This window comes from Lepus europaeus, chromosome 14, assembly GCF_033115175.1.
Source record: "Lepus europaeus isolate LE1 chromosome 14, mLepTim1.pri, whole genome shotgun sequence".
Taxonomy (NCBI): domain Eukaryota; kingdom Metazoa; phylum Chordata; class Mammalia; order Lagomorpha; family Leporidae; genus Lepus; species Lepus europaeus.
In genome coordinates, this window is record NC_084840.1 from 63,449,113 (window position 1) to 63,735,627 (window position 286,515).

The 286,515-nt window shown below is 47.7% G+C and overlaps 3 protein-coding genes, 1 non-coding gene and 2 pseudogenes across 7 annotated transcripts in view; 4 read left to right on the forward strand and 2 right to left on the reverse strand.

The window, feature by feature from the left end:
- Nucleotides 1-7,030, reverse strand: part of HNRNPU (heterogeneous nuclear ribonucleoprotein U) — a 9,856-nt gene extending 2,826 nt beyond the window's left edge. The window contains exons 1-8 of one of the 2 annotated variants that reach the window (XM_062210724.1): nucleotides 6,175-7,030; nucleotides 5,174-5,285; nucleotides 5,013-5,086; nucleotides 2,994-3,133; nucleotides 2,456-2,555; nucleotides 1,307-1,419; nucleotides 768-1,031; nucleotides 378-497 (exon numbers count right to left, since the gene is read on the reverse strand). In XM_062210724.1, the coding sequence (XP_062066708.1) occupies nucleotides 378-497; nucleotides 768-1,031; nucleotides 1,307-1,419; nucleotides 2,456-2,555; nucleotides 2,994-3,133; nucleotides 5,013-5,086; nucleotides 5,174-5,285; nucleotides 6,175-6,808 (1,557 nt within the window). In that variant the 5' untranslated portion in view covers nucleotides 6,809-7,030. Of the gene's footprint in view, nucleotides 1-377; nucleotides 498-767; nucleotides 1,032-1,306; nucleotides 1,420-2,455; nucleotides 2,556-2,993; nucleotides 3,134-5,012; nucleotides 5,087-5,173; nucleotides 5,286-6,117 lie in introns of both variants that reach the window. The other variant, XM_062210723.1, reaches the window with a different exon arrangement.
- Nucleotides 7,031-68,430: 61,400 nt separating this feature from the next.
- Nucleotides 68,431-68,534, forward strand: LOC133774030 (U6 spliceosomal RNA). The gene has a single exon (XR_009868011.1). It is a non-coding gene; the product is annotated as a U6 spliceosomal RNA (small nuclear RNA).
- A 16,660-nt stretch (nucleotides 68,535-85,194) lies between these two features.
- On the forward strand, nucleotides 85,195-226,543 carry EFCAB2 (EF-hand calcium binding domain 2). 3 transcript variants are annotated; one of them, XR_009867935.1, is made up of 9 exons: nucleotides 85,253-85,335; nucleotides 131,980-132,055; nucleotides 177,485-177,557; nucleotides 209,152-209,231; nucleotides 209,839-209,881; nucleotides 209,977-210,043; nucleotides 221,727-221,818; nucleotides 222,840-222,924; nucleotides 224,558-226,543. XR_009867935.1 is itself a non-coding variant. In XM_062210727.1 (7 exons), exons 1-7 carry the CDS (start codon nucleotides 85,311-85,313, stop codon nucleotides 215,617-215,619), a joined length of 474 nt encoding a protein of 157 aa, XP_062066711.1. In that variant the 5' UTR covers nucleotides 85,195-85,310; the 3' UTR covers nucleotides 215,620-216,059. The 3 variants fall into 3 exon arrangements, 2 of the variants coding, with proteins under 2 accessions (XP_062066711.1, XP_062066712.1); XM_062210727.1 differs by lacking the exons at nucleotides 221,727-221,818; nucleotides 222,840-222,924; nucleotides 224,558-226,543 and adding an exon at nucleotides 215,504-216,059 and having other exon boundaries at nucleotides 85,195-85,329; XM_062210728.1 differs by lacking the exons at nucleotides 221,727-221,818; nucleotides 222,840-222,924; nucleotides 224,558-226,543 and adding an exon at nucleotides 215,504-216,061.
- LOC133773808 (protein SOX-15-like) lies at nucleotides 200,263-200,944 on the forward strand (annotated as a pseudogene).
- Nucleotides 226,544-255,977: 29,434 nt separating the features above from the next.
- KIF26B (kinesin family member 26B) overlaps nucleotides 255,978-286,515 on the forward strand; it is a 519,978-nt gene continuing 489,440 nt past the window's right edge. Inside the window, exons 1-2 of the mRNA XM_062210729.1 lie at nucleotides 255,978-256,328; nucleotides 257,141-257,542. Of these exons, the coding sequence (XP_062066713.1) occupies nucleotides 256,266-256,328; nucleotides 257,141-257,542 (465 nt within the window). The 5' untranslated portion in view covers nucleotides 255,978-256,265. The remainder of the gene's footprint in view (nucleotides 256,329-257,140; nucleotides 257,543-286,515) is intronic.
- Nucleotides 273,101-273,844, reverse strand: LOC133773835 (protein SET-like; annotated as a pseudogene).

Sequence of the window (286,515 nt, forward strand, 5' to 3'; positions counted from 1 at the left end):
CTGGAATCCCAAATGGGCCCCAGTCAGCGGCCTACTTCGGGTCCAGCTCGCTGCTAGTATCCTAGAAAAGCAGCAGGATGGCCAAAGTGTTTGGGCCCCTACACCCACTTGGGAGATCGGAGTGAAGTTCCTGGCTCCTGCCTGGGCCTGGCCCAACCCCAGCCATTGTGGGAGCCATCTGGATAATGAACTTGTCGATGGAAGAGAGCACTCTCCCCCTCTAACTCTAACTTTCACATAAATAAACCAATTTGACTTTGTTCAAATTTGTATCTCTAAGGTACCAAAATGAAAGATAGCAACATGCAAAACAAGAGCCTACTTAGAGAACCTTGTGGTTTATTTGAAAAGCTGAGATCAGTTCCTAAACATCTTACCATCATTTTATCCATAATGGTATTTGTGCCAAGAATGTTGTATTTCCCAGGATTCTCAGCTGCATGTTTAGTAACCCAGGTAGTTTTCCCAGCTCCTGGCAAACCAATCATCATCACAACCTGTGGAGCAAAGAAACGTTAATTCACTGTCTCATCCTTACAAGTCAACTATAAGTCTCTCTCTGGCTATTATCTAGGAATTCAGCAATCCACAGTCTCATAGACCCCGGAAGACAACATGAGAAAGTTTAACATTCCAACGTTAAAGAACTATGAAGTACTACATCTGGGAGAAAGCAAATGAAAACACAACACTCATCCAGTCTGTCACTTTTTTATCAACCAAAAGCAATCTCTCACATGCCACAGCTGAAAATAAAAATCACTTACCTCACAATCCTTCTTCTCTTCAGGACCCTTAGGTCCCCTAACTCGGTCCTCTAAGGGGACATTCTGGATAAAAGTATATTCTTCGGGTATTGGAAAATATGGCTTTTCCTTCTGACCAAAATTAAATTCAACTGCACAGTTGTGGCAGAGAACATGCGGGAACAGTGGCCGTCCAGCAAGAACTTCTTTACTGATTTTGAAGGCAACGCCAAGCTCCTGTCCATTCTTAGCGTAGGAGAGTTCTACTTCATCACTTTCAAAATTCTGTTCAAACAGAAAAACAACTTTAATCTACTTCCTATAGGCTTTTTGAGAGAATGCAAAAATTCATAACTGGGAATGACTTTTAATCTTGTGGTAAACATTAAATGTTAAGAACTTTGATTAGCTGAACACTGAAGCACAAACTCTTAGAAAGTGAGCTAGACTTTCAAAATTCATCTGCTTTGTTTCTCAAAAAAATTTTTTTTCCTGTTAACTAATGAAATCTTTAACTTTGTTGATCACAGTGAAGGCTGAATTATGCAGCCTTGACTTACAGCAAAACAGGTGATCACATCATTTTCATCAAACTTCTCTCCATAATCTTCAGTCTCACAATTGCATGTTTTTATTCCTTTCAGAGAATACCCATAAGAAAATTCTTCTTCACCTAAAAAGTAATTTTCATGAAGTAAATATTTACAACAATCCAAAGACTCACCTGGTTTACTATTCAAAATATAGGATGTAATAGAAACTAAGCAAAAGTGGTCTTCAGACGTTCATAGAAAATGTGTATTACCAAAAAGCTGCATGCATTTCAAAAGTTTTTGCACTGAAATAGGTAATTCCAGTATTACATGAAGTTTACATAAGTAGCTTAAATAACCTAAGAATCCCTCATTGGCATTCAGTATTAACTGCCTCTCACTAGATGTAAAATTGATGAAGGCTAACTGGACCTATTACAAAATAAAATTTCTGGACAAACTGCATGTCCTGTGTACGGGGGCCACCCCTGTGGCACAGGTTAATCCCCGCCTGCAGTGCCAGCACTTCATGTGAGCTCCGGTTCTAGTCCCAGCTGCTCCTCTTCCAATTCAGCTCTGCTACAGCCTGGGAAAGCAGTAGAAGATGGCCCAAGTGCTTGGGCCCCTGCACAAGTGGGAGACCTTGTTAGAAGCTCCTGGCTCCTAAGCTTCAGATCAGTCCAGCTCCAGCTGTTGCTGCCATTTGGGGAGTGAACTGGTGATGTTAGACCTTTCTGTCTCTTCCTCTGTCCACAACTCTACCTCTCAAATCAAATCTTTAAAAGGCTTCTCCTTAATGTACAGCAAAAGATCTCCCAAGTTCTTGTGCCCCTGTCACCCATGAGGGAGACCCAGAAGAAGCTCCTGGTTTCTGGCACTGACATGGCCCAGCCCCAGTCATGGTGGCCATTTAGGGAGTGAGCCAGCGGATGGAAGATCTCTTCTCCCCCTCTAACTCTACCTTTCCAAAAAATAAATCAGTCTTTAGGAAAAAAAAATATGCTGCTCGAGCCTTTAGTCATAACTCAATCATAAAGGAACAAAAGCAAATTTAGACTCTGTCTACTGTTATTCTCTAAAACAGAATGAAAATAACAAGGAAAAGGTTTTGAATGCCTGCCAATAGTTAATGAAATCAGACATTCATGAACTTGCAGTACTCAATGCAAACTTTACCTAGCAGCATTCCACTTGTGGTTAGCGACCAGCCAATCCGAACTTCATGTATGTCTATATCTTTTGTATATAAATGCCTTACAGGTATCTTCTCTGTAACCTGAAAGTTAAATCATTATTATCATTAACTGTAAACCAAGGTAGGTAATTTATTTATGTGCCTGGTTTATCTCTTTTGGGCTATGGAAACCTAAAATTCTTTCTCTAGCTATTTATACAAAGACGGGACACCCAACTCTACCCCACTCCCAGTATTTTCCAATTGATGTAAGGGCTTATAACTTAAATACTTGGTTGATTCAGATTTTTTAGAACAATATTTTTAAATTACATTCTCAATTGCTGTTTTTCTCATAAAACCAACACTCTAACCAAAAGAAATTTTAATTCTTTGGTGGCCCTTTTCAAGGGCCTCATATAATGGAGTGCCCTAAATAAAATATGGGCTGGCTCTACAGGGCAAATTCTGATAAATAAACTTTTACAAATAAACTATTACAAAATGAAGGTTCCAGAAACCTCACAAAATTGCATTTACCTTCATCTCAAAACAGACTTTGCCTTTTGACACACCATAAGATGCCCTTCCTCCAGCCCAAAGAAAGGCAAAGCTCTCCATAGTAAGCGAAGAAGCACTGAGGCGATCTCTTGATATTTTAAAATGTAGATCACAATTATCTGCAATTATATTAAATACCATATTATTCTTTTGACATCCAATGGAAATCTATTTGCTACGTAGACAAAACTTGGATGTTAAATTTTTTTCATGTACTTCTTAATGCTGCAGAAAACACTGTTTTTAACACCATGCTGTTTTCCCAATTTTCCGTGTAAGCCCCACTCCCACCATTCTTATCAAATTAAGTACTGAAGAGTAAACTGCCTATAAACTAAGGCTTAATGTCTTTAAGAATATAAAACAAGACAATGTGACATGGATACATACCTGCTCTGCTCTTTACCTTGATTTAGAGGCACGCAGTAGAGGATAGCAGGAAATCAAAGTGAAGCATGCCAGAACCAGGTAGAATTTACCAGTGCCACAATAAAACTGAAGGGAGGCCACGGCCAAATATTTGAACATAGGAGTATGAGCTGTTGATCCTGTACTTTGTAACTTTAGCACTAGGGCTCCTGAGTCCTAAATTATTTTCTACATCTTAGGAATAAGGCAAGGCAGCCTCAACTTGGAATACACAAATCTGGTCTTCTAACACTGTCAATATTACAGCATTTTGGTCTTGTATATTTGTGTATTAGCAGCAATTAAGGATTAAGCTCTTAATCAGGTCATCGAAATCCAAAGCATCTTTAATCTAGCTACCTCTGGGTCACTGGCTCATTAACATGAGTTCTCACATGAGGGACAGCTAAAGTCAAGGCAGAAAGCTGGCTCTTTTCCTTTTTACAGGACAGGAAACCTACAGTTTGAAACTCTTAAATTAGCTTTGCTCCTAAAATTCCTGATCACCGATAGAACTATGATTTCAAGAAGCTGTTGTTTCTCCTGTAATCACTGCTAAAAACCTCTCCACTTCCTAACTACGGTATTCATTACCTTCTTGATCATTGCTTCAGCATCTTGGTAACTGCTAACAACTTAAAGCAACTGATTGTGACATCAAAATTTCAAGCCACCTTTTCCATATGCATTTTTTTTCCCAAAGACTCAACTATCTTAACTACCTGTACAGGGTATTCAGTAAGCAATCAGAGGTATCACCATTTACAACCTGAATAAGCAATCTGTGCAAGGAAGCATCCGAATCTAACTTCCGCCTTACCAGAGCAACTTGACATTTTAACTTTTCAAGTACGGATTTCTACACTTGGTTCTATGTGTCACACTGAAAAGACTCGTGCATCCTGTTCTGATCAAACGCTAACCCAAGGTAATTTAAGTAAAATCTGACAGCCACGGCCCATTTAAAGGTTTGCAATAATTCCTCATACTCGATTGCAACCCAACTGGGTAACGTAGTATTTACAGTGCTGCCATTGATACCATTCGCTGCTGAAGAAAGCTAGTGGCCCAGTGATGGCCCACTGCTGCTGCCCCAGGTCTTTGGAAGAAATCAACTTATGTTAAAGCAGCAGCTACTGAACTGGAATTGAGAACAAAAGAGCAGTTATTGAAATAGTATTACAGTCTTTTAGAATAGGGAATATACTTGTGTGCTAATGGGAAAAGTAATCAGTTAAGTATTTAACCAGCCCAAGTAGCTGAATTAATACAATCCACAAAAAAAAGGAAATTACTGTAGTACACGTTAACAGTTTCTATTAGCTAACTAGTCCAAAAATTGGCATCAATTTCACATTCCCAAGAATAAGCTTTAAATTACAATTAAAAACTGATAAAGCCTATAAAATCATCAATTCAACAACTGATGGCATATTAACATTAAACTACTGCAATCTGGGTCATCAATCATTATCTTTGCTTTTTAAAAAACTGTACATGTTTTCTGCACTTAGGTTAAACGTACTGTATTCTAACAAAAAAAACCAAGACATTTGAGGACTGGGGAGCGGGTGAAACAGCTTCACTTACAAGTATCAAGACAAACCACTGTGTCATCGAAGTGCTCATCTTCTTCTTCAACGGGGGGCTGAGGAGATTTGGCTCTGAAAGACAGAATGGGCTCCTGATACGTCTCTGCCCACCCATGGAGAACGGGCAACAACAACGCACAGTCCGTTAGCATCCTCTACCTGCTATACTTGTTCTCTTCAATGTACTCGAAATATCCACGGCCATGATCTTCTCGAGGTCTTTTTACACCTCGCTTTTTATCTCCGCCTTTCTGCTCTGTTTTGCCGTCTCCTATAACACACGACACTCTCATAAGTGCCCAAGCCGCACAACACCCCCGCCAAGAAAAAAAAAAAAAAAGGCACTTTTTTATTTCAAGTTGCCTAAAAGCATCGGATTAGTGAGTTTTGGGTGAATACTGAACCGCCAGGTCGAATGTGAATTCAAACTATCAGCTTGGAATTGGACTGGAGGTAGTGACGCAGCCTAAAGACGTTACTAATTCGGCCCGTCTACCGGAGGCTTCGAGAAAGCTTAAGCGCAACTGCGCGCCGGAGGCCCCGAGCCCACGTGGATCCCGCCGGGCGCTCAGGGGGGGAGGGGCGCGGGGGCGGCGGCCCCTCCCCCACCCGGCCCGCGCAGCCCGCGGCCGCATTGTACGGATCTTCCGCCCCGCTCGGCGCGCCGGCTCCTCCCGCCGGAAGTGACGTCACGCCGAGCCCCTGCGCTCCTTGCACAATACCGCGGCGAGGAGCCGCCAAAGCGCGCCCGCCCCGGGACCTCGGGCCTCTCCCCTCCCCCCGCCCTGAGCCATGTGCCCGCACCGCGCGCACACACAGCGCGGCGGCGCCACCGCGGGCCTTCGGGGCTCCTCCCCCCCTCCCGCGGCAGCTGCAGCTCCCCCGCCCCCACCCCCGCCCCGGCTCCCCGAGCCACATAATGGAGGCGCTGCCACCGCCGTCACACACGCACACGCACACACACACACGCCCCGAGCCCCGGGCCTCTCGGCTAATCCGGGATTCCCCGCACCCCCCTGCCCCCACCCAGCCACCAGCGGGGGGCTCCGGTCCCCACCCCACGCGGGCCTCCCGCCGCGCGCAACGTACAACGCAGCACTCACCCGCCGCCGGAGCCCCGGGGCGACCGCCTCCTCCGCCGCCTTCCGCCTTCTTCTTACCTCCCGCCTGCTGCTGGCCCTGCCTCGCCCCGGGCGGCGCCACCGTCACCGCGAACAGCGAGGTGGGGCCGCTGCTCTTCCCCGCGGCCTCCTTGGCCGCCCCGCGCTGCTGCGGAGGCTGTTGCTGCGGCGCCGCCGGCGGTTGAGGCTGCTGCTCCCCGTGGCCGTTCTCGTCGCCCGCGGCCTCCTCCTCGTCGCCGAGCTCGTCCTCCCCTTCCTGGAAGCCCTGATCGTCGCCGTTCTCGTCTTCCGAGGCGGCCTCCTCCTCCTCCATCGGGCCCGACTCGGCCGCCCCCGCGGCCCCGTTCTCCTCTCCTAGCTCCATCTGGTCGCCATCCAGGGCGGCGATCCCTTCCTCCTCCTCTTCCTCCTCCTCCTCGTCGTCGTCGCCGCCGGCCGCGGCCTCCTGCTCGAGGCCTGCTCCCGAGCGCCCGGCGGAATCCCCGCCCAGGTCGAGGCTGCCGTTCCCGGGCTCCATGGCGGGGCGGCCCCCGGCCTCCTCGTCGTCCAGCGCAGCCTGGAGTCGCTCCATGAGCTCGGCCTTGAGGCCCTTGTCGGAGAGGCGCCGCTTCTTGAGCTCCTCTTTCAGCTCAGACACCTTCAGCTTTTTTACATTAACAGGCGAGGAACTCATGATGAGGGCCCCGATTCGCGGCAGGGAGCTTGGCTCGGACTGGGCTCCGCTCACTCGGCCACTGGTAGCGGCTGCTGCGGCTGCTCCTCGGTCCGGGCGGCGGCTGCGGCTGGAGGTGGGTTCGTGCTGCAGAGCGGACCCGCCTGGTGTCGAACGGCGCCAATTCCTTTCACCGAGTTCGCGAGGGAGACGCGGAGACTCGCCTGGCGCGAGCGAGCACGCAACGTCCTCTCGCAGGGGCGGCGCCGCGCACGTAATATAGCCGCCCCGCCCCCCGCGCTGACGGGCGCGCCGCGCGGCAGGAGGGCGGGAGCGCGCGCGCGCTCGGCCCCGCCCAGCACCGTCCCTGCCTCCCCGCCCCCACGCCGAGGCCCGGGTCGGGAGCGCGGCCTAGTGCGCTTCCTATTGGGTGCCGAGCAAATGGAGGAGAAGGAAACCGCCTTTCGGTTGAACCGGCCCGCTGCAGAGTCCACTGGCCTTTCTGGGTTTCTGCTGAGGGAGCTCGTTCTGCTCTTGGCCTGGGCGGCTGCTCGGCTTCAAATGCTAACAGAGCTCAGCTTGGCGTGTTCAGCTCGAACCCCTCCACCTTTTCTTCCATCTTAGCATTGCCGTCCTGGGTGCCCCTCCCGCTACAGCGTTTTAAAACGCCTCGGGATTTTATTTCCGCTCTGGCTGGTCTAACCCACCCTGGCAGTCAGCACACGGAGAGTTGGTTCGTCCCTTCTCCCCACCCCCCCACCTCCGGCCTCGTATCTCCTTCCATTTTTCTACGCCGGCCTGGCGAATGGCCGTTTAAATTCGGGAAGGGCGAGCGCACAGCCTTCTTTTGTCTCTTCCGCAGCCCCCGGTGCGGGGCCTGGGAACAGGCTTCTCCCCTCCTCCGGTCTGCATCCGCAAAGCGCGCTCTCCGCGGCCGCCGCACGCATGGCGGCAGTAGCCTTGCGGAGGCCTCTGTGGGGCCTGGTGTTTGTCCTTCAGGCCCGGGCGTGCGGTGAGGAGGGCGAAGCGCAGCTGGGGCCTGCCACCCGCGGCTTCTCTCCCTATCCCCGCGGGGACCCAGTGGTGCCCACACCAAAGGCTCCTGAGACATACAGGGCGACAGTCTCGCAGGCAGGGAAATGAGAGACCTCGCTCTCAAATCCGCGGTTGGGTGGTAGCTGAAGTTTGAGGGTGGCAACCCGGGGTAGCATCCTAATCCCCCAGCGTCCCCACAGTGCCAGGCCAGCGATCCCCGTGGGAGTGAGGAGGGAGACCGGCTGCACAAAAGACTGCTGTGCTATTGATTTGAAATGTGGAAGTACAGAAATGTGAATCTTGTCCCGTAGGCTGAAGTGATGTAACTGATCCATAAATGTTCGTTTTTAAAAGCTGCTTTTCAACAGTTTTTTAAGAAATATTGTGTCTTACCCTGTATTCAGGCATAGGGTGAAATATTGACATCTGTGAGATTATTTGAGTTGAGATTAACTGTGTGCAGTACTGGTAATCCTCAAATTAACAGAGGGGGCAAGGACAGCCCGGAAGTAGAAGCTTCCAAATAGTGTCAGAAATCCACTTGGCCTTTGGCTTTGTTGCTGAAGCTTGCCAACAAGCCACGGACGAATTTGAACTCTTCCTTGCTCTCATTCAGAATTGGGAAGAGAGCTACAGGGGGCTTCGATGTTCTCCAACTGGGTAATTAATGAATCAGAGTTCAGTGCAATTATGTCGATGGTCCTCTAATGTGTATGTGTCCTCAGATTTAATTTATGTTTTTAAATTTTAGTCAGAAGGAAACAATTTCCATTTAACACAGAAAAAAACTATGAAAACCAAGGTTATATAAGCATAATAGAGTTTTAGATTGCTCTTAGATGATTATTAAACCATTTGTATTAATAAATGAATTATTACTTCTGGTACACATGAGAAGTTTCCATGGCTTCATCTCCCAGAGCTTTGCAGAGGGTTGAGAGTTGGATGGGTCAGTCACCTCCAGCCTGCTCGTTTTAGAGTTGTGGCGTAGCTAAGTCGCCTTCTGCAACAAAGGTGGCATCCCATTGGGGTTCTGATTCAAGTCCCACTGTTCCACTTCTGATCCAGCTCCTTGCTAACCGCCTGGGAAAGCAGAAAGATGGCCCAAGTCCTTGCGCCTCTGCACCCACATGGAAGAGCCAGATGGGGCTCCTGGCTCTTGAATTTGGCCTGGCCCAGCCCTGGTTGTTGTGGCCACTTAGGGGAATGAACCAGCAGATGAAGATCTCTCTCCCTCTCTTTCTCTCTTTCGAATAAATAAATAAATTTTTTAAATAAAAAAAAAGATAGGAAATAAGACCCTCACTCTCATCCCAGTGCTCCTTTAGACAACGTTTGAAAGAAAAACGGTTGCTCTAAATGCCCAGAGAACCATCATCTCACCATCTGTCCTTTTTACAAACAGTGGAAGTCTCTTGGTCCATATTTTATCACGTGGTTGGGGCAGACGTGGCACAGCAGTTAAGATGCTACTGGGATGACTGCGCCCCGGATCAGAGGAGCTGGGTTCAGGTCCCCGCGCTGGCTCTCAGTTCCATTTTTCTGCTCATTTACACCCTGGCCAGTATCAGGTGGGAGCTCAAGTAACTGAATCCCTGCCACCCGCATGGGAGACCTGGGTTGAGATTCCAGCTCCTGGCTTTGGCCTGGCCCAGCCAGGAATGTTGTGAGCATTCGGGGAGTGAACCAGCAATGGGAATCAGTCTGTCTCTCTTTCTGTCAGTCTCTCTGCCTCTCAAACAAGTGAAATTTTAGGGGCCGGCACTGTGGCATAAAAGGTTAAGCCTCTGCCGCATCCCCTGAGTCCCTGCGCCCACAGGGGAGACCTGGCTGAAGCTCCTGGCTCCTGGCTTCAGCCTGGCCCAGCCCTGGCCATTGTGGCCATTTGGGAAGTAAACTAGTGAATGGAAGACCTCTCTCTCTTCTTCTCTCTATCTCTGCCTTTCAAATAAATAAATCTAAAAATAATAAATAATAAATAAAAATTTTAAAAGAAAGTACAAGTGGTGATTAATTGTATTAATGATTTTTTTTTTTTTTGCTTCTTATAGTTTTAATGCTTTGTGATAGTAAGAAAAGGGGCCAATCATCTCCTCTAAATCCCTGAGGGACCTATAAGGAACTTTAAAACCCCCCCCTTTTTTTTTAAGATTCATTTCATTACAGAGAAAGAGAGATCTTCCCTCTGCTGGTTCACTCCCCAAGTGGCCTCAATGGCCAGGACTGGGCCAGGCTGAAGCCAGGAGCCAGGAGCTTCTTCTGGGTCTCTGGGTGCGGGGACCCAAGCACTTGGGTCATTCCCAGCTGCTTTCCCAGGCACATTAGCAGGGAGCTGGATGGGATGTGGAGCAGCTGGAACTCAATCGGTGACCATATGGGATGCCAGCACCTCAATTCTCTTTTTTGGAAATCCTAGAGATGACAAGAATGTAGAGTATGAGAAGGGACAAATTAACTCCCAGTAACGTGAAATATTTATTAAATTACCCATGAATAATGAATGGGAGAGGTGATAACAAAGGTACCATGTCCAGAATATGCCCCAAAAGAACAAACATAAATTCTGTACCGTGCCACTCAATGCACTCGGCGGATACTGTTCCAGTACCTTCTGCAGCACAGGTCCTGGCCTCCCAGGGATACCGCTGTGAGCCATGGGACCATGCCTTCACTCTCCCTGGGAGATTTTCCCAGTTAATGAAGTAGAGATGATAGCCGTTACTACAGGAAAATATAAGCTGGAAAGAGCCAGGGCTCACTGGGAGGTGTGAGACACTCGGCAAAGTTTTCAGTTATCTGTGGGGTGGTCAGGGTAGCCATTCACAGTTGGATAGGATGAGTAAGTTGTAGGGATCTACTAGCCAACACAGTGCCCGCAGTTAACACTGAGATGTGACGCACCTAGAAATGTGTTAAGAGCATAGACCTTGGGTTGAATGTTCTTGCCCCCAGAATAAGAAGAAAGACCATGGAAATGGTTGAAAGTAATGGATATGAGCCTTATACTGATTGCCATGCTGGTAACATGGGTGTATATGTACGTTCAAAGTCACCCACTATACACGTTGATTGTGTGTAGCATCCGGGCACCTGTGTGTCTCAATGCAGCTGTGAGGGGAGTGGCAAAAGGAGCAGTCTGAGCAAACACCCAGAAGGGGTGGACGGAACAGCAGATGCGGGGGCCTGGGGGAATGAAGCCATGTGAGATGAAAAGAAAGAGATGAGAGGGTCCTTTAAGAAGTTCATGGACGTGGAATTAAAGGATGTCCCGCATTTCCATGAATTCTTTGAACACCCTCATACAATTGCCAGCTTCCATGTTGGAGGGTTGGTAAGCACTTTGGCTTGTGCCTCCTGCTGTGTACGGAATGCTGCATCCTAGAAAACTTACTGTTGAAACCTAACCCCTCTGTGGTGGTATTAGCAGGTGTGGTCTTGGGAGACCATTAGGTCACTAGGGTGCAGATTCATGAGATTAGCACCCTTACCATGGGTAGAACAGACCACAGGTCACTTCCTCTACCACAAGAGGACACAGCTAGATGGCACCTTCTGTGGGGATGGGCCCTCGCCAAACACAGAGTCCCCTGGTGCCACCATCTTGAAGTTCCCAGCCTCCAGAATGGTGAGAAATAAATATTGTTTATGGGGTCGATGCTGTGGCTCAGTAGGTTAAGTCTTTGCCTATGGCACCAGCATCCCATATGGACATGGTTTGAATCCCAGCTGCTCCACTCCCAACCCAGCTCCCTGCTAATGGCCTGGGTAGCCCAAGTGCTTGGGCCCCTGCACCCACATGGGAGACCCAGATGAAGCTCCTGGCTCCTGGCTTCAGATCAGCCCTGCTCCAGCCATTGCAGCCATCTGGGACATGAAACAGCAGATAGAAGACCTCTCTCTCTCTCTAACTCTGCCTCTTAAATAAATAGATCTTTAAAATATCTATTTTTTACATTTCTGTTGTTTGTAAGCCAGTTTATGGTATTTGGTTATAGCAGCCCAAATGGACTAAATTACTTCCAGTAAAAGTAAAGACACTGAAGAGCTGTCCGGAGGGACTGACATAAACTACAGAATGCTAAAGTAAACGGACTCACAATACTAGTCCTTTTAAGTCAGCTTTTTAAATATATTTTATGTATCAAACTCAGCTTAAGTTAATGAAAGAGACATGAAATATGCTAAGATAGCTTCCTGCTAATGCGTTTGGGAAAGCTCAAGTCCTTGGGCCCCTGCACCCACATAAAAAACCCAGATGAAGATCCTGCTTCCTGGCTTCAGCCATTGTGGCCATTTGGAGAGTGAATCAGAAGATGGAGAATATCTATCTATCTATCTATCTATCTATCTATGTCTCTCTCCTTTCTACTCTTTCAAATAAATAAATAAATTATTTTTTAAAAGAAGAAACATGCTGATACATTTTCCAATGACCTTTAGAGAAGACATAAGAAGTTCCAAATGTTCCTAAATGATTATGTATTAAAAGCAGACATTTTCACACCGACGAGCAGGAAAGCCCACTGGAAGGGAAGATGCCCCAAGTTCTGGTTGAAAGCGCACACTTGAGGAGCACATGGTTGGTGCAATGGTAAGTGAGCTCTTGGACTGCACACCCCAACTGCAGCTTCCTACTGATGTACATCCTGGGAAGCAGCAGGTAATGGCCGAGTACGTGAGCCCCTGCCACCTACGTGGGACACCCACATTGAGTTCCAGGCTCCTAGCTTTGCCCTGGTCCACCATAGGCATCTGGGGAATGAACCAGGGTAAGGGAGAGTCCTCTCCCTCTTCCCCTCCCCCTCCCTTCCCCTCCCCCCTCCCCCTTCCCCTCCCTCTCCCCCTCCCCCTCCCTCTCCCTCTCCATTTCTCCACCTCTTCTGTAACTCTACCTTTGCAATAAATAAAAACAAATCTTTAATAATAAATAAAAAACACAAAAGCTAAAACACACTTAAGAAGCCAGTTATACGACATTTGCAAGTCAACAGTACTTAGCTGAGATTATTTTATATCATATTCACTGTTCTCTATACAGAGCTGCCTATCATTTCCAGACTTCCGCCAGGTGATAATGAAGCGCGTCCTTCCACATAAGCTGTCGGGGGTTAGGGAACGAAAGTCCAACCGAAAGGGCTTTCTCTGCTGTGCTCACACTGCGTGCTGCGTGTCTGTACCACTCTTCCTTCTTTCTCCAGCTTTCACTCAGCTCCACCACAGCACACTTACTACTGGGCTACCTTTTAAGTCTGGTGCATTTTGTCCTGATCCGTTTCTTTGTGTTATTAACCACCAGTGAGTGAGTGCCTGCTGTGGCCCAGCCACCATGCTAGGCATTTTATATAAAATTCCTCTCATCCAGTAATCAAGTAAAGCAGAAATGATCAGGCGCCATTTAGAGATCCGAAAGCCGAGATTCAGAGAGGTTAAGGACGCGGGCTAACGTTGATGAGTGAAGCCAAGATACCAAATCAGAGCTGTCTGACTTACAGGCCCCAGTTCTTTCTCTTGCACCAAAAAGTTCAAATCACTAGAACTTCAAAGTTACACATGGCGTACTCTGTTTCTGTACGATTCACAGCTGATTGCACAGCAGAAAGAGAAAAGCTAATAATCATATTATGTGAGTAGTACGCGCTCTGAGAGAGATGTGTATTCCACCCAGGAAAGGGAGCAAAGGCACTCGGGCTTAGTCTCCAAAGGATGGACAGGACTGAGCGAGGAGGAAGCGGCTTCCAGGCAGCAGCAATGGCCGCTGTAAATGCCAAAGGTGCCAGTCACTCCTGCGGCAGATTCAGCACCAATGAAGTGTGAACTTGTGATGGCAGGAGCAGCAAATGGCTACAGTGACACAGAGGGAGATTTTTTTTTTAAGTATGTTTGTGTATGCATTTGCATTTGTGTATTTTTCTTTAAGATTTATTTGTTTGTAAGGCAGAGTTACAGAAAGAGGGTGGAACAGAGAGAGAAAGAGGGAGTAATCTTCCATCCACTGCTTCACTCCCCAAATGGCAAATGGCTTCAATGGCTGGAGCTGGGCCAGGCCGAAGCCAGGAGCCAGGAACTTCTGGGTCTCGAATGTGGGTACAGGGACCCAAGCACTTGGGCCATCCTCTGCTGCTTTCTCCAAGGAGCTGGATAGGAAGTGGAGCAGCCAGGACTCGAACTGGTGCCCACATTGGATGCCATAGCTGAAGGGGGCAATTTTACCTGCTATGTCACAGCACCAGCCCTATTTTTTTAAATTGATACACAAAAATTGTACATCTGCCCAAAGAGGCAGATTACGAAGAACTTGATCAAGCTAAGAAGTTGGAGCTTGGAGCTGGCGCTGTGGCAGAGTGGGTTAAGCCACAGCCTGTAGTGTGGTCATCTCATATGGGCACCAGTTTGAGTCCTGGCTGCTCCACTTCTTATCCAGCTCCCTGCTAACGAGCCTGGAAAAGCAGCAGAAGATGGCCCAACTCATTGGGCCCTGCACCCACGTTGGAGACCCAGATGAAGTTCTTGGATCCTGGCTGTAGTGGCCAGCTGTGGGGTGAACCAGTAGATGAAAAGCTCTTTCTCTGTGTCTCTCCCTCTTTCTCTGACTTTCAAAATAAATAAATCTTTTTTTAAAGATTTTTTATTTATTTATTTGACAGGTAGAGTTACAGACAGTGAGAGAGAGAGACAGAGAGAAAAGTCTTCCTTCCATTGGTTCACCACCCCCAAATGGCCACTACGGTCGGCATTGCCCCGATCCGAAGCCAGGAGCCAGGTACTTCTCCTGGTCTCTCATGCAGGTGCAGGAGCCCAAGCACTTGGGCCATCCTCCACTGCCCTCCAGGACCACAGCAGAGAGCTGGACTGGAAGAGGAGCAACCAGGACTAGAACCCGGCGCCCATATGGGATGCCGGCACTGCAGGCAAAGGATTAACCAAGTGAGTCACGGCACCAACCCCCAAAATAAATATCTTAAAAAAAAAAAAAGACTACAGTCACAATGACAGATGCGACAGATGCCAAGTGACACTTGGCCAGGGACACAGGCACCATGGGGAGTGAGCGCCCCTATTGAAAAGGGATGACTGCCTACGGCAACTCAGGAATGGGATCCTGGATTTTTTTCCCATTTTTTTTTTAAGGAAATGGGAAGTTATCATTTTATGTGGCATCTCCTGAGTTGTATTGTTATTTTTTAAAAAAGATTTTATTGGGTCCGGTGCTGTGGCGTAGCAGGTAAGGCCACCACCTGCAGCACCGGTGTCCCATATGGGCGCCAGTTTGAGTCCCAGCTGCTCTACTTCCAATTCAGCTCCAACCACTGTAGCCACTTGGGGAGTGATCCAGTGGATGGAAGATCTCTCTCTGCCTCTGCATCTCTGTGAGTCTGCTTTTCAAATAAATAAATAAATATTTAAAAACAAACAAAAAAAGATTTTATTTTTTTGAAAGGCAGAGTCAGAGAGAGAGATAGAGAGATCTTCTGTCTGATCTCCAAATGGCCGATATGGTCAGAGCTGGGCAAATCCAAAGCCAGGAGCCAGGTGCTTCTTCCAGATCTCCCACATGAGTGCAGGGATCCAAGGATTTGGGCCAGCAGGGAGCTGGATTGGAAGTGGAGCAGCTGGGACTCGCATTGGTGCCCATACGTGATGCCAGCCCTGCAGGCAGAAGCTTAACCTTTTTTTTTTTTTCAATTTTATTTATTTATTTATTTATTTATTTTATTTTTGACAGGCAGAGTGGATAGTGACAGAGAGAGACAGAGAGAAAGGTCTTCCTTTTTGCCCTTGGTTCACCCTCCAATGGCCACCGCGGTCAGCGCATCTCGCTGATCCGAAGCCAGGAGCCAGGTGCTTCTCCTGGTCTCCCATGGGGTGCAGGGCCCAACCACTTGGGCCATCCTCCACTGCCTTCCCGGGCCATAGCAGAGAGCTGGCCTGGAAGAGGGGCAACCAGGACAGAATCCGGCGCCCCAACCGGGACTAGAACCCGGTGTGCCGGTGCCACAAGGCGGAGGATTAGCCTGTTAAGCCACGGCGCCGGCCGAAGCTTAACCTTTTATGCCACAGCACCAGCTCTATTTTTTTTTTAATTGACACATAAAAATTGTGCATGTTTATGGGGTATCGCATGATGTATACATACATACATTGTGTGACGTTCAAATCAAGGTAAGCATGCGTGTCTCCTCAAACATTTGTCATGTCTTTGCAGGGAAAGCATTCAAAATTACTTCTAGCTTTTGTGGCATAGAGAGCACACGGCCCTTATCTGTCATTCTGTCACTCCACCGTGCGATACAACACGAGAACTTGCTTCTCCCACCTACCTGCGCCTCTGTAGCTGCTGATGGACGCCCCCTCATCTCTCGGACTGCGCTTGCTTCAGCCTCTGGTAACTCTCTCTACTTCTGTGAGGTCGATTTTGTGTAATCTACACGAGATTGAGATAGTGCAGTGTCTGTCTTCTTGGGCCTGGCTCGGTTCACGTAACATGGCGTCCCTTCAGTTCCATGGTCTCAGATACTAGGAGTTCATCTTTTTTATGGCTGAATGGTATTCCACTGTGTATATGTACCACATTACCTTTTTTTAAATAAGAGATTTATTTATTTATTTTCAAGGCAGAGGGAGAAAGAGAGAGAAATCTTCCATCCACTGGTTCGCTCCCCAGATGGCCACAGCGTATGGTGACACTGTAGGTGGTGCCACAATGCAGGTCCCCCCACATGATCCTTATCCGCTTAGCAATTGACAAACACTCAGGCTGATTCTGTTTCTTGGCTATTATGAATAGTGTTGCAATAAACATGGGAGTACAAATGTCTTTTTAATACTCTGATTTCATTGCCTTTGGATATATGCCCAGGAGTGAAATTGCTGGGCAGTATAATAGTTTTAACTTTTTGAGGCACTTCTACACTGTTTTCCATTAGGGCTGTGCTAATTTTCATTTCCACCAACAGTGTATAACGATTCCCTTTGCTTCACATCCTCGCCAGCACTTGTTATCTTTTTTAATTTCGTTTTTAAAACTTTTATTTATTTGAAGGGCAGCAAAGTGGAGTTCACCCGCTGGTTCATTATTCAAATCCCACAGCAGCAGATGGGACTGGGCGCAGTCCAAGACAGGAGGCCAGAAGTCAAGCTGAACCTCTCCCATGGTGGCAGGGGCTCAAGGACTGGAGCCAGCACCTGCCGCCCCCCAGGGTGCACATGATCAGGAAGCTGCACTGAAAGCAAAGATGAGACTCCAGACGAAGTCCTGGCTCCTGGCTGCGGTCTGGTCCAGCCCTGGCTGTTGTGGCCATTTGGGGAGTGAACCAGCGAATGGAAGATCTCTCTCTCAACTCTGCATTTTAAATAAGTAAATCTTAAAAAAAAAAAAAAATGATGCCATGTTCTCTGCTGGCTATCTCTGACTATATTACACGCCCCATGTACATAAATATCAACTATATCATCTATTGGTTACACCTATAAATACGATCAATATCTGATGCTCAGTGTTTCTGAGATTGCATAAGGCTAGGCTTTGCTTTTTCTATTGTTTTAAGATTAAATTTAGGGGCTGGCACTTGGAACAGTGGGTTAATCCTCTGCCTGTGGCGCCGGCATTCCATACAGGCGCCAGTTCTAGTCCCAGCTGCTCCACTTCCAATCCAGCTCTCTGCTATGGCCTGGGAAGGCAGTAGGAGATGGCCCAAGTGCTTAAGGCCCCTGCATCCACGTAGGAGACCGGGAAAAAGCTCCCGGCTCCTGGCATAGCTCTGGCCGTTGCAGCCATCTGGGGAGTGAACCAACGGAATGAAGACCTTTCTCTCTCTGTTTCTTCCTCTCACTGTCTGTAACTCTACCTCTCAAATTAAAAAAAATTAAATTTAAAAAATATTAAATTTAGGTGTCACCTCCTCCAGGGAGACTTTCCTGGTTACCCCCACCAGACCCTCCCTTGCCTCTGAATTATCTGTGCCTTCTCTGAGCCTCCCAAATCTCCAGTGCTGTTCTTGTCCTGTAGTTTCACAATTATCTGTCTCCATGTGTGTCTGACCCTCAGGGGGGATGTCTGGTTTGCTTTGTGTCCCTCCCATTGTCTGGGAAGTAAGTGTTCGGGACACAGCATGGATGGAATAAGTGGGCCTGTGTAGATTCCCATACCAGTCTCATAAGCTTTAGGCAAAATAGCTTCCCACTTTCAACCTCCATCTTGTAACTGCGAAGTCATAATTAACCTCTGTCCCATCCACCCCAGAGGGATCTGGATCTCACCTGTGAAAATTCTAAGCTAGAAAATGCTATGTGTGGGCAGCGCTGCGCCACAGCGGGTAAAGCCCCTGCTTGCAACATTGGCATTCCCTATCAACACCAGTTCGAGTCCCAGCTGCTCAGCTTCCAAGCCAGCTCCCTGCTAATGCACCTGCAAAGGCAGTAGATGATCACCACGTGCTTGGGCCCCTGCACGCATACGGGAGACACAGATGGAGCTCCTGGCTCCAGCCTGAAACAGCCCTGGCTGTTGTCATCATTGGGGAGTGAAGCAGCCAATGGAAGATCTCTTTCTGTCTCCCTCTTTCTCTGTTGCTCTGCCTTTCAAACACATAAAATAAACTTTTTTTTTTTTAATTCTATATAAGGGGCTGGTGTTGTGGCATAAGGGGTTAAGCTGCTGCCTGTGATGCCTGCATCCAATACGGGCACTGATTCAAGTCCTGGCTGCTCCACTTTGGATCCAGTTCCCTGGTAACATACATGGGAAAGATGGCCCAAGTGCTTGGGACCCTGCTAGCCATGTCAGAGGCCTGGAAGAAGCTTCTGGTTCCTGGCTTAGATCCACCACCACCACCCCCATCTCTCCCTCTCTCTGTAACACTGCTTTTCAAATAAATAAATAAGTCTTTAAAAATAAATAAATAAAATGCTATGCAAATGTATGGTATTCATCTTATTATTACCTATTTATCAAACATAGGCCTGGGGGAAAGCAGGTGGGACATTTTTATCTATCTATCCCGGTATGACGTTAATACAGTGTTTATTGAGAGACCTTACAGTTGAAGTTTGATAGCTCTAGGAGTAAGACAGAAGTCGATGCTTGGCATGCTTGCATCCTGCTCCTTTGATTTCCCAAAGCTTCTTGCTAATGTACATCCTGGGAGGCAGAGGTGAAGGCTTGAGAAACTGGGTCCCTACCACCCAGAGAGGAGACCTGAGTTAACTTCTGGGCTTGGAGCTTCAGCCTGGTCCAGCCTGGGCTACTGCAGTCATTTTAGAGAGTGAACCAGTGGGTGGAAGATAACTCTCTGCCAATCTCTCTCTGTCTCTGCCTTCCACATAAAATGAAAATAAATATTAAATATACATATAATAGCAATTTGGCTATTTAATAAGCTATACACGTCCCTGGATTGGGAGGCGGGGCCACACTCAGCTCAACCTTCTGCAGAATTCAAGTCATTTCTGAACAAATGGTCTCGAGAAGTTCTTGATTCCTGAACCCTTATTCTGTACACAGAGTTCACAACCACAGTCTCGCCAAAAGCAAAAAATAACCAGGCACATTATTCATGTTACCTCTGTAGAAGCATTATTATTGAGGATAATAAAAAAATTGCAACTGATAAAGCTCAAAAAAAAAAAAGAATTATGCTTTAAATGATGAAGCTAGAGTCACTGGGTACCCCTGGGTGGGGAGGGAGGGACAGGCAGGGTGCCTTTTGGCAACAGGGACCAGTATGCATGGCTGTCCACCCTCCCCTCGGATGGTTCTGGGCTACACTGGAGCTTAGATGAGCTTAATTGATCCACGTCTTCCCCTCCAGAAACTGAACTCCTGAACCTGGCCTTTATCACATAAATACTCAGGCAGCTCAGCAGGCCTACGACAGGTGAGTAAGTGCAGCAAATTCCCTCTCAAGTTATGATTGATAATATTCCGCGGGCAAGCTAATTACAGAGTGCTTACTTTGTAAACCGAATCTTAATTTACCCTTGTCCAGAAAGGACTGGGGGAATTGGCCTCAGTGCCCCCAGGGAAGACAGGAATCAACAAGCTTGGAGGAGACCAGTTGCCTGATAGGCTTCTACTTCTCACCTCTCCAAAAGGCAGGATGATTTCTTACCCATGTGCAAGGCCTTGGACAGCCTGCAAATCGAGCTTAATTTCTAGGCCTCCCACCCCCATCCCACTTCGGTCAGACGGTCTGGGTCTGGTTTTAACACTTACTTAAAAAAAAAAAATTTTTTTAAGTGAATTTCCAGAGCAGGAAGTTCAAACACCGATGCAGAAAGATTTCTACAACACAAACCCTAGCGACTTTCCCATTGTGCAGGGTGCTCGCCATCAGCATGATAATAAGGGCAGGCAAGTGATGAATCACGTTCTTAACAAGGTGCCGGTGATTGATCTTTTTAGGGCCCCGCTTCAGGCTCTTCACTGCTTCCCTCTGCCTGGAGATAGAGCACGGACCGCCCCGCCCCCGCCCTGGGGTGGCTCCCGCCACCTCTCCACTTCTCTGCAACTTCCCGGGTGCTGGTGACCCGTCCGCTCCCAGGGCCTGCCTGCCTCAGTGTCCTTCCTGCGCACTGTTCACTTGCTAACCTCCAGCACGGCTGCTTCAGGTCTGATCACGTCCGTGCGTCCTGCAGGCTGAGCCTTGCTCCCGCCGTCGCAGCTCTCCCTTCTCCTGGAGCTTATGGCACACAGAACTGTCCAGTTCTGCATCCCTGCCTCAAAGTGCCTGCTGCACGGGGGCATCCGCAAAGCTTAGCTCTTTCTCCAGGCGTTGGACCCTCAGGTGGGCAAACTGCCCACCTTGTGCAATCTGCAATCCAGATCTCCCCCGGAGAGACCTGGGGCACAGGTTGAATGAAGGAGTGTTTTTACAACCATTGAAGGCGGCAATGGGAAATTACAGTGCAATGGGTACAGATGATGAAAAAGTTCCAGAGAAGAATGGTGATGATGTAACATGAATACAGGTACTTAATGCCACCAACCTGTGCACTTCAAGATGGTCGATTCAGGGGCAAGCATTGTGGTCCAACAGGACAGACCACTGTCTGGGACGCCAGCATTCCATATCAAAGTACATGGTTCAAGTCTTGGCTTACTCAGATTCTGATCCGGTTACCTGCTAATGTGCCTGTGAGGCAGCGGTTGATGGCTCAATATTTGCAACTTTCTTCCTTGAAAGAGTATATTTTATTTTTAATGACACCAGCCCAGGAAGGCTCCTGGGAAGTCCTGGAGTTGCAGATGAAATGCAGAAAAAGGCAAGCACTGGCTGGTCAGCCCCTGCCGCGTTTGTCTGATCTGGAGTAAGGTTGCCCCAACACCCAATGCAACACTAAGAAGTATTTGCACAGGTCCCATCAAACTTTTTTTTTTTTTTTTAATTTTTTGACAGGCAGAGTGGATAGTGAGAGAGAGACAGAGAGAAAGGTCTTCCTTTGCCGTTGGTTCACCCTCCAATGGCCGCCGTGGCCGGCGCACTGCGGCCGGCACAATGCGCTGATCCGAAGGCAGGAGCCAGGTGCTTCTCCTGGTCTCCCATGGGGTGCAGGGCCCAAGGACTTGGGCCATCGTCCACTGCACTCCCAGGCCACAGCAGAGAGCTGGACTGGAAGAGGGGCAACCGGGACAGAACCCGGCGCCCCGACCTGGACTAGAACCCGGGGTGCCGGCACCACTAGGCCGAGGATTAGCCTGTTGAGCCACAGTGCCGGCCCCCATCAAACATTTTTAACAACCTGTGCATTTGAATGGTGCTGCTGCACCTCAGGAGGTAAATGCTAATGGCATGAGTTTGCCCCTCCCGGCCTGCACCGAGTCTGAGGTGGCTCTTTGCCATCCCATGTGTCCAGGGAAAACCCAAATCCTCAGGGTTCGATCCTGTGCTCGCTGCTTCTCTGGTGCTGTGCCCTTTCCTACATGTCCCTTGGGGCTTCACCAACAAGACTAGATCGAGGATATAATTAGATTTCAGTACAGTCAAAGGAAATTTCAAGTTACAGACATCATGTGTTGAAACAGTGTATGGGGGCCAGCGCTGTGGCACAGCAGGTTAACACCCTGACCTGAAGCAGCGGCATCCCACATGAGCGCTGGTTCGAGACCTGGCTGCTCCGCTTCCGATCCAGCTCTCTGCTATGGCCTGGGAAAGCAGAAGAAGATGACCCAAGTCCTTGGACCCCTGCACCCACGTGGGAGACCCAACAAGCTCCTGGCTCCTGGATTTGGATCTGCGCAGCTCCAGCCGTTGTGGCCAATTGGGGAGTGAACCATCGGATGGAAGACCTCTCTCTCTGCCTCTCCTCTCTCTGTGTAACTATGACTTTCAAATAAATAAATAAATCTTTTAAAAATATATATATGACCCTGCTAGGGCTGCATGACAAAATCCCACAGACTGGGAAGCTTACAACATGGAAATTTATTTCTCACAGCTCTGGAGGATCACAGTCCAAGATCAGGTGTCTCCAGGCTGGGTTCTTCTGTGTGGCCCCACATGGCCTGGATTTCCCACTCCATGTGACAATCCCTGGCATCTCTCTGTGTGTCCAAGTGTCCTCTGCTTATGAGACAACAGTTGGATTGGATTGAAACCCACTCAATATGATTGTTTTTAACTCCAATTACCTCTTTAAAGTCCTATCTACAGAGGCTGGTGTTGTGGCACAGTGGGTTAAACCACAGCCTGCAATGTTGGTATCCATATGGGTGCTGGTTCAAATCCCACCTGCTTCAATTTAATCCAACTCCCTGCTAACATGCCTGGAAAAGCAGTGGAAGATGGCCCATGTCCTTAGGCCCCTTCATCTACATGGGAGACCTGGATTGAGTTCCAGACTCCTGGCTTTGGCCTGGCCCATCCCTGGCCATTGAGGCCTTTTGAGGTGTGAACCAGCAGATGGAAGATGTTTCTCCCACTCACTCTCCTTTTTACATAAATACTTCTTTTAAAAATAAATAAATAAGGTCTTGGCTACAAATAAATCTCAGTCTTAGGTCCTTGGTGTGAGCATATCAACATTACAATTTTGTGTTTATTTTTACAATTTATTTTACTTATTTAAAATAGTTACAGAGAGATTTTCCATGCACTGGTTGATTCTCCAAATGGCCACAATGGCCAGGGCTGGGCCAGTCTGAAGCCAGGGCCCAGGAGCTTCTTCTGAGTCTCCCACATGAGTGCAGGACCCCAAGCACGTGGGCCACCCAGGCCATTAGCAAGGAGCTAGATCAGAAGTGGAATAGCCAGGATTTGAACCAGTGCCCATATGGCTCAACCCACTATGCCACAGTGTTGGGCCCATCAATATAAGAATTTTGAAGGAACACAGTTCGGCTCATATTCAGAAATGGAGAAATTTCCTCCTAGTACTCAGCTTTGCACAGACATGGAGTTTGTTTATTTGAGAGAGAGATATAGAAAGTGGTTCAACCCCCAAATGCCCACAACAGCCAGGACTAGGCCAAGGCTGAAGCCAGGTGACAGAAACTCAATCCAGGTCTCCCACATGGGTGGCAGGAATCCAACTACTTGAGGCATCATCTGCTGACTGCGAGGGTGCACACTGGCAGGCAGCCTGGGTGAGGAGCCGGAGCTGGGACTTGAGTCCAGAATGGGGCATGGTCCCCAGCACGGTAAACACTTGGCCCCCAGACTCAGTTTCAACAAACCCCTTCCAGGCCACCTCAAAGTTCTTGTTATGATCCTCCTGTCTGGCTACTATGTTTTCATTTCCCACCTCCAGCCTGGGCTGCCCTGCAGCCCTAATTTGGTCTCTGATGAAATCACACCTTTTTCCTGTAGAACCTCACACCCCCAACCCAACCCATCACCAACTCAGCTCCACTGCCACTTCCAGACCTCTTGCCTTTCCCTTCTCCTCCTCCTCTTACTCCTTCTCCTCCTTCAAGATTTATTTTATTTATTTGAAAGGCAGAGTTATAGGGAGAGACAGAGAAAAAGAGAGCTTCCATCATCCACTGGTTCACTTTCCAAGTGACTGCGACAGTCAGACTCAGCCAGGCTGAAGTCAGCAAGCTGGCACTCCATCCGGGTCTCCCACATGGGTGGAAGGGGCCCAAGAACTTGTGCCCTCTGGGGTACAGTAGCAGGAAGCTGTATCAGAAGTGGAGCACCCAGGATATAAACCGGAGCTCCCATATGGGATGCCAGCATCACGGACAGAAATTTGACTCAGTGTGCCACAATGCAGGCTAATCAATTAACTATATAATGTATTTGGATAAGCCTTATGAACTTTTCCTATTCTAAAAATTTTTTTTCTATTATGTATTTGATAATCTCATATCTGTATTCTGTTATTAAAATTCCTATTACAGGCCGGCGCCGCGGCTCACTAGGCTAATCCTCCGCCTTGCGGCGCCGGCACACCGGGTTCTAGTCCCGGTCGGGGCACCGATCCTGTCCCGGTTGCCCCTCTTCCAGGCCAGCTCTCTGCTGTGGCCAGGGAGTGCAGTGGAGGATGGCCCAGGTCCTTGGGCCCTGCACCCCATGGGAGACCAGGAGAAGCACCTGGCTCCTGCCATCGGATCGGCGCGGTGCGCTGGCCGCAGCGCGCCTACCGCGGCGGCCATTGGAGGGTGAACCAACGGCAAAAGGAAGACCTTTCTCTCTGTCTCTCTCTCTCACTGTCCACTCTGCCTGTCAAAAAAAAAAAAAGAAAAATTCCTATTACAGAGAGGCATCTGGTGCAGCGGTTAAGATGCCTCTTGGCATTCCCACATTCCACACTAGAGTGCCTGGGTTCCAGTCCTAGCTGTGCTCCTAATCCCAGCTTCCTGCTAAGTGCACCCTAGGAGGCAGTGGGTAATGGCTCAGGGAACTGGGCCTTGCCACCCACATGGAAGACCCAGGTTGAGTTCATATTCCTGGTGTTGGCCTGGCCCCGCCCGCAGACATTTAGGCAGTGAACCAGCAGACGAAAATGTCTGTCTATCTCTCTGTCTCTCAAATAAATAAAAATTCTAAAAGTAAAATATCTCCCCAAAATTCCTACTAGGTAGCTATTAACTATGTGGATTAATTCATTTGTGTTTTAAATACAATGCTCAATCTACGGGAGATAGATTCACATTTTAAAAACTTGCTATCATTTAAACTCATCTGTCTGGGATATCAGTTTTGTTTGTTTCTGAAAGTTCTCATCTGGTTCCAGCACTGCCTTTGTTTTTTTTTTTTTTTTTTTTTTTTTTTTTTTTTTTTTTTTTTTTTTTTTTACGGGCAGAGTGGACAGTGAGAGAGAGAGAGAGAGAGAAAGGTCTTCCTTTGCCGTTGGTTCACCCTCCAATAGCCGCCGCGGCTGGCGCGCTGCGGCCGGCGCACCGCGCTGATCCGATGGCAGGAGCCAGGTGCTTCTCCTGGTCTCCCATGCGGGTGCAGGGCCCAAGCACTTGGGCCATCCTCCACTGCACTCCCTGGCCACAGCAGAGAGCTGGCCTGGAAGAGGGGCAACCGGGATAGAATCCGGCGCCCCGACCGGGACTAGAACCTGGTGTGCCGGCGCCGCTAGGCAGAGGATTAGCCTATTGAGCCTCGGCACTGGCCACTGCCTTTGTTTTCTCCAACCCTCTCCTGCCCCATTTGTTTGTTTATTTTAGTAAACAAGTGGGAGGTTCCATCCCAGCATCTAGCAATTCTTGCGTGACCATTCCCATTAAACAGTGACTCACAGCAAAGCTGGAAGGAAACATGAGCAAGACTTGGCAACGCGGGGCCTCCCTCCAGGGTGACAGGGCCACCCCTCCCCAGTCAGCTCTTCCGTATTTTATCCCAACGGTTCCTCCAAGGAAAACGCATTCTTCCACCTGAGGACCTGGCCAGGGACAGCACACTCAGGGAGCAGGTGCAGTGGGGCCTGGATGCCTTTTCACAGCACCCCCTGTTCCTCTCAGCCTTCTAGAAGGGCAGCTCTCCCCAAGTCAGGAGAGAAATCAGCCTGTGGACTCACAGGTGAGGGGTGAGGTCGCTCAGAGTGTCTTCAGCAGGCTACATGGAGAGAAGTCACAGGGGACACCATGGGAAATGGCACACAGGCTTGGAAACCATTCCCCTGGTCCCAGCCTGGCTTGGCAGAACCCGGGTGGTCCCAGCCCAGAGCCCGCCCCTGGATGTCTTCGTGTGAGCTGGGACCGCTTCACCCTTCCCGTGAAGCCCCACAGTCACAGCAGGTGCTGCTACTTCTCTTGCACTCCTAACTCTGCTTTTTTCTCCCACCCTGCAGGCCTAGACCAGTTTCATTTCTTTTCTGTCATTTTAGCAGAGCTCTACAAGGCCACAGAGATAAGCGCTTAGGTTGACTCTAGCCTGGTTAATCAGCAAACTCTCTACCTACTCTTTTGTGAGATTATTGTCAGTCCCAAACAAGACAATGAATGTGAAAGTGCTTTGCAAGCTGTAAAATGTCAAACAAATGCAATGCATTATCATTTGACTCTTAAGACATCTGCATAGATTGTTCTACTGTGACTTCTCATGTTGATTTTTAGAATAGAATTTAAAGTTGTATTTATTTGAGAGGCAGAGAGACATAGAGAGAGCTCCCCAAATACCCACAAACACTTAGGTGGCAGGGGCCCCAGCTACTTGAGCCAACACCTGCTGCCTCCCAGGGTCTGCACTAGCAGGACACTGGAATTGGGACACAAACCCGGGCCCTCCAATATTTGAGACCCCGGGATATCAGGGTCTCAAACTATGACTTCATCACTAGCTGAATTTAGTCAACATGCAAATAAAGAAAATATTCCCAATTATATGTGGTTGACAAAAGTTGAAAATAGAATATTAATTGGTAACCTGAATAAAATGCATCCCGCTAAGGAGTTCTGGCAAAAATGTCTTAGACTCAGCTCAGAATATCTTCTTCCTGGGATCCACCCTAAGACCCCAGGTGTGTGCACTGCTTGTCTCTGGGCCCCCCAGGTTGCTGTGCACAAAGCTCACCCAGTACTGCCCACTCTACAGAAACTGCTGGCTTCTTGCTTCTTGCAGGCTATGGGTACAGTCTGTCTTGTTCACCTAGCACACAGATGTAACCACACTGGCTACAAAATGTTCGATTAAGTGAAACACTGCAGACAGCCATGCCCAAATATTATTTAATCTCTTGGAGGATGCTTCCAAGGGGGTTGACCAGATAGCCCACCTTAGGTATTAAGAAAACAAAACGGGGAAGTCTTTTCTCCTCCATAAAGACAAAGGAGAAAACCGTGGACCTGTCTGACAGATTGCTTCATCTTTTCATGCAATGGGAGAAGAGAGAGAGAGAAATGAAACTGCAGTTCTGGCAGCACCAGACAGCCCAGACACAAGTGTGAAGCACAAAAGGGGAGGCAGCGTGGATCCTGGCAGCTCTCATGTTCCATGAAAAACACCTGCTCTGTTGGCAGCCAGAAAAGAAAGACCCAGAATAGCACAGGCTCACCCACTCACAAAACACAGGAACTCCCCTGTGCTGTAGGCAAAGGGGGATGTCAGGAGACAGGCCTAGTGAGGCTCACGTGCAAAATTTACCCAATGGCATTAAAAAATACTTGGATTTCCCCTACACAGGAAGAGAAGGAAATTCAACACCCCTGTGGGAGAGGCAGCCCAGAGGGCTCAGGGCTCACGAGGTGGGCTTGCAGGCTTGCAGGAAGCACAGAGGCCCACAGGTTCCTGGACCGGGGCAGCTGCACTTGAAGCTCACCCGAACAGCCCTGAAAGGCTGCGGCATAAGTCATCGCCCAACTGGGGAAACCACAGGGCGAGCCTGGCACTGTGGGGCCCCAGTGAATGGGATGAAGTTGGGAGACGACAGCATTGTGAGCAAAGAGAGCAGCCTCCAGCATGAGTAGGCAGGGAGGCCCAGGTATCAGGCCACCAGGGGCCAGGTGCGTGGCATCACCAACCTGGGTGACTCCCCTGCGTCTTCAACACTGGTGTGTCCACACCAGCTCCTGAGATGCTCCCTAAGCAAACCATTCCATGGGCACAGACATTTGGGAAATGTGCACAGAGTAAACCCCTTAGGGTTCACCATAAACATTAGTCTTGAGGGGCCCTGAGGAGTTCTTCACAAAAGGAAGAAAGCAAAACCAAGCAATCCCTGGGTTTCCCAAATGCTTTCCTTCAATGTAAGGCCAACGAACACTACCAAGAACCAGTGTTCCCTGGACCACAGGATGGCAACTGCTATCCCTCCCAGGCCTTGACGTGTGACTCTTGCCTTTAGTAATGACACAGCTCTCAGAACTTAAAAAAAAAAAAATCAAATTTATTTGAAAGGCAGAGAGAGAAAGACACAGAGAGAGAGAGAGAGAGAGAGAGAGGGAGAGAGAGAGAGAATGAATCCTCTGCTGCTTCTCCAGGTGCATTAGCAGGGAGCTGGATAGTAAGGGGAGGAGCCAGGACTTGAACCAGTGCCCAAATGGGATGTCCACGTTGCAGGGGGAGGTTTAACGTGTTGCACCACAATGCTGGCCCCAAAAGGCATATTTTAAAAAAGAAAGGGAGAATATGGGAGACCAGGAGAAGCACCTGGCTCCTGGCTTTGGATCAGCGCGATGCGCCGGCTGCAGCGGCCATTGGAGGGTGAACCAATGGCAAAAAGGAAGACCTTTTTCTCTGTCTCTCTCTCTCACTATCCACTCTGCCTGTCCAAAAAAAAAAAAAAAAAAAAAAAGGAGAGAAAACAAGTATCTAGCTGGCAGACTACTGATTTGCTTATTTATTGACTTATTTCAGTTTTCATTTATTTTAGATGCAGAGAAACAGAAAAAGGGGAGGGGGAGCACATTACCATTTGCTAGTGCACTCCCCCAAATGCTCACAGCAGCCAGGGTTGGGCTGGGACTGAAGCCACAAGGTAGAAAATCAATCCAGGTTTCCCAAGCAGGTGGCAGGAGCTCAAACACTTGAGCTATCCACTGCTGCCTCCCAGGGAACAAATTACCAGGAAGCTGGAGTCAGAAGCTGGAGCCAGGAATTTAACCCAGGCACTTTGGTGTAGCACACAGATGTCTTATCAGCTAAGCTAAATGCCAGCCCCTTACTGGCTCTCTCTTACAACAAGGTTTCTCCACCTCAACATTTCTGATTTCTATTTTAGACCAGAGAGTTCTTTGGAGGGGCTGAAGGGAACTGTGCTGCGCATTTCAGACATTCAGTAGCATCCTTGGCCTCTATTCACTCAATGAGAAAGGCTGTCCTTCCCATGTCGTGACAATGAAAAACGTCTGAGACATTACCAAATGTCCCCGGGGGGCAGAAATCTTCCTGATTGAGAACCGCCAGTCTCAAGGGGATGCCCAAACATCATTAGAAACTCTTAAAACTATGGTACACTCATTCGATTCTGGTAAGCATTTGGTCAGCTAAGACACCTGGTTAGGAGAACCAAGGTTAAATAAAGACAGGAATCAGTGCAAAAATCTACAGAATGGCCAAGAATGTGGGCTTTGGGTCTTACACAACAACCTTCTAATCACACAACCCATCTGTTAGATGGGTCAGTGCATTGGTAGATCAGAGCCTACAGAGGAAGGGTAGGTGTTGGGCACAGCAGTTAAGTCAGCTGCAGCCCATATCGGATTGCCTGGTCTAAATTCCAGCCCCTAGCCTTCCAATCCAACTTCCTGTTAATGCAATGGGAGGCAGCAGCTGATGGCGCAAGTGCTTGGGTCCCTGCCACACACATGAAGACCTGGATTGAGTTCTTTGCTCTTGGCGTTGGCTTGACCCTTGCCTGGCTATTGTGGGCATTTGGAGAGTGAACCAGGAAGTCTGTATGTGTCTCTATCTCTCTGCCTTTCAAATAAAGTGAAAATACATAAATACAAATAAAAATTGCTTAAAATTTGTTTTGAAGTCAAAGGCAAAAGAAGCAGCTTGTTAGAGGAGAATGTTTGAATCTTCATTTAATACATTGCTTACCCCAGTTATCTGCTCTAGATTTGAGAACAGCTCAGGCTGGCACTGTGGCATAGTGGGTTAAGCTGCTACCTGCAATGCTGGCACCCTTATGGGTGCTGGTTTGAGTCCCGGCTTCTCTACTTCCAATGCACCTGGGATAAAGTGGGAGATGACCCAAGTGCTTGGACCCTTACAGCCATGTAGGAGACCTGGAAGAAGCTCTTGGCCCAGGCCTGGCCATTGTGACCAAATACGAAGTGAACCAGTGGATGGAAGATTTCTCTGTCTCTCCCTCTCTCTCTGTAACTCTGACTTTCAAATAAAATAAATAAATCTTTAAAAAAAAAGTCCAGTTTGATTCTATTCAGGTATTCCTTAAATGTTCATAGAGGGAGAAATATTTGCTTTGTAAACATTAAAACCTAATATCTTGTTCGGCACCATGGCTCACTTGGCTAATCCTCCGCCTGTGGCGCTGGCACCCTGGGTTCTAGTCCCGGTTGGGGCGCCGGGACTCTAATATCTTTGGAAACAGCACTGGTCATGTGCAGAAAGCGTGACGACACAAGAGGAAGGTTCGGGGAAATGGCCTTGCAGAGGTCAGCCATGTTTGGCCTCAGTTTCCCAACTATCAAATGAAAATTAAACAGAAGGGCAGATGTAGTGGGTTAAGCATCTGCCCATGGTGCCAGAATCCCATATGGGCGCTGGTTCGAATTCTGACTGCTCCACTTCCAATCCAGCTCTCTGCTATGGCCTGGGAAGGCAGTGGAAGATAGCCCAAGTCTTTGGGCCCCTGCACCTGCCTGGGAGACCCAGAGGAAGCTCCTGGCTCCTGGCTTTGGATCAGCCCAGCTCCAGCCATTGTGGCCATCTGGGAAGTGAACCAATGACTGGAAGACCTCTCTCTCTCTGCCTCTGCCTCTCTGTAACTCTGACTTTCAAATAAATAAATACATCTTTTAAAAAAATTAAACAGAGGCAATTTTACTCTATAAAGTTAAAAAAGCCGCGGAAGATTAAGGGTTCAAGTTCTTTTCTAAGAGGCCTTTGCTAAATGTAATGATTGCATTTGGCTCCCATGACGCATTTACTCCTCTAGATCGACTTTTAGCCACTTTGTCATTTTCTAATGAAATTCTTTTAGACATTTTGTTGAAACTGAGTTATAAAGGTAGATTAATTGGGGGAGAATTTGATAGGGTTTGGTAGTAAATCTTTCCTGCTAGGAATGGAGCATGCCTCTCCATCTATTCAAGTCTTCTTCTGCATAATTCAGAAGAGATTCTTATTTTTAATTAATTAATTAATTAATTAATTAATTATTTATTTTGACAGGCAGAGTGGACAGTGAGAGAGAGAGAGAGACAGAGAGAAAGGTCTTCCTTTACTGTTGGTTCACCCTCCAATGGCCGCTGCGGCTGGAGCGCTGTGGCCAGCGTACTGCGCTGATCCGAAGCCAAGAGCCTGGTGCCTCTCCTGGTCTCCCATGCAGGTGCAGGGCCCAAGCACTTGGGCCATCCTCCACTGCACTCCCTGGCCATAGCAGAGAGCTGGCTTGGAAGAGGGGCAACCGGGACAGAATCCGGCACCCCGACCGGGACTAGAACCCGGGGTGCCGGCGCCGCAGGCGGAGGATTAGCCTAGTGAGCCGCGGCGCCGGCCAGATGAGATTTTTAGTTTTCTACCTGAAGGATCATTACACTTCTCATTTCATTTATGTCTAGACTTACATACTCTGGTTTTTTTTTTTTTAAGTGGGTATTTTTCCATTATAGTTTGTAATTGGTTTATACAAAGGTTACTTTTTTTTTTTTAAGATTTATTTTATTTATTTGAAAGACAGAGAAAGAGAGAGAGGGAGAGATACAGAGAGATATTCCATATGCTGGCTCATGCCCCAAATGGCCACGATGGCTGGGGCTGGGCTGGTCTAAAGCCAGAAGCCAGGAGCTTCATCCAGGTCTTTCAAGTGGATGGCAGAGGCCCAAGCACTTGGGCCATCTTCCGCTGTTTTCATAGGTGCATTAGCAGGGAGCTAGATTGAAAGCGGAGCAGTCAGGACTCGAACTGGCACCCTTATGGGATGCCAGCGCTGCAGATGGCAGCCTAACCCACTAGGCCACAGTGCCGGCCCCTCTCAGGATTTGCAAACTCCAGCTGCCTTCCTGGCACATCAGCAAGAAGCTTGATCAGAAGCAAAACAGCCTGGATTTGAACCACACTCTGATATGGAACGCAAGCTTTGTAGGATTAACCCGCTGCACCGCAACGCTGGCCTTAGCAAGTTCCTTCTAGTTTTTCTTTACTAATGATTTTCTGTTTGTTCCTGCTTATTCAAAATACTTTGCAGAAGTCCCCACATAGCTAATTTGGTCAAAAGCCTGCAGACCTATACCAATTTAATGTACATGACTGGATTATCAAACTTGTACTGTTACAATCTGCATAATCATTTGGACCTAAAAATGTGAAGTCTCTCTTAAATTAATATGGTGAGAATTACATTCAAGAAATGAGAGTTGAACATAAATGCTGTGGATCAGGCATTTTATGCAATGGTCTGGAGTGGTGTTTCTGATAGAAGGGGCCACTGTTCCCTGAAGCGCCTGTTGGAAGTACAAACTGATGCCCTGGGCCCCAAATCTCCCGAAAGAGAGTTCAGGGGATGGAGGCTGTGAAGCTGTGTCCTCAATGAGCTTTCTCACGCACTTTATACTTTAAAACCCGCCACAGCAGCAATTTAGTCACGGGTTGGCAAGTCGGCATCCCATATGGAAGGTCCCAGCCCCTGTGTTTCCCATCCAGCCTCCTGCTAATGCACACCTTGGGAGGCAGCAGGAAATGGCTCACGTACTTCGGTCCCTTCCACTCACATGGGAGACCTGGATGGAGCTCCTAGTTCCTGGCTTTGGCCTGGCCTAGCACTGGCAGATGTGGGCATCTGGGTAGTGAGCCAGTTGATATACGCTTCTCTCTCTCTCTCATCAAATGAAAATAATAAAAATTAAAAGCCCTTTTTAAAAAAGACTTATTTATTTCAAAGACAGAGTTACAGCGAGACAGAGGGAAAGAGAGAGAATCTTCCATCCGCTGGTTCACTCCCCAGATGACCGCAATGGCTGGAGCTGTGCTGATCTGAAGCCAGGAGCCAGGAGCTTCCTTTGGGTCTCCCAGGCAGGTGCAGGGGCCCAAGGACTTGGACCATCTACTTCTTTCTCAGGCCATAGCAGAGAGTTGGGTAGGAAGTGGAGCAGCCAGAACTTCAACCAGCACTAACATGGGATGCCAGTGCCACAGGCAGAGGCTTAACCTACCACACCACAGCGCTGGTCCTGTATGATCGTTGCTTATGATCCATTTAGATAAGGAGCTCCTTGTAGACAAGCACACATGAAATCAAGCCCAGTCTCATTTTGTCTCCCTTGGGAGGTAGTTCTCCTTAGATTTGTTTTTCCAGACAAGTTTTCTTTTTCCAGGTAGGGCTTTCCTCTCTGCAGAGCTGAACTTTTCAAGGCTTGTTTTTTAGTTGTGCTCCTTGATCTCTGTGTGTAACAACAAATGAATTACGTTGAATCATGAACCTTTCGTCTATGTAGCAAGTATCCTCCCAGTACATCCTGTAGTCCTAGCAGTGTCCTAGGGCACTGGAAGCCAAAGAGAGGGAGTGGCCATGACCTTGGGAAACAGGCAGCTCTCCGGAAGCACTGGAGAAAACAGAAACATATCCAGCATGTTGACATCATGATAATGAAGATTCTTTACCAATTAGAACTTTACTGTTTTAAAAATTATCTGAAGGGCAGCGTGACAGAGAGGGGGAGAGAGAAAGAGATACCTTCATGTATTGGTTCACTTCCCAAATGATTGCAACACTTGGGGCTTGGCCATGCTGAAACCAGGTGGCAGGCACTCCATTAGGGTCTCCCACGTGTGCAGCAGGGGCCGAAGTATCTGGGCCATCATCCACTGATTGCAAAGGTGCAACAGTAGGGACTCGGAACTGGGGTCTCACAGCGGGTGCTGGCTTCCTAAGTGGCAGCTTAACCTCCTGCACCACGATGCTGGCCCCCAATAACTTCAATTTTTTAAATTAAAGTTCCTTAGCAACAGTTGCTTGTGAAATACACATTTGAATCTTCAACAGTCAACGGTGTTAATGGTGTGAAGCACAGCCCTGGTGATAGCCCTTTGTGGTTGTCAAAACAAATTCAAAAACAAGCCAATGAGTGGGCTGAAATAATTAATAATATTTTGGTAGAAGCACCACTAAGGAAGCAGTAAAGACATGGAAGCATGGATATGACAGCTGCTGTACATATGACTCATACCCCTCCCGTCACCACCAGCATAGATAGATAGATAGATAGATAGATAGATAGATATGCTGTTTAGCTATCAAATAACAGACCTCTTCCTTGTGTGCCCTGCCCTCCCCTCCCAGCACCCCCACCTTTGTGGATTCCAGTTGAAGTAGGCAGGCATACAGATTAAAATTGATCAGATTTGTGAGCTGGAAGACCACACCTTCGCCATGCCCCTATGTGATTTCACGCCCTACCTGATACCTTGGCCATGCCCCTGTGTGACCTTACACTCTACCTGATACCCCACCACGCCCCCATGTGACATCAGGCTCTATCTGACCATACCTGAGTGCCCACCTGGCCACAAGCCACTCCCCTGTGGAAAATATATAAAAAGGCAGGGAGTGTCGCAAAAGCTCTCTCGACCTCTGCGGTGCTGCCGGTGACAAGCGGTGGACAGCAGCTCGAGGTGTTTGCTACACGTGGCTTTGGCCTGCTCTCCGAGTGGTATGGACACTACCCCAGCTCCTAGACTTTCCCTTCCCTCCTACCTGAACTAAAGTCTTCACTTTCCTAGATAGTCTTGCACTAAATAAAGGCTTAAAACGTACCACGCTGCCTCGTTTATCTGTGCCGGTATTTAGAATTCTTCTCTAAATATTAGGCAAGAACCCCCTTGGGCTTATTAATATTGGGGATTTAGTAATAAGCCCGTGGTGAGATCGTAAGGCACCCCAAATTCTGGTAGTACATGTGGCACCCTGCTAGCATTTCTATGGAACTTTAAGGGGCCACATTGTAGTGTGAATTTCAGGGGGTCTTGTATGATTTCACAGTTAGTGCTATAGGGCTCACTGGGAAAGCTCTCAGGCAGTATCTGTGATCTCTGGTATATTCAGTGTCAGTTTCAGTCATTATTCCACAAGTCAACAAAACAAAACAGGGGCTCCGCTCTGATATGTACCTCATGCTCTCCCTTCTTAAATAAGAAAAAAAAAAAAAAAAAAAAATCCAATCCCAGAATGTAGGCTATGAACTACCATTAACAGGAGACTTCATTCACATTTTCATAAGAACGGGAAAGAGAAACAAGATAAAGAGGCCAATTTGTGGCAGAACTTAGATGAGCAGAAAAGAAGATGACTTCCAGTCTTTGGGATCAAATCACCTTTTTCCAAAATTGCTGAAAAACGATTATTTGGCCTCTTCTTCCATGCATTTGAAAATAAAAAAGAAAATGGAAGAACCCAATAGACTTTCAAATCTTGTAAGTTAAAAATTATTGTAGTCTGCCTAAATTTAAAAATCCGGGACTAACTTTTGTAATTTCATGGCTTTTTGTTTTGTTTTTGTGATCGCTGGAGTTTTTAAAAAAAAATTATTAAAGCTTTCAGAAGAGAGAGTACAAAAGGTGCAATATGTTATCAACTGCCGGCCAGCTGAGGTTCTCGAAATACATGTCATTAAATTATCTGTCAAAATGATACCCAAACCCACACGGCCTGGCTCAGCAATCGCAGACTTTGATCTCGCAAACAGGATTATGACGACGAACAGGCAGAAGGAAACAACCAGGCAGGCGCGGCCAGGCGCGCTCTGCGGCACCGCGGCGCAGGCGGGGACAGGCACCGACCCCCTCGCCACGGCGGCCGCCGCCCAGCGCGCAGCCCGGGTGCGCGCGCACCCACGCCGCGTCACGCGCGCGGGGGCGGGGGTTCGCGGCCGCCTCCGCGCCCCCCGCCCCCGCTCCTCGCTCCTCGCCCACGCAGAGCGGCTGCTCAGGGATGCTGCTGCCGGCAGGTGCCAGCCTACCTCGGAAACGTCATGTTCTTGACACGGTAACACGTAGTTGAAAGCCGTGTCGTGTGTGCAGACAGGTTCACTTTACAGGTTAGCATGAACAAAAGGTACCCCGCGCACATCCGAAAGCCCAGAGCCGCCTGTCCCTGTAACCCTGGGGACCTGCCTGCCTTACTGCACCCGCCATCGGGGGTGCCCGGTTTGATAGGTACCGCGTGATTCTGACCTTTTATTTAGTATTTGCTCATCTTGGGGAAAGCACAAACTACCTATAAGCTGGTAATCACCTAGAGGCTTGACCAAATCAGATCCGGTTTTTAGGCGTGAGTGTTTCTTAGGCAGCAAGCTTTGAGTGCACCTGCTACCTGTGACTGGTCTTTTGATAATACCGAGATTGGTCAGTGGGATCAGGTACTGTCAACCTGATAGGTCCATTATGGAGTTCCTCATCGGTTTCTCCCTTGTGGTTTTAGCAACCACGTATTATCATTGCTTAGGTACTTTATTTCACTAGGGCTGCAAAAATGGCAATGCCTTACTTTTATAATTTCTCCGTTTATTAGCAGAATCTTTTCTCATCCATTATTTGGTTGCCCTGAAACATAGTTTGTCCAGGGAAGGCGGACATGACGTTTGAGTCTTTCCCTTTATTTTCAGCATACAGAGGTGTTTCCCTAGCATCCTCTAGAGGTGAGCAATGAATCTATTTTTGGAGCATTACTAGGAACCCATGGATGTCATCATAACTGGTCGTGGCTCCATTCTCTGCGGTTATGTACTGATTTGGTTGATGCTCAAAATATCCCACTTTCAGCCAGCACTCCTGTGTCCCTCTGACATGACCCAAGAGCCTTTGACCGCTTCCTTGCTACAGCAAAATGTTCCTGCGGTCAGAGGAGCATCTTAAACTGCATGGGAACATGAGCAGCAAGATCCAGAACGTGTGAAAGTCTTCAGGAAAAACCGTTCTGTTTCATCAACAACAGATTGCAGGGAGGCAAAAAAAGACACGAGCCCTAAAGATTGAGAGACATCAGACAATGCAATATCTGGATCTTGTATGGATTCTGATATTTACAGAAAGCTGCTAAAAAATAGAGTTAAGGAAGTGGATGATGATGATTGGACATTAGGAATATATAAACAGTGAATACTCCTGAACTGTATACTCATAAAGGGTTAAGAGGATAAACTGTGTTAGTTGTGCGAGAAGAAATAAGAAAGTAAAAAGTTAAAGGTAGGCCGGCGTTCTAGTCCTGGTCCGGGCACTGCATTCTGTCCTGGTTGTTCCTCTTCCAGTCCAGCTCTCTGCTGTGGCCCGGGAAGGCAGTGGAGGATGGCCCAAGTGCCTGGGCCCTGCACCCGCATGGGAGACCAGGAGAAGCACCTGGCTCCTGGCTTCGGATCAGTGCGGTGCGCAGGCTGCGGCGGCCACTGGAGGGTGAACCAACGGAAAAGGAAGACCTTTCTCTCTCTCTCTCTCTCTCTCTCACTATCCACTCTGCCTGTCAAAAAAAAAAAAAAAAAAAAAGTTAAAGGTAATAATGAGAAAAGGGAATTTGAACACTGGTTGGTTTGATTATATTAGGAAATTATAAAAATTCTAGGTAATTTGGTGATTATGTGGAAAAAATTCCCAATATTTTAAAGATTCGTACTGAAAGATAGCAAGGAAATTGTATCTGAAATTTGATTTACATTTATCTAGTTGGGATGGGAGAAGTAAGCACATGTGGTCTGGTGGAATACAAAGGACTGTGTGTATGGGGTTCACTATGGATGTCCTTCTGTTTTTATATGTTTCAAAACTGCATGATAAAAAGCTTAAAATTTATTTTACTTTATTATTATTACCATTTTTTAAGATTTATCTGTCTACTTCAGAGGCAGAATCACAGAGAGAGGGAGAGACAGAGAGAGGTCTTCCATCTGCTGGCCCCTTCCCCAAATGCCTGCAATGGCCAGAGCTGGGCTGATCCAAAGCCAGGAGCCAGGAGCTTCTTCTGGGTCTCCAACGTGAGTGCAGGGGCCCAAGGATTTGGGCCATCTTCTACTGCTTTCCCAGGCCACAGCAGAGAGCTGGATCGGAAGTGAAGCAGCTCGAACCAGGGACTCAAACCAGCAGCCAAATGAATTCCAATGATACAGATGGAGGCTTAACCTGCTACACCACAGTACCGGCCCCTAAAATTGATTTTAAAATATAGATGATCTTAGAGTGAAGCTGAATAGGAACTGATTGTGATAGAACTACACTGATTCCATAAATAAAATCTTGCCTAATTCAGAAATGTGTTAGCTACCTGCCAGCTGCAGTGAGAGTGTGAAATACAAAATTCCAGTGATGGGAATGGTGTGGCACAGTGGGTAAAGCCACCACTGTGACAATGGCATCCCGTATGGGCACTGGTTCCCGTCCCGGCTGCCCCACTTCTGATCCCGCTCTCTGCTATGAGCTGGGAAGGCAGTAGGAGATGGCCCAAGTCCTTGGGTCCCTGCACTCATATGGAAGACCTGAAAGGAGCTCCTGGCTTCAGATCACGCCAGTTCTGGCTGTTGTGGCCATTTGGGGAGTGAACAATCAGATGGGAGACCTCTCTCTGCCTCTGCCTCTCTGTAACTCTGCCTTTCAAACAAATAAATAAATACAAACATAAAACAAAGTCCCAGTGACTAAGCAAGGAGCATATTACTACCTTATAGAGGCATGTCAGGCTTTTTTTTTTTTTTTTGCACACATTAAACTCATTTGATTCTTACAATAACCTTGTGCGATTGGTACTATTGTTACAATGCCCATTTTACAAATACATGAAACAGGTTCAGAAAGACAGAGGTAGGCTTTAAACTTGGTGGCTCAAGTACTCGGCTCCCTGTGACACAGATGAGTTCTGGGATCCTGGCTTTGGCTTGGCCCAGACATGGCTGTTGTGGGCATTTGGGGGTGTGCCCCAGAAGGGTCAAGAGCTCTCTTTTTATCTCTCTACCTTTCAAGTAAAATGAAAATAAATAAACTAAAAAATAATTCTCTTTAAAGAGACATAGGCTTTAAACCGTTTAGTCTGTGCGTGGTAAGAGCAGCAGAAATGGCTCTTTTTATTTTTTATTTATTTATTTATTTTTTGAGTGACAGGGATAGACAGAGAGAGAGAGAGACGAAGACAGAGGGAGAGAGTGAACTTCCATCCGCTCGTTCGCTCCCCAGATGGCCACAACAGCCAGGGCTGGGCCAGCAGAAGCCTGGAGCCAGGAGCTCCATTCTGGTCTCCCACACGGATGCAAGGGCCCAAGTCCCCAGGCCATAATCCGAGATGCCTTCCAGGCCCGTTAGCAGGAATGCTGGGTGGGAAACAGAGCTGCCAGGTTGCAAGCCGCAGCTTACCCCACTGCGTCACACTGCCAGCTCCGACAGAAATGGCTTTTAAAAGATACCAGCCCTGTTGTAAGCGCTTTATGTCTGCTCATTAACTTAATGTTCACAACAGTAACCCCATGACGAAGACACCCTCAGGAGACCCCTTTTACAGATGCGAACACTGAGATCCGTCAGTGCGGTAACTAAGGTTACACAGCAGGCAGCGGTGGAGGAAGCACTGGGGCTGGGGGGTTGGCTCCGCCCTCCTCCACCGCCTCGGGGTCAATGATGAGCCTCAGCCCTGCTGCTTGGTAAACACTGACTGCCCCAAGCAGGCTGTAGGGAAGCCTTCCAGGAACTTGGAGGCCCAGCCCCAGGGTCTCTGAGGAGCTGTGGAGGGGACTTAGGGGTTCAGTTGGCTTCCTTGTTGAACGCTGCGGCCTAGGAGAGAGCAGGGGCCCGGCAGGGCTCTTTGATCCTTGATGTTTCAGAGGAAGAACTCAAGGAAGTTGCCTGCGGATCCTGCCCGCTGGCCCTGGGCCCAGTGAGCCCCTGTCCTCACCACGCTCCTGTGTACGCCAGAATACGCTAGAAAGTTCTCCCTCTTCTACCGGCTTCTGTTCGCCTCCTCTGTTATCAGCTCAGCGTTCTTGAGGGTCACACTAATCAATTCAGTACTTGATTTTAAAAAAGCTCAATTGTTTATTTGACTTTTTTTTTTAAATTTATTTATTTGAGAGGCAGAGCTAGAGAGACAGAAAGCTCTTCCATCCACTGGTTCACTCACCAAATGGCCGCAATGGTAGGAAGCGGGCCCATCCGGAGCCAGGAGCCAGGAGCCAGGAGCCAGGAGCTTGCACTGGGTCTCTCAAGTGGGTGCAGGGGCCCAAGCACCTGGGCTATCCTCTACTGCTTTCACAGGCCATGGCAGAGAGCTGGATGGAAGAGGAGCAGCCGGGACACAAAATGGCGCCCATATGGGATGCCGGCACCACGGGCAGAGGCTTGACCTGCTATGCCACAGTGCCGGCCCTGTTATTTGACAATTTTACTGGATATCTCTTGCCTCTGATTAAGTGATAAATATTTACAAGACAGAAGCTAGGTCTCATGCTTCATTGATATTTCTCCAATAGGCCCCGAACCATGGAGTGGGTGTTCACTCTGTATTATCTAAATGAATAAATTATATTTACTAGCCAGTGTAGTTTAGATGGCAATACATAGAATGGTTAAGAACACAGGCTCAACCTCTCTTACTAGTTGTGCGCCCCTTTATGGCTTACTTTTCTTACTTGTAAAATAGGGGTGAAGTTTCTCATTCATGTTGTAGCGTGCTTAGCCCAAGCCCAGCATGCAACAAATGTTCAACAGGTGTTAGCAGCTAATACTTTTGGTAATACTAATTTCTGGGGAAGGAAGGTTTTATTGGCTATTCAGCATCTTTGCTACAAGTGAAGTCAAATTTAATCAGAAGGTTGCTTGGTAAGCATGATTTAGTTGGCTCTGGAGACTGTGGGCTGTAGTATAGCAAGAATGGAATTGAAGCCAGACAGGAGTTCAGATGTCACCTGTGAACCTAGTTGTGACATTATATCTTTAAAAAAAAAAAGCGCATTTTATTTCAGAAGAGTTTTAAATTTACAAAACCAAAATTGTGAGGTAGTAATACAGAGTGGCTATGTACCCTCATCCCATTTCTGCCATTAAGATCTCCTGTCGGTATCTTTGTCACAATTAATGAACCACACCCAGTTTCTCCTGTTTTTTTTTTTTTTTTTTTTTTTTTTTTATTATCCAAAACCCTTTTCTCCCTCCCATCCCACCCAAACTCCAGATCTTGTCTTTTATGAGCTTCAGTTTGTTTGTTTGCAAGATGGAAATGACAGTAGGTATCCCATTAGGCTGTTGTGTGCTTCAGATATGATTATAAAGTACCTAGCTGAGAACTTGACACAAGAAGGAACTTTGATGAGCCATGGTCTCAGTATCACCAAGCCTGTGGTGTTCCTCTCTACAGAGAACGTGTTGGCTTGGTAGATGAGGCATTTGTGGCTTTCATTGACCCTTCTATGCTAGAAAGTTCTAATCCTCTGACTTCACTGTGGGACCTCTGTCTGATTCTTGGTACCTAACTAAGCCACTTCTGTTTCATGCTTGCATGCACTCACATCGGGAATGTACGCTGAACAGCTCAGTAGCTTTTTTTTCATGGACGCATATAGACCATCCTTGTTTTATTAGCTTACTCCTTCACAGCTGATCAAACCCTCAGTCCTCAGATGTCATCCATTCCATTTGGTGCTGCTTTGTGCCGTGAAGGGCAGCCTTCACTGCCATGCCGCAGTGTTCGGTCCACAGGGAGGCTCCTGGACCACCCAGGAGAGAACGTCTCAGGCTGAGTGAATGACGAGTTTGTAGGGGTTGAAGAAAGTCAGGTGAATAGTTCTTTTTTTTTTTTTTTTTTTTTTAAGACTTAATTATTTTTACTTGAAAGAGTTACAGAGAGAGGAGAGGCAGAGAGAGAGAGAGAGAAAGAGAGACTCTTCCCTCTGATGGTTCACCCCTCAATTGGCCACAACAGCCGGAGCTGGGCTGATCTGAAGCCAGGAGCCAGGAGCTTCCTCTGGGTCTCCCACGTGGGTGCAGGGGCCCAAGGACTTGGGCTATCTTTGACTGCTTTCTCAGGCCATAGCAGAGAGCTGGACAGAAAGTGGAGCAGCCGGGTCTCAAACTGGCGCCCATATGGGATGCTGGTGCTTCAGGCCAGGGCATTAACTCACTGCATCACAGCACTAGCCCCAGCTGAATAGTTCATGACCAGAACCAAGAGTACAAGATGGAAAAAAAAAATCAGGGATGAGATTAAGTGGGAAAGTGGAGACAGATTGTAGAGAAACTTTATGGTCAGTTTGAAAAATCTGATTGGAGGTGGATAAATGAGTGTCTTGCTGACACCATCACCATAGCTTGCTGATTGTAAAAAAAAAAAGAGAAATCTAATTTGACTCATCAAGCAATTAGAAAAGGCAAAGGATTTTTAATATATAACTTACCGTGATTTTTTAAATGTTTATTTATTTATCTTCATCTGCTTGAAAGGCAGAGAGAGAGAAAGAAGAGGGAGAGATCTTCCAGCTGCTGATTCACTCCCCAAATGCCCCCAACAGCCAAGGCTGGGCCAGGCATAACCAGGAGCTAGCAACTCCTCTTGGTCTTCCACACGGGAAGCAGGAACCAAGCATTAGGGCCATTTTCCACTGCCCGCCCAGGCACATGGCGGGAAGTTGGATCAGAAGTGGACAGCTGGGACTTAACCTGGCACTCCAGTATCAGATGCCAGCATCTTAAAGTCAACCCCTCCATGTTTCTTTTTCTTTATTTCTTTATTTGAGAGGTAGAGTTACAGACAGGAGAGGGAGAGACAGAGAGAGAGATCTTCCATCTGCTCGTTCACTCCCCAAGTGCCCAAAACAGTCAGGGCTGGGCCAGGCTGAAGCCAGGAGCCAGGAGCTTCTTCCAGATCTCCCACCTGGGTGCAGGGGCCCAAGTGCTTGGGCCACCTTCTGCTGCTTTCCCAGACACATTAGCAGGGAGCTGGATGGGACATTGGGTGGACCTTCCATGTAGCTTCCCCTTTGACCTTGTAATTCTCCCACAGTGTCAGGGGGAATGGAGAATCTATTCTTTTATGTGGACTTTGCCGCTCATATTCTGTTGTAAGGAGAAAGGGGAAATGGATAGCGGGTAGGCCATCTCTGTAGGAGTTAGAAACATTGTGTAAGTCAGAAAGTTGCATAGGAATCGGGGTGTTTAGTTTCTCTTGTGAAAACTGGAGGACGGAGCTGCATTTGGGGCCTGGGAGAAGGAAGGCTCAGCGGGAATAGAAGGCAGAGCTGGCTGAAGGGGAGAAGCCGGTGAAGGTTGGGCCGAGGAGGGAGCAGGAGGTCGGTGACCTAGGACAGGAGTGATTTGAGTTTGTGTTCTGCTTTGATACAATTAGCAACTTGAGAGGATTGAGCTGGTAGAGAATGGATTGACCATAAGAAGGAAGAAAGAACAGGGGGAGCTCTTATAGAGATTCTGGGGCAAGTGCTGAGGCCCCCAACCAGCAACGTCAACAGAAAAATAGTGGGAGCCACAGATGCCATCGAAAATGTTCCAGTAGCCATGGTTTAGTTTTAGTTTTTTTAAATAAAGGTTTCTTTATTAATTTGAAAGCCAGAGAGAGAGCGAGCAGAGAGACAGAATATGAGAGATCTTCTATTTGCTGCTTCATTCCCCAAATGGCCACAATGGCCAGGGTTGGGCCAGGCCGAAGCCAAGCTTCTTCCAGGTCTCCCATGTGGGTGGCAGGGGCCCAAATACTTAGACATCTTCTGATGCTTTCCCCAGGCCATTAGTAGGGAGCTGGATCAGAAGTGGAGCAGCTGGGACACAAACCAGCTGCCATATGGGATGCCAGCGTCACAGGCGGTAGCTTTACCCACTGTGCCACACAGGACACCAGCCCCTAGTAGCCACGTTTAAAAAAAAGAAAAATAAGCAGATGAAACTGATTTTAATTATATATTTATATATTTTATTTACCTAGTATATGTAAAATATTTTAATTTTAACATATAATTGATAGAAAAAGTGATCAAGATTTTACATTCTTTGTTTTTATACTAAAACTTCAAAATCCAATATATATTTTATACTTACAGCATACCCCAACTCAGATGTTAAGTTTTCATCAGAAATACTTGATCTGAATTTAGAATGCGTACATTTATAGTTGAAAAATTATATTCTCATAACCAAGTTGTTCTACACATACTAAAAAATGTTCCAAGAGCTGAATCAAGTACCTGTGAACTAAAATGAAATAAAAAATTAGGTTCCTGGGGACGGGTGTTGTCGCACACTGGGTTAGGCTACGCCGCTGGGAAGTATGAGCATCCGACATTGGAGTGCCGGTTCAAGTCCTGGACCTTTGGATCCAGATCCGGCTCTCTGTTAATGTGTTTGGAAAGCAGCAGAAAATGGCCCGGTACTTGGGTCTCTGCCACGCACGTGGGAGACCAGTTTGGAGTTCCTTGCTCCTGGCTTTGGCCTGGCCCAGCCCTGGTGGTTGCTGCCATTTGGGAAGTGAACCAATGTATGGGAGATCTTTGTCTCTCTTTCTCTCTGCCTTTCAAAATAAATAAATGAATTTTAAGAATTTTAAAAAAGAAAAAAAGGATCCACCTTGACACTCATGGCACATAAAAAATGTTTTTCAGAGGAAATGCTTGTGGGGGCCAGTGCTATGCATAGAAGATTAAGCCACCATCTGCAGCACTGGCATCCCATATGGGCACTGGTTCAAGTCCCGGCTTCTTCACTTTCCATCCAGCTCCCTGCTAATGTGGCTGGGAAAGCAGAGGAAGATGGCCCAAGTGCTTGGGCGCCTGCATCCATGTGAGAGACCTGGAAGAAGCTCCTGGCTCCTGCCTTTGGATCAGCTCGGCTCAGCTCTGTCCATTGCAGCCATTTGGGGAGTGAACCAGGGAACCAGAGGGAAGACCTCTCTCTCTCTCTCTCTGTGTCATTCAAATAAATTAAACAAATGTTTTAAAAAAGAAAGAAACCTGACAAAATCTTTAGTATCATTTCTTCCAGAAGCATGAATTTATCCCATTTCCCACATTCTCCAGACTTCCTGTGTCCTTGTGCGTGTCCTGTTCCTTTGTCTGAAATCTCTTCCCCCTTCTTTTTGCATGGGAAAAACCATGTTTTGAGTGTCCCTATCATCTCTGTGACTTCACTCCCGTCCCTCAGGCCTGATCAGTTGCCCCCAGCTGTGCCCCCATTTCTTGTTTCCATAGATCTGTTATGTCCTGGAGGCTGAAGACTATGGCTCCATTGTCCCTGTGTTCCTAGCGCTGCCCTACAGGTTCCAAAAAAGGCCACCGAATGAAGCCGACCTGCAGCTTCACCTAGACCTCTCTGCTCTGTCGTCGCTTTAGGCAGCTTCATTTTTTTTTTTTTTTAATTTACTTATTTTTTATTTATTTGAGAGACAGAGTTACAGATTGAGGTAGAGAAAGAGAGAGAGGTCTTCCAGCTGATGGTTCACTCCCCAGATGGCTGCAAACAGCCAGAGCTGAGCTTATCCGAAACCAGGAGCCAGAAGCTTCTTCCAGGTTTCCCACACAGGTGCAGGAGCTCAAGCACTTGGGCCATCTTCCACTGCTTTCTCAGGCCATAGCAGAGAGCTGGATCAGAAGTGGAGTAGCTGGGACTCGAACTGGAGCCCATATGGGATGCCGGCACTTAGGGCAGGGCTTTAACCGCTGTTACAACAACACTGGCTCCCAACTTCATTTTAAAAAGATACACACAGCCTTCTTGATTCCATTTTTGCTCTCTTTGGATAGATGAATTCTGCTGGACATGACCCTTCTAAGTAGCAGACTTCAAGGGTGACTTTTTTTTATTTATTTATTTTTTTACAGGCAGAGTGGACAGTGAGAGAGAGAGAGACAGAGAGAAAGGTCTTCCTTTGCCATTGGTTCACCCTCCAATGGCCGCCGCGGTTGGCGCGCTGCGACCGGCGCACTGCGCTGATCCGATGGCAGGAGCCAGGTGCTTCTCCTGGTCTCCCATGGGGTGCGGGGCCCAAGGACTTGGGCCATCCTCCACTGCACTCCCTGGCCACAGCAGAGAGCTGGCCTGGAAGAGGGGCAACCGGGAGAATCCGGTGCCCCGACTGGGACTAGAACCCAGTGTGCCGGCGCTGCAAGGCGGAGGATTAGCCTAGTGAGCAGCGGTGCCGGCCCAAGGGTGACTTCTAAATCGAAGCCTCAGTACGTAAAATCTGCCTGGTGCAGATTTACGTAAAATGCTTGTCTTCTCTCAGCTCGGTGTCGGTGCACGCTGCGGTACTCACGCATCGCAGTGCATGTGTGGGCCTTTGAACAGCAGCCTTGTGTGAGCACAGGTACCAGCACGGAGCAGTTCTTCGATGATAATCACCAAGACTTCTGCAGGTCAGGGTGCAGTACAAGAGACGAGGCAGTCCCTCACTCCCAGGTGCTGAGGCTCAGGTGCTGTCAGGCATGGCCAAGTCCATGGGGGTTCCTTGCTTTGGAGGCTTTAGTTATCAGCGGTAGTGATGCAGTTTGGCAACATCTATTTCAAATCTAAGAGACATTTCCTTTGACCTCCAAATTCCACTTTTAGGTACTTATGGTAGATAAATATTCACCTACATAGGTAAATATGTGTGCAAAAGAGTGACCTTCAATACTTACCTAGCAGGGGAGACGCCATGATCAAGAGTGACCTTCAGATCGTTGGCTGTTATTTTGCAAATTTAAAATAGTGCCCACATCCTCCAGGATCAGGTTAGGTAAATATGATACAACCGTACAATAGAACACAATGTAGATGTTGCAAAATAATTTTTATATGTGATTTATTGCTGAATGAATAAGTTACAGAACGGGCCAGCACGGTGGTACAGTAGGTTAATCCTCTGCCTGCGGCACTGGCATCCCATATGGGCATCAGTTCTAGTCACAGCTGCTTCTCTTTCAGTCTAGCTCTCTGCTATGGCCTGGAAAAGCAATAGAAGATGGCCCAAGTGCTTGGGCCCCTGCACCCCTGTGGGAGACCCAGAAGAAGCTCCTGGCTCCTGGCTTTGGATTGGCCCAGCTGCCGGCATCCCATTTTGGAGTGCCTGGGTTCAAGGCCCACCTCAGCCTTCCGCTAACGTGCACCCTGGCAGGCAGCAGGCGAAAGCTCAAGTAGCTGGGTCCCCGCTGCCCACGTGGGAGGTCCTGACAGATTCCAGGCTCCTGGCCTCAGCCTGGCCCAGCACTGTTGTGGGCATTTGAGGAGTGAACCAACAGATGGAAGATCTGTCTCTGTCTCTCTGCCTTTCAAATAAATAAAAAATTTTTAGAAAAGCATTAGAGAAATATTCTTGGATATTTGTTCTAATATAGTTTGTTCTGTAACTTTTTAAATTTTTTTTACTTTTAAAGATTTTTATTTATTGATTTGAGAGGTAGAGTTACAGATCTTGAGAAGGAGAGACAGGGAGAAAGGTCTTCCATCTGCTGGTTCACTCCCCAAATGGCTGCAAATGGCCGGAGCTGAGCCAATCTGAAGTCAGGAGCCAGGAGCTTCCTCTAGGTCTCCCACATGGGTGCAGGGGCCCAAGGACTTGAGTCATCTTCTACTGCCTTCCCAGGCCATAGCAGAGAGCCAGACTGGAAAAGGAGCAGCTGTGACTAGAACTGATGCCCATATGGGATGCCGGCGCTTCAGGCCAGGCCATTAACCCGGTGCGCCACAGCGCCAGCCCCTCCCTCTATAATTTTAAAAGGTATTTTTAAATATTTCAGAATACCAGAAAAGCAAAGAAGCATGAAAATGTCCTGGCCAAAACCAAAAACAAAAAACCCAGGCTTCATATAAAACAGTAATTCCAAACAATGATTGTTGGAAGCAATGGCAGATCCATGGCCTGGCCATCTTATTCTCTCCTATGAACTCGTTTTCTCTTGGTTCACAATCAAACTCCCCGAGGACAAAGGATTAGGTTGGCCCCTCACCATTCAATCTGGATTACTCCTATTGGGTCGGCTTCATATTCCAGGCTACCTCACGGGTGTGAAGCTCTCTGTATAGTGCACAGTATGATCAGAGAGGCCAAGGTTACAGAGTGGTATGGTATAGAGCCAGGTGATATGCACAGAACTCCAGCATCTTGGAATACAAGGCACACACATAGCATTGCCCAGATCATCCACTGCCCTTTCTCGTTGGCTGTGTACACTTAAAGAGAAAAAAGAAAGCAGAATCAACATTCATTTAACAGTTGTTATGTCGTTAATGACTCCAGCCAGGAATTTTAAAGACATCCTTGACATTGGAGGGTAAGTTCCTCTGCACATTTTTCAGGTGGGTGGGTTTGTGTTTCTCATGCCACCGGTTTATACCATGCCTGCTTGAAATCACAGAGGAAATTCTGCACTACTTGAGTTTTTGCTGAAAGATTGATTGCTGAAAGGTAAGCAATGCAAAGCAAAACCAAAACCGTACCCATTGCTTTTGAAAGGATGACAAAGGTCACAGTATTTGTAGGGATGAAAATGCATTTAAAATTTTTATAGAATCTGGGATTCCTTTGATGCTATATTCTTGAAATATCTCAAAGCCTAGTCTAAGCACCTATTTTTAAATCTTAAAAGGCAGGTCATTCCGCGCTACAGAATGAGGGAAGGAAAGCAAAAGAATAGGTGCATCCAAAAGCACTGTGGGGATGATCACGTCCCTCATTGCACTGGATTTAAAAGTAGGCATATTCAGGCCACTGGGAATACTTCCTCCGAGTCTCCCACATGGGGCCCAAACACTTGGGCCATCTTCTACTTACTGCTTTCCCAGGCCATAGCAGAGAACCAGACTGGAAGAGAAGCAGCCAACACTTGAACTGGTGCCCACATGGCACACTGGTGCTGCAGGAGGGGGCCTTAGCCCACTCCGTCACAGCGACAGCCCCATGACAGCTAGCACTTACTTCATGTGCACTGCTGTCTTGGCAAGGATTTAAATGCTTTAAATACATTAATCCACTGAAATGTCAAAACAATCCTGGGAGATAAGACACTGATATTACCTCCCTGAAGAACCTGTAGAGGTTAAATTGATTGCCCATGGTTATGCCGCAAATAAACAGTGAACCAAAATCCAGGAGTCTGGCCACAGCTCTTACCACTGACACGAAGCCTCTCAAATGAGTGTTTACCAGAAAGCTGCTCTTTGTTCTTTGCATAATTGTTAGTGATTATTTTATTATTTTATGCAAGGAAGCGGGCTATTCAAGTTAAGGGGATGTATAAGAAAGGCCTCAAGATTTTTTTTTTTTTTTTTTTGACAGGCAGACTGGACAGTGAGAGAGAGAGACAGAGAGAAAGGTCTTCCTTTGCCATTGGTTCACCCTCCAATGGCCGCCGCGGCCGGTGCAGGCGGCGCACTGCACTGATCCGATGGCAGGAGCCAGGAGCTTATCCTGGTCTCCCATGGGGTGCAGGGCCCAAGCACTTGGGCCATCCTCCACTGCACTCCCTGGCCACAGCAGAGAGCTGGCCTGGAAGAGGGGCAACCGGGACAGAATCCGGCGCCCCGACTGGGACTAGAACCTGGTGTACTGGCGCCGCTAGGCGGAGGATTAGCCTGTTGAGCCGCGGCGCCGGCCAGGCCTCAAGATTTTTAAAAGTTTAATTATTTATTTCTGTTTTATTTGAAAGTCAGAGAGAGACCAAGAGAGGAAAAAGAGAGAAAGAGAGAGAGGGAGAGAGAGAGATATATATAGATATCTTCCATCCACAGGTTTACTCCCCAAAAGGCTCACAACAGCTGGGGCTGGGTAAGGAGCCCAGGACTCAATCTGGGTTTTCCACACGGGTGGCAAGCATGCAGATACTTGAGGCGTCACCTGCCGTCCCCCAGGGTGTGTGTCAGGAGGGAGCTAGAATCAGGAGTGGGGCTGGGACTTGAACCCAGCACTCTTGATGTGAGACGTGGGCACCTCGGGCCAGTTAACTGCTCTGCCAAGTGCCCAACCCTAGGAGGCTGACCTTTTTTTTCTTTTTCTTTTTCTTTTCTTTTTTTTTTTTTAGTGGAGGCCAGAAATTAGAAGCCTGAACTTGGGAGTGAAGAAACGGGAGTTCATATCTGAAAGGCGTTTTGATGGAGATCCAAGCTGATGCGGATGAAGACAAGGTTACCTCCTCTCAGATAGCTCAGGTGAGAGATGGAGGCCAGCCTGTCAGCGCGGGAGTGCGGTGCCGGGGTCTGGCACCCATGTAGCACCAGGTAAAGCTGGCTTGCTCACCATGGAAACTATTGTTGTTTTAATCAGATATGCAGAGAAATGCTTTCATCATGACCATCTGTTGCCTTATGCATTCAACAAGCTAGCGAAACCGGTGAGCATTTGGTGACTGGTGGGGGCATTTGGCACATGGGTTTAAGACACGGCTGGGACACCCACCTCCCATATCAGGGTGCTAGGCTCGGGTCCCAAGGCCAGCTTTCTGCTAATGCACACTCTGGGAGGCAGTGTGATGGCTCGAGTACTTGGGTCCTCGTCACCTACCAGGGAGACCCAGATTGCGTTCCAGGCTCCTGGCTTTGGCCTGCCCACCCCTGCCCCAGCCTCAGACACCGCTGCAGAGATTTGGGGAGTAAACCAGTGGATGAGAGCATTTTCTCTCTCTCGTAAATAAATACTAAACAACAAATAATAACAGCAACAAAAGTCCAGCTAGAATGGCCATGGGGATCTTGGGACCATTAGATGACCTGGAAGTTATGGAACTGGAGGGACCTGTGTTGGTGACAAAGACCTTGATTTCCAGAGGAGCCCCGTAAGAAGAGATTGCACTGAGAGCCAGTGGTGACAGAGCGCCCACTGTGCCTTGAACGCTAGGGAACCCTCTGACAGCTGGGGTACTACCTCCATACTAGGGAGCCCTCTGACAGCTGGGGTACTACCTCCGTACTAGGGAACCTCTGACAGGTGGGGTACTACCTCCGTACTAGGGAACCTCTGACAGGTAGGGTACTACCTCCGTACTAGGGAATCTCTGACAGGTGGGGTACTACCTCCATACTAGGGAGCCCTCTGACAGCTGGGGTACTACCTCCGTACTAGAGAACCTCTGACAGCTAGGGTACTACCTCCGTACTAGGGAATCTCTGACAGTTGGGGTACTACCTCCGTACTAGGGAATCTCTGACAGGTGGAGTACTACCTCCGTACTAGAGAACCTCTGGCAGGTAGGGTACTACCTCCGTACTAGGGAACCTCTGACAGCTAGGGTACTACCTCCATACTAGGGAACCTCTGACAGGTGGGGGTACTACCTCCGTACTAGGGAGCCCTCTGGCAGGTGAGGTACTACCTCCATACTAGGGAACCTCTGACAGGTGGGGTACTACCTCCGTACTAGGGAATCTCTGACAGGTAGGGTACTACCTCCGTACTAGGGAATCTCTGACAGCTGGGGTACTACCTCCGTACTAGGGAGCCCTCTGACAGGTGGGGTACTACCTCCATACTAGGGAACCTCTGACAGGTGGGGTACTACCTCCGTACTAGGGAACCTCTGACAGGTGGGGTACTACCTCCGTACTAGGGAACCTCTGACAGGTGGGGTACTACCTCCGTACTAGAGAACCTCTGACAGGTAGGGTACTACCTCTGTACTAGGGAACCTCTGACAGCTAGGGTACTACCTCTGTACTAGGGAGCCCTCTGACAGCTAGGGTACTACCTCTGTACTAGGGAACCTCTGACAGCTAGGGTACTGCCTCTGTACTAGGGAACCTCTGACAGGTGGGGTACTACCTCCGTACTAGGGAACCTCTGACAGGTGAGGTACTACCTCCGTACTAGGGAATCTCTGACAGGTAGGGTACTACCTCCGTACTAGGGAATCTCTGACAGCTGGGGTACTACCTCCGTACTAGGGAATCTCTGACAGCTGGGGTACTACCTCCGTACTAGGGAACCTCTGACAGGTGGGGGTACTACCTACATACTACGGAGCCCTCTGACAGCTGGGGTACTACCTCCGTACTAGGGAACCTCTGACAGGTGAGGTACTACCTCCGTACTAGGGAACCTCTGACAGCTAGGGTACTGCCTCTGTACTAGGGAACCTCTGACAGCTGGGGTACTACCTCCGTACTAGGGAGCCCTCTGACAGCTAGGGTACTACCTCCGTACTAGGGAACCTCTGACAGGTGGGGGTACTACCTACATACTACGGAGCCCTCTGACAGCTGGGGTACTACCTCCGTACTAGGGAACCTCTGACAGGTAGGGTACTACCTCCGTACTAGGGAGCCCTCTGACAGCTGGGGTACTACCTCCGTACTAGGGAACCTCTGACAGTTGGGGTACTACCTCCGTACTAGGGAACCTCTGACAGTTGGGGTACTACCTCTGTACTAGGGAGCCCTCTGACAGCTAGGGTACTACCTCCGTACTAGGGAACCTCTGACAGGTAGGGTACTACCTCCGTACTAGGGAGCCCTCTGACAGCTAGGGTACTACCTCTGTACTAGGGAACCTCTGACAGCTAGGGTACTACCTCTGTACTAGGGAACCTCTGACAGGTGGGGTACTACCTCCGTACTAGGGAATCTCTGGCAGGTGAGGTACTACCTCCGTACTAACAGGAGCTGTTTAGGGAACCATCTGAAGCGGCGAGGAAGACAGGAGGCCGAATCAGCTGTGAGGTCAGAGTGCGAACCCTTGGAAGGGCATCTTTATTTTTTGAACGCTTTTTATTTTTTTGAGGTAATATTTTTAACTTTTATTTAATGAATATAAATTTCCAAAGTACAGCTTATGGATTACAATGGCTTCCCCCGCCCCCATAACTTCCCTCCCACCCGCAACCTCCCCCTCTCCCTTCCCCTCTCTCCTTCCATTCACATCAAGATTCATTTTCAATTCTCTTTATATACAGAATGCCTTAAGGGCTGATTCTGAGGCCAGAGTGCTGTTTAGGAACATCTGCCACTCTATGAGTCTGCTGTGTATCCCACTTCCCATGTTGGATCATTCTCTCCCTTTTTTATTCTATCAGTTAGTATTAGCAGACACTAGTCTTGTTTATGTGATCCCTTTGACTCTTAGTCCTATAATTATGCTCAGTTGTGAAGAGAAATTGATCACTTGGACTAGTGAGATGGCATTGGTACATGCCACCTTGATGGGATTGAATTGGAATCCCCTGGTATGCTTCTAACTCTACCGTTTGGGGCAAGTCCGACTGAGCATGTTTCAAATTGTACATCTCTTCCTTGAGGTAACATTTTTAATTTATATTTTAGTCAAAGGTTTATGGGCTCCACTACGGAAGGTATTTTGATAGCACATTAAATAACTAAATAAAAAATAAACAGTGCTGTGGAAACAGTGTGCACCTTGAGCGGGGTGGAAGCTGCACCTGAGCAGAAGCACCGGATCGCCCAGGCTGGTGGGCACGGGGCAGCTTCAGGGTGCTGCACTCTCCTGACCGATGTCTGCACGTTCAGTCCCCATACCAGAAGCCCTGCGGCCATGGAGACACGACCACAGCTGCCATGTGCGAGTGTCGTGTTTGCAGCCCTGTGCTGCTGTTCCTGCAGACCCGTTCCAGCCCGGCCTGCATTAAACCAGAGTGCCCTTGGCCACTGTCTGACCCCAGCTACAGTGAGAGGAGACGTGCACGCCCTGATGTTGCGCGTGCGGATCCTAAGGGAGGTTCTAGGGTTGCCCACAGCAGCTGAAGCGGACCACGGCGGGAGCCGGCAGGGATGGCGACTCTGGGAAGCGCTAGGCAGACTCCCAGGAATGGGTCTGACCTGTCCACTGCCCCTGGGAGCTGGGTGGCCAGGTTCTTCTGCCCCCACACTTCAGTTATTCAACTTGTTCTAAGCACTTCCCAAAAGCACCAGAGCAATGTCTGGCATTTTGTGGCACAACAGTTAAGCCACAGCTTGCAATACCAGCAACCCATAGTGGAGTCCCTGCTGCTCCACTTCTGATCCAGCTCCCTGCTAAGGCGCCTGGGAAAGCAGTGGAAGATGGCCCAAGTGCTTGAGCCCCTGCACCCAAGTGGGAGACCCGGATGGAGACCTTGGCTTAGGCCTGGCCTAGCCCTGGCCATTGTGGCCATTTGGGAAGCAAACTAACAGATAGAAGATACCTCTCTCGTGCACGCGTGTGCTCTGATTTTTAAGTACACACACATACACACAGCACACACACAATCATGCACATGCACACAAACACACATGCACACACAGCCAGAACAGAGGGGAGGGAGGGAGGGCACAGGCTTTTCTGGGAAACTCAGCCTGCCCAGATTAGCAGTGAATGCACAATGTGAACCGCAGATGTAACTGAGCAAATTTTAGCAGCCATGCTATAAAAAGTTTAAAAAGAGGTAAAAATATAATTTCAACTTGTAACCACTATAAAACTTATTAAGGAGGTATTTGACTGTTTCTTTGGTCTTCAAAGTCTGCTGTGTATTTTACACTTGTATCTCAGTTTGGAGTAGCTACATGGAAGTGCCCCACAGCCACGTGTGGACATCAGACAGCACAGGCCTGGACACCTGCACTTGGGGCAGCTGAGTGAAAGAACCAGAAGCCTTTCCTCTGGTTCCCAGGGCAGGGACTGCAGCTTTCTCTTCCACAGACCTCGTCGTCCTGTGTGGGGACTGTGACTCCCACATGGGATGAGCGTGTCCCAAGGAATGAAAATATATATATATATATATATATATATATATGCACTTGTTTGTAGTTATTTGAAAGGGAGAAGACGCAGAGAGACAAAGAGACAGTGATCCTCCATCTACCGGTTCACTCCCCAAATGCCTGCAACAGCCTGGGCTGGGGCTGTTGGAGCTCCCATTCTGTGTGCTAGGACTCATCCATGTCTCTCTCCTGTGACTCCTCTCCACTCGTATTTTCCAAATTCTGAAAACTGTTCTAAAGAACTGTGTTTCCGGATCTGAGATACCCAGGGCCTCCAGGCACCGGAGACAGCAAGGGGCCTGTAGCTCCTAAGGCTGATACATTGTTTTAGCCCCACCTCCACCCCCCAGAAGCAGGTCCAAAGTCCCTTTGTGCCTCTGGACATTTCAGTTCTGTGTGTTCTTTTTCTTCCTGGCTTGAGGCAGTTAATAAAGGATCTCGTTTCATGTGTATCTAAAAGAATCCTGGTACAAATGCCTTTCAAGGATTTAGGGCTGGGCAGTCATCTCTCACGCCTACACCCCCACCCCCACTGCAAATAATTTGCTATTCCTTTTGTTTTAAGATTTATTTATTTAGCCAGCTCCATGGCTCAATAGGCTAATCCTCCACCTTCGGCACTGGCACACCAGGTTCTAGTCCTGTTCGGGGTGCCGGATTCTGTCCCGGTTGCTCCTCTTCCTGTCCAGCTCTCTGCTGTGGCCCGGGAGTGCAGTGGAGGATGGCCCAAGTGCTTGGGCCCTGCACCCCATGGGAGACCAGGAGAAGCACCTGGCTCCTGGCTTTGGATCAGCGCGGTGTGCTGGCTGCAGCGACCATTGGAGGGTGAACCAATGGAAAAGGAAGACCTTTCTCTCTGTCTCTCTCTCTCACTGTCCACTCTGCCTGTCAAAAAATAAAAAAAGATTTATTTATTTAAAAGAGTTAGAGAGAGAGAGAGGAGAGACAAAGAGAGAGCGAGGTCTTCCATCTGTTGGTTCACTCCCCGTATGGCTGGCCCAGCCAAACCCAAGAGCCAGGAGCTTCTTCCAGGTCTCCCACATGGGTGCAGGGGTCCAAGCACTTGGACCCTTTCTGCTGGTTTCCCAAGCACATTAGCAAGGAGCAGGATTGGAAGTGCAGTAACTGGGACATGAGCCAGCGCCATATGGGATGCCGCCACTGCAGGCAGAGGCTTAACCTTCTATGCCACAGTGCCGGCCTCTAGCATTTTAGATTTCTAAACATTCTTCACTGACTCCAAATGCACACCAATCCCATAAAATAATTCCCCTGCAGTATAAGTAAAGAGTGAGTTGGGCACTCGGTATCCCAGTTAAGCTACTTCTTGGGACACCCAGCTCTGCTTCTGATGCCAGCTTCCTGCTGCTGTGCACCCTGGGAGGTAGCACATGATGCCTCAGAAACTTGGGTTCCAGCCACCGTGTGGGAGACCCAGATTGAGTGCCCGGCTACTAGTTTCAGCCTGGTCCCACCCTAGCTGTTGAGGGCATTTGGGAAGTGAACCAGCAGGTGGAATAACTCTTTCTCTCTCTGCCTTTCAAATAAAATGAAAATAAATATGTAAAATGTTTTAAAAGAATACACTCTCAGGAGTGTGAAAATTTCTGGACAGAAAAAGTGTATTCCTGTTTTAAAAAACGGGACTTTTTTGTACACTAGCAATGAATAATCAGGAAAGAAAATCAAGACGTTCCATTTACAATAACATTAGAAAGAATAAAATACTTCAGAATAAACCTAACTAAGAAGGTGAAAGACTTGTACACAAAAAAAGTACAAAAGATTGTTGAAGTAAATTGCAGAGGGTTTGGTGCTGTGGTGTAGCTGTTCAAGGTGCCGAGCGCAACACTGGCATCTCGTGTATCAGTTTAAGTTCCAGCTGCTCCACTTCTGATCCAGCTCCCTCCTAATGCACCTGGGAAAGCAGAGGAGGATGGTCCAAGTGCTTGGACTCTTGTGCTCATGTGGGAGACCCGGATGGAGTTCCAGGCTCCTGGCTTTGGCCATCTGGGGAAGAAACCAACAAATGGAAGATATCTCTCTGTTACTCTGACTTTCAAATAAATAAATAGGTCTTTAAACAGAGGCCTAATAATAGTAATTTCTAAATAATAATTTCTTTTTTTTTTTTTTGACAGGCAGAGTGGACAGTGAGAGAGACAGAGAGAAAGGTCTTCCTTTTGCCGTTGGTTCACCCTCCAATGGCCGCCGCGGTAGCGCGCTGCGGCCGGTGCACCGCGCTGATCCAATGGCAGGAGCCAGGTGCTTCTCCTGGTCTCCCATGGGGTGCAGGACCCAAGCACTTGGGCCATCCTCCACTGCACTCCCGGGCCACAGCAGAGAGCTGGCCTGGAAGAGGGGCAACCGGGATAGAATCCGGCGCCCCGACCGGGACTAGAACCGGGACTAGAACCTGGTGTGCCAGCACCGCAAGGCGGAGGATTAGCCTGTTAAGCCACGGCACCGGCCAATAATTTCTAAATAATAGAAAGACATCTTATTTTCATGAATTGGAAGACAATATCATTAAGATGTCAACAGTATTCAAAGCAAAAGAGGTTCAGGGCAATCCTTATCAAAATCCCGATGACAATTTAAAAATTAATTTATTTGAGAGTCAGAAGGAAAGAGAGCTCCCACCTGCTGATTCACGCCCCAAATGCCTGCCGTGACCCCAGACTGGAGCCAAAGCTGGGAGCCTGGAACTCAGTCCAGTTCTCCTACAAAAACCCAGTCGCCTGAACCATCTGTGCTTCCTCCCACGATCTGCAGTCGCAGGAAGCTGCAGTAAAGAGTGGAGCCAGGTATCAAACCCCCGGATTCGAATATGGGCCCGAGTATTTTAATCAGTAGGCCAAAGAACCCCCCCGGCCATGGCATTTTTTGCAGATAGAAAAATCTATCCTAGAATTCATGTGGTATCTCAAGGGCCCCCAAGATGTCAAAATAATTTTTTTAAAAGAACAAACTTAGGCCGGCGCTGTGGCTCAACAGGCTAATCCTCCGCCTTGCGGCGCCGGCACACCGGGTTCTAGTCCCGGTCGGGGCGCCGGATTCTGTCCCGGTTGCCCCTCTTCCAGGCCAGCTCTCTGCTGTGGCCCGGGAGTGCAGTGGAGGATGGCCCAAGTGCTTGGGCCCTGTACACCATGGGAGACCAGGAGAAGCACCTAGCTCCTGCCATCGGATCAGCGCGGTGCGCCGGCTGCACCGGCCGTGGCGGCCATTGGAGGGTGAACCAACGGCAAAGGAAGACCTTTCTCTCTGTCTCTCTCTCTCTCACTGTCCACTCTGCCTGTCAAAAAATAAAAAAAAAGAAAAGAACAAACTTAGAGGACTTGCACTTCCTGACTTCCAAACATAGTAATCAAAACAGTATGGTATGTATATATATCTATATCTATATCTATATCTATATCTATATCTATCCATATATCCAGAGAAAAACCCTCACATATTTGGTCTAATGATCTTTGACAAAGTGATCAAGAAAGAATAGTCTCTAACAAATTGTGTTGGAGAAACTGGATATCCATATATCCAAAATAGGAAATCTTTTACAGGTCATCTATGGTAGTGCTTTAGAAAGCTTGTGGAAGGTGGCAGGCGTTTGACGTAGTGATCCCAATGTCCGTGTCCCATTTTAGAATACCTGATGAATCATATTGGGCCTTTATTTTATATCAAATACAAAAAATATCATAAGTGGATTAAAGTTCCTAAACTATAAAACTCAAAGAAAACATAAGAGGAAAACTTTGTCACTATATTTTAACAATTTCTTGGATGTGACACCCAAAGCACAGGCAACAAGTAGTAACAGACAAATGGAACTGCGCTAGACTTACAAATCTTTCCTGCATCGACAGACACAATCAACAGAATGAAAAGGCAGCCTCCAAAATAGGAAACCTTTTACAGATCACCTATGGTAGTGCTTCAGAACGCTTGTGGAAGGTGGCAGGCCTTTGATGTGGGGATCCCGATGCCCGTGTCCCATTTTGGAGTACCTGGGTTTCACACTCCAGCGCTGCTCCTGAGTCCAGCTTCCTGCTAACGCACATCCTGGGAGGCAGTGGTGATGGATCGGGTGGTTAGGTTCCTGCCATCCAAGTGGGAGGCATAGATCAGGTTCAGGCCTCCTGGCTTCAGCTGCCAGCTCAGAACCATTGCTGGCAACTTGGGGAATAGTGAACCAGCAGATGGAAGAGGGCTCTCTGTCTCTCAGCCTCTCAAAAAAAAAAAAAAAAGCAAAATGGAAATTGGACTATAGCATAAGCATATATTTTGCATGGGGTTTTTGAAGACCCCTTCTATTCAGCAGGAGGTTAATGTCCACAATGTATGAAAATCTCCCAAAACTCAAGAACAAAATGATAAATTAATCCAACTAAAATATGCAAGGAATAGAATATACATTTCTCCAATTGATATATAGATGGACAAGATACATTAAAAGATACTCAACATCACTGATCCTAGGGCAATGCCTAAATGAGATACCAGCTCATACCCATGAGGTTGGCTTTTATTACAAATGACAAAAATCTGCAGAAGATAACAAGTGTCAGTGAGTATATGGAGAAGTTGGAAATCCTGTCAACTGTTGGTGGGATTGTAAAATGGTACAGCTGCTATGGAAAACAATATGACAGTTACTCAATATATTATTAGTAATAGCCAAAATGTGGAAGCAACCCAAATGCTCATTGATGGATAAATTTATAAACAGTGTGACCTAGGCATCTGATGGAAAGAAATCCTGGCACACAGTGCAACCTAGATTAACCATGATGTATGAACTGATGCTGTGTGACTAAGTCAGTCACAAGAAGATACCGTGGTGTCCACGTATGTGGAGTACTTGATGGAGTCAAATCCAGAGAGACAAAGTGGAATGCTGGTTACTAGGAGCTAAGGGGAGAAGGTTCTGCAAAGGGAAAATGTTCTGGAGATCTTTTTTACAAGGATGTAAATATACTTAACACTCTTTAATTGTACACTGAAAAATAGGTAAGATGGTTAAAAGGTGGTTAAAAGGTGATGGTGGGGGAGACAGAGGTGAGGGGAAAGCAGCCTGATCCTCTTCACCCAGCTCTGTGCACCTGTGGTTCATTAAGACACATATTTTTCCATGAACAATGCGATTTTTTAATTCAGGCAGTGGAAAAACACAGAAGTCAAGTGAAGCATGCAAGAATTCCTTCTGTTCTCTTTCACCCAGCTGCCACCATCCTGTGGCCATGCTCGGAGGCAGTTTTAGAGGCAGGAAAACAGACTGGTTGATTCCTGTGTCCCCACTCATGCTCTACCTGATGGGAACCTAATCTGATCTCCAGAAGGGACCCTAACCTTTTTGTAACCCAATCTCTGAAGTGCTATCACTCCCACAGTGAGGGATTACACAAGAGTTCGAATACATCCTGAAGTGCCACCTCACTACTGCCTACCACACCACCGTGCCATGATTTTGAGGTCATACTTCCATAGCATTTGTGTTTACCTTGTTCTTTATCATCATGGCTTTTATTAGATATTTTAACCATTTAATGAGGTAGTATTCTTCCCATTTTACAACTAAGTATGGTATATAATATGTCACAGAAGCATAACCATAGTTAGAACTCGAATGTCTTATAAACGATTAAGTGTTCTACCCCACAGGGTATATGTTTATTACTACTACATGAAAATCATCTTTTTACTTAATGTTTATGGAAAATCAAAGTGCTATGGCACTATGTAACTTATGGATTTTGAAGAAGTTATTTTCTTTTTATGTTGTTATCTGTAAATGCATTCTTCATACTTTTTCTTTTAAAAAATATATATTTATTTATTTATTTGAAAGGCAGAGTTACAGAGAGATGGAGAGACACAAAGATCTTCCATCTGCTGGTTCATTCCCCAAATTGCTGCATTATTCAGGGCTGGGCCAGGTCCAAGCCCGGAGCCAGGTTCTCCCTGATGGGTGGCAGGGGACCAAGCATTTGGGTCACCTTCTGTTTTCCCAGGTGCATTAGCAGGGAGCTGGATAGGAAGTGGAGCAGCCAGGACTCAAACCGGCACCCATACAGGATTACAGGCAGTGGCTTACCTGCTGTACCACAACGCCAGCCCCTCCTTCATATTTCACAACCGATTTGATTGAATCAGATTCCCTAAGATGCGCATGCTACATTTGCCTATTATATCTCTCGGGTTTCTTTTGGTCTCGAGTACCTTCCTGCTTCCCACCTGTTTTTTACAGCCATTGACTCATAGAAGATGCTAATTTAGTGTATCATACAATATCCTGCATTGTGGATCTGCCTGTTTGTTTCCTCCTGGTGTCATTTAATTCTCTCTTCTCTACTCGCCCCCCTCATTTCCTGTAAATGAAAGCTGCTCCAGAAGCGTGATTAGATGCAGTTTCAGTTTCTTTGGCAAGAATGGTGGTATAGCCATTGATAAGCTGATAGAACTTCCTAAAAATACAAGCAATGTTGGGTCATTCTAGGAAGCATTTGATTTTATCTAGCATTTGATTCCAAAGATTTCCAAAGATGTTACGATAGACAAGAAAATGTCTCTAGGGTCTAGCCACTAGCTTCGTCGTTTCTTCCTTCTCCTTACTAACGGATTACCTATTTTTGTCATTGTCTTAAGCAGAGCTAGTAAGCTGAGAACTGGGTTGGGCATAGGGCACAGCAGTTAAGTCCATACTTGCCTGCACCCCATATTGGAGTACCTGACTTGAGTCCTGGTTACTCTGGTTGTTCCAATCCAGCTTCCTGCTGATGTGCACCCCAGGAGGCAGCAGTGATGTCTCAAGAACTTGGTCTCTGTCACCAATATGGGAGACCTGGATTGATTTCCAGGCTCCAGGCTTTGGCCTGACCCAGGCCTGGCTGCTCTGGGCATATGAGGAGTGGAGCAGCAGATGGAAGATCTATCTGTCTCTGTCTCTGTTGCTCTGCCTTTCAAATAAATAAAAATAGACTTTAAAAAAAGTTGTAGGCTAAACACCTGTATCTCATGATCTGTAATGGTTGTCAAATTTCAGCCTGGGTCAGAATCACACAGAGGACCTGGTAGAGTACCGACCATGAGGCCACACCCTGGCAGTTGCTGATTCCGTAATCTGGGTTGGGTGAGGACTTTTGCATTTCTAACAACATCCCAGGTAACGCTGATACTGCTGTTCCTGTGTCTGTAGTTTGGGAACCACATGTCTAGGTTCCAAACCAACAACCCTAGCTTATGTTCTCATTGAGATACAGTCATACGTAAAAGCTATCAGTAGTGATTCAAGCTGCAGTTGGACAGGAGGGTGAGGTAACCTCTGAGAATTTTTCAAACCCTGTACCCTCCTGTAAATGTAATTTTTTACCAGATACCATTCCACTTTTAAGAGATAACTATCATGCTTCTTCAAATTAGTTTTTTTTGGGCTAAGATCCCTAGGTTCATCAATTATTCCTCATATATCACAGATTTAACTTCACTTATCACCTTGGTCACCATCCTATGGGTTCTCTCTTATTTTTTTTAATATTTATTTTTGTTTATTTGAAAGGCAGAGTTACAGAGAGAGAGAGACAGAGAGAGGAGAGAGAGAGAGAGAGAGAGAGAGAGAATTTTCCATCCACTGATTCACTCCCCAAATGGCCCCAACAGAGCTTCTTCTGGGTCTCCCACGTGGGTGCAGGGGCCCAAGCACTTGGGCCATCTTCCTTTGCTTTTCCCAGGTGCATTAGCAGGGAGCTGGATTGGAAGTGGAACAGGCAGGTTTCACAAACTGGTTCCCCTTATGAGATGCCAACATTGCAAGGGGTACCTTAACCCTCCATGCAGGCCTCCTTATGGATTCTCCCTGTGTCTTTATTGTCCCTGTTGACCCAAGGGACTCAGAGTTGGAAACATACTCCAAATGGCTTCTGACAATTACAGAGCAAATACGAGGACTAGCCTACCTTACTTTGTTCCCCAATTGTCTATTGTATTCAGTAGCTGTATCACATATTGGCCTCATTTTGAAGTTCTTATCCACAGAAGTACAAAACTGGCTCTCTTTCTGTTTCTGTCTCTACATCCCCTTCTTGCTTTCCCTCCACACTGGAGACCTTAATGCTTGTATCATCTCACTGTACGATTGATTATGGAAGCCCATGTTTGGTATTTAACATTATTCCTTGTTAGATTTCATTGTTTTAGCCTTGAGCTATCATATTTATGTATTTTGGTTTTGCAATCTTAAATCTGTTGTTTAACATAATTATTATGACTTGAAACTGTAACTGCTAAAGAGATGATCAGCACAATGCAAATACCCTTATTCATTCATTTATTCATTTATTCAATAGATATTTATACAAGGAGTCCTCAAAAAGTTCATGGAAAATATGTATTGTGAAAAAAAGCTATGCATAGATTTCAAAAATTTTTACCCCAAAATAAACTTGCCTTTTAATTCAATTTTCCACAGACTTTTCGAAGTACTCTTGTAAGTTCCACCACGTTCTGATCATTGCTGTGGTCCCAAGCATTAATACAATGTTGATCCAAATAGGTCCAAGAGGGGTCAGCATTTAGGCATAGTGGGTTAAGGATCCCATATGGGTGCCGGCTGGAAAGCAGCAGCAGATGACCCAAGTACTTGGGAGCCTGCATCCAGATGGGAGACCACAGTGAAGCTCCTGGCATCGGCCTGGCCTAGTCCTGGGCATTGTGGACATTTAGGGAGTGAACCAGCAGATGGAAGATCTCTCACTCTCTCTTTGTAACTCTGCCTTTCAAATAAATAAACCTTAAAAAAAAAAGTTCCAAAGACAGATCCCTATGGACCTTACTGACCTTACCCCAAGGAATACATGGGCAGCTAATCAACACTTTCGAGAATATGGCTATTTTATCCATTATCATTTCACCTAAAACCCTTTTCACCTAGCTTCCCTGGCTCTGTTTTTTTTTTTTTTTTTTTTTTTACAGGCAGAGTGGATAGTGAGAGAGAGAAAGGTCTTCCTTTTTTTTTTTTTTTTTTTTTTTTACAGGCAGAGTGGACAGTGAGAGAGAGAGACAGAGAGAAAGGTCTTCCTTTTCCGTTGGTTCACCCTCCAATGGCCGCCGCGGCTGGTGCACCGCGCTGGTCCGAAGCCGGGAGCCTGGTGCTTCCCCTGATCTCCCATGCGGGTGCAGGGCCCAAGCACTTGGGCCATCCTCCACTGCACTCCCGGGCCATAGCAGAGAGCTGGCCTGGAAGAGAGGCAACTGGGACTAGAACCCCGGGGTGCCGGCGCCGCTCTGTTTTGCTTAGGAGTGTGTCTTCAGTCTTTAGGCCATGCCTTGGTGAAGTGAGATTCCCTACTGTCAAGCATTCCACCTCTTTCTAAGTGAGTGGATTCTGCATTTGCAGCACCAGTGTGGGCCATGTCGGGGTGCACGGGGGGCTGAGGCGTGTCCCAGCCTTGCCTTACTGCTGTGTGCCTGTGGCCAGTGAGGTCAAGCCTCAGCCTCAGTTCCTCATCTCTGGGAGGGTAACCAGTCCGACTTCCAGGGTTGTTAGGAAGAGTAGACGTAATTGACAAACTTATTAGGGAAAGTAGGATTTCTAGTTAGGAATAATTAGATTTTTTTAAAAATCTGACATAAATTCATGACAAGCTTTAGTTCAGAAATTTTCAAATCAGAGAAATAACATTCCTGCAATTGATGACCAAACAATTAAAAATATTTTATTATTATCTTGAACTTCAATGCAAACTAGTTTTCTACATCATTCAAATATACAATATGATCACTTTAGTTATTGCCTTCATAATCTGTTACAGAGTTTATTTTATAATTATTATCATACTAATAAGCGATGGAAGATTTTCTCAGGTTTCAGAGAAAATAAGCAACTTTTATTTTCTCTATTTCATAAATGAAATAAGAACTTTGCATAGGACTCTGGAAGGATTATATGTTATGCCTTTTCTCTGGTTATTCTAAAAGGAATGTAACAAAATACTAATCAAAGAATTTAAATATTTGCATCCGGTTTTTTGCAAAGTAGACAGAAACACAAAGCCGATAACTGAATCTGGAGAAGACTGTTAGGCGGGAAGAGGAGAGGGGTGGGGGGAGACTGTCTTTCACTACAGTCTTTGTACCTTTTGGATTTTGTGCCATGTGCATATATTACTGATTCAAAACATAGCTAATCCTTCTTAAGCAGTAGGAAAAGGATTTTAAATAACACTCTCCTTTTCACGGAGAGCTTCTGCTTCTTTCTTTCTTTCGTTCTTTCTTTCTTTTTTTTTTTTAAATAAAACTCAAAGCCTTGAATACAAAGGAGCTAAACTAAATTCCCTAAAAAGTCTTATTCAAGTCTGGTAGTATCTATGAGTTAAACCAGTTCGATGAACTACATTAAAGTAGATTCACTTGATAATAACTTCTAAACTCTGCCTGCCGGGCATTCAAATGAAGACTAACTGGTTTCTACAAAAATACTAATCTACTGCAAAAACTTTTCTGAGACTATCACAGTGTTAAACATATTTTAACATGTTTAAGGTTAACTATAAATGTTGTATTTTAAAATGCAAGGAACAGGATAGTATGCTTGATTTAGATATCAAAACATCAAATCTATTTTTTTCAAAGTATTTTGGGCAACTAACTAACTTTTTTGATTGTATGTATATTTGATTTTTGCTGACAGAATCGTTCATATGAATAATCAACAACTTACCTAAACCCCAAATATCTGTTTAAGATAAAAACAGAGTTGTCCAATAAGATTGTACACTAGAGAGATTAAAAACATGAACTGAGGACTTCTTAGATCCTTTCGTTTTATGACACAAAGTGAAAATACTTCAGTTCAGGCCGGTGCCGCGGCTCACTAGGCTAATCCTCCGCCTTGCGGCGCCGGCACACCGGGTTCTAGTCCCGGTCGGGGCACCGGATCCTGTCCCGGTTGTCCCTCTTCCAGGCCAGCTCTCTGCTGTGGCCCGGGAGTGCAGTGGAGGATGGCCCAAGTGCTTGGGCCCTGCACCCCATGGGAGACCAGGATAAGCACCTGGCTCCTGCCATCGGATCAGCGCGGTGCGCTGGCAGCAGCGCACTACCGCGGCGGCCATTGGAGGGTGAACCAACGGCAAAAAAGGAAGACCTTTCTCTCTGTCTCTCTCTCACTGTCCACTCTGCCTGTCAAAAAAAAAAAAAAAAAAAAAAAAAAAAAAAGAAAATACTTCAGTTCATAAAATTTCATGCAATTATCTATTTAGAAAGTGTGTAAGTAGTGAGGTGTTAGACAGCAGTGTTGCAGTTTTCATTATCCCAGAAACTGCTGGGAAGCAGACACTGTGGCAGAGATTGTATTAAGTGATTTGAAAAACTCGAGAAAAATGAAAGCTTGAGCAAATGAATACCTGAGGCTACAATTGCTGCCCGAGGACGTCCACATGGACCTGCAAGGTGCCAGAACCAGAAACCCGGGTTACCTTCTGGAACATTTCTTGAAAGTCTAATGTATAGTAGAAGGCATGGATTATCAGACACTCAATGGAAACTGACTCACAATATTTTTTTCAGTTTGTCCAGATAACCAGAAGAAAATGATTTGTTTCTTAGAATAGTCAAACAAAACAATTCACTTTAAAACTCCATCAGGTTCAATGCTAAGCAAACAGGGAAGGCTGGACAAACCCTCCCCCAGCTGACCTGGTGGGTACAATGATGTTACCTGCCTTGATGATGACAGCAGGAATGTTGTAAATGGAAGACCTCTTGCCTCCTTCCTTGCCAGCCTCAGAGGCCAGTGTTTCCCAACTCTTGCCCAGGAGTTATTCCATGCCTCCTAATGGGGTGGTCCCCTGGAAGATGGTGCAGAAACCCATGCATGAGGAGCGAGTTGAGCTGGAGCAGGTGGACCATACGTATTACGCCTGTTGGCATTCGGGGGACAGGTGAAGTCACAAGGTGTAACCTCAGATCACCCAGCAAAGTTCCATGGGCCCTTGCTCCAGAGAGCATCCGGCTGTCTTTGAGAAGGCAGGGATTCTGAAACCATCACAGATAGTTTCAGCCCAGACACAGCAGGATGTTGATGTGGGAACCAAAGATTTCCCCTGCGGCGGATGCAGACACGGCTCTTCATAAGCGGTGTTGATCAAGCAGGCAGTGACAAACCTGGCTCAAAGCTAATTTGTTTTAAACAATTACCAGGGCTTACTCACGAGGCTTCAGAAGATATCTGAGGAGTCCCAAGGGCAGAAGGCTCCATTCAGAAGGCCTGGCGGTTGTTCAAATGCCCGCTGGGTTATTGCAGCAACTAACTTCCAGTTTTGCAAATTGAAACTGCCCACTTTGGTGCTGTGGGAGCACTGGGCTGATCCTTTAACTAACCTGTGTCTTCCAAAGCCTTTGCCATCTTTTCTTTTCCAAGATGGGCGGAAACTCTGAATAATAAAGAATAACAGTAAGCACCTCTTGCTAGGCTGCTGCTCGCCCCAAACACTGTAGTAGTGCTTGATGTGCTACATCAACTCGATATTTCTTCCTAACAACCTGCGAGGAAGTATTGCTGTTCTCGGCTTACAAATGAAAAGGCTTGAGACTCAAGGAGCTCAGGTAACTTGCTCTATAGCCAACAAGTAGCAAAGCTCAAATCTGAGCTCAGGACCAACTGGCATGAATGCCCATGACCTCTGCACTCAGTACAAAGCCTTATAATTACATGTAGAATCACAATGTGCTTGGTAAGGCAAGAAGTCTGTACTAACACAGAAGGTTTTTTGAGGATTAACTGAGAAAACTCGGGTAAGCCACAGCCTGTTGCCTGACATACACTAGGGCCTCAATATTTGTTTATTTTTTAAAAAATCCTTGTCTTCTATCCTGGAACACGTGCAGTGGAGTGCGACAGGCACACAGTGGTTTTCTATGGGGTTTTTAGTGGGACTTAGGGACAACTATTATATATTTTAAAATAGCACCACTCACATGGTTCCGTAGTAAGTCAGTTGGCCAAGTTAAAAATAGATTCTAAACATAGCGAGAGCCGAAATTCAATCTTAGATATCAAGTCATGAAAAGCAGTGACAGAGGTTGCAACAGAAAAAGAAGAACATGTATAAACTGATTATGCACTTGGATAAAATTAACCACCTCCATTTCAGTCTTGCTCTATGCCTCTTCTACAGCAGGAAAGATATATACATGTGTGTATGTATGGTATGTATATATATGATACACATATGCAAATCAGTAAACTAGAACGTGTTTCTATCTGTATGCATTTTGAGGCTAGGGTACCTGTTATCACATACCAGATACACTACAACCTAATGCAGTTTCTTAAAACCTTTGGATGGAGGAGACAGTTTCATTAATGTTCGGAATTATTTGTGGTGCCGATGCACATATGGCTTGACTGGTAGAGAACTAGGAAGGGTGGGCGACAGAAGCTGCATTCGTAACTCTTCCCTCTGCGCGGAGTAAATTTAGAGTGGCAGACTTAGAAAGTTGGGTTAGCACTCTGTCACGCTGTCATCTGAAACCCCAGGAGCTGGGATGCCAGATACGAACTCCCCTCAGCGAGCCAAGGCTTCGTTCCCCAGAACAAGTGGCTCTCAGCAAAAGGCCTGGAGCGCAGCTCCTTCTTCGCTCTCCTGCTTTGAGAACGCTGTCTGGAGCACGCAGCTACTTTTCTCTCAGTTGCTAGGATGCTACAGCTGTGGGCATGATTACTCCGGGGAGCAGCCGTGAGATGTGTATCTTTAAATCACATACTCTCACCTCCGGAACCTCAAGCAGAGAATGATGGATGGTGTGTATTGTAACTTAAAATAATGGTACATCATAGCAAACACGACTTCCCCAAAAATACAAATATAAATGAGGAGGTATTTGAGACATGAATTTTTGGGTAGCATAGAAAGGATTAAAAAAAAAAAACCTTCAGTGCTTGCTGTGGTAGCACATGTGCTAAATTTAGAACAAAACAGAGATTAGCACGGCCCCTGCACAAGGGTGACATGCACATTCATGAAGCATTCCATATTTTAAAAAACAAACACAACTGACAGGACTGACTGCAGATTGATACATAAATTTAAGAGCAATGCTTTTCTCCTTAAAGAAATTTTCGAAAGAGGTATATTTGTAAAACATTATGGAAAATAGGAGAATTGTGGACAAAATCATAGGAGAGTAGTTAATAAGGCAGTAATACCTATTTGGTCCATACCAACTGTGGGACCCTTGGACAAGGAATCTCTCTTCCCCAGGCCACAGTTTCCTAAAATGTCAAAAGGGAGTAATCATTGTATATACTTCATACTTGTGAATGTTGAAGAACTGTGCACTAGTTGCAGGTCTAGCACATATGATTCTAAAGATCAGGTGTTACCATTTTCTAAAAGTAGCAGAGGCAATACAGAGCTTACTATAACTGAGGACTGATTTTCCCAAGAGCAAAAAAAACAAAAAACAAAAAACAAAAAAAAAACCAACCAACTTTTTTTTAAACTGTTTGACAAACACATAGTAAACCTTCAACAGTGAAGACTATTCAAACCTAACCAGGAAGTTAGTACACATACCTTCCACTATATGACAGTGCACGAAATGTTAGCTTCCTTTAATGGCAGCTTTGCACATCAGGGAAACAGCTGTTGACTTCTGTCCATTTCCTAGGAGAGCGCTGCCCTGCAACTCACGCCAGGGAACTGAGACATATGCTCCAAATTCTTTGTCTTTGACTTAGGTGGGTAGAACATGGAGAAATGCAGAAAAATGGGCAGATGAAAAACTTTCAAATGACTGTTAAGTATCTCTTGAGCAGAACTGGATTGTGGTTTATTTTGAATGTTATCTGAATATTTGATTTGACAAATATTTGCTTCAGGCATCAGACAGAAGAATATGGGCTATGAATAGGACACATTCTTTATAGCTGTAAATGTTCCACAAGTGGATCAGAGGAGTCACGAGCTTTGTATAGTGGAGGTGAGCGAAGGAAACCGCAGGTGCAAATGAGAGCCAAATTTCTCCTCTGCCTCCAGATGGAAGGCCAGTTGGTGCTGCGGGGAGCGGGGTTGCTTGGTGATAGATTCCTGGAGGCACTTTACTTAAGAAAGACTGGTGAATAAACTCGAATACTAGCATAGGTTCATGGCTAATATGTCAACTGATAGCCATATAATCTGAGGGAAGTGTTACAGCCTGAAAAACATTATGCAGATTGTTAGGTTGCCTCTTTTTTTAAATAAATATTTTTTCTGTTTATTTGAAAGGTTAGAGTTTGAGAAACAGAAGGGGCAAGAAAGAGAGAGATCTTCCATCCACTGGTTCACTCCCGAGATGGCTGCAATGGTCAGGGCTGGGCCAGGCCAAACCCAGCAGCCTGGAGCCAGGAGCTTCACACTGGTCTGGGGCCCAAGCACTTGGGCAATCTGCTGCTGCTTTTCCCAGGCACATGAGTAGGGAGCTGGATCAGAAGTGGAACAGCCAGGACTGGAGCTGGTGCCCATATGGTATATCAGCATTGTAGGTGGACGCTCACCAGCCCCCAAGAGGGATTGTTTCAGCCTTCCTCTTTATTCACAGATTAACTCTGTAGACTCTAATTTCCAGAAATGGTGATGGTATCTTTAAATCAGATTAAAAAAAGAGATTTATTTATTTATTTATTTTGAAAGTTAGTGACAGAGGGCAGGGGGAGATATCTTCCATCTTTTGGAGAGAGAGAAAGAGAGAGATCTTCCATTTGTTGGTTCATCCCCCCAGATGACCACCACAGCCAGGGCTGGGCCAGGCAGAAGCTAGGAATCAGGAGCTTCATCTGGGACTCCCATGTGGGTACCAGGGACCCAAACACTTGGGCCATCTTCTGCTGCTTTTCTCAGGCCATTAGCAGGGAGTTGGATTGAAGGTGGAGCAAATGGGACTTGAACCAGTGCCTGTGTGGGATGCCAGTGTTGCAGGCCCTTTACAGCACAACACCAGCTTCTGGAATCAGATTTAATGATTGCTTTGTTTTATGAAGCTTCTGGAAATTTCTCTTTCTTTTTATTTTTTTATTTTTATTTTTTGACAGGCAGAGTGGACAGTGAGAGAGAGAAAAAGAGAGAGACAGAGAGAAAGGTCTTCCTTTGCCGTTGGTTCACCCTCCAATGGCCGCCACAGCCTGCTGATCCGAAGGCAGGAGCCAGGTGCTTCTCCTGGTCTCCCATGGGGTGCAGGGCCCAAGGACTTGGGCCATCCTCCACTGCCTTCCCGGGCCACAGCAGAGAGCTGGCCTGGAAGAGGGGCAACCAGGACAGAATCCGGCACCCCGACAGGGACTAGAACCCGGGGTGCTGGCGCCGCAGGCGGAGGATTAGCCTATTGAGCCGCGGGCGCCGGCCCTTAATTGTTTCTTATTTCACTGTCTTCCATGTGTAAATTTTAATTTAGTCATTAGTTGAGCCAGATTATTTACAACTATAAAGCGCTATGGGATATAGCCCTGTTTAACACCACTTCCTGAATGTATTAATACATTAATTAATCCAGTGTTTCCCAACTGTTTTTCAATTACCCTTTACTTTTGGTTTTTGTCATATCCATGTTACTTATACTTAACAGTTTCTTTAATTTGACATAAATTGATTAGTTTTAAAATTGAGTTTCACCTTAAGCAATGACCATTGTGAAAGCTGAGTTTGAGGTGGTAGGTTTTTAAATATACCATAAAATAAAAATGGAACTATATAAATAGATACAAATTGTGAGCCACTTGAAATAGCTTTCCTGCTCTTTTGGGAAACAAGGGATTGATCAATTCATGGCATTCTGAAGTGGAAAGGCCTCTTTAGAGAATTCTGTCGTTTTGTCAGCAGCTGAGGGAAGCTTCAAGAAGAATACTATACTCACTAATCTAGTGTTACAAGTTTAGCACTCTCTTCACCATGTTCGATTGCACGTTATGCCACCCAACTAGCTGAACAGCTACCTAAATAGAATTCCCACCACATAAAATAGCTTCATTCTGGGTGTAAATGGTACAAAAATACTTCTCTCAGTAACTAATAGATCTGACCGTGTAAGATCACCAAAATACTTATTTTCTTATTTGCCAACACAACAGCTGTCTCCAGTTACTTAGGTGTTATAGAATAAAAATGATGGAAATACACGAATGCAAGATGTTAATATCAGGAGAAGCTGGGGGGGGGGGGGACTGACAGGAGGCATAGGGATGGCGTTGTGGCTCAGTGGGTAGAGCTGCCGCTTGAGACATCCACGACCGTATCGGATCAAGTCCTGGCTGGTCCACGGCAGCCCCGGCTCCCTGCGAATGTGCTTGGGAAGAATGGATGATGCTCACATCTTGAGTTCCTGGCATCTACATGGGAGACACAGGTGGAGTTCCTGGCTCCTGGCTTCTGCCTGGCCCAGCCCTGGCTATTGTGGCCATGTGGGGAATGAACCAGAGGATGGAACATCTCTCTTTCTGTTTCTCCCTTTAACTCTGTATCTTTGCTTTTCAAATAAATAAATCTTAAAAAAACAAAACAAAACAACAACAACAAAAAAAACCCACGCAAGTTAGTGGATGAACTTGACCTTAATTGCTTAAATTCACAATCCCTTGCTCTTTAGAAATAGGTGCAATGCACCACCTGTCTCCCGGGGGTGACACCGTTAGTCCGCTCTGATGATGTATTTCTAGGGTGTGCTGGATTGCCAGTTGATATTTTCCACATGTTGTCCATACAAGCCATTGTGAGCTGTGCTGCAGCCATGGAAAGGCTAGATGCTGTACACTATTTGAAGGAGACAGTGTGAGTGGGTGCTTATTTCATTTTTGTAGGTCATTAACTTAGTAAACCTTGGGCAAAAAAGCATGGGGATGACAAAAACCAAAATAAAAACAGTGTGCTTAAAACCAGCAGCTCCAGAGGTCCTGTGCAGGCTGGCCAAGCGTCCTGCTCCTAGCAGGCTTTCTGAGCTCTGAGGGGCTCTTCTGCCTCTCAGAAGGGCTGTGAGTATGTAGGAAGAAAAGAGAGAGACTAGAGAATTCCTAACCCCCTTTCCAGTTAACCAGTGTTCCATGGACTTGACCCCTCCGCCCCAAGGCGGCAAGCCTAATTCATGCTCCCTTCCCATTCAGGCCTTCCTGAAAATAACTCCCTCTTCTAACCTCTGTCTCCTGTCACCGCTGCTCATTTCGGATCTCATACCTTCCCTTACCTCCCTGAATGTAGAGCTGATCTGAAAGAGTGGGGGAGGGGGAGAGAGGAGAATGGGGAGTATAAAGAAAACCTCAGCAAAATGCCAAGGATTTTTTATCTTTTTTTTTTTTTTTTAAGATTTATTTATTTACTTGAAAGTCAGAGTTACACACAGAGAGAAGGAGAGGCAGAGAGAGAGAGACAGAGAGAGAGAGAGAGTCTTCCATTTGCTGGTTCACTCCCCAGATGGCCACATCGGCCAGAGCTGTGCAGATTCGAAGCCAGGAGCCAGGAGCTTCCTCCGGGTCTCCCACGTGGATTCAGGGGCCTAAGGACTTGGGCCATCTTCTACTGCTTTCCCAGGCCATAGCAGAGAACCGGATTGGAAGTGGAGCAGCTGGGACTCAAACCGGTGCCCATATAGGATGCCAGCACTGCAGGCGGTGGCTTTACCTGCTGCGCCACAGCACCGGCCCTAAGCTTTTTATCTTTGTATGTTTCTATTGTTATTTTTTTGGGGGATGGGTTGCAGATTCTAATTCTTGGGCAGTTACTAGGCGATCTAGAACTTTATGGAGGAGTTAGTTTTCAATGCAGGAGAATGTTTAGCCCCAACTGATTGTTATCCACAGGCTTTTTATCAAGTCTGAGTGGTGATAATCACAGGCCGGACTTGCATGGTAAAGACAGGCTCAGCACTGAGCCTTTTCTTTTCCTCAATGTTGAAAGCTAAAAATGGCATTATGATGTGTACAATATAAAATATGTTAAAAATCTCACAGCCCACTAGGTTAATCCTCCGCCTGCAGCGCCGACACCCCGGGTTCTAGTCCTGGTCGGGGCGCCGGATTCTGTCCCAGTTGCCCCTCTTCCAGGCCAGCTCTCTGCTGTGGCCCGGGAGGGCAGTGGAGGATGGCCCAAGTGCTTGGGTCCTGCACCCGCATGGGAGACCAGAAGCAACACCTGGCTCCTGGCTTCGGGTCAGTGCAGTGCGCCGGCCGCAGCGGCCATTGCGGGGTGAATCAACGGCAAAGGAAGACCTTTCTTTCTGTCTCTCTCACTGTCCACTCTGCCTGTCAAAAAAAAAAAATAAACAAAAATAAACAAACAAACAAAAAAAAAACCCAAAAAACTCACTTGGCAGCATCTGCTTATTGATTACATGCAGAAATTTTTTAAAAATCCATGTACTCTATAGCTATAACTACAGACGCGGGTCACTTAATTCTAGGGGCACATTCTAAGAAATGTGTTTAGGCAATTTCCTCATTCTGTGAACATCGTGGAGTACACTGACACAAACATTAGAGTAAAACAAACCCAAGAGAAATAATGTTCTCCCTACTCTGCTCCCCCGACCCCACCGCAGGTCACCTCATTGGATGGTAAACACAAGACATAGGAAATGCCTATGGATGTAACATGGCATACTGTTTTGTAGCAAAGTTAAAAAAAAATTTTAGGGGTGGCACTGTGGTGTAACCAGTTAAGCCTCTGCCTTCGATGCCGGGATCCCATATGGGCGCCTGTTCAAGTCCCGGCTGCTCCACTTATGATCTAGCTCCTTGCTAATGGCCTGGGAAAGCAGAGGAGGGTGGCCCAAGTACTTGGGCTTCCTCACCCTTGTGGGAGTCATGGAAGAAGCTCCTGGCTCCTGGCTTCAGTCTGGCTCAGCCCTGGCTGTTGCAGCCATCTGGGGAGTAAACCAGTGGATGGATGATCTTTCTCTCCCTTCGTCTCTCTCTGTAATTCCACATTTCAAATACATTTAAAAATATATTTATTTTCATTTGAGAGGGAGAGAAAGAGAGAAATAGCGAGATCTTCCACTCCCCAAATACCTCCAAGGGTTGGACTGGGCTGAAGCCAGGAGCCCAGAACTCAATCTGGGTCTCCCATGTGAGTGGGAAGGACCCATGCACTTAGGCCATCAGTTGCTGTCTCTCAGGGCTTGCATCATCAAGAAGTTGGATTAAAAGCAGAGGAACTGGAGCTTGAACCAGGCATGCCAACGTGGGATACTGGTATCCCAAGCAGCAACTTAACTGCTGTGACAAACACCTGCCCCAGTATCCTTTCTCTAATACATAGAAGACCCTCTAAACTAATGCTAAAAAGTATACTATACTAAATGCATAAGCAAGTAACATAACTTTTATTATTATTAAATATTATGTAGTATGGGTACTTTTATGTGCTATACTTCTATTTGAACAGGAACACAGTAGGTTTGTTTACATCAGGATTGCCACAAACGTGTGTGTAATGCATTTGCTCCATGTCACTGAGGACAGGAACTCTTCAGCTCCACTTTAAGTTTATGGTACCACCGGCTGGCGCCGCGGCTCACTAGGCTAATCCTCCGCTTTGCGGCGCCGGCACACGGGGTTCTAGTCCTGGTTGGGGCACCGATCCTGTCCCGGTTGCCCCTCTTCCAGGCTAGCTCTCTGCTGTAGCCAGGGAGTGCAGTGGAGGATGGCCCAAGTGCTTGGGCCCTGCACCCCATGGAGACCAGGAGAAGCACCTGGCTCCTGCCATCGGAACCAACGGCAAAAAGGAAGACCTTTCTCTCTGTCTCTCTCTCACTGTCCACTCTGCCTGTCAAAAAAAAAAAAAAAAAAAAGTTTATGGTACCACCACCATATATATGAGCTCTGTCATTGAAATGTCATCGTTATGCTCATTCATTCATTCATTTTCCCAGGTTATTTTTCCTTTGTCCTATAAGAGCCTCATGGATGGTTATTTGGTCCATGTGGTAAACCCCCGGGTAAGAGAATTAATTATAGTGCTGGTAACATTGGCACGGTAGGGTGACAGAAGAACCACGCGTGCCCTATGCCAGCTACATCCTCTTACCATCTCAGAGAGTTTGGAATTTTATGAATGAGGGGCCACATCTGCAAACATTTTCAGATTCCAGAACCTTTCTAGCATCTTCATTGGTTAATTTTATTATCCTATTGTTTTCCCCAGAGATCAACTTCAATGATCTTCCAATTTAAAAAGTGGCTACACAGTTGGATGCAAGGGTAACGAGGAAGAAAGGTTGAGGTGCTTAACCCTTCACAGCCTCTCCCTCACCTCCCCCCACCCCCGGTCCCCTCACTGGGTGGACAGTACATCCCTCCAGAGGGAGACGAGCGGGCCAAATCCCCTAGGCTTGGCACAGGGAGGGAAAGAAAAGCCCAGGCTAGGATTCTGGGGCAGACCTCAGGAGAGGCTTCTGGGACTGAGCAGCATGGAGCAATACTTGGGGGATCTGGGCTCTTGGTTTCCTGCTCTGTAACATGGGGCTCACGAAGTATATTTCCTTCTCTCTTGTTAATTTTTTTTTTTTTAATTTGAAAGGCGAAAAGAGAGAGATCGTCTACCCACTGGTTCACTCCCCAAATGTCCCCAATAGCCCAGGGCTGGGTTAGGCCGAAGCCAGGAGCCTGGATTCCATCCAGGTCTCCCATGTGAGTGCCAGGGGTCCAAGCACTTGGCCATCTTCCGCTCTTTTCCTAGGCACATTAACAGGAAGCTGGGTTGGAGGTGGAGCAGCTGCGACTACCTGGCGCTCCCCCATACAGCATGTTGGTATCACATGGCACGGCTTAACCCTGTGTGCTGCAACACCAGCCCCCTTATGACTGTATTTCTTGCAGAGGTATTGTGATGATTAAGGCAGCCCATGGATGGGACTAGCAGCACTGTGGTGCAGTGGGCTAATGCTCTGGCCTGAAGTGCATCCCATATGGGCGCCGGTTCGAGATCCGGCTGCTGCATTTCCTATCAAACTCTCTGCTATGGCCTGGGATAGCAGTAGAAGATGGCCCAAGTCCTTGGGCCCCTGCACCAGCATGGGAGACTGGGAAGAAGCTCCTGGCTCCTGGCTTCGGATCGGGGCAGCTCCAGCTGTTGTGGCCAATTGGGGAGTGAACCAGTGGATGGAAGACCTCTCTCTCTTTCTCTCTCTCTGCCTCTCTCTCTGTGTAACTCTTTCAAATAAATAAATCTTTTTTTTTTAAAAAAAAAAGCCCATGGAAAACCTGTGAGCACTGTTGGCCTGGAGACATTACAAGGTCATGTGGACATAGCCCAAAGAAATTAATCAGGCCCCAATTTGAGGAAGAATGATAGATTGCCTCTGAAACCTCTGAAATGGTGACTCATCTCTGTATGTCCACTTGGCAGATGGCAGCTGAGGTTACAGAGAAATAGCTTGTCCGAAGCCACAGAGCCAGTGAGCAGTGGACTGAGGGGTCAGTCCTGGACCCCTCTTTGCCTCCTAGCATCATTTGCTTGATCGTCTGTACAGCATTGTCTCCCAATGTGTTAACATAAAGGAAACCCAATTCCAAAGACTGGAACCAATAAAGCAATTGTACACTTCCAGTGCAATTGTACACTTCTGTTTTTACCCTGGAGGAACAAGGGGTTGTGTGAATAATCATAGCATTTATTGAAACTGTAGGGCAGCCATTACCCTTCACCTAAGTCCTTCCTTCCATGACGAAAGAGCAGAGACTCCGCACAATGAGCGTGCCTGAAATGTGCTGCCTCGGACAGGAAGTGTTTAAGTCATTGAGTAAACAGTGACTTGCTGTGTCAATGTGTGTCTGAAAGAGAAACAGAAAGGAACATGTGCTTTTAAGAGCACCGGAGCCAGGGGTGTGATTTCTCCCAGTGCTTTGAGAGCTGTGGTTTCATCTAAGATTCACTTTCAAGACGCCCCCAAGTGCTGCAGTCCCGGCTTCCTGCGTGAGCTCTCCCTGGAAACATCCAAGGAGCTCTGGCACTGAAAGTGTCTCTTGTTGTCCGGGACCAGGATTTGAACACAGTCCTCCCTCGTGGCTGAGAGGCCAGAAACCTCGATCTGCAGCAAGATGGGAGGGAAAGAGAAGGACGAGGGTGGGCAGACCACAAGGACACGGTAGAAGAGTGAGTTTCATCTCACCCACACGCCGGCATCTGGCCCGGCAGTTAGTGTAGCTTGTCTGTCCAGTCCAGGACAAAGTGAATGCCGTTATCTGGTCCTTACAGTCTCTAAGAGTCTGCTAGAGGTGTCAGTTGATGTTTTAGAGCAGGAGAGAAAAAAAAAAAAAAGAAAAAAAAAAAGAAAAAAAAAAGAAAAAGAAAGAAGGAGAAAGAGAAGAAGAGGAGGAGAGGAAGAAGGAGACAAGCAAGTAGGTACAGGGGTGACTAATTCTGTAGAGAATTTTTGTGCTTAACATTCTTCCCTAAATATTTAGCTTACTAAATATCATCCAACAATGATATATTTATAAAGACACAGTGTGCTACAGTGGCTCTGGAATCAGAACTAGATACCCAGCCAGCTCTCTTACCTATTAGCTATAATGCCTCAAGCATGCCATTTATAGCTTTTAAAAATGTTTATTTTCAACCATTTGAAAGGTGGGGGGGGGGGAGGTGTCTTTCCGCCACTGGCTCACTTCCCTAATGGCTTGCAACTAAACTGGGCCGGGCTGGAGACAGGAGGCCAGCGTTCCATCTGGGTCTCCCACATGGTTAGCAGGGGGCAACCACTTGAAGCATCGTCATCGGCTGCCTCCCAGGTTGCATTAGCAGGAAGCTGGATTAGAAGCAGGAGTACTGGGACTCAAAGTGCCACTCCAATATGGGATGCTGGCATTGCAGGCAGTGGCCACGACCCTGGCCCTGAGCTGGACATTCTTGATGTTAATCATCCAGAAAGAGAGATACCTTCAGTTATGGAACTGGAATTAGGGTGCCTGGGTTCAAGTCCAGGCTCTGTTTCCAATCCAGTTTCTGCCTTCTTCTACCCTGGGAGGCATCAGGTAATGGCTCCAGTACTTGGGTCCCTTGCCACCTATGTGGGAGGCTGGGATTGGGTTCCTGGCTCCTGGTTTTAGCCTGGCTCAGCTGGGGGGGTGGGGGGCTATGGCAACTATTTGGGGGAGTGAAGTAGTGGATGAAAAATCCTCTGTCTCTCTCTCTGCATTTCAAATAAAATGAAAATAAATAAAAACAAACTGGCAAGGTAGAAACCAGGAAGGGGCCGGCGCCGTGGCTTAACAGGCTAATCCTCCGCCTTGTGGTGCCAGCACACTGGGTTCTAGTCCCGGTCGGGGCGCCGGATTCTATCCCAGTTGCCCCTCTTCCAGGCCAGCTCTCTGCTATGGCCCGGGAAGGCAGTGGAGGACGGCCCAGGTCCTTGGGCCCTGCACCCGCATAGGAGACCAGGAGAAGTACCTGGCTCCTGGCTTCGGATCAGCACGATGCGCCGGCCGCAGCGGCCATTGGAGGGTGAACCAACGGCAAAAAGGAAGACCTTTCTCTCTGTCTCTCTCTCTCACTGTCCACTCTGCCTATCAAAAAAAAAAAAAAAAAAAAAGAAACCAGGAAGGGGCCACAAACTGAAGACAAGGTGCAGCAGTAAGATGGATCACATGTCACAGAGGCAGCAGATTGAGGAGTGAAGGGTGTACTTGGTGTCACTGCATCTCCTCTGTGTAGCTGAGGCACCAAGAGAGCAGACTTGGCACGTGAAAGCTGACTCAAGACAGAAACTGGGCCTTGACCTTCCAGTGCTCCTTTGTGGAAGTGGGAGTTTATTTCAAGACAGTGAATTTCCTTGTCAGTTCTTTAAACTTTTCAAAGCTTTGTTACATCTATCAAGTCTGGCAAAAACTAAAGATACTGAGTTTGGAGACTGCTGTTCTATTTTTTCTGGGTTTAAGTTTTAAAGCGATTCCATGACTTGTCTCTGTGATCAGGAGGTCAGTATACGGCAATGCCCAAGGAAAATCCAGTTTTTGTTTGTTGATGACAGTAGTCTGCCCTTATCTGTGGTTTCATGTGCCAGTTTCACTTACCTGTGGCCAGCCACAGTCTGAAAATATTAAATAGAAAAGTCCAGAACTAAACAATTCAGAAGTGTTAAGTTGCGAGCTCTTCTTCATAGCATGATGAAATAATAATAGTAGTAGTAGTTGGTGCCATCCCACTGGGGGTGTAAATCATCCCTTTATCCGGTGGCTGCACACTGCACGCACTCCTCACCGAGTGGCTGTCTCAGCTCTTAGAGCCACCACTGTCGTGGCATCACAGTACTCCTTATTTGACTTCGTCATGGCCCCAAATCCGAGTGGAGATGTCGGCGATCTGGATGTGCCAGAGAAGTCGGAATGTTCTTCCTTCAAGTGGACACGTTCTCCATTTAATAAGGAAGGGGGACAGCTATTTGGGTCAGCAGCTGAGATGCCACTTGGAATGCTCACATCCCATATCAGAATGTCTGGTTGGATCCCAGCTGTGCTCTGATCCGACTTCCTGCCAGTGTACGTCCTGGGAGGTGGCAGGTGACTGCTCAAGTCCCTGGGTCCCTGCTACCCACGTGGGAGATCCAGATTGAGTGCTGGGCTTCTGGCTTAGGCCTGGCCTGGGTATTGTGGGCATGCGGGAAGTGAACCAGAGGATGTTAGATGTCTCACTGCCTTTCAAATAAAATGAAAATAAATAATTTTATTGAAATAAAAGAAAGAAAAAATCATTTGCTGATGTTGCTAAGATTTATGGCATGTTAATATTAATCTTTCCTTGTTCCTAATTTATAAATTAAAAGTTTATCGCAGGTATGTCTGTAAAGGAAAAAGCATTGTCCCTGTAGAGTTTAGGGTTCAGTACCATCTACATTTTCAGGCATCCCTGGGGGGTCTTGGGACAGAGCTTGTTAGGTGGGGGAAAGTGCTGTATTCCTACTCTGAGGAGATTTCAATTATTTCCATACAATGGAAGCAGACATGGTGTGTGGGGGGGAGACTTTTTTGACTGTCACTCTGCAGTATTCACACCACTTACCTTTCCCACTTAACTGGAATGTTCAGTAATCAAGCCAGCTACCTTCAGAAGAAACATTTTCTGTGTTCTCCATGGGCACTTACTGACGCCTGTCTGAATAGATTTAATTCACTGCACAAATTCAACTATGCAGAAGGCATAACCTGTACATATCCATCTGGTCCCATAGAATACCGTCCATCAGCTAAGTTTCTCTAAAACTGCATTCTAGCTTTTCTGATTTAGCCTTCATATTCCAAAATATCTCAAGTGGGATTAACAATAATTTTATGGTTCTGAGTTTCTGAAATAATGCTTTGGCAGTGTACAATATTACAAAATCACTCAAGCTGTAGTTCAGAAGCAAAATATATTGTAAGGAAAAAGCATGGTTATAGTTTGCCATTGACCAAAGCAAGCTAATAATATTAAAAAAAGAGTTAAAATGTAATATGGGGGCTGGCGCTGTAGTGTAGCAGGAAAAGCCTCCACCTGCAGTGGTGCCTATATGGGCACCTGTTCGAGACTCGACTGCTCCACTTCCGATCCAGCTCTCTACTATGGCCTGGGAAAGCAGTAGAAAATAACGCAAGTCCTTGGGCCCCTCACCTAGGTGAGAGACCCAGAAGAAGTTCCTGGCTCCTGGCTTCGGATCGGCCCAGCTCTAGCCATTGCAACCATTTAGAGAGTAAAACTGGTGGATGATCTCTCTCTCTCTCTCTCTCTCTCTCTCTCTCTGCTTCTCTGTAACTCTGCCTTTCAAATATATAAATAAATAAATATTTTAAAAAGTGTAAGATTTCCACAAAGACAGTGGAAAGTTGAGTCAAATATCAGTATAGGAGCCTGCATGTGGCACAGGGAGTTAGGCCACTGTTTGTGACACCTACATCCCCTACTGGAGCATTAGTTCAAGTCCTGGTTGCTCCACTTCTTATCCAGACCTCTGCTAGTGAGCCTGAGAAAGCAGCAGAGGATGCCCCTGCCACTCACATGGGAGACCTAGATGGAGTTCTAGACTCCTGGGTTCAGCCTGGACCAGCCCTGGCCATTGCAGCCATTTGAGGAGTGAACCAGCAAATGGAAGATCTCTCTGTCTCTGTCTCTCTCTCTCTGTAAATATTTATTTTGTTCATTTGAAAGGTAGAGTTACAAAGAGAGGGGGAGAGAGCGAGCGAGCGAGTGAGCTAGCTCTTCCATCCATTGGTTCACTCCTCAAGTGGCTGCAATAGCCAAGACTGGGCCAGGCTGAAGCCAGGAGCCAGGAGCTTCTTCTGTGTCTCCCACATGGGTGCAGGGGCCTAATAACTGGGCCATCCCTCAATATTTTCCTAGGCACATTAGCAGGGAGGTGGATTGTAAGTGGAGAAGCCAAGACTCGAACTGGCACCCATACAGGATGCTGACATCACAGGTGGTATCTTTTTTTTTTTTTTTTTTTAAGATTTATTTATTTATTTGAAAGAGTTACACAGAGAGAGGAGAGGCGGAGAGAGAGGCCTTCCATCCGATGGTTCACTCCCCAACTGGTTGCAACGGCCGGAGCTGTGCCAACCTGAAGCCAGGAGCCAGGAGCTTCTTCCGGGTCTCCCACGTGGGTGCAGGGCCCCAAGGACTTGGGCCATCCTCCACTGCTTTCCCAGGTCTTAGCAGAGAACTGGACAGGAAGTGGAGCAGCCGGGTCTCGAACCGGCACCCATATGGGATGCCAGCGCTTCAGGCCAGGGTGTCAACCCACTGCACCGCAGCGCCGGCCCCAGGTGGTGTCTTAACCTGCTATGCCACAGCACCGGCCCTTCTCTGTCACTCTTTCAAATAATAAAGAAATAATAATAATAAAAAAAAGATCAGCATAATGCAGATGATTTCTCAATGGCACTGTGGACCTTTATTTTACTATTTGTGTAATCATTTTTATCTGGAAATATTTTCAGCATTGTGTACTTTTATGTGTAATCAGCTAATGAAGTAGTTGAAAATTATGTCTTAAGCATGTCCCCAGTTAGGCTGGGTACTGAGGATATAGAAAAGGTGTAGAAGATTAAGCTCTGGTCTCCAAAACTAATGAGGGGGGTTAGTTAATTTACTATTTTTTTTTTTTTTTTTTTTTTACTCACTGAAGCCTGGAGCAACAGTATGGTAAATGTGCTCTAGGAGTTGAAAAGCAAAGATTGATGTGATTTGGAGTAACTTAAAAAGCTTTGGTGATTAAATTTAGTAAAATAGCTAAAAATATTGGGGGAGGAGTTTGCAGAGAAATCTGTTCTTTTTTTTTTTAAAGATTTATTTATTTGAAGGGCAGAGTGACAGGAGAGAGAAATTTCATTTGCTGGTTCACTCCCCAAATGGCCTCAATGGCTGGAACTGGGCCAGGCTTGCTTCTTCCGGGTCTCCCAGCACTTGGGCCACCTTCCATTGCTTTCCCAGGTGCGTTAGCAGGGGGCTGACTCTGAGGCAGAGCGGCTGGGACCCTAGTGCTTCAATATGGGATCTGGTGTCACAAACAGTGGCTTAACCCGCTGGGCCACAACACTGTTCAACTCTTAGAATAATAAATTGAGCTTTTAAGTTTTTATATAAGGGTTTCATTCTTATTAATCTGTACTGCCAATACTTACACACAAAAAATACAATGCAAATGGACAAACTGCCTTACTTGCAATGAATGTTGTAGATGTGGATCTTCTCAACAGTCCCTGTGAACACTAATTCTTATCTTAATTGTTGATCTATGTATTATTTCAGATAGAAAAACTGAGAAGTTGTTCCAGGCACCAGGGACATATGGCTGGGTGAAGTTGTTCCCTCTTTTAGAGGGAGGAAAGCCATAGCAAATCAGCGTGAGAAGCTCCCTGTGGAAGGGGTAGAGAGGGCAAACTTGAAGGAGTAGGTGACCTTGAAGGTCATCAGCAGGACAAGCAACAGGGGACAGCAGTCTGTGGGAGAGTGCCTGCTGGTGCAGGGAGAGCTGGGGACAGGCATTCCAGAAAGAAAAAAGCCTGCCAACAACTAAGCAAAGCCAGAGCAGTGACGAGTGAGCCTGAGAGATTTGGAGTTTCCTACTTCAAACCCTTCCTTATTTTTAGAGAGCCTTTAAAAATAAATAATTAGCACACAATGAGTGTAGGATTTAAATATAAATGAATGTTAATGAGTATTTCTGGGTGTTAAGAACATACTATATACAATGGAATCATTTTATGTAAGCATTTATCTTCCAATACAAGCTATTTTGTGATGATTCAATTGTTTATATTCAAATTCACACAGAATGCTGATCACAGCACCAAATGGTATCTTCAATAGAAAAATGCATTTTTTAAAGGATTTATTTAAGTTACTTAGAGAGAGGGAGACATGCTGATTCACTCCCTAGATGGCTGCAATGGCTGCGGCTAGGCCAGGCCAAAGCCAGGAGCCAGGTGCTTCAACCTAGCCTCCCTCATTAAATGGCAGGGGCCCAAACATCTGGGCCAACTGCAGCTTTCCCAGGTTCAATTTGCAGGGAGCTGGATTGGAATTGGAGCAGCTGGGATTTGAACCAGCGCCCATATGAGACAGGCCGTGGCTTTATTCGCTGTGTCACGACGCCAGCCCCCCAAATGTGTATTTTTATAATGAAGAATGCAGTCAATTTGTTTTAGGGCTTACTCAGATTACAGAACCAGAACTAATAAAAGGAGCACTAAAAACTCTGTTAATAAAATCATTAAATACTAGTATCTTGTATTTCGAAGGCCTCTTAAAATTCATGGTTACCGGTTTATAAATCAGTTTCATGTTACAAGTTTAGCTAGTACACATACACACTGAAATAGTTTGAATAAATGACTCGTTTGAAACACATCATCAGGATTTTATTGAAAGCTCTTTTTCAAGAGAAAATATCCTAGTGAGCATAGCCTAAAAAGCAAAAAAACTTCTGCCATCACACTGTCACAGCTGCCGAGTTTCAGGAAAGCACTTTTGAAAACTCCTATGATAACAACGCAGGTCAGGCCACATTTCACCAGAAAAAAACACATTTAAACGTATGCAACACCGAGCACAACCCAGCCCCCTTTTTGTTGCTAGGAGAGCCTTCTATTTTGTATCAGACATCGCAGCCTTGACGACGCAATGTTTGCGCGTATTTTGCCCATGTTTTTCTACAGCGACTCCTCTCCCGCAGCAATCACAGTCGAATGGCTCCGGTTTCCTCCTGCGCCCGGCCCAGTTTTTCCGTTGCAGCCCCAGTTCTCACAGGCGGCTCGCTCGCTCCGGGACAGGGCGGCGGGGAGCGGGGGACCAGCGCGGCTGCGAATGGGGAGGGAGGAGGCCCGAGGGCGGCGCGGCTCTGCCCCCCCAGCCCCCCAGGAGCTGAGCTCTTCCCCCCGCGGCTCTGGCTGCGTTCCCAAATCGGCAGTTTGGGGGAAAAGGGAAAAAAAAAAAAAAAAAAAGCAGCAACGCCACGTTTTGCAAACACGAGGGGAGGGGGCGAGCACTCCGTGCGCGCGCGGCCCCCAGAGGGGTGAGAAAGGAGGGGCCCGGCCCCTCGTGAAATAAACTCCCCGAGCCCCGCAGTGCTCGGGCCCCCGGGCTGCAGGGCGACACCGGGCCCACGGCCGAGCCGCCGGCGGCGCGCGCGCCCGAGGGTCGTGGCGGGAAGCGCGCCAGCTCCCAGTGTTCCCTCCACCGCCGCCCAGGGGCTTCCTCCCCCACGACTCCGAGCCGCCACCCCTCCGCCAGGCAGGGCGCGCGGGGGCGGGCACCTCGCCGCGACCCACGTTAACCGCTAACGGGGGGCTTCTCCCCGGCGACCGGCGCGGCTACAAGATGGCGGACGATAGAGAAGGTACAGGTAGGCGCGCCGAGGGGAGGGCGGCCCTCGTCGCCCGCCGCGACCCGGGGCTGTCCCGGCCGGGGAGGGGCGGGCCACCCTCCATCTTGTCCCTGCCGCGGGAAAAGGGAGGCCCCCGCAGGGCGCCCTCCCGGCCCCGGCCCCGCAGCCCGCGCGGCCCTCGCCGGCCCCGCCCCGGCCCCGCCCGCGGCGCCCTCCCCCCCCCGCCCGCGGAGGCCGGGCCTGGCGGCAGCGCGGGCTGCGGCGGACGCTGATCATGGCGTCGTTGTTCGCGGCCGCCGCCGCCTCCACACGCTCGCCGGGGTCTCGCTACCGCGAGCGCCGCAGCAGCAGCTGTCCGGGCTGTGGGCGCCGGGGACGGGTTCTGGCCGCCCCCATCTGGCGGAATCCGCTCAGCCCGCGCTGAAGCCCCGCCCCGGCCCGGGCTGGACGGCGTTGGCGGCCACCATTTTGCCGCCTCGGTGAGGACGCGGGAGGACGGCCTCGGGGTCACGGCCGCTCCCGCCGCGCCTCGCTGGCTGTGGGACGCGGGGCTGCACCTTGTCCGGCATCTTGAAAACACAGAAGCAGTAAAACAGCCCGCAGCAGTGTTGAGAAAGAGGGGGAAAGCTAGAGCGAGCGGGGCCGCGCTTGCGCGCCGTGGCCGGGCGGTCTGGCCGGGTGGCCGCCGGCTCTGAGAGGAGGGGTGTGCGGTGCTGCCCGTGCGGAGCTGCGAACCCCTGTCGCCCACGTTTAGTTTTCAAGGGCTGGCGTTGTCTTTAATTCAGGGGTGTGATTTAAAACCGGGTCCTCGGCTAACCGTCCTCTTAGTGACTCCAGAATAATTGTTTGATAATTGGCAAATGCCGCAAAAACATCGAAAGAATTACACTCTACTCTGGTTTCCTTTTTGGAGCCTTCAAAAAGCTCTATTTTTTTTTTTTTTTTTTTTTAAATCAAGGAACAAAGGTAGTTTGGGCTCACAGCTAGGGTTTACGTGAGCTCCCCAGTCATGGTGAGCCCAGAAAATCTGCGCAAACGTGAAACCGTGCCAAAGGCCTACTTACTTGATGACAGGCATACTGATTTTTATATTAATCCGGGAAGGCAGGCTTATTTTATTCATTTTGCTTTTAGCAAGACTTAACCCAGAAAACGGAATGTTATTTTGATTTATTGTTATTATGTACCAAAAAGGAGAAAAATCATCACAGATTTTTTTTAAAAATCTGATCAACTTAAGAATTTTTTTAAAAGAGGTTGGGAGCTTTCCATTTTTTTTCAGTTTTCAACAAATACTTTTTACTGTTGAAAATTAATTTGGATGAAGATGTAGTTATGTGTATAACCATAGAAGTAATAAGTGGTGAAAGCTCTCTCAGTTGGCATTTGTTTAATGCTTGTCCTATGAAGGCCGATTCAACACAGATGACAAGGACATCGAGGTCAGTGAGGGAGATAACACACACAAATGGGAGGGGACAGGTACCCAGGCTGAACAACTTTTGTGCCCAACATTGTGGCAGGTGTAATGGACCCAGGTGATCTGGGCGTCACTGGGAGCTTACCAGAAATGAGCAGTCTCTGGCACTGCCCTAGACCTACCAAAATCAGAGACCTTGTTCTGACGGATCCCTGGGTGCTCCATATGTGCATTAAAGTTGGAGAAGCATTGTTGTATGCTATATCTCATTTATTCTTAAAAGTTTTATAAGGGTGTTACATATATAATGAAATATCACACAGCACTTTATAAATATGCACACTTTTTATATTTCAAAACTTTAATAAATTCTGTTTATGTGAATTTTAAAAAACAGTTTCAGGAGACAACTGCAGTCTGAAGGGTATGAGGAAATAAATGGGGACTCACTTGGTAATATGTCTTTGAGAGGACATTGCATTCCTATATTTGATTCTCAGTTCTTTTACTTTTTATTTTTTTGACAGAGTGGACAGCGAGAGAGAGAGAGACAGAGAGAATGGTCTTCCTTTGCTGTTGGTTCACCCCCCAATGGCTGCTGCAGCCTGCGTGCTGCTGCTGGCGCACCACGCTGATCTGAAGCTAGGAGCCAGGTGCTTCTCCTGGTCTCCCTTATGGGTGCAGGGCCCAAGGACTTGGGCCACCCTCCACTGCACTCCTGGGCCACAGCAGAGAGCTGGACTGGAACAGGAGCAACTGGGACAGAATCCGGCGCCCCGACTGGGTCTAGAACCTGGAGTGCCGGCGCCTCAGGTGGAAGATTAGCCTAGTGAGCCATGGCGCCAGCCAGTTTTTATTTTTTAAAGATCTTTTTAAAGCGTGAATCATTTTTTTTTTTTTGTAGAAATTTTTATTTATTTATTTGTTTGAAAGAGTAGCAGAGAAAAAATGATAGATCTTCCATCCTCTAGCTCACTCCCCAAATGGCTGCACAGGATGGGACTGTGTCAGGCCAAAACTTGGAGCCCAAAGCTTCATCTGGGTCTCCTACGTAGGTGCAGGGGCCGCAGCATTGAGCCATCTTCTGTGGCTCTCCCAAGCACATTAACAGGGAGCTAGCTGGATTGCAAGTGGAGCATGGAGGACTTGAGCCAGCACCCTTATGGGAAGCAGGCATTGCAGGCGGTGGCTTTACCAGCGTGGTCGTACGCCAGCCCCATGAATTACCCCTCCTCCTTTTTTGAAAGGGTTTATTTATTTTATTTGAAAAGCAGAGTTACATGGGGGAGGGGGGAGAGAGAGCCAGCCAGACAAATCTTCTCTCTGCTGGTTCACTGTCCAAATGATATCAATGGCCAGGGCTGGACCAGGCTGAAGCGAGGAGTCAGGAACCTGGAATTCCATCCAGGTTTTCTATATGGGTACAAGGGGCCAGGTACTTACTTCATCTTCCACTTCTTTCCCAGGCACATTAGCAGGGAGCTGGATCGGAAGTGGAGCAGTCAGTACTAGAACCCGTGCCCATATGGGATGTCAGCGTCACAGGCAGCAGCTTAGCCTGCGGTGGCACAGTGCTGGCCCCTGGTTCTCAGTTTTGAAGGTTCAGAAATTACATGTAGCAGGTCAGAATCTGGATTGGAAGATTCACTCTAACTAGAAAAGACTGATATGCAAACCTGAATGATTGATTAGTTTAAGCAGTGGTATGTTGATGCATGGACCAGAAAGCTAATTTCACTACTTAGTAGGCTGTTATATGGGTACTTAAGCTTTGGAGGAGTGTGTTTATATTTCGGAAGATACTTGATCAACTTAGAATCAAACAAAATATAGTTTTGAAGTGTATACCTATTACCCTGTAAGTTCCCAGAGAGCAGGTACTATATCTGATCTGTAATTGGCTGATTGGCAGAGTGCTTGGCATACATTAGGCATTCAAGTATATGTTAAATTCAGATTATTTGAACTAATCAAACATACCTAAAAGTACGTGAAACTAGTTTCTCTTTTTTTGTTTAAGCTATATGATTCTATTTCATTTGGTTTCATAAACTATTTTTTAGTGCCAGAGTATGCCCTGGCATGTCTTTAAAAAGAAACTATTATAAAGATCTCTTTGTAGAGATATACATGTGTTTTATATTTTCATTATTGATTTTGAAGGTTTTTTAAAGTTGTAAAAGAGGAGTAAGTTTCATAGCCATCGTATCCAGCTCCTTTTCAACATTTAAGGATTGATGTTGATATAAGTATTGAAAATAGGGGTTGGCTTTGTAGTGTAGCGGGTAAAGCTGGTACCTGCAATGCTGGCATCTCATATTGGCATTGGTTCCACTTGTGGCTGCTCTACTTCCCATCTGGCTCCCTGCTTACAGCAGCAGAAGATGGCCTAAGAACATGCCCCCTCCCCTGCGCACCCTTGTGGGAAGAAATTCTTGGCTCCTGGCTTTAGCTGTTGCAGCCATTTGGGGAGTGAACCAAGCAGATGGAAGATGTCTCTCTCTCTCTGTTTCTCCCTCTCTGTCTCTATAACTCTGACTTTCAAACAAATAAATCTTTCAAAAACAATACTGAGGGGCTGGTGCTGTGGCATAGTGGGTGAAGCTGCTGCCTGCAGTGCTGGCATCCCATATGGGTGCCAGTTCAAGTACCACTTCCTATCCAGCTCTTTGCTATGGCCTGGGAAAACAGTATAAGGTGGCCCAAGTGCTTGGGCCCCTGCACCTGCAAGAGAGACCTGGAAGAAGCTCTTGGCTCCTGGCTTTGGATCGGTCCAGCTCTGCCCATTGCAGCCATTTGGGGAGTGAACCAGCTGCTGAAAGACCTCTCTCTCTCTCTCTCTCTGCCTCTCTGTAATTCTGCCTTTCAAATAAATAAATAAATCTTTAAAAAAATAGGAAAGATTGAAAAAAAATACTGAAAATGTTGTTTAAGAAAAATTAAATTAACCTATTAGAAGGGCTATTATGCTTTATTTTTTTATTTTTGACAGGCAGAGTGGACAGTGAGAGAGAGAGATAGAGAGAAAGGTCTTCCTTTTGCCGTTGGTTCACCCTCCAATGGCCGCCGCGGTAGGCGCGCTGCGGCCGGCTCACCGCGCTGATCTGATGGCAGAAGCCAGGTGCTTCTCCTGGTCTCCCATGGGGTGCAGGGCCCAAGGACCTGGGCCATCCTCCACTGCACTCCCTGGCCACAGCAGAGAGCTGGCCTGGGAGAGGGGCAACCGGGACAGGATCGGTGCCCCGACCGGGACTAGAACCCGGTGTGCCAGCGCCGCAAGGCGGAGGATTAGCCTATTGAGCCGCGGCGCCAGCCTATTATACTTTATTAATAAAACTTTTCTATAAGATTTTTTTTTTTTTAGATTTACTTTATCTGAAAGAGGTACAGAGAGAGGTAGAGACAGAGAGAGAGAGGTCTTCCATCCTATGGTTCACTCCCCAGATTGCTGCAATGGCTAGAGCTTCGCCAATGCGATGCCAGGAGCTTCTTCGGGGTCTCCCACATGAGTGCAGGGTCCCAAGGACTTGGGCCATCTTCTGCTGCTTTCCCAGGCCATAGTAGAGAGCTGGATTGGAAGAACAGGTGGGATTAGAACTGGTGCCTATATGGGATGCCAGGGCCTCAGGCCAGGGCTTTAACCTACTGCGCCACAGCGCCAACCCCTCTATAAGATTATATACTTAAAGTGTTAATGTCTATTTGTAGCATTTTATGCCTTTTTTGCATTTTTATAGTTTAACATAGTATAATTTATTTTCTTAGATTAAGAAATTTATATAATTATGTTAAAATAATTTAAATTTTAGAATTAAGTTAAATTTTAAAAATCACTTAGTTTTTTTAACTAAATGCTTGAAATGAGAGAGAAAAATTATTGTTTTTTTAAATGTTTGTTTATTTTCATCTACCAAAAGGTAGAGTGACAGAAAGAGAGACCTTACATCTGCTGGTTCGCTCCCCAAATGCCTGCAACACCTGGGGCTGGGCCAGGCCAGAGACAGGAGCCTGGAACTCCTTATGGGTCTCTCACGTTGGTGGCAGGGGCCCAAGCACTTGGGCTATCTTCTGGTGCCTTCCACGCTGCATTAGTAGGAAAGTAGCCAGTACTTGAATTAAGCAGTCTGATATAGGGAGTGGACATCCCACATGGCTAGTTAACCCACTGTACCATGATGCTTGCTCCAGAAAAAATTATTTTTGAAGTTTTACCATTTCCCTAAAGTTTCCTCACCCAGAACATTTTTAAATTCCTTTGTTTTGTTTTGTTTTGTTTTTTAAATGGAAAATAATGCTACTGTTGATTCTTTGGATCCTTAATCATGTTGGTTCTGCCTCCTAGAGAATTTTATATAGGACAGGAAGGCTCTTCTATTTGTAGTTTGAATCATGCCTAGGAAACAAATTGCTTAGGTATAAAAGTATAACTTTGGGAAGACCAATGAGCTTTGGAAGGTATGTGTTTTTTAGCAAGTTGCAGATACTGAAAGCTCACTCTAGAATTTACTGTTTTCGTTTATACTGAAATAGTCTTTGTTACTTCATATGCTTTGATAATGTTGCTTAATCAAGTGCTTCCCATGCAATGATCAGTTCCTAAATGGAAATGATTTGGTAATTTTTTTACAAACTATTTTCTGCATTATTTATGTATTATTTTTGTTTATTTGAAAAACAGAGTCAGAGCAAGACATAGAGATAGGCAGAGTTTTTTTTAAGATTTTTTATTTGTTTGAAAAGCAGAATTACAGAGAAAGAAGGAGAGACAGAGGTCGATCGATCTTCCATCTCCCCAAATGGTCACAGTGGCTGGGGCTGTGCAAGGCCAAAGCCAGGACTTCTTCCAGGTCTTCCATGTGGGTACAGGGCTAAGCACTTGGGCCATCTTCTGCTTTCCCATGTGCATTAGCAGAGAGCTGGATTGGAAGTGGAGCAGCTGGGACTCCAACTGCCGCCTATATGGGATCTTCTATCCACTGGTTCACTCTGCAAATGCATGCAAAACTCGGGCTGGGCCAGGCCAAAGTCAGTAGCCTGGAACCCAGTCTAGGTCTCCCATGTGGGTGGTAAGGGCTCAAGAACTTGAGCTGTGACCCGCTGCCTGCCAGGATGTGCATTAGCAGGAGGCTGGAATCAGAGGAGGAGCCAAGACTGGATCCCGTCACTCTAATATGGGATGCTGGAGTCCCAAGTAGTGTCTTAACTACTTGTGCCAAATGTTTATCCCTTTGTTAATGGTATTTTTTTGTTTCCTTGTTGTTCCACTTACTGAAAATGTAACATTTGGAAATCAAAATCAAAATGAAAAATAGAAATTACAGGGGCTGGTGCTGTGGCGTAGTAGATAAGGCTGCCGCCTGCAGTGCCGGCATCCCGTATGAGCTCCAGTTCGTGTCCTGGCTGCTCCACTTCCAATCCAGCTCTCTGCTGTGGCCTGGGAAAGCAGTAGAAGATGGCCCAAGTCCTTAGGCCCCTGCACCCATGTGGGAGACCCGGAAGAAGCTCCTGGCTCCTGGCTTCGGATTGGTACAGCTCCGGCCCTTGCAGCCAATTGAGGAGTGAACCAGCGGATGAAAAACCTCTCTCTCTGCCTCTCCTCTCTCTGTGTAAGTCTAACTTTCAAATAAATAAATGAATAAATCTTTTTTTAAAAGAAAAAATAGCTGGCGCCGCGGCTCAATAGGCTAATCCTCCGCCTTGTGGTGCCGGCACACCGGGTTCTAGTCCCGGTCGGGGCACCGATCCTGTCCCGGTTGCCCCTCTCCCAGGCCAGCTCTCTGCTGTGGCCAGGGAGTGCAGTGGAGGATGGCCCAGGTCCTTGGGCCCTGCACCCCATGGGAGACCAGGAGAAGCTCCTGGCTTCTGCCATCGGATCAGCGCGGTGCGCCGGCCGCAGCGCGCCTACCGCGGCGGCCATTGGAGGGTGAACCAACGGCAAAAAGGAAGACCTTTCTCTCTGTCTCCCTCTACTGTCCACTCTGCCTGTCAAAAATTTAAAAAAAAAAGAAAAAAGAAAAAATAGCAATTAGCGTAAGTATTATTGAAAGATTTCCCCTAAATAGTAATTGTTGGTAGTGCGGAGTATGTAATACGTGGGATAGTATAAAGGATGAGCTTTGGAGTAAGACCTGAATTTGAATTCCATCTTCCTCAAGTTCTTACTATCTGGTCTTAGTTTAAACCTAAGGAGCCTCAGGTTCCTCAGTTGTAAGTTGGGGATAATCATGCCTATTTCACGATGTTGTAATGCAGTTATTGTTGTCTTATTCATACTTATATCCCCATCACCCATCACAATGTCTGGTACTAAAGAAATGCAAAATAAATAGGAAAGAGGGGGATGGCTTTGTGGCTTATCGAATAAAGCTACCCACCTACACTGGAGGCATCCTATATGGGTGCCAGGCACTGGTTCTTGTGTCGGCTGTTCCACTTCCAATCCAGCTCCCTGCTAATGTACCTGGGGAGGCAACGACTGGGGCTGGGCCAGCCCGAGGCTAGGAGCTAGGAATTGCATCCTGATCTCTCGTTTGGGTGGAAGGAACTCATGTACTGAGCTGTCACTCCTTGCTTCCCAAGTGCATTAACAGGGAGCTGGATTGGAGCACACAGTAGTCTGGACTCACCAGCACTCAGATATGGGATAGATAGGGACATCCCAAGTGGTGCTTAACCTGCTGCACCACAACGCTGGCCACAATAATTCATAATATTTTTAAGAAGGACATTGAAGTATCATCTCACACTCAATAGCTACTATCAGAAAAAAAAGGTGATGATGTAGAGAAGTTGGGACCCTTGTGCACTGTTAATGGGAATGTAGAATGATGAAGTGTCTACAGAAAACAATATGGTATGTCCTTAAAAATAGAATTACCATTTGACCCAGAAATGCAACTTCTGGGTATATACTTAAAGAATTGAAAGGGGGCTAGTGTTGTGGCATAGTGGGTAAGGTCATCGCCGCAATACTGGCATCCCATATGTGCACCAGTTAGTGTCCTGGCTGCTCTGCTTCTGATCCAGCTCCCTGCTGATGGCCTGGGAGAGCAGCAGGAGATGACCCAAGTGCTTGGACTGCTGTACCCATGTGGGAGTCTTGGAGGAAGCTCCAGGCTCCTGGCTTGGGTCTGTCCCAGTCTTGACTGTTGCAGTCACCTGGGGAGTGGACCAGTGGATGGAAGATCTTGCTCTCTGTCTGTCCCTCTCTTTTTCTGTAACTCTGCTTTCAAATAAATAAATCTTAAAAAAAAAAAAAAAGAAATGGAAAGTAGAGTCTTAAAGAGGTTATTTATAACCCCTGTTTGTAGGAGCATTATTCATGATAGCCAAAGGTGGAAGCAACCCAAATATCCATCCAGGTATGGGTGGATAAACAACACGTGGTCCGTAATACAATGGAATATTATTCAGCCTATAAGGAAGGAAATTCTGACACAGGCCGCCACGTGGATGAACCTTAAGGACATTATACTAAGCCAAAAAAGCCAGTCAGTAATACAAATACTGTATCATTCCAGTTGCATGAGGTACCTCATGGAGACAGAAAGTAGGTTAGGGCTTCCATGGCCTCAGGGGAGGGAGTGACAAGAAGTTGTTTAAGGAGTATAGAGTTCCAGTTTTGCAAGATCAAAATAGTGCTGGAGCTTGATTGTGCAGCCATGTGAATGTACTTAGCACTTCTGAACTGTGTAGTTAAAAACAGTATATTTTATATTATGAGTATTTAAAAAAATGGAAATGTTTACTGCATTCAAAATGAGAACAAATGTCAGTACATTTTTTTTCTGGAAAAAAAATCAGTTTTGGAAAACCTGATATCCACATGCTATGATATTTAATGTACTCCTGAGTATTTATCCTTAGCAGTACATATATGTTTTTTAAAGATTTATTGATTTCTTTGAAAGAGTCAGAGAGAGAGAGAGAGAATATAAATCTTCCATCTGCTGGTTTACTTCCTAAGTGGCTGAGATGACCAGGGCGGAGCCAGGCTGAAGTCGGGAGCCTGGAACCTCTTCCAGGTCTTCCACATGGGTGTAGGGACCCAAGAACTTGGGCCATCCTCCTCTGCTTTCCCAGATACATTGGCAGGGAGCTGGATTGGAAGTGGAGTAGCTGGGGCTCAAACTGGTACCCATATGGGATGCCAGGATGGTGGCTTTACCTGCTATGCCACAGTGCTGGCCCCCATTCCAGTATATTCTGAGAAAAAAAAATCTGTAATACAAAACCTCTCAATGTACAGTTATTCATAAAGTTGAAAATATGGGTTTAATTCACTTGTCCAATAAATGGAAGATGCAGAGTAAATTGTTACAGTCTGGCCTGTTGGGTTGTAGTCATTTAAAGCAACGTCTAAAAAAATTTGTGGGCCAGCACCGCAGCATACTAGGCTAATCCTCCACCTGCGGCGCCAGCACTCCAGGTTCTAGTCCCAGTTGGGGCGCCGGATTCTGTCCTGGTTGCCCCTCTTCCAGTCCAGCTCTCTGCTGTGGCCCGGGAAGGCAGTGGGGGATGGCCCAAGTCCTTGGGCCCTGCACCCGCGTGGGAGACCAGGAGAAGCACCTGGCTCCTGGCTTCGGATCGGTGCAATGCGCAGGCCATAGCGGCCATTTGTGGGGGTGAACCAGCAGAAGGAAGAGCTTTCTCTCTGTCTCTCTCTCTCACTGTCTAACTGCCTGTCAAAAAAAAATTTTTTTGTGTGTGTGTGTAAATGGATGACGACTACACAGGTCATGGGAGATGATTGTATCAGGGTGAGTAAATTTTTATGGGCATTAAAAAATCTTATTTTAATGCCATTTCTACAAAACTGTTTTGTTGAAGAAAGTTTTAATTTCTTTTCACATTAAGCATTGTTTATCACAGTCAGCTAACAGAAATTACTTTATTAGTCAAGATTACATTATAAAATTAAAGATAAAAGTTTGTTATGAAAAAACCTCATTTAATGTGAATTATTTCTACAAAACTTTTAAAACCTTCTTAATATGCTAATTACAAATTATTATTACCCATTTGCAAAAGCATATTTACTAGATCTGTACTTGACAATGCTTTGTAAAACTTTATTATGGGTTTTATAGATATTAAGACTAATAAAGTAACTTATTAAGTGCAGTAATAAATTTGGAAGCCTAAAGACCTAGGCTAGGATTTTACCAGTCTTTTTCCTGATTCTACTTGGATTTGTCATTTAATTTCTCTGAACTTCAGTTCAAAGAATTTCTTTTTCTTTTTCTTTTTTTTTTTAACTTTTATTTAATGAATATAAATTTCCAAAGTACAGCTTGTGGATTACAATGGCTTCCCCCCCCCCCCCATAACTTCCCTCCCACCCGCAACCCTCCCCTTTCCTGCTCCCTCTCCCCTTCCATTCACATCAAGATTCATTTTCAATTCTCTTTATATACAGAAGATCAGTTTAGCATATATTAAATAAAGATTTCAACAGTTTGCACCCACATAGAATCACAAAGTGAAAAATACTGTTGGAGTACTAGTTATAGCATTAAATCACAATGTGCAGCACATTAAGGACAGAGATCCTACATGAGGAGTAAGTGCACAGTGACTCCTGTTGTTGACTTAACAAATTGACACTCTTGTTTATGGCATCAGTAATCACCCTAGGCTCTTGTCATGAGTTGCCAAGGCTATGGAAGCCTTTTGAGTTCGCTGACTCTGATCATATTTAGACAAGGTGGATCATATTTAGTCAAAGTGGAAGTTCTCTCCTCCCTTCAGAGAAAGGTACCTCCTTCTCAAAGAATTTCTAGTCTAATGAAGAAAACAAAGCTTAGGAGATAATGATATAATAATGTGATAAGTGCTATGATAGTGGCATTTATACAGTGACTGGGTACCTTGGGAGAGTCACCTGTTTCACACACACGCCCTTGAAATTATAGCCCCTTTTATTCCTTCTCATACTATTCCCTTCTCTTCATATTGTGGTTTATAATTACCTCTCTGTGTGCTGTTTGATGTCCACTTCTAGACCTCTAAGTCGTAAGAGGCTAGGGATCATGCTTTTGTTACTTCCAGTATGGCTGGAATTTAGGACGAGTTAGGAGGTGCGGTAGGTTTTTAAATTTTAGTCTTAAATCATTGACCCATGAAAGATTTTTCACAAGCGATACAATCATACTTACTGTTTAGAAAAATCACTTGAGCAAGTGTGTTGAATGGATAAGAGTGGGACAGTATTGAAGTCCCAATATAGTAGCTCAGAAAGACGTGACCCTGAACCAAAGTAATGGGAGTCAGGAGTGAAGAAGAAGCTAGATATAATTGATAGATTTTGTAATAGGCTGGATGTGAATGTTGAGTCAGGTCAGAGGAAGGAGTGACTCTCAGGTTTCTTGGGTAACAAAGAGAAGAAACAGGAATTACCACGTTATGTAAACAATGGCTCTAGTCTTGCACATACTGCATTTAGGTGCCTATGGGACATCCTGGTTGAGTTATAAGATAGGCAGCAATGTGTGCTTGATATCTAAATATCTCCTGAATGAAAAATGAGAAAGATTGGTGCTAGGTTGTTTGAATGCATCCCTCAGTAAGTGGTTGTAGTCACGAGGGTGGAAATGCCTGGAGAAAACGGGTAGAGTGAAAAGAATGTTGACTGAACAGAGTAGGGAATACAGTCAGAACTCTGGGTAGAGTCAGTAATTAAGCAGAGAAAAGAACCTGGAAATAAGACCGAAAGCACAGAGTCAGGCATTGTGGGATAGTGGATTAAAGCTACTGCCTGTAGCTTCAGCATCCCATATGGGCATGGGTTTGACCAAGTTCTGGCTGCTGCACTTCCAGTCCAGCTCCCTGCTACTGTGCCTAGGAAAGCCACAGAGGAGCTCCTGGCTCCTGGCTTTGGCTTGACCAAGCCCTGGCCATTGTGACTGGGGAGTGAACGAGCAGATGGAAGGTATCTCTCTGTGTTTCTCCCCCTCTCACTCTAACTCTGCCTTTCAAATAAAAAAATTGAGAGCATAGTTAGCAAAATTGTGGGAAAACAAGAAAACTAAGGATAGGAAAAACTTTATGAAGAAAGTTCTCAAAAGGGTTAAAAAAAAAAAAAAAAAAAGAACCCAGCAACCCAAAACAACCCAGTAGTTAACATTTGCAGAGCACTAACTCTGAAGTAGGCACTTCAGAGGCACAGTTTTTTACGTAGATTATGTCATTTAATCCTTAAAACAAACCTGTATGGGAGGTATATCTATTATCCTCTTTCAACAGATGAGTAAGTGGAAGCTTAGATACTTAAAGTAGACTTTTAATTTTAGCTTCGGCAGGTAGGAGATTGGAAGTCATCACATTTGTTGCTGCTAGAGCTATAAACTGAAACGCTTGGTGATCTGACACATTGATGGAGACTGAATGTGTGATACTTTGAGAAAGAGAAACTCCAGAAAGTCTTCAGACCCCTCCTGTTTTCTTGGGTTTTACATCCAGGAGCCCTACCCAAGGTGTCATGGTGCAGTGCCAAGAAAGTTCTTGTTGCCTAGCATGGGGAAAGGGAAAGAAATAGCTTCTAAATATGCTCAGAGTGTTTGCTCTAATAAACACCTACTGTAGACTCTAGAGGGAAAAAACACTACCAGAACGTCATCCCATGTATCTCATTTGGTCACTAGCAGTGCTGTTAGTCTTCCTGTCTTACCTCAGGGTATGGGAGTAATCTTACAAAACACTTCTGAACGTCACAGCACAGAGATGCAGTGCCACTAATTTAATTTAAAAATTATTTTATTTTATTTGAAAGGTTAGAGAGGGAGAGATTGATTGAACATTCATTGGTTCATTCTCCAAATGCCTGCAAGAGCCAGGGCTGGGCCAGGCCAAAGCCAGGAGCCCTGAGCTCCATTTGGGCCTCCCACATAGGTAGCAGGAGCCCAAGTGCTTGAGCTATCACCTGAAGCCTCCCAGGGTGTGCGTTTGCAGGGAGCTGTGATCAGAAATGGAGCAGAGACCCAAATCCAGGTGTACTGTGGGTGTAGGTATCCCAAGTGGCATCTTAGCTACTGTGCCAGATGTCCCCCCCACCCCCAACAGATGATGGTTATAGATTGCTCCTCCTTACCCAGACCTTACCACCATGCCAACAAGTGTTTTTGAAGACCAGGTCAGGGAAACCGGCTTCTAAGAGCAAGATGAAGCTATCCAAGCTTTTTGAACAGAAAGGCAACAACAATTCACTTTATGTTTTTTTATTTTTAAGTTTCAAAAATGTTTTATTTGTATGAAAGGCCATAGAAGAGCACTTCCATCTTCTAGTTTACTCCCTAAATGCCCAAAATAACCAGGACTAGGTGGAATCACAGAGCCAGGAACTTAATCCACATCTCCTGACAGGGACCTGAAGGGGGACTCAGTGACTTGAGCCATCACCTGCTGCCTCCCAAGGAATGCATTATCAGGAAGCTGTGGTCAGGAACCAGAGTCAGAAACCTAGCCACTCCTGTGTGGGACACAGGCTGCTGCTGCTGCTGCTTTTTTTTTTTTTTTTTTTAAAAGTCAGTTACACAGAGAAGGAGAGGCAGAGAGAGAGAGAAAGGTCTTCCATCTTCCATCCACTGGTTCACTCCCTAGTTGGCTTCAATGGCCGGAGCTATGCCAATCTGTAGCCAGGAGCTAGGAGCTTCCTCTGGGTCTCCTGCACTGGTACAGGGGCCCAAGGACTTGGGCCATCTTCTACTGCTTTCCAGACTATAGCAGCAGAGAGCTAGATCAGAAGTGGAGCATCTGGGTCTGGAATCGGTGCCCACATGGGATGCCGGCACTGCAGGTGGTGGCTTTACCCGCTATGCCACAGCACCGGCCCCAGGACACAAGCTTCTTAACCAGCATGTCAACTGTGACTTGGCTGTATTGTGGAAGACTGGAGCAGAGCAAGAGTGGAGGATGATTATGGTATCTTAGATGAGTTGGCTGCAGAAGAAATAGAGAAGGTTTCAGTCTGGAGATTCTAGGTTTGTGACTGGATGTGAGTACTTGGAGGAAACAGGGATGAATGAATACCTCTCCATTCCAACTGGTGACTCTTCTGGCCTCTCTCAGTCTCATCTTCAAGTCTGAGGTGGAGGACACTCTTATGTTTGTATAGTATCATCCATGTACCTTGCTGAGTTTTAGTGCTGATCTGTTAATAATTTACTGTAGCTGGTCTGTTTTTCTTTTAAATCAGAACACATTTTATCGTGGATGATCAATAAGCATTTAATAAATGAAAGCACAAATTAACATAAAATTAGATGATGGTTGAACATAGCATTCCATTAAAATTTTTATTTATTATTTATTTGAAAGGCAGAGTTACAGAAAGACAAGGGTAAACAGAGATAGGGAGAGAGAGAGAGGTCTGTTTGCTGGTTCACTCCCCAGTGGTCATAACAGCTAGAGCTGGGTCAGGTCAGGCTGAAGCCACAAGCCTGGAACTGCATCTGGATCTCTCACATGGGTACAGGGGCCCAAACATGTGGGCCATCATCTGCTGCTTTCCCAGGCATATTAGCAGGGAACTGGATTGGAAGTGGAGTAGCTGGGACTCGCCGGCGCTCGTAAGGGATGCTGGCTTAGCAGGCAGCTGCTTTACAACGACAGCCTCATAGTATTCTGTTTGTTTATTTATTTATTTATTTATTTATTTATTTTGATTTTTGACAGGCAGAGTGGACAGTGAGAGAGAGACAGAGAGAAAGGTCTTCCTTGATTTACCCTCCAATGGCCGCCGTGGTAGGCGCGCTGCGGCCGGCGCACCGCGCTGATCCGATGGCAGGAGCCAGGTGTTTCTCCTTGTCTCCCATGGGGTGTAGGGCCCAAGGACCTGGGCCATCCTCCACTGCACTCCCTGGCCACAGCAGAGACCTGGCCTGGAAGAGGGGCAACCGGGACAGGATCGGTGCCCCGACCGGGACTAGAACCCGGTGTGCCGGCGCCGCAAGGCGGAGGATTAGCCTAGTGAGCCGCGGCGCCGGCCTAGTATTCTGTTTTAAAAATTTTATTTATTTAACACATTTGAGAGACAAAGACAGAGGAAAAGTGAGCTTTAAGCAGCTCTTTTGCTCTCCACATGCCTCAATCTAGGTCTCCCACATGGGTGGCAGGAACCCAGTTACTTGAGCCATCACCACTGCTTCCCGGAGTCTTGCCTTGGTAGGAAGCTGAAATTGGGAGTGAAGCCAGGACTGAAGCCAGGCACTCCAGTGTGGGATATAGGTGTCCCAGGTGCCATCTTAACTGCTAGTACAATTGGCGCCCAATATTTCAGTTTTCAGCCTAGTATTTTAGTGATATTATTGTCTTTGAATCAAGTAGTTCGTGAAATAAGGATTCATTAACTATCCATAAAAGACAGATAAAAAGTTTTTTTTTTTTTTTCCCCCAGAATAATTTCTGGAGTAGGTATTGCCATTATTTGGGGTCAAAACAGAACAACAACATGATTATACTTCAGTTAATTAACCTTGAGGGCATTTCTTTACCTTCTTTGTTCTATGCTTTAAACAGTTTTTATGTTAAGTATTCCTCTGGGGCTTATTATTTTATCCTAATTTCTGTTGGTGGGATTTTGAGCACCTAGTTAAACATTTAAATATGTATACTGACATCTCAACTTTAGAAAAACTGAGCTGCATTATTTGTTTAAATAAACTGTCTTTTGCTTTTCTAAAGATTGATCTATTTTATTTGAAAGGCAGAGGCAGAGAGAGAGAGAGAGAGAGAGAGAGAGCTTCCATCTGCTGGTTCACTCCCCAAATGGCTGCAACTGCTGGAGCTGGGCTGAACTGAAGCCAGGAGCCAGGAGCTTCTTCCGGGTCTCCCATGTGGGTGCAGGGGCCCAAGGACCTTGACCACCCTCTTCTACTTTCCCAGGCATGTGCTATAGCAGGGAGTTGTTTCAGAAGTGGAGCAGTCGAGACTTGAACCAGCGCCCACATGGTATGCTGACACTGCAGGCGGCATCCTTGCCCGCTATGCCACAGCGCTGGTCCCTAAACAAACTGCTTTAAGCCACGTATTTGGCATGGAGGTTAAGACGCTGCTTGGGACATCCACATCTCCTATCAGAGTGCCTGGGTTTGACTCCAGCTCCGCAGCTGTGCTTCTGATTCCAGCTTCCTATCACTGTGCACGCTGGGAGGTAGCAGTGATGGCTCAAGTATTAGAGAGCCCTCTTGCCCTTGTGGGAGACCCAGGTGGAGTTCCCAGCTCCTGGCTTCAGCCTGGCCACCCCAGTGTTGTGGGTATTTGTGGAGTGAACCAGCAGATCGGTGATGGCTATCTGACATGTCATTTGGTCTCTGTGCATATCAAGTAAATAAGAGAAAGAAAAGATCTTGTATTCTTAGGTGATTTGAGTTTTATTTTATTACTTCTTTCTCTGTATTATCATCAGTTTCTTCTTTCAAAATTGTTTAACTTTTTAATTTTTTCTTTCTATGGTTTGATTTTAAGGTAATAATCTGGTTCTGTTTAGTCATCTTAGCATTTTCATTGTCAAAAAGCAAATGTGAAATTGTAGGTTTTGGTAGTACTTTATGTGGAATTAAAACAGAAAAGATTATTATGTAATGGTATAATTTATCTCTAACTGAAATTCCATCCGTGAAGAGGCATTTTATTATTGACATATTGGTTTAGTCATATATTTTATAATAAACAAGTCTGCTGCATATTTGTTGTGGCCTAGTAGAATAGGAACATCTAAAAATAAGATTAAAGAATCTATTTTTGAAGAAATATGAAATGGGGGCCACCGCTGTGGCTTAGTAGGTTAAGCATCTGCCTGTGGCGCCAGCATTCCATGCGGGTGTTGGTTAGAGTCCTGGCTGTTCCACTTCTGATCTAGCTCCCTGCCGATGGACTGGGAAAGCAGTGGAAGATGGCCCAAGTGCTTGGACCCCTGCACCCACATGGGAGACCTGGAGGAAGCTCCTGGCTCATGGCTTTGGATCAGCCCAGCTCTGGCCTTTGCAGCCATTTGGAGAGTGAACTAGTGAATGGAAAACTCTCTCTGTGTCTCCCTCTCTCTGTCTGTAACTCTGCTTCTCAAATAAATAGATAAATCTTTAAAAAAAAAAGCAATATGAAATATAAAATTTTAGTATTTTATGAAAGATGATTTTTATACTTAATCTGATGTGAAAATTATAGTAAATACCAAAGATGAGTGAGTTAAGCCATCATTTGGGGCATCTGCATCCATATCAGAGTGCCTGGTTCAAGTCCAGGCTGCTTTGTGCTTCTGATCCAGCTTCGTGCTGAGACAGTAAATGATGGCCAAAGTACTTGGGTTCCAGGCACCCATGTTGGACACCTAGGTGGAGCTCCTAGTTCTTGGCTTTGTCCTGGCCAAGCCATGGCTGTTGCTGGTATTTGGAGAGTGAACCAGTGGATACATCTCTCTTTCTCTCTCTCTATCACTCTTTCAGATAAATAGATAAATAAAATCTTTAAAATTAAAAAACAAAACAAAACAAAGTACCAAGTAGACAAGAAGATTTTTTTAAAAAGGTGAAATGTGAGGCTAATTATAATTACATAAAACAAATGAGTATGAAATTAGAGTTTTGGGGCTGGTGCTGTGGCATAGTGGGTAGAGCCTCTGCCGGCAGTTCCGGCATCCCATTTGGGTGCCAGCTCGAGACCTGGCTGCTCCATTTCTGATCCAGCTCTCTGCTGTGGCCTGGGAAAGCAGTAGAAGATGGCCCAAGCACTTGGGCCCCTTCACCTACATGGGAGACCTTGAAGCTCCTGGCTCCTGGCTTTGGATTGGCGGCTCTGGCCATTGCGGTTATTTGGAGAGTGAACCAGCGAATGGAAGATCTCTGTTTTTCTGCCTCTGCCTCTCTGTAACTCTGCCTTTCAAATAAATAAATAAATCTTTAAAAAATAAAAGGAAATTAGAGTTTTGCCTATTTTCTGTTTCTGTGCATGTTTCACGTGAATGAATAAGCTTTATGTGACAACTTGTTTTCCCTCAAATCTAGCTAACTTACTTTCCTGAAATACTAAGTTCTCCAAATAAGAAAAAATTGGCAAAGATAATTGGTAACTTCTGTTGAATATTACAATAGCTCAAGTAGTACCCTTCTGAACAACTGTGTGAGGTAGTCTTAATATTCTCCTTTTCACAAATGAAAAAATTAAATATCTGAGCAGTTAAGTAACTTGTCCAGAAGGCTACAGAGCTAGCAAGTGGTGAGTCTGTTCTTTACACCCAGGCGGTCTGCTTAAGAGTCAATGATCTCAGCTTTTATATGTACTCTAAATAGACATGGTGGTAACGTTTGCTTAAAGATGTTAGTAAAGCAATGTTTTATTGATAAAGCCCATGCTTTATTTAGATTTTCTTAATTTTTTTACCTTATGTCCCTATTCTTTTTTTCTTTTGTATTTTTTTAAAAGATTTATTTATATGAGAGGCAGAGAGACAGAGACAGAGGCAGAGAGAGATATCTTCCACCTGCTGGTTCACTCCCCAAATAGCCGCAACAGCCAGGGCTGGGCCAGGCCAAAGAGAGGAGCTTCATCCAGGTTTCCCACATAGGTGGCAGGGGCCCAAGTACTTGGGCCATCTTCTCTTTTGTTGCCTTTTCAGGTGCCTTAACAGGGAGCTGGAGCAGGAATGGAGTAGCCAGGACTCAAACAAGCACTCGGATATGGGATGCTGGGGTTGCTGGTGATGGCTTAGCTCACTGTGCCCCAACACCGGCCTCATGTCTTTTTTCTGTTCCACGATCCCACCAGGGATACTGCATACATGTAGCTGTCAGGTCTCCTTCAGCTCCTTTTGGCTGTGATTGCTCCCAGACTTTGCCTTGTTTTTGATGACCTCTTGACAGTTTTGAGGAGTACTCATCAAAATGCTCCCCTATGGGAACTTGTATGTTTGCCCCATGGTTAGATTATGGGATTTTTGGGAGGAAGACCATAGTGATACAGTGCCATTTTCATGACCTTGTATCAAGGACACATATCCTGATGTGATTTATCACTGTTGATGGTACCCTTGGTCAGCTGGCTGAGATGTGTTTGCAGGTTTCTCTCCTGTCAAATTCCTTTCTCTTTCTCTTTTCCATGCTGTAGTCTTTGGAGGGAAGTCACCATGCACAGCCCACATTTAAGAAGAGTGGGATTATGCTCCCTCTTGTTTAGGGTAGGGAAGTTACATGAGTTATTTGGAATTATTCTGCACAGGTTTGTCTTTTCTTTCCTATTATTCATTTATGTCAGTAAGGATTCATGGATATTTGTTTTATGCTGATTATAAAACCAGTATTACTTGATTTATTTTGTTGCTCCAATTGTTCCAGCTTTGGCCATTGAGAGCCACAGTTGGCTTCTGTGTCCCTTTGAAATAGTCCTAGTGGTGTGGGGCGTTTTTATTTTGTTTCATCATTCTTTTAAAAGATTTATTTATTTAAAGAAGCAGAGTATCAAAGATAGTTCCTCCATCTGCTGGTTCACTGTCCAAATGCTCTTAGCAGCTAGAGCTTGGCCAGGCTGAAGCCAGGAGCTAGGAATTCTATCCAGGTTTCCATAGGGTAGCAGGATCCAAATACTTAGGCCATCATCTGCTGCCTTCCCAGGCACATTAGCAGGAAGCTGGATTGAAAATGGAGTAGCTGGGATTTAAGCTGGCATTCTGGTAGGGATGTGGACATTAGGATATTTTCATTCCTTTTCTTTTGATTTGTTTATTTGAAAGGCAGAATTAGAGAGATCTTCCATCTGGTGATTCACCCCCTAGATGGCTGCAATGACTCAGGCTGAGCCAGGCTGAAGCCAGGAGTCAGGAGCTTCTTCCAGGTATCCTACATGGGTGCAGGGGCCCAAGGACCTGGGCCATCCTCTACTGCTGTCCCAGGACATTAGCAGGGAACTGGATTGGAAGTGGAGCAGCTGGGACTCAAAGCAATGCCCATATTGGATGCTGGCTTGTAGGTAGTGACTTAACCTGCTGTGCCACAGCACTGACCCTAAGGGGTATTTGCATTTTAAAGCATTTATGCTACTATTACCAGGATCTGTTTCTATTCTCAGTACTTCTAACACCAGAAGTGTGGGTCTTCCGTACTAAACAGTTAAGTAGTTCCCTGTGGACGCCAACTGGGTATCCACCAGTTTATCTCAGTTCTGACACTATGTGCTTGTTAGGGCAGACCCACAGGACATCAGTCCTCCCCCCCCCCCCCAAGTATGGTAGTTTCTAATCACCGGTAGTGGGTCCCAAGATTACCCACAGTTCCAGACTTGCTGCAGAGCGGGGGGGTTCCACAATCCTCTCATTGATTTGATAATTTAGTATAATGGCTCACAGAACTCAAGGCAACACTGTAGTTAGGTTTACCAGTTTATTATATAGGAGATTATGAAGGATACAAATGTATGAACGGGTACAGAAGTACACAGGGTGAGATCCGGAAGGGTCCTAGATGTAGAAGCTGTTGTCTCTGTGGACTGGAGTGCGCCACAGTCCCTGCCTGCTGCCATGGTCATCAGCCTACAGCCTCTCCTAACCTGTGTTTGAGGTTTTTTCATGGTGATTCTGTTCTGCAGGAGATTGATGTAAGTCACTGGGGAGTCATGCTCAGCACTATCGCCAGCCCTTCCTCCCTCCTTGGAGGTGAGGGCTGGATTTTTAGCAGACAGTTTTCATTTTGGTACTAATTTTTTTTTATTATGAGTCTGATTATGTTTATTGAAAACTTGTTTCCTGTGAGCCACTTTATGCTAATCTCTCTATATACATTATTGCGTCTCATTTTCATAGCAACTCTGTGAGGTGTTATTATTTTACAGATGAAGAAATAGACTAGTAGGAGGAAAGGCTTGTTTGATTAAGTATACAGTTAGTAATAAACAAGGCCTTCTTATTTCACATTTTTATATTGGCTCCAAGTCACTAGAAAATCATGTAAAGATCTTGACATTTAAAATTAGTAACAGATATTTGTGAGAACAAATTTTTTTTAAGATTGATTTATTTATTTGAAAGGCAGAGTTAGAGGGGGAGTGAAGGAGGGAGGGAGGGAGGGAGGAAGGGAGGGAAGGGGGAGAGAGAGAGAGAGAGAGAGAGAGAGTCTTCCATCCACTGGTTCACTCCCCAGATGGCCACAACGGCGGCCCAAGCTGTGCCAGTCCAAAGGCAGGAGCCGGCAGTTTCTTCCAGGTCTCCCACATGGGTGCAGGGGCCCAAGGACTTGGGCCATCTTCTACTGCTTTTCCAGGCCATAGCAGAGAGCTGGATTGGAAGAGGAGCAGCTGGGTCACCACTGGCTGCTAATGCTGCAGGTGGAGGCTTAGGCCATTACCCCACAGCACCGCCCCCTCTTTATTTATTTATTTAACATATACTTATTTACTTGAGAGCGGAGTTACAGGCAGAGAGAGGGATAGATAGATAGAGAGATCTTCCATCCTCTGGTTCACTCCCCAAAAGGCCATGATGGCCGAAGCCATGACAATCCGAAGCCAGGAGCTTCTTTTGGATCTCCCACGTTGGTGCAGGGGCCTAAGCACGTGAGCCATCTTCTGCTTTCCCAGGCCATCAGCAGGGAGCTGGACCAGAAGTGAAGCAGCTGGGACACAAACCAGCGCCCATATGGGATGCTGGCGCTGCAGGCTAATGCTTAACCTACTGTGCCACAGCACTGGCCCCTAATTTTTTTTTTTAAGATTTATTTCTGCTGGTTAATATGCCAAATGCCTGCCACAGGCTGGGGCTTGATCAGGCAGAAGTCAGGAGCCCAGAACTCAATCCAGGCCTCCTAGGTGGGTGGCAGGGACACAAGTACTTGAGCCATGATATGCTGCCTCTTGGTTTGCACATTAGCAAGAACTGGGTTGGGTGAAGAGTAGCTGCAACTTGAACTAGGCACACTGGTATGTGATCCGGTGTCTCAGTGGAGCCTTACCTGCTGCACCAAAGGCCTGCCCAATTTGAACCTTAAAAAGAGAGGTTTGGGCAGGGCTTTTGGTGTCCCACGCCAGAGAGTGTGGTTTTAATACTTTTCTCCAGCTTCTGACTCCAGCTTCTTGCTAATGGAGACCCTGAAATGTAATGGTGATGGCTTACTTATAATTGGGTTCCTGTTGTTCATGTGGGAGACCTGGATTGCATTCCCAGCTCCTGGCTTAGCTCAACCCAAACCTCGCCATTGTAGGCATTTGGGGAGTGAACCAATGGATGGAAGTGCTCCCTCCCCCTTCTCAAATAAATAATTCTTTTATAAAAGAAAAAAAAGAGGTTTTTTGTTTTGTTTTGTTTTCATAGTGCCAGAAATAAAACTGTTAGAATTGACTTTCTGGATTGATTAAGTCAAGAGGAAATTGGTTCATTTACAGGTCTTTCCCATTCTGTGACTGTGTGTTTTAAACCACACTAAGAAATGCAGATAGGGGCCAATGCCGCAGCTCACTAGGCTAATCCTCTGCTTGCGGCGCCAGCACCATGGGTTCTAGTCCCGGTTGGGGCGCCGGATTCTGTCCCGGTTGCTCCTCTTCCAGTCCAGCTCTCTGCTGTGGCCCAGGAGTGCAGTGGAGGGTGGCCCAAGTCCTTGGGTCCTGCACCCATATGGGAGACTAGGAGAAAGCACTTGGCTCCTGGCTTTGGATCAGCGCAGTGTGCTGGCCGCAATGCGCCGGCTGTAGCAGCCACTTGGGGGGTGAACCAACGGTAAAGGAAGACCTTTCTCTCTCTCTCTCACTGTCTAACTCTGCCTGTCAAAAAAACAAAACAAAACAAAAAAACAAACAAACAAAAAAAAAGAAATGCAGATAAGAATAGCTGACGGGTAACTGAAAACTGTGATAAGCTTTCTTAACTAAAAAGTAGAGTTGACAGACATCTTTTTAAGGCATATCTGTGCACACTGTTTTTAGGCTTGGTACTTTTTTCAGATAGGAAAATCTTTCCTTCAAATTTATAAAAACTTTACTCTGACAAGATGTAAACCAAACCTACCCATCTTAAAGCTGAATTAGACCACATTTCCCCTAAAGTGTACACAACAGCAACAGTGGAGCATAATTAAATATTTGTCTATTTTATTGAGCAAAAGTTTTTTATACTGACTCTAAAATAATTTTTAAATCCTGAATTCTGTATAAAACTGAAGAAGTGATAAATCCAGGTAAGAGAGAGAAGAGAAAGGAAAATTAATGCAATTTAGCAGATTGGTTAAGCAGCTAGGGTTGCAGAAGTAAAGGAATAATACAGTCTGTATTAGTTAACTTATTTTATACTGATTATCTCCAGCCCTGGCAGCTCAAAACCACAGATACTTCTCATTTCACACACTTTCTGGACATACTTTTATGGGGTGATTCTCTCTCAAAGTCTCTTGTGAGTCTGGTGCCCACTCACAGGGCTGTTGGCGGGCAGCCTTGGTTCCTTTCCTGGTTGTTGATCAGAGGCCTGGTTCTTGACGTATGGGGCCCTGCATAGACCATATGGCCATGTGACCATGTGTTCTCACATGGCATCCTACATCTCACAGAGAAGGCTAGGAGACTGGCAAAGATGCATCAGAAGAGAAGCCACAATACCTTTCATAACCTAATCTCAGATGCGACATACCAACTTTTGCCATATTCTACTGGTGGTATAAACTAACTTTGCTACAATATTGGAGCAGACTACAGTGATGTGAATGAATACAAAGAGATGGCCGTTGTTGGGAGCCATCTTGGAGGCTACCACAGTCTGCCCTCTGGCCTCCAGTAATTCATATCCCTCCCACATGCAGAATGAACTTACAGTCTCCAGGCCACCAAAGTGGGCCTTGCATCACGTTGCAGTGTCAGCTCAAAGTCCCAAACATCACGTTAAATCAAAGCTGGATGTGCAGGAAGGTCCTTGGCTATGGTTACTTAAGTACACTCCCTGAGTACAGGTTGTCTTGAATCTGTAGACCCGTGAGCTAGCGACGAGCTTTCTCTTACCTCTCAACATGTATGTGTCATGCGTAACATCCACAGACACGTCCACTGAAAAGGGGGGAAAGGGGAGGAACACCGGAGACACGGGTTCATAAACTGAGCTGGGCAAACGCTGGACTTCGCTGGTAAGAACTCTGTCCTGCTGTCCACAGGTGATTCTAGGTAGCTTTTACCTTTGTCCTCTAGGCTTTTGGTTCTACCCTCTGTGTGATCCTGCTTTTTATGAGATATGAGATATGTTTACAGCTAAGCAGTATTCCAAGACTATTTTCTGTCCATAGCATTTTTGGGTGCCAAGGCTTACTTACTTTATTTCTTTTTCCTTTCCTTGCCTTTTATTTCCCTCCCTGCCTCCCTCCCTCCCTACCTCCCTTCCTTCCTTCTTTCCTTCCTTTCTTTCCTGGAAATCTCTTTATTTAGACCACTTAATCAATTAGACATAACTGTTGCTTTCCATGTTAAAACAGGTGGTGCTGTTACATAAAATGGGTCTTTGCAGTTTCCAGTGTGGCTTTCCTCTTTTTTTTTTTTTTTTTTTTTTTAATGAGCTCTGACCTAGACCCTGCTGGAAGGCAGCACTGCTTGGCTTCAAAGCCTATCCCACTTTTTGAGTGTTTGTTTTAGCAGCACCCCACTTTTGGGTTCCAACGGTCTGTATTATGTCACTATTCTCTATTAGTGGTCTGTTTGGTGGTAACAAGTTATCCCAAAACGTAGTGGCTTAAACCGGTAGACATGTATTCTTTCATATAGTTTTTGAGGGTCAGGAATCTGGAGGCAGCTTAGCTGGATGCTTCTTGGTCAGAGTCTCATGAGATTGTGGTCAATACGGTGATTGGGGCTGGGACTGAAGAATTGGCCGGAGCGGAGGATCTGCTTCCATGGAACTCCATATAGGCTGCTTACGTGCCTTGCCAGCATGGTAGCTGCCTTTCTGCAGGATGAGAGAGCCAGATGCAGAGCAAGCAAAACGATATGCCATGATTGCTGCCATGTTCTGGTGGTCCCGTGGATCAACTTGTACAGTATAGAAAGGCACTGCACAGGCTGGCGCCGCGGCTCACTAGGCTAATCCTCCGCCTTGCGGCGCTGGCACACCGGGTTCTAGTCCCAGTCGGGGCACCGATCCTGTCCCGGTTGCCCCTCTTCCAGGCCAGCTCTCTGCTGTGGCCAGGGAGTGCAGTGGAGGATGGCCCAGGTGCTTGGGCCCTGCACCCCATGGGAGACCAGGAGAAGCTCCTGGCTCCTGCCATCAGATCAGCGCGGTGCGCCGGCCGCAGCGCGCCTACCGCGGCGGCCATTGGAGGGTGAACCAACGGCAAAAGGAAGACCTTTCTCTCTGTCTCTCTCTCTCTCACTGTCCACTCTGCCTGTCAAAAATTAAAAAAAAAAAAAAAAAAAAAAAAGAAAAAGAAAAAAAAGAAAGGCACTGCACAAGCAGATGAAAACCACGAGGCAGGAATCATTGGGAGCCTTCTGGACATTATCTGCTGCATCTCTGTCTCAAGAATTTCTGGAGTGGGGATTGTGGTGTAGTGGATTGGGACACCCACTTCCCATATTGAAGTGCCAGGTCCAATCCTGCTGCTCCTCTTCCCATCTGGTTTCCTGCTGATGAATCCTGGGAGGCAGCAGATGGTGACTCAAGTACTGGGCCTCTGCCACCCACGTGGGAGTCCCTGATGGAGTTTTTGACTCCTGGCTTTGCATTTGGGGAGTGAACGAACCAATGGATAGAGGATTGATTCTCTCTCTCTCTCTCTCTCTCTCTGCCTTCCAAGTAGATGAAAATAAATAAAAAACATTTAAAAATTATATAAAAAATTTCCTAGGGATGACTGTTTAGTGCAGTTGTTAAAATGCTGCTTGAGATGCAGTTCTAGCTTCCTGCTAATGCACATACTGGGAGGTAGCAGATGATAGCTCATGCACTTGGATCCCTGCTACCAACATGTAACACCTGGTTGGAGTTTCAGGCTCCTGGCTTTGGCCTGGCCCGCCTTTGGTTATTGAGGATATTTGGAGAGTAAACCAGCAGATGGAAGCTCTCTGCTCTGGCTCTCTGCTTTTCAAATAAAATTAAAATAAATAAAAATACTTTAAATTAAAATAAGTACCTATCCAAAAAAAAAAAAGTATCATAGACCACTGAGCATTTATAGAGCCCTTTCACTGGCCAGGTGTTGTGTTAGGCATTCTCTTGGTGTTTCCAGATCTGAATCAAGTCAGTTGTTTGAAGACTAGTAAGACAACCCAAATCTGAACCTAAGGCTGGGGAAAAAGGCTCAGGAACCTAGATGTGAGGCAAAAGCATGAATAAATGACATAAGATGAATAAATAAAGGATTATTGTCTTTGCATTTAAAAATGAATCATGTTCACTACATTTGTGTTCAGCAGCAGCTTCTGGACTTTGGTTTTATATGTAGACCTGCTTGTTAACTATATTCCCTTCAATATACAGCTCTGAATTTTAAAAAGTATTTATTTACTTATTTGAAAGCCAGAGTGACAGAGAGAGCACGAGAGAGCGATATCTTCCATCTATAGGTGTATTCCCCAAATGTCTGTAATGGCCAGGGCTGGGTCATGCCAAAGCCAGGATCCCAGGTCTCCAACGTGGGTGTTGGGGCCCAAGTACGTGAGCCACCCTCTGCTACCTTCCTGGGTGCATTAGCAGAGAGCTGGGTCGGAAGCTGAGCAGCCAGAATGCAGACTGGTGCTCCTACATGGGATGCCAGCATCACAGGGGATAGCTTAACACAGCCCCCAGCTCTGACCTTTTTACTTGTCCTTTCTCATCCTCCTGCTGACTCCTCTCTCCACACTTCATGGAGTCCTGTGGAGCCCCAGATTTATTCTAGTGTAAATGTGTTTCTTTACTTCTTGATACATTTTCTTTTAGAAAACACTGCTCTCATTTCTTTGTCTTTACTTAATTCTGACTTTCCTTTCAGAATTCCACTTCTTTGGGGACCATATTCAGTTTAGGGCTATTCATTCTTTCATGTCTCTTTGTCTTCAAGCCAGTAAGGCTCCCCTCAACCCCTGCAAATGATTTTTATTTATTTAAAAGGCACAGAGACAAATAGGAGACCTCCCATTTGTTAGTTCATTCTCCAAATTCCCAAAATGTCTGGAGCTGGGCAAGGCTGAAGCCAGGAGCCAGAACTCAATCTGGATCTCCCACATGGGTAGCAGGGACACAACCACTTGAGCCATCACTTGCCATCTCTCAGGGTGTGCATTAACAGAAAATTGGATTTAGAAGTGAAAATCAGACTAAAACCTAGACAGTCTGATAAGCAGGCTGGGTATCCCAAGCTGGGTCAGAACCTCTATTTCAGATGCCCATATTTCAAGCCTGTCAGTTTAATCAGCTTGCTTCCTGTTCCAAATTGTTGCTCTTTCTTCATAGAGAAATTCTTTGAAATTTGTGCCATCTCAATCACCCACTATCCCTCTTTGTCGCTGTCAGGAGAATCTCTCTAGTTTATTGTTCTTTGAGTAAAAGACTGGCTTTTCTTTATCAGTTTTCTGTCCATCCTGGGTGATTCTAGTAACCAGGAGGAACACATTAGGTCTTCCTTTTTTTAAAGGTTTGTTTACTGGGACTGGCACTGTGGCTCAGCAGGTTAATGCCTTGGCCTGAAGCGCGGGTATCCCATATGGGTGCTGATTCGAGACCCAGCTGCTCCACTTCTGATCCAGCTCTCTGCTATGGCCTGGGAAAGCAGTGGAAGATGGCCCAGGTCCTTGGGCCCCTGCACTCACATGGGAGACCTGGAAGAAGCTCCTGGCTCCTGGCTTCGGATCTGCACAGCTCTGGCCATTGCGCCATCTGGGGAGTGAACCATCGGATGGAAGACCTCCCTCTCTCTCTGCCTCTCCTCTCTCTGTGTAACTCTGACTTCCAAATAAATAAATAAATCTTTAAAAAAATAAAGGTTTATTTATTATTTATTGAAAGGCAGAGTTACAGTAAAGTAGGAGAAACAGAAAGATCTTCCATCTGGTGGTTCAACTTCTTAGATGTCTACAATGGCTGGATCTGGGCCAGTCCGAAGCCAGGAGCCTGGAACTCCGTCTTGGTCTCCCACAAATGCCTGGCTCTTGCAGGTATTTGGGGAGTGAAGCAGCAGCTGGAAGATCTCTCTTTCTCTCTCTTACTCTATCTGTGTCATTCTCTCAAATAAATAAGTAAATATATAAATAATCCTTGGGGCTGGTACTGTGGCACAGTGGGTTAAAGCCCCAGCCTGCAGCACCAGCTTCCCATATGGGCACTCGTTCAAATCCCGGCTGCTCCGCTTCTGATCCAGTTCCCTGCCAGGGTGCCTGGGAAAGCAGCAGAGGATGGCCCAAGTCCTTGGGCCCCCAAAACCCACGTGAGATACCCAGCAGAAGCTCTGGTCCCTAGCTTCGGATCATCCCAGTCCTGGCCATTGCAGGCATCTGGGGAGTGAACCAGTGAATGTTTCTCCCTCTTTCTGTCTGTAACTCTAGCTCTCAAAAAATCTTTTAAAAAATTAAATAATTCTTAAAAAACAACAATGTGAGGCCGGCACCGTGGCTTAACAGGCTAATCCTCCGCCTTGCGGTGCCGGCACACTGGGTTCTAGTCCCGGTCAGGGTGCCGGATTCTATCCCGGTTGCCCCTCTTCCAGGCCAGCTCTCTGCTGTGGCCCAGGAGTGCAGTGGAGGATGGCCCAAGTGCTTGGGCCCTGCACCCCATGGGAGACCAGGAGAAGCACTTGGCTCCTGGCTTTGGATCAGCGCGATGTGCTGGCCGCAGCGGCCATTGGAGGGTGAACCAGCGGCAAAAAGGAAGACCTTTCTCTCTGTCTCTCTCTCTCACTATCCACTCTGCCTGTCAGAAAAAACACAAACAAACAAAAAAACCAACTATGTGAAGTATGATGTTGAAGGTACAAACTTGCAAGCAGTAAGAGCTTAGACCATTATATTGCTGTCTTGATTGATTTCTTCCATTTTGGTCACAGACTTTCTTCAATCTTCTAAAAAAATTTTTCCCTTGGTTCTGCCAATCTTTCATTTGTGTGTGTGTGTGTGTGTTTCTCTTTTTCCTAGCTGATTTCTTGGAAGAAACAGTTAAATTCAAGGCCAAGTTCAGTCAGTTTAAGAAATACTATTGAGAACCGGCATTGTGGCATAGCAGGTAAAGCTGTGACCTGCGATGCCTACATCCCATATAGGTGCTGGTTTGTGTCTTGGGCTGCTCCACTTCTGATCCAGCTCCCTGCTAATGTGCCTGGGGTAGCCGTGGAAGATGGCCCAAGTCCTTGCACCCATGTGGGAGACCTAGAAGAAGCTCCTAGCTCCTGGCTTCGGATTGGTGCAGCTCTGGTCGTTACGGCCATGTGATGAATGAACCAGCAGATGGAAGACCTCTCTGTCTCGATCTGTCTGCCTCTGCCTCTCTCTAACTCTGCCTTTCAAATAATCAATATAGTGCTTCTTAAAAACAGAAATAAGTCATTATTTGTCTTTATAGTACAGAACAATAACTGAACCCTGATCCATGACTGCCAAGGTGTGTTACAAAGGCCATTCACTAGGTTAGCGATGGGGTCAATGACCTCCAAATTTTCTTTCCACTTTTCTTTTTAAAGATTTATTTATTTGAAAGATTTATTTATTTGAAAGAGTTACACCAAGAGAGAAGGTGAGGTAGAGAGAGAGAGAGAGGTCTTCCATCCACTGGTTCGCTCCCCAATAGGCCACAATGGCCAGAGGTGCACCGATTCAGAGCCAGGAGCCTCATCCGGGTTTCCTACGCAGGTGCGGGGGCCCAAGGACTTGGGTCATCTTCTACTGCTTTGCCAGGCTATAGCATAGAGCTGGATGGGAAGTGGAGCAGCCAGGTCTTGAACCGACACCCATATAGGATGCCAGCATTGCAGGCAGTGGCTTTACCCACTATGCCACAGCGCTGGCCCCTCTTTCCACTTTTAATATTCTGTGTTTTCTAGTTGAATTTTTTCTTTCTTTTTTTTTTTTTTTTTTCTTTTTTGACAGGCAGAGTGGATAGTGAGAGAGAGAGACAGAAAGGTCTTCCTTTTTGCAGTTGGTTCACCCTCCAATGGCCGCCGTGGTAGGCGCGCTGCGGCCGGCACACCACGCTGTTCCGATGGCAGGAGCCAGGTGCTTCTCCTGGTCTCCCATGGGGTGCAGGGCCCAAGCACTTGGGCCATCCTCCACTGCACTCCCTGGCCACAGCAGAGAGCTGGCCTGGAAGAGGGGCAACCAGGTCAGGATCGGTGCCCCGACCGGGACTAGAACCCGGTGTGCCGGCGCCGCAAGGCAGAGGATTAGCCTGTTAAGCCATGGCGCCGGCCCTAGTTGAATTTTTTCATTCCTGACCCTGGTGACAAATATGGGACTATCAGAATTTCTAAAAAATTCTTAATTTGTAGTGTGTTAATAACTAAAGAAGAAATAATGGACTATAATTAGTACCAAATTAGAGTACTGTTATATTTTCATAAAAACATACAGGGAAGTACTTAAACATTATTTCATTTTTAAAAAAATTTTAAAAGATTTATTTATTTGAAAGAGTTACAGGGAGAGAGGAGGAGACAAGAGAGAGCACCATCTTCCATCTTCTGGTTCACTCTCCAAATGGCTGCAACAGCCCAGGCTAGGCCAGGCGGAAGTCAGGTGTAAGGCCACCACAAAACACACCAAACACTGGAGTTAGAGGAAAGGTTTATTGTCAGGTGGGGGAAGCTCGACAGGCTAGGGGGAGAGGGCAAGAGGGTGAGAGAGGAGGAGAGTGTAAGAGCGATCAAGAGAGAGCATGTGTTCAGGAACAGGTCCTCTTAAACCTTTGCTGGGGGGCCAGGCAGGGAAGTAGGAGTAATGAATCCCGTGGTTGGGCCTTGTGGTCACCTGGCTTTTAGCAATGGTGGCGGCTGGGCTAGAGCCCAGGATGGTGTCAGGGCGTAGATCACGCCACAGATAAAACTGCACCATTTTACTAACAACAGGAGTTTCATCCGGGTCTCCCATGGATGAAAAAAATAGCACTTGGGCTATTTTTTGTTGCTTTCCTAGGCAATTAGCAGGGAGCTGGATTGGAAGTGGAACAGCTAGGACTTGAACCAGTACCCACATGGGATGCTGGTATCACAGGCAGTGGCTATACCACAGTGCTGCTCCCTATATGAATGTTTTAAGTAAATTGTGGGGGCCCACACTGTGGCATAGTGGATATATATAATACACACACACACACACACACACATATATATATATATATATATGTCCTTTTTTAAAAAAAGATTATTTTTTTACTTGATACCTTCTATCCTCTGGTTCATTCCCCAAATCAGTTCAATGGCTGGGGCTGGGCCAGGCCAAAACCAGAAGCCAGGAGCCTCTTTGAGGTCTCCTAGGTGGGTGTCAGGGGCCCAGGGCTTGCGCCATCTGCTGCTGCTTTCTCAGGTGCAGTAGCAGGAAGCTGGATCAGAAGTGGAACAGCTGGGTCTCGAACCAGTGCCCACATGGGATGCTGGTGTTGCAGGCAGAGATTTAACCCATTGTACCATAATGCTGGCCCCATGATGGTATATATTTTGAAACAGTACCTCATTCAAAGTCAGGTCCAGCTATTATAATTGGTATCTGATACATATATAGCTCTTTAATATGATCCAGGTATTAATATGCATTCTTCAGAATTTTTAATTAATACAATCCTTTTTTTTTTTTAATTTATTTTATGTATTGAAAGGTAGAGTTACAGAGAGAAATTTTCCACCTGCTGGTTCACTCCCCAAATGACCACAATGGCCTGGGCTGGGCCAGGCTGAAGCAGGAGCTAGGAGCTTCATCCAAGTCTCCCATATGGGTGCAGGGGCCCAAGGACCTGGACTATGTTTCACTGCTTTCCCAGGCACATTAGCAGGAAGCTGAATCAGAAACGGAGCAGACAGGATTTGAACCAGCACCTGTATGGGACGCTGGTGTCACAGGTGATGGCTTAACCTGCTATGCCACAGCACCAGTCCCTAGCTAATAAAATTCTTTACCAAAGTTACAAGAAAGGTATTTTTGTATTGTCATAAAATATACATGACACGGAATTTCCTGTTTTAACCGTTTTTAAGTGTGTAGTTCCATGTGCTGCATTCGTGTTACTGTGTAGCCGTCACCACCATCCATCTGCAGAGCGTCTTGATCATCCAAAACTGAAGCTGCCTGCTGATTCAGTGATAATTTCACAGCTCTCAGCTCCTGCCAGCCACCTTTCTATTTTCTCTCTCAATGTGTTGTTCTAAGTGGAATCATACAATATTTGTCTTTGTGTGTCTGACTTAGTTCACTTAGCATAATGTCCTCAAGGTTCATCCATGTTTGTAGCATGGGTCAGAATTTCCTTCCTTTTTGAGGCTGAATAATATGAGTAGTCCATTGTGTGTATAGACCACATTTTGTTTACCCATTCATCCATCGATGGACATTTGAGTTGTTTCCACCCTTTTCTTGGCTTTTGTAAATAATGCTGTTATGAACACTGGTGTATAAATATTTGTTTGAGTCTCTGCTTTCAATTCTTTGGATATTTACCCAGAAGTGGTATTGCTAAATCATGATAATTTGATGTTTACCTTTTTGAGGAACCCCTCTGTGGTTTTCCAAGGAAGATAGTAGTATTGTCAGCATTTTGTAGATGAGGAAGTATATGCCCAGAAAGGCTAAGGAACTTGCCCAGCGTCTCACAGCTAGTTTGTGGAAGAGGCAAGGTTTGAAGCTCGAGTTCTTAACCAGTATACTATATTTAACTTCCTCTTTTGTATCCATCTTATGAATAATGGGACATTATGGGATTGGCGTTTGGGGCTGGAGTTTGGGGATATCACGTTCTGTATCAAGAGTGCCTGATTTAAGGCCCTCTTCTGCTGCTGATCTAGTTTCCAGCTAATTCCCCTCCTGGGAGGCAGCAGGGCGTGACTCAAGTACTTGGTGTCTCTGCTACCCATGTGGGAGACCTGGATTAAGTTCTGGGCTCATGGCTTTAGCCTGTCCCAGTCCTGGCTATTGTGGCATTTGGGGAATAAACCAAGGGATGGAAGATCTATGTCTGACTCCAAGTCTTCCAAATAAATACATACCTAAATTAAGAAAATTAAATAGGACGTTATATTTTTCTGATTGGTGAAGATTGGCATCATTTGGAGTTTTAAGAATTGGATTGTATCAAACCAATATTTTATTTTACTTTATTTTTGACAGGCAGAGTGGACAGTGAGAGAGAGAGAGACAGAGAGAAAGGTCTTCCTCTGCCGTCGGTTCACCCTCCAATGGCCGCCGCGGCTGGCACGCTGCGGCCGGTGCACCGCACTGATCCGGAGCCAGGTGCTTCTCCTGGTCTCCCATGGGGTGCAGGGCCCAAGCACTTGGGCCATCCTCCACTGCACTCCCGGGCCACAGCAGAGAGCTGGCCTGGAAGAGGGGCAACCGGGACGGAATCCGGCGCCCCAACCGGGACTAGAACCCGGTGTGCCGGTACCGCAAGGTGGAGGATTAGCCTAGTGAGCCGCGGCGCCGGCTACCAATATTTTATTATTAATATTCCCTTCTTGGGTTGATTGCTTTTAGATGAGTAAATTATAATTCTTGCTCTTAAATTTTTTTCAGAGTATATTAGATCAGTATACAGGAAATTCTTTATCTTTTATTTATTTTTTAAAGATTTATTTTATTTCTTTGAAGGACAGAATTACATGGAGAGGTAGAGCCAAAGAGAGAAAGAGAGGTCTTCCATCTGCTGGTTCACTCTCCAAATGGCCGCAGTGGCCAGAGCTGAGCTGAACCAGGAGCCAGGAGCTTCTTCCAGATCTCCCAAGCAGGTGCAGGAGCCCAAGGATTTGGGCCATCTTTCACTGCTTTCCCAGGCCATAACAGAGAGCTGGCACTGCAGGTGAGGACTTTAACCCACTGTGCCACAGTGCCAGCCCCAGGAAACTCTTTAGCAATTTGTATTGTACAGTTTATCTCAGCCAAAAGGATGCGAAGTGATAGCAGCTTGTATTCTGCGAAACAAAAAAACAGCAGCTAAAGGGCACTGATCTAGTATCTCTGTCATAAGAAGCCTGACTCCAGATACTCTCACTATAAAACTTAGAATTATACTTTATTTATTGATTTTTAAAGATTTTATTTATTTGAAAGGTAGAGTGACAGAGAGAGAGAGAGATCAATCTACCATCTGCTGGTTCACTCCCTAGATGGCCACAATCTTCCTAGATGGCTGGGGCTTGGCCAGGCCAAAGCCAGGAACTCCATCTGGGTTTCTCACAAAGGTGCCAGGGGCCCAGGTACTTGGGCCATCCTTCTGTACTTTCCCAGCTTTGTTAGCAAGGAGCTGGATCAGAAGTAGAGCAGACAGGATTTGAGCCAGTGCTTTGATACGGAATGCCTGGATTGCAAGCGGCAGCCCAGCCTGCTGCCCCACAATGCTGGCCCCTACAATTATATTTTTTAAAAGGATATTCTGGGGCCGGCGCCGCGGCTCAATAGGCTAATCCTCCGCCTAGCGACGCCGGCACACCGGGTTCTAGTCCCGGTCGGGGCACCAATCCTGTCCCGGTTGCCCCTCTTCCAGGCCAGCTCTCTGCTGTGGCCAGGGAGTGCAGTGGAGGATGGCCCAGGTCCTTGGGCCCTGCACCCCATGGGAGACCAGGAGAAGTACCTGGCTCCTGCCATCGGAACAGCGCGGTGCGCCGGCCGCAGCGCGCTACCGCGGCGGCCATTGGAGGGTGAACCAACGGCAAAAGGAAGACCTTTCTCTCTGTCTCTCTCTCTCTCTCTCTCACTGTCCACTCTGCCTGTCAAAAAAAAAAAAAAAAAAAAAAAGGATATTCTGGGCCGGCGCCACTTCTCACTAGGCTAATCCTCTGCCTGCGGCACCGGCACCCCGGGTTCTAGTCCCAGTTGGGGCGCTGGATTCTGTCTCGGTTGCTCCTCTTCTAGTCCAGCTCTCTGCTGTGGCTGGGGAAGGCAGTGGAGGATGGCCCAAGTGCTCGGGCCCTGCACCCGCATGGGAGACCAGGAGGAAGCACCTGGCTCCTGGCTTCGGATTGGCGCAGTGTGCCGGCCGTAGCAGCCATTTGGGAGGTGAACCAACAGAAAAGGAAGACCTTTCTCTCTGTCTCTCTCTCTCACTGTCAAACTCTGCCTGAAAAAAAAAAAAAAAGGATATTCTGAACATTGATCATTTCATGGCTATTCTAAAAGCCTCTTTTGACATTGGTGCTATTAAATTAGATTAAAGTTGCCTTAGAAATACTATGGAAGCTCCCCTTAACTTGCTTGCTAGATCAACATATATTAGAGTTTTCATTTTTAAAGCATACTGGTTCTCCAAGCATGTAGAATATCTTTGCCATTAAGTCTGATGTTAGTGGTGTGTTTTCCAAAGCTACCTTTGTTGTGTTGAGGAGCTCCTTTCTATCCCGTTTTCTGAGTGTTTTTATCATGAAAGGATGTTGGATCTTGTTAAGTACTGTTTTAGTGTCTAATGAGATGATTGTGTTTTTTCCCTTCATTCTATTAATGCGATGTATTACATTAATTTAGTTTTCATATGGTGAGCCCATCTTACATTCCTGGGATAAGCCCTATTTGGTCATGGCATTTTATATATGGCTAGACACAGTTTGCTAATATTTTCTTGAGGATTTTTGTGTTTATAACAGATATCTTCCTGTAGTTTTTTCCACAGTATTTTTGTATAGTTCCTTGTTTTGTTTGGTGTTATTTCTTCTTTAGTCTGTGGCACCATATGTGTGTTGTATCTTTCACATTGGAGCACATGGCACAAAACAGCCACATGATACAAGGCATAATGGAGCATGGTCCATAGCATGAAACGTAGTTTTGCTCTTCAGTATTAGGAAGATAGAATAGAATGCTTTTAGATAACTTTTTATGTTTGTTTATTTTCATCTATTTGGAAAGGAGAGAGAGAGAGAAAAAGAGAGAAAGAGACATTTTCTCCTGCTGGTTTACTCCCCAGATGCTTGAAACAGCCAGAGCTGGGCCAGGTGGAAGCCAGGAGTCCAGAACTGCAGCTTGGTTTCTGATGTGAGTGGCAGGGACCCAGCTCGTAGAGGATTTTTAATGAGACTGCTTCTCTCAGTTTACCAATTAATTATAGGAGACAAGAACCACCTTTAAACTAGACTACAGAGCAGTTTTTACCCATGGCTTAAATACTGTCTCTCTCTCTCTCTCTCTCTCTCTCTCTATATATATATATATAGTATATAATATATTGTATATATTATACAACAATATATAATATATTGTATATAATATATATTAAGATTTATTTGTTTATTCAAAAGGCAGAGTTAAAGAGATTGAGAAATCAGTTTTCCCTCTACTGTTTCACTCCTTAAATGGCTGTAATGGCAGGAACTGGGCCAGTCCGAAGCCAGGAACTGGGAGCTTCTTCTGGGTCTCCCATGCAGGTGGTGCCTCTACCTGTTGAGCCACAGTGCTGGCCCCATGACTCCAGTTATACTGACAAATGATAGAAGAGTATGAAATAGTGGTAGCACATTGTTCATATGATATTTTGAAAACTTTTACTTTATCTTTTCTATGCAAATGCTTTTGAGAATATTTCTACTACTAAATTACTATAATTCACACAGGTTTTCTTTTTTCTGATCAATATTTAAGTAATTTAGTTTTGGAAATGTAATGTTGAAAAAGAAAATTATCATAGATAAAAGTTGAGAAACTTCTGCTTATTACTAATACTTTAAAGCAGACATTATTTCACTAGAAAATTTTAAGCAAACAGTTTCATATTGAAACCATTTGGCAGGGAAATAAATATCTGGAAATATACTCTTGAGCTATTAAGATGCTGCCAACTGTTTATTTTCTGAGGATACATTTGATTTAGTGTTGCCAGTGTATACACATAATAAAGTAGATGACTCATAAAAATGTTAATCTGTTATTGATAGTCTTCTTGAAGAAAGTTTACATTAAGCAATTGGTATATATTTTTAAAAAAGATTTTATTTATTTGAGAGGTAGAGTTATAGAAAGTGAGAGGGAGAGACAGAGAGGTCTTCCATTTGCTGGTTCACTCCCCACGTGGCCAGAATGGGTGGAGCTGTGCGGATCTGAAGTCAGGAGCCATGAGCCTCCTCCCAGTCTCCCACATGGGTGCAAGGGCCCAAGCACCTGAGCCATCTTCTGCTCTCCCAGGCCATAGCAGAGAGCTGGATTGGAAGAGGAACAGCTGGGACTCAAACTGGTGCCCATATGGGATGCCAGCACTGCAGGCGGAGGATTAACCTATTGTGCCACAGTGCCAGTCCCACAATTGGTTTATTTTTATTTTACTTTTTCAGTAACTTTTTTTTTTTTTTTGACAGGCAGAGTGGACAGTGAGAGAGAGAGACAGAGAGAAAGGTCTTCCTTTTCCGTTGGTTCACCCCACAATGGCCGCTGTGACTGGCCCGCTGCGGCTGGCACACTGTGTTGATCCGAAGCCAGGAGCCAGCTGCTTCTCCTGGTCTCCCATGGGGTGCAGGGCCCAAGGACTTGGGCCATCCTCCACTGCACTCCCAGGCCACAGCAGAGAGCTGGACTGGAAGAGGAGCAACCGGGACAGAATCCAGCCCTGACCAGGACTAGAACCCGGTGTGCTGGTGCCGCAGGTGGAGGATTAGCCTATTGAGCCATGGCGCTGGCCTTTCAATAACTTTTTTATTTGTGTAAAGAATACCCACATTTTATTAGAATAAGAAATGTTTAATTATATAATTACCTTCCTGTGAGTCTAAGAATGATGTGCCTTCCTCTCTTTCAAAGAAGTTTTTTTAAAGATTTATTTATGGGGCGGTGCTGTGGCGTAATAGGTTAAGTGTCCATCTGCATCGTCGGCATCCCATATGGGTGCTGGTTTGTGTCCTAGCTGTTGCTCTTCTGTTCCAGCTCTCTGATATGGTCTGGGAAAGCAATAGAAGATGGCCCAAGTGCTTGGACCCCTGTACCCATGTGGGAGACCTGGAAGAAGCTCTGGGCTCCCGGCTTTGGATCGGCCCAGCTCTGGTTGTTGTGGCCATTTGGGGAGTGAACCAGCAGATGGAAGATTCGTTCTCTCTCTCTCTCTCTCTCTCTCTCTCTCTCCCTCTCCATCCCTGTAACTCTACCTTGCAAATAAATACATAAAATCTTAAAAAAAAGAGAGGTTTATTTATTTATTTGAAAGGCAGAGTTTCAGAGAGAGAAAGAGAGAGGTCTTCCATCTGCTGATTCACTTCTCAGTGGCTGCAACAGCTGGATCTGGGCCAGTCCAAAGCCAGGAACTTGGAACTTCTTCGGGGTCTTTCACGTAGGAGCAGGGGGCAAGCACTTGAGCCATCTTCTGTTGCTTTCCCAGGCCATAGCATAGAGCTGGATCAGAAATGGAGCAGCCAGGACTTGAACTGGTGCCCACATGGGATGCCAGCACTGCAGGCAATGGTTTTACCCACTATGCCACAGTGCTGGCACCGCTGCTTTCAGTTTTTTTAGGTGTATACCCAGAAGTGGAATTGCTGGATCCATGATAAACTGATGTTAAATTTTTTTACGGCATGAAATACTGTGTTCCATGGCATCTGTGCTATTTTGCATTATTGACAGCAATTCACAAAGGTTCTAATTTCTTCACATGCACAGACACTTGTCTCTTTATCTGTCTGTGCTGCCAAAGAAAATACCTGAGACTGGATAATTTATGAAGAACAGAAACACATTCCGAGGCTGGTGGTGTGATGTGGCTGGTAAAACTACCACCAGCAGTGCTAGCATCCCATATGGGCGCCGGTTCAAGACCTGGCTGTTTCACTTCCAGTCCAGCTCTCTGCCATGGCCTGGGAATGCAGAGAAGATGGCACAAGTGCTTGGGCCCCTGCACCAGCATGGGAGACTGGGAGGAGGCTCCTGGCTCCTGGCTTCGGATTGGCCCACCTTCAGGCATTGTGGTCATTTGGGGAGTGAACCAGCAGATGGAAGACCTCTCTCTCTCTGCCTCTGCCTCTGCCTCTGCCTCTCTGTAACTCTGCCTTTTAAATAAATAAATAAATCTTAGAAAAAAAGAGAGGCCGGCGCCGCGGCTCACTAGGCTAATCCTCTGCCTTGCGGCGCCGGCACACCGGGTTCTAGTCCCGGTCGGGGCACCGATCCTGTCCCTCTTCCAGGCCAGCTCTCTGCTGTGGCCAGGGAGTGCAGTGGAGGATGGCCCAAGTGCTTGGGCCCTGCACCCCATGGGAGACCAGGAGAAGCACCTGGCTCCTGCCATCGGATCAGCGCGGTGTGCCGGCCGCAGCGCGCCTACCGCGGCGGCCATTGGAGGGTGAACCAACGGCAAAAGGAAGACCTTTCTCTCTGTCTCTCTCTCACTGTTCACTCTGCCTGTCAAAAAAAAAAAAAAAAAAAAGAAAAGAAAAAAAGAGAGAGAGGGACTGGTGCTGTGGCGCAGTGGGTTAAAGCCCTGGCCTGAAGCACCGGCATCCCATATGGGCACTGGTTCTAATCCCGGCTGCTCCACTTCCGATCCAGCTCTCTGCTGTGGCCTGGGAAAGCATTAGAAGATGACTCAAGTCCTTGGGCCCCTGCACCCGCATGGGAAGCCCAGAAGAAGCTCCTGGCTCCTGACTTCGGATTGGCACAGTTTCAGCTGTTGCGGCCATCTGGGGAGTGAACCATCGGATGGAAGACCTCTCTCCCTCTCTGTCTGATGCCTCCCCTCTCTCTGTGTAACTCTGACTTTCAAGTAAATAAATAAATCTTTACAAAAAAAAAAAAAAAAAAAAAGAGAGGGAGGGAGGAAGGAAGGAAGGAAAGAGGGAAGGAAGAAACGTGTTCCTTCTAGTTCTAGATGCCGGGCAGTCTGAGGTCAGTGCAGCACTATCTGCTGAGGGTCTTCTTGCTGTGTCATCCCGTGGTGGGGGGAGAGAGGGTGAGCGGGGAGAGGGGCCAAACTCATCCTCGCCTAATGAAACCACTGCTGTAATAAAGCAGCAGTCCGTTTCTGAGGGCTGGGACCTCATGGCATAATGAGGTCTCACAGCTCTACACTGTTTTGGAAGGGATAAATATCCAAATCATAGCAACTTGTCATTTTCCATTTTTATGATAACTATCCAAATGTGTGTTAAGTATTATCTCATGTTATTTTGATTTGTGATTCGCTTTGTGGCAGTGGAAATGGAAAGGAAGGGACAAGTTTTTGAGAAATGTTTAATAAAAGGTGTTGATGATAAAATAGAAACATTAAAATGTATTGTTGGAAATTGAGTTGATATGTATGGTACATTTGGAAGATAGGGATCAGAAAATCAGTGGGATACAGCAAGGAGGAATACTGGATGTGTCCTGGAGAGGTGAATCTAATGGAGTAGCAGTTTTCAGTGCCAGGTTGAAATAAGGAAGGGGGCTAGCATTGTGGTGCAGTGGGTCAACAACTGCCTGTGATACTGGCATCCCAACTGGGTGCTGGTTCAAGTCCCAGCTGCTCCACTTCCCATCCAACTTCATGCTAATATGCCTGGGAAGACAGCAGATGATGGCCCAAGTCCCTGGGCCCCTGCAGCGTCTAGGAGACCTGGAAGAAGCTCCTGGATCTTGGCTTTGGCCTAGCCCAGCCTCAGGCAAATGTGGTCATTTGGGGAGTGAACCAGGGGTGGAAGATTCATTTCTCTCTCTCTCTCGCTCTCTCTCTCTCTCTCTTCCTTTTTCTGTAATTGTGCCTTTCAAGTAAATTTTAAAAAAAAGAATGCCGGTGCCGTGGTTCAACAGGCTAACCCTCTGCCTAGCGGCGCCGGCACACCGGGTTCTAGTCCTGGTCGGGGAGCCCGATTCTGTCCTGGTTGCCCCTCTTCCAGGCCAGCTCTCTGCTATGGCCCAGGAGTGCAGTGGAGGATGGCCCAAGTGCTTGGGCCCTGCACCCCATGGGAGACCAGGATAAGCAGCTGGCTCCTGCCTTCAGATCAGCATGGTGCACCGGCCGCAGCGCGCCGGCCGCGGCGGCCATTGGAGGGTGAACCAACGGCCAAGGAAGACCTTTCTCTCTGTCTCTCTCTCTCACTGTCCACTCTGCCTGCCAAAAAAAAAAAAAAAAAAAAAGAAACAAGGAAGGTTATCAGATAAGTCTAGAATGTAAGATATTCTGTAAGATTATATGTAGTAGGTTGCTTTAGTAAGCTAATTTCCTAGAAGTGGGAGGTGGGAAGGATAGAGGATGATTTTCATTTAAGAGGAATAAAGAATACATACATAACCAGCAAATGCAGTACATAAACTTGATTGGATTTTAGGTTGAAAAAGTTAGCTATGAGACATTTGGGGGCAGGTGGACTGGATATTAGATGATCTTTACTGAAGGTTATGTAGAGAATGTCCTTATTTTTATGAGGTGCATAAGTCTGCAATTACAGATGAAGGGAAGAATAAAAATGGCAAAATAATTAGTAATGCTTCAATCTAGGTAATGGTTATAGAATTGTTTACAATACAAAGCTTTTGACTTTTCTGTGTGCTTGAAACTTTTTGTAATTGTAGCTGGTAGAAAAAATAGGACAGGCTAGGAGCACAAAGGGGTTATGAGCAGCAATGGGGAGTAGAACATTGCCCAACGCTCCCTTAAATCCGAGAGAGAGTTGAGCCATAGAAGAAGGAGCAGCCAGGTTTCCAAAGGACTTAGAGAGGTTATGAACTCAGTACATTTCTTTTGTTTTTCAAAGATTTATTTATTTATTTGAAAGGCATGGGGTGGGGGGAGAGAGAGAGAGAGAGAGAGAGAGAGAGGAAATCTGCTAGTTCACTCTTCATATGGCATATGGCTGTAACAGTCTGGGCTAGACCAGGCCAAAGCCAGGGGCCAGGAGCTTTCTCTAGGTTTCTCACATGGTTGGCAGGGACCCAAATACTTGGGCCATTTGTGCTGCTTTCCCAGGTGCATTAACAGAGAGCTGGATCAGAAGTGGAGCAGCCAGGTGTTGAAGTAGTTGGTCATATGGATGCTGGTGCCGAAGGAGGTTGCTTAACCCACTGTACTACAACGATGGCCCCAACCTCATTAAGCTTCAGGGAGATAAGACAGATGCACAGAGATGAATTGAGCAAGATTGTATTTGATTAAAAAAATGGGCTATAATGAAAATTTGGAAACAATCCAAACATCCCTAATTAGGAGATTGGTTACATAAATTTCAACAAAACTCTAGAGTACTAAACAGTCAGTAAAGATAATAACAACATCATTTTTGAGAATGAAGGATGTTCAGAATTTATTAAGAGAAAAATCAGAGAACAACATTAAAAGTAATTAAGTCTGTGTAGTAGGATTTGAAGTGCTTTTTACTTAAAATTCTTTTTTCATATTCTTTTCTCCCCTTCCAGTTATGTGTGAAGTTGATGATCAGAAAGGAAATGGAACTGTTTTCATTTTAGAAAAGCAAATGTAAACAGCTGACCTGGAAAATTGTTTCCAGTAATTTTGATGTAGAATTAATTGTTTATTATTCAAAGAGCTGATACAAATTAAGGAGTAATTGAAGATCGCAGTAGGGAGGCACAGGGCACATGAACAGACAGTTCAAAACAGAAAACAGAGGTGGTAAGCAGACATACGGATCCTTACTCCGACTGTCTTGTAATCGAAGTGTAAATTTAAGTAATGAGGTAGCATCCATTTTTGTTTACTAGATTAGCAAAAGTTGTATACTGTCATGTTATTGATGATAAAAGTGAATTGTATCAATAAGTTGTGGTACCTTCTGGTGGTACTATTCAGAGTGGAAGATTATTCATTATTCAAAATTGTGGGCTGGGTTGCAGCATGGAAACATTGTAACATGGGGTGAGCTAGGGTGCTCTAGTTTGTCCACGGGGCACTAGCAGTCAGGTTGGGTGTGGGCAGAGGAACAGCAGCATTGTTCAAGGGAGAAAGATTGGGGTTCAATTTAGTTCTGCCTCCTAAGACCTGGGATTTAGGTCAGATTGTTTCCCTTCGCTGAGCTTTGGTTTCTTTTTTTCCAAGGAGTCACCTCTCTGGTTGTAAATGTACATTAAGCACCCGACAGAACCTGATGCACAGGCAGTGCTTACTCCATAAGTGCCGAATGAATGGATGATAGTAATTAAATGCTCTCTGTAAAAGGATGTGTATGAGGGGCCGGTGCCGCGGCTCACTGGGCTAATCTTCTGCCTGCAGCACCGGCACCCCGGGTTCTAGTTCCGGTTGCTCCTCTTCCAGTCTAGCTCTCTGCTGTGGCCCAAGAAGGCAGTGGAGGATGGCCCAAGTGCTTGGGCCCTGCACCCGCATGGGAGACCAGGAGGAAGCACCTGGTTCCTGGCTTCGGATGAGTGCAGTGCGCCGGCCATAGCAGCCACTTGGGGGGTGAACCAACAGAAAAGGAAGACCTTTCTCTCTGTTTCTCTCTCTCACTGTCAAACTCTGCCTGTAAAAAAAAAAAAAAAAAAAAAAAAAAAAAAAAAAAAAAAAAAGGATGTGTATGAGGAAAGTTTGGAGGGGAAAACAGAAAAATGATTAGTGATTATATTAGTCTAAAGAGATGTGAATATAGGCCAGCACTGTGGCTTAGTAGGTAAAGCTGCCACCTGTAGTGGTGACATGCCATATGGGTGCTGATTCAAGTCCCCACAGTTCCACTTCCCATCCAGCTCTCTGCTATGGCCTGGGAAAGCAGTAGAAGACGGCCCAAGTCCTTGGGCCCCTGTACCTGCATGGCAGATCCAGAAGAAGCTCCTGGCTTCGGATTGGCCCAGCTTCAGCTGTTGTGACCATTTAGGGAATGAACCAGCAGATGGAAGACTTTTGTTTCTCTGCCTCTGCCTCCCTGTAACTCTGTCTTTCGAATAAATAAATAATTTTTTTTTGACAGAGTGGACAGTGAGAGAGAGAGAGAAAGATCTTCCTTTTCTGTTGGTTCACCCCCCAGTGGCCGCTGCTGCCAGCGCACCGTACTGATCCGAAGCCAGGAGCCAGGTGCTTCCTCCTGGTCTCCCATGTGGGTGCAGGGCCCAAGCACTTGGGCCATCCTCCACTGCCTTCCCGGGCCACAGCAGAGAGCTGGACTGGAAGAGGAGCAACCAGGACAGAATCCAGTGCCCTGACCGGGACTAGAACCCTGTGTGCCGGCGCTGCAGCCTATTGAGTCGCGGCGCCAGCCAATAAATAAATATTTTTTAAAAAGAAATATTAAGGCCGGCGCCGTGGCTCAACAGGCTAATCCTCCGCCTTGCGGCGCCGGCACACCGGGTTCTAGTCCCGGTCGGGGCACCGATCCTGTCCCGGTTGCCCCTCTTCCAGGCCAGCTCTCTGCTGTGGCCAGGGAGTGCAGTGGAGGATGACCCAAGTGTTTGGGCCCTGCACCCCATGGGAGACCAGAATAAGCACCTGGCTCCTGCCATCGGAACAGCGCGGTGCGCCGGCCGCAGCGCGCTACCGCGGCGGCCATTAGAGGGTGAACCAACGGCAAAAGGAAGACCTTTCTTTCTGTCTCTCTCTCTCACTGTCCACTCTGCCTGTCGAAAAAAAATAAAAAAAAAAAAAAAATAAAAAATAAAAAAGAAATATTAAAAGAAAAGAAATGTGAGTAATTTAAAAAGTTCCCCTCCTCAGGGATCTGCTCAGATGTCCCTGATGACTAGGGCAGGCCTTTCCACACTACCCTGTCACCCCAGGCTCCCTACCCAGCCCCAGCATTCTGCACAGCTCTTCCCTGATGCATTTTTTCTCTTTTTTGGTACCACTTGATCTACCATAAGTTTTACCAAAAATGTACAAGCTTATATATCTTCCCCAATATATTTTTCTCTTTTTTTTATTTGTTACAACATTCATACTCAGAATAGCGTTTAACACATCACGTGGAGTATTTAAAATGTTCAAGAAAATGTGTATTATGAAATAACTATGCACAAATTTAAAAATTTTGACACCAAAATAAGCCCTTTAATCCTGTTTGCCACAGTTTCTTTTCTTTTCTTTTTCTTTTTTGCCTCTTAATAAGCACTAGGTAAATGTTTAATACACGACTGCTTCATATGGGTAAGCCTAGTCCCAAAATTAGTTGGAGGGAGTGTTGCCTGTTGCTTTTATGCCACTCATCCCCCAACTTCAGGCATCCTCAAGTATAGAATAAAGCAAGGTAGGCAGGGCACACTACTGATTAGCAGGTGGTTTCCTTGCATTGAGTTTATTCTGCTCTCAGGCTAGCTCTACCCAAACTGCTTGAGAGAGAAGATAGACTGAAGCTGGAAAATACTCTCTTACCTTGATCTGTGTGGTGGTTCCACCAGTGTGTACATACACAAAAGCTTATTAAGCTGTACACTTAAGATTGGAGTAGGGGTGGGCATTGCATTGCGATGCAGTGGGTTGGGCTTCCACTTGGGACACCCTCCTCGAGTCCTGGCTGCTGCTTCTGATTGAGTTTCCTGCTAATGCACCTGGGAGGCAGCGGATGATGGCCCCAGTACCTGCATCTCTGCCACCATATGGGAGGCCTGGAAGGACGTTCTAGCTTCTGGCTTTAGCCTAGCTCAGCTCTGGCTGTTGTGGGCATTTGGGGAGTGAACTAGCAGATAGAAGATATCTCCGTGTCTCTTTCTTTCTCTGTCACTCTGCCTTTTAAATAAATATTTTTTTAAAAAAGATTAGAAGAGTTTTCTTTTTTGAAAAGAGGTTTTTTTGTTTTGTTTTGTTTTTGGTAGCAGTTAGTTTGTTCTTTTATTTGACAGCTCCAGAGGAATGAGACTGTCTAATACCTAAGACCAGGAAGGGGTTCCTCATTTTTCCTTATTCAGATTTTTAAAAAGATTTAGTTTGTTTATTTGAAAGACAGAGTTACAGAGAGACAGAGGGAGAGAGAGAGAGAATCTTTCATCAGCTGGTTCATGCCCTGAATGGCTCTAACGGCCAGGGCTGGGCCAGGCTGAAACCAGGAGCTAGGAGCTTCTTCTGGGTCTCCCACATGGGTGGCAGAGACACAAGTACTTGGGCCATCCTCAGCTGCTTTTGCCAGGCCATTAGCAGGGAGCTGGATCAAAAGTGGAGCAGCCAGGACATGAATTGGTGCCCCTGTGGGATGCCAGCATTGTTAGGCAGTGGCTTTACCCACTATACCGTAATACTGGCCCCAAATTGTTGTTTAGTTACTGAGATTTTTGTTGTGAATTTAAAATTAAAGTGAAATAATTTTTATTTACTTTGTCTTTTGCAGTAGCAGAATTACAGAAAAAAATCAAAGAGGCATTTGAAGTATTTGACCGTGAGTCGAATAATACAGTGGATGTGAGGTTTGGAAACTTTTATCTTACTACGATTCAAAATTACTGCTTCAACTCATAAAGTAGAAGAGAACTCTTTTCTTTTTATATTGTACCTTGCATTTCTTACGCTATTTTGAATATTTATTTTCTTGTCCCTGTGAAAGGTCTTTGCTAACTGTTGCCTCAGATAAGTATCCTTATTCTCCATAGTCTGGTAGAAAGGATATATCCTGATTTCTCACTCCAACCTACAGATTGTAAACTCTGTGAGATGACTTCTGTGATAGTTTTAGTGTTTGGCACATAGTTGGCACTTAGTAAATGTTTGCTGAATGAACGAATAGAATTTAAATATATATAGGTAAATGTTGTGGTACAGCAGGTTAAGCAGCAACTTGGAATGCCCTCATCCCATATTGGAGTTCTGGTTTGAGTCCTGGCTACTCTGCTTCTGAGCCAGCTCCCTGCTTATGCACCTGGAAAGCAGTGGATGATGGCCCAAGTGCTTGAGTTCTTGCCACCCATGTGGGAGATCCAGTTAGAGTTCCTGGTTCCTGGCTTCAGTTTGGACCCAGCTGTTGTGGCCATTTGGGAAGTAAATCAGTGGATGGAAAATCTCTCTCTGTCTTTTCCTTTTTCTCTCTTTCACTTTCTCTGTCATTATGCCTTTCAAATAAATTAAGAGTATGTAGATATATTATCAAGATATGAATGGGCCATTAAAAAGAATGATTAATAATGCTTAAGCCGAGGTACATTCTCCAGTAAAACAGTAGAAAAACCAAACCAAAACAGAATACAGTGGAAACATACAAAGATGAAATATGTCTGATCTGGAATGAAGGACAGGAGATAAAGAGTAATGTAACCATGAATGAGGTGGGTGTTGTGGCCTAGTGGGTAAACCACCACTTAACGATGCCCTCATCGCATATCTGGGTACCTGCTTGAGCCCTGGCTCTTCCATTTCTGACCCAGCTTCCTGCAAACACAAACTGGGAAGCCCTAGATAATAACTCAAGTACCTGGGCGTCTGGCACCCACGTGGGAGATGAGGGTGGAGTTTTGGCCTCTTGCTTTGGCCTGATCCAGCTCTGGCTCTGCCCCAAATGTGGCCATTTGGGGAGTGATCCAGTGGATGGAGGATCTCTGTGTGTCTGTCTCTATTTCTCTCTGCTGTCTGTCACTCTGCCTTTCAAATAAAATAAGCATTTTAAAAATAAACATAATGTTGTACATCATAAAACAATAACTAAAAGAAACACAAATATATGAGTCCAATAGAAATTATAGGATGTGGGCCACATATATCAAAGAAAGGCAGTGGAACTGTTCTTAAAGAGGATAATTTCAAGGGGTCACAATCTCAAGGCCCCGTGCCTAATGCAGGGCTGGCAGAGCAGTAAGACATGACTTAGGAAAGCAGTGCTGGAGTGGAGCTGGTTGGTGCCTGTAAGCCGGTGCCATCACTGCCTGGACTGCTCAGAGGACTCGGCTTTAACCTGAGCCAGCCGAGTGAGCACCTGAGACGTTTTTGATCACAGTGTAATAGTATGTATTCTTTCGTTTTTTACAGGAAAGGTCCAAGGCTGCTATATGTGATCAGTTTCATTTCTTTATAGTAACGCCTTAGAAGGTTTTGTGTATGCCTCAGCTGTGTGTACGGGGCTAATCCTGTGGGTGAGGTGGAGAACGGTTAGGTTTAGCTCTGTGGAAGGCCTCTAGTGAAGCTTGGCTCAACCATTGCCAAGTGGGTGTGCGAGGAGCATGCTGGGCTGCAGCACTGCTGCACAGCTCCAGTGGCTCTGGTCACACCGCATTCTGTAGGAACGACACTCCAGGGAGCCCCTGCCCTTCCAGCAAGGATGCCAGCGCGGCATGAGTGGAAGGTGGTGCTGGTGAGACAGTTTGGAGCGGGTGTGGGGCTTGCAGCTCTGGTTGTTTGAATGACTAAATGTGTAGGTCCTTCAGAGAGTTCCTAGGAAAATGGAATTAAAAGATCAGTTTATTTGGGCACAAAATTTTTTGAGATCCATGCACAGTGATTTATAATAGGCATTTTCTGTGAACTATTTTTTTAAGACTTATTTTATTTGAAAGACAGAGTTACAGAGAAAGAGAGAGGGAAAAATATCTTTCTTCTGCTGGTTCACTCCCCAAGTGGCTGCAACAGCCAAAGCTGAGCTAATCTGTAGCCAGGAGCCAGGAGCTTCTTCCGGATCTCCTATGTGAGTGGCAGGGGTCTGAGCATTCAGGCTATTTTCTGCTGCTTTCTCAGGGGCATTAGCAGGGAACTGCATCGCAAGTGGAACAGCCGCGGATAGAACCAGCATCAGTATGGGATGCTGGCATTGCAGGAGGTGGCTTAACCCAGTGTGCCACAAATGCCAGCCCCTTCCTTAGCTTTAGAAGACTCCTTGTGTATGAATGGCAAGTGCCTTGACCTCAGATCTTTTATTGTAGCTGCAGGCTTCTGCTGGGGACAGAGTAGAGAGGTATTGCTGGAGGAGTCAGTGAAAGTATAGCTTTAAGAGAGGGCAGGGAAGGGAGAGAAGAGAAGTCAGCATTGTGTGACAGCTGACTAGCTGATAAACTGGTTGGGCTCTTGGGGCTTTGTGCATATTACCACATTTTAATCTTGTTATTTGTGTGATAAGCGTTGCCATCTTTAATCTCTGGAGACAAAGAGGAGGCAGATCACTGGGTGAATGACAGGGTTTCTCTGTTCCCAGTCTTTACCGTGCTGCAGTGCCCACCTCCCCAGCCTACCCTGTCGGGACTCTGGGAGCTCGGCTCCTGCCTTTACGCTTCCTCACAGTGGCAGGGAAATCTCTCGACTCCCTTAGAGCAGTGACGCCAGGCCTTTTTTGGTAAAAGGGCCAATTCAGGAAAAATAAACATGCTTATGGGCTACATCTTTTTCCCATTCCAAATTAAAATTACTCAGGCCCTCAGGGAAAGTGTGTGTATGTCTTTACAACTGAAATAGTTTTACTTTATTAAGTAAAGATGTTTACTGTGAAAATTGGCATTGCTTTTAGCATTAAAATATTAATGCTAAGCATATTTGAGGAGTAACAACATAGATGAATGCGGTGTTCTGGTCATCATTCCTTATGTTAATTGATAGAGGCTTTAAAGTGTATAATGCAGGGCCAGTGTGGTGGCTCACTTGGTTAATCCTCCACCTGCGGTGCCGGCATCCCATATGGGTGCTGGGTTCTAGTCCCGGTTGTTCCTCTTCCAGTCCAGCTCTCTGCTGTGGCCCGGGAAGGCAGTAGAGGATGGCCCAAGTGCTTGGGCCCCTGCACCGCATGGGAGACCAGGAGGAAGCACCTGGCTCCTGGCTTCGGATTGGTGTAGCTCCTGCCATAACAGCCATTTGGGGGGGTGAACCAGCAGAAGGAAGATCTTTCTTTCTGTCTCTCTTTCTCACTAACTCTGTCAAATAAATAAAAAATAAAGTGTATAATGCGTGTTCTCATGCTGCTGATAGCATTATCATCCACTCTGTCGAAATTGGAAATTAAGGGCAGAGAAGCAAAATGACTTGCTCAGAGTAGTGTCTTGTGTGGGGCAGCGTTCTCTTGGTTGTCTGCTCCGGCGGGGAGGGGCTCTGCACCTGTCTGTCCCGGCCTCGGCTCCTCCTGTGCCATTTGTAGAAGCACTGGATCTATATGGACTTGGTTTTGGCATATGATTGTATGATTGAAAGGGAAGCCTCAATCGACTTTTATTTTCAGATTGCTAAACAGACTATTTACTTTCTAAATTGTTAGTTTCTTTTATAATTTGTGCATTTTATATAATTAGGCCTACTTTTAGTTTTCTGATCTCTTGCTTTACTTTTCACTCTTGCATTAGTTTAATGCTGTGTTAACTATAATCCATGTATAAAATGCTTTAATGTCTGGTAGAGCTAGTCTCTTTATCACTTTTAATGAAGGATTTAAGGCAGTGTCTGGTGTGAAGGTTGAGCAGTGTGAAACAATGTCTCTGAACAGCATGAGGGTGCCGGAGAGACCTGCAGGCGCCGGCAGTGGGCGGGTAAAGCACTCTGTCCCCTGAGAGGCTGCCTGGGCACCGGAGTGTGCTGGCTCCCAGGTGGTGGTGACAGGGCTGACCCAGGCCCCTTAGATGTGAGGTTTGTCCTGGCTCCCTTCCCCTTATCTCTGCTTGGCACATATTTAAGGAGTGGATTTGAAAATTTGTGTACTGGCTGCCAGGCGACCAGTGGGCTGCACACTACTATCTAAGACCTTATGAAGTGGGCTCCCTGCTTCCCTCAGACCCCTGAGAGGCAGCCCCAGGGTCAGACTTCCTGGGTGCCAGTCCCAGCGCTGGGACCAGGAATACACTTCAGATTCTCTGTCCCTCAGCTTTTACATTTGCCTCGTGGTGTTGGTAGTACTCAGAGTGGGGTTTAGAGACCACTGTGTGTCCCCCAAAGCCTTTCAGGTGTCCTGTTTTCATCATAAAGTTGAGACAGCATTACTTACGTTCATTCTCATTTAAAAAATATTTATTTAAGAGGCAGAGAGACAGAAGAAAGAAGGTGAGGGAGAGGGAGCATGCTCTCATCTGCTCATTTACTCCCCCAATGCTGTCAGTGACCCAAGGAACAAGGGACGAAGCTGGGAGCCAGGAACTCAATCCCTGTCTCCCATGTGGATGTCAGGAACCCAACTACCTGAGCCATCACCTGCTTCATCTCAGGGTTTAGTAGGAAGCTGGATCAGGAGCCAGAGCCGGGAATTGAACCCAGGTACTCTGATGTGGTGTGTGAGAGTCTTAACTAGTACTTCAACCACTAGACCTCATGCCTGCCCTGCATTCTCATTTGTTTTACAAGTATGTATTGGAGGGCTTCAAAGGCTACATGATATGCAGTATTATAGGCTGCAGAACTAGATATGAGAATCTGGTATCTTAACCAGGCATTAAAGAGATGTGCAAACATGTACAATGATACCATTCTTCAAATAAAATTAATTTTTATTTTGGAAACTGATAATTTATACAGCTGGAATTTACCTGGGTGCTCAGTGTGGAACATGGCAATGCTAACCAGCATGTCGAGCTCTAGGCCAGACTCTCACCCACAGTGGACATTTTTAAAACAGAACAATATTGGTTTGGAGCAGATTATTTTGAAATTTAAACTTAGAGCAATATTAACTATTGCTATTGTTCTACCTTATATTCTTTTAAAAAATTATTTATTTATTTGAGAGGTAGAGTTCCAGACAATGAGAGGGAGAGACAGAGAGAGAGATCTTCCATCCACTGGCTCATTCCCCAAATGGTCGAAATGGCCAGAACTGGGCTGATTGGAAGCCAGGAGCCAGGAGATTTTTCTGAGTCTTCCTCACGGGTGCAGGGCCCCAAGGAGTTGAGCCATTTTCTCCTGCTTTCTGAGGCCATATCAGAGAGCTGTTTTGGAAGTAGAGCAGCCAGGACTTGAACCAGGCGGCGGCTTTACCTACTATGCCATAGCGCTGGTGCCTCTACCTTAATATTCTTGAAGTATGTAATTCAGACTTATGTTTCTCCTGTTCAGTCTTGATGAATAATGTTGCATTATTGTACATAACAGAGCCCTTGTAAGAATTTTTACTTGAGGCTAGTGCTGTGGTGCAACAGGTTAAGCCACGGGCCTACAGTGCCAGCATCCCATATGAGTGCTGGTTCGAACCGTGGCTGCTCCCCCCCCCCCATTTTTTTTAAAGATTTATTTATTATTTATTTGAAAAGCAGAGTTACAAAGAGAGAGAGGGAGAGACAGAAAAAAAAAGAGAGATTTTCCATCTGCAGATTGACTCCCCAGATGACTGCAATGGCTGGAGCTGGGCTGATCTGAAGTCAGGAGCCAGGAACTTCTTCTGGTCTCCCACATGGGTGCAAGGGCCCAAGTACTTGGGTCATCTACTGCTGCTTTCCCAGGCACATGAGCAGGAAGCTGGATTGGAAGTGGAGCAGCCAAAAAATAAAAATAAAAAAAAGGGAAGTGGAACAGCCAAAACATGAACTGGCGTCTATATGGGATGCAGGCACCACAGGTGGTGGCTTTCCCCACTATGCCACAGTCACTTCTCTGTTGATCTTTCAAATCCTAAAGTATTTCACTTTTCTGTTCCATTTTCCTTATATTAAATGGTTCTTTAAGCTGGCTCCATGAAAAACACTAAAAATGGGTTTTTAGAAAAAATTTATATAATTGAGAGGAAGAGAGAAAGAGCTCTCATCCACTGGTTCACTACCTGCCATGGCCCTGGCTGGGGACCAAAGCTGGGAGTCAAGAATTCAATGCAGGTTTCCCACACAGCCAGCAGGAACCTAATCATTCAAGCCACTGCTGCCTCCCAAGGTATGCACTAGCAGGAAGCTGGAATCAGGAGCTGGAGCCAGGTATCAAAGCAAGGCACTTAAATATGAGACCTGGGTGTGTTAGCCAGTGATTTAACTGCTAGGTCAGTCCCCTACCCATGGGAAAGTTTTTTTGTTTTTTTTTTTTTTAGAATTCTTTGACAGGCAGAGTGGACAGTGAGAGAGAGAGAGAGATAGAGAGAAAGGTCTTCCTTTTGCCGTTGGTTCACCCTCCAATGGCCACTGAGTCCTGCACGCTGCGGCCGGCGCATCACGCTGATCTGAAGCCAGGAGCCAGGTGCTTCTCCTGGTCTCCCATGGGGTGCAGGGCCCAAGCACTTGGGCCATCCTCCACTGCACTCCCGGGCCACAGTAGAGAGCTGGCCTGGAAGAGGAGCAACCGGGACAGAATCTAGTGCCCTGACTGGGACTAGAACCCGGTTTGCTGGCGCCGCAGGTGGAGGATTAGCCTATTGAGCCGCGGCACCGGCCGTGAAAGTTTTTAATATTAGGGACATTTAAATTTTGCCTCATAGAAAACATGAATACATATTCCCATAATCCATTTAGAAATCAGTCAAAATCATAATTTTGAATAGATGACATGCATATAACAGAAAATTCTAAAGGCACAGAGAACATACAGTGATAAGTAAATCTCTCCCCAAATCTTGGCCAAGCAGGACCCTTTTCTGAAGGCAAGATTTGTTGCAAGTCTCTCTAACTCCTTTAGAGATAGTCCATGTGAATATGTTTGTATTTATTGTGAAATATACATGCACAAACCTTGCTTCTTGGTTGAAGTCTATAGTTCAGGGGCTTTGGCGTTAATGTAATCACACAACTGTCACTGTTACCATCTCCAGCACTTTTTCATTTTCCCTGTGGCCATTGACCGTTAAGTCCCCATCTTCCCATCCTCCAGCTACTGGCAACCACATTATGAGCTTGTTTATTCTAGGTACCTCTTGTAAGTGGAATAGTACAGTATTTCCTTTTATGTCTGGCTTATTTCACTTAGCATAATGGCATCAAGGTTCATCCATTTTGTAGTACGTGTAAGAATTTTGTTCTTCTGAATAATATTCCATTGTATGTGTATGCCACATTTTGTTTATCCAGTCACCTGTTTGTAGGCCTTTGGGTTGTTTTTACCTTTTAGCTATTGTGAATAATGATGCTATGAATGTGGGTATACAGGCATCTGTTTACATCCTTGCTTTAGTTCTTTTGTATATATATCCAGAAATCAAATTACCTATTATCTGGTCCTTCTATGTTTGATCTTCTTTATGAGGAACCATTATAGTCTTCTTCAGTGCTGCACCATTTCACATTGCTATCAGCAGTCAGAAAGGTTCCAGTTTCTCCATATCCTTGTCAACACTTTATTTTCTGTTCTTTTGGTTTTTGTTATTGTTATTGTTATAATAATCATCTAAAAGGGTGCAAAAATGGTATCTTATTATGACTTTGATTTGTGTTTCTAATGATGACTAACAGCAGTTTTTCATTGCTTTTTGGCCATTTGTACACTCTGGATAATTGTTTATTCTAGTCTTTGATCCATGTTAAAATCAAGTTGTGTGGGTTTTTTTTTTTTTTTTTGATGTTAGATGTTAAGTTGCAGGATGTGTGTGTATTTTTAACACAAATGGTAAGATGCTATGTAAAACCATTATAAATCTCTTAATTCCTTAAGAAATAGCCCATGAAAATATGCTTCTTTCATTTATTAATATAGCTTGGTGATTATCCTTTACTAATATGTAAAGATCTTTTTGGAGTGAATGTTTAATGTGGTGGTTAAGCCACCACTTGAAGTGCCTGCATCTCATATGTGAGTGCCTGGATTCGAGTTCTGACTCTGCTTCTGATTCCAACTTTGTGCTACTGTGTACCCGAGGAGGCAGCAGGTGATGGCTTCAGCAGTTGTGTCCCTGCCATCCATGTCACATGCCCTGGATTGAATTTTGTGCTGCTGGCTTCAGCCTGGCTCAGCCCCAACTGTTATGGGCATTTGGGGAGTGAACTAGCAGATGGGTGATTTCTCTATTTCTGTCTTCTCTTTCTTTGTTTCTTTCTGCTTTTCAAAAATAAATACAAATTTTAAAAAATCTTTTTTTTGCTGTATGGATGAAGTGTAATGTAATGAGTTGCTCTGTCATTGATGGTTGTTTATTTCCAATCTTTTTCTGTAATAGTAGTGTATACTGCAGAGACTCTGTTAGTATGCATGCAATTTTGTGACAGAATTTTCCTCTAGGAGAAATTCCTGGAAGTATATTAAAGTGCATGAATATGTTTTATAGATGTTGCTTTATTGACAGTATAGTCTCTCATCTCATTATGTGAGATTGCTTGTTTCCCCACTCTCTCTTAAACTCAGTTATCAAAATTTGGGATTTTTGCCAATCTGATATGTGAAAAATAGAAACTCAGAGTTAATTTTTCATATCTCCAGAATCTATTTGTATTTTCTTTTGTTTGAACTAGCAGTTCCTGTCCTCTTCCCATTTTCTCCATTGAATTATTTATATTTTTAAATATTAAAGATTTTAGCCTTAGTCTGTGATATGTACATGCCACTAATTCTCTTTCTCCTTTTTTGGCTTTAGAAATCTTTTAAAAATTAGTAAAATTATATGAAGATACTTCAGAAAGTTCATAGAGAACAACTTAAAAATAGGTTTATATTTTGACACAAAATTTTTTGAAATCCATGCATATGGGGATTCTTCAAGAAGTTCATGGAAATATGTATTATGAAAAAAACAGTGCATAGATTTCAAAGTTTTTCCACACCAATATAGACTTTCTTTCTTTTTTTTTCTTTTTTTGTTTATTTGACAGGTAGTATTACAGACAGAGAGAGACAGAGAAAAAGGTCTTCCTTCCGTTGGCTCACTCCCTAAATGGCCACCACGGCTGGAGCTATGCCGATCCGAAACCAGAAGTCAGGTGCTTCTTTCCTGGTCTCCCACACGGGTGCAGGTGCCCAAGCACTTGGGCCATCCTCCACTGCCTTCCCGGGCCACAGCAGAGAGCTGGACTGGAAGAGGAGCAACCAGGACTAGAGCCCAGCGTCCATATGGGATGCCGGCACCACAGGCGGAGGATTAACCTAGTGTGCCACTGCGCCGGCCCCATCACACCAATATAAACTTAATTGTTAACTCTGTTTTCCATGAACATTTGAAGTATTCTTATGCACCTTTTGTGTATGTTTTAATTTTTGGAAATAAACAAAAGTAATTTTGAGTAGTTTTGGTTTTTTCTTTCAAGATTTCTTTCCTTCCTTCCTTCCTTCCTTCCTTCCTTCCTTCCTTCCTTCGTTTGTTTCAAAAGCAGAGTTACAGAGAGGGAAATAGAGACAGAGAGAGAGAAAGAGACAGAGATCATTGTCCATCCCTGGTTCACTCCTGAAATGGCTACAATAGCCAGGGCTAGATGAAGCTGAAGCTAGGAGTCTTTTTTTTTTTTTTTTTTTTTTTAAGATTTATGTATTTATTTGAAAGGCAGAGTTACAGAGAAGCAGAGGCAGAGACAGAGAGAGAGAGAGAGAGAGAGAGGTCTTCCATTCGCCTGTTGACTCCCTAGATGGCCGCAATGATGACCTGAGCTGCACCCATCTGAAGCCAGGAGCCAGGAGCTTCTTCAGGAGCTTCTTCCTGGTCTCCCATGTGGGTGCAGGGGCCCGAAGACTTGGGTCATCCTCCACTGCCCTCCCAGGCCATAGCAGAGAGCTGAATCAGAAGTGGAGCAGCCAAGACTCAAACTGGTGCCCATGTAGGATGCCGGCACTGCAGGTGGCAAATTTACCCGCTACGCCACAGTGCTGGCCCCCAAGCTACATATATTTTTAACACTCTATTGTAATCGATTTTAGACTGTTATTTAAGAATTTGATGAGGGGCTGGCATTGTGATGCAGTGGGTTAAGCTAAGGCCTGCAATACTGGCATCCATATGGGCACCGGAGCAGACCATTTCCAACCCAGTTTTCTGCTAATGCGCCAGGGAAAGCAGCAGAAGGTGGCCCAAGTATGTGGACCTTTGTACCCACGTGGGTGACCTGGAGGGAGTTCCAGGCTCATGTCTTTGACTTGGTTCAGCTTTGGCTGTTGTGGGAATTTGGGGGACTGAACCAGCAGATGGAAGACCTCTCTCTCTTTCTGTAACCTTGCCTTTCAAATGAATAAATAAATATTTAAAAAAAAAATCAGTGAGATAATACGATACAAGATCCAATCCCTTTTTCCCAGCCTCACTCATCTCTCCTGTTCCCATGCTTCATTGCCTTTATAGTGTGACCTTAGGTGTTGGCATTCCAGACTATTCTGTGTTTACCTTGTACCTGCCCTATCTATAGGAGATTTTTCCCAATATTTTCTCAGTTTTTTAAAAAATATTTTAAAGGCTATTTATTTATTTGAAAGACAGAATCACACACACACACACACACACAGAGAGAGAGAGAGAGCGAGAGCGAGCGAGCTTTCAACCACTGATTCATTCCCCAAATGCCTGCAACAGCCAGGGCTAGGCCAGGCAAAAGCTAGGTGCCAGGAACTCTATCCCGATTTCCCATGTGAGTAGCAGGAACCCAAGGACTTGGGCCATCATCTGCTGCCTTCCGGGCATGTTAACAGGGAGCTGCATTGGAAGCATGGAGTAGCTGGGACTGGAATCAGGCACTCCAGTGTGGGATGCTGGCCTCACAAGCAGAGGCTTAGCCTGCTGAGCCGCACACCCATCCCTAGAGATTATTATTTTTTATTTGAATGGTAGAGAGAAAGAGAATTTGCTGCTGTCTGCTGGTGTACTTCCTAAATGCCAATAACAGCCAGGCTGAAGCTGAGATCCAGGAATCAATCCAGGTCTCTCACACAGAACGGGTAGGGGGTGGGTGGACAGAGACCCAACCACTTGAGGTACGATCTGCAACCTGCTGGGGTGTGCATTGTTAGGAAGCTGGAATTGGGAGCAGAGCTGGACCTCAGGCACTCTGATATAGGATGAAGGCATTTTAACTGCTAGACCCAATGCCAGCCCCATTTTTCTTTCTTTCTTTCTTTCTTTTTCTTTTTTTTTTTAGTATTTGGATGAATGCTTTGCCGTCAAGCCTCTCCTAGTGTCGTCTTGTTATCAGAACAAGTCTCTTTCACTCTTTTAAAAATATTTAGTTATTTATGTTGAAAGTCAAAATTACAGAGATGTAGGGGGAGAGAGAGACAGACAGACAGATGTCTTCATTCTGCCTTGTTCACTCCCCGGATGGCTGAAACAGCCAGCACTGGGCCAGGCTGAAACCAGGAACCAGAAGCTTTATCCAGATCTCCCACATTGGTAACGGGGTTGCAAACACTTGGGCCATCTTCTGCTGCTTTTCCGAGGCCAGGAACTGGATGGGAGGTGGAGGTGGAACCCATATGAGATGCTGGCATCACAGATGACAGCTTTACCTGCTATGCCACAGCACTAGCCCCGCAAGTCATTTTTTCAATGCAACTTTTAAAAAGCAACTTTGATCTTCAGTGCAGCCTGAGCCTCTGAGGTGCATGACATCAAGTATTTATCTATCTCACCGATAGGGAGAGTTAGTTAATTAATTAGCAATTGGCAGGAACATTGAGCATATTAGATCCTGTTTCTGATTGAATAAGAAGTAGCTAACAAGAATTTTTTTGGTAGGGGTTAGAATTTTTTTTTTTTTTTTTTTGACAGGCAGAGTGGATAGTGAGAGAGAGAGCTCTTCCTTTTTGCCGTTGGTTCACCCTCCAATGGCCGCTGCGGCCAGCGCATCTCGCTGATCCGAAGCCAGGAGCCCGGTGCTTCTCCTGGTCTCCCATGCGGGTGCAGGGCCCAAGGACTTGGGCCATCCTCCACTGCCTTCCTGGGCCATAGCAGAGAGCTGGCCTGGAAGAGGGCAACCAGGACAGAATCTGGCGCCCCAACCGGGACTAGAACCCGGTGTGCCGGCGCTGCAAGGTTGTTTTTTTTTTTTTTTTTTTTGATAGGGAGAGTGGACAGTGAGAGAGAGAGACAGGGAGAAAGGTCTTCCTTTTGCCTTTGGTTCACCCTCCAATGGCTGCCGCGGCCAGCGAGTTGCGGCCGGTGCACCGTGCTGATCCTGTAGGAGCCAGGTGCTTCTCCTGGTCTCCCATGGGGTGCAGGGCCCAAGAACTTGGGCCATCCTCCACTGCCTTCCCGGGCCATAGCAGAGAGCTGGCCTGGAAGAGGGGCAACCGGGACAAAATCCGGTGCCCCAACTGGGACTAGAACCCGGTGTGCTGGCACCGCAGGAGGAGGATTAGCCTATTGAGCTGTGGTACCGGCCAGAAATAACTTTCAAAGAGAAATGGAGATGCCACAAGTATCGCTTCTACTTCTTCACATCTAATACTGTTTATGAAGAGATATTAATACAACATTTCACAATTTATTTCATCAGGCAGTAAAACCTGTCAGCAGGATGGAGAAATTAGATGGTCAGCTTCTGCAAATAATTATTATCTGAGAAAGCTGAGGCTACTCAAAGAAGGTTTGAAAAATTGTATAGGTCAAACAAGTCTGTATTTGCGCCGTGTGGAACCTCATATAAAAGAGGAATTGGAATTGTTGGATGCATATATCCCTCACTGGGGAGTGAATTGTGAAAACTGGAGTGGGGCTGGCGCTGTGGCATAGCGGGTAAAGCCACTGCCTGCAGGATCGGCATCCCATATGGGTGCCAGTTTGAGTCCCAACTGCTCCACTTCCGATCCAACTCTCTGCTATGGCTGGGAAAGCAGAAGATAGCCCAAGACCTTGGGCCCCTGCACCTGCATGGGAGACCCAGAATAAGCTCCTGGCTCCCGACTTTGGATCGGCACAGCTCCAGCTCTTGCGACCAATTGGGGAGTGAACCAGTGGATGGAGGACCTCTCTCTCTCTCTTTCTCTGCCTCTCCTTCTCTCTCTGTGTAACTCTGACTTTCAAATAAATAAATAAATCTTAAAAAAAAAAGAAAACTGGGGTTTCTTTGTATAATGATAGTTCATACATTTGAATGATTGATGAACTTAGGTAAGTATCTTGGTTAAAGCTCAAAAAATATTGAGTTACAAATTTTGAAAGAAAGCAAACATTATGGTGTGATATATGTGAATTTTAAAAACATAAATTGATATTGTTTCTGAATACATAGACATACATGGGAATAATAGTATTATCCTCAGAATTGTGTTTGTATCTGAAGATGGAGGATAAAGGTGGGTAGTGGGACTTCGCTGTTTCTGCAATGTTTAGGGAAAAATTCTAAAGCATGTGGAGTGAAATATTAATGTCTTCTAAATTTGGCAGTATATATGTGGCTGTCATATCTGTGTTTTTCTCTGAAATGTTTCAGTTACATATAAATGAAAATTTCCTGAGTGATTTGCACCTTGTCCCTTCCATTTCACTTTCAGTTACTTTCTGCAAAGTTGGTTATCATACCCGTTTGATGAGCTGTGATTAAGGAGTTAAAGGGCTTTAAAAAATCATCGCAAACCCTGCTTCTGAACTAATAGTTACTGTTAGATAGCTATCATTGTAGACCTCTTTCTATCCATGTGTTATAGGATAAATGGATAGAAAGGTGGAGAGTTAATAAGAAAGGAAGAAGCAGGAAAGGGAGGGAAGGAAAAGTGAAAAAATTATGGAAGAAAAAAAAAAACAGACTATAGTATCCACAAGGGTAGGGGTTTCTTTTATGCCCTCTGCTCTATCTCACTACCTAGAACTGGGTTCAGCACAAAATGGATGTCTGCTAAGTTTTTATTGAATAAATGAGTGAAGGGTCTGTTCCTATATGATAATAGTCATGCTTTTTAAAAATATAAAGCAGGGGCCCGGGCTGTGACTCAGCAGGTTAAGCTACCGCCTGCAGTGCTGGCATCCTATATGGGTGTCAGTTCAAGTCCCAGCTGCTCCTTTCCTGTCCAGCTCCATGATGATGTACTTGGGAAAGCAGTGGAGGATCGCTCAAGTGCTTGGGCCCCTACACTCATGTAGAAGACCAAGATGAAGCTTCTGGCTCCTGGTTTCAGTCTGGCCCAGCCTTGACCAAACCCATTTGGGGAGTGAACCATTGAATAGAAGATATCTCTTTCTCTCTCTGTCTCTCCCTTCCTCCCTCCCTCCCTTTTTCCTTCTCTCTCTCCCTCTGCCTTCCCCTCCCTTCTTTCTTCCTTTACTCTGTAACTCTGCCTTTACAATATTTATATCTATAAGGCATAATTTAATTTTACTTAACTATAATAAAATGAATTTAAATGCAAGAAATTGTATGATCTCAAATGTTTGTTTGCTGTAGGAGACATTATTTTAAGTTCAGAAAAGAGAAAAACATTAAGAGCATATAGTCCGTGTGTGTGTGTGTGTGTGTGTGAGAGAGAGAGAGAGAGAGAGAAAGAGTTTAAATGTGTTTATTTTCATCTGTTTGAAAGGCAGATCAATATATATATAGAGAGAGACAGAGAGATCTTGCATCTTAGATCTTGTATCCTCTGGTTCAGTCCCCAAATGCCTACAATAGCCAGGGTTGGGCCAGGCCAAAGCCAAGAGTTCAGAACCCAGAATTCCATCCAGGTCTTCCATGTGGTGGTGGGAGCCCAACTACTTGAGCCATCACCTCCTGCCTACAACAATGTGCATTAGTTGGAAGCTGGACTTGAAAGTGGAGACAGGACTTGAACCCAGTCACTCCCATATGAGGTGTGGGAGTCCCAAGTGGCAACTTAATCTGCCATGCCACAACGTTTGTGTTTGTTTTTAAATAGTATTGCAAATATAAAAAAATCAGTTAACTCCTTACCCTGAAAATTTGGAGGACTTGAAAAAGTGCTACATAGTTGGTTGAGCCTCCACCTGCAGCACCGGCATCCCATATGGGCGCTGGTTTGTGTCCTGGCTCCGCCTCTTCCAATCCAGCTCTCTGCTTTTGGCCTAGAAAAGCAATGGAGGATGGCCCAAGTGCTTGGGCCCCTGCACCCACATGGGGGACCCAGAAGAAGCTCCTGGCTTTGGATCTGCCCAGCTCTGCCCGTTGTGGCCATCGGGAGAGTGAACCAGTGAATGGATGACCCCCTCTCTGTTTGTTCCTCTGTCTGTAACTCTGCCTCTCAGATAAATACAACAAAAAACCCCTTGTATATATGAAATACATGAAATTTTTAAAAAGTCTCCTGAACTTCCCCGACTAATAATATATCTTCAGTTTATTATTATTTTTACACTAAAAAGGTAGACTATTCATAGCTTGTTTAGTACTCGTGCAACTTGTATTTTGGGGGTATATTTGAATGGAATTACTGCTAACCACCATTTTCCTGTTTTGTTCTCCGTCCTTGCATTCTTTGATTGACGTCTGTTGTCTGGATTCTCTTGTCAGATTTTGTCTTCAGGAAGTGCTCCTGAAAGTTCTCCTCTAAGTTCTTCTATGTTCATACTGTTTGCTTTACTCTTGAATGATGGCATCTCGTACAGTCACACCATTTTTAATGACTGTGAGGTGTTCCAGCGTGTGAATGCACTATAACAGATTGCCTATTTTGGAAATTTGGATTCTTTGTAAACCAAATTTGTAATAGGATGCTGCTATAATTTTGACATGGCACAATTATTTATGTAGAATTGTTCAGAGGCCTTATCTCTTTCCCAGACCACCAAAAAAGAAGTCCCTTAAGCCCAGTTTCTTTTTATCTTGTCCTGTGGAGATAGAGTACTTGTGTGTCAGTCTTTATAATTTAGTTCTGAGAGTAGGCTGGTAGACAGCCACGTAAGAAACCCACTCTGCCCTGGCCATGTTATGACACAGCATAACGAGCAGGGCCTACCCAAAGGCGGCTCCCTCGGCTCTGGACTTCCCAGGTTACGTAACTGGAGAGAATGCATTGAGAGAAAAGGATCAAGCCCCATTCTGGACCCTGGGGCCTGCCAAGGTTCAGGGGTTAATAAGAGAAGTCAGAAAACGAAATGTGGACAAGTGGACACCAAAGAGAGAGGAACTCAGCTGGACGTGGTGTCCCAGAAGCCAAGAGAACAATGTGTTTTTGAAAGAGAATGTGCCTGTGTAATGTCTACACAGGACAAGTTGCTAGGATGTTCTTTGTGGCTCATTACATCTAGTTTTATGGGTGTTCCATTGGATTTGGAAAGAATGCACGTTTTCCATTTGGGGGCATGTACTAATAAGGAAGAGCAAGCACTCCTGCAGTGAGACGTTGTCCCTTTATTATGTGGACACAATGAAAATCCTACCCTGCTTGAGTTTGGAAATGGAGTTTGTTAAAGATGGAGGAAGTAAGATTTGAGAGTAATGGAATTTAAGCCATTTCAGGAGCATACGAAGGGAACAATCAAGAAAGGGGATTAAAGTGAGTTTTTAAAGAATTTTTATGTGTTTTATTTCATTTGAAAGAAGGACAGAGAGAGACACAGACACAGACCCAGAGGGTTCCCATCCACTGGTTTATCCTCAAATGCCCACACCAGCCAAGGCTGGGCCAGGCCAAAGCCATGAGCCTGGAACACTATCTGGATCTCTCTCAAGGGTGATAGGGACCGAAGTACTTCAGCTATCATCTGTTGCCTGTCAGGGTGAGCATTAGCAGGAAGCTGGGTCAGAAACAAAGGAGCTGGGACTCAAAGCAGGCACCCTGATGTGGGGTGTGTGTGTGTCTCAAGTGATGATTTACCCTTGTACCAAACACCTGTCCTAGGATTACAGTTTTGAAAATATACTTTAAATAGACAATATGTTCACATTGTTAAAAATCCAAAGAGAACAAGGTACAATGACAGGTCCCTTTAACCCCTTTATCAACTGCCCAGTTGCCCTCCAAAGTGACAGCAACCATAGTAGCAGTGTCTAGGGGTCACTCCAGAAATGCAAGTGCATATAGAAGGACATGCGTGTGTGTTATTTTCTCCCCCTCCCCCTATCTACTCAAGTCATTGGATTTGTACATAGCATGGTACCGTTTCCAGAGAGTAGGATCAAACGCATGGTGAAACTTGTGGGGCTTCCTCAAGAGCATTCAGGGTCTGGAATGCCTGTAGCTGTTGTGTTCAAGCTTCAGCTCAGTGTGACTTCAATTTCAGCATATTGGAGACATCACAAAGAGTGTGAGATCCGAGATACGCCAGTAAGCTGTGTTCCAAGCTATGTGGACTGAAGTTGGTTCATACAATGCATTGAGACAGAAAAATAACACTTGTATACAGGCTACCTTGTTCAGGGTACTTCATTAACTATCTTGATAGGGGAGACCTTTTGTGTATTTGCTACCTGTGCAGGCTCACTTTGGTTGACTTTGGAGTATATGTGTTTCTTTGTACTTACTGTGTGGTCTGGAACAGGTGCACATGTTGCTGTGTGGCTACAGACAAGGCGAGTCAGAGGCTGCTGAGGACTGGTGGTCTCAGGGAGTGTACTTCCTGGGGCCTCTGGGTATATAATTCCTGTGGCCTCTGGGTGTGTACCCTCTGTGGCTTCCAAGGTCGTACTTCCTCAGCCTCAAACTATTCTTCTTTACCTAGGAAATACCAGTATAACAGTACTGGATTCATTTGAGAAGAATCAGCTGTGTTAAATGTGCAAGATTTTAAAAGAATTATTTATTTTCATACTATTTGAATGGCAGAGAGAAAGAGAGAAAGGATACACAAGAGAGATAGTCCATCTATCTGTTGTTTACTACCCTAAATGCCCACAACAGCCTGGACTGGGCCTGGCTGAAGCCAGGAGCTTGGAACTCATTCTGGATCTCCTACATGTGTAGTGGGGATCCAAGTGCTTGAGCCGTCATCTGCTGCCTCCCAAGGTAAACATTAGCAGGAAGCTGGAATTAGGAGCTAGGGCCAGGGCTCAAACCTCGGCACTTTGATATCTAGTGTGGGAGTCCACCAAGTGGCATCCTAAGCACTGCACCAAATGCTCATCCCATGAGTTTTTGCCAGTAAAATGTGGATGGAGATGATGTGTGCCACTTCATGAAAACTAGTCGCAACTCTGGATACCAGATGCATTGGTAGGTGCACATGAAAGTCCAGGAGTTTTTGGAAGTTGCCTCCATATTTATTTAGGAGAGAGTGAGAAGGAATGTAGGGTTAGTAACTAGTGGCATCACGTGTACACAGAGGGAGTAACTCCATCTTCACCATAGCTGTAAAATCTTGTATATATTCTAGACAGGCGAAATAGAGGGGGTGAAGCTTCATCTGTAAGACAAGATGTCTCAATCCGGCTTTCCCTGGGGAAAGTGAGAAAGACAGGACTGGTGTGGGTGCATTCAAAGAGCTGTGGACAGGAGACAATTTGGTTTCAGTAAGAGTCCCAAGTAACATGGGAATCCATGATTTTTGTCATTGAAGAAGCAAGTGTTTTGGGTGCCACTGTATAGTGTAATAACGAGACCATTCTGAAAGCCAGCCTTTAAGTGCTGTAATTCAAGTAAGCTTTTGGTTAATTTAAAGGCATGATAGCGACACCAGCTCCTGACCCGTAGCCGTCTTCTCTTTCATTTTCTGAAGTTCTGAGAAGTGACAGATGTGTATTCTTTTCTGAAATTTGTTTAATGCATCTTACAATAGCTTCTGATCTTCCACTGAGGAGAGCTCTTTTTTGGCCATCTTTCCTTTGCTCACCGAATTCCAAAAGTACCGATGTTTTTAACTAAATGCTTGTATTTGTTATCTCTCCTCCTAAGTTATAAATTTACTGAAGACCAAGTGTTCAGTTTTTGGGTTCTGTAATGCATACAGCTTTGTCTTTTCTCTAGAAACATGAACTGGGGGTGTGTCGTCAGGTGTGTGGGTTGTTAGGACGAGAATATGGACAGGTGGGCCAGGGCCATCAGTGAATGATGCTGTTTACTGACTGAAGGAACCTGAGCTTTCATCATGTCAGCAGTACAAATCCATGAATGCAGACAAGTGACAAGGCTTGCTTTGGGGTTTCATATATTTTTAAAATTTTTATTTATTTTCATTTTATTTGAAAGTGGTGGGGGAAGGGTGGAGAGAAAGAGAGAGAAATGTCTTCCATCTGCTGGTTTACTCCCTAAATGGCTACAATAGTCAGGGCTGGGCTGGGCTGAAGCCAGGAGCTTAGAACTTCATTCAAGTCCCCTACGTGGGTGACAGGGCCCCAAACTCTTGAGCCATCATCTGCTGCCTCCCAGGTTGTACATGAGCAGGAAGCTAGACCAGAAATGGAGTAGCCAGGACTCAAGCCAGGCACTGCGTTATGAGATGCAGTCACCCTAGGCAGCAACTTAAACTGCTGCACCAAACACCCACCCCTAGATTTGAGTTTTATAAAGAAAACTACTTGTGGGTTGGTAGATTGATTGGCATGTGGACTAGAGCAGTGGCTTCTAATTCTGAGTACACATTTGAATCACCTGGAAAGCTGAAAAAGCAAACAAAAAGACAGACACATACACAAAGCAGAAAAGTGATCAAATGACTTTGAATAGAAGAGCAAACTTCAGTGGCACAAAGGCTGTCTGTGGTATAAACGAGGATATAGAGAAGTCCCAATTCTTACGCTGTGCTCAGAGGAATCTGAACTTGAGCCTGGGGAAAAAGGTTGGGTGAGAGCATGTACCTGTGGTGGCTTCACAGAGTTGTCACCCAGCAACTTGCGCCCTCCCAGCCCACATAGTGTACAGCCACACAACAGGTAAGTTAGCTGTCCCCAAAGCTGGAAACATCTACGCTTCAAATGACACCATCAAGACAATTAAAAAACAAGCCACAGAGAGGAGAAAATATTTTCAAATCATGTATCTGATAAAGGTTCAGTATCCAGAATAAATAATGAACTCTTAACACTGAACACTAAAAAGATAAATAACCCAAGCACCAAGTGGACAAGGATTTGAATAGACATTTCTCTGAAGAAGGAATTTAAGGGCCAAAAACTACATACAAATATACTAAATATCACTAGTCATTAGGGAAGTTGAAATCAAAACCACAATGAAATATAACTATAGATCTACTAGGATTATTGTAACTTAAAAAATGAAAAATAACAGTTTTTGAGGATGTGGGGAAATTAGAACTTTGATGTACTGCTGAGAGGAATGTAAAATGGTGGAGCCACTTTAGAAAACAGTTTAGGGGCGGGCACTGTGGCTTAGTGGGTAAAGCCGCCGCCTGCAGTGCCAGCATCTCATATGGGTGCCGGTTTGAGTCCTGGCTGCTCTAGTTCCGATCCAGCTCTCTGCTATGGCCTGGGAAAGCAGCAGAAGATGGCCCAAGTCCTTTAGCCCTGTACCTGTGTGGGAGATCCAGAAGAAGGTCCTGCTCCTGGCTTCGGATCGGCCCAGCTCTGGCCGTTGTGGCCATCTGGGGAGTGAACCAGCGGATGGAAGACTTTTCTGTCTCTCTCTACCTCTGCCTCTGTCTCTCTAATGCTGCCTTTCAAATAAAATAAATAAATCTTAAACAAACAGTTTGGTAGTTCCTCAACAAGGGAGACACAGACTTAGCATGTGACCCAAGAGTTTCTTTTTTTTTTTTAAGACTTTTTTTTTTTTTTTGACAGGCAGAGTGGACAATGAGAGAGAGAGACAGAGAGAAAGGTCTTCCTTTGCTGTTGGTTCCCCCTCTAACAGCCGCCGCGGCCGGCGCACCATGCTGATCCGATGGCAGGAGCCAGGTGCTTATCCTGGTCTCCCATGGGGTACAGGGCCCAAGCACTTGGGCCATCCTCCACTGCACTCCCGGGCTATAGCAGAGAGCTGGCCTAGAAGAGGGGCAACCAGGACAGAATCCGGCACCCCGACCGGGACTAGAACCTGGTGTGCCGGAGCCGCAAGGTGGAGGATTAGTCTATAGGGCCGCAGTGCCGGCCAAGAGTTTCTTTCCTAGGTATGGCATATACCCAAAAGAAATGAGGAAACATGTCCACATAAAAACTTCCACACGCATGTCCATAGCAGCACTATTTTCAGTAGCCAAAGAAGTAGAAGTAGTTCACGTGGCATCATCTGATGAATGAATAAACAAAATATGATTTATTCATTTATGTATTATGTTTCATCCATAAAAATGAATGAAGTACTGATACATATTACAATATGGATGAACCTTGAAACATTATGCTGGGTGAAGGTAGTTAGACACAAATGGCTGAATGCTGTATGACATTTACATGAAAAGTCCAGAAAGCAGATTAGTGATTGTGAAGGTACAAAGGGAGGGAGGAATGTGAAGGGACTGCCAGCAGGAATTCCTTAAGGGGTGAGAAAAATGTGGTATGATTAGTGGCAGTGAAGATTGTTCAACCTCATGAATATACTAAAACCCACTGATTTAAAACACTTTAAAAAGTCAATTGGCAAAAATAGCAAAAAACAAACTGATCCCAGTAAAGGTAGAAAATGTAATCACACTAATTACATAGAGTTAACCACAGAGCTTTCAAAAGAACTTTCACCAAAAGGCTTCGATCTAGGCGGTTTGCTAGAATTCTGTCAAACTTAAAGACTAGTTACTCCTAATGGTACTTAGCATTTTCGGAATATAGGAAATGAAGGAAAATGTCCACATTATTTTTCTGAAGTAAGTATAATGTTGACATAAAATACCTAATAAGGCATAAAGACCCTATGAAACAATTTTACATATGAATATACAACAATTGTAAATAAAGTAGTAGTAGTAGTAGTAGCAAAATTCAGGAGTACGTTAAAGCAACTGGGTTTATCTAGCAATGTAAAAATAGTTCCATGTTGGGGTGTTTATTAATGTAATTCATTACTAGATATGAGAAACAAAGTCATAGGATCATCTCTCTAGTAGTTTAAGAAGTATTTGACAGAATTCAACGTGCATTTATAATTTTAAAGACTCAAAAAAATTTCTACTCAAAAAGTAGAAATTGAGAAAGAACTTTGCCAAAGTCTAGTTTCTGAATTAATGAGGAGGCATAAGCAGCATTTCTGATGAAGCCAGGATCAAGAGAGAGAAGCCACACTTGCCATTTAGTATTTTTTCAACAATGTTTTGCTTTTAGATACTATTTTAAGTTTACATTATAGTCAGAGTATTTAGTATTGACTGGAGAGAAAAGCCAACACAGACAAGTCTCAACAGAGGCATAAATGTTGGACACAAAATAGTTGAAGGTAGAATAGATAGAAGAAAGAATAACTATATTCATAGTGATGTGATTAAATATCTGGAAACTCCAAGAGAATCAATAGGAAAACTACCACAAAGAAAAATTTAGTAAAGTAGTAGGAAATAAAATCAGGAATTAGGAGCCTTTAACTATGCACAGAATGCCCTGGTAGATGATATAATGAAGTTAAGACCAATTTGTAATAGCAACAAAACCCCTCAGATTTATAGGCATAAATGTAATAAGAAATATATATTAGGAAATGCTACATTAGGAAAATCTGAAAGATTAAAAAAAAAAGACTTGGATGAATGAGAAGACCCATCATGTTTTTGGATAGGAGGACTTGCAATTATAAAGATGTTAAATAATCATAAATTATAAATTTAACACAGTGTCAATGAAAAAAACCCAATAGATCTGTTTTGGAGCTTGACAAGTGAATTTTTTAAATGTTTGTTTGTTTATTTTCATCTACTTAAAAGGCAGAGAGAGAGAGAAAGGGAGAGATATTTTCCATCTGCTAGGTTACTCTCCACATGCCCACAACAGCCAGGGCTGTATCAGTCTGAAGCCAGGACCCTGGAAACCCACCGACATCTTGCATGTGAGTGACAGGGGCCAAACACTTGAACCATCATCTGCTGCCCCCAAGGCTGCATTAGCAGGAACCTGGATCAGAAGCAGAGCAGCCAGAACTTGAGCTAATACTCCAGTGTGGAATGTAGCTGTCCCAGACAGCAGTTTAACTTGCTGTGCCACAATGCCCACCCTGACAATGGAATTTTAATGTTGATATGAAAAAATACATATGCAAGAATAGCCAAGAAAACTCTGATAAAGAAGAGTAAAGGCAAGGGCCTAGCTTTATTTGATATTAGCATGCTACAAATCCTACATAGTTAAAAGAGAGTGGTGGAAATCCAGAAACAGCCCTAGGTCATATAGATGTAGTGGCATCTTTGACAAGTGAGAAGATGGTAGCCTTAACTAAACACCCATTTGGAAAAATACAACAATTGTGAAACTTAACTGAAAAGTGATCCCTGTTAAATGTAGGAGTGGGAATAAGAGAGGGAAGAGATGTACAATTTGGGACATGCTCAAGCTGACTTGCCCCAAACGGTAGAGTTAGAAGCATACCAGGGGATTCCAATTCAGTCCCATCAAGGTGGCATATACCAATGCCATCTCACTAGTCCAAGTGATCAATTTCTGTTCACAATTGATCATAATGGTAGGACTAAGAGTCAAAGGGAGCACATAAACAAGACTAGTGTCTGCAAATACGAACCGATAGAATAAAAAAGGGAGAGAAGGATCCAACATGGGAAGCGAGATACACAGCAGACTCATAGAATGGCAGATGTTCCTAAACAGCACTCTGGCCTCAGAATCAGCCCTTAAGGCATTCAGATCCGGCTGAAAAGCCCATGAGAGTATTTCAGGCATGGAAAGCCAAGACACTCTGTCAAAAAAAAAAAAAAATTACCTAAATGAAAGATCTCCGCAAGTGAGATCCCAGTGGAAAGAAGGGGCCATCAAAGAAGGAGGTACCTTTCTCTGAAGGGAGGAGAGAACTTCCACTTTGACTACGACCTTGTCTAAATATGATCAGAGTCGGTGAACTCAAAAGGCTTCCATAGCCTTGGCAACTCATGACAAGAGCCTAGGGTGATTATTGATGCCATAAACAAGAGTGTCAATTTGTCAAGTCAACAGGAGTCACTGTGCACTTACTCCTCATGTAAGATCTCTGTCCTTAATGTGCTGCACATTGTGATTTAATGCTATAACTAGTACTCAAACAGTAATGTTCACTTTGTGTTTCTATGTGGGTGAAAACTGTTGAAATCTTTACTTAATATATACTAAACTGATCTTCTGTATATAAAGAGAATTGAAAATGAATCTTGATGTGAATGGAAGGGGAGAGGGAGCGGGAAAGGGGAGGGTTGCGGGTGGGAGGGAAGTTATGGGGGGGGGGGGAGGAAAGCCATTGTAATCCATAAGCTGTACTTTGGAAATTTATATTCATTAAATAAAAATTAAAACAAAATAAAAAAATACAACAATTGGATCTGTACTTCCTACTGAATACCAAGAGAAAGTCTACGTGCAACAGCAATTCAGGCATAAAACATAACATAATTTATTGGCACCTTCACTGGTGTAAGAAAATTAAAGTTCCATCCCCCAAAACATCAAATGAAGAAATATGTAACAACTTGAGGAAATGTTCTATTAGATGACTGGTATTCCTAAGAAAAAAGTGGTACCTTGACAAAAAAATCTAACTAGAAATCTCTACTTGTCGACCACAGAGAAAAAAGAAATTTAGTATGTTGTTACTTTCGAATTTGATCTTTTTTGGTAGGAATGTTAATAGTATAGCCACTATGGAAGACAGCATATGGATTTCTTTGAAACCTAGGAATAGATCTGCCCTATGATCCAGCAATCCAACCACTGGATGTATACGCCAAAGACAAGAGATCACCATCAAAGAGGCACATGCTCCACCACGTTAACGCAGCACCATTCACAGCTGTCCATCATCAGAGGACTGGATAAAGAAAGTGTGCTATGTATACACGATGGGGGACTATTCAGCCACGAAGAGTGAAATCTGTCACCTGCAGCAAAATGGATGGAAATGGATGGACGATGTTGTGTTGAGTGAAATCAGCCAGACACAGGAAGACAAATACTGCATGTTCTCCCTCATACGTAGAAGTGTGTGTGTGTGTGCGTGTGTGTGTGTGTTTTAGAGCAAATCAATCTGAACAGAGAATGATGATTATTAGAGGCTGGGAAGGGTTAGAGGGATAGAGGAAGTTTAGGTTAAAAAAAAACAGGTAGCTGAGTTGGTTCATTAATTGTGACAAATATGTCATACTAATATGAGATGTTAATGGGGAGGTGGGGCATAGTCTACTGATTGTGGCAAGTATATGAATATGAACTCTGTACTATACAGTTTTTGGTTTTGAAATGTAAAACTGCAATAAAAATTGTTTAAAAATTTTAATCTTTTCTGTGCTTTTAAAAGCATTTTGTTTTGAAATAATTTTAAGTTACAGAAATTCCAAAAATAGTTCTGAGAGTCCTTGGCCAGTCCTTCACCCAGCTTCTGCTAATGTTCACATCTTGCATAATGATAGCACAGTGATCAACACCAAGAAATGAACATTGCTTCATTACCATGAACTGAACTGTGGGTCTTGTTGGATTTCCACCAGCTTTGTGACTACTCTCAATCTCTCTTCCAGCACTCAGAGCAGAATGCCACATTGCAGCCGATTGTCTTTGTCTCTGTAGTCCTCCAATCTGTGGCAGTTCCTTGTTCTTTCTCTTATGACCTTGATACTTTTGATAAATCCTGCCCAGTTATTTTGTAGAGTGCCCCTCAGTCTGCGGGGCCAGAGCTGAGGTGATTTGAAGGAGCCAGGAACAACTTCTGGGTCTCCCATGTGGGTGCAGGGGCCCAGCCTCCGCTGCTTTCCCAGGCCATAGCAGGGAGCTGGATTGGAAGTGGAGCAGCCCGGACTCGAAACAGCGCCCATATGGGATGGCGGTGCTGCAGGCCCGGGCTTTAATCCACTGAGCCACAGTGCCAGCTCCCTCAGCTTCAGTTTGTCATATGTTTTCTCATGATTAAATGGTGGTAATATAATCTTGTAATGACAAGAGTACCAGAGTAGGGGCAGGCATTTCCCCTCGCACTTGGGACACCGAATGGGACCCCCACATCCCCGGCTTATCCCATCCCTACGGCTGCACCAACCACACATATCAGAATAACGGGGTTCTAGTCTCAAGTCTTGGCTCTGCTTCCAGTTCCAGGTAGTGCAGGTCCTGGGAGGCAGCAGGTGATGCTCGGGTAGCTGAGTCCCTGCCGCTACTCCCAGTGGGAGGCCTGGATTGGGTTTCCAACTCCCAGTTTCGGCCTTGTTGCTGGACATTTGGGGAATGACCCAGAAGATGGGAACTCTCTGTCTGCGTCTCAAAGTAAAATAAATAAAAAGAACACCAAGACTGAGTTTGTACCTTTCTCAGAACATCGTCATTACTGCCATTTCCTGTCATTACTGATGTTAACCTCTGTCACCTGGGCAAGGTGGTGTCTGCCAGGTTTCCCTCTATAAAGTCATTCAGTTATTTTATTTTATTTTTTTTTACTTTTTGACAGGCAGAGTGGCTAGTGAGAGAGAGAGAGGCAGAGAGAAAGGTCTTCCTTTTGCCATTGGTTCACCCTCAAATGGCCGCCGCGACTGGCGCGCTGCGGCCGGCGCACCGCGCTGTTCCGATGGCAGGAGCCAGGTGCTTATCCTGGTCTCCCATGGGGTGCAGGACCCAAGCACTTGGGCCATCCTCCACTGCAGTCCTGGGCCACAGCAGAGAGCTGGCCTGGAAGAGTGGCAACCGGGACAGAATCCGGCGCCCCAACCTGGACTAGAACCCAATGTGCCGGCGCCACAGGCGGAGGATTAGCCTGTTGAGCCACGGCGCTGGCCATTCAGTTATTTTTATAAAAGGACTTAACTTAGTTATTTGAGAGTGATAGAGTGAGAGAGAGAGGGCGCTTCCATCAACTGGCTCATTCCCCAGATGGCTGCGAGAGAGAGAGAGAGAGAGAGAAAGAGAGAGAGTGAGAGAGAGGGAAAGAAAAAGTGAGCTTCCATCCACTGGCTCGTTCCCCAGATGGCTGCAAGGGCTGGGGCTGGGTCAGGCCAAAGCCAGGAGCCTGGAGCTTCTTCCAGATCCCCCATATCCCCACTATGAAGTTACTGATTTTCCCTTTGTATTTAGTAAATTAATTTAGGAGAGGTACTTTGGAGGTATGCAAATATCTTTTGTGTTTCTGCTTCAACTTTTCCCCATGAATTGTTGTATATCTGTTCGCTGATCTGGCCTTTGACAATTATTACTATATTGTTTGCCAAATGGTGTTGCTCTGTGAGTTTTCAAAAGGGAACTCTAGGACATTGATCTTGTTTTTATTTTGTTTGGGTAGTGTGCAGCCATCTGGTAATGTTGATTCAGAACTACTTTTTAATTAAATTATTTATCTGAAAAGCAGAGAGAGAGAGAGAGAGAGGGAGGGAAAGTATCTCCCATCTTCTGGGTCACTTCTCAAATGCCTGTAACAGCTGGGGCTTGGCCAGGCTGAAGCCAGAAACCAGGAACTCATTCCAGGTCTCCACGTGGGGGGCAGAGACCCAGGGGCCTGAGCCATCACCTGCTGCCTACAGGGCATGTACTAGCAGGAAGCTGGACCCCTGGTACTCTGATGGGGGGTGTGGGCATAACCACCAGGCCAGATGCCTGCTCCCCTGTCCCCGCGTTATAAATATTATTTGGGAGAGCTCCCACCAGTCGATTGACTCTCCAGATACCCACAACAGAGTTGGGGCATGCTGAAGCTGGAAGCTGGGGACTGACTCCAGGTCTCCCACGTGGGCAGGAGAGGACAAAGCCTCCGGAACTTTCAGGCATTTCCCAACTGTGGAAAATGTTTTGGCTAATTAGTTCAGTAACATATATTAAACCTTTGTTAGGACCAAAGCAGCTATGAAACATACACAGAGGACATGGTACTTCCTGTCTGCTTGTGAGTCTTTGTCTCTCGAAAAATCATACGAAGCACCATGACTGGGTCTAAGAAGATGCTGCTGCAAAAACTGCTGACAGACAGAATCCCAGGACTCGGAGGATGGGGACCAACTGCAGTTTTGCTCTGTACCAGCCATAGCACTAGCAAAATGAATCCAATAACTTCTGAAATGTTCTAGTTACTTTCTTTCTTAAAATAAGGAGTATAACATAGACTGATATGAGAATTAAGTGAGGGAATGTTTATGAATGTATATGAAAACATTTTTAATTGAAAGGAATTTTTCAAACTATAGTGTACTACAGATTCATTTATTATTCCACAAATGTTGAGTTTCTTTTATGTGTGAGCTTGTACCCAGTGTGAGAATATAGCATTGAAAGAGATAGATAAGGCCTCTGCCCTTAGGGAAGTTACATTTTAGAGGAAAGAGGCATAAAAAAGTAAATAGATAAGAAATAAATATAATTTCAGTAGGAATAAGTGCAGTCACATAGACAAAACAGGATGATGTGAAACATGCTATAAAGAAAAGATGATAAATCAGAGAATGAAGAGGTAGTTAGGAGGGATGGGACAATCTAGATATTCTGGCCAGGGAAATTTTCTGTGAGGTTTTCTTTTGTTTGCTTGTTTCCAAGATTTATTTATTTGAAAGAGAGAGCTACAGAGAGAGGGAGAGACAAAAAGAAAAGTCTTCCATCTGCTGATCACTCCCCAAATGGCTGCAACAGCAAAGGCTGAACCAGGCCAAAGCCAGAAGCCAGGAACTACCTGGTGGTCTCCCATGTGGGTGGCAGGGACCCAGGTATTTGGGTCATCTTCTGCTACTTATCCCTGGCTACTGCATGGAGCTGGATCGGAAGTGGAGCAGCCAGGACTTGAACCGGCACCTATAGGATGACTGTGTTTCAGGAGGCAGCTTCACCAGCTAAGCCACAGATCTGTAGGATTAGGAGCCAGCCATATGAAGATCTGGGGAAGAGAAAATGCAAGGGGACTCCAAAACACTCAAGGAAAATGGAATGAAAAGATACTTGTTTCGGTGTAAAAAAAATTCGGAATCTACACATAGTTTTTTCATGATATATATTTTCTGTGGACTTTTTGAAGACGTCTTACGTAAGGATTTAAATTTTTTTTTTTTTTTTTTTTGACAGGCAGAGTGGACACAGAGAGAGAGAGACAGAGAGAAAGGTCTTCCTTTTGCTGTTGGTTCACCCTCCAATGGCCGCCGCGGCTGGTGCGCTGAGGCCAGCGCACCGCGCTGATCCGAAGCCAGGAGCCAGGTGCTTCTCCTGGTCTCCCATGGGGTGCAGGGCCCAAGGACTTGGGTCATCCTGCACTGCACTCCCTGGCCACAGCAGAGAGCTGGCCTGGAAGAGGGGCAACCGGGACAGAATCCGGCGCCCCAACCGGGACTAGAACCTGGTGTGCCAGCGCCACAAGGCAGAGGATTAGCCTAGTGAGCCGCGGCGCCGGCCAGGATTTAAAAAATTTTGTAAAAATTTTAAAAATCTTTCCTTTTTTTTTTTTTTTATGTATTTGACAGAGTTATAGACAGTAAGAGAAAGAAACAGAGAGAAAGGTCTTCCTTCCGTTGGTTCACTCCCCAAATGACTGCTACAGCTGGCGCTGCGCTGATCCAAAGCCAGGAGCCAGGTGCTTCCTCCTGGTTTCCCATGTGGGTGCAGGGGCCCAAGCACTTGGGCCATCCTCCACTGCCTTCCTGGGCCACAGCAGAGAGCGGGACTGGAAGAGGAGCAAGCGGGACTAGGACCTGGCACCCATATGGGATGCCGGTGCCGCAGGCGGAGGATTAACCAAGTGAGCCACAGCACCAGCCCCCGTCTTTCTTTTTCTTCCTTTTTTTTTTTTTTTTTTGACAGGCAGAGTGGACAGTGAGAGGGAGAGACAGAGAGAAAGGTCTTCCTTTGCCGATGGTTCACCCCCCAAGTGGCCGCTGCAGCCGGTGTGGCTGGCGCACCGCGCTGATCCAAAGCCAGGACCAGGTGCTTCTCCTGGTCTCCCATGCGGGTGCGGGGCCCAAGCACTTGGGCCATCCTCCACTGCACTCCTGGGCCACAGCCAAGAGCTGGCCTGGAAGAGGGGCAACCGGGACAGAATCTGGCGCCCCGACCGGGACTAGAACCCGGGGTGCCGGCGCCCCAGGTGCAGGATTAGCCTAGTGAGCCGCGGCGTGGGCTCCATCTTTTTCTAACAGAGTAAAAGAGAAGTTCATTTTGGTGCAACTCCCTCACCCCTCACCCCCCCCCCCCGCCAGAAATTCATACATACTCATATATACATTCAACTACTTTCAGAGTGCACCGAGAGATCTTTTTCTTCTTTTGTAAACATCTGTGATCCCTAGAATTAGGAAAACAACATATACTCAAAATATAGAAGACAGAATACACTTCAAATACTCCTTTGATAAACTAAAAGAAGTATTACTTCCCATAGTCATCTCTTACAGAACTGAGCCCCTTTTTTTAGACATGTTAGCATTTTATTTTATTTTTTTCCCCAGAAACCTTTTATTTAAGGTATACAAACTTCATGCATTTCATAAATATAACTTTAGGAACACAATGATTCTTCCACCATACCCGCCCCACTACCCACTCTCCCACCCTGGTTCCTTTTCCCTCTCCTAGTCCCATTCTTATTTTTTACTTAAATCTATTTTTGATTAACTCTATACTAAGTAAAGAGGTTTTTTTTTTTTTTCAAGATTTTCTCTTGTTCTCTGTTATTTTTTTTTAAAGATTTATTTATTTGAAAGTCGTAGTTACACAGAGAGAGGAGAGGCAGAGAGAGAGAGAGAGAGAGAGGTCTTCCATCTGCTGGTTTATTCCCCAATTGGCTGCAACAGCTAGAGCTGCAGTGATCCAAAGCCAGGAGCCAGGAGCTTCTTCCGGGTCTCCCATGTGGGTGCAGGGGCCCAAGGACTTGAGCTATCTTCTACTGCTTTCCCAGCCATAGTAAAGAGCTGGATCGGAAGTGGAGCAGCCGGGACTTGAACCGGTGCCCATGTGGGATGCTGGTGCTTCAGGCCATGGTGATAACCTGCTGTGCCACAGCGCCGGCCCCTAAGTAGAGTTTAACAAATAGTATGGAAAAAAACAAAAAAAACCCTGTTTCTCACCAGTTTTTTAATTTCTCTTTTGATTTCTTCTATGACCCACTGTTCATTCAGGAGCATGTTGTTCAGTCTCCATGTGTTTATATATGTTTTAAAGATTCTTGAGTTGTTGATTTCCAGCTTCATTCCATTGTGGTCAGAGAAGATGCATGGTATGATTTTGATTTTTTTGAATTTGCTGAGACTTGTTTTATGGGCTAGCCTGTAGTCTATCCTAGAGAAAGTTCCATGCACTGGTGAGAAAAATATATATTCTGTAACTGTAGGATGAAAAGTTCTGTAGATATTTGTTAGGTCCATTTGGTCCATAGTGTCCATTAACTGTTGTTTCTATGCTGTTTTTCTGTCTGGTTGATCTGTCCATTGCTGAAAGTGGGGTACTGAAGTCCCCCAATACTATTGTATGGGAGTCTATGTCTCCCTTTAGATCCATTAATATTTCTTTTAAATAGTCAGGTGCCCTGTAATTAGGTTCACATACATTTGTGATAGTCACACTTTCCTGTTGACTTGATCCTTTAATCATTGCATAGTGCCTTTCTTTGTCTCTTTTAACAGTTTAGGATGGCTGTACCAGCTCTTTTTGGTTTCTGTTAGCATGGAATCTTTTTTCGTTCTTTCAGTCTGCGTGAGATGTGTTTCTTATAGGCAGCAAATAGATGGATTTTTTTTTTTTTAATATTTATTTGTTTGAAAGGCAATGTTACAGAGAGGCGGGGGGGGGGGGGGTTGGGGGTTGGGGTCTTCCTTCTGCTGATTCACTCCCCTGATCTGAAGCCAGGAGCCAAGAGCTTCCTCCAGGTCTCCCATGTGGGTGCAGGGGCCCAAGGATTTGGGTCATCTTCTGCTTTCCCAGGCCATAGCAGAGAGCTGGATCGGAAGTGGAGCAGCCAGGACCTGAACCCGCACTCATATGGGATGTTGGTACTGCAGACTTTACCTGCTATGCCACAGCGCTGGGTCTTGTCTTTTAATCTGTTCAACCAGCCTGTGTCTTCTAACTGGGGAGTTGAGGTTATTTACATTCAAGGTGACTATTGATAAGTGATGACTTTGCCCTGCCATTTTTCCATCAATATTCCTACTGTTAAGCTCATCTTTGTATCCCATTTTCCATGAACATTTAAAGTGCCTGATAATGAATGACTTCCCTACAATTAGCGTATTTGTGGTTTTGCTTTCTCCCACCTGGTCAGGGGAGGGCCTTTCTCTGATTCACAGTGCCCAGGCCCTGCAGATGCAGAAGGCTCTGGTTAAGTGACCATTCCGAGTGAAGTCCCGTGTTATATGGAGCTTTTTCCCTGCAGCATACAGGAGATCCAGGCTCTGTCATTTGGGGGCTGTGAGTTCTGGCACACAGAACTGTAGGAGAAATAATATTGCAGTAGTTAGAACCAGAAGGTTTTCAGAAAGTATGTTTAGCTGTGAAAAATGATCTTCACTTGATGAGTGAGACCTTGGACAAAGAGGCCTATTCTGCAGAGTGGTTGTGCTGCTGCTGTTGTAGCTTCATGCCATTATGTGGCTCCAAATTAAGGGAATCTGTGAAAAGTAAGGGTAAGGTCTTTATTTTGTTCTCTGCTGTACTGTAGGTGGTACTGGATGCACAGTAGTGTTAAATATTTGTTCAGTGAATGAAAATTATTTTCAAATCCTGGTTTTTTCCAAAATTTTTTGAATTGCTTTTAACATCCTCTCACACTTAGCATGACATCAGTTTTTTTTCTCATGGAGGAGGTAAAATGTTTTGTTTGTTCTTTTGTCCTGTAGAATGGCATGAAATGTTCTGAGCTGGCGATGTTTTTGACCTTAGACTGCCCTTAAACCTTAAGCCTCACAGCCCAGTGCTGTGGCACTGGCTCCACCTTGTGTCGGGAACATGGTATCGCACCGGCTGCGTGCCAGCCTGCCAGGAACCAGCGTTCATGCAGTCACACTTGTTAAGTAGTCAAGTGGTGAATGTAGTCGATGATGTGGTTATTGGGCCACCTGTTTGTGACACGTGTGTTCTGAAATAGTGTTACTCCCATGTCTGCTCTCTCTATGGTGCAGGTGCAGGAACAAATTCTTAACTTTTGGAGTTAATTTGTACTTCCTATCAGTATAAGACATCTGTGTACACCGACAAAAGAAACGAAGTATCTGCATAGTTTAAAGACTTCCTGGTCAAACAATGCCATAATCAAGCTGTTGGCAACTTTTTGAAAATCCCATTAAATTGATTTAAAAGGAAGAAAATAATTTTCCAAAGGAAAAATTATTTTTTTCTTTTTACAAGAGTTGTATTTGATTTCTATTTTGTATGCATGGCAAAACACAAAGGGAGTCAGACCTAACCACTCTAGTTGTCCAGGAGCTGGTCCTGTATAGAGATTGCTGGAGGGGTAGCTTTCCCTGGACAAGGGGGTGGTGACCACAGAATCAGTTGTGTGTGGGAACCAAAACCTGTTGACCTGTACCAGCTCACAAGAGCTGATTGTGAAGTTTTCAGAAATTCTGCAAGCCAAAGTTTAAAAATATTTTACATAAAACATAAATTACATGAACTCAGTTAAATTCTGTTTAGAGCAGGGGTGCTGGCTCCAGCACTTAGACTGAATGGGAACATGTAGAAAAGGTTCCCAAGGCCCCTGCACCAGGCTGACACTAGCTTGGGAAGCAGTCCCTGTCTTTCAGGTTGTTTGGTATAAAGGTCAAAGTAAATACGGAAAATAAATAAATAAAATAAATAAAAATAAATGAAAACTCTGAAGGGAATAAATGCTCAGAAATTGACTGCTCACTGCTCACTGTCTTAGGTTCTGGAGGTTGAGGACGTCCCTGTAGGTGTATGGTGGAGATGCCAGGTAGTGAGGAGCTACCGTGCATCCCCTCCAGAATCCACCCGAGTGACTGCACTCGGAGTGGGTAGCATGGAACTGGCGTGGCTGGTGTACTGACACAGTGGAAATCAGCAAGTGCTACAAGTCCGGGTCTTTCCCCTTGAAGAACCTGTCGCTAACCATCACACTGCTGCGTGCAGATGGGTTTCTGTGTGTTTCTTCTCTCTGCTCCCTTCCAAAAACCTGACAGAAAGAAGGAATTACGAACTTTTTGAAAACTATTTTAATTTACTATGCTGACTTCTTAAAGTTTTTTAAAAAATTTTTATTTTATTTACTTGAAAGAGTTACAGAGAGAGAGAGAGACGTGTCTTCTATCTGATGTTTTACTCCTGAAATGGCTGCAGCAGCTGGAGCTGAGCCAATCTGAAACCAGGATCAGAAGTGGAGCAGCCAGGACTCGAACCTGCGCCCATATGGGATAGCCTGGCCAGGGCTTTAACTCATTGTGCCACAACACCGGCCCCTTGAAGTTATTTTAAAAGGGTACATTAAGACTTTAACTACCTTAAGAATTTTAATATTAAAATAGTTTAAAAAGGCTTTTTAAAAATATTTTTGAATCAATTCACTTGATTAAAAATCTCATTTAGGAGAAACAAGTTAATAGATATGATTCTATTATTTTGTATTTTACTTTTATTGTCTAGTTCTAGTCTACTAGCATTTTTCTTTATTTCTGAGCTACTTTCTTGTATTTGCATCACTAAGCTGTGAAGTTTCTGATCCCTACCTTCTGAAGCTGTATTTTCGCCTCTTGGGTGTTTTCTGCCGTTTTCCTGGTCGTCTTTCTCCCTCTGTAGACTTCTCTTTCTCAGTCTCTGGCCTGCCCTCGTGCAGACCTGTGTTCTTTCTTGCCTGTCTGCTTCTCTTGGCCCCCTTTAGGAGACCCCTCCTGAGGCTGGACTGTTAGGATGGTGTTTGCGTCACCCTGGCCGCGCCTCCCTAGCCAGGGGCCATCTGGAGTTCCTCAGGGCCCACCTTGGCCTGTCTGCCGCGCCCCATGTCTGGCACCGGAGTTACAATGTGAGGGCAGCTCATGGAATCTCTGGGTCTTCTGTGCTCCCTCTCTGTGGTTTAGGGGCTGGGAAAGCGAGAGACGCGCTGAGTGAGCCTGGTTCCTGCTGTGATTTCCCCTTCCTCTCATCTCTCAAGGATGTGGAGCTGGGTGGAGGGTGGGGGGTCCGGGGTGCGGAGGTGGCTGGCGTCTCGTATGAAGTGAGTTCATCTCGTTCCATTATCATGTGAAGAAAGAAACATTGGAGAAGGAAGGGCTGTTAGGATTTAAACGTCTCCTGCCATGCCCCATCTCTGTCACAGTCAGCCAGCCGCCCCGAAGGCACCTGCTGGTGGGCTGGCTTCCTGGGCAGAGGTCAGTGTGACATTGAGCTGGGGAGCTGCTGCTGCCCTGAGAGAGCCGGCCGCTTGTGTTTGTGATGCCTGGAGCCTCTGTCACAGGAGCCGTCATGAGAGACCAGCATAGCACTGCCGCCAGCAAGAATGTTCTCTTACATAAGCCACTGGTTCTGTGTCTGTGTGGACTCTTTTTTTTTTTTTTTTTTTAAATATTTATTTGAAAGGCAGAGTTACAGAGTCAGAGGTAGAGAGAGAGAGAGGTCTTCCATCCCTTGGTTCACTTCCAGAATGGCCACAATGGCTGGAGCTGTGCCGATCTGAAGCCAGGAGCCAGGAGCTTCTTCCCAGTCTCCCATGCTGGTGCAGGGGCCCAAGGACTTGGGCCATCTTCTACTGCTTTCGCAGGCCATAGCAGAGAGCTGGATCAGAAGTGGAGCAGCCGGGACTCGAACCGGCGCCCACATGGGATGCCAGCACTGCAGGTGGCAGCCTTACCTGCTGCACCACAGCATTGGACCCTTATGTACTCTTAAAAATAATTTTAGGCATGGGTGTTGTGGCACAGTGGGTTGAGCTGCTGCTTGACATGTCGACATCCCATGTTGGAGCCCTGGACAGCCATCTGCAGAGCGAACCTCTCTTTCCATCTCTGCTGCTCTGCCTTTTAAGTAAATAATTAGAAGTGATCTTAAAATGAGAGCACTTGGGGAGAACTTTAAGAGGACTTTTGGCTCATACCTCTGCTTTTTCAGATGAATTTATAAACAGCACAGAACTGCGGTTTTCCAGGAGAGAGAAACAAATTCTTACTGGGACTATCCTGTGATAGAAATGTGTGTATCAGATAGCACAGGTCGCTACTCAGGATGTATCTGTGCCACACCTAAGCAAATAAACCAAGCCATGCTAAGAAACACGGTATCTGAGGGCCAAATTTGCTCCTTAGGTCGTCAGTTTGTGCCCTGGATCTGCATTCAAAGCTCCCACGGGGTTGGAATAGCCACAGCTTTCTCTACAGGCACCTTGTTGTTATCAAGAAGTTCTTTGGGCTGGTGTTGCGGCACAGCGGGCACCCCCGGTTGGAGCTCTGGTTCAGGTGTCAGCTGTTCCGCTTCCAGTCCAGCTCCTGCTAATGCACCTGGGAAGGCACGGAAGATGGCCCAAGTGCTTGGACCCTGCCAGCCATGTGGGAGACCAGTAGGGAGTTCCAGTCTTCTGGCTTCAGCCTGGCCCAGTTCTGGCTGTTGTGGCCATTTTGGGGGTGAACCAGTGGATGGAAGAGCTCTCTGTCTCTCACTCTGCCTTTCACATAAATATGTAAGTAGATCTTAACAGTGGACCGTAAATGCTGTGTAAGGAGCTGTTATACTGTGGTGTCTAGGGAATAATGAGAAGGGAGGAAGCTTGTACACGTTCGAGACAGCTGCTTTTTTTTCCCCAAGAGTTTTTAATTGGAGGCCGCCTGGTTGTGTGGATGCAGAGCCCTGGGTGGCGGCCAGCCGGGCTCTGTTGCGGTTTCTGAGAGGCAGCGCTGGCCGTGGCTCACAGCATGGATCCTGGACTCTGTTGTAGTCTTGTCTCTACCATCTACTAGCTGTGTGGTCTTGGGGAAATTCCATTCCCTTTCTGTGGTTCAGCTTCCTCGTCTTCGCTGTGACGGTACCTGGCGCACAAAGCTGTGGCGAGCAGTAAGTGAAATGAGAGTGTTGCAGGCGCTTTGAGGGACCAGCATTGTGGCATTGGAGGTAAAGCCACTGCCTGCCATGTCAGCATCCCATATGGGTGCCGGTTTGAGTCCTGGCTGCTCCACTTCCCACCCTGCTAAGGCGCCTGGGAAAGCAGCGGAAGATGGCCCCTGCTGCCTATGTGAGAGATCTGGATGGGGTTCCAGGCTCCTGGCTTTGGCCTGACACAGCCCTGGCCTTTTTGGCCATTTGGCAGAGTGAACCAGTGGATAGAAGCCCTCTCTCTGTCTTTCCTCTTTCTCTCTACCTCTGCATTTCAAATGAAGAAATAAGTCTTTTAAAAGACGTGGAAGTTGGCCGGCGCCGTGGCTCAATAGGCTAATCCTCCACCTTGCGGCGTCGGCACACCGGGTTCTAGTCCCGGTCGGGTACCGGATTCTGTCCCGGTTGCTCCTCTTCCAGGCCAGCTCTCTGCTGTGGCCCAGGAGTGCAGTGGAGGATGGTCCAAGTGCTTGGGCCCTGCACCCCATGGGAGACCAGGAGAAGCACCTGGCTCCTGGCTTTGGATCAGCGCGCACCGGCCGCAGCGGCCATTGGAGGGTGAACCAAGGGCAAAAAGGAAGACCTTTCTCTCTGTCTCTCTCTCTCACTGTCCACTCTGCCTGCCCAAACAAACAAACAAACAAACGTGGAAGCACTTTGGAGCAGAGGCTGACCCTTCGGAGCAGAGACTGAATACTAACCTGCCAGCCCAGAGATACTGGCTCTCCTGTCCTAGAGACTGGTCACGGTGAAAGGGGCAGGAGGCAGCTGTGAGGCCTGGTCTTCTCGTAGACTCAGAGGAGAGGTCCACGTGGAAGCCTGCAGGCCCCTGAGCCTGCTGCCCTCACTTGTTCTCGCCCCAATGACCGACCTGTCCCTGTCATCAGTTCCACACCTCTTACCAAGATGTCCTAGCCCTGAGGAAGTGGCTAAAGTGACCATAGGCAAGTTATTTAACCACTTTGGGCTTTAGTCCCCTCATCTGATATAGAAATTAATAGTTCCAAGTCAAGTTGTCTGTAGGATGAGCTGAGTTCACAGATGCACTGTGCTGGTACTGTGCCTGGTGCCTGCTGAGGCCTGTGTGCCTTGTGTCGGCTAGGGGCTGTGTGCCTGGTGCCAGCTGGGGATTTTGTGCCTGGAGCCCCTGAGGTTTGGTATGCCTGGTACCCATGAACTTTGGTGTATCTGGTACCAGCTGGGTTCTATGTGCCTGGTGCCTGCTGGGTCTGTGTGCTTGGTGCCCGCTGAGGGCTGTGTGCCTGGCACCCATGAGCTTTGGTGTGCCTGGCACCCGTGAAACCCGGCATGGCCTTTCTTCAGCCATAGGCCTCCATGCTGTGGTCAGTGCCCCTGCAGCATTAGGATTGTTGAGGGTTTTCTGCCTCGCCTCTCCTCTGCAGGTGTCCTTGTGAGGGCCACCAGGAATCCGAGATGCTGCTTACCCTCCCAGCCCTATGTAATATTTTAGACAGTAGAGATGACCTTGCAACCAGAGCCGTGGAGGGGAGGGGGTGAGGCAGTTAAGTGGTTATGAGAGGTAGAGAGGGAGATGGAAGGGAGGAAGGGAAGGTGGGAGGGAGGTAAGGGGGGTGAGGGTGGTGGACTGAGGGAGCAGGAGAGTGTTGCAGGCAGCAGGATTCCACGTGGGAGTGAGACGCGGTGCGCATTGCGGGGGTGTGTGTGAGGGGAGTCATTTTAGAAGTATTGTGGCCAAAAAAGGAAACAGAGAAGTAGAATGGCTGAGGGTAAGAAAGCATGCATCAAGCATCGTTTTTATTTATTTATTTTTAGTAGAAATAACTTTAAAAAGTATTTATTTGTTTTTTTTTCTTTTTTAAAAAATTTTATTTAATGAACATAAATTTCCAAAGTACAGCTTATGGATTAAAATAGCTCCCCCCTACAACACTCCCCTCTCCCACCCCCTCTCCTCTTCCATTCACGTCAAGATTAATTTTCAATTATCTTTACGTACAGAAGATCAATTTAGCATATATTAAGTAAAGATTTCAACAGTTTGCACCCACACAGAAACACAAAGTGTAAAATACTATTTGAGTACTAGTTATAGCATTCATTAAACACCTAAGAATAATTGTGTATTAATTACAGAGTTCAACCAATAGTTTTAAGTGGAACATAAAAAATACTAAAAGGGTAAAGTATTCTTTTTTTTGGTTTGTTATATAGTTTTTTTTAATTTAATAAATGTGAATTTACAAAGTGCAACTTTTGTATTGTTGTGGCTCCCCCCCCAACCTCCCTCCCTCCCGTGGCCCTCCCCTCTCCCTCTCCCATCCCGCCCTTCATCGAGTTTCATTTTCAATTACCTTCATATACTGAAGATCAACTTAGTATATACTAAGCAAGGATTTCAACAGGCTGCATTCACACAACCGCACAAGGTATTGTTCGACTAGTAGTGTAAAAAGTATTTATTTGAAAAGAAGAGATCTTCCATCCTCTGGTTCACTACCTCAGTGCCTGCAACAGCTGGATCTCAGCCAGACAAAAGCCAGGAGCGTGGACTCGGCCCAGGACTCCCATGGCTGGCGGGGATGCAGCTGTTTGTCAGGCTACACATCAGGAAGCTGCATGGGCAGTGGAGTTGGGACGTGAACTCAGAGACTCCGATATGGGATGCAGCCATCTCGAGTGGGGACTTAACCGACGCGTGAAATGCCCATCCCCCCACCTTTTTTCAAGATAAAGAATATATCTGAATATTTTAATGTAAAAGAAGAAGACCCTAGTAAAGGAAGAGTTGAAGATGCCAAGGGGTTGAGGCAAGTGTGTCAGGAATGAGAGCCAAGACTGGAACTCAGAGAAACTAAGGAGGGGTGTCACACACCCACGACCCCAGGAGCTGGGAGGCCGTGGGTAATAGTTCTTCAAGTCTGCGATAAAAAATGGCCTCCAATAAAACGACTGAGCTAAAAGCAGGACAGCAACACAGTGGGAGGGGTAGAAAGGTCGGAGAGGCAGGGCCTGGTGAATCTGTGGCGGAGCCTGTGTTGGAGCACCCGGTGCTGCATGGGCAGGTGGAGCAGCTCCCCGGGGGAAAGGGAGGCCCAGACACCGGCAGTGCCGAGAACCTGCTGAAGATGGAGGCTGTGCAAGCGTTGCTTAATTTCCACAGAGCTGGGGAAGAAGCAGATGGGACAGAGACAGTGCCTCTGGGGGTAACAAATCAGGAGGGAAAAGAGATGCTGCTGGCGGACCAAGAGGCTTTGCCAGAGGTCTTGATCCCGAGCCGGTGAGTGGGTGAGCAGGTGGGTTGGTGAGCGGGTGAGCGGGTGGGCAGGTGAGCGGGTGGGCAGGTGGGCAGGTAGACGGGTGAGCAGGTGGGCAGGTGAGCAGGTGAGCGGGTGGGCAGGTAGACGGGTGAGCGGGTGGGCAGGTAGACGGGTGAGCAGGTGAGCGGGTGAGCAGGTGGGCGGTACCGCCGATGGCAGTGGGGAGCTGGCGCTTCTTGTGGGATGGGAAGACGCAAATGCGCTGACTGCTGTTGGCAACAGGCTGTGATTGCTCTTCAGGAGGAAACTCACGTGGCGTCCTTGTCCAGAAGATGAAGCAATTGGGGTGTGTGCGCGCGCGCGCGCGCGCGCGCGCGCGTGTGTGTGTGTAAAACATCTGGGGCTTGGTGTTTGATGTGCTAGTGTGAAGAAATAGCTACTAATGAAAATCACGTTTGAAGTGTTGGCTTTGAGAATACTGTTGGGGGAGTTGTGATTTTTTCATCAATAGCATTAGTTCTAACATTAAAAGCTTTCTGTATAATAAAAGAAAAAACAACTGAGAGGGCTCCCTTTATTAAGGAAAGGCATTTTTATTCCTCCAGGCTGGGAGCGTAAGCACAGAGGTCTAGTGCACGCCTCTGAGGAGGCACAAAGGCGGTGACGGAAGGGCGGGGCGGCTCCAGGTTCAGGACAGCGCCCAGTTTGCATCTGTTCATCGAGGCAGGTGATAAGGAACAGTGCTTTGGAGCTGCGGCGGTGGCTGTTGGGCTGGGGAGGCTGCTGGGAGATCCGCAGGAGAGGAGTGGAAGGACTGCTAGGCCACGTCCTATCCCATTTGGTTTTGGGTGGTGGGAGTTTGTAGCAGGCCATGGTTTTTTCCTGTGGTTTTCTTCCCGCAGTGTTTCGCAGGAACAAAGAAAGGGAAGAGTAGAGATTCTCAGAGTTGGGGATGAACGGAGCAGGCAGGCTGGAAGGTGAGGGGGCCCAGAGTTGAAGATGGTCGAATGTTGAGCAACCATGTGTGAGCCCAGGCAAAACCAGTGGAGGACCCAGTCAGCCAGCACCCCGGCTCCCGAGTGGCTTATTCGGCCTCTACATTGTGGGCAGCTGGCTAGGCAGCAGCAGGCAGCTGCCGTGCTGTGCCTGGTTTGACTAAGCATGGCAGGAAGCCGGAGGCAAGGGAGCCTGGTGCAAGAGGAGAGCTCGGTCCCGTGGGGCAAGTGGAGCAGGGTGGAGAGAGCTGGAGGTGCACGCAGGAAGCAGCCCGCACTCGGGGCTTTGGGACGAGAGCAAAGCGGGGCCGGCGAGGCTCGGCGTGGTAGGGGCATGACGGGGCCCACCACCAGCTGAGCTCCTTCCTTCCTTCTTTATTTGTGAGGTACAGAGACAGACCCTCCCCAAGTGCCTCAGTGCCTGGGGCTGGGCCACATTCAATCCAGGCTTCCCACATAGATAGCAGGAACCCAACCGCCTGAGCCATCACCACTGCCTTCTTGCACATCAGTGGGAAGCTGGAACTGGGAGCTAGAGCTGGGAGTGAAACTCGGGTGTTCTGATGTGGGATACAGGCCTCCTAGTCACCAGGCTGCGTGCCTGCCCCGTTCACTCTCAGTAGAGGGCCTTGCTTTGGACTGCACATGGGAATTTCTTCATCAGCCCCCTTCCAAACCACAAGCTAGGGTTACAGACGTGAATTGCGCAAGACAAGGTAACAGATAGGTTTCATTTCTCTGCTTTTCTATATCCATTCAAATCCCACCCCCCTACTTGCTGAGGCCAGTAAAGTTAATATTTGTAGTGTTTTGTGGCTTCTCCTCCTTCTCTCCTGTATTGTACCGAGACTCCAAGGCTAGGGCAGGATTTAGGAGATGGGAGAGAGAGAAACCATTGCGCTGGGGGATGTCTGGGTGTGAGGCAGGGACAGCAGCCATGTCCTCTGTGCCGAGCTCAGCTGCGGCTCCCAGGGCCCAGTGGAATGGGCAGATGCAGGTGCACTGACTGCTGCTTTGCGCCGAGGAGGGCAGCGTCAGTAGGGGAAAGGGAGGAGCAAGACATGGGTGCGCTTTGCTCCTGGGAGTGTTGCGTTGTTCTTTAGACCACTCTAGGATCATCAGCCAAAATGTTGGCACCGCCCTCCTGCTTTCTGTGGCCGTCAGGCCTTTGTGCTTCGAGATGAGGGAGGAAGACAGCTTTCTGAGGTCTGCCGAGGTGGGGTGAGGCAGTCCACCTAGGTTAGCTAAGCAGAGGATGGGGAGGTTCTTCAGGAGGAGGTGGGGAGAGGGAGAGGGCGAGCCCGCCACCCTCACAGGGGGGCCTAGGACGGGGGTGGCCATGAAGGCTCTGAGCACTACGGGGCTGGCCCCGGCCTTGCCTGCTCCCCGGGAAGCCTGTCCTTGCCGTGAGACTTGCCCTCAGCTGAGTTCTTTGCCATGGCTCATTCCCATTGGACTGAAACTTGCTCACATTTTTCTTTTTTAAAAAAGTTTTTAAAAAAATTTATTTGAAAGGCAGAGTTATAGAGAGAGAAAGAGGGAGAGAGATCATCTATCCACTGGTTCACTCCCCAAATGGCTGCAACAGCCATGGCTGGGCCATGCCAAAGACAGGAGCCAGAAGCTTCTTCTGGGTCTCCCATGTGGGTGCAGGGGCTCAAGCACTTGGGCCATCTCTGCTGCTTTCCCAGGTGCATTAGCAGGGAGCTGGATTGAAGAGGAACAGCCGGGCATCTTTACTGGAGTAATGCTACTTGCTTGCTCTGGGGGCCTGAGCAAGTCACCTATCCCTTCTGAGCTTCAGTTTTTTCACCTGTGAATTGAGATGATGATACCTGGGCACCTAGGACAGGCCTGTGTGAAGATCAAGTAAGATACTGGAGTATGTGTGAAATACAATGTGGCTCAAATAGTAGGTAAATATCAATTAGTTAGCATCAAGGTGTTACCATTAAGTTACTTATTAAGGAAATCTGTGTTGTAATCTCATCTATAGTACTCATATATAATCTCAGATACAGTCCTTAAGCAACCTTAATCTAAAATGGCTCCCTTGGGTCCAGTATTATCACTAGAAGGAATCTACAGTTCAGTATCCCAGAAGCTCTGAAATATTGCAAATATTGTTCAGAGTTTCTCAGAGGGCAAAGGGCACTCTTGTTGCTAACACAGCAGTTTCTCATTTTCTCTTTATCCACCTCGCTGCTCAGAGTCTGACTCATGATGGTGGGACCTGAGCCTGGATCAAGGCGCAGCTCTTTTAGACTAGGCCTCCATCTTGTAACTCGGGCCTGTCCGGGCCCTGAACCCTAAGCCAAAAGCTCCTAAAAAAGAAAATAAAACTCCCCTTACGATAAACTCTCCTAGCAACAGCCAATTAACAGATAGCAGGGAAATACGCAAAGTTCCAGGTGTCTTCGGGCAGTTAAGGTGACTGATAACATCCCCAAACCCTGCAGTTTGGCATGTACACCCTAGCAGCTCGGACCCTAAACTTTAGCCAATCATAAAATGACAAGTGTAAATTTAAAATATAAGCCTATCAGATGCTGTACAGCCGAACTTGTTTGTTCAACGGTATAAAAAAAGCCTGGTGCGGCTGTCGGTCCAAACTTGAGTTTGAAATAAAACTCTTATGCTTGCATCAGCCTCGGCTCCTGGTGATCTTAATTGGTGGGAATCGGACACTGCAGATACAACAATGGCAGCTGTTGCCAAGGCAACCCCAAAAGGAGAACTGGTATGTGGTTAAAACTTTCAAGTGGCCACATTTGTTTTAAAAAATTAAGAAACAGGTAAAGTAAATTTTAACAACCTACTTTACTTAACTCAATATGTCCAAAATACTGTAATATGTCTAAAATGTCACTTTAATATGATAATCAATTTATTTTTTAAAAGATTTATTTATTTATTTGAAAGGCAGAGTTACAGAAGTCTTCCGTTCATTGCTTTACTCCCCAAATGGCTGCAACAGCTGGAGCTGGGCCGATGAGCCAGGAGTTTCTTCCTGGTCTGCCACGTGGGTGCAGGGGCCCAAGGATTTGGGCCACCCTTTGCTGCTTTCCCAGGCACATCATCAGGAAGCTGGAATGGAAGGGGAGAAGCCCTGACTAGAACTGGCGCCCATATGGGATGTGGGCACTGCAGGCGGTGGCTTTACCCGCTGCTACGCCACAGCGCCAGGCCCCACTGTAATCAATTTAAAAGTTGTTAGTGAAATAGTTTGCATCCCTTCTTCAAAAGATTTGTTTGTTTATTTGAAAGACAGTGTGACAGAGAGGGAGAGAGGTCTTCCATCTGCTGATTCACTTCCCATGTAGCTGCATGGCCAGGCCTGAGCCAGGCGGAAGCCAAGAGCCAGGCGCTTCACCCAGGTCTCCCACATGGGTGGCGGGGGCCCAGGCTCTTGGGCCATGTTCTGTTGCTTTTTCCAGGTGTGTTAGCAGGGAGCTGGGTTGGAAGTGGAGCAGCCGGGACGTGAACCAGCACCCAGAAGGGATGCCAGCCTTGCAGGTGGTGGCTTTAAAAGCCATGCTTTTAAGTATAGTTGTCACTAATGTGAACTTCACTGCACACCCGTGGGGTAGACGTCAGCATCTCCATTTTACATCCGTGGGTACTGCGGCTCTAAAGAGTTAACTGTCACGTCAGCTGGCTGGCATCTCTTACTCTCCATCCTTCCCTCACTATTCCTTTACTAGAGCTTTCTGATTTGGGCCTGGGCAGGGCTTGCACTTGCCGGTCAGTGGGAACATTTATTCCATCCCTCTTTCGTGTTCTTACCTGCCTTTTGTTTTCTCTACTGAGTAGCTTTTATAATGGTGAGGCAGTATTTCAGTGCTTTGGTTTGCTGTGCTACCTATGATCTGGACTAGTTTAGAAAATTACTTAATTTAATAACTTACATAGCATTCGCCTTTTTGAGTTTGTCTTCTGAAACCACTGACGACTTTTTTTTCCAGGGAGATTGGAACGATTGTCAGGTCCCTGGGGTGCTGCCCCAGCGAAGGTGAGCTCCACGACCTGATTGCGGAGGTGAGTGTGGCATCTGAGAGTGGCTCTGTCACTCTGACTCCTTGTCACTGAAGAACAAATCCTGTGAAGCTCGGAATGCGCTCACTGAAAATATTAGGAAAGCTGGCGTATCAGTCAGCCAGCAGGATCAGGAACGCAGCTGGCGGAGTGCTCGTGAAATCCCCACGGTGGGTATTAGCCCCTCTTTAAGTTCAGCTGAAGGAAGGCCAGGAGAGCTGACTGGATGACCCAATGCAGAGCAACAGAGGAAATCGTACCAGCCCAAAGGGGACAGAAGCAGAAATGAAAATGGACTGGCGCCGTGGCTCAATAGGCTAATCCTCCGCCTTGCGGCGCTGGCACACCAGGTTCTAGTCCTGGTCGGGGCACCGATCCTGTCCCGGTTGCCCCTCTTCCAGGCCAGCTCTCTGCTGTGGCCCAGGAGTACAGTGGAGGATGGCCCAAGTGCTTGGGCCCTGCACCCCATGGGAGACCAGGAGAAGCACCTGGCTCCTGCCATCAGATCAGCGTGGTGCGCTGGCAGCAGCGCGCCTACCGCGGCGGCCATTGGAGGGTGAACCAACGGCAAAAGGAAGACCTTTCTCTCTGTCTCTCTCTCTCACTGTCCACTCTGCCTGTCAAAAAAAAAAAAAAAAAAAAGAAATGAAAATGCAGGGATTCATTGGGGGAAATAGAAATAACTTTCAGAACGGGTAATAAACAGGGAAACAGTACCTAGCTTTATTTGTAATGCTGTCAAAAACCAAAAATCACAACGAATCTGAAGACCTTGATTGGCTTTATTTGAAGCCCTAAAATTGGGCAGCACCTCATTCCATGGGGTGAGTGGAAGAAGTGTTCCCCCGGAGCTGGGCAGAAGAGCTTGGTTTGATGGGCAGAGGAGGGCTGAGGAAAGCAGAATTGGTCGGTTCAGAGTTACTTTGCTGTGAAGGTGGGGACAGAAAACTGAGTGATTAACATCAGGTGACTTTGTTTTTGATGAGGATGGAAATGGAGCTTCATTGTCATGGGGACTGAAAGTGTTCTGTTGGGGAGATTTGGTGTCCTCTCTCCCTTGATTTCTGGGCAGGTCAGGTAACAACCTAATTTGGTGATGTGCAGTTTTGCTGTGAGTGACTCCATCTTGATCTGTAGTCTAGTCTGTGGGGCCCAGTGCAGGAGTCTAATCCACAGTAAGGGCCACCTGTAATGTGTGTGTGTGTGTGTGTGTGTGTGTGTGGTGTAGATGAGTCTCCGGAGAAATAGAGCAGTGCATGAGCAGCCCAAGGCCCGAGAGCTTCACCCTGGTTGTCTTTCCAGAAAGGTCTCGGATCTAATTTCGAATGCAGCTTCTAGCTCAACAAATGAAGCAGAGACCTGGAGTGGGAAAAGCTACCTGGGCCACCAGCAGGACCACTTTGGCCAGACTGCTTACCTAGGCACGTGATTTTTGGAGGAAATCAGGGATTAACAAAGAGGATCAGAGAAGAAGGCAAAGAAGGCAGATTTTGTCTCCTATTCCTTGTCCCTAGCACGGTGCTTGCTTACTTATTATTGTTTGCAAGAAAGAAATTGTGACTTTGGCTGAGTCATTTCTCAGTTTGCTTCAGAGATGAGCGAAATAACGTGTCAGAGGCCTGCTTGGAACCCTAACATGTGCCATGAAGTTCTAGAATGGCAGGCAGAAAGATGACTGCGGCCCAGATATTAGCACTTTGGGAACTAGAAAGCAGTACTAATTTTTCACTTGCATTTAAGAATATTTATTAAAGAAAACTAAATTTTCAGAGTACATTGTTTTTTCTATTTATAGGAGATTCAGTAAAGCAGTTTTTACTAAGAATAGGGAGAAAAAGTGTGTTTCCTGAGTGGGTGCTCCACTAAAACCACTGCCCAGGGGCAGGTGTTATGGCATAGCGGGTAAAGCTGCTGATGCCAACATCCCATATGGGTGTGAGTCCAGGCTACTGCACTTCCCATCCAGCTCCCTGAAAACGCACCTGGGAAAGCAGTGGAGAATGGCCCATATCTTTGGGCCCCTGCACCCACTTGAGGGACCTGGATGAGGCTTCTGGCTCCTGGCTTCAGATCCGCTCAGCTGTGGCCATTGTGGCCATTTGGGGAGTGAACCAGCAGATGGAAGATCTCTCTCTCTCTCTCTCTGTCTCTCTCCCTTCCTCTCTCTGTAACTCTGCCTTTCAAATAAGTAAATAAATTTTTAAAGGCAAGTTACTACCTTAAAATATTTATCCATATAACTAGAATAGGTGTTAAAGGCAGGTGGCCAGCACCGCGGCTCACTTGGCTAATCCTCTGCCTGCAGCGCCGGCACCCTGGGTTCTAGTCCCGATTGGGGCGCTGTTTCTGTCCCGATTGCTCCTCTTCCAGTCCAGCTCTCTGCTGTGGCCCGGGAAGGCAGTGGAGGATGGCCCAGGTGCTTGGGCCCTGCACCCGCATGGGAGACCAGGATAAGCACCTGGCTCTTGGCTTCAGATCGGCGCAGCGCGCCGGCTGTAGCAGCCATTTGGGGGGTGAACCAATGGAAAAGGAAGACCTTTCTCTCTGTCTCTCTCTGTCTCTCTCCCTCTGCCTGTCAAAAGAGGCAGGCTGGCACTGTAGAATAGGTAGGAGCCGGAAGATAATTACAGTGAAATCACAAGTATTGCTGCCCGTTCAGTGGAATAAGCAGAGCAGAAAAGGGGCATGGTTAGAGCCATGCTTCTTGTCTGTATGTGGGGTCAGCAGACCATGGCCTCTGGCCAGATCAGCCCACCCCTCTGCCTGTAGTTCAGACGTCCCTGTAACACAGCTTAGCTCATTTATCTCCAGTAATCCACGCTGTTTCCTCAGTGGCTGAGGCACAGATGTGTGATGTGCACAGGTTAAAGCATTTACTCTCAGGCCCTTTGCAGAAGGAATTTGCCAAATCCTCACCGCTCTCTGTGCCAAAGCAGAACAACGCCCACACCTAGTGCCAAAGAGCTGGGCAGATCCCACAGCTCCGATGTAGAGCCATGTGGCCTTCGGTGAGCTGCCTGGTCTTTCACAACCTGCCTTCCCATGTGCAACAGGAGTCTAGTAATATCCCAGTGTTTTCACGAGGATTAAGCATCACGATGCGAGGCATCAGTATTTTTGGGTGGGCACTCAGTGCATATTTGCATTTTCTTGCTCTGCAGGTCACTCCGCTGAAATATCCCTGCTGATTTAGGGACCTAGCTGCAGTGGGTGCTTTGGTCTCAGTTTCATTTCGTCTTTGCCTTATTTTATGGACATTGACATGACCTTTGACAATTACAGATGTTTAGACACCAGTGAGGATGGCTGAGCTGAGCTCTGTCCATGTTTTTCTGTATTTGTAAACCAACACAAATGATTCTAACTAAATCCTACCAGCAGGCTTGAACAGCTGGGTGTGACTGTCCTTTTTGAGCTTTCCTGGCTAAATGGGGAGTGAGGGGACACACACATGTGAGTATTTACCAAGTATGCTTGTGAAGTCAAAACTCTGTGAGAGTAAGCATTTAGGGGTAAATGTCATATTGCTAAGTGCCCCGTAATAGTTTTTGTAGATCCAACCATTTAAGTGTGTTTTTGTGAATGCTTTAAAATTGTGCGATAAACAACTAAAACCTGTATATAATTCTTTAGTTGACATCTAGTTGAATTTTAGCGGAGATAACACATTTCTGTCTTGTGTAATGTTCAACCCTCTGCTTTCTGAATCTGAATTTGAAGTCTGATGTTTTTCTTGAAATAGATCATTTTACGACACCAGGCAACACCGACCCATCCTCTTAATGTTCTGTAACAGCACCTTGCTCCCAGTGATCTCGGCCTATTCGTAGTATCACAAGCTAGCGACTGTGAGGGGTGTTAGGGGAAATCTTGCTGACATACATGTGGGTTTCCAGGTAACCTTCCTTCAGTAGTAAGTTACAGCCATCTGCATCTTCACCGCGTGGGAGCTGGGCGGAGGGAGGGGCATTTTAGTAGAGGGGAAAGAGTATTTGGAGTCTGCATCCTTGAAGGTCAAACCTAGCGGCTCACTAGGCTAATCCTCTGCCTTGCGGCGCCGGCACACCGGGTTCTAGTCCCGGTCGGGGCACCGATCCTGTCCCGGTTGCCCCTCTTCCAGGCCAGCTCTCTGCTGTGGCCAGGGAGTGCAGTGGAGGATGGCCCAAGTGCTTGGGCCCTGCACCCGCATGGGAGACCCGGAGAAGCACCTGGCTCTTGCCATCGGATCAGCGCGGTGTGCCGGCCGCAGCGCGCTACCGCGGCGGCCATTGGAGAGTGAACCAACGGCAAAAGGAAGACCTTTATCTCTGTCTCTCTCTCACTGTCCACTCTGCCTGTCAAAAAAAAAAAAAAAAAAAAAAAAGAAGGTCAAACCTAAGTGGAATTATGGTGAACTGAACCCAATTACAGAGGAGAGCTAAAAGCTAGTTGAGGAAGACGACCTTTGTTGGTAAGATGGTTGGCTCAGGAGTGGGAACCAAGCAAGGATTCTGACTTATGGGAGGAGGGTGACCATCCTCAACCTCGCGGGCCCGTGTCGGTTGTGGATGGTGAGTGGTGGGCTTGTTGCCTGCCCATCTCTTTTGCTGTTAAGCATGCTACACTCTGTTAACCGCCTCTACAGATCCTCATGGCTCACACTTCAACCTCACTGAGGCCTTTCAGCTGCGTGATGAAGCAGCTTTCTCTGGCTTCTGTTCCCTGGGCGGGGAGGGGCCAGCTGGCCAGTCTTTCCATTGCATACCAACAAGCCCGGGTGCGTACTGCCTGCAGAGGTGGCCATCTCAGTGCTTGGCCATAGCAGTGCCCGCCTCCCCGCCGTTTCTGGTGTCCTTAGGGAGCGCTGTGTCCTCGGAGCCTTCTCATGGAACGTAATCCTCTGCTGTTTTTCTGATTCTTAAGGCATCCGTTCCATCTGCCCAGCCTTTCTACTTCCTGCAGTGTTTGGTCACATTTGTTCCGGATCTCTAAGAGCCACCTCCTCATGGGCAGTTTGCCCCATCTCCTGGAGTCCTTGCCGGGGTTGTAGGTGCTGTGTCCTGAGACAGTGCCCAAAGTCAGAGAATGCTCGCTTGGCCAGTCTGTCCCAGGCGTCTTGGTCAAACACTACTGCCATCTCAGGGCGCTCCCCCAGCTCCTGCCAGTGTGTGCTTGGCCATCTCAGTGTCATCTCTCTCCTCCCAGCCTGGCTGTGCTGGGATTTACCCCCACCTGCCTGGAGAGGCGATGGGGCGGCCGCACACAGATGGGCTACCTCCTCCCAGGATGGCCAGCACCCTCGGGGGCCTCCATTGATTTCTGCAGCCCATATTTCAGTGTGCCAGGTTTCTGCAACCAGGAAAAACCCTCACCTGTCTTGGTGGGGAATCTAAACATCTCTGGATGTCTTCTGCCTTGTTTGCTGTTTCAAGGATGTATATGGCTCACAGACTAAACCTGTCCACAGCCTGCTTTGTATAGGCTGTGAGCTAAGGATGGTTTCTGCATTTTTGAAAGATTCTGAGAATAAACGAAGATGTGCAACAGAGGTCCTACAGGCTCTGCAAAGGCCGCAGCATTTGCTGTCCCCGCCTCTGCAGGAGCTCACCACCCGGGTTTGTGTGTGCCCGACTGTCTGTCCTTTCACCACAGGAGATAAGGCTCTTTGGCAGCTACCAGAGAGGCCCTGGGCTTTCCTATCTGGTCTGTAGCTGCTTGACACCGGCCTCCAGTTTCTCGTTATTCTTCTGAAGGGCGTCAGTACAGCTGCAGCCAGCTCGGTGAGGGCCATTGTGCTCCCTTATCTTGCAGATGCTTGCATCCTGGCACCCACACGGGCTGTCCTCCTCCTTGAGATTCTCCCAGGGCACCGCTGGCACACGTGTCCCCGATGCCGCTCGGGACAGCTTCCCTTTGCCTGCCCAGCGGGGAGCGGATCTTCCTCAGAACTCCGACATGCTTTGTGTGTGTGAGTTCTCAGCTGAGGCATAAAAGTTGTACCTGTTTGTGGGATCCCATGTGATGTTTCGGCACACACTGTGTCATGTTCAGATCAGTTAGATTAGGTTCTCTCCAAACGTGCCTGAGTCTGAGGCCACTCCCGGCACCACTTGTGATGCCCCGGGTGCTCTACGAGGCAAACACGAAGCATTGGGTGTCCAAGAGGTTTACTGCAGAAGCTACGCAAGGCATCAGGATGGAGTGCAGGCCTGGCCCTCGTGAAGGAGAGATGGCAGGAAGGGCCCTAGATTTCCGCCAGCAGTTCTAGAAGAAAGGCTACTCCGAACTTGTTTTCTCAGAACAGCTTCTCCTCTGCAGGAACGGGGCTGATTCTGTTAGCCCTGCAGTACTTAGGTACTGACTGAGGCAGCCCGTGGGAAGGTGGCCTTGGCCCAGACAGGGGCATCATTCCACTCTATTTTGCGCAGTTGGAGAGTTAAGAGGTTTTATGGCTGCCATAGTTATCATCTGGAAGAACTGAAGTATAAACCATGTGTTGAGTGACTGAAAAAATTCCATTCTATTGTTTGTTTGTTTGTTTCTAAGCTCATTAGGAGCTCCCTGTAGCTTTCAGGATTAGATCAGGGCAGAAAACTGCTTAGTGATAAAACAGAAGTCCTCATCAGTCAAAGAACGGGGTCTGGGAGAGCGAGCAAAAGCTTTAGCAGCACACGGTAACAGGAAGTCAGGGATAGGTAAGACCTGGGCTGGGCTTATCCTGCAAGTCCCTTCTTGGTTGAAAACATGACTCCATGGCAGGGAGATCGCGTTAATCGTAATCTTCAATGTGTCTGTGTCTGTCTCTCTTTTTTGTGTGTGTGCCTGTCTCTTTAGACAACTACACTGTGGATAGGTTAATTTCTGCATCTGGTGCACAGCTAATATTCTGGTACTTATACTCCTGATAATTACTGTCTTCCCTCTTCTGGGTTGGATTTCTTTGTATCCCAAGTTTTCCTCTTTCTAGGTCCTCTAGCATTTTGGTACATTCCTTGATAGCTTCTTAATAAAGAGTGCCTTGGAGATAAATTTTTTGAGACTTTATATATTTGAAAAAACCATGCTAGTCTGTGGTTGGGTGGCTATAGAATAGAATTCTGCATTCAAGCTGGTCAAGAGTTTGGAAGGACCTCCTGTCTGCAGGCTGCGGGTGCGGTCACTGAGTAGTGCAAGTCCATTCTGACTTCCAGTCCTCTGTTTGCAACTTTTGAAAACAATTTTCCTTCCTGAAAGCCTGGACAATGTTTTTTTTTTCTTGAGTGCTTGAAATTTCACAATTATTTACCTTGATATAGATCCATTATCATCTCATGTGTTAGGTACCTGGTGTTAGTTGCCTTTTCAAACTGGCAACTTTTGGCTGGCCCCATGGCTCACTAGGCTAATCCTCTGCCTGCGGCGCCGGCACCCTGGGTTCTCTCTTTTTTTTTTTTTAAATTATTTTTTTATTATTTTTTTATTTTTGACAGGCAGAGTGGACAGTGAGAGAGACAGAGAGAAAGGTCTTCCTTTTGCCGTTGGTTCACCCTCCAATGGCCGCCGCGGTAGCGCGCTGCAGCTGGCGCACCACGCTGATCCGATGGCAGGAGCCAGGTGCTTCTCCTGGTCTCCCATGGGGTGCAGGGCCCAAGCACTTGAGCCATCCTCCACTGCACTCCCTGGCCACAGCAGAGAGCTGGCCTGGAAGAGGGGCAACTGGGACAGGATCGGTGCCCCGACCGGGACTAGAACCCGGTGTGCTGGCGCCGCAAGGCGGAGGATTAGCCTAGTGAGCCGTGGCGCTGGCCCATCCTGGGTTCTAGTTCCAGTTGGGGCGCCGGATTCTGTCCCGATTGCTCCTCTTCCAGTCCAACTCTCTGCTGTGGCTGGGAGGGCAGTGGAAGATGGCCCAGGTCCTTGGGCCTGCACCTGCATAGGAGACCAGGAGGAAGCACCTGGCTCCTGGCTTTGGATTGGCGTAGCTCCAGCTGTAGCAGCCATTTCGGGGGTGAGCCAACGGAAGGAAGACCTTTCTCTGTGTGTCTCTCTCTCACTGTCTAACTCTGCCTGTGGGGGGGGGGGGGGAACCAAACTGGCAACTTTGGTACCAAGGAACTTTTCTGCAATCGTCTCGTTGATGATTTCTAACTGCTCACTCGTTTCCTGTCATTGTTCTCATTTTGAGACTCCTTCTATTCACTTTTATGACCCTGGACTAATTTTCTTATTTTTCACCATTTTATTTTTCATCATCATCTTTTTGTAGATTTCTATCTCTGGTAGACTTCTTGAATGTTGTCTTCTACTCTTTTTTGTTTAGTTTCTCATTTCTGTTGTGTTTTTAATTTCTTATAGCTTGTTTTTGGTGTTTACTCCTTTCCTTTTTATTTTTGCTTACTGGAAATGCAGAGAGACACTAAGAGAAAGGGCAGACAAATAAAGAGAGATCTTCCCTCTTCTGGTTTACTACACAAATGCTCACAACAGCCAGAGTTGGCTAGACCAAAGCCAGGAGCCCAGGATTCATCTGGATCTCCCACGTGGCTGTCCCACATGGCTAGCATGGGCCCAAGTGCTTGAGCCATCACCTGCTGCCTCCCACAGTGAGAGGTGGAGCTGGGACTTGAGCCCAGGCACATGACAGGGGGTGCAGGCATCAGGATGAGCGTTCCTTTCTAATGGCATCCTTTTCCTCTCTGAAGATATCAGTGAGCGTTTATGTGCAGTTTCCCGTTCTTTTGCACAATCTCTGTTTTTCGTCAAAATGATAGTTGTGTTTATTTTGGTCTTTTTGTTTGTTGCTTTTCTCACATGTCTGATAAACCTTAGCTGTCAGCTCATAACAAACACATGCTTGGAACGTTTCATTTATTTTATTTTCTGAAATATTTATTTGAAATGCAGAGCATGAGCGAGAGAGAGTCAAAGAGAAATCTTCTGTCCACTGGTTTGCTCCCCAAAAGCCTGCATTAACCAGGTCAAAGTCAGGAGCCAGGAAATCCATCCTGGTCTCCCACATGGGTGTCAGGGGCCCAGGCACTTGGGGCATCCTCTGCTGCCTTCCCAGGTGCATTAGCAGGGAGCTGGATTAGAAGCAGAGTGGCCAGGACTAATGAAGGCATAACCCGCTGCACCACCCGAACTTGTCTGATTTAAACCTCACCATTGGGTGATGTGGGAATGACAGCGCCAGTGTTTGAGGAGTCTCTCCTGCACAGGCTCGATACCCTGGAATGGAGTCTTCCAGTTTCCTGTGAGAGTAAATAGCTGCTGGCTCGGATCCCTGCTGTTCTAGTCTGTGCACAGGATACGTGTGCTGGGGTGGAGAGAGGCAGTCACCCACTGGGGAACACGGAGAAGGGAGTTAAGACAGCTTCACTTGGCACCAGATCTCATCTTAGTGCTGCTAACTGTAGTACCTACTCCTTCACCCCAAGTTCCAGAAGTAGCTGATGGCTTTGAGGATTCTGTACCACTGCTGGGTTGGAGCTCAGTTTCCTGTGTCTGCAAGGTCATTGCTGCTTGTTCACCTGCTTTCTAGCTTCCAAAATTTTATTCCTATTATATCCCTTCCTATTCTCCCTAAGTAGGGTTATCATTGTTTTTTAAATATAGTTTTTACTTCAATTTTAATGAGATTTGAGAGAGAATAAAGTTGGGTGGGTATGTGCTCTTTGCCATCTTCTGCTGCTTTCCTATGTAGTGTGATTTTTTTTTAACTTAGTACTGTATCATTAATATTTCCCATTCCAGGAGCCGGCGCCATGGCTCACTTGGTTAATCCTCCGCCTGTGGCACCAGCATCCCATATGGGTGGTTCTAGTCCGGGTTGCTCCTCTTCCAGTCCAGCTCTCTGCTGTGGCCCGGGAGGGCAGTGAAGGGAGGCCCAGGTGCTTGGGCCTCTGCACCTGCGTGGGAGACCAGGAAGAAGCACCTGGCTTCTGGCTTCGGATCGGCGCAGCACCAGCCGTTGCGGCCATTTGGGGGGTGAACCAACGGAAGGAAGACATTTTTCTCTGCCTCTCTCTCTCCGCTATAACTGTTTTTATAATTATTAAAAAAATTTCCCATTCCAATGTTCTACTTTATTTTAATGGCTTTCTAATTTTTTTTTGAAGATTTATTTATTTGAAAGGCAGAGTTACAGAGAGGCAGAGCCTTAGAAAGGATGAGGGATATCTTCCATCCACTGGTTCACTCCCCAGATGGCTGCAAAGGCCAGAGCTGTGCCTATCTGAATCCAGGAGCCAGGAGCTTCTTCTGGGACTCCCACGCGGGTGCAGGGCCCCAAGGACTTGGACCATCTTCTGCTTTCCCATAGCAGAGAACTATATTGGAAGCGGAGCAGCTGAGACTTGAATTGGCACCTATATGGGATGCCGACACTGCAGGCAGCGGCTTTACCTGCTACACCACAGCACCAACTCCTCTAATATTTAATTATGTAGTAACCATAATATTAATAAATAGATGCATAATATTCAACTGTGAATTAGTGTTCTATAGTTCACATGTCCATTCATTTGTTGTTAGACATTCATTAGGCTGCTAATAATTTTGAAGATTATAGATACTTCATGTTAAACATTATTTGAGTAAAATATAAGCCTTTTTTGAAGGGTAAAAATATCTGACTGTTTCATGTTGGTAAATAATTAGGTATGTTGTTAAAGAACTCTAGGGCTGGCGCTGTGGCATAACGGCATATGGGTGCCGGTTGAAGTCCCGGCTGCTCCACTTCCAATACAGCTCTCTGCTGTGGCCTGGGAAAGTAGTGGAAGATGACTAAAGTCCTTGGACCCCTGCACCCACGTGGGAAGACTCAGAGGAAGCTCCTGGTTCCTGGTTTTGGATCAGCTCAGCTCCAGCCATTGCAGCCAGTTGGGGAGTGAACCAGCGAATGGAAGACTGCCCCCCACCCCGCCTCTCCTTTTCTCTGTGTGTAACTCTTGACTTTCAAGTAACTAAATAAATCTCTCTCTCTTTTTTTTTTTAAAGAATTCTTAAAAAACAAAAATTTCCGAGAATGAGGAGGAGTCCAGGTTACTCGGGGCCTGGTGGGCGTGCCGAGGCAGTGTGGGCTGCTGAAGGATTTTAGATGAGAACAATGGGGTGAGGTGAGCATTTTAGACAAAGCAGCCTGATGGCAGAAAGAGGTGAGGCTGGAATAATCTGTAGAGATTCTTTCCGGGATCTGATAGTTGGGGGCCTCTTGTACCTCTGGGTAATTTTTTCCCTAAGGATTTATTTGATACTTTTCAGTTAGTAAAATGTATTTGTTGTGTTTCTATCAAATCACAACTTTCTGACCCTTAGCATTCCACTCCTTAAGTCTTGGTGTTAGCTTTGTGCACTCTTCTTTTCAAATATTTTATAAAAATGTTAAATGAGAAAATTTCATCATGGTATTATGAAGATTTTACTCTTAATATTATTACACCTAGATTAATGCCTGTCAATTATCATATATACTTAGTATAGAACAATTCTTTTGTCTTTTTTTTTTTTTTCTTGAGGTTTATTTACTTATTTGAAAGTCAGAGAGAGAGAGAGAGACATCTTCCATCCACTGGTTCACTCCCCCAAATGACAGCAATGGCTGGGCCAGGCCAACTCCAGGAGCCGGGGACTTTATTGGGGTCTCCCACAAGGATGGCAGGGGCCCAAGCATTTGGGCCATTTTCCGCTGCTTTTTTTTTTTTTTTTTTTTTTGACAGGCAGAGTGGATAGTGAGAGAGAGAGATAGAGAGAAAGGTCTTCCTTTTTGCCATTGGTTCACCCTCCAATGGCCGCTGCGGCCAGCACATCGCACTGATCCGAAGCCAGGAGCCAGGTGCTTCTCCTGGTCTCCCATGCGGGTGCAGGGCCCAAGCACTTGGGCCATCCTCCACTGCCTTCCCGGGCCATAGCAGAGAGCTGGCCTGGAAGAGGGGCAACCGGGATAGAATCTGGTGCCCCAACCGGGACTAGAACCCGGTGTGCCGGCGCTGCAAGGTGGAGGATTAGCCTGTTAAGCCACGGCGCCGGCCTCCGTTGCTTTTCTAAGAGCATCATCACAGAGCTGGATCAGAAGTGGAGCAGCTGGGACTTAAACCAGTGCTCATACGGGGTGCTGGCATTGCAGGTGGCACCTTAATCCACTTTGCCACAATGCTGTCCCTCAAATTTTTGGCTGTTTTAGAAAGCCAACATTATCAGAAAATAAAGCATCACCTTTGTCTCTTTATTTTGAACCACAGAATACTGGTTTAAAAAGGTAATTGCCCTAAAATCATTTCAGTTGATTTACTTTTAAATACTTAATAAGGTAGTCACTTGTTATAAAATAGGTTAAAATAAAAAAGTAGTGGAGAAATTAAACCCAGATTTACTAATTCTTGTTTGATGTATGGCCTTGTAGCTATAGGTGTTGATTACCAACAAGCTTTTTAACAGACTCCCGTAGTGGTTCGCCAATGGCTCATCAATATAGTCTCCTACAAGAAGAGGGCCAGAGCTGTCTTCGAGTGCACGTGGCTGTACAGTGCCATCCAGATTCCAAAATGAGATCATGTGCTCTGGAAAACTGTGGTAGGGGCCGATGTAGTGGCACAACAGTTGAAGCTGCCGCTTGTCGCAACACTGGCATCCCATAGCAGAGTGTCAGTTTGAATCCCAGCTGCTCCACTTCTGACCCGGCTTCCTGCTAATGCTCCAGGGAAGGCAGTGGAGGATGGCCCAAGTGCCTGACCCCTGCCATCCACGTGGGAGACCAGGATGGAGTTCCTGGCTCCGGATTTTGGCCTGGACCAGCCCTGGCCATGGCAGGCATTTGGGGCATAAACCAGCAGATCTCTCTCTCTCTCTTTATTGCTACCTCTTTTCTCTGTCGTTCTGCCTTCAAATTAATCATTCAATTAATTAGAAAGACATAGTGGTATATTTCATCAGTGAAAAGAATGAACTATCAATTTATGCTACAACACAAGTGAACTTCAGAAACAAAAACAAAAGCAAGAGAAAGAAGCCAGTCACAAAAAACCACATTGTAAATGATGCCATTTATATGAATTGCCCAGAAAGGGCGACTACACAGAGACTGAAAGCAGGTCAGTGGTGGCCGAGGGCTGGAGACAGGAACAGGGACCAACCAGAAAAGGGCTCAAGGGAACTTGTTTTTTTTTTTTTTTAATTTTAATTTTTAAATTTTTTATAAGGGAAACAAATTTCATATATTTTGTATATAGTTTTAAGGGAATAATGATACTTCCCACCTCCCCTCCCTTCCTCCCTCCCTCCCTCTCACACTTCGTCCTTCCTTTCTTATTTTTCTTTTAATTTTTATAATGACATACCTTCAGTTTATTTTTTATTTTATTTTATTTTTTGGTAAAATGAAAAAGTTTATTTCAAGAAGCCGACATCTTGGGGAGAGATCTCTTGATCCAAAATGTGCTCTTATTGCCCAACAAGCCAGCAAGAGTTTTTAAAGGGACGGGAATAGTTGACGTAAGAAATAACTGAGTCTAGGCCGGCGCCGTGGCTTAACAGGCTAATCCTCTGCCTTGCGGCGCCGGTACACTGGGTTCTAGTCCCAGTCGGGGCGCCGGATTCTATCCCGGTTGCCCCTCTTCCAGGCCAGCTCTCTGCTATGGCCCGGGAAGGCAATGGAGGATGGCCCAAGTGCTTGGGTCCTGCACCCCATGGGAGACCAGGAGAAGCACCTGGCTCCTGGCTTCGGATCAACAAGATGCGCTGGCCGCAGCGGCCATTGGAGGGTGAACCAACGGCGAAAAGGAAGACCTTTTTCTGTCTCTCTCTCTCACTATCCATTCTGCCTGTTAAAAAAAAAAGAAAAGAAAAAGAAAAAAGAAATAACTGAGTCTGTTCCACTGACAGCCATGCAGGTGTGCAAGCTTTGTCTGATGAGGGTCCATGCAGCCCCACCAGGGTGTCAGCCAGGTAGAAGCCTCTTGACAGGGGCTCGGCATCAGTTGGGTGGAGGCTCCTCTGTTAGCTGGGTCAGTTCCCATTCCAAATCAGCTCCCCTCTTTAGGCTCCTGAATTCTCCTTATGCAGATGTTACTATTCACCAGTGTAGACACAGAGTAATTCGCGACATCAGTAGCTAGTTTTGTCATACAGAAATGAGGAGGGAAAGGAAAGGAAGGTGCCTTTATTACAGTTATATTTTTGGACCTTCCATTATGCCACCCTCTTGGCTGACACTGGTGTCAATCCTGGTTACTACTACAACTCGAGAATAATGCCTTGAACCATCTCACCCTTTCTCCTGTCCTGCCAACCCCCCCTCCCCACTCCACTGTACCTCTCTGTACCTTGTGACCTCACTCCTTTTATCCTCCCGCCCTCCCTACCAGGCCACACTACTACACTTCTTCTCCTCTCCAATTTAGGTCGCACAGTTCAAAGTTTTATCTGTGCTGAGGCCAACAGTGCCCTTAGCCTATTTTTCTTCCATTTCCCCATTTGGCAAAAGCCAAAGCCTGTAATAACTCATCTGTATACCATCTCTGGGACTTTATCTGGTCCATTCCGTGGCAGAAGACTTGCTTAGTGGTCCAGATTGGTCCCTACATAAATGCAATGTCTTCAGATTTACCTGTGACTCACAACTGCCAACAATCAGAAATGTTTCTGTTTCCCTGGTCATTGTGGCAGTTCAGTTTTTCCCTTTAATTTTCATTCTCAGTAGATGATCTTGCATTCACAGAAAAAGAAAAATCCCACAAACACCCCCTACCAGAAAGCAAGTGGCTGATAAATACAATTCTGATTTCTTCAAGCCACTCTTAACCACAGCACTCTCCCCCACAGTGAACTGCTGGAGCTCTGTGACTTACCATCAGTATGACCCTCGCTCTCCGGACAGCGGTGTTCATGGCACCAGCGTACTTTCGAATTTGTAAAATCACCTCAAAGTCGGCTTGTGCAAAACTGAACTTGGCTTCTGCCCCCTCCCGTGTTCTCCTGTGCCCCATATCTCAGAGGAGGTATCACCAGTCACACATTGACAAAACCAAACCTTACCCTTCGTATTCCATCCTCCGCATCATCCCCAGTCACAGTTTACAACCTGCAGACTCAGTGTATGCTGGCACTGCCGTCTCGGGCTTTCCCACCACCACAGCCTGGGGCCCGGTTGTCAGGGGTCACGCGGCGGCAGAGAACATATCATTACCCCAGTTCTTTGTCTCACATGGAAGAATTTCCAAGTGGACAGAGAGATTTAAAAGCAAGATTTATTAGCGTCAGAGACCTCCAGCCAGAGTGGCAGGGAGGGGGCTCCAAGAGAGGAAAAACCCTAGTTTACTTTATACTCTCAAGTAACCGTCCACTGAATAAAGAATTCAACAAGAAGTAAGTAGAAAAACCACTGTTCCTCACGAGTATAGATGAGGGCTATGAACAATAACCAAATCTCAGAAGTGTCAGTTTTGCTCATTTATATTACATTTTTTTTTTTGTACTCTGTATATTAGTTGCCACAAACCAGGGGAAACATGATATTTGTCTTTTTGGGGACTGGTTTATTTCTGTAAGCATAATGGTCTCCAGTTGGCATCTATTGTGTTCCAAAGACAAGATTTCATTCTTTTTATGGCTAAGCAGTATTCCATTGTGTAAATATACCACCATTCCCAGCAGTGGAATGAGGGGGTCATACAGTAGATCTGGTTTCAGATTTTGAGGAGTTTACATAGTGTCTTCCACAGTGGTTGCACTAGTTTCTGTTCCCACCAACATTGCATTTTTCTCCACATCTTTGGCAGCTTTTGTTATTTTTTTGATTTTTGGATGATAGACATTCTAACTGGAGTAAGATAAAACTTTATTGTGTGTGTGTTTTTTTAAAGATTTATTATTTGAAAGGGAGAGTTATGGGGGGGGGGTGTCTTCCATCCTCCAGTTCACTCCTCAAGTAGCCGCAATAGCCAGAACTGTGCTGATCCAAAGCCAGGAGCCAGGAGCTTCTTCCGGGTCTCCTAGGTGGGTGCAAGGGCCCTAGGACTTGGGCCATCTTCTACTGCTCTCCCAGGCCATAGAAGAAGGCTGGATCTGAACCAGCACCCATATGGGGTGCCGGCACTGCAGGCGCTGGCTTCACCTTCTGTGCCACAGTGCTGACCCCTTGTTGTGGTTTTTATTTGCATTTCCCTGATGGCTAGTGATCCTGAGCATTTTTTTCATGTGACTGTTGGCCATTTGTATTTCATCCTTTGAAAAATGCCTGTTCATATCTTTAGCCTATTTATTTTCTTTTTTAAAAATATATATTTTTTTTGAATTTTTTTTTTTTTGACAGGCGGAGTGGACAGTGAGAGAGAGAGAGAGACAGAGAGAAAGGTCTTCCTTTTTCCATTGGTTCACCCTCCAATGGCCGCCGCTGCTGGCGCGCTGCACTGATCTGAAGGCAGGAGCCAGGTGCTTCTCCGGGTCTCCCATGCGGGTGCAGGGCCCAAGCACTTGGGCCATCCTCCACTGCCTTCCTGGGCCATAGCAGAGAGCTGGCCTGGAAGAGGGGCAACCAGGACAGAATCCGGCGCCCCAACCGGGACTAGAACCCGGTGTGCTGGCGCCGCAAGGCAGAGGATTAGCCTGTTGAGCCACGGCGCCGGCCAAAAATAGATATTTTTTGACAGGCAGAGTTAGACAGTGAGAGAGAGAGAAACAGAGAGAAAAGTCTTCCTTTTCCGTTGGTTCACCCCCAAATTGCTGCCACGGCCAGCACGCTGCACCGATCCAAAGCCAGGAGCCAGGTGCTTCTCCTGGTCTCCCATGCGGGTGCAGGGCCCAAGGACTTGGGCCATCCTCCACTGCATTCCTGGGCCACAGCAGAGAGCTGGACTGAAGAGGAGCAACCGGGACAGAATCCGGCGCCTCAACCAGAACTAGAACCTGGGGTGCTGGTGCTGCAGGCGGAGGATTAGCCAAGTGAGCCACGGCGCCGGCCATCTTTTTAAAAAAATATTTATTTATTTATTTGAAAGAATTACAGAGAGAGAGATCTTTCATCCATTGGTTCACTTCCCAGATGGCTGCAATGGCTGTAGCTGGGCCAGTCTGAAGCCAGGATCTAGGAGTTTTTTCCAGGCCCCCAAGTGGATTCAGGAACCCAAGTACTTGGACCATCTTCTAATGCTTTCCCAGGCACATTAGCAGGGAAATGGATCGGAAGTGGAGCAGCCTGGACTGGAACTGTCCATATGGGATGCCAGCACTGCTATAGCTTAACCCACTATACCATAGCACTTAACCCATTATTAACTGCATAGTTTGTTTGGTTGTTGAGTTTCCTGACCTCCTTATACGTCCTGGATATTGGTCCTTTGTCAGATGTATAGTTTGCAAATATTTTCTCCCCTTTTGTTGGTTGCCTTGGTTGCCTCTTTGTTGAATGTTTCCTTTGCTGTGCAGCTTTATTCATAGTTGTGGAAACTTGGACGCAACCAGACATCTTCAGTGGGTAAATGGACAAACAGAGAAATGCTATTCAGTGCTAAAGAAATGGGTCTTCAGGACATGAAAAGACATTGAGGAAACTTAAATGCTTATTCCCAAGTGAAAGAAGCCACTCTGGGAAGGCCGTGTGCTATACTACCCCATCTGTGAGACTTTCCGGAGAAAGCAAAACTGTGTAGGCAGTGCAGTCATCAGTGCTTGCCAGGGACTTGGGGGGCAGGAGGGTTAAACAGACCGTGCACTGAGGATGTTTAGGACAGGAAAACCATCTCCAGTGGTCCTGTAATGGTGGATACTATCACACATTTGTCCAAACCTCTAGAATGTACAGCAGCAAGCCTGAGCCCCGTGTGCATGAGTGACTTTGGTTGATAACAATGTGTTGGGGCCGGTGCTGTGGTGTAGCGGGTAAAGCCACCACCTGCAGTGCTGGCATTCCATATGGGTGCTAGTTCGAGTCCTGGCTGCTCCACTTCCAATCCAGCTCTCTGCTATGGCCTGGGATAGCAGTAGAAGATGGCCCAAGTCCTTGGGCCCCTGCACCCACGTGGGAGTCCCGGAAGAAGCTCCTGGCTCCTGGCTTCAGATCGGTACAGCTCCGGCCATTGCAGCCATCTGGGGAGTGAACCAGCAGATGGAAGACCTCTCGCACTCTGCCTCTCCTTCTCTCTCTGTGTAACTCTGACTTTGAAATAAATAATTAAATCTTTAAAAAAAAAAAAAAAGAGCGATAACAGTGTGTTGATGTAGGTTCATCAGTGGTGACAAATTTACCACTCTGATGGGAGATGTGGCTAGGAGGGGTACTGGACAGGGTAAGTGAGAACTTCTGTACTTCCCACTGAATTTTCTGTGAACCTAAAACCTCAAGAGAATAAAACTTATTTAAAAAATGGGAATGCTGAGTTATGGATTACTTTATTAAAAATGACGGGAATAAATACTTGTAAGCTGAATTTTTGTTTTAAATATTTTTATTCTGTCTGTGCTATCAATAAATAAGTTGGAATAAAGAAAATTGATAACTAAAAAAAATGGAGTAATGACCTGGTAAGATGTTCACAGTATGTTAAGGGAAAAAAAGTATATAGGCTAGGATTCTATTTCTTCTGAAATGTATACATACACACATATTCTATATGTGGATATATACTTTCCTGTGTTTTTTAGTTTCCACAAGGAATGTGTATTATCTCTGTAATAAAAAGGAGAAAAGAAAGCTGCATTGGATCACTATCATTCAAAAAATTGCTCACGGATGACAAAGACACTATTGATAATGCATACTGACAATCTGCATAAAGTTGCTCTTTAAAATGAAAAAAGTAGTGACATTTAACAATTAACATGTTATAATATATGTGACTTAAAATGCATCTAATAAAGCTTACATAGTTAACTCGACCAAAAACTCTCTTGTGGGCTTTTCTTGCTAGGGAAGAAGTTGTTCAACATTACATTCAGGAATTTATTGCACTACTCCTTAATGCTTACGTGGAATCTCGGCCTGGGAGAGAGCCTCTCCTCTCCTCTTACTGCAACACAGCTGTGAACCATTGCTTTTGGTACAAGTGGGACTGAAGAGGACTTTAGCAGGGTGATTGTTCCAACACCCGCTGCCTCTGTCAAATCTGGGGCTGGAGAGCCAGAGCTGAAAGGCATGACATGATCAGTGTAGCTGGAGCCCCTGGAGCCCACCTCAGCTAATGTCTGGACGAGCACCCCTCCCACATTTCTCCCCATCGTTTCCAATTACAAACTCACAGTTGGAAGAGACCTCACCAAGCACCTGGTTTAGCCACTTGTTGATTCTTGGACTATCTGATGGTCCAAATGAAATGATCTAGTCTATTTTTAATATTTTTAATCATAAAAAGGAAAGAATTTATAACCCAGAAGAATCATGTATCCTGAGTTATATATGATAGCTTCGAGAATCTTTTAAACTTTTGTTTATTTCCACTTTATTTGAAAGGCAGAGAGATAAGCAGAGATCTTCCATCTACTGGTTCATTCCCCAGATGTCCAAACAGCCAGGTCTAGGCCAGGCCAAAGCCAGAAGCCAGGAGCTCCATCCCACAGAGGTGGCAGGGACTCCAGCACTTGAGCCATCACCTGCTGCTGCCTTCCAGGTTGCGCAGGTAGCAGGAAGCTGGGTTGGAAGTGAGGAACCAGAACTCACAGCAGGTGTTCTGATATGGAACTCAGGCATCCCAACTGGTGTTGTAACCCTTGGTCCAATGCTTGTCCCTCTAGAATCTGTAGAGTAAATTACACTTTTCCACAGTAAGTTGCTTCAGATATTTTTTGGGAAGATATAGTTATGGTAAATGCCAATCAGTTTTTCTTATTCTGTCCAAAGAATTCAATAATTCTAAATTATATTCTGAAACATGTTTTATGTCAAAGTTTGTATATACTCTTTTTAGAACCTAGTTTGAAAATATCTCAAGTTTTATGATTTTTTACTACAGATCATTTTTATTTTTATTTATTTATTTGACAGAGTTAGACAGTGAGAGAGAGAGAGAGACAGAAAGGTCTTCCTTCTGTTGGTTCACCCCACAAATGGCCGCCACGGCCAGAGCTACGCCGATCTGAAGCCAGGAGCCAGGTGCTTCTTCCTGGTCTTCCATGTGGGTGCAGGGGTCCAAGCACCTGGGCCATCCTCCATTGCACTCCCGGGCCACAGCAGAGAGCTGGACTGGAAGAGGAGCAACCGGGACTAGAACCCGGCACCCATATGGGATGCTGGTGCCACAGGCGGAGGATTAACCAAGTGAGCCATGGCGCCGGCTCCCTACAGGTCATTTTTTAAAAAATGTGTCTGTATATTTTATTTGGTTACCTGAAACTAGTTGAAATGTAGATGCTTTATAAACCATTTTTTAAGATTGATTTATTTATTGAAAGTCAGAATTACACATAGAGGAGAGGCAGAGAGAGAGAGAGAGGTCTTCCATCTCCCCAATTGGCTGCAACAGCTGGAGCTGTGCCAAACGGAAGCCAGGAGCCTCCTCCAGGTCTCCCACGCGGGTGCAGGGGCCCAAGGACTTGGGCCATCTTCTACTGCTATCCCAGGCCACAGCAGAGAGCTGGATCAGAACAGGAGCAGCCAGGACTGGCGCCCATATGGAATGCTAGCACTTCAGGCCAGGGCGTTAACCTGCTGCGCCACACTGCTGGCCCCTTATAAACCATCTTAACTCAACTCCTGATACTATCTGTGTGTGTGTGTGTGTGTGTGAAGAATTTCAGCTGATTGATCGGTTGTGATATCACTGAGGAGAAATGAGTTTTCACCGTGTGTTTCATTGTGCCTATGCAGTGGGTTCAGCACTAGAACAGGCAATGCTGTAGTGAGAACAGAGATGGCCTGATGATTTCACGGTGGAAAGGAGGAGAGAACTTGAGGCTGTTATTCTGTCAAAACGCGTGACTGGACTCGAAGACCTCAACTAAGCATTCCTCTGTGCCCATGGCTTCTCAGATGCCAAACAGATTAAGAAAACTGACTTAGACCAAAGTTGAGTGAGGAACAGGATTCACCACATGCCATGAGACTTGAATAAATATTACTTAAAAAATCTCATACTGTTTCTGTATTTACTGAAACATCTCCACGTTGGGGAAAAGGGTGTAGAGAGTGACAGGAAAGAGAGAAAGGAGAGACCTGAGGCATGTGGAGCCTTGAAGGTGGGACACTCCTGCATGGCAGTGAAAGCTATTTTCTTTTTTTAAAAATTTATTTATTTATTTCAAAGAGTTACAGAGAAGGAGAGACAGAGAGAGAAAGCGCTTCCATCCACTGGTTCACTCCCAAAATGGCCACAACGGCCGGAGCTGGGCCGATCCAAAGCCAGGAGCCAGAAGCTTCTTCCAGGTCTCCCACGTGGGTGCAAGCACTTGGGCCATCCTCCACTGCTTTCCCAGGTACATTAGCAGGGAGCTGGGTTGGAAGCAGAGCAGCCGGGACTCAAACATACGGGATGCCGGTGTCATAAGTGGTAGCTTTACCTGCTATGCCACAACGCCAGCCCTAGAAAGCTGTCTGTTTTCTTTAGGTCACCTGCTCCACAGCCAGGCCAACATCTGCCAGCGCTAACATTAAGATGGATGCACTAGAAATGGTACTCTGTGGTGAAGTGCGGCTGTGGGAACCCTCGTGCACAGAGCCTTTGTTACCTGTATGTTCACAGATGCTACTTGAGCTGCTTTGAGCACATTGGCCCTTGTAGAAGACACAAACTAGATTATAACTTCTTCTGCCTCATTCGTGTTTATGATCACAGGATATGTTTGTGTTTGGCTTTTGAAGAGCAGGATATGGAATTGGGGTGTGTGTATTAGTTTGCCTCTCTTTTCAGCCAAAAGAGACTTGCAGGGATACTGCAGCAATGTGGGGTGGCCACCTGTTAATTCATGTACCCTGTCTCCCAGGCACAGCTGGGCAACAGGCTGGGTAACATGTTCTATAATGTAAGGAATTTTCCTGAGTTCATTTTATTATTAAGTTAGTCAATTCATTTATTTTTCCTGCAGCCTTTCTGTTTGTATTGATTCTGTAAAATATAGTACTTGAGTTTTGAATATCTGCTTTGCCAGACTTTTAGTGGATAATAATTCACAGACTTTGGATAAAAATATATCATACTTGTCTAGCATGTGTGTCATGAACAGTAAAAATTTATTGTCTTCCAGAAGTCCGGGTCAAGATGTCAGCAGGGTTGGTTGTTTCGTGGGCTGTGAGGGAGAGTCTGCCCCAGGTCGCTCTCCTTGGCTTGCCGTCCCTGTGTGCGTGTCTGTGTGATTCCCCCTTTTATAAGGATACCAATCTTACTGATCTAAGGCCCACCCTAATAGCCTCATTTTAACTCAATTCCTCTGTACGTACCCTCTTTCCAAATAGGTCACGTTCTGAGGTACTAGCAGGATTTCAACATACAAATTTGGAAGGGACAGAACTCAACCCATCTCTTTCTCTGTCTCTCTCTATAAACATACAAACACACAGGTCGCAGCAGCGGGTAGGGGAGCAGGGGCAGGGCTGGGGACCTCCAGGCCACGGGTACCAGCCAGCAGACCGGCATTCGGCTCGCCCTAGTGCGCCGGATTGGTTCAAGACCCCACTTGAACTGTGGACTTGGGGGTGACCTACGTTTTTAAGGACCCCAGTTTTGTGCTCTGCGACGACTCAGCCTGGAGAGATACATTTAAGGGTCACCGCTTCACTTAGAGGGGACGGCCTTTAGGACGCCCACTTAAGGCCCCCCACCCCACCCCCGCCATGGCGCTACCTGGCTCCTCGCTGACCCAGGCCTGGAGCCTGGAGCCCCCCGCTCCCACGGCAGCTACCGCCTCTTCGGGATCCCAGGAGCCAGAGCAAGCTGGCAACCCAGTGGTCTCCGGGGGGCTCCCCCAGGAGAGGGTGAAGCGGCCCATGAACGCCTTCATGGTGTGGAGCTCCGCTCAGTGCCGCCAGGTGGCGCAGCAGAACCCAAAGATGCACAACTCTGAGATCTCCAAGCGCCTGGGCGCGCTGTGGAAGCAGCTGGGCGAGGAAGAGAAGCGGCCCTTCGTGGAGGAGGCCAAGCGGCTCCGCGCCCGGCACCGGCGGACTACCCCGATTACAAGTACCGGCCTCGGCGCAAGACCAAAAACTCGGGCGTCGGAGCTGCCAACACCAGCCAGGGAAGCGGCGGCCTGCTCTGGGGGCCAGGGTACGCGGCCACCCAAGGAAGCAGAGGCTTCGGGTACCAGCCCCCCAACTACCCGACAGCCTATCTGCCTGCCAACTACAGCTCTTCCCACTGTAAACCAGAGGCGCCCGTGCCATGCTCCGTCCCTCAGAGCGACCCCAGACTCCAGGCGGAGCTGCTTCCCTCCTACAGCCCCTATCTGCCCCCAGGCTCCCCCATCCATACAACTCTCCACTTGCAGGCGCCCCCGTGCCCCTGGCACACCTCTAACTCCCATGGACACGGACCTCCCCGTAAGAGCCTCGGTCCCCCTTTTCCCTCAGAGCCACCCCCCACGCACGAGCTGCACCCCCTCTCAGTGTTGGACCACAGCTCAGAGGCTGCCTGCAGCCGGCCCGCTCACAACACACGGGATAAAACTCAAAAGTTAGTGTGGTTCAATAGTTGATATATTTCTATTATATCTCAAAGGCATTATAACCTATGGATTTAAATAATCATTGAGCCATCACTGCATAACACTTCAAGAATAATATTCTTATCTTACGATGGCTGTAAGGGTGTGTGGGAAATACCTTCACCTCCGCTCAAGAGATGGACTCAGACTCACAAGTGCAGTGAAAGCAGCCTTGCGATATTGAATGACGAGCAGGCACACCCAGGGCAGTTCCTCAAGCAGTTTATGACCGAGTACTTTGGAGTGTACAGTCCTCTCAGATGTCACCTAAGTTACAAAGTTACCTTCTTTTGGGGCTCGCACTGTGGCATAGCAGGTAAAACTGCCGCCTGCAGTGCCGGCACTCCATATGGGTACCGGTTCAAGTCCTGGCTGCTCCACTTCTGACCCAGCTCTCTGCTATATCTTGGGAAAGCAGTAGAAGATGGCCCAAGTGCTTGGGCCCCTGCACCTGCATGGGAGACCCAGAAGAAGCTCCTGGCTCCTGGCTTCAGATTGGTGCAGCTCTGGCCATTGCAGCCATTTGGGGAGTGATCCAGTGGATGGAAGACCTCTCTTTCTCTGCCTCTGCCTCTCTCTAACTCTGCCTTTCAAATAAATCAATCTTTTTGTTGTTGTTGTTACCTTCTTCCTTTCCTCTCTGTACTTTAATTGCCTCTTGTGAGTTGGTGACTCCATAACATCCTGTTTCCCTAGTGAGTTTTGCTACATCGGTAAGTCAACCAGCAGTAACTTTCCATTCTGGGTTGAAAATGGACTACCAGACGTCTTTCTTTTCCTTCCTTCCTTCCTTCCTTCCTTCCTTCCTTCCTCCCTCCCTCCCTCCCTCCCTCCCTCCCTTCCTCCCTCCCTCCCTCCCCCCCTTCCTCCCTCCTTTCCTTCTTTCCTTCTTTCCTCTCTCTTTTCTTTAAGATTTTATTTGAGAAACAGAGCTACATACATAGAGGGGGAGACAGAGAGAGATCTTCCATCCACTGGTTCATTTCCCAAATGGCTGCAAGGGCCAGAGCTGGGCCAATCTGAAGCCAGGAGTTTCTTCTCCCACATGGGTGCAGGGGCCCAAGCACTCGGGCCTGTAGCAGGAATCATGTACCCAGACAAGACACCAAGGCTTTTTAACAGGAAGTTGTCTTCTATTATGCTGGCATAAGGCCCAGGTGGAATTTCTTATCCAAAAGCCTGAGCCCCAAACATGGGGGGGTGTCTTTCCTTATATATGATTTTAGCCTTTTAGTCTCCCTTATGTGGTTACATGCGTGCATTTGATCGGATATTCTAATGCTACATGGTGGCCACAGGATTGATGCAGTACAGTGCATGGTGAGGCACATACTGAGCTGCCTGCTGTCTGGCAAGGGTTAACACCATTGCTCTGTACTTGCAAGGGGAACCTGAAATGGTTACATAGAAGCAGATAGTAACTATGGTTGAAGCATTCATAGGCAAGCAGATAACAGCCACATTTCATTCCCAGGACTGATGCCTCCCTTTTTCTTCTGACCTTGGGAAGATCTCTACTACAACTTTAATCATGTCAGTTAGAAACAAGTTTAATTAATGGGGGCCGGCGCTGTGGTGCAGCAGGCTAAAGCCCTGGCCTGAAGCGCCGACATCCCATATGGGCGCTGGTTCGAGTACTGCTGTTCCTCTTCCGATCCAGCTCTCTGCTATGACCTGGGATAGCAGTAGAAGATGGCCCAAGTCCTTGGGCCCCTGCACCCACGTGGGAGACCTGGAAGAAGCTCCTGGCTCCTGGCTTCGGATCAGTGCAGCTCCGGCTGTTGCGGCCATCTGGGGAGTGAACCAGCGGATGGAAGACTTCTTTCTCTGCCTCTACCTCTCTCTGTTACCCTTTCAAATAAATACAATAAATCTTAAAAAAAAAAAGAAAGAAATAAGTTTAATTAAAAGACAAAGTCTTCGCCACAGGCCATCGGCAGAGAGCTGGATTGGAAGAGGAGCAGCTGGAACACAAACTGGGGCTCACATGGGATGCTGGTGCCACAGGCAGAGGCTTAGTCTACTATGCCACAGTGCTGGCCCCCAGACATTTTCTTACATCATGCACCAAAAATAACAGAACCACCTCCTATTCTCCCCTCTCCCACCAGCTTCCATATTCCTATAAGTGGTATTCTAGCATATTTTTTGTGTTTTTCTTTTATGATAGGGGAATATATATTTAAATGCCTTTTAAAAAACCAAAGTGAAGGCCGGCGCCGCGGCTAAATAGGCTAATCCTCCGCCTGCGGCGCCAGCACACCAGGTTCTAGTCCCGGTTGGGGCACCGGATTCTGTCCCAGTTGCCCCTCTTCCAGGCCAGCTCTCTGCTGTGGCCCGGGAGTGCAGTGGAGGATGGCCCAAGTCCTTGGGCCCTGCACTCCATGGGAGACCAGGAGAAGCCCGGGGTGAACCAATGGCAAAAAGGAAGACCTTTCTGTCTCTCTCTCACTGTCCACTCTGCCTGTCAAAAAAAAAAAAAAAAAAAAAAAAAAAACCAAAGTGAAAATCCAGTTTGAGTTTAGTGACTAATAATTCTGGCTTATTAGCTGACAGGTTAACAGTGGAAGAATTGTATTACAAATTATCGCATGGAATAATAGTGGCCAAAACAATATGGCACTGGCACAAGGACAGACACGGAGACCACTGCAGCAGAAGAGCACTCCCAGAAAGGAAGCTGCCTATGTGGTCAGCTCGTCTTCCACGGCAGCACCTGGAACACACAGTGAACACAGTTCCACAGACCGGAGCACACAGTCTCTCAGTGAGTGATGCCGGGAAAACGGATACCCCCACAGAGAAGAATCAAGGTGGACCGTTGTCTGACACTACAAAAATAAATACAAAATCGATGAAAGATTCAAATGTAAGCCCTGAAACCATAAAACTGGAAGAAAACTTAGAAAAAGCTCCATCTTGGCAGTGATATTTTTGATTTAATAACAAAAGCAAGAATGTGTGCATCAAACTAAAGTGTGTACACACAGAAAAGGAAACAACAAGGTGAAAAGGCAACGTGTGGGACAGAAAATATTTGCAAAACATCTACTAGGGGGCTACCATTAATTAAGACACTTAAGGACCTCATATATCTCAGTAAAACAACCCAAATAAAAAGTGGGCAAAGGCCCTCATAGACAGTTTTCCAAAGAAGATAATGTTCATGGCCAAAAGTTACTTGGCGATGCTGAACATCACCGCAGTGAAATGCCACCTCACACGTTGGGATGGCTGCCATCGGAAAGTCAGAAGATAGTAAGGGTCGGAAAAGAAGCCCTTACCCACTGTTGGTAATGTGAATTGGTAGCGCTAACAGTATGGAGGTTCGTCAGAAAACTAAAAGTAGAACCACTATGATCCAGCAACTCCACCACCACCACAACAACAAAATACAATATACTTAAGAAACATTTTTTTTTTTAAGATTCACTTATTTATTTGAAAGGCAGAGTTACACAGAGAAGGAGAGGTAGAGAGAGAGAGAGAGAGAGAGAGAGAGAGAGGCCTTCCATCTGCTGGTTCACTCCCCAACTGGTCGCAACGGCCGAAGCTGCACTGATCTGAAGCCAGGAGCCAGGAGCTTCTTCCGGGTCTCCCACGGGGGAGCAGGGGCCCAAGGGCTTGGGCCATCTTCTGTTGCTTTCCCAGGCCATAGCAGAGAGCTGGATCAGAAGTGGAACAGCCGGGACTCAAACCGGCGCCCATATGGGATGCTGGCACTGCAGGCGGCAGCTTTGCCCACTACACCACAGTGCTGTCCCTTACAAAATACTTTAAATGAGAACTTTGACTAAGTCAATCTGAAGTGTTCTCACCACACACACAAAATAGGTAACTGGAGATACTGGTACTATGGCATTGCAACACCAGCACTGCATATCAGAGTGCTGGTTCCAGTCCTGTCTGCCCCGCTTCCAGTCCAGTTTCCTGCTAACGCGCATGGAAGGCAGTGGAAGATGACCCAAGTGCTTGGGCCCTTGCTACCCAAGGGGGAAACCAGAATGGAGATCTTGGTTCCTGGATTCAGCCTGGCCCAGCCTGGCCCAACCTGGCATGTTCAGCTGTTTGGAGGGTAAACCAGCTCCCTGCTAATGCTTCCAAGAAAACAGCGGAGGATGGCCCAAGTGCTTGGGCCCCTGCGCTCATGTGGGAGACCTGGAGGAAGCTCTGAGTTCCTGGCCATTTGGGAAGTGAACCAGCAGATGGAAGATTCATTTTCTTTCTCTACCCTCCACCTCTGTGTAACTCTGCATTTCAAATAAATAAAAAATAATTATTTTTTAATTTGTTTATTTGTTAATTAGGCTGGTTGTGGTAATCGTTTCACAATGGATATGTATATTAAATTACCTGTATACTTAAATTTATAGAATTTTATCAACCATACCTCATTAAACCCAGAAAGTTTTTTTTTTTTTTTTTTTTTTTTTTTTTTTTTTTTGACAGGCAGAGTGGATAGTGAGAGAGAGAGACAGAGAGAAAGGTCTTCCTTTTTGCCGTTGGTTCACCCTCCAATGGCCGCCGCGGTAGGCGCGCTGCGGCCGGCGCACCGCGCTGTTCCGATGGCAGGAGCCAGGTGCTTCTCCTGGTCTCCCATGGGGTGCAGGGCCCAAGCACTTGGGCCATCCTCCACTGCACTCCCGGGCCACAGCAGAGAGCTGGCCTGGAAGAGGGGCAACCGGGACAGGATCGGTGCCCCGACCGGGACTAGAACCCGGTGTGCCGGCGCCGCAAGGCGGAGGATTAGCCTACTGAGCCGCGGCGCCGGCCCAGAAAGTTTTTTTAAAAATAATAGAGGTGGCTGGCGCCACGGCTCACTTGGTTAATCCTCCGCCTGCAGCGCCAACACCCCGGGTTCTAGTCCAGATTATGTCCCCGTTGCCCCTCTTCCAGGCCAGCTTTCTGCTGTGGCCCAGGAAGGCATTGGAGGATGGCCCAAGTGCTTGGGCCCTGCACCCGCATGGGAGACCAGGAAGAAGCACCTGGCTCCTAACTTCGGATCGGCGCAGTGTGCCAGCCATGGTGGCCATTTGGGGCGTGAACCAATGGAGGGAAGATCTTTCTCTCTGTCTCTCTCTCTCTCACTGTCTAACTCTGCCTGTCAAAAAAAAAAAAAAAAAAAAAAAAAGAAAAAGAAAAAGAAAAAAACAAACAATAGAGGATGGGCCAGGGCTGTGGCATAGCAGGTAAAGTTGCTGCCTGTGGTGCTGGCGTGTCATGTGGGCACTGGTTCGAGTCCCAGCTGCCCAACTTCTGATCCAGCTCTCTGCTATAGCCTGGAAAAGCAGTGGAAGATGGCCCAAGTGCTTGGGCCCCTGTACCCACGTGGGAGACACAGAGGAGGATCCTGGCTCCTGGCTTTGGATCAGCCATTGTGGCCATCTCTCTCTCTGTCTCTCTCTTTCTGCCTCTCTCTAACTTTGCTTTTCATATAAATCAATCAAAAAAAAGAAGAAATCAAAAAAATGGAGGAAACTAGATGGAGACAACTGTATGTTCTGCAACTTTTCTGTGAATCTAAGATGATTCTAAAGTAAAAAGATTATTAAAATATAATGCAACTTTTATAATACAACGTAGTGTCAGGCACTGTTTTTGACGCTACTGCTTACACATCTCTTGGAACACAAGGAAAGACTAAATGTGGCCTCTAGAGGACAGCGTTGGGTCACGGAAAGAGCTGTCCGATTTCTGCCCCAGCTGAAGATGGACTATCGTTTTCTGACTTTTTAACCAGGAGGCTGCTGTTTATGGGTTGCGCTTGTTTGCAGGAAGTCTCTGCCTCTTCTGGGAGCTGGAGATGGTGCTTCAGCCATGGTCTGTTAGGGAAGAGCAATCTGCAGCGTTTCCAGTTTTCAGCATGGACTTCCCTCCACCCAGGGCTTATGACACTGGGCGGGGGTGGGGGGGTGGAGTGTGGGAGGCACTGCTCGTGCTGTGCTTGTCATTTGTAGTTCTCCCATGGAGTCAGAACTACCGAGGGGCACTTCCTTTGTCAACACTAAGGCAGTTTGTAGGTCACTGACGGTGCCCAGAAGCTCAGGAGCGCTCTCGGCCTTGGCAGGGTTGGGGCTGCTCTGTAGCGGTTCGCTGCAGCTGGCTGCGGGGGAGGCGAGCTGCTGATCTCGCTTCTGGGCAGATGTCTGCCGTGATCAGGACAGAAACTCATCAACTAAGATTTCTGCTCTATGGGTAATTTCTCCCCCCCCCCCCTCTAGTTAAGATTTATTTATTTTATTTGAAAGGCAGAGTTACAGAGAGGATAGGAGAGACACAAATCTTCCATTCACTGGGACACTTCCCAGATGGCCGCAATGGCTGCAGCTGGGCCAGGCCGAAGCCAGGGGCCAGGGGTCTCTTCCATGTTGCCTGTGTGGGTGAAGGGCCCCAAGCACTTGGGCCACCTTCTGCTGCTTTCCCAGACACATTAGCAGAAATCAGGATCGGAAATGGAGCAGCCAGGATACAAACTGGTGCCCATAAGGAGCACCAGCTTTGCCCACTACACCACAAGTCCGCCCCGACCTTGACATTTTAAGAGGCACCTGAGGTCGGGGGTGTCAGCGTGCTGCTTACCACGTGTGAGAGCCAGGTGAGCGAATGCTAGTTAGCAAAAGCCTTGCCTTGGAGCTGGAGACAGCTGAAAGCTGTTGTTCCTATATTGATGGGCTCTGAAATTCCACAGCACATCATCCTGTCGTTAGATGGATTGGCCAAGGCTCTGCACACACTGGGTGTGACTATTGTAACATAAAAAATAGCGCTCATTTCTAAGACAGTGTGTCCCACCAAGCTGCAGCCTATAGACTTCTTATTTTTTGCTCAAAGAATAAATCTGTTAAAGGCTTATCCGTTGAATTGGGATCTATGAGCTTTTTAATAGGATTTTTGAAAGGGAGTATAGAATTTATAGCTTCTCATAAACAGCCTAGCATGAAAGTTAAGGTTAACAGTGCTTTTTTCAGCCATGCTATCAAACTTGAACCCATGGGCAGGGGTCCGTTTTATTCTCATTTAACAGTGCTAGGATCAAACATTCTCATTCTTGGGTTTGGTGTGCCCTTAACTCAGTGGTGGTGTAACAAGACTCCGCTTACCATGTCAGTATTTAATCAATACTAGGATGATTGGAGATGTACTTTGGTCCTTGAGATGATTGCCGCCCTAATGTGGCTCCTCAGTCAGTGTCCCTGTGCTCACGGAAAGGCATCACCTTATCCTGTTTGTGCAAGTCAGAGGCCTGTCTCCCTCTCTCTCCTACTTACTCAGGACTGCAGGTCCTATCAGCGAGGTCCCAGCAAGTCCTACTTACTCCTTGCATGTTTCCTGAGACTCCTTTCTCCATGGTCCCCGCTTCAGTCCAGGACCTCAGCACGCCTGCTTGTCTGCCCAGGTAGCCACTGGGCCCACAAGCAGTATGATCTCTCAGAGCATGCAGCCGGGAGACCTCCAGTGAATTCCCAGTGTTGTTCGGAAAGCAGGGAAAGACACTGGCATGGCGAGAAGGTTGGGCAGATCTGGCTCCTCCTCTGCCTCCAGCCTCATCCTGAAACACTGCCTTTGTTGCCCACTGTGTGCCAGCCTCGTGGCCTGCAATGCGATGCCTCACCACAGAGGCTCAGTGCCTGTGGTTCCCTGGGCGGGTGTGTGTGTGTGTGTGTGTCTTCCCTGCTGTCTTGGCCTCCATCCCTTCTGTTCACCCTTTGTAAACCGCTGCGAGGTGTTAATTCTTAATAAATGATTTTCCTGATTGCTGATCTAAGAAAGTTTCCAATCTTGTGTGCTCCTGTATACCCCTGCTCTTTTAGCTCATTGTACTCACATAAGCTTATAACTAGACATGCAGCTGTGTGGGTTTTGATTAAAATGTCTCCACTACCAGGATGTAAACTCTGTGAACAGGGATCACGCCCAGTGTGCTCATCATCAAATCCCCAGCATTTGCCTCTGTGCTCGTGAAAAGCAGTTGCTCCATCCATACATTTGTTGAGTGAATAAATGTTTCTTGAATGTTTAGGTAGAGGAGGAAGAACCTACTGGATACATCCGATATGAAAAATTTCTTCCAGTGATGACGAAAGTACTACAGGAAAAAAGGTAAATAAACGTAATTGTTAGAGAAAGGTAATGCTTTGAATTTCATTCACTTCCAGAGTTTCCTGATCCACTTTGTATATTTTACTCAACCAATGTATCTGAGGGTGGCTGCCTTCTCCCCTTTCAGTATACTTCTGAACTGCAGGTTGGTGAGTGTCTAAAAATATCAGCCACAGTCGTGTTAACCTGAGCAAAGCATAACTGATGTCAAAGAAGCCACAAAGTCACACAGCAAATAATTCTTCTGTTTTATCAATGGTACATAGGAGTCCTAATTGTCTTCTAGCAAAAGTGCAGCATTAACTTGCTCAAATTGGTTGATTGTTCAAGATTTGTTTCCAGATAAATCAATGTCCATAATGAGTAAAAAAAAAAAAAAAGTGCTAATCGTTAGCATCCAACATGCCAGTGATTGTCAGCAGCCATTTTCTGTGGGGTTAAGGTACTGTTAACTTTCATACCCAGAAATCCAACAGGTTTCAGTGAGAGAAATGCTGTTATCTTTGTGCACTGACAGTTTTTTGTTTAGCGTAGCCATTTCTTATGTAGAGACTGTATTTGCTCATTGATTTGCATGATACTTGCTCATTTTTTTGCACGATTATAGGTACAGACCAATTCCAGAAGATGTTCTTCTTCGAGCTTTTGAGGTAAGGTCCAGATGATCCACACAAATGAAACATGGATCATGTTGAATTTATTTGTCAGGCAAAAAATGGAGTATCTATCTTTTGTTTTCCCATAGGCTTTAGATCCAGCTAAACGTGGGTTTCTTACTAAAGAAGAACTGATCAAGTATATGACTGAAGAAGGTAAGACTGATTTACAACTTACAACCATGGCCTGTGTAAGGGATTAATAATTTTTTAATGATGGGTATTCAAAAGTTAGAGCAGATACTTTAAAGTGAATTATTTGGTTAAAAAGAATTTTTCAGTACTGCTATTAGTTTGGTTTTGGGTGGTTTCGGTTTTGTGGGAGTTAAGAGGACAATAGGTGGGTTCAAGGGCAATGGATTATTGTCTCATAGGAGTTCACAGTGTATCATGACTTTTTTAAAAAAATTTTTGACAGGCAGAGTGGATAGTGAGAGAGAGAGAGAGAGAGAGAGAGAGAGAGAGACAGAGAGAAAGGTCTCCCTTTGCCGTTGGTTCACCCTCCGTGTCCGCCGCGGCCGGTGCGCTGCGGCTGGCGTAACGCACTGATCCGAAGGCAGGAGCCAGGTGCTTCTCCTGGTTTCCCATGGGGTGCAGGGCCCAAGCACTTGGGCCATCCTCCACTGCACTCCCGGGCCACAGCAGAGAGCTGGCCTGGAAGAGGGGCAACTGGGACAGAATCCGGCGCCCCGACCGGGACTAGAACCCGGTGTGCCTGCGCCGCAGGCGAAGGATTAGCCTATTGAGCCGCGGCACCAGCCCAAGGTGACTTTTATAAATTGCGGTCATTCTGCTCAGAGGACTTCTGGGATAAAAGGCATGCCACCTAGAAAACATGAACTATTAATCACTATAAATCAGATTGAGTATTCAAATTTAAATACATAAAAATTCCTCTTTAAGGTTTTTCAGTTAGTAAGATTACAGATAATACAACCTCAACTAATATGAATCCACACAAAAAACTCAACTTTTATGCTAAAGGATCTTTATGTTTGCTTTGAGCATGAACCACACACATGGTCCCCACCCCCATGCATACTGCCTGCACACTTGTATGTGCCAACATGGGAATTGGTTTTCCTTAGAAATGTGTTTTCCTCCCCTGAATGTCAGCAGCTGGCTGGCAGCCTCTTGACAGTCTCATTCTCCCCGTGGTCACCCCCGGCCTCCCATACAGAGGTGGAGTTCTGTCTCCTTGCTCCATTCAGTGGTTCAAAAGCACAAGTGCTCTGAGTAGGGGAGAGTGAGATGGCATCTACATGCACAGCTGCTTTGCCCACTTGGTCTTGATCTGAGATTAGGTGGAAATCCAGGGGGGGAGAGAGTAACTGTGATGTTGGCAATCAGAGCTTTTATCCAACAGCTCCTGTGGCATCACTCAAATTATTTTATGATTTAATTTTTAATGGGAATGTTAGTCTTCCAAACATCAGCCTCTTAATCCTAAGTATTAATTAAAAGGAGGTCTTAGATTATATTGGGCAATATGAATTTAGTTGAAATAACTAAAAAAGTTAAATTTTTATTAATGTTGTGCCTACTGTATGTTTAGTAGTTACTAAGTGTTAATAAGGTATACTGTAGTACCTCTTGGGTACTACCTTATTATTGGGGAAATGAAACTAATTTATAAAGTATATAAAATACAAAACAACTGGAAAAAAAATCAGAAGACCAGGGCAGACTACACCAGGCTACTCAATGTTGGAAGACTTAAGAACATAGGTTCAGGGCCAGCGCTGTGGTGTAGGTAGTAAAGCCGCTGCCTACAGGGCCAGCATCCCATATGCATGCCAGTTCGAGTCCCGGCTATTCCTCTTCCAATCCAGCTCTCTGCTATGGCCTGGGGAAGCAGTAGAAGATGGCCCATGTCCTTGGGCCCCTGCACCCGCATGGGAGGCCTGGAAGAAGCTCCTGGCTCCTGGCTTCAGACTGGCCCAGCTCTGGGCATTGCGGCCATCTGGGGAGTGAACCAGCAGATGGAGGATCTCTCTCTCTCTCTCTCTACCCTCTGCCTCTCTGTAACTCTGCCTTTCAAATAAATAAATAAACCTTAAAAACAAATAGGTTCCTTGGGAAAGTGGAATTTATGTTTTGTTGGGGGTGGGGAAGAAGTCTTATGGTTTATAGTGCCCTCACACAGTGGTCTCAGCAGATGTTTGTTAAGTGAATAAGTAGATGAATTAGTCAAGAGGCTGGTGAGAGGGAGACATGGAGATGGGTAAACAGTATTACCAAAACTAGGAGGCAGGAATGAACGTGGAGTGTCAGAAGCCACCGAGAAGACAGGCTAAGCTGTCCCGAAGGTCGTGTTGACAGTCAGTAGGAAATGACTTTATATTGATTTACTAGAACCAAATTGTGGAGGCCTGGGCTCAGAAATTTGGAATTTACCCCGTGTGCGATGGAGAAGTATGTGAGGTTTTGAGCAGGAGGTTCACTTGGTGCAAGAGTGATTGTGGGAAGGCGACTCTGCTGCTGGCAGGTTTGCTAGATGAGTGAGAAACGGATTGGACGGGGAGATCAGTTAGAAGGTTGCATAATCTAAGGCCTTTCCTGGCAATGGGAATGGAAACGGGATTGCTGCTCTGCAATAACCTATGGCAGGGTCCTGGGCTGCTGCGGGGCAGAGCAGGCGACAGCAGTGAGAGCTGAGCCAGCAGTAACAGCAGGTGGGCTGGTGGTGGACGCTGGTGCAGCTGTGACGCTGCTGACACGGGGCGCTCAGGACAGACCACCGTGTGCGCTGGGATGGCATGCTCCGCGGTTTCCTCGGGCGTGCTCTGCAATCACGTCCATAAAGTGCTGCCTACGGTGAGCTAATAGTGCTCCTGGGTATCAGTGATGCAGCAGAGAACAGTCATTTTCAGATACATGGCTTAAGCTATTCACTCAACAAGTATTGTTAAATATCTTCCACATTATTTGAGTTAATGTGTTTGATGGTGATACATAAAAGTACTGTATGAATCTAAGTTACTATCATTATTAAATGTAACAGCCCCGGCAGCCAACTGTAACAGCAGTTGGCTAATCCGGTAAAATAGTTGCTTAAGAATTAGCGCTTGAGAGTCTCAACATTCCACAGATTGTTTTTAACTACATCTATGCTTTATAAAAATATGGATGAAGTTTACTTGCACTGTCTTTTCACAGTACCCATAGAGCATCAACCACATTAGTCAGTTTGAGAATATGGATTCTAAACGCCCAGGAAGTCACATATGGACGTAATAAATCACATTAAATCAAGTCCCTGCAGGATAGAGGTCCCTGTGTGTCCAGGAATGTGTATTGCATCAGATAGCATTTAGCAGCAGGGACGATCTCAAAGAAGTTTTAAACAAACACTAAACATGTTGCTGCTTATGTGCCAGGTAATAACACATTTAATCCTCATAACAGCCCTATGCAATACGTAGTATTGTTTTCATATCCACTTGATAGACAGAGAAACTGCAGCGTGGAGACATTAGGCAACTTGCCTAAGATCTTAAAGCTAGTAAAAGACAGCCTGCACTTGAACCCAGGCAGTATGGCTTTTAGCCATTAAGCTGTTTGCCTTTCAGCCTTAACCAAACATTGTGTACCTGTCTCCTTGCCCAAGGAAGCAGTTGGCTACCTTCAGTATTTTTACTGTGAGCAAGGCATTGTTCTAAGTGGTAGTGTGTGGTAGCTCATTCGACTTACAGATCATGAACTTGACTGCTGGTATTTGGCCCCTAGTTCCACTACTCACTCGCAGGGGCAGTCTGCCTTCTTCCTTTGTGTGCTACTGGTATCATCACTTTTAAATGGGAATAATAACAGTTCTTACCTCTCTTAGGGTAATTGGGAGATTAATTTAGTTAATGTATTTGTGAAGCACTTAGATCAGTGCCTGGTATACAGCAGAATTCAATAAATGTTACTATTATTCTTTTTTTTCTTAAATATTTATTTATTTATTTGGAAAGCAGAGTTAGAGAGAGGGAGAGACAGACAGAGATCTTCCGTCCATTGGTTCATTCCCCCAAATGGCTGCAACAGCCAGCTCCAGCTGTGCCAGACGTATGCCAGGAGCCAGGAGCTTCTTCCAGGTCTCCCACGTGGGTGCAGGGGCCCAAGGACTTGGGCCATCTGCTGCTGGTTTCCCAGGTGCATTAGCAGGAGCTGAATCAGAAGTGGAGCAGCCAGGACTCAAACCAGGGCCCACACATGATGTCAGTGCTGCAGGCCTCTGCTTAACCCACTGTGTTAAAGTGCTGGGCCCATTCTTCTTCTTCTTCTTCTTCTTTTTTTCTTTTTAAAGTCTATTTTATTTGAGAAGCAGAGAGAGACAAAAGAGGAGAGCTCCCCTCTACTGCTTCACTCCCCAAATGCTGGCATTGGCCAAAGTCAGAAGCTGGGAACTAAATCCAGGTCTCCCACATAGGTGGCAGGAACTCAGTTACCTGAGCCGTCACCACTGCCTCCCATGGTCTACATTAGCAGGAAGCTGGAGTCAGGAGCTGGGAATCAAACCTGAGTACTTCCATGTGGGAGGCAGGTGTCTGAACTCCTTGGCTGAACACACACTCCTCTGTTATTTGTGTTCTTGTAAGGAAATACATCAGAGTTCATGTGGCAGTAGATTTAGCATTTAACAATCGAGTGTTCAGAATTTGTCACTAACATTTTGGACATTCTTTTCTTGGCATGTAGGCATGGTCTCGTTTGACAATACTATGTTCATCGTCATCAAAATTCCTATTTGAGTAACTTCTCTATTAACTGAACACCAACCTAGACACCATTGTAATAGTAGGTGACTTAAGTGCATGAAGTAGGGAAGCCTCAGGCTTTGATAACTCACCTGTTTGGATAAGAAACTTTAGGGATAAGATGCTTAGGATACCTGTATTTTTGTTTAATATCAGGACAAAGTGCTGTGTGAAGTGGTCTGCAGCCTTCCCGGCCTTCCTGAGTTTGCTTCTTTAAGGTGGCCCTCATCTGTTATCTGCATCCACCTGAAGCCCACAGAGTTTCTGTCCAGCTTTTGGGTTTAACACCAACACTGGAGCAAAGTAGTCTTTTAAATGGTGGATGAAGGGCATCTCACTGGCTTCACCTGGCTCCGCTCAGTTAGTCAGATCTGGCTTAGAGACATTCAGAGATAAAATCATTACAGTTTTTGGTCTCTGTTGTTTCCTCTTTGGCAATTTTGCACAATAAACATCTAATCATCTCTCCATACTCTTACTAAATAATGATTGGGTGCCCCATAAGACTTGAACTTTGGCTTAATCCTTTGGCAATTTGAACAGTTTGAAATTTAAATAAGCAAACAAGTAAACCTGGTTCCTGGTATCTTTCTGTCCTCCTGCTGTCTGGCCCAAGTGCCAGCTTCCTAGGTTGCCTGATATCTGCAGGGTTACCTGTGAAACCTGCAGGTCCCAGATCTGCCACAGTGTGCAAGGGCCTGCTTCCGGGACCTCTGGACTTCATGATGTGCTGGTCCATAGCTCCCAGGAGAGTGACTAGTGACACACGGGGGCCTTGTGGGGCTGCTAGGCGGTTAAGCTGGCTGCTGGAGAGAGAAGAAAAAAAATCAGGTCGCTGTCAGTGATGGATTCTCCTTCTTGTCCTTCCCAGGTGAACCTTTTTCACAAGAGGAAATGGAAGAAATGTTGGCAGCTACGATTGATCCAGAAACAAATGCAATTCATTACAAGGACTATATAACAACCATGATGATAGATGACAGTTAATGTTCTAAAGACTTCACTTCTAATTGAAAGGACAATTTAAAAAATTGTCCTTGTTAATGTCACATTTTAGCCAGTAATTCCTATAACTGATAGTAAATACGATAGAACTATTTCAAGATTTTTTAAAAAGATTATCATAATAATTTAAAACATCTTTTTAGTGTGCTTTGCCTATGGAATGATCAATTTTGAATTATTTAAAAACTATTCTGAAAACATCAAAATAGATTCTTATTTTTGACAATAAAATTCATGTTATTTTCAAATTAACTAAACTGACAAAATGAAGAATGTCTGTAATGACCTAAGGTTTGGCATATAAAGATCTGGAGAGAGGATGGAGTGACTAAAAATTCAAAATGAGTAGCAAATGATGCAGGCTTCCTTTTTAAACAATTAACACTTGAACAATCAATGTGGAAGGAGAATTACTAAAATTATTATTAATGTCTTATGAGTGTCAGTTACTCAATCTCATTTGAGATTATAATGCCCTATTTTATAAATTTTAACTTGCTGATTTCCATAGTCTGGATCTTAGCTTAAAGGTTGACTATCTCCAGAAGGCCCATATGTTAAAGCTTTGGTCCCCAAATTCATAAGTTAATGGTATTAGGAGGGTGCAGACTTGTACCAGTTATGATGTTTAGGGGGTAGGCCTAATGGGAGATCCTTAGATCGCTGGAGGTGTGTCTCACAAGGTAGTTCTTGCTAGAAGGTTGGCCATAAAAGCCTGAGTTGGGCCCAGCCTCTCTCTCTGCTTGCTGGCTCACCGTGTGATCCTAGCTCTGTCCTTGCCATCCATCACCCTCATCAGAACCAAGCCAGTGGAGCTCCCAGAGCTTGGACTGTGAACCTCCACAACAGTGAGCTAAAGAAATCTTTAGTCTTTATTGAGTTGTCTCAGGGGTTTAGTTGTAATGAAAAGCTGACCAACACACTAGTCCAGCAAGTTACCCTAGATGGGGGAGATGATGAATCTAGAGAAAAGACTGAATGGAAGGGGAGGGTGCCTCAGGACTGGGCACCCCAGGTCCTCCCGTCTGAATTCTGTCACAGGTTCTGACTGACGCCGTACTTTACCTGCTTTGTCTGAAGAATCAGCTCTGTTTAGTTCTATTCAGTTCAATTCAATCCATAGGATTGGCTTTCTGGATTTTAATTGATTTTTATCTTTAGCATTTTTTTTAAAGTCACCCAAAAGTGCAACACAGGATTCCCACAGAAATCCCATTTTATCTCACATTTGCAAAGGGGACACTTTTCTCTGTACTCAAACCATTTCCGTGTGGGTTTTACCTCTCCAACTCACCTGCCTTGCTGGCAGCATCCAGTTTAAATCTCGATGGCGTTTTCCTCCATTGCCCCAGCAGGAAGTTGGCTGAGCCCGACTCCCGCCTTCGGCAGAGCCTGCCGTCCCCAGTGGTGCTGCCGGCCCAGCTTGTGGAAAGCACTGCGAGTTCTCGCTCTCCTGGGCTCAGGCAGCTGCGTGGCTCCGGGCGGGACTGCAGGCTGGGAGCTGGCATCTCATCCTCCCTCTGGCTCACTCTGGGTCAGGTACTTTACCTCCTGTGCACCCCTGTCTGGAAAGAGCCCAAGCCAGTCCTGCTTCCAGAAGACAGGGCATGGGTTCAGGCTACTTGACAGGGACCAAGTGTGCATGGACCAGGTACCTAAGAGACAGAAAAAAGAGTGCTCAAGATAGCAGGCCAGTTGGGGTTCCCACAGATAGCCAAGGGCAGGATGGCAGGCTGCAGACAGGATGTATTCCCATCTTCCTTCTTTCCGTTTGGTAAGTGCTTCCATGTAGAAAGTGTTGTCAGCCAATCCCTTGAGGAAGGTGACATCCCTGTTACCCAGAGCAGAGAGCCTCCTGGTTGTCTGTGCCGCAGCTTGTGGAGGCGTGGTGGCTGTCTCCTAGGCCTGCATGTTTCTCAGATCGAGGTTGACAGCTGCTTGGGAAGCACCTGGAGGAGATGTTTGTGAAAGTGCAGACACCTGTGCCCCGTTCCGGAGCCCCCTCAAGCAGCTTCTGGAGGTGGGGACGGGCCCCCGGGAGCTCCATCCGAAGCAGATGGCCTCGGGAGCTGTACACGCTTGAGTGTAGAAGCTGGCTCTTGGGCAGCGTTGCATCATGCAGTTCCTGGGTGGCACGGATGTGTCGTGTTGCTGGGATTCTGCATCCTGGTTTGTGAGGTGGAAAGCACACCGACTGCAGCGCTGCTGTGAAGACTTAAGGAGATCATGGAAGTAAAAAGTCTTTAAAAGCTACAGGGTACGACAGGAATCACTGTTTACAGAAAACCAGCTAAGCAGGGAAGGAGAGAGAGAAGAGCAGGGAGAGACCTGGAGATGTGCCGCCCGGATGTGGGCTAAGCGAGAGCTACTTCGCGGGATGAGGGCGGTGAGCCTGCCCGGGCTGCTGATGGAGAGCCCAGGAGGGTCGCTGTCATGATGCCGTGCGGTAGAAGACGTTTAGCTTGTTTCCAGAATGTGATCTTAGGAGGAGACTTCTTTCTTTTTCTAAAAAATTTGCTATCCGTCATAGCACTTTTGTTTTTGAAGATTTATTTATTTATTTGAAAGGCAGAGTTACAGAGAGAGGGAGGCGCAGGGAGAGAGAAATTGATTTTCCCTCCACTGATTCACTCCCCAAAAGGTCACAGCGGCCAAGCCGAAGTCAGGAGTCTGGAACTCCATCTGAGTCTCCCACATTGGTAGTAGGTGTCCAAGGACGTGGGCCATCTTCCACTGCTTTCCCAGTCCCATTAGCAGGGATCTGAAGTGGAGTAGCCGGGACAAGAACTGGTGGGATGCTGGTGTCGCAGATGGCGGCTTAGCCTACTGTGCCACACCACTATGTCGGCCCCAGTCATAGCACTTTTGAAGCAGCTGGTTCACTCTCCAGATGCCCACGACAATCAGGGCTGGGCTAGAATGAAGCCAGGAGGCAGGAACTGCAGCCAGGTCTCCCACACGGATGTCGGTTAAGCAAGCTCTCGGGCCATCCTCTGCCGCCCCCCGGATGTGCCTTAGCGGGACACCGGAGCAGAGCACAAGAGGTGGAGGTGGCAGTGAAAGCAGAGAGGAGCAGTCGAGGGCAAGGTCATGGCTGCTTTCCTGGGGAATGCTCGGGGCATGTTGCTTGCTGACTTTATGGAGGGACAGTAGCCTGCGTCTTGGGACACTGTTGTGGGAAAGTTAGCCGCGGCCTCAGCGAGACAGCCCCGGCAAGCTGCATCAGAGCCCTTCCTGGTCGTGACGGTGCTCCTGTGTTTCCGCTCATCCAGCCCGCGTGATTCTGGGAGCATTTCGGCGGGAACACGAGGCAGCCACCTTGTAGGCCTGACTGGGTGCCTTCTGACTTCTGTTGGTTTTGTAATCTTAAAAAAATCTTTCACAGGCAACCCTTCCCCACCCCCACCCCACCCCACCCCACCCCCAGTTAATATAAAAAAAAGACTGTGTAGATGCGGTTGAAGTCCCGGGCCTCTCGGTTCTTTAGGGTTGGCTTACATGTCTGCAATCATCAGCTACAAAAGCGTCTTGAACTTGGTGGAGCTTATGTGGAGGAATGAAGTTTATACTTCATATCTTTTAATTACATTTCCCTAGGGGGGAAAAAAAACAGTTTGAGAAGCACAGAGAGAGAGCTTCTTACTCCCCAAATGCCCGCACTGATGGGGCGGGGCCAGGGCCAGAGCTGGGAGCCGGAAGGTAGCCCAGGTCTCCCACGTGGGTGGCAGGGATCCAGTTACTTGAGCCATCTCTGCTGCCTCCCAGGCCTGCATTGACAGAAGTGACTCAGAGACTGGAGCTGAGACTCAGCCAGGTACTCCGATGTGGGGTGCTGGCATCTCCTCCACTGGGCAACAGCTCGCTCCCAGAACACAACTTTTAATAACTGATTAGTGTCAGGTTGTTCGGATATTCCTTAATTTATATAGTTAGTTGCTGCTTTTTGGTCATTTAAGTAACTTTCAGTTTTTCACTCTTATACTAAATTATGATGAACATTCACATTGTTAAATCTTTAGTTAATTGTTTGCTCAGAAGTGGAACTGTTGGGTCAACTTTAAAATGATGAGGTCCTATTTTGAAGTCTGTAGTTAATGTGTTTTCTGCCTATCCCAGAGAAAGATTGTCCCCATATTCTCCCAAACCCCTCTCAGCATTATTGTTGCTTTTAATTTTGCCAATTTGACAGGCAGAAACAGTATCTTGCTGATTTTGACACGTGAAGATTTGCATTCTGTCGATTACCGGAGCTTGCTAAGGCCGTGACAGGGGACCTGAGACTTCAATTGGATTCACTCCAGGAGGCAGCAGATTCGAGCCTCCCAGGTTGATGGTTTCCCCAGACAGAAACAGCAGCCCCTCTGGCTGCTGTGAGATGGGGACCCACGAAGCGCGGCTTTCCAGGCAGAATCTGAATTTGAGAGTTAGGTTTTCTTTCAGAAGCATTACTGCTTGGAGGAGGAGATCGGTGAAGTGAGAATGAGCCACTGTCGCTCAGAACAGTTAGCAGGAGATGTCACAAAGATTCTAGGAACTGGGGAAACAGGCCTGCACGTGAGAAGCCAGAACAAGGGGCCAGCTGGCCGTCCGCTCCTTGGGGTCGCAGTGTTTCCTACCGCAGTTCCTTTGCTCACTTGGTGGACGATTATTGAATTCCTACTACATGCAGGGCATGGTGTGAGCACCGGAGATGCCAGCACGGGGATACGATGCAGCTCTCGCCCAGAAAGGCAGTGCGGCGAATGGTTGCGTCCAGCATTAGCTGTTGGGCAGAGGGAGCAAAGTGTCTGGGGGTCAGGGAAGGTAACAGCCAGATCTCCCTGTGGGACCCTGAGGACTTCACGGAAGAAGTCACGGGGTGAACCCCAGATGTTTTCCACGCTCATGTTGGCAGTGTCGCGGCCAGTGCTGGGCGGGGGGCAGTGGTCCAGAAAGAGATGGCTTGAGGCTGAAGTGGCCTGCAGGAAAGAACGGGCCGGCTTTGGAATTCCGCTGTGCCAGATACAGGAGGTGTGCCCTGCGAGAAGTCACTGGATCTGTCTGCTCCTCTGGTGCCTAGGGGTAACGGGGCAGAAGTCATACCTACCTCGGAGGAGGAGCTGCACGTGGGGCTCGACAAATGTTTTCTCTTGTAGTAAATATTTCTTCATTTTTGTAATGGGACAGGGTCCAGATACTTACAGGATGTGGGGTCATAAAGCTGTTTCCCTAAACTCGTGACCTCAGGGACTCCATGGAAAGGGTATAAACGTCATTTTGACTCCATTGATTCCACAAATATGTATTGTGCTAGGAAGGCAAAGTAAAGTCCCTGCCCTTAAGGAATTTTACTTGTGGGAGGCCAACAACAAGAGGCAGATGATACATCCGTGCATTTATGTCACGTGGAGAGGAGCCCTGTGAAGCAAAACAGCAAGAGAGGAGGAACGAGAGGGAGGAGGTCCCATCTAGCTTCAGTGACAGGGAGCTTGGCTCTGTGGAGGTGATGGGCGAGCAGTGACCTGCAGGCAACGCAGGGGCTCTGGGGCCGAGCTTTTCGCTATAGAGAGAATGTCAAGTGCTTGGAGGGACGGAAGGAGGCCATGGGAGCCTCAACACAGAGAAAAGCAGGGACTGAGGACAGAGCCAACGGGAACCTTGTCGGGCCACGGAACGGCCGTTGGCTGGATGCTGGATACTGGATGTGAAGAGAAGACGGTGAATGGCCCTGAGCCAGTTAGCGGGTTATTAGGCGCCCTCAGTTTACCTTGTTTCTCAAAAACCGGGGGGCTCACGTGGTACCTCTATAATCTAGCACCCCTCCCCCTTTTGTTCTTGCTGTCAGTTTGCTGAAGTTCTGAGTCTTTGGTCCCAAAGTTCTCTACGTTTTGTGTCTGTCTTATTGCATTTCTGTGGTGCTAACATGTCCCTCAGTTCTGTTTCCTGTAGTCTGATCTTTATATCTAGAGGCTTGATCAAATTCAAGGTGAGTTTTGGTGTTTTTTTGTTGCCATTTTTGCGAGTTGGCTTTGTTAGAGTGGTGAGTTGTTACCGCCTTCCCTGAGGAGGCACAGATTATCCAGATCACCTCTCTTTTTGTCACTGCTCAGGTACAGTTGCCGTCAACTTGATCCAGGCAATATGAAGTTCCCCAGCAACTTGTCACCTCGCTTGCCATTATCTTATCAGCTGTTGCAAAATGGTGAGTTTTAGGCAATGGAATTCTTCTGTTAAGGATGATTTCCTACTATCAACTATTTGGTCTCTTTGAATCCAGTTTGCACAGCCAGGATTCAGCAGTTTGCTTCTTCCTTTTTATTTTTCAGAAATGTTTCTTGATTTCTTTTCTTTTTTTATTTATTTATTTTTAATTTTTGACAGGCAGAGTGGACCGTGAGAGAGAGAGACAGAGAGAAAGGTCTTCCTTTACCACTGGTTCACCCTCCAATGGCCGCCGTGGCCGGCGCACTGCGCTGATCAGAAGCCAGGAGCCAGGTGCTTCTCCTGGTCTCCCATGCAGGTGCAGGGCCCAAGCACTTGGGCCATCCTCCACTGCCTTCCCGGGCCACAGCAGAGAGCTGGAATGGAAGAAGGGTAACCGGGACAGAATCCGGCGCCCCAACCAGGACTAGAACCTGGTGTGCCGGCGCCACAAGGCAGAGGATTAGCCTATTGAGCCGTGGCGCCAGCTCTTGATTTCTTCTAAAAACATCATTTTACTTTCATAATTCTGTATGTCACAGTTGGGCCTTAAAATTTCCAGTGCCCCATTAGGAGCGTTTTAAGGCCACTTGGCTCCCGTGCCAGCCAAGGGAATGTTCTTCTTACTGTAGTATTTTCTGATAATTTACGGTGCTTGCATTAGCAGTCACACTATTATTTCTGTCACACTGAACCTATCTGTTTTTCATGTGGGCGGGAGTAAAGTGCTTGGACTTGATTTAATGAAACTATTGCAGATTGATAAAACAGGTTTTAAACATCATAGGTTGTAAGGAAAAAGATGATTTGGGGTAAATATTTAGATAAGTAACAGCAAGAATTCATGATTCTAATACTTTCCTAATAACCATGTGAAATAATCAACAAATGCATATATGTTTTAATGTATTTTATATATTTAATACATTTAAAATGATGTATATTTAAAAATAAGAAAACTTTATGCAACTCAGATTTGTTGCTTATTGCTTCTGACTTATCTCTGTTTCTTCCATGTTCAGTTTGGTCATCCAACAGTGTACCTTGATTATCAGTGAACTTGGACTTGGAAACGAGTTAATTTCTACAGTAACCAGGATGCACCAGGTAATTGCAAAATTCTCTTAATCTGGGAATTAAGAATTCCTATGGTATAGAAACTAGAACTGTGTGTTTCCAAACCACTGTAATCTAACTCCAAAGAGAGTTTTCACTTCTAGTTCCCTGGTGGACGTGCGTGACATAGATGGCTAACATCAGTGGCCCAGTGTCCCAAGAGCAGTGAGGCAGCAGCAAGGTCAAGGTGGAAGGCATGAGAGCCACAGCAAAGATGGAAGCCGGGATTGAGGACCCAGAGGGAGAAGCCGGCCAGGAGTGGGTGTTGTCAAACTGGTTACCACTGTGATTGGAGCTGAATTCTGCTGGGAACCCGGGAACCTGGTGGTGTCACTGTAGAATCCGTGCCTCAGATTTAGCCCAGCTGAGCGGTGGGGGAGCTGGGTTACGCCCACTCAGACTGATTAGCCACTGGTGTGCTTGGGGGAAGAGGTGTCCATTCTGCAGCCATTGGTTCCCGGCCTGTGGTGCTCTGCGGCGGGGAGCCCATGACCTGTTCACGCAGTGGAAGTTAAGCCAGCCATTCAAGAGCTAAGGCCCAAGTGAACGGAGTGTGACAGTCTCCACCCCCACCTGCCAGGAAGTAGGCTGAGAAAGAACAAGGTCTTGCTTCAACGGGACAGCAACAGGAAACCCACCCAGAAACTGGCTCAGACCAGCCAGATCCAAAATGGCTTCCAGATTGACTGCTGTCCAACCTTTAGCCTGATATAATACATTAGCACAGCAGCAGTCACTCCCCCTTGCACCTTGATGGTTCACAGTTGCCATGACAACCTGCAAGGCGTGGGAAGAGGCAGATCCCTAATTGCTGCATCACTGTCCCTTTCCCCCAGATAAGCTGACTGTCCTGCCCAGATACTAGCACACACTGGCTAGGCTCCGTACGGACGCCGAGCAGCACCCGGGGCTGCTCTGTGGCGTGGCCGGCTGTTAGCTGCTGCCTTTGATAAAACTCTCTAGCTTTCACTTTGCTGCCTCACAGCTGATTTTGCTCAAGCCAAGGACCCTGCTGAGGCCACAGTGACCCACACAGGGTCCCTGGCTATGTGGTATCACGAGGGGCTGTGGGAGGGCCACCATTGGGGGCTGCCCCATCACGAGTCCCTGCCGCCCCCAGCCTGCCTTGCTGGCCTCTCCCTCCACTCTCGCAAGGGCTCCTACGGTTTTTCTGGAAGAAGACAGGCGCCCTCATACCTCGACACCTGTGTAGACACTGCTCTTCCCTCTGTCACCTTTCTCAGGGTTACACACCTTGGGCACCTGCAGGGTCATTTGTACGTGTTGATTAATGTAGCCCTTACTCTAACTTAGGGATTGCCTGTCTAAAAGTGTCATGATCTCCATTCTACAGCTAAGGAAATGGAGGCTCAGGTTAGCTAACAGGCCCCTGGCACAGAGTGGCAAGTGGCAAGCTTTGCTCCAAGGTCTCTACTCTGAGGAACTGCCTGGTGCTTCCCGGGTCGGCCAGCGGCAGCTTGTCCTCACGCTGAAGCCGGGGAGGTGGTCCCGCCGCTGTCTTCCCACAGCCCCGTGCCTTGTTACAGCGTGGCTCATCTCGTAGCACAGTTAACGTCTTTACCCACCTGGCTTCCTCTGAAAACTGTGGCCCCTCATTTTTCAGCTGCAGTGCTTGGCCCTGGCCTCGTGTGGAATAAGGCCATCGTTAACTTGAGTTGCATGGATGTTCAAATCTGACCGTCAGCACGCTGCAGTCCTGAGGGATGAGACTTCTGAAAGAAGGCAGGCCCCCGTTCTGACTCTGCCGGGCAGGAAGAACCAGGGACGTTGATGGACCACCGTCTGGGTTCTGGCACAAGCCCACCTTGTACTGCACTCCGCCTCCCCAACGGCCAGGGCAGAATGCTGCTTCCCAGCTTATGCAAAGCTACAGATTCCTTCAGAGCCCTGTGGTTTGGGGCCCGTGTGCGGGACGTGTGGGAGTCTTCCTTGCCAGCGTGTCCACAGCCCCAGAAGGGCAACAGCACATGTCAGCGGCCCACTCACCGGACGGGCCTGCGGGCTCCGGTCCTCGTCGCCAGCAGCCTAAGCAGGTTGCTGGGCCTCACCGTGGGTTGTTCGACCACAAAATAGGAGGGAAGAAAGCTGCTGGGTGGGGAGAGGCCTGGCCCAGCTCAGCTGTATAGTACATCAATCAGCTCGCAGGGAGGCGAGAGAAAAATGCTTTTCTCCTGTTAATAAAAACATCAAAAACCCCACTGCATGGAAGAGCCTGGGTTCCCAATCAGAACACTGAACCTGCTAGGAAATGGGCCGTAGGAAAGCAGAGACCAAAGAATGAACACCTTGCCGCTCACCATGAACTTTGTAACTACTTTTTGGCAATGGGGATAGTAAGAGTAGTGGAAAAGGCAGCGAGGAGACAGACCTGCTCCTCCTTCATCACCTGGGCCTGGGATGGGTTCAGGCGCTCCTGTGTGCTGTGCCAAGGCCACCAGGTGCACGCGGGAGCCTGTGGTGCCAGGCGACCTGCAGCGACAGCAGTGTGTCCCGGCCTCCGCCTGCCTGCTGGCTGCAGGGCCAAGGACGTACATGCAAGGGGGAAGCAGAGCTCCTGCTGCCCTTGGCCCTCCCCTGTCTCCCACAGGTCACCTGCAGAAGATGGGGAGCGAAGAGCCCTTTCTTCACGGGGCAGTGGCTCGTCGAGGCCTCAGCAAGCTTTGAGCAGACTCATGAAGGTGATGTGTGACGTGACGGTCTTTCGGTGTGATCGCCGTGGAGTTTCCCTCTTCGTTTCTCTTAACATGTTCCCAGTGCCCATTTTTTCCCACTGTATAAAAGACTGCCTCCTGCTCCTGAGTCTGAAGTGTCCTGTGTAAATAGCATGGTGCCTGTCGGCACCCGAGCCCGTCTAAGGCAGTACCTGCTGAGGACTGGGGCTCTGGGAAGCCCGGCCATCATGTGGTCCACGTCAGCTTACCTGCAAGATGTCACTTTTTCTTGGTATCAGTGCTCTTTAATTCTTATTTAAGATTGTTGAAAAGAGTCTCTGAGGCCAAGTGAGAAAGGTATTTGAAAATTTTACTGCGGCCGGCGCCATGGCTTAACAGGCTAATCCTCCGCCTTGTGGCACCGGCACACCGGGTTCTAGTCCCGGTTGGGGCGCTGGATCCTATCCCGGTTGCCCCTCTTCCAGGCCAGCTCTCTGCTATGGCCCGGGAAGGCAGTGGAGGATGGCCCAAGTCTTTGGGCCCTGCACCCGCATGGGAGACCAGGAGAAGCACCTGGCTCCTGGCTTCGGATCAGCGCGATGCGCCGGCCGCAGCGGCCATTGGAGGGTGAACCAACGGCAAAAAGGAAGACCTTTCTCTCCGTCTGTCTCTCTCTCTCACTGTCCACTCTGCCTGTCAAAAAAAAAAAAAAAAAAGAAAAGAAAAGAAAATTTTACTGCATGTTGGAATATATGTGCGTGCATATGTTTGGAGCAGTGTGACTTCATCTTCACACTCTTTCCCTTTTCCACTGTGCTGAGATCCGTGTGAGGGACTTTGCCATTTCAACCACCACCTGTGTCCAGAACTTTGCCTTTCCAAACTGAAGCACTGCACCCATTAAATAATAACCCCCCACCCCTCTTTATGCCAATCAAAATGTGATTTCTTTAATAAAGTCTTTTCTTTCAAAAGATAACCTTGTCCTCCTTCTGTTGTGCTTCGAGGATTATTTTTTCTGTAAAGTGTTTTCCCTCAAAAAACTCATCACGGTGTCTTAGAGAAGTCAGCAATCAAGATAGAGTTAACATGCACGCTTTTTAAAGATTTATTTGTCCATTTGTAAGGCAGAGTGACCGGGAGGGGTGTGGAGCAGAGAGAGAGAATCCGAATCTGAGAATCTTCCATCACTGGTGCACTCCCCAAGGGGCTGCAACAGCCAGGGCTGAACCCAGCTGAAGCTAAGAGCCAGGCACGCCCTTTGGGTCTTCCACGTGGTGGCGTGGACTCCAGTCCTTAAGCCATCATGTGTTTCCTCTGAGCACAGAAAGCTGGGTCTGAAGTGGAGAAGCCCGAGCTTGACCCAGCACTCTGTACGGGACGGCGACGCAAGCGGCAGCTTAGCCCTGAGATGCCCGGGTGCTCAAGGTTCTGAGAAAAGCTATCGAGAATTTACCTAAAAGCTACTTTCAGGTTTTTTTTTTTTTTAAAGATATATTTATTTATTTGAAAGGCAGGATTACAGAGAGAGGGAGAAAGATCTTCCATCTGCTGGCTCACTCCCCAAATGGCCACAATGGCCAGGGCAGGGCCAGGCTGAAGCCAGCAGCTTCATCTGGGTCTCCCATGTGAGTGCAGGGACCCAAGCACTTGGGCCATCTTCTGATGCTTTCCCAGGTGCATTAGCAGGGGGCTGGATGGGAAGTGGAGCAGCCAGGACTCAAACCGGCGCTCCTGTGGGAGGCCAGCACTGCAGGCCATGGATTTAACCCACTGCGCCACAGTGCCACCCCACTTTCAGTGATCTCAGCTCAGTTCATAGGGAGGTTGTTGACCACAGACTGTATCTGCTGTATGGATTATATCCTTGCTTTACTCTGTTGTCTTTTCATTGTTCAACCCAGCAGCACTTTATAAGGGCCGCCATTTGCTCTGCACTCTACTAAGCACAATGGGAAACAGCAGAGTTGAAGATATGGTTTTGGCTGAACACTTGTTCCTGGGGAAAAGTACAGTAGAAGGAGGACATGTCAGTCCTGCATGTAGAGCCAGCTACAGGAAACAGGATCATTTCTAATCTAAAATTCATCAGACGCTTAGGAACGGGCAGTGTGAACATTAATGTGTTCAATACAAAAACAGGCCTGGATGTTGGAAATGTCTGATCACCATGATTTATATCTGCCTGTCATAAAGCATCTATCGTATGCCAGATACCACCCTGGCTACTGTACTCAGGTTATCTCATTCAGGTCGCACAAAGCCTGTACGGTTAGTTACTGTTATCGCCAGTTTCCAGCTGCAAAAGCTCTCACACACAGAGCTGAAGGGCATGGCACTAGGAGGTGGCGGCATGGGGATCCCACCTCAGCCCTGCCTGACTCCGGGGTCCCAGTGTGTCATCGTTAGGGTGACTGGTGGAAACCGTGACATCAAGTCAGGAAAGCAAAGAGAGCTGACTTCCTCTGTTTCGTTTTTCATTGGCGTTTAAGTGAAAATGGAGCAATTTATTAAAAAGGCAACCAAAAATAGGATGTGAGGTTTCTCTTACACCACTGCTATGCACACCCCAGAGTTCTTTTTTTTTAATCAATTGTTTTTCCTATGCTATCCCTGGGTTCCTACCTCTATGACCTCCACGTGGAAACCACCACACACACGCGCACACACACACACACCCATCCATGAGTGGCTGGCCAGGGGCCTCTTCCCACCATTCTTGGTCAGACTGAGTAAGGACTTGTTCAAGAGGGAAGTCAGTGTTGCTGGAACAGCCTACTCTTTGATGGTATGTGGGGAGTGTTTAGTTCTCTTTTTAAGATTTGCTTATTTATTTGAAAGGCAGATCAGCAGAGACCTGGATCTGAAGAGAGATGAGAACCAGCGTCCATATGGGATGCGGGCGCTGCAGGGCTTAGCCTACCAAGCCACAGTGCTGGCCCCTCCAAGAATTCTTTTGTTATTAAAAATGCTGGGGAGGATGGCCCAGGTCCTTGGGCTTCTGCACCTGTGTGGGTGACCCGGAAGAAGCTTCTGACTCCTGGCTTCCGATTGCCTCAGCTCCAGCCGTCGCGGCCATCTGGGGAATGAACCAGTGAATGGAAGACCTTTCTCTCTCCCTCTCTCTGTCGAGCAAGAAAAATAGTGCTTAGTTCTTACAGGTGTGTTAAAGGGAGACAGCATCCCTCAGGTGATTTAAATTACTTATTTGAAAGTGACTGTCCACACGTCAGCAGGTGGGGAGGAGGAGTGTGGCATCATGGGTCCTGGGAAGAGCATCATCAGTGAGCTAACGGGGCATGTGCGTGGGGTGAGAAGTACAGTTGGGGGAACCTGGTTCCCGTGGATCCATTCCCTGCCCAGCTCTGACGGGCGCGCCTCCTCCGCTCTTTCAATCCCGTTCACTCCTCTCTGCTCCTCAGTTCCTTCCTTCCTTGAGCCGGGCGCACCAGTGTATGAAACAGGGAGCAAAGAGCAGCGCACATTGCCCGCCGTCTAGGAGGAGCCGATGCCAGGGGACGGTGGGGCTGCCGTGTGGCTGGAGCTCACCGGCCCCACAGCTGCCTTGGGGGCGCTGGCAGCCAAGCTGTGTCTTGAAGGCTAACTAGGCAGTTTCCAGGCAGGCATGGGGGGCAGGGGGCGATTTGAGGCGGAGAGTGCACCTGCCAGGGCACGAAGCTGCAGAGCCAGCCATGGGGCCTCAGCGGACAGTCGCAGGTGTCAGAGGGCAGAAGCCATGCCTGAGTTTCTTATTTCTGTTTTATACCACGAAGATGAAACCTTTATGTGTGTTTTTCTGAGGGTTTCAGTCACCTTGCGTATCTGGCTAAACCCTTTCTTTGTCTTCAGCTGTAGACACAAAGATTAATGTTGTCAGAGCAGCGAGAAGCTGGGCTTGTGGAAATATTTTAGAAATTCCACCCACAGAAGGGCTGCATAAAGACCATCCCAGCCCTTCAGTTCTTGATTGCGTGCTGCGTGGTATTCTGGTTCTGTCTCCCTTTTTGTGGCTAATACTTATAAAGCCGGCGATGATTTCATCTGACATTCGGAAATATCAGCGTAAAAAGCCTCCCAGCCCTGCAAAGAAAATTGCTGCTTTTCTTCATTGTTTTCACCAATGTTGAGACGTTCTCGGTGGTACCCAGGGTCAAGCAATTTGCATCCAGATTGCTCATGTCAAAGCTGGCTTCCTTCTACTGGTACAAGACTTCTAAATCTGCCTGGGTGGGAAATGATGGCAACCCAGGCTGGGGGTCCCTAAAGCAAAAGCCCCAGTCACGGCACCTGGAAGTTGCAACGTTTGAAGGATTTCGAAACTGTAGGATGAGGTTGCCCTGTCTGCCGTCCTTGTCCTTAACTTACACCAGCAACTAGAGCCCCAGACGGAAGATCCGAGGTCTGCCCTGAGCATAGGTAAGGTGGGAGAACACGCTGTGGGCAGGTGGGCTGGGCAAGGTCGTGAATGCTTCCTGAAGGCTTTGAGGTTCGCCCCTGCAGCTTGCTCTGGAGAACCAGGAGACCCTGTGTATCATCTTCTAGAACATTCCAGGAAGTAATGAGCAACCCTTGGCTGGAAGATGCCACCTGCATTAAAGTAATGACAGACTACCTGGCAGAGCGCTTTGCTCTCTCACAGACATTATAGGAAGAGGAAACGGGGCTGCATGGGGACAGCTGACAGGCTCCCCAGCCAGAGAGAGGGCACAGGTCATTCCCTCCACGAGTCACTGGGCTGTGGAGAAAGGGACTTGGTGTTCTCTGTAGGTTATGGATGTTTGTGGATCCCCAGGCATGCCTCTGGCTATCACGTGGGGTGGGAGAGTTCGGGTTTTGAGGATCACAGAGAACAAGAATAGCAGTCAGGTAGTTTTGCTCCTCCAGCAAGAGCTGCTAACACACACATAGAAAGTGTGAACTCTTGACCCAGGCGTCGTCATGATTTGCAGTAAAAATAATTTCTTGCTTCTGATGACTAATAACAATGACCAACCACAAATTTGAGTGTCATGTCAAGGTTAGTTAACCCAAAGTTCCTTCACCAGGAAGCAATAGATGAGAAATTCAGTAGCTTATTTTTTTTGTAGTAAGTGACCCTTGAGAGTGAGACTCTTGGCCTGTGGCTAGGATGCTGGTTCCGGCAGTCACGTCCCACGCTGGAGCGCCTGTGCTCAGCACCTGCCTCCGGCTCCTGGCTCCGGTTTCCTGCTGACGCAGACCCCGGCAGGCAGCAGTGACGGCTGGACCCCTGCCACCCACGTCGGAGACCTTGGCTTCACCCTGGCTGTCAAGGGAATTTGGGGAGTGAACCAGTGGACGTGAGGCTCTCTCTCTGCCTCTCAAATAAATGCATACCTTAAAAATAATTAAAAGAGCAATGAACTGATGCTGGTGTATGTACTAGGGCCTCAAGCGAGGCTGTTGTCCCCTTAAAGTAGGAGGGATGATCCTGACCTGAAGAATATCAAAATAATAAGCGACCTAACTTAGTTTTTGAATGAATAAAAATGCACATGGTACAAACACAAAAGACAGAAAGGCTCATGGAGTAAAAACCAGTTTTTCCTTATAAACTTGTCCCTCAGCCACTCGGTTCTCTCTTCCCTGGGCTCACCAGTTCCAGGGAGTTCTTGAGTAAGCGTGTGGGTAGCGTTCTGTATGAGTAGCTCTGTGTCACACTTCACTAAGCAACAGATCATCAATATATAAATATCTACCTCACTCATCCAATGTATGGTGGTTTTTTTAAAAAAAAATATTGAAGGGTGAACCAACGGCAAAAGGAAGACCTTTCTCTCTGTCTCTCTCACTGTCCACTCTGCCTGTCAAAAAAAAAAAAAAGACAAAAAAAATATATTTTATTTACCTCAAAGTCACAGTTACAGATAGGCAGAGACAGAGAGAGAGAGAGATAAGTCTTCCATCTGCTGGTTCATTACCCAAATGGCCGCAATGGCCGGAGCTATGCTGATCTGAAGCCAGGTCTCTCACGCAGGTACAGGAACCCAAGGACTTGGGCCATCTTCTCTGCATTCCCAGGCCATAGCAGAGAGCTGGAGCAGCCGGGACTAGAACCAGTGCCCATATGGGATGCCAGCACTGCAGGCGGTGGCTTTACCCGTTATGCCACAGCGCTGGCCCCTGTACAGTGGATTTTGCATTAAAAAAATGTTTAAATTGATGTGAAAGGCAGAGAGAGAGAACGAGAAAGAGAGCTAGAGCTTCCATTCACTGGTTTACTTCCACACAGCCGCTAGGCCGAAGCCAGGAGCCTTGAAGTCAGTCTGGGTCTCCTACGTGGGTGGCAGGGCGGACTATCACCTGCTGCCTTCCAGGGTGCACTGGAGCAGGAAGGTGGAATTGGAAGCAGAGTGAGGACTTGAACCCAGGTCTCTGACGTGGAGCACAGGCAGCCGAAGCTGTGTCTTAAGCGCTGTACCAAGCGCTGGACCTTGGAGAGTATTCTGTTTCATGAACGCATATATTTCATTTAACCAGTCTCCTTTTAGAGCATATCGAAGTTGTTTTTGATCTTACAGAAATTCTGAGTTAAATTGTAGTGGATTCTGGTCCATTTATAACTAGATTGCAGCTTGAAGGTTGGTGTAATGAGAGGGAGCTATCTAGAAGCATATTAACACACAATTACAGATTTTAATATTAGCTCTTTAAAAATCCCAGCTGTATCAGTAGAGCTCACATACCCCAACATTTGGCCTTTTAAAATGTACAGTGCAACCCAGCAACTTTTCATATGTTCGCAGAGTTGTGCAGCCATCACTACGATCTACCTACATTCCATTTAGATCATCCCCCAAAAGAAGCTGCGTACCCGATAGCAGTTCCTCTTCCTCTCTTCATCTCTTGGGACTACCAGTCTGTTTCTGCCTCTGTGGATTTGCCTGTTTGGGACATTTCCTATAAATGGATTCGTGTGGTCAGTGACCTTTTGTGCCCGGCTCCTTTTATTTTGTATGAAGTTTTCACGGTTCACCCATGGTGTAATATGAATTAATATTTCATTTATTTTTTTTTAAAGCTCACTAAAACTCTTTTCATTTGAGGCAAGAAGTCTGGCTAAAAGGAGGACGGCACCAAGCAGTCAAAACCCAGCTCACCGTGGCTTTATTTCGCCTCTGTAGAGCTGGTTTCACCTGGTTCAGAGGAAGGTGTTCAGGTTCTGCTCTCCCTGTTGGGAAGGACAAAGACAACTGACCCGCGGGGCCAGCTGGACAGGCCCTTGCTGCTTGGTCTTCACGTTTGCTGACCCACAGGCCATACTACATTTGCAAGAGGAAAAAATTAAAAAAAAAAAAAAAAAAAAAAAGAGGCAGGAAAAACAGATGCAAGTGACTTGGGGCAGAACTGGCCCTGCAGCCTCTGCCCTGAGGGCCATCGTTGTGGGAAGCACAGCTCACCAAGGCACAGACCTTCCAGCTCCTATGACAGCCGAGTGAGGTGCTGGAAGCCAGGCTGCTCAGGTCAGAGCCAAAGACCCGGAGGCTCTGAGCAGTGCATTCTGGGGCCACAGACTTGGCACTCACCACCAGATTCCTCGGCAAGGATACCTAGATCAGAACCTGGGCTGTGGTTTCATTAACGCCTGGCTGTGATCCGTTTGGTCTTGGGAACTTCTTGTAGGGAAAGAGCCAGGGGTGTCGCGGGCAGCCACCATGTTGCCTTTAGACTGGCCGCACTGGACTCAGGTCTCCTTGGGCAGGTCCTGGTGGCACCCAATCTCGTTAGCCACTGGTTTATATTTTAAGCCAGGTTTGTTCAGGAACCTCTTGACCTGGAGGTGATTGCAGCTGAAGCTGCCTGTCGCTTCCACCTGCCTGTCACTCACCAGCTCTTCTCCAAAGGCTGAGAGCCTGGGGGCCAAGGGAGAAGGCGGAGGTCCACGTGGTGCAGCTGCAGGTCGCCAGGATCTTCTTGTGGTACGTGTGCCACAGGTCCTCACACTTCAGAGCCTCCATCACTTAGCCCAGAGAGGACTTCCAGATACCCCGCCTGCTGGGCATCTCGGCACTGTCCTTGAACATGATGTGGCTGTGACTGGACGCTTAGTAGACCCTGGCCCAGAACCCTGCCACGTTGTCCTTTTTATAGCGGAAACGGCGCACCATTACATGTAGTCGAATAGCCCTTGTTTGGACAGGTCAGGAGCAGGAGCACCTCAGAGCTCAGATTTGGGAATATTTGCGTGGACATTTTGGTGGAGCACCCCCGATCTGAAAAGCTGAAACGCTCCAGAATAGGGAAGATTTTCAACATTGTGTTAGTGCTCACAAGTTTTTGATTTCGAAGCATTTGGGATTTGTGGATTAGGGACGCTTAGCCTGTATCACGTTGTTATCAGCGATGGATGAGGTAATGTTTCCCTTTGTTGGCTGTCATGGTTAATGCTCCTGTGAGACTTGTGATGGCTCATCTTAAACCCGTCTTCACCATGGCTGCCGTAAGCCGTTTCTCCCTTGTCCTGTCTTCCCTCCGTACCCAGCCTCCCCCCAGGTTTTGGCCTCTCTGTCTCTGGCTCAAGGTCAGCTGTTTCCCTCCTGTCCCAGGGACACTCACTTCTCTCAGCCCTACCCTGGCATTCCGAAGTCGCAGGTGCTCTGCTCACCGAGGGGCCACCATTCTGCTGCACGTCTCCTTTGAAACGCAAGCCCCAGCACAGTCGTGGTTCTAGTCATTTTTTAAAAGATTTATTTGTTTGAAAGGCAGAGTTATAGAGAGGCAGAAGCAGAGAGAGAGAGAGAGAGAGAGAAAGAGAGAGAGGTCTTCCATCCGCTGGTTCACTCCCAAATGGCCACAATGGCTGCAGCTGGGCTGAAGCCAGGAGCCAGGAGCTGCTTCCAGTTCTCCCAAGTGGGTGCAGGGGCCCAAGGACTTGGGCCATCTTCCACTGCTTTCCCAGGCCATAGCAGAGGGCTGGGTCGGAAGAGGAGCAGCCGGGACTTGAACCCGTGCTTATATGAGATGCTGGCACTTTACTTGCTACACCACAGCACCGGCCCCTCTAGTCATTCTTAAATTCAATGAAATCTCTCAATTTTACATCAAGACATTTTTTTAGCCCAAGGGAAGGCAGTGATTTAATCTTTGCATCACATGGCTCTGACACCTACCCTAGGAGGCAGAAGCAAGTGCAGTCAAAACACCAGTGGGCTTTTTAGCACATGGAATGATGTCAAGGCTTTTATACCACAAGCCTCTCTCTCCGCTCAGCCTCTTAGTGGTCAGGGCGATGGGTCTCCCCGAAAGCCAAGTAGTTCTCCCAGCTTCAGCAGGATCCTGGGGCTTCCACAGTCAGCAAGACCACAGGGACTGGAGAAGGCGACAGGACGCACTTACACAGTGAGTTTCTGCTCGCTAACACAAGGGGGCGTCAAACGTGGGCAGACAGTCCTCCGCCTCAGAGACGCTACTCTCATCCAGTTCAGTAGAGGTGAATATCACCGAAAACCCTTCAGAAATTTAAGGGAGGGTTTCTTTTAAAATTAAAAAAAAAAAAAAACAATTTGGGGCCAGCGCTGTGGTGTAGTAGGCTAAGCCTCTGCCTGTGGCGCCCGCCTCTCATAGGGGTGCCAATTCATGTCCCGGCTGCTCCTCTTCTGATCCAGCTCTCTGCTAATGCACCTGGGAAAGCAGAGGAAGGTGCTAAAGTCCTTGGGCCCCTGTACTCACGTCGGAGACCTGGAAACAGCTCCTGGCTCCTGGCTTCGGATCGACCCAGCTCCAGCCATTGCAGCCATTTGGGGAGTGAACCAGCAGATAGAAGACCTCTCTCTCTGCCTCTGCCTCTCTGTAACTCCTCCTTTCAAATAAATAAATAAAATCGTAAAAAACAAACAAACAAAAATGTATCTGAGAGGCAGAGACATGGAGAGAGATGGACAGAGCTCCCATCTGCTGGTCCACTCCCCAAGAGTCTGCAGTGGCCTGGACTGCTCTCAGCTGAAACTAGAAGCTGGGAGCTCCATGCAGGTCTCCCATGTGGGAGATGTGAGGAGACACAGGGTGAGGTGGCCGCTACAAGGCCAGGAGCTTCCCTCCCAGCCCTTCGAAGGCAACAGCTCTGCCCACCCAGCCGACACCTGGAGAAGGTGTGGACTTGGCTCTGGATGTTGCCAGTGTCACAGTGTCACAGTGGCCCCAGCAAGTGAACATGGGGTCCGTCAGAGAGGACTGGGAGCCGTTGCAAGAGCTGCCACAGAGGAGGAAGGATCCTTCACCTTCCCCAGGCTCACCAGGCTGGCTGCTGGGTGGGAGGCATCCCAGGTACCCAGGAGGTCAGATCCTGGATGTAGCGGAACGTAGACCTGATGCGATTTCCGGATGGACCAGATGTGAGGTATGAGAGGCAAGGGAGGGTCAAGAGTCACTTCAAAATTGAGGGCGTGCAGGGCTGGTGCTGTGGTGTAGCGAGTACAGCCTCCGCCTGCAGTGCCGGCATCCCATATGGGCGCTGGTTCGAATCCTGGCTGTTCCACTTCTAATCCAGCTCCCTGCTAATGACTTGGGAAAGCAGTGGAAGATGGCCCAAGTGCTTGGGCCCCTGCACCCACGTGGGAGACCCAGAAGAAGCTCCTGGTTCATAGCTTTGGCCTAGCCCAGCCCCAGCTGTTGCAGCCATTTGGGGAGTGGACCAGTGGATGGAAGATCTCTCTGTCTCTCTCCTTCTATCTCTGTATCTCTGCCTTTCAAATAAATAAACTTTTTTTTTTTTTTTTTAAATTGAGGGTGTGAAACTGTGAGGATAGAATTGCCATGGGCGGGGTGACTGAGACGCAGGGGAGTGGCTTTCGGGGATGGTCAGCTGGAGTTCCGTGGAGCACAGTTAGGAGAGAGGGAGTTGGGGCGGGGCAGGTGCACCTGGGAGCCATTAGCATGTGGATGGCATTGGAAACTAGGGAACTGGTGACTGGCAGTGTAGGGAGAGTAAATGGAGAGAAGAATGGTGTGGAGGACGCAGCTGGGCACCTCCTGCTTCTGGGGGCAGGGGCAGGGGGAGGAAGCCACACGATGACTCAGAGGGAGTGAGGAACTAGGGAGGCGAAAGGAGCCCTGGGAGGAGGATGTGATGGGCAGGAAGGTGACCAGCTGTCTGCACCCTATGACAGCCCTGTAATTATGCGCCTGTCCTTGCTTTCATCAATGCCACTGCTGGGAGCGGAGCGAGCGAGAGCTAAATCCGCGTGCGCCACTGCACGGTACAGGGCTGGGTCTGGAACGGACCAAGGGGAAATCACAGGCAGGCACGTGAGGGAGATGGAGGTGAGTGCCTCACCAAGTTCAAAGTGGTGTTGCCTCAGAGGGGTGGGGAGGGGGAAGGCTGAGCCGCAATTGAAAAAAAAAAATGTTGGTTTTGTTTTAAAAGAGTTCAGTTATTTAAATTTATTTGAAAGGCTGAGTTACACAGAGAGAGAGATAGAGAGAAAGAGAGAGATAATCTTCGTCAGCTGGTTCACTCCCCAGATGGCCACAATGGCCAGGGCTGTGCCAGGCCAAAGCCAGGAGCCAGGAGCTTCTTCCAGGTCTCCCATGTGGGTGCAGGGGCCCAAACACTTGGCCATCACCCACTGCTTTCCCATACCATAGCAGGGAGCTGGATCAGAAGTGGAACAGCTGGGACTCGAACCAGCACCCAAATGGAATACCAGCAGGCAGCAGCTTAACTCATTATGCCACAACACTACACCCCCCAAAATGCTTCTCATCCTTTGATTTTTGCTATCATACATGTATTTCTTTGATGAAGAAAAAGTAAAGAACACAGAGGACTTTCACACATGCACACACAGAGAAAATGTGGGAGGGGACTTAGGAATGGTGTTTTGGGGGTGACTGCAGAGCCCTGGTGGCTGAGGGGCAGCGTGGGCACTGTCTGCCTCCCACAGGAAGGTCCCTGTGTTGTCCACTCCCGGCGTGCACCAGGGAGACAGCTTCTTCTCTGTCCCCAGTGCTCTTTGCTGGCTCCCAGGGAGAAAAGCCAGGGCCCGCCCACAGCACAGGAGGATGGGCAGTCGGTGGGTGGGGAGAAGAGACAGGGAGGGCAGTGGGGGAGAAAAACAGGGCAGGGGGCAGGCGTTTGGCACAGCAGTTAAGAAGCTGCTTGGAGGCCGGCGCCGTGGCTCAACAGGCTAATCCTCTGCCTTGCGGCGCCGGCACACCGGGTTTTAGTCCCAGTCGGGGCGCCAGATTCTATACCGGTTGCCCCTCTTCCAGGCCAGCTCTCTGCTATGGCCCGGGAGTGCAGTGGAGGATGGCCCAAGTGCTTGGGCCCTGCACCCGTATGGGAGACCAGGAGAAGCACCTGGCTCCTGGCTTCGGATCAGCGTGATGCGCCGGCTGCAGTGCACCGGCCGCAGCGGCCATTGGAGGGTGAACCAACGTCAAAGGAAGACCTTTCTCTCTGTCTCTCTCTCACTGTCCACTCTGCCTGTCAAAAAAAAAAAAAAAAAAAAAAAAAAAAGAAGCTGCTTGGATACCTGCATCCCAGATCTGAGCACCTAGGTTTGAGTGTTGGCTGTGTTCCCAATTCCGGCTTCCTGCTAACGCACCCTGGAAGGCAGCTCCGGTACTGCCCCTGCTGCCCACACAGGGGACCCGGACGGGGTTCCTGGCTCCCAGCTTCAACCCGGCCCAGCTCTGGCTGTTGTAGACATTTGAGGAGTGAGCCATTAGATGGGAGTTCTGCCTCTGTGTGTGTGTGGTCTCGCAAATAAATAATTAAAAAACAAAGACAAGTAGGTGACCCCTTCCCACCCTGGCCCCTGTCACACTGCCCAGGAAGGCCCATGTGGCCGCTCTGCTTTGAGAAAGACCCGCAGAAACGCAGGTGGAGAGCGACTGCAACGCTTGGCTTGCAGGAGGGAGGATGGCCTGAAGGAGAGAAGAGCTGCGGCGGGCGGGGCTGAGATGCAGCTCCGGGCTTGTGATCCACGCGGGAGGTTGTGGCTGTCACGCGGTGCGGGGGACGTGCCGATCCACCGATCAGCACGCAGGACTCCCAGGGCGGCGGCCTGGGGGCCTGAGGTCCCCCTGGCACCATGAAGGGCAGCTGGAAGGGGGCGGTGAAGTGGGAAGGGGCAGCCGGGGAGAGGGAGGAAGGGGCCAGGCATCGCCGCAGCCCCGACCCCGGGGGCCCGCGGGGCCAGCCTCCCTCCAGAGCCTCCAGGGGAGGACCCTACCCCTGCTCCTGCCGGCTGCAGGTATACCCTGGCTTGTCTCAGTCACTCCAGTCTCTTCCTCGGCCTCCACGTGGCCTTCTCTGTGTTTGTCCTCGCTGTCCTGTCTCACGGCTCCGCCTCCTGTCACTCACAAGGACACCTGGCATTCCAGCTTCCTGCTGGTGCTCACCCTGGAAGGCAGCAGGTGATGGCTCAAGCTCTTGGGGGCCCCTGCCACCCATGTAGGAGACTCAGATTGAATTCTGGGCTCCTGAGTTCAGCTTGGCCCAGCCCTGGCTGCTGTGGGCACTTGGGGAGTGATGCAGCAGATGGAAGATCTCCGCCTCTCTCTCTCTCTCTCTCTGCCTTTCAAAGAAAATGAAAAGTAACTTAAAAAATTTTAAAATCTGGAGTGTAACTGAGGGCAGTTGGTAGCCTGAAAGTGTAGAAGCCTCTGATAGAAATACAGATCCCTTTTCTGTGATTGTCTCATTAGATTTTGTACCAGTGACAACGGTGGTAAAAATGGATAACACACGTGGTACGAAGCAGCCATACAGCAAGGCCGGAGATGCGATGCTGATGGACAGTCTCAAGAATCCCTGTGCTGAATGGTTTTCCAGTTGCATATCTGACTAAAATAAATGATCATCTCGTCCACTCATTGATTTAACAAACTCTGAAGCCTAAAACACCGGGGTGAGGGGAGCCAGTAGGAATGTGACCGCATGACCACTGAAGAGTTGATGGGGCTGCTGGGAGAGAAGGACTTTCTCATAGGAAACCACAGCCCCGAGAAAGGAGCCCACCCAGGATGCCTATGGGGATTCGGGGAAGAAGATAGGGCATCCAGTTGGAGGGATCCACAGGGCTTCCTGGAAGAGGTGGCACTGGAGCTGGGCATTGTCTGAATATGTGGTCTAGGAGGAAGGCTATTTTTTCTTAAGATTTTTATTTATTTATTTGAAAGGCAGAGTTGCAGAGAGAGAGAGGGACAGATGGGGGTGGGTTCCATCCACTGATTCACTTCCCAAATGTCCAAAGCAGCCAGAGCTGGGCTGATCTGAAGCCAGGAGCCAGGAGCGTCATCCAGGTCTCCTACACAGGTGCAGGGGCCCAAAGACTTGGCCCATCTTCCACTGCTTTCTCAGGGACATAACAGAGAGCTGGATTGGACGTGGAGCAGCCAGGACTCAAACCAGCGTCCATATGGGATGCCAGCGCTCCAGGCAGCAGCCCAACCCACTATGCCCCAGGCAGGCTGTTCCAGGCAAAGGCAAAAGCAGGTGTGGGTCAGAGACCACTGTCTAGTGTGTGTGGAACCATGAGGAGCTCAGCACACTTCCTATCCTCCTCACCTGCCCTTGTCACCTCCTACCGTGTCTGTTTCTTCTGCTTATTTCCAGGTTACTGTCCCCGCTACCATGCAGATTACGGGCAGAGGGCGGGCAGACCTTTTTCGCTTTGCTTTGCTGCTCTATTCCTAATACCTAGAGCAGGGCCCTGCTCCCACGCCCTCGGTAAACAGTTGTTGAAGGGGTGAGGATGTTGCCACTTCCCACCCGGCAGGCGAACAACCAACCAGGGAAGCAGAAACCACTCTAGGTGTTTTAAGCAAGGAGAGATTTAGCACATGGGTTAGGAGCTTGCAAAACCCTGCAAAGAAGGGAGCTGCAATATGCCACTGCCAGCCGTCCGGGAAACAGGAGTTTCAGAACCTGCAGGAACCGGCACCGGCGGCACATTTGCCTGTACTGCAGAGGTGGATTCAGCCGGGAGACATTTGGAGACAGAGTAGCTCTCGTGTGGGCCGCAGGAGCTCACTGCTGAAGGGAGAGCAGGGGATGGCGTGTGCCTCTCTCCCATCTTGCAGAGGCTCCCCGCGTGCCTAGCACTTGGCCCACCCTGACCCGACACCCTCCTGGCTGGCTCGCCAGTCCCTAAGGCCAAAGGACCACCTGCTAGCATGGAGAATGGCTATGGGAGAGGCTTTCCGTAAGGAACTGATCAGTGATGCAGATTCTTTCTTTTTAAAAATATCTATTGATTTGAAAGGCAGAGTTACAGCAAGAGAAAGAGAGAGATCTGCTGTCTGCTCGTTCACTCCCCAAATAGTGCATTGGCTCAGGTTGGACAAGGCTGAAGCTAGGAGCCAGGATCCAGGAGCTTCTTTCGGTTCTCCCACCTGGGTGAGGCGGCCCAAGGACTTGGACCATCTCCTGCTGCTTTCCCAGGCGCATTAGCAGGGAGCTGGATGGGAAGTGGAGCAGCCTGGTCTGGAACCGGTGCCCATATAGGTGTCTCAGGTGGCAGTTTAATCTGTGACACCACAACACTGGCCGGATCTGGCTGGTTTCATGGTTTGGGGTCTGCCAGGGATCACTGTCCCGCTGTGGTGAAGATGTCTGCCTCGATTGACCAGTAGGTGGCGACATCTAACTGCATGGAGCCATGCTGGGTGCCCTGCTCTGTCCTAAACCCGGCCTACGAGAGACCTGATGGAGTCCTTGGAAGCAAAGCATTATCATTTATCTTCACTTTATAGAGGCAGGAAGATGAAATGGAAGCTAAGGAGCTTGCCCCAGGTTGCTTGGCTAGCAAGCCCTGGGGTGGGATGTTGAAGCCAGGTTGTCTGCCTTGGGAGCCTGCGTCCTTAGAAATGAGGTGACACCGGCCCCACCCCCACCCCCAAGGAGGGCAAATGCCAGTGGCTCCTCTGAGCTGTGCAAGCCTGCACGAGGGAATGTCAGTGACACAGAGAGGACCCAAGCACTGCCCCGGGGCTCGGGGGCCCGGAGATTGCTGGAGCAGCGAGAACAGAGGCAGACACAAGCTGGTTTATGAATTGGAATTCCAGTCTTTCCTTTGTTGTGTTCATTTCTTTTGTGGTGCTGGGCATGGTAGTTTGTGTTTTGGGCTCCTCACAGTTTGTCCTGAAATAACTATGTTAACTTCACCCATAGAAGAACTGGGTGTGGGGGAGGGGGAGGTCCTAATCACTTAGGATATTTTATTCTGAAAACCCACCTGTGGTCATTCTGAAAACCCACCCGTGCTGGCAGAGAATCGATTGTTGCACCCTGGGATCTTCCAGGCACCATGGAAAGGTTTTCACTGACGGACTTGTCTCCCATAGCCAAGGGCGGTGACTGGGCGCTCTGCTGGGTTTTGTGGTCTTCCTTCCTTCCTTCCTTCTCTCCTTCCTTCCTTCCTTTAGATTTATTTATTTATTTGAGAGAGTTACACAAAGAGAAGGAGAGGCAGAGAGAGAGAGAGAGAGAGAGAGAGAGAGAGAGAGAGAGAGAGGTCTTCTATCCACTGTTTCACTCCCCAAGTGGCTGCAAGCAGGAGTTGATCTTCTGGGTCTCCCATATGAGTGCAGGGGCCCAAGCACTTGGCCACCTTCCACTGCTTTCCCAGGCCATGACAGGGAGCTGGATTGGAAGTAGAAAAGCTGAGGCTCAAACCGGTGCCCATATGGGACGCTGGCACTGCAGGCGGCGGCTTTACCTGCTACGCCAAAGTGCTGGCCCCGTGGTCGTTGTTTTCACCTTGGACGCATGCCTGCACTTAATGCTCATTTGAATCTGTCACTCTGACAACTCCAAGTGCTCCTCTCATCTCCCCTCTGGAAACGGACCTGAAACACTCTTGCTTTACCAGACTCAGAGCTCATCCATGTTCCAGTCACTTCCACCTTTGCCTCTGAGCAATCCCGTTAGTCACTGTGACCATCGCTGCCATTCAGCTTTTGGGCTGTAGGGTGTTCGGAACTGGGGTCGATCTTTCAGATGCAGTTTCAGAAGCTATGGTACGCGACAAGCAAAGCCTTACAATCATGATCCACATCGATTCTCTCCGCACACATGTAGCAAGAGCCCCACCCAGGGCCAGGCTGAGTGGGAAGGCTGGAATGGTTAAGGACCCAGCCACTGGCCTCGAGGAGCTCCCGGCCTGATGGGCACCACGCACGCACTGTGACACCACTAAATAGACGTCTCTGTGCTTAAATCAGAGCTGGGTCATTGGCAATCACTTTGCACCCTGGCTTTAGACCTCCTTGAGGGTGATCGACGTTGTAGGGAAGAGAGGACAAGGACAAAGAAAAGCTGAGGCCTGGACAGCTCCTTGTCAGTTGTTAGGGATACCAGGAAGGCAAGATCACAGTCCTGCAGGAAATGTGGAGACTGTTGTGGTAAGTGGAACGAGTTGGGAAAAGCTTGCGATAGGAAGAGAGCCCGCCTTAACCTAGCAAAAGTCTGTATGGAGTTTGAGCCCATTATCCATAGGAAGAATTGCTTTATGAACGTGTGACCCGCAGTGGCCGGGTGCAGAAGCCATGCTGTGACATAGCAAGGTTCGTGGCTTTTGGCTTGCCTTCCTCCTACTCTGGGGCCTCTGTTTTCTCACTTCACTTTCCGTGGGAGTGTTTGCTGGAGCTTATCTGGGCATTTCATAAAGATCAATCATTGAGGTGACAGCCAAGGCCAGAGCCAACGCTGGCTCCCGGCCTCCCTGCCCCGGGCCGAGGGCTACACGTCACCGCTGATGGCCTAGAGCCTGTGGTTGTGCTTTCAATCCGTGCACCTGTGTTCACCTGAGAGCTGGGATTCGCTCCGATTCACAGTGTGAAAGCTTTACCAAAATGTGCATCTCTACCTCCGGCAGGGTCGTTCCATCTGCTGGCGAGAGAAACCATCCCAGCTTCTTTCCTGCAGGGCTGGGTGTGGATCGCTCCTCATTCTAACCACTGGGAGAGTTTTCCCTTTTCTGCTTTCTCCTCATACATGCTGGCAGTTCTGCGCAGGCAGTGGAGTTGGCCATGTGAGAACAGAGTCGAAATGCACAGTATTTCTTCTCGCCTCCTCTTCACCCGTCCTCGTCCACCCAGAGCACGGAGTGCATGTCTGCACTCCTGAGCTGCAGCTCTGTCGTTAACAATTGTTTTGCAGCTCGACCTTGCACGGAGCGCAGTGGTTTTTATGATTGCTGTTCCCAGTGGCCTGCGGCTCCATCCTTGTTGGCAGGGTGGGGGAAGAACTTGCCGGTGGGACCTGGGGCACAGGAGGCATGCCACCGGGATGGGGCTTCTCGTGCCCTCTGGGCAGCCCTGGGAGTGATGCTTCACCCCGCTGCCTGCTGTTAGCTGCAGAGCCCTGTGAGCGGCTGCTCCCAGCGCTGGCTTTGCTGGGCACGTCACGGTTGCCCTGGGACTTGGCTTCCACGTCCTTTCTGTGGGGCTGCGGAAGCCACCTCCCTCGAGGTGGCTGTGAGGAATGATAAACCAGCAGCGCCACTGCGCAGCATATGGCTGAATGTCAAGGGCAACATAAATGCTTAATTTCATTTATTTAATAGTAGTTGGGCGGCCACGTGGACGTTGCTGTGGAAACCGTAACTCTTGAATTCTCTGACGCTTATCTGTGCTGTTGTTTTTAAATGAGCCTTTACGTTTAAATCCTGTGATTTCTTTCTATATTTGAAAAGTAGCAAGAAGGAGCACAGCTTGATCCCAGTCTCTGCCTCTGTGTAAGGCAAAGTGCGGTGCTGGGTTCCCGCAGCCGGCACCATCCTTGGTCCAGTCACACTCATCTGATCCCTCTTTTTTTCCAAGGTCATGTCTCCCACCCATCCACCCACCCATCCACTCACTCATCCATCCACCCACCCATCTGTCCACTCATCCACCTGCCCACCCATCTACCCACTTACCCACCCACCCATCCACTCACCCACCCACCCATCCACTCACTCACCCACCTATCCATTGACCCATCCACCCTCTCTCCTTCCCTCCTTGTCTCCCCACTGCACGTCCAGTGGTCCAAACACAAGGAGGTCAGAACTACTAGGTTTCCAGGGAAAGCTTACGATAGGGCAGACTCCCTTGGCAAGTGTAGGTGTGATGGCAGCCCCTGCAGGGCTGTGAGACCAAGGGGATGTGACAAAGGTGGTGCTGACCACAGTGATGATGGGGTAGCAATTCTGATGAGTACCAGAGGCTTCCCATGCTGGTCCCTGGCCCCAGGTGACCCTCCAGGTGTGAGCAACAGCAGCACGGCTGAGCAAAACTGACCTTGATTTGAATCCCTCATTGGTGAGATTACACGAATCCCACATCCCCTGCATATTCCCCTGTGTCCCGTGCAGGGGCAGGGCAGTTCCCTCCCCCATGGCCTCGGAAGCTGCTCCCTGGGCTGTCTGTGCCTCTGTACCCATCAGCATGGTGGCTGACGGGTGGCTGCACCCCTGCAGCCTGCCCCTGTCACGCCTACCTCCCTGAGGCTCACAGGGCTTGGACAGAGGCAGTACCTCTCCTCCTTCCAGCCCTTCCTTCCAGAAACCCTAACGTCGGGATTTTTAAACAATTATGCGCACAGTCTCAGTTTTGTTTCATTTTGAAATGACTCCGCTGTTGGCAGCAGCAAGCAGCTGGGGACTTGGCACACCTTCCCAGCACTGGGGTCACTTCCCAAGACGCTGGTCCACATGAAGGTAGACCCATGGGATTCCAGCCGGATGCACTGCGCTTCCTGAAATGGGTGCCCAGGTCAACCATGGCACTTCTATTTCAGAGGGAAAAGGCATTGGGGCTGTGGTGGCCCGGTCTTCTCTACATCAGACAATGTCCCTGTCACTGGAAACCCGAGTTCCGTTGCTCCCGCCCTGCTCACGCGTCTGGCAGTCATCCCCGAGCCCTGCGGCTCCCTCCTCACGCCTGTTTGGTCTCCCCGTGTACGTAGCCACTGGGCGCTGAGAATCCTCGATGCCGCAATTCCACTCCCGTTTACCTCTGCCGCCATCTTCATAGATCGGCTTTATTGAGATACATTTTATCGATGATCAAAGTCTCCCTGGTCAAGTGCATGCCTCAGTATTTCTCTGTAAATTTACTGCATGGTGCAGATACCACCATGAATCTGTCTTAGATATGATCTCTCCTGCCCATTTACAGTAAACCCTGTTCCTGTCCCCATTCCTAGGCAACCACTGTGCTACTTTCTGTCTCCATAGATTTGTCTTTTTTTCTGAACATTTCATATCAGTGGCATCACACAACATGTGCTCTCTCGTGTCTGGTTTCTCTCACGTGGCATAATGCTTGTGCGGCTCATGCGTGTTGTATGGGTCAATACTTTATTCCTTTTGCATGCCAAGTAATATTCCATTGTACAGATATACCACATTTTGTCTATCAACTGAAGGATATTTAGGCGTTTTCCACTTCTGGGTTATTATTAACAATGTTGCTATGTGTAAGTCTTTGTGTGAATGTGTGTTTTGTTTCTCTTAGGGGTAGGCAGTGGAATTAACGGGTGATGTTACACAGAGAGAGGAGAGGCAGAGAGAGAGAGAGAGAGAGAGAGAGAGAGAGAGAGAGGAGAGGTCTTCCATCCAATGGTTCACTCCCCAGTTGGCCACAACAGCCGGAGCTGCACCAATCCGAAGCCAGGAGCTTCTTCTGGGTCTCCCACGTGGGTGCAGGGGCCCAAGGACTTGGGCCATCTTCTATGCTTTTCCAGGCCATTAGCAGAGAGCTGGATTGGAAGTGGAGCAGCTGGGACTAGAACCCCTACCCATACGGGATGCCTGCACTGAAACTCAACTTTTCTTACAAACTTCTACTGAGTTCATGTGACCATGTGGCCTTAGTGCTAATCCTCATTACTCAAAACCCTTGAGTATTCTCTACTGCTTAAGCTTCAAACTCCTAAGCTCTGTTTTCAAAATATCACATGGGCTGGGGTAGGGGGCTCCATCTCTGCAGACTCCCATGGGCACTCTGAGCTCTGAGCTCACTCCCAACCTCCGAGTGTCTGATCATCGTGGGCGGGGTGGGGGGGTGGGGCCCTCCCTCCACTGGGGGTGCCTCCCCTTCCTCTGACCTCTCCCAACTTTATCTGCTTCCTTTGTCCTGCTGGTTTGTTTACTTGACCTGTAAGCTGAGTGCTGCTTTGGAAATTATAAATAAAAATGCCTCCAGGCACTCCTCAGAGAATGACATTCTGGCCTAGCTCTCCGTTCCGTTCCTGGGAGCAGCCACTTGAGTGGTAGCTTTTCTTCTCCATCCTGGACTTTCACAGCCTTCTTGGGTTGCACCTGCCACCCACTCAGGCTGCACCTCTGGTCCTGAGGCTGTGTGTGGTTCCTGCCTGGGGATCAGGGAGGGGTCCCTGTTTTCCCTGGCACTCACTCCGGCTGACTCTGTGTCTTTGGATAAGTTACCTCATCTTTAAAGAACTCTGGGGTCCCCTCCTAACTGCAAACTTAGGAAGTTATAAAGATAAACAGAGCATCGTGAGTTTTTTTTTTTCCTTTTTTTTTGTGTTTCAAAATCTTTATTGTAAGGATATTTGAATCACCAAGGTTCTCTCCCCAGCTCCATGTCTGGCTTTGTGTTTCAGTCTGCTGATGTTGGCTGGGCATGTGGAGCACATGTGTGTGTGAGTGTGTCTGGGTGTGCGTGGCCATGGATGCTTTATGTGGCATGTAGTAGCTCCTTACCTTCTAGCTCCAAACAACTAAAACTTGCTTAATTTTTAAAAATTTTAGCAGTCTTTTAATTATATTGCATTTGTCTTAGAAAACATAAAACTAGTAAGTGCTTCTCCCCCAAGAATTGTTATATACTTAATATTTTAGTGTTAATTCTAATCTTTTTTTTCTCTATGTAACTTTCTTTTGGTTTTATTGCATTATCATAGTGTACACACATTTTTAATTTTTTCATTTAACACGATTATGTCACCAATATCTTTCCATCCCATTGTTGATTTATGAAACCACTTTTAAGGGCTGCGTGATATTCCATTGTCTAATTAGACTGCACGTCATTGAATGACCTCTGACTAATGCAGCTGCAGCTAGTGTGTTTTCCTTTGCTGTTAGGACTGGGGATAGTGGGGCTGTGATGCCTTCTTCCAGGCAGGTTCCCACCTCCTGTGATGAGTGGTGGCACTGCCCAAGGCTGTTGCACAGTGGTAATGGGCTGAACCCTCACTCTTTTTTTTTTTTTAAGCTTTAATTTTTTTTGAAAGGCAGAGTTATAGTGAGAGAAGGAGAGAAAGAGAGATCTTCCATCTGCTGGGTCACTCCCCAAATGGCTGCAGTGACTGGGGTTGGGCAAGTCCAAAGCCAGGAGCCAGGAGCTTCCTTTGGGTCTTCCACGTGGGTCCAGAGGCCTAAGGACTTGAGCCATCTTCTACTGCTTTCTCAGGCCATCAGCTGGGAGCTGGATTGCAAGTGGAATAGCTGGGACTCGAACCTGCACCCTTATGGGATGCCAGTGTTGCAGGCAGAGGCTTAACCTATTGCGCCACAGTGCTGGCCCCATTCTCCTCAACTCTTTTTAATACCTGGTCTTTCTCCTCCAACCCCAGTGCAAAAGAATGCTAACAACCCCTCAAAAATGTATCCCTCTGGTCACACATGTCCAGTTCACACCCTTCCTTTTTCTGTACCTTTGTCTTCTGGACTGAAATCAAGACTTGGAATACATGGCCGGCGCTGCGGCTCACTTGGCTAATCCTCCACCTGCGGCGCTGGCACACTGGGTTCTAGTTCCGGTCGGGGCGCCGGATTCTGTCCTGATTGCTCCTCTTCCAGTCCAGTTCTCTCCTGGGGCCTGGGAGGGCAGTGGAGGATGGCCCAAGTGCTTGGGCCCTGCACCTGCATGGGAGACCAGGAGAAGCACCTGGCTCCTGGCTTCGGATCAGCGCAGCGCGCTGACCGTGGCGGCCATTTGGGGGTGAACTAACGGAAGGAAGACCTTTCTCTCTCACTTACTGTCTAACTCTGCCTGTCAAAAAGAAAAAAAAGACTTGGAATATAGCATCAGAGGAATTTATAAGGCTAACATGATTAAGGACTGAATGGTATTCTAGGAGTGGAAGGCTTCTCACTGTTAGACTCACAGGCCTCCTCTCCCGCGACGGCAGTGGCCACACACACCAAGTGAGGTTAGCAGCTTGCTGACGACACATGGGCAGCTCACGCATGGTCGTATGGTCCCTAGAGCAGCAGCAGATCGCATGGAAATGGTGTCTGTGTATTCATCAAGACCAGTGGAAGCTGCTTGAATCATCTTCCAGGGAGAAACACAGCTGCCATTGGCACACGCTTGGCACTGGCTCTCATGGGGGAGGGATTTCAGCAGGAAAACTCTCCAGAGGTGTGGAATCTGTTCTATTCCGCTTAGCACTTAGAACTTGCCAGCCTGAATTTGGTGTTTTAATGAGACGTCCAAAAACACAACGGCACAGTCGATTTTAGCTATAAAACTTACGAGCTATTAAATCCCCAAAAATATAAATAGTGGGAAAGCTAAATTGCATTCTCTCAACATATGAACGTTCCATGCAATCTTCCCCAAGAAACTGTGTCCATTTAACAATGGAGCCACAAGGACTATGGAGCGAGAGTTTCAGAGCCAGCCAGGTACTAGCCTTTCAGTGTTTCTGTACTTGGTGCTCACGGCTGTATCAGAGACTCTGTTTTCTACCAGGGCTTTCAGTGGAATCTCAGAAGCCAGTACCTAATTTTATTCATTCTTAAAATGAGTCCTTTTGCCACCTAAATCCTGAAGTCATGCTGTTAACACCCTTGAATGTGGAGACGTGAGAAGTACGTCTGTATTTATATCCATAGCACCCATTCATCTGTCTGTGAAGAGTTCAGCTGCACCACTAGGATTTCCAAGTCTAATATAAAATAAAATTACAGCTGTATGCAGGCTGCCAGGTCTCAGGAAACAACAACAACAACACTGAAGCTACGAGAATTCTAATAGCCCAAGGCAGACCTGAAAACACCCACTTGAAGACTAAAACTAGGGAGTCCCTCATATACAACATTGAGAGTCCCACAGAAAAACTGTCAAAAGCCGGACAACAGTATTTCCAGGCACTGGAGAATGGACCAGAGCGGGCAGAGACTGGAGCAGAGTTAGAGTTGTCTGCTGAGGCTGGTGGCTACACTGCAGGCAGCCGGCAGACTCTGGTCTGCAGTATTACCCGGTGGAGTGCAGGGCTGCCCGGGTGGCTGGAAAGGGAGGCAGAAAACCCTGGAGAGGAGAGAGCCCCGGCCAGGGAGGCAGCCTTGAGGTTGGCACTAGGTTTCCTTCCAAGCTTTGGCTGATACCCTTGCGCTCTGCATAAATGGAAGAGTTACAAGGGGCCAGGGAAAGCAGCACCTCGAAGGCAGAGTGTGCAGCAGGGATCTCAGCGGCTGCCTACGGCAGGGGGCAGAGCTGGGAGTCTGAGTGTCAAGTTCAGGGGCCCTGACAAAGGTTTTCTCTTGAGTCCTCCTAAGGGCCACATCTCAGTGATGAAGAACGAGTTCCAGGACTGAGGGATTTTTCTTAGACCTGGGGCAAAAATAACAGAATTCCTTTATTATTTTTTTAAAATTTATTTGAAATGCAAAGGAGGGAGGAGAGAGAGAGAGAGAAAGAGAGAGAGAGAGAGAATCTTCCATCTGCTTGTTCACTCTCCAAGTGGCCAAAATGGCCTGAGCTGTGCTGATCTGAAGTCAGTAGCCAGGAGCTTCTTCCAGGACTCCCATGTGGGTGCAGGGGCCCAAGGACTTGAGCTGTCTTCCACTGCTTACCCAGGCCATAGCAGGAAGTTGGATCTGAAGAGAAGCAACCGAGACTTGAACCAGTGCCCATATGGGATGCCGGTACTGCAGACTTTACCCTCTATGCCATGGCGCCTGCTCCAGGCTTGCTTCTTAGAATAGCTCTGATGAGCACTAACAGGAGAGCTACATCAATTCCTTCTGAGGGCAGCACTCTCAGTTCCCGAACCCCAGCCAAGGCTCCACCTCCTGAAGGTAGCACGAGCTGTCAGATCTCCACACTGAGGACCACGCTTCCAACAGGTGCACCTTTGGGGGCATATTCAAGTCATACACAAACCATGGCAGTGAGCCACCAGCAACTTAGCACCTGCCAGAACGCAGTGGACACTCAAGGGAAAGAACAGAATCTAGCTTCTTCACAATGCAGCACCTGCAATATCCAGCAATAGATGAAGTCTACTGTCTATGAAAAGAAACAGGAAAATGTGGTTCACAGTCAAGAGAAAAATCAGTCCATAGACAAGGACCCCCAAGTGAGCTGTAATTCAGACAAGCATGTTCCAGCTGCTGTCATAACTATGGTATGTTCACACACTATAAAAGAAACAGAGAAATGGAAAAATACACAACATTTGAAGTGAAAAATTTACTGTATAGGCTTAACAGAAGATTGGAGATTGCAGAAGCAAGGGTCAGCGTTCTGAATACAGGCTAAGTAGAGGGGCTGGTATTGCGTGTATGTACGCTGGTTGGAGTCCCAGCTGCTCCACTTCTGATCCAGCTTCCTAATAATGCAGCTAAGAAAGCAGCAGAAGATGGCCCAAGTGCTGGGGCCCCTGCTACCAATGCAGGAGACCCAGTTGGAGTTCCAGGCTTCTGGCTTTCTCCTGGTCCCGTCCCAGCCATTGTGGCCATTTGGGGAGTGAACCAGCAGATGGAAGATCTCTATCTCCATGCCTCCCTCTCTCTCTTTAACTCTGTCTTTCAAATAATAATTTTTAAAAAACAGGTAAAGTAGAAATTATCCAGTCTGTAGGACAGGTAGAGCTCTAGTCCCCTGTGGCACCACATCAAGCAGTGTAGTAAGAGCCGTGTGATCGGAGTTCCAGGAGAGGAGACAGAGACTGGGGCAGAAAAAATATTTGAATAAATCATAGTTGCAAATTCCTAAAACTTGATGGAAAAACTTCTATATCAACTTCTAGATCTGAGGAATTCATTAAATCCTAAGTGGGATAAATATCGAGAGACCCATACCAAGGTTAGATTGTTGAAGACCAAAGGTCAAGAGAGCACCTTTGGCCAGTGCTGCGGCTCACTAGGCTAATCCTCCGCCTGTGGTGCTGGCACACCGGGTTCTATCCCGGTCAGGGAGCCGGATTCTGTCCCGGTTGCCCCTCTTCCAGGCCAGCTCTCTGCTGTGGCCAGGGAGGGCAGTGGAGGATGGCCCAAGTGCTTGGGCCCTGTACCCGCATGGGAGACCAGGAGAAGCACCTGGCTCCTGGCTTCGGATCAGCGAGATGCACCGGCCGCAGCGGCCATTTGGGGGTGAACCAACGGAATGAAGACCTTTCTCTCTGTCTCTCTCTCACTGTCCACTCTGCCTGTCAAAAAACAAACAAACAAACAAACAAACAAACAAAAAAGAGGGCACCTTCCAAGCACTGCAGAGAAGAAGAACATGCAGGAGACACACAGGAGAACGTCTATCAGAATCCCTGCTGACCTGGAATTAGAAGCGAGGGCAGAGGCCACTGCTGTGGTGCAGCAGGCTAAGCCTCCACCTGCAGTGCCGGCATCCCATATGGGTGCTGGGCGAGTCCCGGCTGCTCCACTTCCAATCCAGCTCTCTGCTAGTGTGCCTTGGAGGGCAGTGGAAGATGGTCCAAGTCCTTGGGCCCCTGCACCCATGTGAGAGACCCAGAAGAAGCTCCTAACTCTTGGCTTCGGATTGGTGCAGCTCTGGTCATTGCAGCTAATTGGGGAGTGAACCAGTGGATGAAAGAAGGTTTTTTCCTCTCTCTCTGTATAATTCTGCCTTTCAAATAAATAAATAAATAAATCTTTTTTTTTAAAAGAGCAAGTACAGCCAGAGGGTGACAAATGGTGTCCTTGAGGGGCTGAGAAAAAAATAACCTTCACCCCAGCCAGCCAGTGCAATGCAATGCATTGTCAAACATAAAAATGAAACAAAGGCTTCTTCAGATGAGCAGAATGTACAGAAATGTTGACAGGAGACTCACGACAAGAAATGCTAAAGGCTCTTCAAGCTGAAAGAAAAGGGCCCCGTTTGGGGCCAGCGCTATGGTGTAGTGGGTTAAGCCACCACCTGCAGTGCCAGCATCCCATATGGGCGCCTGCTCAGACCCAGCTGCTCTGCTTCCGGTCCAGCTCTCTGCTATGGCCTGGGAAAGCAGTAGAAGATGGCCTGGGTGCTTGGGCCCCTGCACCAGTGTGGGAAATCTGGAAGAAGCTCCAGGCTCCTGCCTTCGGATAGGAGTTCAGCTCCGGCCATTGCAGCCACTTGGGGAATGAACCAGTGAATGGAAGACCTCTCTCTGTGTATCTCTAGCTCTCTCTGTAACTCTTTCCAATAAATAAAATAAATCTTAAAAAGAAAATAGCCCTGTTAGAAACTTGGCTCTGACGGAGAAAGAAAACCCAAAGAGATCAAGGGAGGGTAAGATCAGATAAATATGAAAAACTTTAACTTTCTAGCTCCACTGAATGATGATAGATTACTGAAGTAAAACTGACACGATTGCATTGCAGGCTTGATGATGTGTGTGGATACAGCACACATCAGAGGAGCGCAAAGGAGGGAGGTGGAGTGGCATTCTGCTTGTATTGTACAAGCTTACTTTCTAGAAGTGGCACAGTGTTAACTCTAAGCAGCCCACGAAAGGGAGGATGCGAATTTTAAGTACTAGAGTTCGAGGGGTGAAAATAGAAAACCACAAACTCTTCAATTTAAAAGAAGGCAGGACAGATGGGGGAGCAAAAAACCGAGCATACAAACAGAAGCCAGATCCATGCTAAGAACAACCTGAAATGAAAAAAAAAAAAAATCTGTTACACGGCTGGCATTGTGATGTAGTGGGTAAAGCCACTGCCCGTGATGCTGGCGTCCCATGTGGGCACCTGCTCATGTCCCTACTGCTCACTCCAGCTCTCTGCTATGGCCTGAGGAAACACTGGAAGATGGCCCAAGTCCCTGGGCATCTGCGTCCACGTGGGAGACCAGGAAGAAGCTTCTGGCTCCTGGCTTCCACCTGTCCCAACTCTGGCTGTTGTGGCCATTTGGGGAGTGAACTAGTGGATGGAAGACTTCTCTTCTCTCTCTCTCCCTCTCTTTCTCTGTAACTCTTTCAAATAAATAAATATTTTTAAAGAGAAAAAAACTATGTTAAATGAAAAAAAAATCCAAACATAAGAGTTATCCCACGTGGATTCTATGGACAAAAACAAAAACCAAGGTCAGTCAAAACTCATCTATGGGGCTGGAAATGAGAACAGTGGTTGCTTATGAAGGGTGGAGACTGCCGGGGGAGAGACAGGGAACGACGGACATGTATCTCTCTATTGAGGGAGCAGCTTAACGGTGAGCATCCACTTGTGTAAATCTACAGGACTGAACACTGAACCTGAGCTCGTGTCGCCGCAGATAACGTCTCCATCAACTTGAAAAACCCTGGAATCCCTCTCGCCGGGCCTGCGGTCCTACCCTTTCGGCAACAGAGGGCGCTCCGAGCCCGCCAGTACGCGCATTTGGGCCCCGGCTGCTGGGGGATGCAGATGGGCCCAGCCCTGGGCTCGCGGGTCTCCAAGGTGCGCAGCGCGGCGCAGCGCAGCTCCGCGGGGGCTCCCCCTCCACACCGGCCTTGCCCACAGGCGCGCTCTCTCCGGCTGGTCCCTGGGGCCGGAGCACGCTCGCCGCTCATGGCGAGAGTGTTTGGCACGGTGTCTTGGCGGAATACAGATGTGGCTGGGCGGCGGCGCGCGCGGCCGGGAGGTGTACCTGCCCCCCGCTCGGGTCCTCTACTGAGAGGCTCGCGTTCAGGGTGCAAGTGGGAACGCGATGGGAACTTCCACAGTGCTGTCGGGCTCTTCATTTTGGCCTCTTTACCGCGCTTGGGTAGCTGTGAAATGTTCCCACGCGGGGGCTTGCGGCGCCGGGAGGCGCGGCGCGCATCTCCCCGCGGAAGGCAGCCGGGGCGGCGTCGCCCCTGGGCTCCCGATCTGCGATGGCCGCTCTTCCCGGCTCCACGGGCCTCCTCCCTGTGGCAGGAGGAGGCCGGCGGCGGCGCAGCCCCGGCCATCCCGTGCGCCCTGGCCGCGCCGGGCCACGGCTCCCGGACGCGGAGATGCCACGACGTCCCACGTGATCCCCGGGCCCGCGCGGGGCCGTCTCGCGGGTGTAAAATCAAAGGTCACGACAAAACGGACCAGCCGGCTCACCAGGAGAAATGTCCTCCCGGGACATGAAAAAATGACGCCCCGGCGCGGCCACGTGTGGCGCCTGGCCTCCGCCGACCGCTCCGGGGCGGGGCGCGGCGACCGCCGAGGGGCGACGGCTGCGGGGCCCGGGTGCGGGAGGCGGCGGGCTTGGTGAGCACCGAGCCCCGGCACGCGGCGGCCGCAGCCAGCTCGCGCGCCACACCCCCTGCGCAGGCCCGCGCCGTCCGCGCTGCGTGTCCCCGGCTCGGCGGCGGCCCGCGGGGAGTCCCCGGGCCCACCTGTCCCAGGCCGGGGCGGCGCGGCGCGGCGCAGCTTGCGGGCGGGGCGCCAGGGGCCGCGGCGCTGCGCGGGGCTGGGGGTGCGGGCGGGCAGGTCTCGGAGAACAAAGGGCGGGGGGGGAGGCCCCGGTGTGTTTGCGGACTTGTTTGTGACTCAGTCCCTTTCACGCGGCGGTTCAAAGGCAGACCTGCAAGCCTCGCCAGGAAGAGAAAGAATTCGGGGGCGGGGGCGGCTCGGGCGCAGCACTTCCGTCCAGCCGCGCTCGCTCGGCGCTGCCCCGCAGCCCCCGGCCGGCGCAGCGCGGGGTCACCAGCGCCCCGGGCGGCGGGCGGGCTGCCAGCCAGCAACTTCCCCGCACCCTGCGGGATTTACGACCCCACCCCCGCCCCAGCGCTCGGTCGCGCAATGTCAGGCAGGAGCGGCGCCGCGGCATAAAATGGATCCCGGCCGGCGCGGCGGCGGCGGCGGCAGGCAGGCGGCGGGCCCCCGGGTGGCGGGGCCGCGGCTCCCGGGGCTCGGCGCGGCGGCCGGGCGCACACGCGCGCGCTGACCGCGGACGGCGCGGGCCACGCGGAGCCGCCCCTCTCCCTGCCCTCGCGCAACTGTCAGGCGAAGCGGGCCGGCGCATATTGGCTCGGCGACACGCCGAGGCTCCTCCCCGAGCCTGGATCTTTATATTTTGGGAGAATTTCTTTTGAACTCAGTTACCGCGCTCGGTGAAGGAGACAAGTCCACCCCCCACCCCCCACCCCCCCGCGGGCTGGGCGGACTGAGTTCACGTGCCGGCCGGGGCCCGGGCTCGCCGGCGTCCTGCGGGGCTGCGAGTCTGGGTCGCACCCCTGCGTTTGCCGGTGCGGGGCCGAGGAATAGGCCGGCCGTCTGGCTGTGACTGCCGGCAGAGGACGCGTGCCCGGAGGAGGCACGGCGCGAGGATGAAGCGCATCGGAAGAGAAGAATAACCGGCCACCTCCACCCTCCCCGCAGCCTCACTGCTCCCGTGACTTGGCTTTTATGCCCCCTCCCCCCGGCTAGGAAACCTTGACTTGCGGGCCAAGAACAACCCCCTGCAACCCGGGGCGCGTCTGGGTCTCGAGACCCCCCCCCCCCCCCCGCCTTTGGATGCAGCCGTGCTGGAAGGAACCCCGAGACGCTCTGCTCCGGAGAAGCCACCATGAATTCCGTAGCTGGGAATAAAGAGAGGCTTGCGGTCTCCAGCAGGGGCAAGAAATACGGGGTAAGTTGCGCCGGGCACGGCGCGGAGACGCGTTTCCAGGCCCATCCCGGCCGGCCGGCCCCTTCCCGGGACGTGCGGCCCCGCGCGCCGGCGGCCAGCGCGCGGCCCCGAGCCCTGCTCCCGCGGCAGCTGCGCCTCCGCCGGGCCGTGCGCGCTCGCCTCGCTCTCGCAGTGCTCCGCGTCCCCTGGTCCCTGCCTCATCCCGGCACCGGGAACTTTTGCAGCATTCCTGGACTTCCAGGCAGAGTTAAGCCCGAGGGGAAGGGTCTCCCGTGGATTCGCTGCGGTTCCTCGGGTCGTCTCCCTGGAGCCGGGAGACGACTCCTGTGACTTGCGGGTTCCGGAGGGCTTGCGCCCGAGAAAATAAAAAAGCCCCCCCGATCACCGTCTCCCCGCCCCGCGCAGGGTCTTCGGAGAGCTTGTATTCTGGGCTCTCGCTGGGGTGGGTGCCGGGTTCCAAAGCGCGGGGCGCCCAATCTGCGGCCTCCCCCTGCCGAGACGGCTGGGTGCCACCCCCTAGCCCCCCAACGAGCCCTTCTCCTGACCCCAGAGGAGTCCGCCGGCGACCGGGGACGGGCGCCAGGGGTGACTCGGGCGGTGGGGACTCACTTGGGGGCAGTTAGCGACACTGATGGAGGCAGGGCTGTTTGGCCGCAGGCCTTAGAGCGCTCCCGAAGCGGCGCCCTTGGGCGTTCGCCGGACCCTCGGCGGCGCCTGAGTGCCCCCGCGGGCGGGCACCCCCAGGCCGGGCCAGCTCCGGGGCGCGCGAGCAGCCGCCCCGCAGCTCCTGACGCCGCGTGTCTCGCCCGCAGGTGAATGAAGTCTGCTCGCCCACCAAGCCCGCGGCGCCCTTCTCCCCTGAGAGCTGGTACCGGAAAGCGTATGAGGAGTCGCGCGCCGGCAGCCGGCCCACCCCCGAGGGCGCGGGCTCGGCGCTCGGCTCGTCCGGGACCCCGTCCCCCGGCTCGGGCACCTCGTCCCCCAGCTCCTTCACGGGCTCCCCGGGCCCCGCCTCCCCGGGCATCGGCACCAGCTCGCCGGGCTCCCTGGGCGGCTCGCCGGGCTTCGGCACGGGCTCCCCGGGCTCGGGCAGCGGCGGCGGCTCCTCCCCCGGCTCGGACCGCGGCGTCTGGTGCGAGAACTGCAACGCCCGCCTGGTGGAGCTGAAGAGGCAGGCCCTGAAGCTGCTGCTCCCGGGGCCCTTCCCCGGCAAGGTGAGCGCCGCGGGAGGGAGGGAGGCGCCGGGCGGGCCGCGACCCGGGGCGGGCGCCGGCGGCTCCACACCGCACCGCCCCGCACCGCAGCTGCCTGCTGCTCCACACCCCCGGGGGTGCTGGCTCGGGGCGACCCTGCGCGCCCCCCGCCGCCAGGCGGTTCTGCAGCTGACGGGGCGCGCCCCCCGGGGTTCGCCCCGCGGTCCCCGACGCGGGGCTGCGGGCCGCCCATTGGCCTTTCCGCCCCACCCCCACCGGCGACCCCTTGCCAAGACCTGGAGGGGAGCGTTTCCCCATAACTGTCTGTGTCCCTCTGAGGACCACTGAGAGGTGGCGGGCGGCTGCAGGCCCAGCACGTTGACCCTCCATGGCAACGGTGCGGCGTGGCGGGACCCGCCCGTGTCACACAATGCAGGCCTGTGTGCGCTGAGGGGTGCGAGTACTACCGAGTGATAATATTTACTCTTCCACTTCAAAGAGTTTTTTTTTTTTTTTAATCAATGGCGAGGGAGAAATATCAAGAAGACAGGACTGCTGTGGAGGTTTTTCTGACCTTGTTCAGTGGCATTTCCCGGTTTATATTGCTTTGACTTTGGAGATGAAATATTGTGATTTTTTGAGGAGTGGAGTTTAGAAACGGCTGCATCGGCCTGCCTGCCCGCCTGCTTATCCTAACACACGCGTGTTGATGCCTTTATGGATGGGCAAGGCTTAAGTGCCACAAATAGCCACTGATGCTGTGCAATTGTTGGAAATCACCTCCAGGAGAGTTGGGGTTGTGCATCTAGAACTCATCTCAAAAATAATTACCTGGGGGTGTGTTATCAGTGCGCCTTTTTGTAGTGTGATACTGCCCGTGCCAGGATACCCCAAGAATAAATGTCAGGGACTCAAAGCTCATGCCTCACCTTGGGTACCAGGCCCTGCAATTTCACGCCATCTCTTCACTCCCATGTATTTGCTGTTTGGCCGTTCATCAATATTCATTGATTTTCTACCCCCACTTCAAGGCTCCGTAGTGCAGATAACAGGTACAAACACTCCTAGTCCACGCGGAGCTTATTTTCTGATGGATGGCGCGGGCATGAACCACAAAAGGCACAGGTCATAATTGATTTGCATCCGCCATGTGTGCCACAAAGGAGGGTGTGTTAGGTCCTGTGAGGTCGTGTAAGGGGATGGGGCATGTGATTAAGATGGGTAGAACCTTGGTTTTTAAAGATGGGTATCATCTGGTACTTGGCGATTCCATTAAGTCAGAGCCTATCTGATTATTTTAGAATATTCTTGAGGACCCCTTCTTTTGATAGGCTCTTCTTTGTATGTGTTGTTGTTTGAGTATTGGTCATGTGAGAAAGTAAACCAAAATAGTCTTCTTTCATGAAACTGGAAGAAGGGAAAGAAAGATCCCGGGCGGAAGACACAAATGTTGGAACTTAAATGCCTCTGTTCCCGTTTATGGACAAACCCGGTTTCTGAAGCGGCCCGCAGCATTCATCTACATGTTACAGGAGGCGGCTCAGTATATTCACCCGTTTTATTTACGTGATGTTGGAGTTGATTAATGGTCAGACCGAGTGATGGCCCCAGAAGCAGCACTGGATCCCTGGACCTCAACGCTCTCCCGTGACTTCCATCGACATAGGGATGTGGAGGAAGGCCGCTCGTCACAGGGACCCTCACAAGGGACCACCCCAAGCGCACACGTGACTATCTCACTGCCACAGTTGCCCAGGTTTGATAGGGGGTCAGCTCAGCGAAGCGCGCCATCAGGTGCAGAGGGGTGTCTGGTGCTCCGTGCGGAGTTCCGGTGTAGTGCGTTTCAGGGCCTTGATTCTGACAACAAATCTGCGTGCCTTTAGGAATAATAATTTTAGGGATGGTCTCTGTGCTTTAAGCATTTGTACGCCATACTTAGGCACCATGCCATTATTTCTTTATTGTTGGTAGTGTTTGAAACCAGCAGTTGCCGTGTTACCTGGCACACCGGCACACCGTGGGGGAGCCCATGTCACTCAGAGACAAGTCCTTTCTTCCCCAGGCAGCTTTGGTGGGCAGACTGTGGACCTCGGGCACAGAAGGAGTTAAGTTTCATTAGAACAAGTGCAGTATTTGTGACTGCAACATGGGGTTAGCCCTGGAGAATAAGAGTCTGGAAGATAAAGACATGTTTTTGAGGGGTAATTAGCAAGAATTATCTTTGTAATTCACTTAAGATGCTTAACTGCATTCAGGGGATATTTTCTTCAGTAGAGTATTAAATTCGACTAGGTGGCATTAAAAGTCTCCTAGCTAGTCAAAGGCAGAAGTGCACATCCACAAACCTTCTTATTAAGTTCTCTCTCCACCACTGATTTCTTTTGGGACATTGAGTAAATCAGTTTTCCTCTATTTTTTTTTTTTTTAAACTTTCTCACTGATAGACTAAGGAAAAAATGATTCAAACTTAAAATGTCACTCCAACGGCAAAAGAAGACCTTTCTCTCTGTCTCTCTCTCTCACTGTCCACTCTGCCTGTCAAACAAACAAACAAACAAAAAGTCACTCTAAGGTAAGGTTTGGCAAGAGCTTCCTTTTTAAAAAAAAATTATTTATTTATTTATTTGAAAGGCAGAGCTAGAGAGAGGCAGAGGTAGAGAGAGGTCTTCCATCCGCTGGTTCACTCCCCAGATGACCGCAACAGCCGGAGCTGTGTGGATTTGAAGCCAGCAGCCAGGAGCTTCCTTTGGGTCTCCCATGCAGGTACAGGGGCCCAGGGACTTGGGCCATCTTCCACTGCTTTCCCAGGCCATAGCAGAGAGTGCTTCCATTTTTGAAGGGAAAGACATGAGTCTGATGATTATTAATGAGACAAGAATCTTTGAGAGACATGTTTTTGCAGAGCTGAAGGTTTTTCTTTCCAAACATTGCCACTTCTGGTTCCTGATATCAGTATATTCCCAAATATTACGTGGCCAACATGTGTTCTTGGTCCCATTGGGTTCCCTAGTTCTGTCTTTGGGGCAGTTGCTTAGGGAGGGGATACCCTGCAGAGGGTTCTGGGTAGTCCCAGAAGTTAGTGGTTGGCTCTGGTGGCCTGAGAGTGCCCATTTATTCTGAGCACTCTCAGGAGTCACGTGACCACTGGAGGGGGGGCTTCAGGGCAGAAGACACTGTGACTTGGGGCCAGCCTCTGTCTGCCCCGCCAGCATCCCATATGTGAGCCGGTTCAAGTCCTGGCTGCTCCACTTCTGATCAGCTCCTGCTGATGTGCCTGGGAAAGCAGTGGAAGATGGCCAAGTGTTTAAGCCCCTGCACCCACGTGGGAGACTGGGTGGCAGCTCTTGACTCCTGGCTTCAGCTTGGTCCAGCCCTGGCTGTTGCAACCATTCTGGGAGTGAACCAGCTGATGGAAGATAAAATCTTAACAAACAACAGAATGCCTTGGACGTAACTAGGGGAATGGGTGGGAAGCAGGAAACGGGAGGAGTCACAGATTTGCATGGAGCTCAGACAGAAGGATGATAATGGATTTGGATCTCCTTGGGTTGAGTTGGAGTTTTCCAGAGAAGAGGTGGAGTGAGCAGAGGCAGATTCAATAATGAAACAGGTTGTTGCTGGCTATTTCATGGCTCTGAGAGGTGGTCGTGGCCACGGTGAGCCCTCCTGCCTGTGATCCTGGTGCTGCAGGTTCAGCGTGTCCTGTGGCGGCCCACCTGGGTGCTTGGAGACCTGGGTCCGGGGAGCAGACCATAAAACATCGGGACTGACTGTTACGACTTCAGCGGTAAAGGCGTGCGCACCGGCTTCCCATCATTTCTCTTTTAGTGCTAGTGCAAGTGGTCAGATAAAACAGAAGACGCAGGGCGTGTGAAGAGCTGCGATTTGAAGTGAGCGCAGTGCTTCTCCCCGTGGTAGCGCTCCGGTGTAAACATAAAATAGCCTCCTGTCCGGCGGCAAGAGCGTCTTTCCTATTTTATGGGCAGTCGGGGCACCAGGCCAGAAATAGGGGCCAGGGAAGGAGTCTCCCATTCTGGGGCTGGTCTAGATCGCACTGATACCCGCGACAGGACTTTTGAATCGGCTGTGGAAGTCCTGCGAAACATCAGCCCAAGGAAGGTCCCTGGAGGGAGCAGAAATGTTCCAGGCTGGCAGAAGGTTATCAGACATCTGTTCATTTCCATATCAATAAAAGAAATTCTTTTATGTCAGGGGGAGAAAGAGGCCCAGAACCACATTCCTATCTGATTTTTTCTCAGTCGCATATTCTCAGTCCATTTATGCCCCACAAACATCAGGCAGATTAGCCAGACACGCTGAGAAGGGGTGGCCGGGAGTTGCAGAGATGAAAGAACGGAATGCGTCACGGGGGTCAGAGACACCGACCGTGGGCCCTAAATAGAGCTCCAGGGAGTCTAGACTTGGGGGCAGAGCGGTATTAATACACACACTTGTTTCTGCGCGTTGCGGGCTCCAGGAAAGGGATGTGCAAAAATAAGTATTCCAAAGGATTCGCCCCGAAGCTGTCGTACAACTTTATAAATAGATAACATAGACGTTGTGTTTTAAAGACTTGCGAATTAGGAAGGAATTCTAGTGGAAATCATCTAAGACCAGACCGTTTAAAAAAAGCTGCATTTGAGTCTCATCTCAGAAGTATTTTGGATACAGCTAATAGTTGGTAGATCAGTAATGACAGAATCCTGCAGCATTTATCATTTAAACACTTCTGAGGTGTGTTAGGAGTTTCTAAAAACACTCCCAGGGCAGGCATTTCTTCTTGAAGGCATTGCGAGCTCTGGGTGGGAGGCTTCACTTCTGTACCAGACTTGGAACTGGGAACCAATGCGGTCAGTTTTTATGGTGACTTAGTTCACTTTGCAGACATCCCTGGCCTGTGACAGTTTCTTCCCTGCTCATTGCAGATGGGATTACTGCATTAGAAATGTGATGTTTAAACAGCCGAGGCTGGTAGTCAGCCAGCATTTGGAAGGACTAAGCCAGTTAAAATGTAGGCGTGTTCAGCTCTTTGGCGTTATGTCACAGGTTGGACCACTCACCAGCCAGCAGTCATACCAATGTAGTAGTCATGGTGATGATAAATGGGCACCATCCTTGTCCTTATGTGTCAGGCACTGTACCAAGACGCACACATACACAACCTCAGGGAGCAAAATGGACATGAACTTGGTTTCTTTTCTTCTCTCTGGAATTCCAGGTGCTTGATTGTGGCTAAGATCACAAAAGGAGGCCTGAATAAAAAGTGCAAGGCCCAGAGAGATCCAAGCACACTTCCATCCCAGAGCCACTGTGTGTAACTGCTCCCCTCACCCCCTGCTGGACAATGTGTGTTCTCCCCTACCCCCACCCACCTTTGGGAAGTCGGGAGGTGAGTGAAGACCAGGACCCAGTCTCTTTCAGGAACACAAAACCAATATCCTCATTATCTTGACCACATATAAAGCATCTTTGCTTGGCTTTGTAGACGCCGCCTAACGGGTCTTGTTGCAGGGAAGGAGTGCTGTGTAAAACGGGCTCCTGATGGACCTTTCACCCTGATGTGCACTTAGCAGAATGAGCTCATTTAAAGCACCATTCGTTATGCGGGTGCAGAAGGCCTGCATTCGTTGGGATTCCTAGATCACTTTTGAAATATTTGTCAAGACATCCCATGGAGTTGTAGCCCTGTCCTGCCTGCCTTTATCCTGGAATGCTTCAGAACACATGTAAAACTGCATGTGGGGGCCCGTGTTGGTGGTGTAGCAGGGTCAGCCTCTGCCTGCGGTGCCCTCATCCCATCTGAGCACCCGTGTGAGTCCTGGCAGCTCCAGTTCCTATCCAGCTCCCTGCTCATGCATCTGGGGAAGCAGTGGAAGACGGCTCAAGTGCTTGGGGCTCTGTCACTCATGTGGGAGACCCGGAGGGAGCTGCAGAATCCTGGCTTTGGCCTGGCCCAGTCTGGGTCATTGCAGTCATTTTTGGAATGAACCAGTAGGTGCAAGATCTGTTTCTCTCTCTGACTCTCTCCCTGTAACTCTGCCTTTCAAATAAATATTTTTTTAAAAAAATTGGATTTTGAGTCATGGTTAGAGAGGTGTCTGTCCACCACTTTCAGGGTTTTGTTTCTATTTGAAAGGCAGACAGACAGCTTCCATCTGCTCCTTCAATTCCCAATTGCTCACAGCATGCGAGGCTGTGCCAGGCCAAAACCAGGAGTCCGGAACTCATTTCAGGTCCCCCGCATGAGGGGCAGGGACCCAGGCACGGGAGCCATCACCTGTTTCCTCCCAGGGTGCACATTAGCAGGAAGCTGGATAGGAAGGGGAGCTGTGACGTGGGATACATTGATGTCCAAAGCATCGTCTTAGCTGTTGTGCCGAATGCCTGCCTCACCTCCAGGTTTTAAAGGAATTTATGTTTTCTTCTAGTATTTTTAGTTTTTTAGTTTCCTTTTTGATACTTAGACCTCTGACCCACTGGGTGATTATTTTGGTGTATAATGAAAGGTATAGATGAATTATATCTTCTAAATGTCCACTTGCACCCAGACCCTTTATTGAAACACCCATTTCCTCCCATCGTGATCCTAAACTGAATTTCCAGTTGTACTGGAGTCTACTGCTGGGTCTTCCATTGCGCTGTTTGTCTCCTCATGTACCAGTTCCACAGTTTCACCTGCAGGAGCTTTGTAGCGTGCTTTAGTGTTGGGTGGGGCCAGCTTTCTCCTCCAGACAACATGTTCCTTTTTTTTTTTTTTTTTTTTGAGTTTCCTGGTTGTTCTTTCCTGACCATTTTCCCACATGAACTTTGGAATCAACTTGTCTGACTCCAAAATTTGTTTCTCCTATCTGGAACTGTGCTGAATGTAGTGATTATTCAGAGGAGGGGTTGAGAGTTGGTGTCTTTATGATGTCAAACCTTTTCCAAGGATGCTGGAATGTCCTTCCATTTGAACAGGCCTACTTTTCAGAAATTTAAAGAGACTTCTTCAAATAGGTTTTGCAGTCTTTAAAATTTAGTCTTAGATATTGTTATACCTTTTGTTGCTATTATAAATGGGATCTTCCCTTTCCTTATCTCTTCTAATTGATAATTACTGATATTTGTCAAGTTTATTTATTTACATATTTTACATCCTGTTCTCTTACTTTTAAAAATAGTTTTCACTTTATTTGAAAGGCAGAGACAGACAGAGAGACACAGAGCTCTTCCATCCACTGGTTCATTCTCTAAAACCCTACAACAGCCAAGGGCTAGGCCAGGTTGAAACCAGACACCTGGAACTCACCAGGTCTCCCACATGGATGGTTCAGATCTAGGGACTTGAGCTGTCTTTTGCTGCCTCCCAGGGTCTGTATTAGCAGGAAGCTGGATTGGAAGTGGAAGAGCCAGGACCTGAACCAAGCACTCAATATGGGATGTGGACATTCCAAGTGGCAACTCACCCATTGTGCCCAAGGTTGTATTATTGACTTTTATGTATTTATGTTATATAATGATATAACATTATATACAGTAACATATAAAATAGGTTATATGTTATTATGTATTCATTTTTTTAATAAACTGGTTTTAAAACATGTCTTCTTTAAATAGATATATCAATACGGTGTTCCTTTGCTGATTTTATGCCTGTAATTGTTTTCTTTTTTTTTTTTTTTAAAGATTTATTTATTTTCTTGAAAGACAAAATTACAGATAGAGAGAGGGAGAGACAAAGAGAGGTCTTCCATCTGCTGGTTCACTCCTCAAATGGCCGCAATGACCAGAGCTGGGTTGATCTGAAGCCAGGAGCTTCTTCTAGGTGGGTGCAGGGGCCCAAGGACTTGGGCTACCTTCCATTGCCTTCCCAGACCATCAGCAGGGAGCTGGATCGGAAGTGGAGCAGCTGGGACTCTAACTGGCGCCCCTATGGGATGCTGGCACTGCGGGTGGATGCCTAACCTACTACTTGGCCCCAGTTGTTTTCTCTTGTTTGCTGCATTGTTTAATACTTACAATACAGTGTTAAATAGTACTAATATAGTGGACATGGGCAAAGATTTTTCCCATTAAGGAAGATGTTGACTTTTGAACTAAGGTTCTGTCTGAATTTCTAAAAGTGAAGGAAGTAACCAGCAACTCCTATTTTATTTAGTTTTTTTTTTTTAAAGCAGAAATGGGTATTATATTTTCTAAGGATCTTTTTCAGTGGTTAGGTAGATATTCATGTGATTTTCCTTCAGATTTATTAATGTTAAGAATTATTATCATCAATTTCCTATTGGCAAAGCATCTTTGCAATTCCCATAATAAACCCCACTTGGTCATAGTGGTCTTTAAAAACGTGCTGCTAGATTCAGCGTGCTAATATTCCCTGTGTCGTTCTTTCCGACACTCACACCAACAGGTGTTTCTGATTCCTGTTCATGGGCCAGCTTCTGTCCTGTGCCACCTCATAACCAGATCATGAGAAGGGCTAAACTTCCTGCCCCAGAGCCACTCACAGTCTAGAGTGGGAGTGCGGGTATTAAGTGCTGGCCCAGAAGCCGTGTGGGCTGCAAGGACGCTCAGCACTGAGCATGGGGAGGCACTGACAGCCTAGCTAGGGGCTGTGGCAGGTGTAAGGCACCAAGGGGTTGTGCACGCAGTACACTTGGGGACCGGAAGTCGTGTGTCCTTACTGTAGTGCAGCAGGTGCATGATCCACAGGCTCAGATGATGGCTGCCTGATCTTGAGGACCATGGGCAGCCAGTGAAGGGAGTCAGGAAGGCAATGAAATGATGAGATGTACATTTTAAAAGATTGTTCTAGGGCCGGAGCTGTGGCTGCAGGTAAAGCTACTCCTGCAACACCATGTGAACACCGGTTCAAGTCCCAGCTGCTCCATTTCTGATCCAGCTCCTTGCTAATGCACCTGAGAAAGCAGCAGAAGATGGCCCAAGTGCTTGGGCCCCTGCACCCATGTGGGAGACCCAGATGAAGCTCCTGGCTCCTGGCCTGTTGCCACCATTTGGGGAGTGAACCAGCAGATGGAAGATTGCTATCCTCTCTCTTTCTATAACTCAGACCTTAAAATAAATAAATAAATCTTTCCAAAAAATGATTGCTCTGATGGAGGATGAATTGGAGGAATGGCTTCACTCTTAGGAGGCCCCCTGCAGTGACCTGAGGGCAGGACGACGCTGACCATACTAGGCAGTAGCCGTGGCAAGGAGGAGGCAGCTTGGAGCTTAGGACTGTTGTGCAGTAGGCACTGCTGTGATGGGGGCTGGCAGAGAGGGAGCGATGAGGTTTCTGGCTGGCTCAGGTGTGTGGATGGTGTCGCTAGAGACTGAGATGGGGAAGGTAGCAGTGGTGGGGTTTTTGTTACTCTGTGGCCATTTTCAAAAAGGGCTCTGGGTAATGTGTTTGGGTTCTCTGTGTGTTGAAGTGGAATGGTGCTGTGGGCTCCAGCTGGAGTTGAAGAGTAGATTGAGAGCTGGAGACACGGATCTGGGAGGTGCGAGAACGAGGAAGGTGGTGGAGCCCACAGATGGCATGAGGTCTCCACAGGTGCGTAGGGTGAACCAGTAGACAGCTGGGCATGGAGCCGTGGAGCCCATTGGCAGTGAAGGGACAGACAGCCTGAGGAGTCAGGTGGACCAAGGAGAGGCCGGAGAGGAGGGAGGAAAAAGAAGGAGGAAACGGAGGAGTGAGCTTCAGGGGGCTGGGGTCACAAAAGGTCCAGTACCCACCAGAGGTCAGAGGGGGTGAGGCTGAGGCTTCCGTTGAGCTGAATAGGAAACCCTTGGGGATCAGTGCAGAGTTCCCGGCACCCTGGAGAGTGTATCCGGGGTGGGGGTGGGGGTGGGGGTGGCTGAGAGGCCAGGACAGCTGAGGCTGCATTTGAATTGTTGAGTCCGTTTTGCAAGGCTCTTATTACTTAAAAATGAAGACCTGGAGTGCACAGACAGGTGTCAGCCCCGGTTCCATCACTCAGTATGTGACCTTGGACAAGCTACTTAGTCTTCCTGAGCCTGGTTGTTACTCTCATCTGTATGATGTGATCGTGAGACCCCTCCAGGGTGGCTGTGAGGTCTCGATGTGACGGCACTCACCAGTCCCTTTCGGTGATCGTTCCCATCCAATTGGGTGAAAGGCCCTTGCCTCCTGCCACCCCCTCACCTCCCTGGCATCCCCCTCTTCTCCCGCTTCTTCACCTCCAAGTGGATAAAGCATCTGAGACTTATTTATGCATTTGTAGGTGGCTCTCCAGAGGCTTTGAGAGCTCAGCCGATGAAAAGAGCAACCCCTTGGCTGGCGCCGTGGCTCACTTGGCTAATCCTCCACCTGTGGCGCCGGCACCCCGGGTTCTAGTCGCGGTTGGGGCACTGGATTCTGTCCCGGTTGCTCCTCTTCCAGTCCAGCTCTCTGCTGTGGCCCGGGAGTGCAGTGGAGGATGGCCCAAGTGCTTGGGCCCTGCACCTGCATGGGAGACCAGGAGGAAGCACCTGGCTCCTGGCTTTGGATCAGTGCAGCGCCGGCCATTTAGGGGGGTGAACCAACGGAAGGAAGACCTTTCTCTCTCTCTCTCTCTCTCTCACTGTCTATACCTCTGTCTCTGTCTCTCTCAGTCTAACTCTGCCTGGCAAAAAAAAAAAAAAAAAAAGCGACCCCTTTGAGTGGATGCCATGAATATGGATTGTGATCCTTGGTCACAGATGGAGTCCTGGCATTAAGCCCTGCCCTGTCCAGAGCCCCCCAGGGAGGGCTGTGGGCTGCTGCATGTGGCGTCTGGGCCGGAGTGAATGAGGGCGAGCAGATTTCCTGCAGTGGCTGCGCATGCGATGTGCAGCTCTGGGCGGCACCAGGAATTTGGGCTTATCTGGCTTCCAATCCAGTGTTATCTCTCTCAGACAGTTTTCTTTGCAGTTCTGTTTTGCTGATCCTATCGCACCCATGCGCCCAGACTCTGTGAAGAAGTCTGGAAATGAAGGAGACCCCTCCCCCACCACGCCGTTCTTTCTGCACATTTCTCAGCTCCCCGAACTGGCGAACTGGCGAACTGGCGAACTGGCGTGGGGCTTGGAGGAGAGGGCTGTTTTAAACGCTGATTAGACACCGGAGACACTCCAAATGCTGCTGCGCTGGTTCACTATTCTGTAGGCTCTATCTAAATACAGCCTCAGTGTCTTAGAGGAGGTTATAGTGGAGGGGCTATTTTTTTTTTTTTTTTTTACTAAGAAGTGACATTTTAGGGCTTCTTCTATAACCTGCCTTAGAAAATTACTGATTTTGAAGTTTGACTTGTCTGTTCTTATACATGCAACACTCTGCCTGGAGATATACTCCTAAGCCCCAGATGGATATGTTTTAAAAATTTACTTGAAAGGCTGAGAAATGAGGCCGGCGCCGCAGCTCACTAGGCTAATCCTCCACCTTGCGGCGCCGGCACACCGGGTTCTAGTCCCGGTTGGGGCACCGATCCTGTCCCGGTTGCCCCTCTTCCAGGCCAGCTCTCTGCTGTGGCCAGGGAGTGCAGTGGAGGATGGCCCAAGTGTTTGGGCCCTGCACCCCATGGGAGACCAGGAGGAAGCACCTGGCTCCTGGCTTCGGATCGGTGCAGCACCGGCCGTAGTGGCCATTTGGGGAGTGAACCAACGGAAGGAAGACCTTTCTCTCTGTCTCTCTCACTCACTGTCTATAACTCTACCTGTCAAATAAAAAAAATTATTATTAAACAATTTTGGTTTATTTACTTGAAAGCATAAACTATAAATAATAAGTTAAAATCTGCTTTTCCACTACAGGAGTGGCAAATATAAACTTTTGTTTTAATAATTCTTTATCTGATCCGAGTGATGTCTGAGATTTGCAGTTGCTTATTCAGGATGTTTTTTCCCAAATATTTTATTTATTTATTTATTTTTTATTTTTATTTTTTTTTGACAGGCAGAGTGGATAGTGAGAGAGAGAGAGACGAGAGAAAGGTCTTCCTTTTTGCCGTTGGTTCACCCTCCAATGGCCTTTGCGGCCAGCGCATCTCGCTGATCCGAAGCCAGGAGCCAGGTGCTTCTCCTGGTCTCCCATGCAGGTGCAGGGCCCAAGCACTTGGGCCATCCTCCACTGCCTTCCCGGGCCATAGCAGAGAGCTGGCCTGGAAGAGGGGCAACCGGGATAGAATCCGGCGCCCCGACCGGGACTAGAACCCAGTGTGCCGGCGCCGCAAGGTGGAGGATTAGCCTGTTAAGCCATGGCGCCGGCCTTCCCAAATATTTTATAGGAGCTTATACAGTTGGAGGTTTTTCTGCCATGTAATTCCACTTTTAATTAACAGTGATGAGCAGCTATCCTTTCCCATGAAACACTACTGTCTTATTTACAGCGGTTGCTTGCTTTAAACTTATAATCACTGCCTCCCTATTCCATTGCTTTAGACTTAAAATCACTGCCTTTCTACTCCATTGCTTTAGACTTATGATCACTGCCTCACTAGTCCATTAAACTGGTGGTTTTGAGCACCAAAAGGAGACCTAGATATTGACCCATTAGAGGCCAACAATAACAACAGCAACCAAAACCTATTGACCTCTAACCAGATGGTTATACAGAAAAAAAAAAAAATAGAATCAGGCAAGCAACCAGCAACACTATTGTGTAAGAAAAACCATTGTCTGGGGCTGGCACTGTGGTGTAGTGGTTAAAGCTGCCGCCTGTGGTGTCGGCATCCCATATGGGTGCGGGTTCCAGTCCTGGCTGCTCCACTTCCAATCCGTTCTCTGCTGTGGCCCAAGTCCTTGGGCCCCTGCATCTGTGTGGGAGACCCGGAAGAAGCTCCTGGCTTCCGTTCAGCTCAGCTCTGGCCATTGGCAGTCATCTGGGGAGTGAACTAGCTGATGGAGGACCTCTCTCTCTCTGTTCAAATTAATAAATCTTTAAAAAAAAAGAGAGAGAAAGAAAAGCCATCAGCCGCCTAGTTCGGTGCTGTGTCTTTCCAAAGACCAAGTCTTGGTCCCAAGCAGGCAGCAGAAGAGGTGGCCCTGGATGTCTCCCTCGTGGCCATCACCTGTTCTCCATGAGGCCAGGCAGTGTGACAGTGGGCCCTCAGGGGAGGGTGGCAGAAGGATGGAAAAGATGGGGGAGGAAAGATGAGGGAGGGGGAGGGGGAGAGGGAGGGAGAGGGGAAGGGAGAGGGAGAGAGAGAGAAGCAGAAGTTGGCTACAGTCCCAGGCATTTAGGTAAAGAAGGGACTGTCCTTAGCACCACTTAGCTCTGTAGTCTGAGGGAATTCCTGTCTCACCTGTGGTTTTGTTTCTCTTCTATACAAAGAGGCTGGGAGTTGGCGGTTCACGCTCCTCCCCACCTCCCAGGCTCTGTGCAGCTGGAGAGATGCCGCAGGACTGCCTGGAGCCCTCTCCTGGCCTGTGGTTCCAGGGGGATGAGCTTGACACGGTCCTCGCTGGGTTTCCCACCTGTAGTGAGCCCCGGTGCCTGCCCTCCGGGAGAGCCCATCCAGGCAGAGGTGCTGCTAATGTCAGCATTGCTAGAATTTCTGCCTTTGGAATTTGGATAAGTTAACTGACAGGGTTTCTCCTTCTTCTTCTTTTTTTTTCCACAAAAATCTTGACGTTCCTTTATTGGAGCATGATTCCTAACCAGCACACAGTGAGAAATTTACTCCAAAGACCTGGGCACAACGCACACTTCCCATCCCAACAAATCTGTCATACTTTGCCTCCTGATGGAATACTTCCATTTATCAAGTTTTATACATCAAAAAGCTTTGGATTTGTCCAGGGTGCTCAATAATTCATCTGTGAAAAAAGTGGCATTTAACTTCAGCCCACTTACAGTGTTAAAAAGCTTATCCATTTATGGAGCTCACTGTACGATCTCTGTACAAGGGCAGTGAGCAAACGAGATCCCCATCATCCCACCGGGACTGAGGCAACAGCCCCTAGCCTCCAACGGCGACTGTTGTACTGACAGTCTCTGCCCTTGAGCCATACTGAAGCGCCAGTGAAGACAGGATGGTGACCGTCTCGCGTCTCCCTTGGCGTCAGGAGCACCAGGTCTGTCTGATGGTGGCGGCAGCCACTATTATATTCAAGTAAATAAAAGCCCATTTTAAAAACTGCCAATTTGGTAAAAGTCAACAGTACAACATACTCAGAACTCAGCTGAGCAAGATGCCCTCCAAACGGTGTGATATTTTAAGAAACCAAAGCAAGTTGTGCCCATGGTTCCCAGGTATGGGGAGACATTAATACATTAATTCAAACCCCTTTACTGAATCCACATAGCCCTGAGGTCATCCTGCAAAGTGCATATCAAAAAATACACAATTAGGATGATAAAAGTTTGACAGTAACATTACTTACAAGTCAAACTCAGTTCATCTGTTCTGAGAGGAAAGCATCAAATCCTTTGTGTACACATTTAGTTTTTTTTTTTTTTTTTGACAGGCAGAGTGGACAGTGAAAGAGAGACAGAGAGAAAGGTCTTCCTTTTCTGTTGGTTCACCCTACAATGGTCGCTGCGGCCTCTGCACCACGCTGATCTGAAGCCAGGAGCCAGGTGCTTCCTCCTGGTCTCCCATCTGGGTGCAGGGCCCAAGCACTTGGGCCATCCTCCACTGCCTTCGCGGGCCACAGCAGAGAGCTGGACTGGAAGAGGAGCAACCAGGACAGGATCTGGTGCCCCGATCGGGACTAGAACCCGGGGTGCCGGCGCTGCAGGCGGAGGATTAGCCTAGTGAGCCGCTGCGCCAGCCACATTTAGTTTTACTGTAACAAAGCAACTTGTACACTTTTAACGTTTAAAGCTGAGCATCTTTCTTTTCCAGTGAAACAAAAAGAAAATTTAAAAATAAACAGGAACAAAATTACAATAGAGAATGTCAATTCCAAATAAGATCCTTCAAGTCCTGCTGATTTTCCCATCGAGTGGCAGGGCTCAAGGCATCATTAGGAGGGAATTTTATTTTTCGAAGTGTCATCTTAAACTACATGGGTGTCCGTTAAACATCACAATTAAACATGCCAAAGGAGAAGCCATGTTGTCAAATGCCCACTTAACCCACCCAGACATCTCAAACCCACCCCTTGCTGACCTTCCATAACTCCATTTTTAAGTTTTTTTTTTCTTTTTTTCAACAAGAGGAAGTAGACAGATACATGTTGGTAAATGCTAACTGTCCGTATTCACATAGAGACACAGTGTAATCTCTGAGCCCAATACACAGAGAAAGGAGGGGAAAAGCTGGAATTCTATGCGCTGCTACATAGGCCTGGCACCCTCCAGCTTCCAGCAGAGCCAGGGAGCAGGAGCGTTTCTTTTTCCCGCAGAGCACGGTGGTGTTGAGTCCAATCAGTTTTTGTCGAGACAAGAGGGATAAAATGAATTTGGAACAGAAAGGGGTAGAGATTCTTTCCCATTGTATTCTGCTTCAGGTATTTTCCCCATAACAAGTTGAGAACCATGGTGTTGAGAGAAGAGACCTCAAAAACAGGGAGACTGAGCACAAGAGGGAAAAATATAAAAATAAGAAGATGGCAGCTTGCTCCCAGGGACTTGAGAGAATTAAAAAAAAAAGTTGGAATCCATCAGTGTTCCTATTAGTCATCTTCTCCTTCATCTGCCTCTCCTTCTTCCCCGTCATCATCATCTTCCCCTTCTCTCCTTCATCCTCATCCCCTTCCTCATCAGTGTCTTCCAGTCCTTCATCATCATCATCTTCTCCTTCCCCTTCTTCATCATCCATATCAGGACCCAAGTAGTACTGTAAGGGGTCTGGCCAGATATCGTCCTTGGTGGCCTCTCCTAACTCATCTGCACCTGCGTCAGAATGGCCGGTAAGCCAGGTGAAGAAGCTCTCTGGCTCCTCACGCTGCCTCCTCCTGCTGGCTCCGTCCTGCGTTTGACTTGAACGTTTCGTCAGATCCTTTCCAGATTTCCATTTGATTTCAGGGGACTTTGAAGATGGATCACCACTCTCATTCAGATGAAATTCTATGGAGAGAACTTTATTTTCGAAGTAAAGATTTTCATCCAAATAAAATCTATTCTGCAGTCTGATTTAATATCTTCAAATTCTGTCACTTCAACCCTGGTCAGATAGTGCAGCGCCTCTTCACCCTCCTCCCCGAGCAGTGCAGATACTTGCGGATGGCTGACAAATGTTGTTACCCAAAAATTTGGGATTTTGGCGATCAGTTCTGACCTCTTCTGAAAAAATGGTTGGCGGAGTTTGTTATATTTCTGTTCTACTTTCAAAATCTCCTCACTGGCTTGTTCATTAAGTCTATTTCATTTTGTACTTCATCAATATGTTCAATTGCTTGTTGTTCTTTTTCTCCCATCGACAAACCCCGAGAGGCCAATGTGTTTGCCGGCCTTGGGCCAGGAGCTGCTCTCGGCTTCTTTGTTTGCGGAAGGAATGAAGATGGGTGTTTGGGGGGCCACGATCCCAGGAAACTCCGAGCCCCAGTGCCAGGCAGGAGGGAGCTCTGAGAACTCTCTTCTTGGTTCTTTTTTTTTTTTGATAGGCAGAGTGGACAGAGAGAGAGAGAGACAGAGAGAAAGGTCTTCCTTTGCCGTTGGTTCACCCTCCAATGGCCGCCGTGGCCTGCACACCGCGCTGATCCAAAGGCAGGAGCCAGGTGCTTCTCCTGGTCTCCCATGCGGGTGCAGGGCCCAAGGACTTGGGCCATCCTCCACTGCCTTCCTGGGCCATAGCAGAGAGCTGGCCTGGAAGAGGGGCAACCGGGACGGAATCCGGTGCCCCGACCGGGACTAGAACCCTGTGTGCTGGCGCCGCTAGGCGGAGGATTAGCCTATTGAGCCATGACGCCGGCCTCTTCTTGGTTCTTAATAAAGCTGTGTGCTCTATTATCTTCTGTGTTTGGAAGCAGAAACTTAAAAGGATGATTGATTGTAGAAGAGCAATTTGGGAAGAAGTATTTGAGAGAAGCATCTCCTTAGATAAAAGAACTCCTTGTAGTTAGTTTTGCACTGATTGCCAGGGTGGGCATTTGGTGCAGTGGTTAACACGTTACTTGCAGTGCCTACAACCTGTGCCTGGTGCCTGCATTTTAGTCCTGACCCTGCTGCTGATTCCAGCCTCCTGCTAATGTGCATCCTAGTGGGTAGCAGGTAACACAAGTATTTGGGTCCCTGCCACCCGTTTGGGAGACCCAGATGGAGCTGAGGGCTCCTGGCTTTGGTGTGGTGCAGTTTAGGCCAGTGGTTACACATCACATGCCCATGACTGGGCGTCAGTGACCCTATACCATTTGGTGCCGTGGTCTGGGAAGGGCATCCAGCCTGGAGCTGCCTACAGAGCCAACCAGGTCCCTTCAGTTATTACCAATGGGATTCTTCTCTTCTGTCACTAGCTTGGGTTGCCTCCCTTTCTGCTTCCCAGGGAATGTTGCCCTCACTGTCGTTTGAAATATAATACTTTGCATTTCAGACACAATTCAGTGGGCCCAGATATTAAAAGAAGAACTTCATTTTGTTTTTATGAGCCCAGTGCACATTAGGACTTTGGAACAAATATAGTTGAGATCAGGCACAGAGCTGCAGGAGCAACAGGGAAATCACTTATTCCTCTTCAGTCTTCTGCTAAGTTCCCTACGCAGCCATTGGTGGAGAGTGAGCAGAAGGCTGCGCAGCCACGCTCCACCCCGGCTTTGGTTGGTTGTGTCCTCAGACGTGCGGTCCTTTCTTTCTCCCTTCATTTTTTGCCTCTAAATGTGTACATGCAGCTAGGTCTGCAAAGTGCATCGTGTGTGTGTGTGTGTGTATGTACACAGATGCGTGCAGACACACTTGGCAGGAGCCCCCGAAGGCAGCGTAGAAGTTGGGAACGTGGTAGACATCCTGTCTCAGGTTTCAGGCATTATTAGGCCCGGGCTTTTATTGGAGGTCAAAGCAGCTAATAAAGTGGGCTGTGCAATTAAAAGTGCATTCAGAGGGGAAGGACGGCCAGCTGTCTGGCCGGCTGAGCGTGGAGGAAGCGGCTGGCAGCTGCAGGTCTGACTGTGACGGCTTTACGAGCATTTTTTGCAGCCCGGGTGGTAAACGCGATACAAAGGCAGGGTTTTAATATGCCCCAGAGTTGGGCGCTCTGCTTCCTGTGTGAGCAGCCGCGGGGGGAAGGAAGCGCCGGGTGATGGCCTTTGGTGGTGGTGGCTTGTGCTGCTTCCCGTTGTTTGGCGGGTGCTCGTGGTTCTTGGGGGTTCTGCACACGGCCCTCCCTGCAGTGGTGGCCGGGAAGGGGCTGACAGGAGGATGCAGAGGTTTGGAGAGTTGTTTAGGGTCGCCCAGAAAACCTCTGCTCCCAAGTCTCCGTCGTGGGTTCCCGAGACTTTGCTTGCGAAGCTCCTTCCCGGCTCTGCGGCTGTTGAGTGTGGTTGGTGATCCCGTTCTGCTGCCTGTGCAGTAGACAACAGTGACTTTTTGAAAAGAATTCTCCAAGCATTTCTGGCCTTTTGAGAAGACAAACAAAATCTCCTGTCCACTGCTGAGTGATGGAAACAGCACTGGGCTAAAGGAAGAGGCTGACAGGAAAGGGATGCCTGGGCGACTCCAGGAGGGGCAGTGAGGCCATCCCATGGGCCTGGCCTCTTGTTCCCAGAAAAGAATGAGACTCCAGGGATCGAGGCGTGAGAGCAGCCCCCACCCGTGTCGCCCATGGATCTTGGTCCCACTGGTGTCTTTTTATGGGATCCTGGATTTCCCAAACTCTTTTTCTAGCATTGACACAGAGCAAAGATCATTCTAATATATTGATTTTAATGAATGCCACCAATTCTTTTTGTTTTAAAGATTTATTTATTTATTTATTTACAAGGCGGAGCTGCAGTGAGTGAGAGAGAGAGAGAGAATGAATGAATCAATCTTCTTATCTGCTGGTTCACTCCCCAAATGACTGCAATGGGCAGGGCTGGGCCAGTACAGAGCCTGGAGCCTGAAACTCCATCCGGGTGTCACATATGGGTGACCCCCACCAGGGTTCAGTCCACATAATTAATACTCAGTTCATTGATTTTTTTCATTTTTTTCTTTTTTAAAAGAATATTTTATTTATTTGAGAGAGAGAGAGATATATATATCGGACTTCTATCCACTGGTTCATTCCCCAGATGGCCACAGTGGCCTGGACTGGGCCAGGCTGAAGCCAGGAACCTCTTCTGAATCTCCCATGTGGGTACATGGGCCTAGGGACTTGGACTATCTTCCACTGCTTTTCTAGGCACATTAGAAGGGAGCTGGATCAGGAGTGGAGCAGCTGGGACTTGAACCGGTGCTCGTATGGAATGCTAGCACGCAGGTGGAGACGTAACCTACTGCGCCACAGTGCCAGCCCCTGAGTTTTCATTTTCTCGTCATCTGTTGTCCCTCTAGCCACTCCTCTGCCTGTGTGTCTTTGGCCTTCACTGTGCAGAATGGGCGGTGCTGGAGATGTGAGGTTAGTAAGACGCCTGGTGGGGGGGGGGGGCGGATGCAGCCCTCACCTCTTAGGCCACTGGGCAATGGCTGCTGTTGTTGCTTGCCCTTCCTTCTTCACGGCACAGCTTGAGCAGTGCGGTGGCTGGGAGAGGGCTGGTTTTCTGGGAGGGGTGGCAGTGGAATTGAGGCTAAGGAGGCATGTAGGAGTTAGTGAGGGAGAGCTGAGGAGGTGAGGGGTCACGTGGCCAGAGACCAGAAATGTAAGATTTACCCAGCAGCATTAGCAAAGGAGGGTTCTAGGTGACACGCCAGGGACCAGCATTGTGGCGCTTCAGGTTAGCCTACTGCCTGCAGTGCCACCTGCTCCACTTCCGATCCAGCTTCCTGCTGATAGCCTGGGAAAGCAGCAGCAGATGGCCCAGTGCTTGGAGCCCTGCTACCCATGTGAGCATTCTGGATGGGTTTCCTGATTCCTGGCCTCAACCTGGTGCAGCCCCAGCCTGGACTGTTGTGGCCATTTGGGGAGTGAACCAAAGATCTCTTTCTCTGCTGTCTCTGTCACTCTACCTTTCAAATAAATAAAATTCACATCTGCCAAAAGGTTCTTGCCACCCATATGACCACTGACAGATGAAGGACTGAGAAAAAAAAGGTGGCCCATACAATGGACTATGAGCCATAAGGAGGAAGAGATCTCTGACCCATGCTCCAACATGCATGAACTTTGAGGATATAATGCCAAGTGAAGTAAGCCGGTATCCAAGGGCCACTTACTATGTATGATTCCACTCAATAGGGGATACCCCGTGTTGTCAGATTCTGTGGCCAAGTCCAGGGTACCGCCGGTGGTGGTGGTGGGTGCACGCCGATGGGACTGCACCTGATGTCACGGAACTGCACACAGAAAAGGGTTTAAAAAGTACCCCTGGATATTATGGGTATGTGAGCACACAGCAGGACAAGCTGGGCCGCAGAACCCTGTTCTGAGGGAAGCGCTATCCCTGTGCGCTGCCCCCAGTGGCTGGCGAAGGCTGGCGAGAACCCCAGTCCTTCTGAGCACAGGGTGGGCAGCTCCACATCGGACCCCCACGACCCACCCGCGAGGAAGACGCTGGTGCTGGGCCCCTTATCCAGAGGGGCGCTGGACCAGGGCCCTGTGGCGTGGCGTGGGGCGGTCCGTGCGGCCCCTGCGCTCGGTGCCGCCGCCTCTGCGTGAGCCTCATCACAGCTCCTTGGGTGACAGGTGGGAAGACTGTCCAGAAATGAGGCCAGGAGATGGGCGTAGAGAGGGAGGCGGCCACCCCTGCCCCTTCTGTCTTTCTTCTCCCACTCCGCGCCAGCCTGGAGCCCCTGGCGCCTCCCTCTGCGCCCCTCTGGGCCACAGCCGCCTTCCTCCACGGGACTCGGTGCAGAGCGGCAGTTTGATTTGTGCCTGGGATAGTCTGAAAAATTTTACCCAGGCAGCCATCGTCGCTGAGTAAACACGTTCAGCTAGCAAATAAATTCGTGAGAGCAGCGCATTAAATGTGCGATTGTTATTACTTTGCACTTTTTGCAGTACATTCCCTCCCCCCCCAAAAAAAATGATTTATTAAGCTCCTGGATCCTTGACAGCAGTACGTGAAATGGCAGCATAACTTTTCCAAATTTGCCAACACATTTCGTGTGTATGACTTTTTTGGAGTTCGACCAAATGGACCCTTTTAGAGATCTGATAAGGCAAAACCACCTCGTGTTTATATAGCTGTGTTCTCAGGTTTCTGTGCTGGGGCCTTGGCACATTTCCCCTTCTTCCTCCCAGCACCCCTTTAAGGAATGTCCTGGCTGGACGTGGGGTGGTCTGGGTTAGCTTCAGTTAATAGACAAAAGCAAAGGAAGGATCCAGAGGCCAGGAAACCTCCCCCTCTACCAGTTCAGTGACTGTTTCTGCAGTACCTGCTGTGCCTGTCCCTGTGGGGGCTGCAGGCCCTGGATCTGTGTCACCCACGAGTTCAGGTCAGACCCAGGACCCCTGGCAGCCCTCCCGAGCTTGCGGGATCGCCCACCGTTTGGTAGGTGTGTGACGCCAGGGAGTAAGGCGGTTTTTCCGGTGTGGTAGACCTGAGTCTGCCTGCAGATGAGGTGTCCCGCCAGCAGACTGGCAAGGGCCGGCGCTTCCGCTGCAAAGCGCTCCTTCAGACAGTTCTCTCTGGGAGCTGCGCTCATTCCTGGCTTCCTGGAGGTTTCCCAGCAGGGCGCAGAGCTGGAGCTGTGGCTTTTGTCTTAAGGCGGTTAGATGGTGTAGTAACTGCTGCAGGGGCTGCTGACGTGGCCCTCGCTCAGTGTTGTGACCCAGGCGCGAAAGGCTGCCTGTTCCGTTGCAATCCCAAGGCAGTCCACTGGGTCCCTACCACGTTTCAGCCGCGAGGAGGGCTGGGCTGACAGGCACACTGGAGAGCAGATAGCAGTAGGTGTGGCAGACCTGAGGCTGGGCTCCAGACTTGACGTGCTTTTGTAAAATGCGTCCCGTGTGTTCATGCTAATGCACCAAGAGCAGTGATGTATTCCTATATTTCTGCAGTACCGGCTACATACCGCTGAGCTCTGTGTGCCTGTTACACTTGAACTTTTATTGTAGATACAGTATGAATTACGAAGTGCTGTGTTCAGATCTTTTTGTTTTCTTCCCTTGCTGTAGTTTTGAGAAGGGGTGAAATCTTTGTTACATCATTTAGCTCTGCCAAAAATAAGAGCAGGTCTGAGACAAGAATATTAGAAGGTTCAAACTCCCTTCCTTTCCAGGTATCAGGGTCCAAAATTTAGCCTTCCTCCCGTGAGGAGGGTAAAGGAGTCCCCTGTGCAGTGACATGAATTCTGCTGGGTGATGTAGGTAAGGTGGGGGCATGAACCTAGAGGACCAGGTTGGGAAACCCGGAGGAGGGGGCGTAAATAGGAGACACGATGCCCGTTCACACCGACGGGTCCAGTGCCCCTCCACACCTGTCACACTGACATGTCCAGTGCCCCTACCCGCACATGTCATACCAACGTGTCCAGTGCCCCTCTCCCCACACATCAGGTGGAGGCAAATGTCTGTGGGTGAAGATGCTGGGAGGTTCTGTCATTTCAGTATTTGGGGAAAAAGAGCAAGCACAAAAAATTAAGAAGCGCCATTTCTTAATGGTATTTCTTATTTTTATTTTATTATTATTATTACAGGTAAGGTGTAGAATGTCACTGAGTCCAATCTTGGTGCTTTCCAATTTTGGCAATCATGATTATAAAGATGCTGTAACATTAGCATTCAGGCTTCTGTGTAGGCTTAAGTTTTTACTTCATTCGAGATAGCAAGAGCATGACTAGTGGGTTGCCAGGTAATAGTATGTTTAGTTTTGTGAGAAATTGCCACTCTTCCAAGGTGGTTGTATTATTTTGCATTCCTACCTGCAACGAATGAGGATTCCTATTGCTGCACACCCTTGCCAGCACTTGCTATTCTCAGGGTTTCAAATTTTGACCATTCTAATTAAGAGTGTGGTGGTATTTCATTGCTTTTTAACTTGCAATTCCCTAGTTACACATGATGTTGAATATCTTATCATACGCTTATTTGCTATGTGTATATCTTTTTTTTGCTAAGGTGTCTGTTGTGGTCTTTTGCCTATTTTTTAAAAAACTGGATTGTTCATTTTCTTATTGTTGAATTTAAGAGTTCTTTGTATATTTTGGATACTGATCCTTTATCAGATAAATCTTTTCTGGAAAAAAAAAAAAGCAATGTCACTGAGTCCAGCCACAATGAAAAATAATGAAGGTGTCATACCCTGAGCCCTAAGATCTCTTTTGTTAATATTGACTCAGAGTCCTCTTTTGTTGGCTCCTTTTCTAATTGTTTTCCTGTCTAGTGTTAGAAGAGCCGCAAGCTTTATTTAAAGGTGGTGAAATCTTATTCTGAGCTATTTTACTTCAATGTTGAGTCTCTGTGGCACACTGCATCTTTTTCAGAAAGATTGATTCTTTTTCAAGTCTATTACAGTCAAAAGTTATTAGAATACTCTTTAGAAGTTACTAGGAGTGCAGGAGAATGCAGCCCTGGTCTGTCACAGGCTTTATTTCCTGGTCTTTTTTTTTTTTTTTTTTTTGACAGGCAGAGTGGATAGTGAGAGAGAGAGAGACAGAGAGAAAGGTCTTCTTTTTTGCCGTTGGTTCACCCTCCAATGGCCGCTGCGGTCGGCGCATCACGCTGATCCAAAGCCAGGAGCCAGGTGCTTCTCCTGGTCTCCCATGCGGGTGCAGGGCCCAAGCACTTGGACCATCCTCCACTGCCCTCCCGGGCCATAGCAGAGAGCTGGCCTGGAAGAGGGGCAACATACTAGAACCCTGTGTGCCGGCACCGCAAGGTGGAGGATTAGCCTGTTAAGCCACAGCGCCGGCCTATTTCCTTGTCTTTCTGTATGCCCCTCTGACAGTGAGCCTGGAGTTGGGATAGGCATTGTGTGAGATGCCGTTTTAGCCACGCCCCCAAGGCTCCAGATAGGCGTGGGCCTGTAGTTCAACTTTTTCCTCCCCAGGATAAAGGCTTCTGGGACACTGGAGAAGAGGGGGAAGGGTTGACTCCTATTAATGGTGCTTCCATATGGTTGATGGGATGGGCTAACAGGTGACGGGCCTCTGACTTAGGTGAGTCTTTCTGTTTTGTGTATGGTTCCTGCTTGCTGCATACAGCCTGCTCTGAAGTGTTGGACGCCTCCTGAGTGGCTGCTCTGCAGAAAACTCTGTGGTTGCCTCTGCCGGCTGTTTACATGCACACACAGTGTGGCCATTCTCTTTACAGCTCCCTGATCCCCCAACCCCCCAGGATAGCACTATGTCCTAACAGAAGAATGTTGCCAGGGAACCCTATAAATCTGCTGAGGGGAGCGGAGCCTGGAGTGTCAGGCTTAGGAAGGACCTGGGCTGTGCTGGGAGGTACAGGGGGCGCACGCTGCCTTTTGGTTTAGATTTTACCTGTCTTGGGGCGTGAGTGAATTTTCTTCCTTGCTTTCTGGTGACAGATAATGCTGGCGACATTGAGGCTGGTTCTGGTCAGCCGAATGACCTTCAAATGAGGCCACGAGGAAAAAATGCTCTCTTGGCTTTTTTCTCATCACAGGTTGGATGCTTTTAGTGGCGGGAGGGAGGGGTGCTCTGTGGGCAGGGAGTGAGTTATGGCTTCTGATCAGAGAGGGGGCGAGGGCTCACGTAAGGAGCAGGGCTGGCTGCACCCGGGAAGGATATGGATGGGAAGAGAGAGGGTGGTGTGGGTGCACATGGGTGAGCCCAGCTGTGGGGCGCCGAGTCCCCATGTTTCTGGGCAGAGGCACTTTGTTCCTTGGGGGAGCGTCGCTGTCACTGCTTTGTTACGGGAAAAAGACCTCCATGTAGCAAAGATTCCTGACTGCCTGTCCTAGTGGTTCCAGACACACTCAGGAAGTGCTTTGAGGACCTGCTGCGTGCCGGCCAGTGAGCTGGCAGTCACTGCCACCTTCCAAGTACAACTAAGTACTTGGGCTGGATCTGGGGAGTTGTTCCCACAGGTCCAGGGCTGTCTTTGCCAGCAAGAGGAGCTGTGTCTGTGAGGCATTTGTCGTGTGCACGTGCTTTGCTCTCAGCGCTTCCTGGGGTCACCTTACATCAGCAGTCTCTTGGTGGTCTTCATCCCGTGTATTTTTGCTTTTCTGATGGTGGGAATTCCATACGTTCCATCACATTCACCGTTTTAGTCATTTGTAAGTGTGCAGTTCTGTTGCATGAAGCACATTTGCATCGTTGCTTTTACTGTTTTTAAAGATTTATTTGTTTTTGAAAGAGCAACAGAGAGTGTGATAGATCTTCCATCTTCTGGGTGCTCCCCACATGGCCACAATGGCCAGGGCTGGGCCAGGGCTGGGCCAGGCTGAAATCAGGAGCCAGGAACTCCATCCCGGTCTCCCATGTGGGTGCAGGGGCCCAAGCACTTGAGCCATCTTCTGCTGCCTTCCCAGGCTCGTTAGTAGGGAACTGAGGCTTGAACCAGCGCGCTCTTATGGGTGTCAGCATCGCAAGTGGTGGTTTAACCTGCAGCGCCACGAGGCTGGCCCCACACATTGATGCTGTCGGCAGCCCACACCACTGTCCAGCTCCAGAACTTTCTCACCATCCCAAACCTAAACTCCATCCGCATTAAGCATAACTCCCATCTCTCCTGCCTACTCTGAGGTATTCTAAAATACAGTTCCTCATCTGGCTCGAAACAGCACTCCAGAGTTTGCGCTCTGAAGGGGAAGATCCTAGTGACTCCATGAAGTCATTCGGTCACTTCTTCATGTGTCAAACACCTGTCGGGCTCCTGGCACTTGTCACTCTGTGTTTCATGCTACAGATTGGGAAACAGATGAGACCGGGGCTTTGGTCTCAAAAGTAGCCAGCGAAGCTGGTGTTAAGAAACCTGTCCCAAACCGTGTTCCAAGGTTGCCTGTGAGTGTGCGTGGGCAGAGTAGGAGCAGCGGAGGGGGGGTTGCAGAGACCAGGGAGGACAAGCAGGTGTTAGCTCTGACAACAGAGGGCGGATTGTTCCTGGAGCTGGAGCTGCAGGGGCATTGAGGCGCCCCCAGTGCCTGGAGCGCAGCTGGTGCACCTGGTGGTGAGGGCCAAGCAGAGGGACAGTTGGCCGGGGAGGCGGGGCCTGGAGGGCCTGGCCAAGGATGAGGCTGCAACTTGATGGAGAATCTTAAAGCAGGGGCCCAGATTTGTGCTCTGGGGTCTTGGCTGGCAACAGCAGGGGGAATTGGAAGACGGCAAGAAGAGCTGTTGTAGTACCTAAAGGAACATCTTGTGATTTGGGGCAGCAGTTAAGTTGCCCACATCAGAGTGCCCTGGCTGAACCCCTGCTGCACTTCCGATGCAGCTGGAGGCAGCAGGTGATGGCTCTGATGTTTGTCTCTGCCACCCACGTGGGAGACCTGGATTGAGGACTCGGTTCCTGGCTTCCACCTGGGCAGCCCTGGCTGTTGCAGACATTTGAGGAGCGAACTAATGGATGCAAGATCTCTCTCTCTCTGTCTCTCTGAAATAGAATGAAAATTAAAGACTTAAAGATAAATGAAATTCGGTTTCCGTGGAACTTTTGTTTTCCTCTGAAATATTTTGAAGATGTCAGATCCTGGCACTTTTCTAAGTGTGTTGGTGGGGGGAACCCAAGAGTTACCCCCTCTCCTTGGGGGCGAACATGCAACTTGAGGAGCTGGAGTGCTGAGAGTATGAGCAGTCCCCTTCCAGGGGGTCTGGGTTCGAGTCCTGACTCTTCTGAAATAGTGATGTGTTTTGAGCAGTTTGCTCAACCCTGCCCCTGCCTCAGCTTCTACACCTGTGCAAAGAGGGCGGCCCCCTCCTTTCAGGGTTATTTGTGAGATTAAGTGAGGTGGTCTCTGTTAAAATACTTGGCGGGCATCAGTGCTCAGTACCCAGCATCTATCATTGCCACTGTTCCTTCCTCAAGTGTGGCCTTTACTGAGTGTGACCCCATGCTCTCAGAGAAGGGATGTGGAGTCACTTTCTAAGATCATCCAATCAGCACCAGCATTGTGGCATAGCCAGTAAAGCTGCCGCCGGAGACACCGGCCCAGCTCCCCACTAATGGCCTGGGAAAGCCCTAGTACTTGGGCCCCTGCACCCACGTGGGAAACCCGGATGTAGCTCCTGGCTTGGTCCTGGCCCAGTCCTGATCATTGTGACCATCTGGGGAGTGAAACAGTAGATGGAAGATCTACCTCTCTTTTTCTTTCTTTCCCTCTCTCCCTCTCTCCTCCTCTCTTTCCCTCTCTCTGTAACTTTGACTTTCAAATAAATAACTAAATCTTTAAAAGAAACCAAACCACCCAATCTGCTTATGCAACCCAGAGGCTGCGCTAGGTTGGCTGTGGGTGTGGCGGTGGCCGCTGGGAGACAGTAAGAAGCCAAGCCACAGAAGTAATCACACCCGGGGAGTGGCGGCTGCAGGATTCTGAGGCCACTGTGCAGGACAGGGAGGGGGACGCTGGACCTCTCCCCTCCCCCATCGCAGCCTGCGACAGGCCCTGGCAGAGATGGGGGGGGCACCCAGGAGCCCCAACAATGGCCAGAGAGGAATTTGCCAGAGCTCTCAGTGCATTGGAGTTTCTTCTCTTGATCTCTTTCACACACAAATTTCAGTCCTTTTCTCCCTTTAAATCACTTCTGTGCTGTTTAACCTCCTTGCCCTGATTTCTCCCCCCCTCTTTTCTTGCTCCTTTTATAGGAGCTCCCAGCTAATGGATCACCTGGATAAGACTGCCCCGGCTTTGTGAGCGTGGCAATTAGCTGTCACCCCGAGCCAGGCGCGCTCTGTTGCTTGGCAGCCTGCTGCTGAGGGAGGACCGGCCGAGTCTTTTCATTTCAAAGTAGGTTATCGATTAGCGCGGGTGCCAATTTACTGCAGAGGCTCTTGCCAAGCCCTCTCGATCACATTATAGTGTAAATTTCCAAGATTGGGTTACGTTGGCTCAAGAGAATTCAGGAGTGAGAAATGGAGTAGAGTTAAAAAAAAAAAAAAAAAAGAGGCCTCCGGAGAATGAATATTTCTTGTGTTATATCACAGCCCAGGTCAAAAATCAGCACGTTCATGCTCTGAGGCCGTGGCATGGGGTTTGTGCGGGGCGCCGTGTTGGGCTGGAGCTGAGCAACAGGTTTGGAAGACTGGATGTTGTTGGTTGGTTCCTCTTGGGATTGGTTTTCTGGGGAAATCACGATTTGGGGGAAAGTCAGCCCACTGGGTGTATTTGCTGTGGCAAGGTCCCTGTAGTCTCAGCTTTGCAAGACGAGGGGGAGGGAGGGATGCGAGGAGGCGCGGGCGTCTGCTCATTCTGTGGGCCTGGGGGTTGGTATTAGAACTTGTTCGTGACCATTGTCACTTCCCCGGCCATGTTCTCATCCCCGAGCAACTGATCTGCTTCCTGTCTCCACAGATTTTTTTTTTTTCTCCCTATTTGGGACTTTTCATATAAAGGGAATCATATGTGATCTTTGGAATATGGTTCCTTTTGAAACTCTGGTTAATTTATTTACTTATTTATTTGAAAGGCACTCACACACATACGAACATCTGATTCAGTCCCCAGATGCCTGCCACAGTGGGGGCTGGACCATGCTGAACGAAGCCAAGTGTTGAGAACTCCATCTGGGTCCCCGCCACCATGTACTTGAGCCATCACCTGCTACCGCAGCAGGAAGCTGGAATCAGGAATCAAGCCAGGACTTGAACCCAGGCACTCTCTTATGGGTGCCGGCTTCCCAAGCTGCGGCTGAATTGCCGTGCCAGAGCCCCACTCCGGAGTACGGGTTCTCATTCATGCAGTGTCTTCAAGGCTCTCTGCACCCATCTGTGCTTCCTTGTTTTGTTACCAGATAGCTGTCCATTGTGTGGCTATACCACGTGGTATGTATCTGTTCATCAGTAGATGGACTTGTGGATTATTTCTAGTTCTTGGCTGTTACAAATAATGCTGCTGTGAATGATCACTTATAGGTCTTTGTGTGGATATATCAGGGTACTGCAGAAAGTTTG

Coding starts and splice junctions, on each gene's coding strand:
- EFCAB2 (XM_062210728.1), top strand. CDS start 85,311: ATGGCGGACGATAGAGAAGGTACAG. Junction 132,056..177,484: donor AATAATACAGTGGATGTGAG/GTTTGGAAACTT, acceptor TTTTTTTTCCAG/GGAGATTGGAACGATTGTCA. Junction 210,044..215,503: donor CAAGTATATGACTGAAGAAG/GTAAGACTGATT, acceptor TGTCCTTCCCAG/GTGAACCTTTTTCACAAGAG.